Source organism: Lynx rufus, unplaced genomic scaffold, assembly GCF_022079265.1.
Source record: "Lynx rufus isolate CCGP_SWC_20201006 ecotype Redwood Valley unplaced genomic scaffold, mLynRuf1.p SCAF_1, whole genome shotgun sequence".
NCBI lineage: Eukaryota > Metazoa > Chordata > Mammalia > Carnivora > Felidae > Lynx > Lynx rufus.
In genome coordinates, this window is record NW_025814823.1 from 177,245,459 (window position 1) to 177,483,401 (window position 237,943).

The following is a 237,943-nucleotide window of genomic DNA, read 5'->3' on the forward strand; positions in this document are numbered from 1 at the left end:
TTTCTGTGAGCTAGATACCCATGTGTGGGATAATCCCAAGTCAAAGGGTATGAACATTTTTAAGGTTCTTGATCCTCGTTTCCAAATTAATTTGCAAAAAGATTAAACCAATTTACACTCCCACCAGCAGTGTATGAAAATATATTTAAATGCAAATTCCAAACTGCAGAGAGTCTTTTTCTTAGGTATTTCACTTAAAAAAACAATTTTTTTTTTAATGCTAAGCAAAAGCCGACCCAAGATGTTAAAAAAAGAAAGTCTGATATAAAAATGGAGCAGATAGTTAAAACAGCTTGGGCAGAAATAAGCTTTAAAAAGGCCCAAGCAGGCTGATAAAAAATTTTAAGGCATCATAGCAAAACACAATTCTGAAGGGACCATTAACAATTTGGCTTAGATTAGGATAGCGACCGCCAAGAATGTTGGGCGTGGTCCATGTACCAAATTCTGGTTTCGAAAAAGCTGGGTATTTAATTTTTTTTAATACTTCACTTTGTTCTAAAGGCGATGTAAATACCTAAAAGGAGTAGCATTGTGTCTGAATAATCAATCCCGTGGAGATGAAATGAACCCACGCCCTCAGAACTACGGTCAGCGCTTATCTCTCCTACACGGAATGCCTCGCCTCTGTAATCTGAGTCCAGCTTGCAACCACAATGACCGCTTCTACGTCTAATAATGGGGCACAGTGATTTGGGGGGGGGGGTCTCGTGGGAGCGGTGCAGGCAAGGGGAAGCCCAGACTCGGTGTACCAATCCACTGAATTCTACACAAATCCCAAAGGTGCTGGAACCTCAGCCTTCGGCCAAGAACCCCCCACCCCCCTTCGCCAGTTATTTGGGAACCAGCCCCGTTTCCGCCTACGAGGCTTCTATTACTTCTCTGTGCCCCCTCTGACTCGCTTCCCAGAGAAAGAGAAAGCTGACGCCCGAGGAGCAGCCAGAAACTCGATTTCGCCCCTCTCTACATCTCCTTTCTCACTTTTGTTCCTCCTTTCCTGCTGCCTCTCCCTTCTCTCTCCTTTTCTTCTCTTCTTTCCCCATCCTTCCTCCACGCCTCCTTTCCCTGCCTCTTCCCCGGACGGATCCGCAGTTCGCCTCCGCTCCTCCAGCTCGGAGCTCCCCTCCCCTCCCTTCCCCTCCCCTTCCCACCGCCCCAGCCCTCGGCTCGCGGCCCCTCCCGCAGCCAATCAGCGCGCGGCCTCCCGCGGCCCCGCCCCCGCCGGCCGTTCCGGGCGGGCCCGGTTGAGCCCAGGCCGCGGGTGCGGAGGGCGGCGCCGCGGGGCGGGGGCCGATGGGGCCTGGCGGACTGGCGGCGCCGGCGCGGGGCTCGCCTGGACGCGGGTGTGCGGGGCAGTGAGCGGGCGAGGCGGGCGCTGCGGCCCTCCCGGGATGGGCCGGCCCTGGCCTGGCGGGGCCGAGCCGGAGGCGAGGGCGGCACGCGGGCCAGGCCTGCCGGGCGGGCGGCCCGGGGGCTGAGGTAGAAGTGGGCGCGGAGGAAGGGGCCGAGCCAAGGCGGTGGGTGGAGCGGCGAGGGGGGCGGAGGCTGGGCCGCGGCGGGCGAGCGGAGCGGCGCGCCTGTCCGGGGCTCGGTGGCGGCGGCGGCTCTTGAGGAGGCTGAGGCGGCGGCGGCGGCGGCGGGCCGGACGAGCGCCCGGAGGTGGCGGACGAGGCGCCGGGGGCCCCCATGGGCGGGTGTGTGGGCGCCCAGCACGACTCCTCGGGCAGCCTCAACGAGAACTCGGAGGGCACCGGAGGTAGGTGAGCGCCAGGGGGCAGCCTCGGCCCCCCATTGTTCCCGGCCAGGCCCGGCCACCTGTCCCGGCCCCTGCGGGCCCGCGGGCCGCGCGGCCGGGGCCCCTGAGCCCCTTTGTCATCCCCTCCTCCACGTCACTCCCCGCGCTCCGCTTCCGGCCGCCCCGCCGGCCGCGGGGTCGCCCCTTGCCCTGCCGGCCCCTGAGGAAAGTCCTTCGCCCGCCGGGGATGTAGCCCTCGGCCTCTCGACCCCACCGCCTCGGCTCGGGAAACTCGGACCAGAAACTGCCTTTCTTGGCCACCTCACCCCCTCTCCAGCCCGTTTAATTATTCAGGAACAGGATGGCGGCGCTGGGGTTGCGGAAAAGCGAATTGATGGGGGGTTGGGGAGGGGAGCTTAATGCATTCCCTCCGACGGGCCCCGCCACATCTCTCCGCACCCTTCCTCGTTCGGCAGAGTTGGCTGGTCTCAGCTTTCCTGAGTTTCAGATGACAGCTGCCCTGGTTGGTTCCAATTTGGCCATTTAAACCTGCAAGTTTCTGGAGCTTGGCTGGGGAAGTCTCGAGTGGCCACACGCATTATTTTAAGGAGGGGTGGGGAAACCGTCCGCCCGAGGAAAACGTGGCTTCTTGCTACGGCTTGCGGGTGTTGGGCCAGTTTGCTGTCGGGGTGGGCTAGTTGAATTCCTATCCGCCTTACGTAAAGGAAAATATGTAGAGTAAAAGTACAAATGCAGGAGTCCGACTTAGCCCAGTGCTTTAAAAGTTTTCGAACACGGAACGCACTTCTAATTTATTGTAAATAGCAGCTGGCGGAGGAGAGCTTTTTAGTTCAATCGGCATTGTAGTATAACTGTGTAACAACACAATTAATTCTACCTTTGCTTAAATGACCTTTGGCTGAGGCCGCTCTGTAGCTTGTGTAGAGGGCAGAATGTTGTAGTTAAAGAAGAAACAGCTAGGAATAGCAAAGATGACAGTGCCGGTTCCGTTCCAACCTTCTGTTAGATGTCTCAGAATGTAAGACGTATTTATAAGTTCCTAAACTAAATCGTTTGGGGGGGGGGGGATGAGAGGGTTTACAACTTTTTCTTTTACTAGCTTTTTGGACCAATTGCTCTCCCTGTCCCTGGAGCTCCATCTGTAAACTGTACACTAACATTTAGCTGATAAATTTCCTGAATTACATGATATTTTGCCATGCCACTTGATTAAAATCTGTGGGTTTCTTGTATGATTAAATCCTGGACGAATAGTTTGAGGGTTCATTGAAGTGTGTGGTGAAAAAAAATTGTCCATGAAAACACTACTTAATAGTGCATTTCAAGTCGTAGCATTGTGTTTTGGTGGCACATTAACTGAGATCCCCAGTGAGGACGAAGCAGAAGATTAAAAGCGCATGATTTAAAACAGCCCTGGGTTAAGGTCAAATTGGGGGTCAAAATGATTTCTTCCTGCAATTGAAGTGATCATTAGTGGTACCAAAATACACTAGTATGTGCTATAAATAGTGGGTTTTTGTTTGTTTGTTTTAAGATTTTAAATTTGGGATGCCTCAGTGGCTCAGCTGGTTAGGCGTCTGACTCTTGGTTTCATCTAGGGTCATGATCTCCGTTTGTGGGATCAAGCCCTGCATTGGGCCCTGCTCCGACAGCGTGGAGCCTGCTTGGAATTCTTTCTCCCCGCTCCCTTTCTGCCCCTACCCTCTTGCATTCTCTCTCTCAAAATAAATAAACTTAAAAAAATTATTTTTTTTAAGTAATCTCTGCAACCCATGTGGGGCTCAAATTCACAACCCCGAGATCAAGAGTCACATGCTCTACTGACTGTGCCAGCAAGGCCACCCTGGTAGTGTTTAGTTTCAGTTAAATCTAATTTGTTTTACACTCATTTAAAATTTTTAATAAACATTTTTCTCTCCTTGGTAATGAATTTGAACCAATTTATTGAAAACCTTTTGGTAATGTGACTTAGGACCAGCCAGGCATTATTAGCACGGGCCTTTAAAAGCATGAAGTCTTAGCTTTTGGTAATTTATTACCAGTAGTGTCTAGTTAGATAACCATAGTATTAGTTTCTTTGAGAACTGAGATCTCTGGACCTTAAGCTGCGCTATATAACTTTCTAAAGTAAAATTTAGAAAAAAGGAACACCAACCACAAAACCTCTTACTTTTCTTCTGAAGAGAAAGTATGGGCCTCGTAACGAGTGGAAGAAGTAGAGGAAGGGGCTGCGTGGGATAAAAGGATTGTTTTTGGAATTTAATTATAGAAGACTTTGTTCTTCATTATTGTCACGATAGTTAAGAGTTAATTGCGGTTTAAAGGAATTAGCTCAGGTGAGTGTTTTAGGTTAACACATTAAATAGTTTTTACTTATTATAGTAGGTTTTTGTTGAGAAGGGAAAGAGTATTTTTCCTAAGGGTGTTGGCACAGATCCTTTGCTTTTCAAACATAAATTGATGGTTTGTAGTTTTCACCTGGACATTTGTGTTATGAAAAATTCTTTTATCAACATGAAGTAATTTTTCATGACAGTTTTACATTCACATTGTTTTCAAGTCTCACCATTTTAGATAGGTTTGACCTTTTTTTTTTTTTTTTTTAAAAGAGTGTGTGAATTGGGGAGGGTAGAGGGAGGGAGAGAGAATCCTAAGTGGACTCGATCTCACAACCTTGAGATCATAACCTGAGCTGAAATCAAGAGTCAGACGCCCAACTGACTGAGCCACATAGGTGCCCCTAGATTGGTTTGACTCTTGAATATCAGGTAACCTTAGTAAAAAATGACTTTTAAAAATCTTTTTGGCCATTTGAGATACTGTACTTTCTCTTTCCCTCTGGATCTAAGTCTCTTGTGCATGCAAGTAATTGCATATAGGAAAAAAACTTGCTTACTAAGGGATGTACTTTGAAGGAATTTGAGAAATTTTTGCAAAAGACTGTAGAATATGGAAATTGCTTAATCCACATTATAAGATTTGTGTTATATGTTATTTTGGAATCATTTGTAGTATCTTCCTCTGGCATATCTTGCCTAGAATTCAGTTTCTGAGTTTCAGCTAGTTTGATCATTTTTTAAAAGCCTAATTTTCATCAAGACAAGTATAGTATATACATTATACAAGATTATTTAGCAATTCACTTCAGGCTTCCATGTTCCTAGAACATTTTTTAGACAGCATGTTCTGTATAGTTGTCTGCCTTATTATGATGTGACATTGTGATGCTGGGGTTGGAACTCAGGACCTCTAGACAAGGCTTTATGTAGTCCATGGCATTAGCTAAGGAATGAAATCTCATGATTTTTAAAAATAAGTATGTGGGGAAAAAACAGTAAAGTGAAATTAGTTGAAGACAGCCAACTATTATTTTGTTCACCTCTTTAATGAACTTGATGTAGAAAGTGGGTTCTCACTTTCTGGGTGTATCTTTTGTTTTGCATAGTCAGTGATATCCCAAGGGGACTAACCCTCGGTGGTCACAAATTTCCAGGTTTACAGCAGGATAACTGACTGCTGGCCATTCATTTCTTTATTTCATAATGTCTTGAGAATATCATGGAATTCTTTTGGGTATCCATTTATAGCAGCCTTATAGACACCTACTTGAGTAACAGTGGTTTTTGAATAATAACTACCATTTATCCAGTATTTATTATGTAACAGATGTTGTGCTCAGTGATTTGGTTTTCTCATTTAGTCTTCAATAACTCTGGAAGGTGGATAATATTTCATTTTATGGATGGATTGAACCTGAGAGAAATTAAGTTGCTTAACATTGCATTGTTTATAAATGGCAGGCAGAACTTGAACTCAGTGCTGTGATAAAAAATGCTAGTTTCTCTTTTTTTCTAGTTTCATTTTTAAATTTGTGACAAAATACATATAAAATTTGCCATTTTAACCATTTTTAAGTGTACAATTTAGTGGCATTAATTACATTCACCATCCCCATGTGCAACCATCCCCCCATAGTTTTAGAAACTATGTATTTCTAAAATTTTTCATCTCTTCAAACAGAAACTCTAGATCATTAAGGAGTATTTCTTCTCCCCTCTCCCAACCCGTTAACTTCTAAATCTAAGTTTTTTCTCTGTGAATTTACCAAGTCTAGATATTTCACATAAGTAGAATCATACAGTATTTGTCCTTTTCTTTCTGATATATTTCACTTTGCATAATGTCTTCAGGTTAATCCTGTGGTAGCAAGTATCAGTACCTCATCCTTTTTATGGCTCAATAATACTCCATTGTATGTATATACCACATTTTGTTTATCCATTCTTCTACACAGACATTTGGGCTGTGCCCACTTTTTGGCTATTGTGAATAACGTGGCTATGACCTTTGGTGTACAAAGAGCTGTTTGAGTCCCTGTTTTTGGTTCTTTTGGATATAATATACCTAGGTGTGGAGTTGCTAGGTTAAATGGTTTACTTTTTTGAGGAACTGCCAAACTTTACCACAGTGGCTGCATCATTTTTCATTCCTACCAGCAACATACAAGGGTTTCAGTTTCTCCATATCTTCATCAACACTTGTTATTTCCCATTTTTAAAATTAATAGCCCTTGTTATGGGTATCTCACTGTGGTTTTGGTTTGCATTTCCCTAATGACTAGTGATGTTGAGCATCTTTTAATTAAAGTGCTTCTTGGACGTTTGTTTATCTTCTTTGGAGAAATGTCTGTTTAAGTCCTTTGCCTGTTTTTTAATTGGGTTGTCTTGGGGTTTTTTGTTGTTGTGTTGTGGGAGGCCTTTATATATTCTATATATAAAGAATATACAGAATATATAGGTCAATATATAAAGAGGTCAAGAATCCCATGCTCTACCAACTGAGCTAGCCAGGTACCCCATCTTTACTCTCTCTTGGTAGTGTCCTTTGATGCATAAAAGTTTTTAATTTTAATGAAGTCAAATTTATTTTTTCTTTTGTTGCCTGGGCTTCTGGTTTTTGTTTTAAATGTATATTTAACTAATCCTTCACTGATGGAGAAAGAATAAATCTTTAACCGGTAATTCATAAGTCTAACTTAACTAACATTTGCTTTCTTAACTATGAATAGAAAACTATTTGAAGTTTATTTTCTGTCTTATGTGGTGAAAAGGTTGATTAGTAGTGAAATGGTTTTTAAAAAGTTGACAAAAGTAATCCATAAACCTACTTCGACTTCTTAATCAAGAGATGATTGTTACATTTTCCGTAGAAGCATTTCACAATCAAAAGGCATTGAAAACCCACAATATGCCCAACATTGGGTTGGTTGCTGTTGTTCCAAAAAAGGAATCATGATCTTATTTCTTGAGTATGTCAGAATCCTTTTTTAGGAAAGCATAATAAAATATGCACACATGAAACAACTGTAAAACACTGGTAAACAGATAAATATACTATAGGATAAACTGCGCAAGTGCTGAGGGAATGAAAGAAAATAGTGATCTGAGCTGCTCAAAGGTGGTCCCGCTACCAGCAGTTTTGCTGTAACCTGGGAGTATGTTAGAAGTGCAAAATCTCAGGCCCGCCCCCAGACCTAGTAAATCAGAATCTTCATTGTAACTAGATTCTCAAATGGTTCCTCTGCATATTGAAGTTTGAGAAGCACTGTACAGGATTGCTTACAGTGGGAAGAGATTAGAGCAAGGAACCCATTAGGAAAAAAATGGCATGAATTGGGACTATATTGGATAAAGGGGTATAGAAAAGAAAGTAAAATACAGACAGTCCCCGACTTATGATGGCTCAATTTAGGATTTTTCAATTTCACAATTTTACAGTGGTGCAACTTGATACATACACATTCAGTAGAAACCATACTTGAGAGTTTGAATTTAGTTTTTTTTCCATGGCTGATGATAGGTGATGTGATACTCTCTCGAGATGCTGGGCAGAGGCAGCAACCTGCAGCTCCCAGTCAGCTACGTGGTCAGGATCATGAGGGTAAGCAATGGATACTCTTACCATTTTGTTTCTCACCTTCAGTATAGTATTTGACAAATTACGTGGTATTAGGCTTTGTGTTAGATGATTTTGCCCAACTGTGGGCTAATGTAAGTGTTCTGAGCACATTTAAGGTAGGCTAGGCTAAACTATGATGTTCTGTAGGTTAGTTGTATTAAATGCATTTTCAACTTATGATGATTTCAATTTACGATAGGTTTATTGGAATGTAACCTCGTCCTAAGTCAGGGAAGATCTGTAAACCCATGTTTGTGAATCTGGGTGACCATGAATATTGAGGTGGCTTGGCAGGTTTTGGGGAATAAGAAAGAGCTATCTGGGGCAAGCTATAATTTGCCTTTCAGTATGCCAAGGTTTAGTTGACACAAGAATTTTTAAGTTGGGACGTCATGTAGGGTGGTGCAGATGTTTAGATATGGAACTCTTATTCAGGATTAGGAATGTGGATTTTGGAGTCTTTGGGGGAGGTTGACTGAAGGTGTAAAAGTAAATGACTGCTATAAGTAAGTGAAAAGAAGAAGAAAGTACTAAGAACTGAGTCATGAAAATTTCACAGAAGATGGACCTGACCATTCTTACAATTTCAGAAAATAATTTATTTTGTTAACTTCTCATTCTAGTGTGGTGTTTGCAGAAATTCTACCTGTAGTGTATTACTCACATCCAGACTCAAGGTAGACTTCTTGGGCATCCAGCCCCAGAATATACCAGTAGGCCTTTTGAGGTTGATATACTTCAGAACAAACACATTTCTCTACAAAACACTGGTTTTTTTTTTTCACCAAGAATATCATTCATATCTCTATCTTATGTATTTTCAATGTCCCATATATTCTACACATCATCTAATTAGTTTGCTGATTGAATTTTCTTATGCTTCTACTCTTAGGACTGGGTCTATAATTAAAAATGAAGTAGAACTGAGCATGAGGAGGGCTGATGATTAGGCTGCCCTTCTCCTTAGTGTGACAGTTGAAGTAAAAATTTTTCCTATTTTCTGGGCTGGTAGCTCTGTGGCTTTATGAGTAGGATGCATAAAATTTTATGCCAGTTGGAGAAACACATACTACAAAATAGGAGGCATTTACTGGATATAAAGCAGAGGGTGCTTGATTTTACCAGAATGAGTATAGCTGTGGGGGAAGACCAAAAGGAAAATAGGCAGCAAGGTGTGTGTTGGAAATCCAGGGGAACTCTGGGTAGGAAGGCTGTAGGTATGAGAACAAAATTTAGGTCGGGGATGCTACAGTTGGAAAATACTGAGATGTGGGGAAAGCTGAATCCTCTCTGGAAAGAGATTTAAGCACTCAAGTTTTTATTAAAAATAGACATGGGATATTATATCCCTGGCTAGTCCAATTTTGTTTTCAGTTTTCTAGCAAATAAAAGGTTGACATTTTTTCCCAGTCAAGATTATCTTGGACTTTATGTTGGAATGGCATTTTTAAAGATTCTTGCTATGGATAGTAAATGGCCTGGGTTTTTTTCATCTCTGATTTTATTTAGGAATCAGTTGCTAGGGGGCGCTTGGGTGGCTCAGTTGGTTAAGTGTCCGACTTGGGCTCACGTCATGATCTCAGAGTTTGTGGGTTCGAGCTCCACATCGGGCTCTGTGCTGACAGCTCAGAGCCTAGAGCCTGCTTCGATTCTGTGTCTCCCTCTCTCTGCCTAGAGCCTGCTCACACTCTCTCTCTCTCTCTCTCTCTCTCTCAAAAATAAACATTAAAAAAAAATCAGTTGCTAGTGCTATATACTATGGGTAGAATCTTTTTGCCATTAGAAATGGTAAGAATCTTCATTCTGATTTTTGATGATCCTAGTCTGTAACACCTCTCTTTAAAAAAATTTTTTTTAATGTTTTATTTATTTTTAAGACAGAGAGAGACAGAGCATGAGTGGGGATGGGGCAGAGAGAGAGGGAGACACAGAATCTGAAGTAGGCTCCAGGCTCCGAGCTGTCAGCACAGAGCCCGATGCAGGGCTGGAACTCACGAATTGCGAGATCATGATCTGAGCCGAAGTCAGATGCTCAACCAACTGAGCCACCTGGGTGCCCCTGTAACACCTCTCTTATGGAGAAATTTTAATAGATGGATTTTACTTTTTTTTTTTTTTTACGATTTTATTTTTTAAGTAATCTCTACACCCAACATGGGGCTTGAACTCACAACCCTTAGATCAAGAGTTGCATGCTTTTCCAACTGAGCCAGCCAGGAGCCCCTATTTTTTTGTTTAAACATTTTTGTTTTAGTTTATTTTGAGAGAGTGAAAGAGCACAAGCAAATGCAATGGGGGGAGGGGGAGAGAGAGAGAGAATGGGAGAGAGAGTGTGAGTGTCTCAAGCAGTCAACATGCTCAGCCCACAACTGTGGGATCATGACCTGAGCCGAAATCAAGAGTCGGACGCTCAACTCACTGAGCCATTCAGGCACCCCTATTTTAAAATCTGATTTTCTTACTGCAAATGCAGAGGTTTGGCAGCACCTGCTAGTGGTACTATACTTAGGTGAGTCTTCTAATAGGAATGATTATTGAGTGTTACTCTCTTGTAGTGAGGAACTTTTGCCATTGTGTTTATGAATTAGTTATCTCTCTTGTGGCTTTTGACCCAGACACATTCTTCTCTTTTTGCAAGAAAGCATTAGATTGATTTCGTTAAACAACATAATCATATTAATTGGGCATGATGATCAATTTGCTGATTTAGTGATTCTCTCATTTTTCCTTACTGCAGACCACCTGAATGGTTTATCTTCATTTGGTGGACCATTGCACCTGATTCTTCCCGCCGCCCCTCACCATCCCTACCCAGCTTTCTGCTTCTGCTTATCGGGCATACTAGGCTACCAGCAAGCTCCTCATGATTCACTGGTAGTTCAAGGACCATAGGTTGAGACTTTACTAACGCGTATGTACTTAAAGATGCATGTGTGTTGGCCGAGAACAATCAGCATGTATTCGCCTTGCATCAGCCACTTTTGCAGTCAGCAACAATCAAATTTGTTTTTGAATATATTCCATATATTGAGCTGAGAGGTTAAATATTGCTGAGTATGCACTGAGTGTTGTAATGCCGTTTTTTGCGTGTTTGCAGTAAAACTTTTAGGCATTTCCATTATTGCTCTATTTTCAGAAATGGAATTTCTGTTCAAGTTAGATGTCTAAACAAAAACATCCTAATGTGTGAAAGTCATTTTAAGTGAATTTTACTTGAGTGTAAGTGAGGTCTTGATATATCAAGACTTGACTAATGTAGTGACTTGTGGACTTTTCTCATGAAGTCCTCAAAACCCTTCAGATAATTTTTTGCATGTATCATGATTGGCTCATAGGTATGAGCTAGGGCAGGCCTCTTTGCATCAGTTCAGATCATTTCCGTGCTTGTGGACTATGTGACAAGAGTATCAAAGGGGCAGAATAACAGATAGTCCAGATCACTTGGTTATGCTTCATGATAAACTATCACTTTCAACTCAGGGCAAACATCTTATTTTTTTAAACTGGAACTTTTAAAAATAGCCAGCCTCCATTATTTCTAGCTGCCAGTGCTTATAGCTAACCATATAAATAAGGCCTGCTCTCTGATATCAAGTAGCCTATGGTTGAGTAGAGGAATCATACATTTAATTAGGAAAAGTTTTAAAAGCCTCTACAGTGGGGCTCCTGGGTGGCTTAGTCGGTTAAGCGTCCGACTTCCGCTCGGGTCATGATCTCACAGCTTGGGAGTTTGAGCCCCGTGTGGGGCTCTGTGCTGACGGCTCAGACCTGGAGCCCACTTTGGATTCTGTGTCTCCCTCTCTCTCTGTCCCTCCCCTGCACATTCCCTGTTTCTCTCTCCTTTATTTTTTTTTCCCCCCACCCCATCTGCCCTTCCCTCTTTTTTCTTTTCTTTTTTTTCTTTCTCTCTCCTTTAAAAATAAACATTAAAAAAATTTTTTTTTTAAAGCCTCTACAGCAATGGAAAAAGTATTATGGAAGTTCAGAGAATAGTGGGGAGCAGGGTCAGAAAGCTTCACTGAAGAGGGGATATAAGTAGTTGGTCTTGAAAGAGGAGTAGATGGAGACAAAGTAGAAGGCAGAGGAAATTATTTGTATAGCAATATGAGAAAACCTGGCATTTTGGCGGACTGGCAAGAAGCTTGTGGAGGGGTAGGTGAAATATGAAGTTATTAAGGTATGTTGTCAGATTTTAGGAACCCACAGTTGCCACAATTAATAGACCAGTTGCGAGACAATATATAGGTGATGGTATTTAAGTGGATTTTTTGTGTGCTAATTCCCATTTAATGCTGCATTCTGAGGTTATTTGATACAAAATTCTGATGTAGCAAGGTGTTACAATCTTTAGCGTATTTTTATTCTTTTGTAATTTTAATCATATTGTCACATATTAAACATCAGAAATGTGTTTCACTTTTTTGCATGCACATGGGGTGCCTGGCTCACCCACTCAGAAGAGCGTGTGGCTCTTGATCTTGAGGTCGTGAGTTCCAGCCCCACGCTGGGTGTAGAGATTATTAATAAATAAATAAACTTAAAAAAAACCACCTTTTTTATATGTACGTGTATGTATATGTTTGTCCCACATCAGTTTTTGTCTCTGGTCCTAGGTTTCTGGCACATGGAAAGAATTTACACTAAGATTCTGCAGACCTGCCTGAGTTTTAATCTCTTGAAAAGGCCTGCATTATCTGTGGTGCTTTGGGCTCCGTTTCTTACATTGTTGAAAGAAGAGAATGGATTAGATCATCTTTGTCAAGATTATATCTTAATTCTTTTTTAAAATATTTTTAATGACAGTTTTCAAGCATATTGAAAAAATTAATATAATAAACATTTGAATATCCATCACTTAGATTAAACAGTGTGTGTGTGTATGTGTGTGTATTTGCTTAACTGAGAGTATAGACATCATGACACTTCAACATGTAAATACCATTATCACTCCTAAGAAGATTATTCCCTAAGATCAAGTCCATAATCACAGTCCACCAATTGTCCCAAAATGCCTTTTATAGCTATTTTTTTCAAATTAAGATCTATTCAGCATTGAGACATTGCATTTGTTTTTGTATTTAATTTTTTAAAATCTAGAACAGCTTCTCCCCTTTTCTTCCCTATGACATTGACTTTTTGAAGAGTATTATAGAATGTATCACATTCTGGGTTTGTCTGATTGTCATTTAGTGTATTTCTCTAGCCTCTGTATTTTCTTTAAACTGAAAATTTGGTAGATCTAATACTAACAGAATGTGGTTCTTTCCTAGGCTATCCTGGATCCAAAATCCAAACTTTTCCCAGTTCTTTTCTCCTAACTTCCAACACTGGGATAATCTTTGATTACTGAATAAATCTGAACCTTATTTTCATTTTCCCACCCAGAAACAAGCTTAAGATCTACTGTCAGCCTGCAAGTCTACAGTACCGTATTATTAACTATAGTCACTCTGCTGTACATTATTAGATTCTCAGAGTTTATTCTTTTTATAACAAAGTTTGTACCCTTTGTATCTACATTCCTTTCTTTCAAAGTGTGAGTGGGGGAGGGCAGAGAGAGAGGGGGAGACAGAATCCGAAGCAGGCTGCAGGCTCTGAACTGTCAGCACAGAGCCTGATGCAGGGCTCAAACTCGCAAACTATGAGATCCTGACCTGAGCTGAAGTCAGCCACTTAACCAACTGAGCCACCCAGGCTCCCCTCCTTTCTCTCATTTTTATAAAAAGGTTCTATCATGGTTTTTTTTTAATTTTTTTAATGTTTATTTATATCAGAGAGAGAAAGAGAGCACAAGTGGCAGAGGGGCAGAGAGAGATGGAGACACAGAATGTGAAGCAGGCTCCAGGCTGTCAGCACAGAGCCGGACACGGGGCTCAAACTCACAAGCCGTGAGATCATGACCTAAGCTGAGGTCGGACGCTTAATGGACTAAGCCACCCAGGTGCCCCTATTATGGTTATTTTTCAACATTACTTATCTTCTCGGGATGTAAGCTGCATTGGCCTGGTACAGACTTCATAATACTTGAAGTTTCATAATACCTTAGACTCAGTTAACTGTTGCGTGACATACATTTTTGACTTTATAATGGTGTTAGGGAGAAAGTAAAATTCCACTAATAGAAGACTTATTTAATTCTAGAACAAGAGCTCTTTGTTAACTAGAACCATATAGCGTAATGAAAAGTTCCAGTTCCACCTCTGTCTCTCTATATCTAATATGACCTTAAGTCACTTGACTTCCCCATTTCTTGTTTTTTTCTTATCTATAAAATGAGCATGTTTGTTGGATGAGATCAGTATACTCAAACTTTTTTAACAGTTGAATCTCCTTTTTTTAGGTATACCTTACATTGAATACTAAAGTATCAGCCTCAGCATTTCATTTTCTTTTATTTTGATTGTACAGTCACTAAAAAAAATTAGAGTCTCATAAAGTTCTATAGGTTTTTTTTTGAAGTTTGAATCACTATCAACTGTACTCAAAACTTCAACATTATGTCTTCCAGTATTGTGACTTATGTTATATTTTCATTAAGCATTGTTGAGTTACTTTTTGTCATGAGAGAATATGCTGAGCAGGTATATCTAAACTTGCTGTGACATTTAATGGGGCCCAAACCTGCACAGTACCATATTAGTGTGTTCACTGGTACATTGTTACATGAGTGGACACGTGTGTGCCTGTATTAAACGAAAGGCACCGTGCAGAGCTCTTGATTTCCCAATCAATGACCCATTTCAAGAAGTTCCCTAAGTTTCATATGTGCATGGAGAAAGTAAGAGAAGCTTTATTCCAATGTCACCATGATTAGTTAGTTTCATGATGAACATGTTTCATGATGGTCTGTATGTTTGAAATTTAACATTTGATGTGTGGGGTCTTGTTATTATGATTCTTAAAAAGTAACATATTTTACATATAATTTGAATCATGTTTGTAGAACTCTGAAGCAACTGTTTTGTTTCCTTGAGTTCTTTGGAACCAGTTTTTAAAATTAGTTGATTAGATCCTAGGAAAAATCTTTAACACATAATTTCACATAATTACTGAAAAAGTAATTATTTTTTTTTTTTTTAATTTTTTTTTTTTTCAACGTTTATTTATTTTGGGACAGAGAGAGACAGAGCATGAACTGGGGAGGGGCAGAGAGAGAGGGAGACACAGAATCGGAAACAGGCTCCAGGCTCTGAGCCATCAGCCCAGAGCCCGACGCGGGGCTCGAGCTCCCGGACCGCGAGATCGTGACCTGGCTGAAGTCGGACGCTTAACCGACTGCGCCACCCAGGCGCCCCATGAAAAAGTAATTATGAAAACTATATGAATTAAGTATAAAACTTTAAGAGCAAACAAAAGAAAGGTAACACATTAAAAATAGCGAAGATGGGGGGGGCCTGGTTGGCTTGGTAGAGCATGCAACTCTTGATCTTGGGGTTGTGCGTTTGATCTTGGGGTCATGAGTTCAAATCCCACGTTGGGCATAGAGCTTACTTAAAAAAGAGATATTGAAGGGAATCAATGCGGTGGTAACTTGTGCCTATATCACTAATTGCAGTCTGGTTTTAGATCTGGAAGTTTGTTTACTGCCTGCATTTGACTTGCCTTTGCCAGGAATTAAAAGGGTAGTAACAAGCCCACGGGTGGTCTCTTTCTTCTGGAGCAACTTTTGGCTTCATAATGTACTCTGTAAGTGAAGCCGTTTCATTATTTAAGACATGAACTTTACCTCTCAGCCCATTGGAAGCTTGGCACTATTAGGCCTACTCTTCTCTCTGTCTGACACAGCTTCACTTTTCTCCTTTCTCTCTTGGGTGTCAAATATTTCAGCTCTTTGTCTACAATTCAGGCATGCTTGTATTATGTTTAAACTTTGGAGTTTCAGGGGTGTCTGGGTGGATTAGTCGGTTAAGCGTCTGACTGTTGATTTTGGCTCAGGTCATGATCTCATGGATCCGTAGGATCAAGCCCTGTGTCAGGCTCCGTGCTGGCAGTGCAGAGCCTGCTTGGGATTCTCTCTCTCTCCCACTCTGCCCCTCCCCCCCTTTCAAAATAAATACATAAACATTAAAAAAAAAGAAAACTTTGGAAGTTCAGGCAGGAAGTGCTTAATGGAAATGGGGTTGATAAATGAGATCTTGCGTTTGAAAGATTTGACTGTGGCTTATGAAGGAAGAACCAGAATGAGATGATGCTGAGAGGGACCTAGTAGGTGAGGTCTGATGTCTGTCATATATGTTAGTCAGACTTGGCTTATAAAGAGTGGACTATATTGAGATAAAACAAAGAAGGAATGTCAATGAAAGAAAGATCTTCGCATCTAGTGAGCAAGGCTTGGATTTTCTTTCCTTTTCAAGGCCTTTGACCTTTTCACTTAGTATTTATTTACATAGTAAATATTTGCTATGAAATGCTTTTTTATTAAGTTCTTAAAAATAGCATGGCCCTTCCTCATTTTTTTAATTGCTTTTAGAAATTATTTGTTTACTTGTTTATTTCTTACTTGCCTCACAATATTATAAGCTCTGAAATAATAAATGGATAATTATGACTGTTTTATCACTTGGAGAATGAAAAGTTTACTACTTGGCTTTAGTTATTTAATTTGATTTTTGGATGAAATTATTTTATTACTAGTTCCTTAGTTGTATGAAAGCCCATTGTCTTATAGAGACTCCTCACCATAATTAACTCTGGGATAAATACTTACTTGCCCAACTGAAGGAGGCAGTGATCTAATTTGCTTGTTAAGGTCTCCCTGCTTATTTTGTGTGTATTTTTGTTATTTTCCCCTGTCATCCTTAGCAAACCTAGTGATGATTTGAATTGCTTTGCATATGAAAAGAGTTAATTATATTTATAGCCCACCCAGCCCAGTAGAATTGTTAGGCTGCCCTTGAGCTGAATTTGTGTTTACATTGAATGCAGCAGAAATCTAGTTTTCACATATAGCCTATAAAGTATTCTATTAACGGGGAATAATACAGACACTCTTTATGAATTTTCTGAATTTAGGGGTTTTTGTTTATTCATTCGGTGGGTTTTTTTCAGCAGACATTTTAGGGGATGTTAGAGGAGGGCAAAGTCTGAGGACAAGTTGTAGGATGAAACTGATCTTTGAAGTATTTTACTAAACACAAATTTCACTTTGGGGGTCTAACCCACACTCCTCCATGTAAAAAGTATAAGGAGCTTTGTGTTTGGGAGGAAATTAGTTACACAAATACAATATTATAACATGTAGCTCTTTAACGCATGCCTTGTGTTATGAGATATTTAGTAATGCAAATATATTTTGCACTTTTCATCCCGTTTTTACATATCAAAATCTCCCTGTTATTTGCACAGCAAACACATTGAGTATACCAATATGACAAACTGAGCGTACATACTGTTTCAACAGGGCCTAGCACAGTGGCTTGTAAGTAACATATACGTAAGAAATGCTTGTTGAATGAGAGCTTGAAGTAATTCAGAGTAATGGCTTTTCGATTGTTTAAGGTTCACAAGTATAATTAATATGTGAGAAGAGCCATAATTGCAATACATAATCTTTTCCTTTGTTGTAGTGTTTGGTTTAAAAATAAATCTTCACATTTTCTTGATTCTTACAAGGACCCTTTGACTTTAAGGAAAGATGATGTTAATATCGCTGGTTCACAGGGGAGAAAACTGAAGCACAGAGATGTTTCGAATAAGGAATAAAACGAGTATCCCAAACTGTAAGCTCCATTTTCTGTTTTGTAACTCCATATCCTCTCCACAGATGGTGAGGGGTTTGGGTGGACTTTTCTTTCCTTGCTGCAGAAGTGTGTGTGTTTTTCCTTTGTGGCAATAAGCATAGTTGAAGTTAATGGAATGTGTTTCTTAAGGACTCTCATGTTCACTCTTGTATTCAAAATGGAGATGACAGCAGTAAAAAATGAGGTAGATAGTTGCCTTTGATCTTAGTCAATAAATTATCTTGCTTTTCACAAGATAGAAAATTTGAACTAAGATGTTAGTTATCTAAAACTGGTGAAATGGAAAAAAGTGTTAGTCTTGTTCATCTTTTGTGCCCTTTTACTTGCTTATCTTTTGCACTTTTACCTCTGCCTCCTAACCTAGATTGAATGTTTTCAGCTTAAAACTCAGTTTACTCAAACTTGACCTTGAACTTCGCAGTTGAACTGTGTGGGGGAACAAGTTTCCTTGAGTTTCTTAAAGTTCAAGAAAAGAAGGATTTGTCTAATCTGAAGAAAGCTTAATAAAGTTTTTCTAGGCCTGTCCTCTGAAATTACCCTTAGTATAGAAGTATTAGAAAATCGGTCTCAGATCCTAAAGTGGTGATCACTCCAAGGGGTGAGTTGAAGGAGGTTACATGAAAGTTCTTTCTAATTGGTATATCCAGCAGTTAAAGGATGGGGATTGGAACCCAGAAGTGAATTAGTGTTTGTACTTAAAATGTCAGCATATGAATCATTGGAACTATCTTCTAGTTTTATAGCTGAGAAAAGGAACAGAGACCATCCATCTCCTGAATATGTCTTGCTCTGAAGGAGGAGGTGAAAACTATGTTGGTCCCATAATGTAGTTTCATTATAGTAGCTTGTGCTTTTTCTGGCAGTCCTCAATACATTTCTGCCTTGAACTTCAGTTACCCTGAAAATAAGAATTTTAACTTGACGATTAAAAAGCCTTTGGACCTTTAATCATTGATGTATTGCCAAAAATTAACACACGGGACCTATTGAACACACCCTTCTGTGAATTTGGCTTTTGCTTCTCCGAGTTTGTGATGGTTGCATCATGTTGTGGGTAGCTGTGTCTTCCTAAATGACTCAGAGTAGTTTATAAAGTCTCATAATTTTGAAGTGAAAAATTGAGATGTGTGCTACTACATATAAATAGGACATAATGAAAAGGAACTTGAGAAACAATAAAATGATACCTAGTACTCTGGAATGAACATTGAATAAGACACTTCAGCCTGTAACAAGAGCTCTGAGAATGGGGAGAGTTGCTTATCTGTTATTGAATGAAATGTAATATACCCTTGGAAGCAAGAAGGAGAGTATCTTTTTGCACTGGATCTGTCATGGGGTTGAAAATAGGTTCTTGGCTTGTATTTTTATTTTCTATATACCAACACTAAATATACTGACTAGAAATTATAATGTAACTGCCTAGGGCAAACAAATGACTGAAAAACATTTAACTTTTTTTTCTGGAACAATTGATCCTTAAGCATTTTAAGAAGGGAATGATAAACAGGGACAGAACTACATTTGAATGGTAAAGGTAGGTTTTTCAGTTTAGAATAAGGATGAATACTAAAAGCCTAAATACGAAAAGTGTGAGAAGTTCCACATTCATTTACTAAAAAAAATTTTTTTTAATGTTTATTCATTTTTGAGATAGAGAGAGACAGAGCGTGAGTGGGGGAGGAGCAGAAAGAGAGAGACACACACAGAATCTGAAGCAGGCTCCAGGCTCCAAGCTGTCAGCACAGAGCCTGATGCGGGGCCTGAACTCACGAACCGTGAGATCATTCATGACCTGAGCTGAAGTCGGATGCTCAACCGACTGAGTCACCCAGGCACCCCAAACTTCCACCGTTTATTTTATTATTATTTTCTTATTATTTTTTTAATGTTTTTATTTATTTTTGAAGGAGAGAGAGAGACAGAGCATGAGCGGGGAAGGAGCAGAGAGACAGGGAGACACAGAATTCGAAACAGGCTCCAGGCTCTTAGCTGTCAGCACAGAGCCTGATGTGGGGCTTGAACTCACAAACTGTGAGATCATGATCTGAGCTGAAGTCGGACGCTTAACCGACTGAGCCACCCAGGCACTCCAGTTCCAACATTTATTAAAGAGGGAAGAAAAACAAGTTATCAGATGAAACATCAAGGGAGATTAAAGAAAATTAAGATGTAGAATAAAATTCAGTTTCCATTGAAAAATAGTTCTTATTTAATAATAGGTGGTATAAAACACGTTGGCAAGTTATTTTTGTACCGAAGTCTTGAGGGAAAATGTTATACAATTTTAATGAGTTGGAAAGTATTGACTAATGATATCTTTGCATTTACTCCTGATACAGTCTAAAAGCTACTTAAAACGTTACTAAACTAAATCAAACCTGGATCACTTTGCTTTCTAGGTAAGAAAGAGTAATTGAAGTTTTTGCACGCATGTGTGCACATGCACACACACATTATATATAATATACATAAAATATATATACACGTAGAAAAAATATATATGTATGTACTCTTTTTTGGTATATTTATTCTTATATATAGTCTTCTCATGTTTTACAGGAGGACTTGTTTAGGACTAATTTTTTCTTACTGTATATATTTATGGTTATTTAAAAAACTTTTTAAGAACTCTTTGTGGGGCGCCTGGGTGGCTCAGTCGGTTAAGCATCTGACTTCAGCTCAGGTCATGATCTCACAGTTTGTGAGTTTGAGCCCCGCATCAGGCTGTGTGCCGACAGTTCAGAGCCTGGAGCCTGCTTAGGTTTCTGTGTGTCTCTCTCTCTTTGCCCCTCCCCAACACGCACACATGTGCGCGCTCTCTCTCTCCCTCCCTCTCTAAAATAAACATTAAAAAAAAAACACTCTTTGCAAAAAATTTTTTTAAGTCAAAAAGCGTATTTAAGGGGCTCCTGGGTGGCTGAGTCAGTTAAGCATCTGACTTCGGCTCAGGTCATGGTGTTGTGGGTTTGTAATTTCGAGCCCTGCATCAGGCTCTGCACTGACAGTGAGGAGCCTGCTTGGGATATTCTCTCTCTCTCTCTCTCTCTCTCCCCTGCATGTGCACGCTCTCTCAAAATAAAGTTAAAAAAAAAAGTTTATTTAAGAAAAAGTAAATCACATTTATCTTAACACTTAACAAATATTTTGGTGTACATTCTTTCATGCTCAGGTTGTGTGCTGTATGTACAAAAGAGAGGGAGAGTAAGCACAAAAATCAGGTCGTATATTCAGAGGAATGTGAAGTGCTTTTTAAAGTCATTGCAGCTATGCTTCTAGAGCAGTTATGACTTCTAGAGTTTGACTTTATGATGTTCTGGGATATAACAGAAATGTCATTGTTAGCTTTTCATTTTGGGAGGGTTTATCAGTATTTTTTCTAAAATTGACCTGACCTCACTGTCTGTTTTGTAGAGTCACCACAATGATGTGCGAGATGCGCATCCCACGACTTAATCTGAGGAAATGCACTATAAACTAGAGCAAAGGGAATACCCTGCTGTAATTGGGCAAGTTACCCAAGGCGTTTATGTGGGCAGTTTGTGAGAATACAGTATTTCTTAGGACATTACATCCTTCTGAACCAGTGCAGTTAAATAAGCTAAAAGTAAAGCTTAGAGTTTTGTAATGGACATAGCTATAGATGCAATTTAAAATAATTAAGTGACATTCAAGATCTATCTCTTTCCATGAGTCTAACCCCAAGACAATACAGTTTCTAGTAGTTTTCCTGTTACTTTGATTGTTTCCATCACCCATCACTTTCTTATAACTTGGTGGAGAGGTAGAGAATTTGATGATTGAGTCCCGGTTCCGCTTTACAGATTTTGTGGCAAAATCTTGGACAAGCCAAAATCCCATTATGTTCTGTGGATCTGTTGAATGTACTCTTTGATTCTTACCTGTTCTTAAAATTAAGTGGGCTTTGATTGTACTTAAAACCAAAGGACTTGGCAAATGAATACAATTCAAGTGAAGTGCATTTACCCACATTTTTGCCCAACAATTTCTCAAGCAAAGGAAACTTTTCAGATTGAAAATGGAGACCCTCCCCCCACCCCCCGAATAGAGTCTGATGGATCACTGGCTGGGACAGACACCAACATGCTTTGGGTAATTGGTATGTGCTGTCTGGGAAATAGTGTATAGTTTGGGCACTTAAAATCCATGCCAACTTGCTATGCCATCCTAAGCTCTGGTTTACACCTTTAACGTCATGGAGCCCTGCAACCTTATAGATGGATTGATTATCATGTGGGTTCACTTTGGGAGGGTAGGTGAAAGTCTAGGGCCATGTTGAACATTAATCCAGTAATTCTTTTTTTTTTTTTTTAATTTTTTTTTTCCAACGTTTATTTATTTTTAAGACAGAGAGAGACAGCACGAACGGGGGAGGGGCAGAGAGAGAGAGGGAGACACAGAATCGGAAACAGGCTCCAGGCTCTGAGCCATCAGCCCAGAGCCTGACACGGGGCTCGAACTCCCGGACCGCGAGATCGTGACCTGGCTGAAGTCGGACGCTTAACCGACTGCGCCACCCAGGCGCCCCAATCCAGTAATTCTTAAAGCCATGAGGTAGTATAGTCCTAGTGGCTTAAGAATATGAACCCTGGAGTCAGTCAATCTGGGGTTGAGTCCCAGCCGTACCATTAGTTTGATGATCTTTGGGAGATTTTTTATTTTTATTAATTTAACAGACATTTAGGTATTGTTTTTTTTTAATATGCTAGGCAATGTTCTAATTGTGTGTCAGAGAAATACTACTTCATTAAATCTTTAACTATCCAATTAAACTTATTTTATTTTTGTCATCTCCCTTCTCCTCCTCCCCACCTAGGTATTTTACCTTTTAAGTTTGTTTTCTCATTTTAAGATGGAGATTATACTGGAGTTGAACATTCAGTAGGACAGTATATGGATAGCACTCTACACAGTGGCTGGGCCATGGTAATCATTCTCTGTTGACTTACTGTTTCTGAGAAAAGCAGCATTATGTGGCAAACTGCTACCTTCTTTAACCGTGATGTAACAATCAGTGATAGGAGTCATTTCCTGCAGGGTCTTCTAAATGCATACAGGAGCATTCCTGCAAATTCCTGAAGAATTTGAGTTGGTCAGGGAAAGTCTCTAAGAGTCTAACTCCATCCAGACACAGTCAGCACCTTTACATTGCCCTGGGTCTTTGGGGCCTGTTGAGATCTAGGTTAATACAATGGTTGCTCTCCCCAATCCAAATCTGTATCCAGGGGATTATCAGAGTCACAGATCTTTTTTGTTTGTTTTACTTTATTTTAAAAATAATCTCAGATTTACAGAAAGTTGCAAAAATGGTAGGAAGAAGTTCTGTATACCCTTCATCAAGATTTCCCTAAATGTTATTTTGTCGTTTATAATATTCTTTATTTGTATATACCTATATGTGTGTAAATACTTTTCTTTAACCATATGATTAAGTTGGAGACAGGAAATCTTTTTACCCAAAAATACTTTAGTATATATTTCCTAAGAGCAAGGACATTCTCTTATTTAACCACAATATAATGATCAAAATCATGACATTAATATTGATATCACGTTAATATTTGCTCTGTAGACTTTATTCAGTTTCACCATTGTCTTCCCTAGTATTCAAAGAAAATCACCCAGGATCATGCATTGTGTTTCTGTTGTCATATCTCTTTAGTCTACTTTAATCTGGAGCAGTTTAGGAGACTTTATCTTTCATGACCTTGGTATTTTGAAATGTACATACAGGCCAGTTATGTACATTTCAAATGTACAGGCAGAGTGTTCCATCAATTTGAATTTTCTGATGTTTCCTCATGCTTGGATACCTCATGATTAGGTAATACCACAGAGATTGTGTCCTTCCTAGTGCATGATGTCAGGAATCACATAATGTCTCTTTTTCCATTATGGGTGATGTCGATTTTGATCCGTTCTGGTGCTAGCCATATTTCTTCACTGTAAAGTTAACTTTTTCCCTGTACAAATAATAATCTAGTAGGGAGAAAAAAAAGTATCTAGTAGGAAGATTGAATATATGTAAATATTTTGTTATCGAACAGGTATTAGTTTTAGCATCCATTGATAATTCTTGTCTCAAACAGTTATGGTGATTGTCAAATGGTGATTTTTTTCTAATTTCATCACTTCTTTTAATTATTAAATTTAATGTAAAAAAGAGCCCTCGTCTCCTCCATTCATTTACTTATTGTATTAGTACAGTAATGTACTAATGGTTTTCTATTTTATTCCATGAGGTATAATCTGTTACCACTGTCATTTATTTTGATGCTTAAATGGTACCATATTGGCCAGTGGGAGCTCTTCCAAGCTGGCCTCTTTTCCTTTGACATGGCTTGATTATTTGTTAAGCACCTATTTGTTTTCTAGTATTGTTTGCTAGTATATTTGTTTTCTGGTATAACAAGATGTTTCAGGCTCATCTTGTATTTTTACCTGTCACAGCCCTGTAATCAGCCAGGGATCCCTGGTTCCTTTTAGTGGAGAATGATATTTGGAAGCCAGGATCTAGATTCCAGGTGTATTTGGTACCATTGGAGTGGCATTGCTTCTAGATTCTCTCAGTGAAAAGAGTTAGGATAGATAATAAATATGTAGATATATAGGTATAGATACAGATATATCCCTAAATATAAGTGACATATATGTGTGTATAACACACATCTCTTTTTATGTATTAAAAACAGTTCATAATGATATCTAGCATTCCCCTGCCTGGATTTACAATTGTATTTCTCACAGTGAAAAATTTGGCTCTCAGTTTCCACAATATATTTATTTATTTACTCAATCTTAGAATATGTACTTTTGGAATTGCTAATTCATTTTATTGTGAAAAGCAAAACCACCAACTGGAATTGTTTACAGTTCTTTATGTCTTTAGCTTAAGGGTAAAATTACTAACAAAAGAGGTGCCTGGGTGTCTCAATCAGTTAAGCCAAGTAAGCGTCCAACTCTTGATTTTGGCTCATGTCATGATTTCACCCTTTGTGGGATCCAGCTCTGCGTCGGTTCCCTTTTTAGGATTCTCTCCCTCACTCTGCCCCTCCCCCACTCACACTTGGGAGCATGTTCCTGTCTCTCACTCTCTCACAAAATAAATAAACTTTAAAACAATATTACTAACAAAATTTCTGTTCTCTGAAGTTTAAGTTAGATACACACTTTTTTTGTTTTCTTTTTTTTTTTAAGTTTACTTATTTGTTTTGAAAGAGAGAGAGAATCCCAAGCAGCTTCTGTGCTGTCAGCACAGAGCCTGATGCAGTGCTCGAACTCACAAACTGTGAAATCATGACCTGAGCCGAAATCAAGAGTCACTTAACCAGTTGAGCCATCTTTTTTTTTTTTTTTTTTTTTGAAAAAATTTTAATGTGGGGCTTAAACTCACAACCCTCGAGATCAAGAGTCACATGCAGCTGACTGAGCCAGCCAGGTGCCTCTCTTCTTCTTTTTTTTTTTCCCAGGAAAAAGACAAGAGCCCCAAATAAGGGTCCTTGCCCTGTATTTATTCAGACCAGAAGGCTTGCAAATGTGATAGGCGTGTATAAAGAGATAAACTAGGAACATTAACTTGTGGATGTGAGGGGGAAAAGGGGATTTTAAATATATACAGTGTTTGGGGTTTGGGTCAATATAAAACAAAATCCAGGCACCAGGCAGATGGGTAGATGGTTGTTAACAGCAGACAGGAGGCGCCGCACCTGTTTATCTTTGCCAGCCTAGGGGATGAGACAGATAGGGGGAATAACCTCAGGGTTAATATGCCACCTTTTCTTTTGTTAACCATCTCCGCTCTGGGCTGCTTTGCCTGCAGCGCAGTGGTCCAAAGTCCAATTCACCAATTTTTTTTTACCTAACCTGGCCCCAATCTCCTAGGGAAGCAGCTTTCTGCTATGGGGTACTTTCACCTTGAATATCTAATCTTGTTATTCCTGTGCGCCATTTCTATTTCAGGCCTTTGCCTCTCTCTCTATTTTTGGGGGCTCAGCAACCCCTCCCTATGTTGGGGTGCTTTGCACCTCCCTATTCCTGGCACCTTTGTGCCTCCCTATTCTCGGGGTGTCTTTGCACCCCCCTATTCTTGGAGTGCCAATCTGGTTTACCCAAACTCGGGTGTGAGCATTATATTGACTTTGTATTTGTGTCTTGTTAACCCATTGGTGTAAACTCAGGGGATTCCTAAGCGTATCCCCCACAGGGGTGCATATATCCTTTAGAAGTAGTTTTTTTTTTTTCTTTTGTATTCTTTGGGTAAGTACCCATTAGTCCAATTGCTGCATCACAAATTAGTTCTATTTTCAATTATCTGAGGAAATTCCATACTGTTTTTCAAAATGGCAGCAGCAATCTGCATTCCCAGCAAAAGTGCATGAGGGTTCCTTTTTCTCCACATCCTCACCAACATTAGTTTTTTTCTTATTGATTTTAGCCGTTCTGACAGGTGTAAGGTGATACCACGTGGTAGTTTTGATTTGCATTTCCCTGATCATGAGTGATGTTGAGCATCTTTTCATGTGTCTGTTGGCCATCTGAATGTCTTCTTCGTGGAAATGTCTGTGACTTGGGCCCATTTGTATACTGTATTGTTTTCTGGCTGTTGTATAATTTCTTCATATATTTTGGGTGCTAACCGTTTATCAGCTATGTCATTTGCAGATATCTTCTCCCACTTAGTAAGTTGCTTTTCAGTTTTGTTGATTGTTTCCATTGCTGAGCAGGAGCAATTTATTTTGATGTAGCCCCAATAGTTTAATTTTGTTTTTATTTCCTCTGCCTCAGGAGACACTCTAGAAAAATGTAGCCATGGCCTAGCATAATAAAAACTTATTCTTTTTTTTAATTTTATTTATTTGTTTTTTATTTTTTTTAAATTTACATCCAAATTAGTTAGCATATAGCACAACAATGATTTCAGGAGTTAGATTCCTTAGTGCCCCTTACCCATTTATCCCACTCCCCTCTCACAACCCCTCCAGTAACCCTCAGTTTGTTCTCCTTATTTATGAGTCTCTTCTGTTTTGTCCCCTCCCTGTTTTTATATCATTTTTGTTTTCCTTCCCTTATGTTCATCTGTTTTGTCTCTTAAAGTCCTCATATGAGTGAAGTCAGATGATTTTTGTCTTTCTCTGATTAATTTCACTTAGCATAATACCCTCCAGTTCCATCCACGTAGTTGCAAATGGCAAAATTTCATTCTTTTTGATTGCCGAGTAATACTCCATTGTATATACATATACCACATCTTCTTTATCCACTCATCCATTGATGGACATTTGGGCTCTTTCCATAATTTGGCTATTGTTGATAGTGCTGCAATAAACATGGGGGTGCATGTGTCCCTTTGAAACAGCACACCTGTATCCCATGGATAAATGCCTAGTAGTGTAATTGCTGGGTTGTAGGGTAGTTCTATTCTTAGTTTTTTGAGGAATCTCCATACTGTTTTCCAGAGTAGCTGCACCAGCTTGCATTCCCAACCTCTCTTAAATGAGTTTTGATAATTTATTTCTGAGAACTTGTCCATTTCATCTAAGTCGTTTAATTTGCTGGTGTACCACATAGTATTCTAGTATTATAATCTTTTTTTATTCCTGTAAATTTAGCCACAATATCTGTACTTTTGTTTCTGATTTTAGTTATTTGTGTCTTTTTTATTCTTAGTCAAGCTACGAATTTGACAATTTTGTTGGTCTTTTCAAAGGACTAGTTTTTGGTTTTGTTGAATCTCTCTGTTGTTTCTCTGTTCTGTATTTTATTTACCTCTGCTCTAATCTTTATTATTACCTTGCTTCTGCTAGCTTTGGGTTTATGGTTCCTTAAGGTGTGTAGTTAGGTTATTGATTGAGAATTTTCTTCTTTTTAAATGTAAACATTTCTAGTTCTGAATTCCCCTGTGAATATTGCTTTTGCTGTATCTTGCGAGTTTTTATATTTTGTGTTTTTGTTTTCATTCGTCTTTTCTCATTTCCTTGTGATTTCTTAATTGATCCATTGGATATGAGTGTGTTGTTTAATTTCCATATTATATATTTGTGACTTTTCCAGTTGTCTTTTTTATTGGTTTCCACCTTTATTCCATTATGGTCAGAGAATATATGTTGTATGATTTCAGCCTGAAGTTTATTGAGACTGGTTTTCTGGCCTAATTTATTAGTCTGTCCTGGAGAATTTCCATGTGCACTTAAGACAGATATGTATTTTTGCTGTTGTTGGTGAAATGTTCTATATATCAATCTGTTAGGTTTACTTGGTTTATAATATTGTTCAAGTCTTCTGTTTGGCTATTCTATTCGTTATTGAAAATGGAGTATTATAATTTCCAACTATTACTGTAGAACTTTATCCCTTCAATTCTGTTGGTTATTAAGGTTATTTCCTTAATATATTCTGGGACTCTGTTGTTAAGTACATACATGTTTATAATTGTTATATTTTCCTGATAAATTGACCTGTTTATTATAAAATGTCCTTCTTTGTCTTTAGTAAAAATGTTTGTGTTAAAGTCTGTTTTGTCTGATACAAACCTAGTCATGCCAGCTGTCTTTTGGTGACTCCCTGCGTGGTATATCTTTTTCCATTTTTGCTTTCAACTTAAATGTGTTTTTCATTCTAAAGTGTATCTTGTGGGTAGCATATAGTTGAATGATGGTTTTTTGGTCCAATTCTGTAAATTTCAACATTTTTTTAAGATTAAAAAAAATTTTTTTAAGTAACCTCCATGCCCAACAAGGGGCTAGAACCTGCGACCCCATGTTCAAGAGTTGCATGCTCTGTGACTGAGCCGGCCGGGCGCTTTTGTAAATTTCAACATTTTGATTAGAATGCTTAATATTTATATTACATGTTAATACTAGTAAAATAGAATTTATATTTGCCATTTTCTGGGGGGGTTGCTATATGTTTTATTCCTTTTTTCTTCTGTCCCTCTATTAATGGTTTATTTAGTGTTAAATAGATATTTTTATAGTGTATCATTTTAATTTCTTTGTCATTTCTTTTGCTATATATTTTTGTGTCATTTTCCTAGTGGTTGCTCTGGAGATTATAATTAACAATTTATAACAATCTAATTGAAAGCAATCTAATTTCAGTAGCACATAAAAACTTGTACAAAGCTCCTTCCCCTCCCTCCTTTGTGCTCTTGTTAACATACAAATTACATCTTTATATAGTAAAACCTTGAATTGCGACTTCCTTGTTCTGCAAGTGTTCCACAAGATGAGCAAACATTTCTAATAAATTTTAACTTGATAAGCGAGCAGTGTCTTGCAATACAAGTAGTACCTGGCACCAAATGTCACATGATGACAAATGAGCCAGTGGTTCTTTTCTCTCCCTCCCTCCCTCCCCCCCCCTCTCTCTCTCTGTGGGGGGGGGGGGGATTAGGGGTGATCATCTCTCATGCTTGGTTGCTGGACTCAGGCCGTGGTGTTTGGCAGAAATCAGTGATTTTCCAGAATGTTGGAAGGTGCCCACAACTGATACTAGTTTAATTTTTGTCACTTCAAAGCACCTATGGACAGTCCTTTACTTTTCTGTGCAAGAGTAAGCTTAGGAATGCTTTGCTCCATTCTAGATCAGGCTGTCTGCAGATATAGGCCCTTTTCCTCTGCTGCATTATTGCCAGTTACATTAAATACAGTATATAACAAGAATTTATTACTACTGTACTGTAGTCAACATCTGTGCGAGTATATATAGTGGTCTGCATGCAGAAAAAGATTGAGGTGATAGCAGTGATTCTGTTAGGGATAGTGAGAGTTGTCCTACACAATAACTCTCCTTACTCTTGTTTCCCTCACATCAGCCACAAAGGTTTTCAAAGGTAAGTGCAGGTTAATTTACTTATTTTTCTTTATATTTTGTATTTTCTTTATTGTTTTGTATAATATTACAGTATTGTAATCATTTTTTTATGAATATTTTTCCATTGTGGAACAAATCATTTGAGTTTCCATTATTTCTTATGGGGAAATTTGCTTTGATATACAAGCGCTTTGGATTACAAGCATGTTTCTGGAATGAATTATGCTTGCAAATCAAGGTTTTATTGTACATTGTATGCTCATGAACACAGATTTATGATTATTGCTTTATACACATGTCCTTTAGATCAAATAAGAAGAAACAATTTCAAGTGAAAAATCTATATTTGCTGGGTTTTATACTGAACTGAGTAAATTTGCATATGTAAATTTACCTTTACTGATGTTTTTTTTATTTCTAAATGTATATTCACAATACTGTCGAATATCATTTTGTTCCAGCCTGAAGGACTTCCTATAGTTGTTTTTTTGTTTTGTTTTGTTTTTTGGGTTTTTTTTGCAGAGCTAGTCTGCTAGCAACAAAACCTCTCAGCTTTTGTTTATCTGGGCATATTTTACTTTCTCCATAATTCTCAAAAGATACTTTTTGGTGGATATAGAATTCTTGGTTAACACACTCTTCTTTTCATTATTTTGAATATCCATCTCACTGCCTTCTGTCCTCTGGCTTCTGATGAGAAATCAGTTGTTAAACTTTTTGAAGATGTCTTGTATGTGAGAATTCCTTCTTGTTCTTTAAAGATCTTCTCTTTGGGGGCTCCTGGGTGGCTTAGTTGGTTAAGCATCCAACTCTTGTTTTCAGCCCAGGTCATGACCTCACGTTTCCAGAGTTTGAGCCCCATATCAGGCTCTGCACTGACAGTGTAGAGCCTGCTTGGGATTCTCTCTCCCCCTCTCTCTGCCACTCCCCCACTCATGCTTCCTCTCTCTGAAAATAAATAAACTTAAAAAAGAAAACAACAGGGGCGCCTGGGTGGCTTAGTCGGTTAAGCCTCGGACTGGCTCAGGTCATGATCTCACGCTCTGTGAGTTCGAGCCCCGTGGCGGGCTCTGTGCTGACAGCTCAGAGCCTGGAGCCTGCTTCGGATTCTGTGTCTCCCTCTCTCTTTGCCCCTCCCCTGCTCATGCTCTGTCTCTCTCTGTCTCAAAAATAAATAAAAACATTAAAAAAAAAAAAGAAAAAGAAAACAATATTTACTATATGTGGGGCACCTGGGAGGCTGTGGGAAAAGCATGAGACTCTTGATTTCAGGGTCATGAGTTAGGACCCCACCTTGGGTGTAGAGATTACTTAAATAAAAATAAAATATTTTTAAAAAAGATCTCTGTATTTGGCTTTTGACTGTTTTATTATATGTCTAGGTAGGGATCTCTTGCATATATAGATCGATGTATTTCATCATATATAAGAAGTTTGGGGCCGTTATTTTTCCAATACTCGTTGTACCTTTTTCTCTCTTGTTCTTCTTCCTCTTCTTTGTTTTAATGTTTATTTGAGAGAGAGAGAGAGAGATAGTGTGCGAGCACAAGAGAGTGGCAGAGAGAGAATCCCAAGCAGGCTCCATGCTGTCAGTGCAGAGCCCCACATGAGGCTTGATCTCACAAACTCCAAGATTGTGACCTGAGGCGAAATCAGGAGTTGGACACTGAAACAGCTGAGCCACCCAGGTGCCCCTTCTCTCTCCTTCTAGTACTCATATTATGTGTATGTGTATTGGTAATCTTGATGGTTACACCCTTATTAGGATCTCTTGAGATTTTGCTCATTTTCTTTGTTTTTTTTTTTTTTTTTAATGTTCCTCAGAGTAGATCAGCTTAAAGGACCTATCTTCATGTTCACTGATTCTTCCGCCTGCTCAAATCTGTTATTAAGTCTCTCCAGTGACTTTTTCATTGTTATTGCCCTTCCTTCCTTCCTTCCTTCCTTCCTTCCTTCCTTCCTTCCTTCCTTCCTTCCTTCCTTCCTTCCTTCCTTTTGTTCTTTCTTTCAACTTTTATTTATTTTTGAGAGACAGAGCATGACCAGAAAAGGGGCAGAGAGAGAGGGAAGGGAAACATAGAATCCGAAGCAGGCTGCAGGTTCTGAGCTGTCAGTACAGAGCTTGATGTGGGGCTTGAACCCATGAACTGCAAGATCATGACCTGAGCTGAAGTTGGACGTTTAACTGACTGAGCCACGCAGGTGTCCCTGTTATTGCACTTTCATCATTTTAAAAATAATTTCTATCTCTTGGGGGGTGGAGGAAGCAAAATGGATAAAGGCAAGTGGGAGCTACAGGCTTCCAATTATGGAATGAATAAGTCACAGAAATGCACAGCATAGGGAATACAGTCAATGATATTGTAATAGTGTTGTGTGGTGACAAATGTAGCTAACATTTGTGGTGAGCATAGCATAAGGAATAGAGATGTTGAATCAGTATTGTGCACCTGAAACTAATGTAATATTGTGTGTCAACTATACTCCGAAAAATAATTTCTCTTTATTAAGACTTAATCTCATTCTTCTAGTTCTTTACACATGGTTTCCTTTAGTTCTTTGAACATATTTAAGATAGCTTAAATTCTTTGTCTTGTAAGTCCAATGTCTGGACTTTCTCAGTGACAGTTTCTTTTATCTGCTGCCCCCTCCCCTGTGTGTGGGCCATACATTCTTTGCATGTCTCATAATTTTTTTGGTTGAAAACTGAACATTTAAGGGGCGCCTGGGTGGCGCAGTCGGTTAAGCGTCCGACTTCAGCCAGGTCACGATCTCGCGGTCCGTGAGTTCGAGCCCCGCGTCGGGCTCTGGGCTGATGGCTCGGAGCCTGGAGCCTGTTTCTGATACTGTGTCTCCCTCTCTCTCTGCCCCTCCCCTGTTCATGCTCTGTCTCTCTCTGTCCCAAAAATATATACACGTTGAAAAAAAAAAATTAAAAAAAAAAAAAAAAAGAAAACTGAACATTTAAGATACTACATGACAACCCTTGATTTCAAATTCTCTCTCCCTCAGGGTTTGTTATTATTACTGTTTTTTTGTTTTTTTACTGACTTTACTGAACTAATTCTGTAAAGTTTGTATTCTTTGTTAGGTATGGCCACTGAAGTCTCTGCTTAGTTTAGTGGTGAGCTAATTGTTGTGTACATATTTCCTTAAAAGTGCAGAATCAATAATTGTTCTATTCTTTGCTACATGGCTCTGTGTTCGTATTGGGGCTCACATATTGGGGCTCATATTGGTACTGCTATACCTTAGCCTTTATTTCCTACTTGTACAGAGCCTCAGTATCAGTCAGAAATAAGACCTTAGGATATTCTCTTGTCTTTCCTAAACATGTACACAGTCCCTGAATATGCACAGTTCTATGCATGAACAGCCTTTTAGATTCCCAGAAATACGTCAGTTTTTCTGGACATCTCATTCCCCAGCTTTGATTACCTTCTTGCTTGCCCCAAATGTTTCACTGCCTCTTGCAGGTGCAGTGTTAAACAATTTCTGCTTATAGTTTTTGACAAATGCCCCAGGAAAAGGCTGTTCATCCTGGGAGAGCTGTAAGTTAGGTCAAATAAATATAAGCCCTATGAGTAATATTTCCCAGAGAACTTCCACATAGGCCAAAAACGACTGTTTGTTTGTTTGTTTGGGATTGGGGCTTTTAAAGAGCTCCAACCCCATTAGACCCCTCCCGTGGCTGTGGGGCTGGTGGCTTTCACTGTGATTGCTGTCTGTTGGTTCTCAAGTCTGCCTTGGAGCTGGGGAGAGGGGAATTGGTCAAGGCATGTTAAAATACCACAATACTCATGGTTTTTACCAAAATTCAGCACTTTTTCTTGAATAAGAAGGAGTAAATCCTCCCTGGATTGTAAGAAGTCTTTGGTTAATTTCCAGATTTCTGAAGTTTATTTTGACAATTTTTGCCAATGTTCTCATTGCATTTATAGAGAAGATTTTCAGAAGTCCTTGGGGCACCTGGGTGGCTCAGTTGGTTAAGTGTCCAACTTTGGCTCAGATCATAATCTCACAGTCTGTGGGTTTGGAGCCCCGTGTTGGGCTCTGTACTGACAACTCAGAGCCTGGAGCCTTGCTTTGGATTCTGTCTGTCTCTCTCACTCTCGCACACACACAAAATAAATATAAAAAAAAAAAAAAAAGTTCTTTATCTTTTCTGGTGATAGCACTCACTTTTTTTTAAGCTTATGTATTTATTTTGAGAAAGAGCATGAGCAGAGGAAGAGCAGAGAGAGGGAGAGAGAGGATCCCAAATAGGCTCCCCACTGACACTGGGCTTGATCCCACAAACTTTGAGATAATAACTTGAGCTGAAATCAAGAGTTGGGACACTCAACCTACTGAGCCACCTGGCACCCCATCACTCAATTATTTTGTAAGGAGGTTTGAATAATAACTTAAAATGTCTTTTATGTTTGTCCATGTAGTTAACCATTTGTAATGGTCCCCATTCCTTTGTGTAGATTTAGGTTTCCATCTGTTACCATTTTCTTTCTGCCCAAAGTACTTTGTAATATTTGGGTACAGGTATGTAGGTGATAAATTCTTTTAGTCTTTTTTTTTTTTAAATGTTTGTTTATATTTGAGAAAGAGACAGAGTGTGAGCAGGAGAGGGGCAGAGAGAGGGGGAGACACAGAATGTGAAGCAAGCTCCAGGCTCTGAGCTGTCAACACAAAGCCTGACGTGGGACTCGAACCCTCAAACCGAGAGATCATGACCTGAGCCAAAGTCAGACACTTAACTGACTGAGCCACCCAGGCACCCCGAGATCTTTCAGTCTTTATATGGCTGATAAGGTCTTTATTTCGTCTTTGCATCTGTGTTTATGAGGAATACTTGTTTATAGTTTTTTTATATTTTATTTTTTGCAGTTGTGGCCCCATAAATTGAATTAGGGAGTATTCCTTTCTCTTTTGTTTTATGAAAGTGTGAGTAATTAGTATCATTTCTTTTTTTATTTTATTATTTTTTTTTAATGTTTAATTTTTGAGAGAGAGAGAGCATGAACAGGGGAGGTACAGAGAGAGAGAGGGAGATAGAGAATCCAAAGCAGGTTCCATGCTGACAGCGCAAAGCCCGATGTGGGGCCAAACCCACAAACATGAGATCATGACCTGAGCCAAAGTCGGAGGCTTAACTGACTGAGCCACCAGGAGCTCCATATTATTTCTTCTTTGTGTTGGTAGAATTCAGTAATCCCATCTGGGCCTGGAGTTTCCTTTGTCAGGAAGTTTTTAAAAACAAAATATCTTTAGTACCCTTTTATATATATATATATATTTAGTACATATATATATATATATATATATATATATATAAATATCTTTAGTTATCCCTTTTTTCCTGAGTAAATACACCTTCATTATCCCTTAAATATCTGCTGGATCTCTAATGATACCACCTCTTTCATTCTTATGTTGTAATTTTTGTCACCACCTCCCCCCCCTTGGTCATTCTGGCTAGAGGTTTATCAATTTATTGATTTTTTTTTTTTAAGTCAGGTTTTGCCTTCATGATTTTTCTCTTTTTTTCTGTTTTCAATTTCTTTGGTTTCTGCTTTTTATTATTTTCTTTCTCAAGGATAGGCACAGGAACCTGGACATGGGAATATATAAGAGTGGATTAGGCATATGCCAAAAAGCCGTACACATATAAATAGAACTCTGAAACTGGAAGTTTGAGTAGCACAGATTTAGCTTCTGAATTATGTGCTTGGTGTAGTATAAACTTAGAGTTCTCTGATCCTTTATTATAATCAAACATGGGGAACTTAAACAGTTATGTAAACATAACATTGAGTATCAAGAACTGATCAGAACTGAAGTACCTTAAATATTGAATTCAGGTCTTAACTGCTTCTCACCGTTTGAGTTTTTACCAAAAAGGTTTTATTGTGAAAATATTCAAGCATGAAAAAATAGTACGATGAATATTTGTATACTTCCCATGTAAATTTAGTAGTTAACATTTTGCTGTATTTACATTTTTCTCTTTTGTGTATATATGTGTATGTGTTTATACAGTCACACACACTCCCCCTTTTAACAGCTGAATCATTTGAAAGAATTGTCACAACTTTGGGGCACCTGGGTGGCTCAGTTGGTTGAGCATCCAACTATTGATTTCTGCAGGTCATGATCCTATGGTCATGGGATGGAGCCCCATGTTGGGCTCTGCACTGAGCATGGAGCCTGCTTGGGATTCTCTCTTCCCTTCTCTCTCTGCCCCTCTCCTCTCTCTCTCTCAAAATAAATAAACTTTAAAAAAAATCTACTCATCTACCTTCAGGAAGTTTTTTTTTTTTTTTTTTAATTATTTTCATTGGAAACATGTTAAATGTAGATAACTTGGGAAGAATTGACATCTTCATAATGTTAACATCCAAGTATAAGAGATGTCTTCATTTTGTTCAAGTCTAGTCTACTTAGGGGTCTTTCAGGAGTTTAAAAAATGCATCCCGATAACAGGTGTTGCATTCAAAATATTTTGTCTTTTCTATTACTGTTATAAATGGGACCATTTCTTCCATTATCTCTTCTAGCTGGGTATTTTATGTATATAAGGCTTATATTTTATATCCCATTATCATATTGATTTTTTCTTATTTAATTTTAGCACTGATTTTCTTGTGTTTTCCAATCATACTGCAATTAGAGATGGTTTTACTTCTTCCCTTCTGGTTATTATGCTTTTGATTGCTTTGTTCTGGTTGCGCTAACACTTTTATTTATTTATTTATTTTTAATTTTTTTTTTTTTCAACGTTTATTTATTTTTGGGACAGAGAGAGACAGAGCATGAACGGGGGAGGGGCAGAGAGAGAGGGAGACACAGAATCGGAAACAGGCTCCAGGCTCTGAGCCATCAGCCCAGAGCCTGATGCGGGGCTCGAACTCACGGACCGCAAGATCGTGACCTGGCTGAAGTCGAACGCTTAACCGACTGCGCCACCCAGGCGCCCCTGCGCTAACACTTTTAAAACAATGTTAAATAGTTGTGGAGATGATGGGCATCCTTGACTTATGTGTGCTTCCCCTCCCTTAGATTACCCATAAATTAATAGAAGTAAAAGTCCCTGGATTCCAAAGACTGTAATTCTAGATAAAGCTATTCCCCCCTACCCAGTAGAATCCTCTGAAAATTGCACTTATTACTTTAGAAGGTACAGTGGGGGTTCTGTTAAGCGACCATTTTCTTAGTTCCAATTTTATGTAATTTTAGCCTTCCAAATAAAGTTGGGGCTTTCCGTGTACGTTTGTGGGATTTAATGTATGCTTTTGTAACATTTTTATTAAGACTCGCCCATTAAGAAAAGTCCTTTGGCATACTTTGTTCTAAGTTGGCATTCCTGTTGCCTGTTTGTATGCTCAGGCCATTGGTAAGTGGATTTATACTCTGAAAAACAGGCCAGGAAGTCATTATATTTACTTTCCCCCCTCCCCATCAATAAAGCTAGCTCAGACAACATTAGAAATTATATGTATGTCTTTAAAATTATATCTTATATTGTATCTATAAAATTAACTGCTTAATTTTTATAAACTGTAGGATGGAAGCATGGTCAAAGTTCTTGTTTCTATTTTTTATAAAATAACATTAAAAATGGTATATTTAACTTACATAGATAAGTACGTATACATGTGATCTTTAGTGCCTAATCAGCTATAGACGCTGAGTACTTATAAGTTGAAGCTGACAGACCAGAAAACTGCATTAGCTTCTCCTTTATTATAGAATTGCTCTTTGGTGAGCGTGTTATCTCCAAAGAAATGAATTAGGTTGGGGATTTGGTGCTGCTCAGTTAACTTTTTCTTTCTCCAGAGATATTCCATTGGTCCTAAAATAAGTCTGTGAAAGATGGATCACTAGAAAAACGACTCAACACATGCTTTATTTTAAATGAAGCTTGTAATTGATTTGGTATGTAAAAGAAAATACATTTCTCAGCCCAAGTGAGACATGGAGTGCTATAATGGAAAGAGAGCTCTGGACTTTGAATCTAGTCATCTGGGTTCTAGTTCTGGCTCTTTTTGATCTTGAGCAAGTTGTTTAACCTCCTTAGGTCTTACTTCCCTTCCTGTCATATAGTAAGGTTGGCTGGTACCATCTAAGGTCTCTTCCACATCTAGATTCTCAGATATTAGAGAACTTATGGGTATGGTTTTGACAGTTGGCCATGTTGATGCTCTTAGTTTAAGCATTTTAATCCCCATATCCCTATTTTTATTTTGACAGTTGCTTTAGGTAATGTATGGTGTGTGTGTGTGTGTGTGTGTGTGTGTGTGTGTGTGTGTGTTTGTGTAGTGTGTTCTAAATTTACATGAGAATAAAATACGAGTATCCTTTTAGGCTAGCACCATCTGTTGTGGAAGAGTTCTGTAGGATCTATTCTTAACTCTTGGGAGTAACAAAAATTTCCCTTTAGTTTTCATGATCTTCAGACTCAATCTAAATATAGGAACATTATCCCAATCCTATTCCTTGCTGCTTTCAAGTTTTTAGAATTCTGTTAAACAACATTTTGTCCTTTGATGGTGATCTCTTTAAATATTCAGTCTTTTCCCTTAGGCTATTGTGTTAGCAAAACTGATGCTCTAGTTTTCAGTCTGTTAAAGCTATTATTACTTGAGTCATATCTTGATGTTTACCTTATACATTATGGCTTCTCCTTTATTCATTTGAAGAGTCTCAGTATTAAATCAGGAAACCAAGAGGGAGGAAACCAAAAGAGAGGAACCAAAAGCAGGAAAATAACTATCAACATACTTCATTTTGGAGATCATTGTTTTTTATCAAAATGTCAAAGTGAATTTTGTGCAAAATTCATTCAATTGTGTAAAACTAATTATTTAAGATTATATTGCTATTTGGATCTGAGAAGCAGACCTTTCTTGGGTTTTCTGCATGTTAGATCTGTTTGTCAGAGTGGGAAGAAGTGTTGAATAGTTATAAGGAAAGATAAGATAAGTAGATGAGTGTGATTAAGAGGCTTCCCCCGGGCGTCTGATTTCTGCTCAGGTCACTGTTCATCTCACTGTTCATGGGTTTGAGCCCTGGTTCGGGCTCTGTGCTGACAGCTCAGAGCCTGGAGCCTGCTTTGGATTATGTGTCTCCCTCTCTCCCTCTCTCTCTCTCTTTCTCTCTATCTCTCTCAAAATAAACATTAAAAAAAATTTTTTTTTAAAGAGGCTTCTCAGAAGGTGAGTTTTTGGCAAAGTTTTAAAAAGTAACTGTGGATTGATGGGGGAAAGAAGTGTATTTTCTGAAATAATAAAATTAGATTTCTTCATTAATCTTTTGTTGTATGTTAAACCATGGAATAAACTTAATGCGGTTGATTGCCTGCAATTTAAATCAGAAATTTAGGGAAAAAGAACTGTGTCCTGTCTTTAAATTCATTGTTAGAGCATAATACTGTACTTAGTCCCAGATACATGAATGATAATGAGCATCTCTCTCGGTATCAGGAGTCAGATTGATGTGTGAAACAGGTCAATCTGAAAGTTTCAGAGCATAAGATGTAATCTAATTAAATATACATAGTTTACATCTTTTCCTTCATAATTGAAAATGGTTGACTTGGTTCAAAAAAAACATAGCTTCTTAGCTGCGAGACTCATTTCTGTGTCCAGGTATTTTCAGAAATAAAGGTTTATAGTATTGGCTAAAATCATAGCACATTTGATGACCAATTCCTAAAAAAATACTCCGATGAACACATAGGAAGAACATGACAGTCAAAGAACATTTCTTTTCAAAATTAAGGGAGGTACTTGATGTCAAATTCTCAGAATGTCAGGTTCTATTCAGAAGGTATGAAAAGAAAAAAGACTTAGCCTGTGTATTTTTGCAAAAATGTCTTAAGGTTTTTTATTTTATATAGCGGTCCCAAATTTATTTTTACTTAGCAAACATTTATTTGTAGTTTATTATATACTAATGATTTTTATTAGTGCTTTACAAATATTAAAATCCTCATAAAACCCTAAATATTTTCATGTTTTCATAAGAGCATAGTTTAAATGCTAAATTATGCTAAATATTAATTGCTAAATACCCATTTTTTCTCCAGTTTATTTAACAAAGGTAAGTTAGGCAACAAACTGCATTTAGTTTAAAATGATGAAGCTTTTAACCTCATATTTTTTAGTGAAAAATCACTGCTCAATGGTTGCACTAAAATAATATGTTGTAAAGGCTTAAGTATTTTAATAATGGACATTTAATAGAAAGACATTCTTTATTACATATGTTTGTGATACGGAGAAAAACAGACCTAGACAGAGAAAAGGAGGCTTACTTGATGTCACAGCATTTATTTTGTCTTACTTGCTTTTACATAAAGCAATTACTTTGGAACTTTACAGCATATAGATTTGAAATGGATTTGGAATGATTATCCTTAAGAAGCATAATGCATCACTTTTTTTTATGGGAGTTCTTAAAACTTCTCTATTTGGAGGGAGGTAAAATCTACCTCATATTTGTAGGGAAGGGGCTTTTACTTTTTCCAAAGTATTTTCTACCTTTATTGTTTTTCTTTTTGGTCCCTCTGAGGGCCTCTTTAGGTTTCTTGGGTGTAGGTACTGAGATTGTTCAGGTTTTGTTGTTTCTGCCTTTGCTTTGCAATTCTCTCACAATGACAGAATTACAACTAGTTATCTCTCTGATATGTTTGATATATGTGAGGCTAGACAGTTCTCTGGAACTACTCAGGAAGACTCAAAACTTTATTCAAATGGGTATCTTATTTGATTATTGAATAGATAACTTTGAATAATAGATACTAATTTGAATGTTGAATAGATACCTATTCAAATAAGCATTTACCAGGGTGCCTGGGTGGCTCATCCACTGAGTTTCTCTTTTTGTTGTTGTTGTTAGGTTTTATTTATTTATTTTGAGAGAGCACATGAGCAGGGAGGGACAGAGAGAGAAACCCAAACAGGCTTCATGCTCTCAGCACAGAGTCCAATATGAGGCTTGAACTCATGAACCATGAGATCACAATCAGAGCCCAGCTGAAATCAAGAGTTGGACACTTAACTGACTCAGCCACCCAGGCGCCCGAGCATCTGACTCTTGATCTCAGCTCAGGTGTTGATCTCAGGGTCCTGAGTTCAAGCCCTACTTTGGGCTCCATGCCGCGCATGAAGACTACTTAAAACAAAAGGGGGGGGCGGTATTTACCTATTGTATCCTGCCCTCTACTGTCTGTTCAGTAAACTATACTGAGTGTTGTCCCTAAGTTATTTCTGACTTTAAAGGCTAATACAGCAGAAAATAAATTTTGCCTTTCATTTTACCTTTTGGTAGAACCAGTAGATTGCGATTATCTGACATATTGTGAACACCTTTTAGAGAATAATGCTCTGTATACATTTATTATTTGGAAGATGCAAGGGAAAATCTTTAGTATAGATTGTGTTTCTCACATTTGAATTAAACCAGATACACACACCTATAGTGTTACCCTTAGTGGACGTTCAGTAAATACCTGTTAAATAAAGAGACTTGGATTCTATTTCTAGCTTTGCTACTAAATAGACAGTTTTCTTACTCTGCTGTTCATACCCTTTTAGAACTCAACTGGTTGGCATTTTACTAGGATAAGTTACAGAGCCAAAAAGTATAAGGAGTCAAAACACTGAATGTTTTAAGAGAAAACAGCTGGCAGTGACATGATGTGCTGTTCTGAAGGTAGAAGATGAGATCTCATGTTTGCTGCCTTGAGACAAAATGGCCAGTTTGGGGGGAGAGAGCATGGTTTAATCCAAGTGTCAAACCAGACACATTTGGCAGTATTAGTTCTGTCATCAGGAACATAGCTTGGTATAGGGTATAGAGATTGCCCAGGGACTGGAGTTATGAATAGCTCAAATTTATTTGGCTCTGGGCCAGTAAGGGAGTGGTTAATTTCATGGCCTCTTTAGAACCATTTTGAGAATAATTTCTTTTAAATTAGTATTCTTTCTGCTCTTAAATATAGAACATTGAATTTTGATGTACACCCTCTCCTTCCCACCACTGTGTCATTTACTTTCCACCCACTCTTACCCAAGACTCCATCAAGCTTCAGTTTTCTTTTTACTTATTTTTCCATCTGTCAAACTATTTCTTACCTATGGCTCCATATAAGATTAAGAATGGCTCTGTATGGGGGCGCCTGGGTGGCGCAGTCGGTTAAGCGTCCGACTTCAGCCAGGTCACGATCTCGCGGTCCGTGAGTTCGAGCCCCGCGTCGGGCTCTGGGCTGATGGCTCAGAGCCTGGAGCCTGTTTCCGATTCTGTGTCTCCCTCTCTCTGCCCCTCCCCCGTTCATGCTCTGTCTCTCTCTGTCCCAAAAATAAATAAACGTTGAAAAAAAAAAAATTTAAAAAAAAAAAAAAAAGAATGGCTCTGTATGTCAGTGTGAGATCAGTGATCCTAGGCCAGGTAAGTGTCTGGGTGCAAAAAACTTACATCACACTTGTTCTAGCTCTACTACTATGTGACGTTCTCTAAGGAGCTATGATGCCTTTTACAGCAACAGAGGAGTGGACTCTTGCCCTCTTTTTTTTGCTCCTTGTAGTCAGGAGTTTCTCCCTTGGTTCATTATCAAGGATCACCTGTTCAGTCCTATTTTCTCCAAAGAGTGAAGCCCTGATTTCTGACCTTCTCCCTCACTACTTTCAAAATAAGCTCCTGTATAGGTTTCAGAGAAAAGTATTTACACTTTCTTGACTGAAGTGCAGGGGATGCTCCTATGATTAGATTTCTTCATATGGAGCCGGTGGTTTGACTGTTCTTTGGACACCACAAAGCAGTCTTTCCCTTCTTGGGGATTTCTCAGTTCCTACTTTCTGGCTTCATATGTCCAGAGTCCTGAGAGTCCAGCTAATGTTGCTACTTCATTTTTCCTAATATCTTACCTCTCTTTATGTCATCCTTTGACTTTTTAAAATACTGCCATTATTGTTTGATGAAACCCTTATTGCTATTTTTCTGGGTAATTTTTAAAGTCATCCTGGGCAGAAGGCATAACTGAGTTGAAAAGAATTACTAACTTGTCAATGGACATTTTGGATAGAACCTTCTAATGTCTTCATTTGCTCTTGTAGTTCTAAAATAGGGAAATTTCAGGGGCCCCTGGGTGGCTCAGTCGGTTAGGCATCCAACTTTGGCTCAGGTCCTGATCTTGCGGTTCACGAGTTTGAGCCCTGTGTCGGGCTGTATGCTGACAGCTCAGAGCCTAGAGCCTGCTTCGGATTCCGTGTCTCCCGTGTCTCCCGTTTGCTCTCTGCCCCCCCCCCACTCATGCTCCGCCTGTCTCTGTCTCTCAAAAATAAATAAAAAACATTTAAAAAATTTTAAATAGGGAGATTTCAGAATGCAAGAATTAACTAGTAGGCGGGGCACCTGGGTGCTCATTTGGTTATTGATAGCAGCTCAGGTCTTGATCTCATGGTTTCAGGAGTTCAGTCTGTGTCAGGCTCTGCCCTGACTGCTCAGAACCTGCTTGAGATTCTCTCACTCTCTGCCTGTCCCCACTCACGCTCTGTTTTTCTCAAAATAAATGAATAAACTAAAAAAAAAAAAAAAAGAATGACTAGTAGGCAGACTTGTAGCTATAATTTTGATGAGTGAATCAAAGAGAACTGACCAGATCACTTTTAATACATTGTTTATAAATTTTGGTTTTCATATCAGCTTTTTATTTTTCTTCTCAGTCGCTTTAGGTCGTAACCAGCCTTTGAAAAAGGAGAAACCCAAATGGAAAAGTGATTATCCCATGACAGATGGACAACTGCGCAGCAAGAGGGATGAATTTTGGGATACTGCACCAGCTTTTGAAGGCCGTAAAGAGATTTGGGATGCCTTGAAGGCTGCAGCACATGCTTTTGAGAGCAATGATCATGAACTGGCACAAGCAATCATTGATGGTGCAAACATAACATTACCACATGGTAGGTTTGGTGGTCCTCAGGGACAAAGGGGAACATAATCAGCTCCTTTCTAATAACAAGAAACCAAATGGGAAGTGTTCATTTTACTTGCTGTGCATGATTCTCCTCCCTGCACACACACACCCCCCCGCCCACCACCATCAAAGAGGAACATTTGTCTTTGCTTCTTTGTGGATTTACTTTCTGTGTGTGTGTGTGTGTGTGTGTGTATTTTTTTTTTAAGTAAGCTGTGCCCAACATAAGGCCTTGAACCCATGACCCTGACATCAAGAGTCGCATGGTCCACTGACTGAGCCAGATAGGTGCCCCAATATATGTATTTTTTAATATCTAAATATCTTGGGTATGCCTGGGTGGCTTAGTTGGTTGAGCATCCAACTCTATTTTGGCTCAGGTCATGTTCCCAGGGTTGCGGGATCAAGCCCTGCATGGGGCTCTGCACTGAGCACGGAGCCTGCTTGGGATTCTCTCTCCCTCTCTCCCTTTGCCCCTCTCCCCCACTTGTGTGCTTTCTCTTGCAAATAAATAAAAATGAAAGATTTAATATTTTTAATCTCACGAAAGAGAATGCTTAATAACCTGTATTTTCTAACTTACGTCCTCAGAAACTTCCTTGCTCTTCAAGGACCCTCCACCCCCTACCCCAATCTTTTAGAGCTTCTACTTTATTCCTTTCCTATGAGCACTAGAGAAGTAGTCTCAAATTTAGATCTCAGAAGCCTTAGAGACTCAGTGGATGCTTCTTTAGTCTTTATACTTTCTCATCAAGCCTATTTTTAGCAAAATGAAAAAAACTAAACATAGAAGTCACATGTTTTGAAGGACAGTTTTCTATGGTTGCAGGCCTGAGCATTATGAAGAACCTTTTTCTTTTGCTTAGGAATGTGACTCTAGGGACCACCATTAGCTTTGAGTATTTCCAGGAACACATATCTGCTGGACCCATGCACATCCTCTTGCTTGGTCTCTTTGATTAGAAACACTTCAAAATTTTTCATGGTATGCTGAGCTTTAAGTGTTAATTTTATGCTGTATTTATAAAATTTTTCTCTTTAGTTTTTCAAATTAATATTTTTCCAAGTTAGTCCTGTATATAATCACCTGTGTTCTTCTGTATCCTTTTCTGTTCATTTATATCTTCATTGTTTCTTTTTCAATATCTCCCTTTTTGTCTACATTTTCAGAACACTGCTTTTCACTGTTTAATCATCTGCTTTATGTCCTTTGACTCCTTTTCAAATAAAGATATTTTAACTTTAATAAAGATAGTATCCTTCCCAGTTTTCCAAATCTCTGTTAATTTTCTGAACTGTGCTTCCAAGAAACTTTTAAAAATACATATTCCAGGGGCACCTGGATGCCTCAGTCTATTAAGTGTCCGACTTTGGCCCAGGTCATGATCTCACGGTTTGTGAGTTCGAGCCCCACATTGGGCTCTCTGCTGTCACCACAGAGCCTGCTTCGGATCCTCTATCCCTGCCCCCCGCCTCTCTCTCTACCCCTTCCCCACTCATGTGTGCATTCTTTCTCTCTCTCTCTCTCTCTCTCTCTCTCTCTCTCTCTCTCTCAAAAATAATAAATTTAGGGGCGCCTGGGTGGCTTGATAGGTTAAGCATCCAACTTCAGCTCAGGTCATGATCTCATGGTTTGTGAGTTTGAGCCCCACATCGGGCTCTGTGCTGGCAGCTCAGAGCCTGGAGCCTACTTCAGATTCTGTGTCTCCCTCTCTCTCTGCCCCACTGCTGCTCACACTCTGTCTCTCTAAAAAATAAACATTAAAAAAAATTTTTTTAATAATAAATTTAAAAAAAAATTTTAAATACATATTCCATAGCTGTCCTGTTATTCATTATGAAAGCTTATTAGCATAGGCTTGTGTTAATAACATTTATTGAGCACCTACTATATATAGATCACTTTTTCTGCACAGATGGAAAAATTATCCTTCCTACATTTAAAAAATGTTTAATTGAATGTCATTTCAGTATGACTCTTTAGTCCTGATTTTCATGAATACCCTCTAAATTCTTTACCTCTTATAATAATTGGGGTGGTGGACATCATCTTGCTCTGTTACCTCTTTCAGTTCTATATCTTGTCTTTAGATACTAACTTTATGGGCACCTGGGTGGCTCAGTTGGGTAAGCATCTGACTCTTGAACTCAGCTCAGGTCTTAATGTACAGTTTGTGAGTTGAAGTCCTGTGTTGGGCTCTGTGCTGGGCGTGAAGCCTACTTAAAAAAAAAACAAAAACTAGCTTTATATAAAGGAAAGAGTCTTCCTTTATAATTACTTTTTACATTCCTCTGTTTTTAATACTTATAGCCTATATTTTTAGAGCAGTATTTATTTATTGTTTGCATAGGTTTGCAAGTTGGGAGTAGGGAATTGGGGGTGGGAAAGAATAATTGTTTATCTGTGATTGCCTTAATGTAGAATAAGCCTGAGACCCAGAACCTTAGAACTTTGACTTCCCTTACTTTGTACTTATCATAGTTATCTATAGGAATGTCTGATTGTGTTCTATAAATTATGGCCTGTTTACAGGTTCATGGAGACAAAGTAGCTCTGTTTTATGTAAGGCAAGGGCCTATGCATTATTTTATTGGATATGGGCTCAGATCTCTTTGCTTATTCTCTGCTTTAGTGTGAAGGAATCAAACTGATGTTTGATCTTTCCTTGTTCAAATGTCTAAAATAACTTTCTGGGTATTACTGTCATTGGTACCCTTGACTGAATTTCCTTGTTCATATCTGAAACTTAACAGTGTTTCTTGGGTGGACTTTTGAATTGTGTTCTGTCGTGTGCTCTAACTCACCATTAGTTTATAACTTAGCTATTTAGCTACATGATTTTACCTAGAAGTACTCAGTGGTGTTGCTAAAATTTAAGTTTAAGTGTTCTCATTTGTAAAATATGGATTATAACTACCTACCTCATAGGGTGGTTGTGTTGATTAAATGTGATAATAACACATATAAATTACTTACCATAGTCCAGAAAACATTTGATAAATAGTAGTGCTAATGGTTGTACTTCTTTTTTTTTATTTTTTTAAATTAATTTATTTTTTATAATTTATAACCAAGTTAGTTAGCACATGGTGCAACAATGATTTCAGGAGTAGATTCATTCGTTAAGCCCCTTACCCATTTAGCCCATTCTCCCTCCAACAATCCCTCCAGCAACTCTCTATTCTCTATATTTAAGAGTTTCTTATGTTTTGTCCCCCTCCCCGTTTTTATATTACATTTGCTTCCCTTCCCTTAAGTTCATCTGTTTTGTATCGTAAAGTCCTCATATGAGTGAAGTCAGATATTTGTCTTTCTCTGACTAATCTCGCTTAGCATAATACCCTCTAGTTCCATCCACATAGTTGCAAATGGCAAGATTTCATTATGATTCCTGAGTAATACTCCATTGTATGTATATACCACATCTTTATCCATTCATCCATCAATGGATATTTGGGATCTTTCCATACTTTGGCTATTGTTGATAGTGCTGCTATAAACATTGGGGTGCATGTGTCCCTTCAAAATGGCATACCTGTATCCCTTGGATAAATATTTCATAGTGCAATTGCTGGGTCATAGGGTAGTTCTACGTTTTAATTTTTTGAGGAACCTCCATACTGTTTTTCAGAGTGGCTGCACCAGTTTGCATTCCTACCAGCAGTGCAAAAGAGATCCTCTTTCTCGGGGCGCCTGGGTGGCGCAGTCGGTTAAGCGTCCGACTTCAGCCAGGTCACGATCTCGCGGTCCGGGAGTTCGAGCCCCGCGTCGGGCTCTGGGCTGATGGCTCAGAGCCTGGAGCCTGTTTCCGATTCTGTGTCTCCCTCTCTCTCTGCCCCTCCCCCGTTCATGCTCTGTCTCTCTCTGTCCCAAAAATAAATAAACGTTGAAAAAAAAAAAAAATTAAAAAAAAAAAAAGAGATCCTCTTTCTCCGCATCCTAAAATCATCTATTGTTGACTGAGTTGTTAATGTTAGCCATTCTGACAGGTATGAGGTGGTATCTCAGTGTGGTTTTAATTTGTATTTCCCGGATGATGAGTGATATTGAGCATTTTTTCATGTGCCAGTTGACCATCTGGATGTCTTCTTTGGAGAAGTGTCTATTCATGTGTTTTGCCCATTTCTTCACTGGGTTATTTATTTTTGAATGTTGAGTTTGGTAAGTTCTCTAGAGATTTTGGATACTAACCCTTTATCTGATATGTCGTTTGCAAATATCTTGTCCCATTCCGTCGGTTGCCTTTTAGCTTTGCTGATTGTTTCCTTTGCTTTTTATTTTGATGAGGTCCCAGTAGTTCATTTTTGCTTTGGTTTCTCTTGCCTCTGGAGATGTGTTGAGTAAGAAGTTACTGCAGCCAAGATAAAGAGGTTTTGCCTGCTTTCTCCTCTAGGCTTTTGATGACTTCCTGTCTTAAGTTTAGGTCTTTCATCCATTTGAGTTTATTTTTGTGTATGGTGTCATAAAGTGGTCTAGGTTCATTCGTCTGCATGTTGCTGTCCAGTTTTCCCAGCACCATTTGCTGAAGAGATTGTCTTTATTTCATTGGATATTCTTTCCTGCTTTATCAAAGATAAGTTGGCCATACGTTTGTGGGTTTCTGGGTTCTCTATTCTGTTCCATTGATGTGAGTGTCTGTTTTTGTACCAGTACCATACTGTCTTGATGATTACAGCTTTGTAATACAGCTTGAAGTCCAGGATCGTGGTGCCTCCTGCTTTGGTTTTCTTTTTCAAGATTGCTTTGGCTATTCAGGGTCATTTCAGGTTCCATATAAATTTTAGGATTGTTTGTTCTAGCTCTGTGAAGAATGCTGGTGTTATTTTGATATAGGTATTGCATTGAATATGTAGATTGCTTTGGGTAGTATTGACATTTTAACAACATTTGTTCTTCCTATCCAGGAGCATGAAATATTACTTTTCCATTTTTTTGTGTCTTCTTCAATTTCTTTCATAAGCTTTCTATAGTTTTCAGTGTATAGATTTTTTACCTCTTTGGTTAGATTTATTCCTAGGTATTTTATGGTTTTGGTGCAATTGTAAATGGGATCAATTCCTTGGTTTCTCTTTCTATTGCTTCATTATTGGTGTATAGGAATGCACCTGGTTTCTGTGCATTGATTTTATATCCTGCAACTTGGCTGAATTCATGGATCAGGTCTAGCAATTTTTTGGTAGAACCTTTTGGGTTTTCATATAGAGTATCATGTCATCTGCGAAGAGTGAAAGTTAGACCTCCTCCTGGTCAATTTGGATGTCTTTTATTTCTTTGTGTTGTCTGATTGCTGAGGCTAAGACTTCCAATACTGTGTTAAATAACAGTGGTGAGAGTGGGCATCCCTGTCTTATTCCTGACCTTAGGGGGGAAGCTCTCAGTTTTTCCCCACTGAGAATGATAGTAGTGGTGGGTCTTTCATATATGGTCTTTGTGATCTTGAGGTATGATCCTACTGTCCCTACTTTCTTGAGGGTTTTTATTAAGAAAGGATGCTATATTTTGTCAAATGCTTTCTCTGCATCTATTGAGAGGATCATGTGGTTCTTGTCCTTTCTTTTATTGATGTTATGAATCACATTGGTTGTTTTCCAGATATTGAACCAGCCCTGCATCCCACATATAAATCCCATTTGGTAGTGGTAAATAATTTTTTTAATGTATTTTTGGATCCGATTGGCCAGTATCTTGTTGAGGACTTTTGCGCCCGTGTTCATCAGGGAAATTGTTCTATAGTTCTCCTTTTTAGTGGGGTCTTTGTCTGGTTTTGGAATCAAGGTAATGCTGGCTTCATAGAAAGAGTTTGGAAGTCTTCCTTCCATTTCTATTTCTTGGAACAGCTTCAAGAGATTAGGTGTTAACTCTTCCTTAAATGTTTGGTAGAATTCCCCTGGAAAGCCATCTGGCCCTGAACTCTTGTTTTTTGGGAGATTTTTGATTACTAATTCGATTTCTTTACCAGTTATGGGTCTGTTCAAATGTTCTATTTCTTCCTGTTTCAGTTTTGGTAGTTTATATGTTACTAGGAATTTGTCCATTTCTTCCAGATTGCCCATTTTATTGGCATATAATTGCTCATAATATTCTCTTATTATTGTTTGTATTTCTGTTGTGTTGGTTGTGATCTGTCCTCTTTCATTCTTGATTTTATTTATTTGGGTCCTTTCCTTTTTCTTTTTGATCAAACTGGCTAGGGTTTATCAATTTTGTTAATTCTTTCAAAGAACCAGCTTCTGGTTTCGTTGATCTGTTCTGTTGTTTTTTTGGTTTCAATGGCATTGATTTCTGCTCTAATCTTTATTGCTTCCTGTGTTCTGTTGGTTTGGGGTTTTATTTGCTGTTCTTTTTCCAGCCCTTAAGGTGTAAGGTTAGGTTGTGTATCTGTGACCACCTTTCTTCCTTCTTTAGGAAGGTAACGGTTGTATTTCTTGAACTCTGACATTAACAAGTAAATTTGTTGTACCAAATCTTTAATTATAGAGTTTGTTCATTTTTCTGGATATATTATCTACTGATAACATCTTTTTCTGGCTTTTAAGAGATTGCCCATGGGCATATGCCTAGTCGAATTTGGAGGTTGTGTTAACTCAATAGCTACAGGTTTATTAGACACCTAAACATTGAGGACATAGTTTAGTTTCATTCCATATCTGGGCCATCCCTATCCCTTTCATCTACATCTGTTAGTATTACCATAAGAGTATTGAACAATATTTAGATATTAGATTGACAATCTGAAGAGATCTTAGGCCATATACTCCTTTCTAAGATTCTTTCAGTCAAATCTCTCTCCTATCTTGTTTTCATCTCATCCTCTCTGTCTTCTCTTTCCATAATCTTATTATCTCAACCTATTCATATTATCTTCCCAATATAAATATTATAAAAAATTCTTCAACGTTTGAAAACTATATGGAAATGTCTTTGTAAATGTTATTTGTATAGGTCTTGCTATCTTGTCTGTTATTTTAGATTTTGTGTGTACAAAATAAGCAAGGATTGTACACTTTTTGGTTTAAATTGTATTTAATATCAGTGTTATGTGCACAAAAATTATGTATTTCTCAATGGCTTTTGTTCCTATAAAATAACTATCTTTTTTCCTGAGTTGTTTTTGAAAGAAACAACCAAAACACATCCCACCACCCATTGCCTCTACCCCATGTTTCCTCCCTTATTTTCTTATAGTGGTTCCTTGAATGATTCTGTCCTTGTCTCAGTTCCAGTCTGCAGGTCATATTCATTATATTTTTGCCTTGTCCAAGTGCAAAATAATTCCGTGCTTCCTAATGATCTCCCTTTATTAATATCAGTGGTGTCTTTAGTTCATTACTCTCAAATGGCAGTAGGGAGAGTTAAGAGGGCGGCTGGTGTCATAACTACCTGGGAATATTATATGTATGCATATATTTTCACTCTGCAAATTGTGACTCAGATTGAGGATGATATGGACATGTATATTGTGGAAAAATCTTCCTAGTGATTCTCGTATCTGGCATCTCTTTTCTGTAGCCTTCTATCCTTTAAGAGCTTTATTTATTTATTTTTAATTTTTTTTTTTTAATGTGTATTTATTCTTGAGAGAGGGACGGAGCACGAGTGAGGAGAGGCAGAGAGAGGAGACCTAGAATCCCAAGCAGGCTCCAGGCTCTGAGCTGTCAACACAGAACCTAACCCGGGGCTCAAACCCACGAGCCACGAAATCATTACCTGAGCCGAAGTTGGATGCTGAACTGACTGAGCCACCCAGGCACCCCAGAGCTTTATTTTTCATGATTTACACAACATTTTTTACTTATGGTCCTAAATTTCTTAAAGAATATCTCCTTTTTCTAACTGATTGCTATTTTGGCATTACCTAAAAATCATAAAAACATTCCTAACACAGTATTTTGCCACTAAAACTAGGTTACAGATTAAATGGCTTACCCAAATTAGCATAAACAGGTTTTTCCTTTTGTTTTTGTTTTTCTAAGGTGTGAGATGCCTGCCGGGCTCAGTTGGTAGAATGTGTGACTCTTGATCTTGGGGTTGTGAGTTGAGCCCCACATTGGGTGTAGAGATTAATTAAAAATAAAATTATTTATTATTATTATGTTTATTTATTTATTTTTGAGAGAGAGAGCACAAGCTGGGGAGGGGCAGAGAGAGAGGGAGTCAGCAAATCTGAATAAAGCAGGCTCCAGGCTCCAACCTGTCCGTGCAGAGTCCGACATGGGGCTTGAACTCAACGAGCTGTGAGATCATGACCTGAGTCAAAGTCGGACACTTAACCAACTGAGCCACTCAGGCTCCCTTTATTTTATTATTTTTTAAAGTTTATCTATTTAGAGAGAAAGAGAGCAGGGCGCAAGCAGGGGAGAGAGAGAGAGAGGGAGGGAGGGAGGGAGGAGGAGGAGGAGGAGGAGGAGGAGGAGGAGGAGGAGGAGGAGAGAGAGAGAGAGAGAGAGAGAATATGAATGAATCCTAAGCAGGCTTGTGTTGTCAGCACAGAGACCAAAGTGGGGCTTGAACCCATGAACCATGAGATCATCACCTGAGCTGAAATCAGGAGTCACTTGCTTAACTGAGCCACCAAAAATAACATATTTTTTAAAAGGTGGTTTTTACTTCTTATTTTTCACAGAATCTGGCTCATAGTTTGTTTCAGAAACAGTATCTGTTTTATAAAGATGAGCATTTAATGCTTTTTAGAATTATTATATAGAAGATTAAAACAATTTTTAAAATTGGCTACTCCCTCTTCCTACCTTCTAATTTTTTAGAAAGGGTTATTTCTTTAGCATCTACAGTTAGTATGGTTTCCATCTTCCTTCCAATTCAAATGTAAAAGCTCCCCTCTTAACCTTTCTTGTATAAAAGGAGTAGCTGCTCGCTGTTATTCAAACATGCACTTTTCTCTTACTTATAGACTTAACTCCAACTTTATTATTCTTGTGACTAAACATTGGCAGGTGTTCGGTTATGCTTTTCAAGGTCCATTTCTTTTGTCCTTTTTCATGCTTAGGGATATGGGAGGTATAAAAGGGTAATTCTTTGAAAACTTTTTAAAATCACCTTCAAAATACAGGTTGCCCAGAAATTTTTTTTTCCTTTTTCCTGGTCTTATCTCAAAATATATCAAATGTGAATAGATCAAACTATGTATAATGCAATGTAAGTTTTTAAACGTCAAGGCACTTATAAGTAGCTTAAATAGAGCATTTCTATGTAGAGGGAGCCCACATGATGAAAAGAACACCTGGACTGAGAATCAAGAGTAATAAAATACTAATAACTCGTGATGGTTTGAACTGATGTTATATAATCCTCATGCCTATAATAATCACCTACAACAACCCCCGTTTTAAAAGATGAGGAAGGGGCGCCTGGGTGGCGCAGTCGGTTAAGCGTCCGACTTCAGCCAGGTCACGATCTCGCGGTCCGTGAGTTCGAGCCCCGCGTCGGGCTCTGGGCTGATGGCTCAGAGCCTGGAGCCTGTTTCCGATTCTGTGTCTCCCTCTCTCTCTGCCCCTCCCCCGTTCATGCTCTGTCTCTCTCTGTCCCAAAAATAAATAAACGTTGAAAAAAAAAATTTTATAAAATCTTAAAAAAAAAAAAATAAATAAAATAAAAGATGAGGAAAATGAAACACAGAGAGGTTGTGTCCTTTTTCCAAGTTAGAAGTCATGGAATTGAAATTGGGATTTGAACTCAAGTCCTGGATTTAACAGTAACAAAGCAATTGAATAACACCATCAAGTCATCTCTGTTTTTTGTTGAGTGACCACACAAGTAATCTTCAGTGTTAATTCCATTTTTAATCTCTCCCACACTAGATAGAATACTTTGAAACCAGGGCACCTGACTGACTCAGTCAGTGGAGCCTGTGACTCTTGATCTTGGGATTGTGGATTCAAGCCCCATGTTGGGTGTAGAGATCACTTAAAATCTTTAGAAAAAAACAAAAACAACCCCCCCCCCCCCCCGCCCCAAACGGTATACTTCTATTAACACTAAAGAGAAACAAGTGGATTCTCAAGACATGGGTAGGCAGGATGCATACGTGTAGGCCTTGTTTCTGTTTCCCTTAAGTGAGAGTCCCGTTAAGAAGCAGATCATGGGGCGCCAGAGTGGGTCAGTTGGTTTAAGCTGAAGTCAGTTGACTTCAGCTGAGGTCATGATCTCATAGTATGTGAGTTTGAGCTCCACATCAGGCTCTGCGATAGCAGTGTGGAGCCTACTTGGCATTCTTGTTCTCTCCTCTCTTCCTGCCCCTCCTGCTCGCGTTTTCTCTCTCTCTCTCAAAATAAATAAACTTAAATAAAAAAAGAAGCAGTGCATGAATTCTGGGTTATTTAAAGGTCCCTATAGAGGTGCCTAGGTGGCTCAGTTGATTGTGTCTGACTCTTGATTACAGCTCAGGTCATGGGGTTGAGCCCTGTGCTGGGCTCCACGATGAGCATGGAGCCAGCTTGAGATTCGCTCACTCTCTCCCTCTGCCTTTTTTTTTTTTTTTAAATGTTTATTTTGAGAGGGAGACACTGCAAGCAGGGGAGGGACAGAAAGAGAGGGGGACAGAGGAGCTTGAAGGAGGCTCTGTGCTGACAGCAGAGAGCCTGATGTGGGGCTCGAACTCACAAACAGTGAGATCCTGACCTGAGCCAAAGTCAGATGCTTAACCAATTGAGCCACCCAGGTGTCCCAGAATTTGTCTTTTAAATTTTTTTTTTCAACGTTTTTTTATTTATTTTTGGGACAGAGAGAGACAGAGCATGAACGGGGGAGGGGCAGAGAGAGAGGGAGACACAGAATCGGAAACAGGCTCCAGGCTCCGAGCCATCAGCCCAGAGCCTGACGCGGGGCTCGAACTCACGGACCGCGAGATCGTGACCTGGCTGAAGTCGGACGCTTAACCGACTGCGCCACCCAGGCGCCCCAGAATTTGTCTTTTAATAAGCTTAATTGATAAATTTGTCATCAACATAAAGCTTAAGAATGAAAGCATGAAGACATTACACATACATGGAGACAGGATTTTCTCCAGACTATTGTGTTTAGAAATGAAACAGGAAATTAATATAGGATCTGTTGAATGACTAACCATAAGTTAATAGTATATTAATATATTAATTAATGATTTCCACTCTATCCTCAAAGAAACAAAAATGATTTGGAGTTATAAAATGTAAACTTACCCGGGGCGTTATGGGTGGCTCAGTTGGTTAAGCATCCGACTTGATTTCAGCTCAGGTCATGATCTCACGGTTTGTGGCTCGGAGACTGCTTGGGATTCTGTCTCTCCCTCTCTCTCTGCCCCTCCCCTGCTTGCTCTCTATCTCTCTCAAGATAAATAAAAATAAATTTAAAAAATAAAATGTAGGGGCGCCTGGGTGGCGCAGTCGGTTAAGCGTCCGACTTCAGCCAGGTCACGATCTTGCAGCCCGTGAGTTCGAGCCCCGCGTCGGGCTCTGGGCTGATGGCTCAGAGCCTGGAGCCTGTTTCCGATTCTGTGTCTCCCTCTCTCTCTGCCCCTCCCCCGTTCATGCTCTGTCTCTCTCTCTGTCCCAAAAATAAATAAACGTTGAAAAAAAAAAATTAAAAAAAAATAAATAAATAAATAAAATGTAAACTTAACCATTCTTCTGTTTCTGTCACCCCCCCCTTTTTTTTCAATTAGAATGACAAAGGCCTTGAAATAGCGGAGGTAAAAGATTGTCCCTGTGTCAGTAGGCTTCTCTGAAGATCATTGTCCCCTTAAATATGTGACAAAATGTTGCACAAGCTCTTAATCATGGTTTAACTATCAGATGGCTTGAGCAATGTACACAAGCTAAGCCACCTTTCACATGCTTGCTAGAAGACAGAGAGAGAGGGAGAGACCGAATCCCAAGCAGGTTCCATATTAGACTTGGTGCTTCTGAATGCTACCGTCTTAATAGCTAACCTGGTAGCATCTCCTAGTGTTTGACTGCCAGATATAAGCTTAATATAATTCCCAGGAAAGTGTTGTTTGCATGAGAGCTTGACATTAGTTAGTCCTAAAAGACCACTCATATTTGAATGAAGGGTAATTTTGATGGTCCTTTTGACATTGCGATTCAGGTTTGTAGAGGACCCCATGAGGCATAACGCATTGGACTCGAACTCTGTGAAAGTTTGATGCTTTGTGATGCTGCTGTGAGTGAGCTCTCCCCTGTAAATCTGGTTCTGAGATTTAAAACTTGTGTGAGAAGGGAACCAACATTATTGTTTTCAATGGGTTTATTATATGTATTAGGCAATTTTGCATGAGTTTTATTATTTAATCCTTACGACAGTTCTGAGATAGATACTATAGTCCTTGGGGAAACAGATTGAATATATCCAAAATTAGTGTCTAGATTAAAATTTGAGTATGATCAACTCCAAAGCTGCTACTCCTTGCATCAGATTCACTACTTCTCCTCCAGTCTTCTGGTCCTCCATTAGACTTGACAGTAGGCTTCCCAAATCATAGGATGAACCTACTGTTTTGTTCCTGTACAGTCTTTCTGTTATTTCCGTGCTTCTATCCAACTTCATTAGGCCTTCCTTTGCCATAAGAAGTCACATTTGTTGAAAAAGAGTTCGTGCCTTTTGGGTCAGTTAGAAAAGAGAAATCAGGGGAAAAAAAGGAAGGGAAGGGGAGGGGAGGGGAGGGGAGAATAAAGACAGTATTTCTACAAGCTTTGGAAGAGACCCCCAATGTGACAAAAGCCTTGTAGTTCCAGGACATTGCCCACTTAGTTAATTTTGGGAGGACAGTTTTCTATATCAGATTGTCAGTGTATTTTGAATATTAAAATTTCAACTGTATTGAGGTATATTGAAGTATACTAACAGCACATATTTTTAAATTTTTTTTAATGTTTATTTTTGAGAGACAGAGCATGAGCGGGGCAGGGACAGAGAGAGAGGGAGACACAGAATCCGAAGCAGACTCCAGGCTCTGAACTGTCAGCACAGAGCCCGATGCAGAGCTCGAACTCACAGACTGTTAAGATCGTGACCTGAGCCGAAGTCGGATGCTTAACCAACCAAGCCACCCAGGCGCCCCAAGTGTACAACTTGATCAGCTTTGGCATATATACACCATGAAACCATCATCACAAGATAACCTTTCGTATCTCCAGAAGTTGCCTAATGTAAAAATTTATTTTTAACTTTTACAAATTTGTTCATGTAGGGGCACCTGGGTGGCTCAGTCAGTTAAGTGTGTCTGACTTCAGCTTAGGTCATGATCTCACAGTTCGTAAGTTCAAGCCCTGCATCGGGCTCTATGGTGACAGCTCAGAGCCTGCTTTGGATCCTCCATCCCCCTCTCTGTCTGCCTCTTCCCTGCACGCACGCTCTCTCTTTCACTCTCTCTGTCTCTCAAACATTAAAAAAATCAAAAAAACAAAAATTTGTTCATGTTGCTATGTGGGTCTCAGGTAGTAAAAACATTAAGACTGACTGCATGCAGTCTTATAGGAGTGAGCATAGAGGGATAAGCAGTGAGGCCTTTGAATGAAAGGCAGAAAAAGGCCTCTTTTTTTTAACCTGAAACATTGCTTGGGAAAGAGTTCTGGCATTTAGTAAAGCTATTCTTATTATTTGTCATATAATTTAGTTTTATCTTTTTAATTTTCTTGTGAAGTATTTTAAAATACTTCATAAAATAACCATAGAAAACAGTTGACCGAGGAAAAGAGAATATCTGCACAAGTCATCTAGACAGAAGGTAAATAAAAACTTGAGAAAATATGTATGAAATTAGGACACAAGGTGGAGCCTTGGCAGCTTTCTTTCTATCATGGGGAGATTTCAGGGCTTCCTGACCTGGGGAGGTGATACCCTGGCAGTTGTCTATCCTGGTGGCCATCTGTCCCTCCTAGGACTTGAAGCCTGTGATAGGTTTGTGAGGAGAAGGGAAAAAAGACAGGAGCATCCTTGCACTGAGACTGCTTGGTGAGCAGTGTAAGCAAGCCTGACCAGAACTTCTTTAGAACTAGTGAATTTGCTAAATGAACCATACCCTCAGGGTCCAGTGGGCAGTGAGTAAAAACCTAGAAATTGCAAATGCAAACATAGCTAAAAGTGATTTTAGAAAGGTAGAAAAATGCCTACATTATTGACATTCAAAGTGGTTATTTCCTTCTTGTGTTTAAACGTACACATCTTAAAACTCTCCATCTTACAACTTTGCCCTGTTGTTCATACATTCCTCACATATGGTAGGTGAGACAGTGACAGTAATAGATCCATTTTGTCACTACATTTGGTGGCCTCACAGCACTGAAATTTAGTCACCGTTTTCTTTTGCCTCATCTTCCAGTTCCTTCTTGGATCTTAATATTGTTCATATCATTGGCAGTTGTGTTGGTGGGCTGCATTTGGACTGTTGGCTTCTTGCTCCTTGTGATTCATGTTTGACTTTTCATCCCTCTAAAAGTTTCCTCTTCATGGGGCACCTGAGTGGCTCAGTCGGTTGAGCGTTTGACTTCAACTCAGGTCATGATCTCGCGGTCCATGAGTTCGAGCCCTGTGTTCGGACTCTGTGCTAACAGCTCAGAGCCTGGAGCCTACTTCGAATTTTGTGTCTCCTTCTCTTTCTGCCCCTCTCCTATTCACACTCTGTCTCCCTCTCTCACTCTCTCTCAAAAATAAACAAACATTAAAAAAAATTTTTAATTTTCCTCTGCCTTCCCTCCCCCCTCCCATGTCCATTTCTTTCTTTCCATTAGCCATATCACTTGGGAACCCAGCCCTGTAGTTTTACCCCTATGTTACACATTTACTTCAGGAATCAGATTATTTCAGTCTATCACTTATTGTGTCTGACCCTGGACAAGTTCTTTCTCTCTGCTTCAATTTTCTCATTTGTAGAATGAGTGGAATAGACTGGCCATAGAGGGCTATTGTGAGGATTAAATGTTAATGTGTGAGAAGTGCTTAGAGCTAGAGCGAATGTCTGCTTTTATGTTCAAACCTGTACATCTGAGATTATTACTCTACAAGCTGCTCTTAACCCTTTTCCCAGTATGCCTTTTCAGTTACCTGCACATAATTCAGTTGAAGTATCTCGCTGAACCTGAAGCAGTTAAGAAACTAAGCAAAAAATCTTGTAACCCTAAATTCTCTGTCACTCTCATTTCCTATTTAGGTGATTCTTTCCTTTTTCTTTTCCATCATCCATAACCACTCGATAGGTCTGGCCAGTGACCATATTCTCTCAGATCCAATTCTTTCCATTGCTGTAGTCAGGCAGTCATTTCAGCAGGTCCCCCTGATACCAGGCATTGTCTCTTTATACAAATGATAAAATAGCCTTCAGCCTTTTGTTGTTCACTAGCCTAACCCTAGCACCTGGAACATTGCTTGGCATATAACAGCCACTCAGTATCTGCTGGATGAATAACTCATGTACTGTATCAGCCACCTCCAGTTACTTCCTACATTACGAAGTCTAAAGTCCCAAATCTTTCTATCAGGTTGCCACTGTTTCTGTCTATCTAGTCATTTCACATCATCGATTCTCTGTTCTACCTTAGCAAAATCACTTGCTATTTCCTGCTTACCTTGTACTAATTCTTGTTTTATCGTTCCTATTTCTTGAGATGCCCTTTCCGTGTCCTGCCCAGAACACACTCTTTCTTCAGAATTTCTCCTCCTTTGCTCTGTTAACTTTAGTCACTCTTCTGTTGTGTGATGTCTCAGCTTTTGTTTGATTTTCAATGTGTCAGTTTATACTTAAAATCTCTGGTGGGTTTGCTGTATCTGCTTACCTCAATTAGAAGTTTCTGGGGATCTAGGACAATGTTGGCTCTCTTGTAACCTTTTCTCCCTAGGGTCTTACACTCTTCCACGTGTTTAGTAAATGTACCTGCAACAACTCTGTGGACTGTGAAGATTCTTTTCTAGTAGTCCTTGTGAAGTCCTACAAAGGTGTGTTAGAGATCACTATTAGAGCATTGTGTCTTTAGTGTAGAGATTTAGGGCTAATAAACAATGGAGGATTGGGAGTGTATTGTTCAAAACTCTGGGCCTACAGAGAAGGCATTCTGCTCTGAGCAGGTAATTCTGGGGTAATATTCAGCTGTGGGCTATATATATTGTCAGCAATGATTGTTTTTAATGATAACTTATGATCCCAGATATTTGGGGAGAAAATAACCAATAAAACTATAGCTTAAAGTGTAACAAAATCATATCTGACTTCCCCTATTTAGTTATTTAGAGCATGTTTGTAACTCAGATTATAATTTGACAAAAGTGAGGAAAAGAGTAAATCAGAAAACTTCATGTTAACGAAATGCAAGTTACCTTTCCCAAAATATTAAAATATGGAAGCTAAGCAATACGAAGTCTGGATAGCTTATTTCCAGCATCATAGACATGAGTGCTGCCTGAGCTAGAATAAGAAGATATGCCATCTACTGGCATCACTTCCATGGAATTTTTATTCTCACCTATTTAAGTCTGAAAACTGAATTTCTGACTTGTTGGGCTGAAGGGCAGAAGGGAAGACTGCATTCCAGGGGCACCTGGCTGTCTCAGTCAATAAAGCATGCAACTCTTGATCTTAGGACTGTGAATCTGAGCCCCACATTGGGGGTAGAGGGTACTTTAAAAATAAATAAATAAATAAAATCTCTTCCTTTATGATATTATCTTAAAAAGGTGGGGGAGGGAGAGAAATGAGTGAATGAATTGGCAGAAGATGCCTGAAATTAGCATTTTGGTTTTTTAATTTTGTTTTTTTAAGTTTATTTATTTACTTTGACCAAACTGACACAAGCAGAGAAGGGGCAGAGAGAAGGAGAGACAGAATCCCAAGCCGGCTCCATGCCATCAGTGCAGAGCCCAATTTGGGACTTGAACCCACAAACCATGAGATCACGACCTGAGCTGAGACCAAGAGTCGGACGCTCAACTGACTGTGCCACCCAAGTGCCCCTGAAATTAGTTTTAAGAAAAAGAGAGAAGGGGCGCCTGGGTGGCCCAGTTGGTTGAGCATCCGACTTCGGCTCAGGTCATGATCTCGCTGTCCGTGAGTGAGTTCAAGCCCCACATCAGACTCTGTACTGACAGCTCGGAGCCTGGAACCTGCTTCGGATTCTGTGTCTCCCTCTCTCTCTGCCCCTCCCCCACTCATGCTCGCTCGCTCTCTCTCTCTCTCTCTCTCTCTCTATCAAAAATAAATAAACGTTTAAAAAAAGAAAGAGAGAAGCCTGCTATCTATGGCATAGGGGCATTCAGATGTAAAAAGAGCCAAAGTACCTATTTGATTGTATGTTTGTTTTGAGATTGGCATGCACTCCTGTTGTAGCAATGTACAAAAGCTGCTATGACATCTCTAGTCCTTTTCTAAAGAGCTGTCTTTCAGTCTGGACATGGTTCTGCTTGCCATTTGACTGCTTTTGTTTGCAGACCTGCTATTTTATATCTGTCATGGCACTGACGACAAAGCAGCACATGCAAACCTGGAAACCACTTTAGAGATTTTCTCCTGCCTCATTTTGCTGAGTGAGAAGCATATTTCAGGTTAAAGAATATTGCTTAAGGTTGCACAGCTAGTTAATAGCAAGGCTGGGAGTTTCATCTTGGTCTCTAGATTTCGAAGGTAATGATTTGGAATGGTGCTTCTCTAAAAGAATGTTTTTCTAGCAGAACAATTATGTAGATATGCTCTGGTACTTAGGCTGACCATACTGACCCCCCCCCCCCCCCAGCAATATCAGTGGGATATATATCTGAGGTGTTTCCTTAATAGAGGTGATGGGTCTTTAGTGAACTCTCCGTGTTCTCTCTCCTAGTTCTCCTGGTGGCCAGCCCAGCTGGAAGACACTAGTAGATTTCTTTGCCTCAGGACTAGGCTATATAAATAGTGAAGTTTGCACAACTGACTCTACCATTATTTATAAATAGCGTTGGTACTGCAACTGTGCTTGAAGTGTATCCATTTCTGCAATGTCCTAGCATTCGCATTAATTAGTGAACAACACAGAGGCTGAATGATATCTTTAAACACAGGGGCACTTGGGTGGCTCAGTCACTTGAGCATCCGACTTCGGCTCAGGTCATGATCTCGCGGTTGATGAGTTCGAGCCCCGCGTCGGGCTCTGTGCTGACAGCTCAGAGCCTGGAGCCTGCTTCGGATTCTGTGTCTCCCTCTCTCTCTGCCCCTCCCCCGCTCATGCTCTGTCTCTCTCTCTCTCTCTCTCTCTCTCTCTCTGTCAAAAATAAATAAACATTAAAAAAAAAAATTTAAACACAGAGGAAAGGGGAGATTCACGTGTGTTATGCTTGGTGACTGAATTCTCACCCCAGCCTGTTTTCATGTAATTTAGAAGACAGAAGCCATGGTGGGCTGGTGACTGTTCCAGTCTCATTTTGGATGCCTTATATTTTCAGCCTATTGATAGTGGCCACAAAGTTCAGTTCATTGACTTATTTGTTCATTAATAAGTATTTCTCAGTGTCCCAACCCCATTCTCATTAGCCTGTGTGAGTGTTTTGAATATGGTAGATGTTTTTATTTTTTATCCAAATTGATAATCAGCTGACATTAATGTTCCAGTTTGAACAAAGGACGTGATATGAATAACCTTGTAAGAAAACATTCATTATGTATTCTTTCAAGCTTCCCAGGGGAAGTCCTGGTAATTATAATGCAATTTATGCTTTATAAAGAAATCAACCATTAATACCTCCTTCTAAACCATAAATGATTTTTTTCTCTCCCCTGAGCTATCTGGTTATAAACTTCTTACCCCTTTTGTTCTTCCTTTTCAACCCATAACTTCTCTGTAACAGATTAACTAATTGGGGTTAAATAAAACCCCTCAGTCATTTTTGTGGTGACGGTGCAAATGAGGTTCATCTATAAGCCAGGAGCCAGAGCAGCTGGTAAGCTCATCATCTCCAGTTTGTGGTGTCTTTGACGAAGGACTTTTGGCTAAGTATTTAGGAAGTTGAGGCACTGAGGGAACTGCTCTGGAACACTGTGTTGGGGTGAATTGGGTTTAGAGATCTGTTTTTTGCTTTTTTGGTTGTTAAGGTCGCTGATTTATTTCTTTAAAAGATATCCCAGCACAATTTGAATATCCCCTTAACTTGGTCCAAACACTAATAATATTAGTAAATTTGGATTCTGTGTGCTTTTTTTTCCCTTTACCTTTTTTTTTTTAAGTTTATTTATTTTGAGAGCGAGAAAGCAAGCACCAGTGGAGGAGGGGCAAAGACAGAGACGGAGAGGGAGAACCCCAAGCAGGTTCCATGCTGTCAGCAAGGAGCTTGATGCAGGTCTCGATCTTACAAATCGTGAGATCATGACCTGAGCTGAAATCAAGAGTTGGATGCTTAACCGACTGAGCAACCCAGGTGCCCCTCTTTTCCTTTATCCTCTTTTAATGAAAGTGTGAATCAGGTACGAAATGGCTTAGAAAACGTGAGGGTAAGGGGCTAGGGTCCTGGTTAAGGTAAGGTTAAGACCAGATAATTGGCCATGGGCCTTCATGATGATCTTTGATGAGCAGCTGGCAGTGATTGGCCTTATATATTTTTTCTCCTCTACAGTGGCAAGCTAGCAAGAGGCTTGAGCATTTTGCAGGGTATAAATAAAAATGCATTCATTGAGCTGAAACTCTTACTCATATCTTTTTGAAGGTGCACTTACAGAGTGCTATGATGAACTGGGAAACAGATACCAGCTTCCAGTCTATTGCTTGGCACCACCAATCAACATGATCGAGGAAAAGAGCGACATAGAGACTCTGGATATTCCTGAGCCACCACCTAATTCTGGATACGAATGTCAGCTCCGTTTGCGCCTTTCCACAGGCAAAGACCTCAAACTTGTGGTCCGCAGCACAGACACGGTATACCACATGAAGAGGAGGCTACATGCAGCAGAAGGAGTGGAACCGAGTAGTCAGCGATGGTTCTTTTCTGGCAGACCTCTCACCGACAAAATGAAGTTGGAAGAGCTGAAGATCCCAAAGGACTATGTTGTACAGGTTATAATGAGCCAGCCTTTGCAAAACCCAACACCAGTGGAGAACTGATTGGTCCTATTGGCTGGTCCCCAGATCCCTCCCGCCCCTTTTTATTGTTGTTGTCATTTCCTACTCTATGGCGTGAAATTTATTTTCACTGCTCTGAATTCCGTATGAATGGATTTAGTTCTGAGGAATTACCAGTGAAAAATTCCATCTGTGATGGAGACCAACAAAAATAATTAATAAAACACAAAGAGCCAGCCTTTGAGACTCATGTAATTACAGTTTCTAATTTGTAAGGCAGTTAAAAAATAGATAACCATTTATTTTAAAATAGCCAACAACAATGTAATGACTGTATTTAAACAATTTGGACTGTAAATAGAATGTTATGTCCATGAAGAACAGCACCAAGCACCTTGTGAATACAGAATCAAAAAAAAAAAAATAGATTCAAGAAATCATCAATAACAGTTATAAAACTTGAGCTTTTTAAAATGGAAACTGAAAAGAGCAGTATTCAAGGTTCACTTCTATTCTGGTCTTGATTCTTTGCTCAATAGTATTTAGCCATAAAGGAGTAGAGACTGGCAAATTGTGTTTTAGTATTGCTTTCCCCATCCCCATATCTTGAGCTCCTTATTTACATTCACACTAAATTTTGGTGCCTTCCAACACATTGGTGGCAGGCACCCTTCTGGAACACTAGGCAATAATTTAGTGCGGTCAGATTTCTGATTTTCAGCTGATACTCACTTGAAAAGTCACTTGTCCATTTGCTGCATAGATATTTTGAAATGTCTCTATGATGAAGCTGTTTTTATATCCAGGCTTAGAAGGTCACTACAATGTAATACCTTCAATTCATCTACCTACTGTGCTTGGGACTTTTCAGCATGTTCCCCCAAATGCACTGGGCCAGGGAATGCAAGGAATCAAGGGCAAGTGTTCCCACTGTAAGATAATAAGGTAAATTCTCTCTTCTCCCCCACTCTGCAGGAAGGGTGTAAGGAAAACCCATTGTATCTGTGCCTGGGAGAATTGTGCCTATTTTCAGTCTTTAAGAGAAAATTTCAACTCCTGATTTACTAGTATGTTTACGGACATCGCTTAAACATCAGCAGTGAGACCAAATGATGAAATATTGCTTTATATGTTAGTGCTTTCCAGTTCACTGTTACCTCTACTTGTGGTGGATGACAATTTTCCTCTCTCGTCTTTCCTAGCAAAGAGTCCAGTTAAGAACCATCTGCAGATTAGATGAGAAGACAAAAAAATCTGATGAGAGCGCCTGATTCTCTCACGCTATGACTGGAATAAAGCTGCCAAGGGTTATATTTAATTTGGAGCCTTTTCGAAGTTCCACAAATGAGAAGGGGGCTATCCCATAATCACTGTAGCCCCAAGCCTCGGTGAGATGGCAAGGTAGAGACAGGAAGGTGCTTATACTGCTCTCCCTGGAAAATGATCAGACCTCCACACCTTATTTGGATGAGAAGCACTATTATTAATTTTAATGGCAAAATGAAACTGCTAATTAAATGTAAAGTTTAAAATGGCATTAAATTTCCTATAGCCTGATTAGATATAATATCTGTAATTGTAACTTCTGTTTGAGAGCTTTACTTCCCTTTCTTTATGCAATCATCTTAAAGATTGTGGCTACATTTAATTTAGGATTGCTAATAATTGAATCTAAATTCAAGAGACGATAGCAGCCTTCATTCCGAAGGAGTATTTTGATATTTGAAGGTAGAGGTTTGAGGGTATTTGACTGTAACGCCCTGTCATCGAAGAGTTTCGTTGTCATTTGTGTGCCACATTGACTAATAGCACATCTCTCAAAGTCAGACAACTGGAAAAGTGTTCAAACCTATTTTTCTTAAGTTACATTGGGTGATATCATCAATAATCTATGGTTGGTAAGAAGTTTTCTTGTTTGTTTAGAATTTGAGCTCTCAAGAATTTATTTTGTTTTAAAGGAAAATATACTTTGCATAACAATTTTCTGGGCATGTTTAACTAACCTGGATGAGAAAACCATGGTGCTGTTTAATGTAAATAGATTGATATAAGATTGGACCAATACTTGATGTGTACAATTTTAGTATGTAGGGTTTTTGTGCTTTTTTAAAAAAAAAAAAAAAGTTCAATTTTTCTCTTTGTCTTGGCTTTTATTCTGGGTTTTTGTTATTCACTACAGAAGGGTAATCTGCCTCATTCTAATGAAACCTCTAAGAAGGTTTTTCTTCTTTTGAAAAACCTTACCTCAATAAATAACAAGTTCATTATCACCAGACTTTGGCTCTGCTATGCCAAACCATACATGGTCATTTATAGATATGCTTTATCTTTCACATTGAAATCTTGGTCTAAAGTAAGCTGTTGTGTTTTTTCTTTTTTTTTTTTTTTCCTCTCTTTTAGAGCTAGAGTGTGAGTAGGGGAGAAGGGCAAAGAGAGAATCTTAAGCAGCCTCCATGCTCAGTGCAGAGTAGCAGAGCCTGACACGTGGCTCGTTTCCATGACCCTGGGATTGTGACCTGAGCCAAAATCAAGAGTCAGATACTCAACTGACTGAGCCACCCAGGTGCCCCAGCTGCTGCTGCTGTTTTTTTGTTTTGTTTTTTTGAGTCATAATTCAAAACTCATAATTCCGTTTTCTAGAAACTGAACTTTCTTACCCGTTTGCATCAAAGTGGCAGGTTTTGATAATTATTTTATTTTTTAATTTTTTAATGTTTATTTATTTTTGAGAGAGAGCACAACCATGGGAGGAGCAGAGAGAGAGAGGGAGACACAGAATCTGAAGCAGGCTCCAGGCTCTGAGCTGTCAGCACAGAACCCGACACGGGGCTCAAACCCATGAACCATAAGATCATGACCTGAGCTAAAGTCCTATGCTTAACCAACCGGGCCACCCAGGTGCCCCTAATACCAGGCACCCCAATTAATCTTTTATTCAAAAAAGGTGATAAATACACATGGAGGGGAAATCCAAACATACCAAAGTATCCATTCCCTAGATATAACAACTCTTACCACTCTTCTGGGTATCTTTAAAGATGTTCTATCACAGCAGTTCCTCAACTTGAGCATGCATCAGAATTACCTAGAAGGCAGGGTGTGTCTCGGTCGGTTGGGCTTCCGACTTCGGCTCAGGTCATGATCTTACGGTCCGTGAGTTTGAGCCCCGCGTCAGGCTCTGTGCTGACAGCTCGGAGCCTGGAGCCTGTTTCAGATTCTGTGTCTCCCTCTCTCTCTGCCCCTCCCCTGCTCATGCTCTGTCTCTCTCTGTCTCAAAAATAAATAAAAACATTAAAAAAAAAATTTAGAATTACCTAGAAGGCATATTAAAACACACATTGCTGGACTTTTCTCTTGCGAGTTCCACATTAGTTCTGACTGGGGCCACAGTAATTTGGTTTTCTGAAATTCCCAGGTGCTATTGTTGCTGGTTGAGATTCACACCGTTAGAACCACTGTTCTGGTGTACCTTGAATACATTCACCCACCCTACCCTGTTTTTTCTGTAAATATGCATAAATACATATACTATTCTGCACCTTGATTACTCTTTAAAGTGATGAATCTTGGATCTGCATCATCCCTCTTATTCTACTGTCTGGGGTACCAGTTATTTCAGACTAAATTTGGTCAGTTTGGCTATTTGCAATCTTGCTGCTGTAAACCATGCTGCCGTGAAATGTCCTTCTCTATAGTTATGTCTTGGTGTCTATGTATGTCTATAGAATGCACTCCTGAAGAGAGAATTGCTAGATCGAAGAGTCTGTACATTTAGAGAGTAGAAGCACAATTGCCCTCCAAGTAGATTTTACCAGTTTAACACTAGAGCAATATGACTGCTTTTGTTTTCCTATATACCCTAACCAACATTTTGATCTTTGACAATCTAAGTGAAAATCTGTGTCCTGTGGTCCTACTTTGTATATTTTCTTTGAAGTTTAGCATTTTACTCTAGGCCTTTTTTCTTTCCCCCTGCAAATTGTCTGTTTGCTCATATTTCTGGTGCATTTTGGTCCTTATCCTCTTGATTTGTAAATATTAAGGGAATTAGTCATTTTCTATCCTGTATTACCATTTGTTTTTGGTTTGGATAATTTACCATGCACAAATTTGAAGTTTTCCTTGGTTGGATCTTGTGTTTTATGTCTTCTGGGTTTTCTTCTTGTGTTTTATGGCTTCTGGGTTTTCTTCTTTACTTCAAAAGGTCTTACCTGGATTATAAAAGTTTTTTTCTCATGTTTTTAATATGTTTTATGGTTTCATTATCTGGAATTATTTTGGTGCAAGGAATATAGTAGCTGCCCAGATTTATTTCTTTGTTTTTGTAGGTAGCTAGTTAATCCCACTTTGCCTGATACTACTTACTGAATAATTTTCATTGTTCTTTTTCCCATTGATGTGGGAAAAATCACTCTTATTTTATGGCTTTTTAAGTTTGTTAGAGTGTGTATGTGCATGAGTGGGGGGCGGGGGGCAGAGAGAGAGGGAGGGAGAATCCTAAGCCAGCTCCACACACAGTGCAGAACCTGACGCCAGGCTCGATCCCACGAACCATGAAATGACCAGAGCTGATATCAAAAGTCAGTTGCTTGGGGTGCCTGGGTGGCTTGGTCATTTAAGCATCTGACTTAAACGCAAGTCATGACCTTGTGGTTTGTGAGTTCAAGCCCCACATTGGGCTCTCCCCTCTTGATGAGGAGCCTACTTCAGATCCTTTGTCTCCTCCTCTCTCTGCCCCTCCCCTGCTCATCCTCTCTCTCTCTCAAAAATAAATAAACGTTAAAAAAAAAAGTCAGTTGCTTAACTGGCCACCCGGGCACCTATTTATTTACTTATTTGCTTGCTTATTTGTTTGTTTATTAATTACAGAGAGCACAAGCTGGGCAGGGGCAGAGGGCGAGAGAGAATCTCAAGCAGTCTCCATACCCAATGCAAGAGCCCCACACGACTGAAATCGTGACTTGAGTGGGAATCAAGAGTCCGACACGTAACTGACTGAGCCACTCAGGTGCCCCTTGTCATGGTTTTTAAGACTATACTTTTTTAATGGTCTAATTGAACTACATAATTAACAAATATATCTGTGTCTGCCTCCAACTTTCAAATGTTATGATTTAACATTTTTATTTACAGAAAAGAAAGAAGAGTGTGGCTGATAACCTCCCTTGCAGTAACTGGCCTCCTGTGATTTCTGTTCTCTGGCTCTGTGAAGGGTGTTCATGAAGGTAGCCCCATTTTGGCAGGTGTCGGCAGAGTTGATTTGGCCTTTTCTAGTCTCTGTCTTTGGCATGAGGCAAGTGATAATACAAGAGGGCTAAGGACTAGTGGAAGAGAAATGATTTCACTTTGCTTAGCTTCCTCTAAAATTCTTTCCTCTCGCGGTGCCTGGGTGGCTCAGTTGGTTAAGCGTCTGACTTAGGCTCAGGTGGTGATCTGACGGTTCGTGAGCTTGAGCCCCGCAACGGACTTTCTCCTGTCAGCATGGAGCCCACTTGGGATTCTCTGTTTCCCTTTCTCTCTGCCCCTTCCCCACTCACACTTTTTCTCAAAAATAAATGAAAATTAAACATAAGATGATTTCCTCTGTATAGCTGATACAGTTTGTGGAGGAAGCCGTCCTGTGGTGCTGGGTTCCGGGGCTGACACTGTAGTCCTCTCCCCAGCCCAGCCTGCCGTTCTCCTGCACTGCAAGTGCGGCCGCTCTGCCCATTGCTTAGGCTCCCTGAACAACACGTGTTTTGCTGACCAAGAAATTCTAATCTAACTATGACATAGAATATAGTGTGTTAACCACCACCCAAAAAATACGTAAATGTACTTGGTCCAACCGGACACAGTGGATTAACTCACTGTGGAAATAAACTTAATTGAAGCATCTACATACACATTTGTATTCTGTTATTATTATTTTATTTTTTTATATTTATTTATTTTGAGAGAGAGGGAGAGAAGGAGAATCCCAAGCAGGCTTCGAACTGTCAGTGCAGAGGCCTCCCCACCCCCGATGCAGGGCTCGAACTCACAAACTGTGAGATCATGACCTGAGCTGGAATCAGGCAGACGCTTAACCAGTGTAGCCACCCAGGTGCCCCATACACAGACATTTTTAAAAACTTTAAGTCCCGGTGTGCCTTGGTGCCTCTGTCAGTTAGTGACTGGCTTCAGTCTCATAGTTCAGGAGTTCAAGCCCCACATCGGGCTCTGTGCTGACAGCTGAAGCCTGCTTCAGATTCTGTGTCTCCCTCTCTCTCTGCCCTTCCCCCACTTGTGCTTGCTCTCTCTCAGAAATAATAAACGTTAAAAAAAAAAAAGTTTAAAAACTTGAAGTCCTGTAATGTAATTGAGAAAAAAAGTTCCAAAATAGACGTTGACAGATTGTTTTCTTTGTTGTACCCCTAGTCCCCAAAGTGTCACTTTACCCCTGCTATTGAATTTTAGTTTTTACACAGAGTTTCAGTTGGGGCCCATCAGAGCTGAATGCTCAGTTTCCTGATTCCATTCTTAAACTGCCCAATTTATGAAAATGCTCTTAGGATTTCTTAGGGGCGCCTGGGTGGCTCAATTGGTTAAGTGTTGGACTCTTGATTTCGGCTCAGGTCATGATCTCACAGTCATGGTCTCTGCACGGGGTGTGGAGCCTGCTTGAGATTCTCTCTCTCCCGCTCAGGCTCTCACTCTCTCTCTCTCTCAAAAGAAATAAATAAACATTTTTTTTTTTTAAGGATTTAAAAACATCTGATAGTTGGATCATGTACCTTTTATTGTCACCTAATGATATCCAGGGAGGAGGGAAAACTCATTCCTGAAACTTTAGTCATTTGATACTCATTTTAAATTAACTGAAATAAATGAGTAAGTTATTTTAAATTTTAGTTTAAAATTTAGTTAAAATTCAAACCAATGAACTTATCTTCAACTTTCCCTTCTCCCTTCCTACCCCCATTCTGAAATAGTTAAAGGTATAGTATCTTCATTGTTTTAGAGACTGTGTCTGTAAAAATCACATATGCCATGGTTCCTTTTTATATATCTCAGGACTTTTGCCCTTGGAAAATAGGAAAGAGAAACCTTTCTAAGACCTCATTATAGTTTCTCCTCCCAGAACTGTAGATCTTAAGGCTGTCTGGTAGCAAAAGCTATCTAGGCTTCCAGAAAAGAGGCAGAAACCTATCCCAAGATAAGCTTATTGGCAAGACCCTTTGAAATGATGATGGATTTCCAGCTGTCATTTTCCAGCTAAATACCAATCTCTCAGTTCAATACTCTGTGCAGTAGTGTCTAAACTGTTTGCCAGAGGGTATTCTCCTTGGGGAATACCTGCAAACTTTTCACCAAATCAGAGGAAGAGAGAAGCATTGTTCTGAGGTGCTTTGTATGTTAAATACAGTGTGTTCATGGTAAAGAACTTGATTTGTGTTCTTGCAAGTTTGACTTACCAGCCACAATCTTAGATAAGCAGTATTCTTTTCTGTTGCACGTTGAAGGTGATTTCTGATGGCTATTAGGTAATGAAGTCTGGATGCCTTATGGTTGGTTATAATGTATAACCGATCCTTAAGAAATTCCTGGTTTATAGTAAATGAGCTGTATTTCTTTAATTGCCCAACTTGTTCCTCTAAAGTTTATGGTAGAAGGAGAGGTGGTAATTAGCATTGTGCAGAAGGGGATTCAGAGCCAGTGAAATCCTGGCTTGAAATTTAAACAGAATCTGCTAGAACTGAAGTCAGTTACTCCGATCATTTGCTCTGAGCACGGGCATCTAACTGACCTTCAATTTGAATCATGGTCCTACCACTAGCACACTATGTGTTTTGGGGAAAGGTTGTTAATTTCTCTAGGCCTCAATTTCCTCACCTGTAAATTCTGGATAACACCTGATTCACAGGGTTATGAGTATAAATAACTTCATGCGTCTAAAGCACCTGCCTAACCCATAGCAACTACTTACTAAATGGTAATTATCACCATTAATATCACAGTGCAGTCAGGGGCGCCTGGGGCTCAGTCAGTTAAGCGTCCAACTCTTGATTTTGGCTCAGGTCATGGTCTCACAATTCTGTGAGTTTTAGCCCCACTTCAGGCTCTGTCCTGACAGCTGGGAGCCTGTTTGGGATTCTGTTTCCCTCTTTCTGTTCCCTCCCCTGCTTGTTCTCTCTCTCTCTCTCTCTGTGTGTGTGTGTGTGTGTGTGTGTCTGTCTGTCTGTCTGTCTCTCAAAAATAAGTAAATAAACATTAAAAAAAATATGTATATCACAGTACATTCAGGTGGGCGAATTCACAAGTACCATACTAAAATCATTTAAAAATTATTCAAGGCATTACTTACACAAAAAAATAAAATTATACAAGGACATGTAATAATTATTCTACCGTAGTAGATTTGTACAGTTGCTTAATCACCTAACTTAGTAATTTAGGTCCTAGGAAGAACAAGCCCCCTATATCCTTAAAAGTCCTGGGGCCCCTGGGTGGCTCAGTCGGTTAAGCGTCCAACTTGTGATTTCAGCTCAGATCGTCTCAGCGTTCATGAGATTGAGCCTCATGTCGGTCTCTGCACTGACAGTGCAGAGTCTGCTTGGGATTTTCTCTCTTCCTCCCTCTCTCTCTGCCCTTCCCCTGCTCACTCGCTCTCAAAATAAATAAACTTTTTGTTGTTGTTGTTGTTTTTTTAAAGAGGGAAAAATGTCTTTCCCTTACAGGTAGAGGCACTTCACCAATTTGAAGTGTCTTGCATCCAGGTGGTTTTAGCTTAAGGATTGAGAGAATCGAAAGGATTCTGAGAGTATTGGACAACTAGTGAACAAACATTGGAAAAGTATCATTGTCTTTCAGCTGCTTAGCTCCAGCCAGTGTTTGTAATTATTTGGATATACAGGGACCTTAGGAGCAGTGTTGATCTGAAAAGCGGCAACAGAACTGAGACATGTGCACTTCACGTTACATTATTGTGGGGTCAAGAAGTTATTAAAGGATTAACTTGCTGATCGAAGAGCACGTATTTGAACCTTTCATGTGTAGAAGTCAATGTAAAGATACCCACTTCGATCTTCTAAATTTATTTTTAGGCATGTTAACAGCTGTAATTACTTACATTCTACTTTCAGATCTACTTGTAAAAGAAGACTGTTTGGAGGTCACGTTAACCTGATGCTGCGTTTTCTTTTTGAGCAGAGCCTTTTTCTCTTTCTTTCTCTTTTCCTCGTTCTCTTTCTCTGCTTTCTGCCTCTCCTGGTATTTGTCCATGGTGAAGATAGTAAACAGCTTAAATTCCTTGTAATTAAGACGCTTTTGTTGGGGGAAAGAAAGAAAAATTATTTCAGGAAGGATTTGATACTTTGTTTCAGATGACTACAGGATTGTAATCATTTCTCATTTAAAAACTTGGAAACTTGAAGAGGCTCAATAATTAGGACATAATTATAGTCTGATTGTCGTCTAGGAGCCAGGAACAGAGAGTGTATTGTAGACTCCAAAGGAGCCATGGGTCACTTTCTTACTTCTGCATCCAGTCCAGACGCTTCGGGCTGGCATCCAAGGTTCTACATAGTATCATCCATCTTTTTCAACCTTAGCTCCCACTCTCTTCCCTGCCATAGACTCCCTCTTTAAATAGGCAGGATTCAGGGTCTTTACCATACTTGTGTCCTCTTAGGAGTTTGCTCCTGCGTTACCACCAGAGACTTTCTTCCTTTCTACTTAGTTAACTCTATACACTCTTTCCCCAATGTCACCTCCTGCCATATTAATCTAGTCACTTCTCTGAACTTCTAAACAAAATTTTCGTCTCTAACCTTCTGTAATTTTGCATCTATATGCTATAACACGTATTCGGTCCTCTCTCTTCACGGGCCTATAAATCTCTGGGTTTTTTTTCCTGCTCCCAGTGCCATGACACGCTCAAACAGGATTTCCCCATCTTCCTCCCCACTGTGTCTATCATAGGCAGTAGGACATTGTCTCTGCCTTTGGACAGAGAGCCTTCCAGGGAATCACACTTAGGGAATCTGTGCTTACACGGTCACCTGTGATGTCAAAGTCGTGGTAGAGCTCTTTGAGTTCCTGTTTTTTAATATTGAAGAGAAAGTTGTACATGTGGAAGTTGTCTGCACCAATTCTCAGCTCCCCCTCCAGGTCAAGCAGCTCAAAAACAGGCCGGGAGTGGCGGAAGATAAACTGCTCTTCTAAGTGATTCTATTGAGAGAAGAAATACGTAATAAGATGAACAGTGTTGTTGGTGCTACTTTCAAAACTTGGGCTGCATCAAGAGTAGTATATTCACTTATCCATTTCCCAGAGAACTAAAAGCAAAAGGCAAAGGGGTGCCTGGGCGACTCCGTCAGTTAAGCGTCTGACTCTTAATCTCAGCTCAGGTCTTGATCTCAGGGTCATGAGTTCAAGCCCGCATTGGGCTCAGTGCTGGGTGTGAACCTACTTAAAACACAAAAAACCAAAAGGCAAAATCCTAGGAGCTCAGGGTTGAAAGCTTTCTATGGTCAATGTGGCAAGTCCTGCTTCAGCATCTGCATTCAAGGGGAACTTATGCCACCTGCTGTGATCAATTCTGCTAGACAGAACCCTTGTCACTAGAATGCATTTCGAGTGAAAATCTGCCCATGAGACATCACAAGATGTTAAGATGATGAACACAAAAGTTTCCTTCCCAAGGGGGAAGTAGATAAATACACACCGAGAAAGTATATATAAGGTAAGGTGGGAACCCAAAGAAGAACGTGTCTCATTTCCATCTTTCATCCCCTTCAGAAAATTCTCTGAGAGAAGGGATCATTGAGAGAGTGAGGCACTTGGGATTACTGGTGACTCTCTAAGAAGGGCAAGGATGGACATGCCAAGGAGGGAAGTGATAGAGTGAGATCTATCTTCCGGAAGAGGGTGCAGGAGGGCTAAAGATGGGCGGGGCAGCAGGCGAGGGAGGCTGGCTAACTTGGGAATTTCTAGGTTATAAATGGACAGTTTAGGAACCAAAGCTAATTCTCTCCACATTTTGTTCTTCCTGTTTCGAGTGGAAGGAAGGCAAAGTCTGATGCAGTCTTAGTTCACTGCAAGTTCACCTTCAGCAAGATGGCGGCAGCAGCCACGCTCTGCATCCTCTGCCCCAGATCCTGACTTGTTACTCACCTGTTGTGCCAGCAGTATGCAGACCAACATGTAGAACTGGTCAAAACCAATCTCGCCCATAGCATTCCAGTCCAGCATGTTAAACACAATCATGATCTGCCTCCGTTTCCAGTTAGTCACATGATGAAGGAAGTGGTAAAACAGCACATCTGTTAAGGTGGGGAGATGCAGAGCTGGATTGTTCCGAAACTGTTCCAAATGCTAAACAAGCGGGAGCCACAGAAACGGTAGCAGCTGTTGGAAGCTTGCCCACCTGGGAATAGTCATGGTAACACTGTTTCTGGCTTTGTCACTGTTCCTTCCACAACGCCTCCAGTCGTAATTGCCCTTGAGCTGTGTGACAAAGCACTGTGCCCAGATTTGTGGGGCAGGAGATAGTAGATTGGGCTTGATTCTCCACCCCGGCTCCTGCGCTCGACTGAGCAGACAGATGTGTGTCCGTAACCAGTAAAGGGCATGGAGTGCTCTTCCTACATGGAAGAGGTTAATTCTCACTGGGAGCCCAGGACACTTTCTTGGAGAAACTGACATTGTGCAAGGGTCTTTCACTTGAGGTCATCAAAATGAGAAATTTAAAAATCATGTTTAGATAAGTACCGGGTAGCATGGATAGCCCAGTCTGTTAAGTGTCCGACTTTTGATTTCAGCTCAGGTCATGATCTCAGGGTCTTGGGATTGAGCCCTGCATGGGGCTCTGCACTGAGTGTGGAGCCTGCTTAAGATTCTCTCTCTCTCTCTCTCTCTCTCTCTCTCTCTCTCCCTCTGTCCCTCCCCCGCTCATGCATACACTCTCTCTCAAAAAAAAAGGATCAGTATTCCTCATGCTTCTATAAAGCAAATGGATTTGGCTATGGGGGAAAGAGCAATCACTGAACACGTTAGATTCTAGGTGCTTTAAATGCCACATTTCATTGAAGTCTGACAACCCTACAGGGAAAGTGTTATGATACTCGTTTAAAATAAGCCTCAGATAGTAACTAGTCTATTTCAGTACTTGTGTAACTGTAATGAGCATACCGTTCACTTGAGAATCTTGTAAAAATACAGATTCTGATTCAAGAAATCTGGTGTTGGACTGAGCCTACATTTCTTTCTTTTTTTTAAAGTTTATTTTGAGAGAAAGAGAGCGTGTACACACGAGTGGGGGAGGCGGAGAGGGAGAGGGAGAGAGAGAATCCAAGCAGGCTCCGAGCTGTCGGTGCAGAGCCTGATGTGAGGCTCGATCTCATAACTGTGAGATCATGACCTGAGCCGAGATCAGGGCCAGACATTTAACCAACTGAACCACCCAGGCGCCCCCTGAGTCTACACTTCTGGCAAGCTCCCAGGTGATATGGCTGCTGCTGGTCCGTGGACCCTACTTGGAGTGACAGAGCTGGGATTCAGAGTCTGACTCTGCCTTGCTCTTTCCATAGTGATGCCATATCTGTTGCAGATTAATTAATACATATGTATTCAATCATATACAGAGAAAAAATACTGTAATTTAAAAAAAAAAAACAAGGAAGGTTTTTGCCAGAAATTCTACTCACTAATCATCTGTCTCAGGGAGTACAAGATGGAAGAAACCAACATGGTGACACATTTATATAACAGCATGTGGCTTCCAGATTGTGTATGCAAATCACCCATGGTAACCAGGGATTTTGAAGTGTAACTTTGTGAATATGTGATATCCCTTTACCCGCTGATTCCAGAAACTATCTCTTGCGTAAAATGTGGCTCTAATAAATACATAAAACATGTATGTCATTTGGAGTCCCAGCTGAAGAGCATAGCGAACCAGTCATCACAATGTCATGATTTTTTAAACGATTTTTTAACAGTTTATTTATTTTGAGAGAGTGCACAGGACAGGGAGAGAGAGAGAATTCCCGGCAGGCTCCGCATCATCAGCATGGAGCCCAATGTGAGGCTCAAACTCACAAATCACAAGATCATGACCTGAACCAAAACCAAGAGTTGGACGCTTAACTGACTGAGCCACCCAGGTGTCCCCACAGTGTCATGATTTGAGAAGAATCTGATGGTCTCTTGATGTTCCTTCCCCACACCCCACCAGGTACGAACACGTGGGAATAGCACATTATGTATATACACAGTGTTTTTTGTGTAGTTGCTCCTGGAGAAATGTTTTAGTGTGGGATATAGTAGCTACTTAACAAATACTGTTTTTAAAGCAGTTGGCTCGGGGCGCCTGGGTGGCTTGGTCAGTTAGGCGTCCAACTTCAGCTCGGGTCATGATCTCATAGTTCACGAGTTCAAGCCCCGCGTTGGGCTCTGTGCTGACAGCTGGGAGTCTGGAGTCTGCTTTGGATTCTGTGTCTCCTTTCTCTCTCTCTCTCTCTCTGTCTCTCTGACCCTCCCTCACGTGTGCTCTCTCAAAAATAAAAAACATTAGGGGCGCCTGGGTGGCGCAGTCGGTTAAGCGTCCGACTTCAGCCAGGTCACGATCTCGCAGTCCGTGAGTTCGAGCCCCGCGTCAGGCTCTGGGCTGATGGCTCAGAGCCTGGAGCCTGTTTCCGATTCTGTGTCTCCCTCTCTCTGCCCCTCCCCCGTTCATGCTCTGTCTCTCTCTGTCCCAAAAATAAATAAACGTTGAAAAAAAAAATTAAAAAAAAATAAATAAAAAACATTAAAAAAAAAAAAGCATCTGGCTCTGGCCCACTCAAGTGTCCAAAGCCTTATGTCACTGCCTCCCTGGAAGGCAAAACTTAAGGCTGTTGCCTTCACTCTGTCAGGTCACTATCCAATCCCTTGGTGACCAGAAGACAGGAGTGTGACTTTATCTCTCAGGCACTGCATCATCAGGGAGTGATTTAGTTACTAGGGAGATCAGACTTCTCAGCAAATATTCCAGTGAGATTATGAGCGTAGGCTTTGTGATCAGAAAGCCCTGGGTTTCAGTCCCAGCTTTTCTGTTTACAGCAAGGTGCCCTACACTTGCCTTATCTAGGTCGGGGTTAGTGCGGAGATTTGGTGGCATACTATGTGTACATCTGTATGTAAAGAGAAAAACTGAGACATGAAATTATGAGAAAATGAAGGTGTCTTTTAAGCATTTTTTAAAGATCGTGTAAACTCTTAACAAATCTTTACGGAAGAAACACCTTATTCACAAATGGCATTTATTTCCTTCAGGTCACGAGGAATGGTTAGGATACTTTGCTTATACCTGGTCCTTAAGAACAAAACAAAATGAAACAAGCTTAAAGTATTTTAACTGGTCTATTAGTTTATGCATTCAAAGGCAGGGTTGAGATTGTCAATACTTGGTCACAAGTACCAGGAATTAGAAGGGATCCTGCAGATTACTGACTCAAACCTTCCATTTGACAAATGAGAGATCTTGTTAGGGGGTCTTAAGGGTTAATGCCTGAATGGGACTCAGCCCCCAGGAATAATTATAATAATAACAAACACTAAGTTCTTACCATGTGCCAGGCACTGTGCTAAACGTTTTCCATACATTATCTGATTATCTTTTTTTTTTTTTTTTTTTTTACTAGGAGCCTCATGTATGGACGAGGAAAACAATACTCAAAGAAGGTGATGATACCTTCTCCAAACCACGAAGGAGCGCCAGAATTTCACCCCAGAGCCCGCAACCTTCTCCCCCTCCCGCAACCGCCCCCAGTGTCAAGTCTCAGTTGGCCATTTCTCCCTGCCTCACTGAGAGGTAAAATGCATCTCTGTTAATCAGGCCGTTCCCAGCTCCGCGAGTGACCCTGCACATTAGTTAAAAACCAGGTGACATCTCAGAGCAGACGTGGCTGAAAGCACTGACCGTTCAAGGTGTTGTTGTGGTGCACGTCGAGAAGGTGAAAATACTCCACCAAGACCTTCACGTTCCTCACGGATAACAGGCAGTATAGCTTGTCCAGATAGAGGTACCACAGAAACGAGCCCTGCTTCAGTTTCATCGTGGCGTTCCGGAGGTCGAAGGCGCGGGCGACCTGGAACAGAGGAGGGTTCTGGAACTAGAATGCTGGCTCGAGAGAGGCTCTGGGAGTAGGCAGAGACATCACAGGAAGCAGTCAGTAAAAAAATTAAAATTGCTTCCTCCCAGTCCTCTGGCCTGGCTGGTAGTATCTGTGGTCTTAAATCTCTCGCTACCTTGGTTTTCCTCTGCCACCACATCACCAGTTGTAACCGAAAATCACAGACTGTTTAGAAATGAATGCGAGAACACTCTCTGCTTACACTCTGTCTCTCTCTCAAAATAAAGACCCCCCCCCCACACACACATTATTTATTTATTTATTTAAAAAAATTTTTTTAACGTTTCTATTTATTTTTGAGACAGAGAGAGACAGAATATGAGCAGGGGAGGGGCAGAGAGAGAGGGAGACACAGAATCCGAAGCAGGCTCCAGGCTCCGAGCTGTCAGCACAGAGCCCGACGCCGCGGGGCTCGAACTCACGAACTGCGAGATCGTGACCTGAGCCGAAGTCAGACGCTCAACCGACTGAGCCACCCAGGCGCCTCCCCTCCCCTAATTTTTATTTTTATTTTTTAATGTTTTTATTTATTTTTGAGACAGAAAAAATTTTTTTAGAAGAGTCACGTGCTCCACTGACTGAGCCAGCCAGATGCCCCAAGGCCTGTTTTTTTCTTTCACAAAATTTATAATGGAATTTGCAAATACTGTATATCACAAAGTAAAGAGATTGGTATAAAAACCTACATGCAATCAGCATCCAGCCTCAACAATTACCAACTCAGGGCCCATCTTGTTTCATCTCTATTCCCCCATCCACCACCACCACCAACTGGATTATTTTGAAGCAAACCCCAGACATAACTTCTCATCTGTGAAGATTTGAATATACATTTCAAAAAGAGAGCGACTCTTTTATTTTTAACGTAACCACCTATCCCTTCTATACCTAAAACCAAACAGCATTCCTTAGTGTCATCAAATATTCACTCGGCGTTCAAGTTTTCCTAACTTTCTTTAATTTTTTAAATTTTTCTGTATTTAAAAATTTTTTTTAAACAAATTTCAATTCATTTGAAAGAGAGAGAGAGAGAGAAAGAGAGAAAGAGAGAGAGAATCCCAAGCAGGCTCCATGCTGAGCAGGGAGCCCGACCCAGGGCTTGATCCCACAACCCTGGGATCAGGACTTGAGCTGAAATCAAGAGTTAGACACTCAACCAACTGAATCACCCAGGTGCCCCTTTTAGATTTTTAATAGATGATTTATTTAAGTCAGGAAGCCAAACAGATCTAAGTATTACTTTAGTCTGTTTCTTAATATCTTTAGGCTCCTCTTTTCTTTTTCTTGAAATTTATTTGTTGAAGAATCCAGACTGTTGTGTAGAAGAAAACATTCTGGTTTTTGCAGATTTTCTCTCCAATGTGTTAACACATTCCTCTGTCTCCTGTATTTTCTATAAACTCATGGCTAGGTCTAGCATGAAAGCTGGTTTTAGGGAAAGACCAATAAACACAGATAAACTTTTGGCAAGTGTGATAAAAAGATTTCTAAAACTGAGAACGAGGAAGGGAACAATTATTGATGTGGAAGAGTTCAAAATACATATAAGAATACTATACACAGCTCTAAAAAGCTAAATTAGGGGCGCCTGGCTGGCTCAGTGGGTGGGGCTTGTGACTCTGGATCTTGGGGTTGTAGGTTTGAAGCCCTATGTTGGGTGTAGAGATTACTTAAAATCTTCAAAAGCTAAAATATCTACGTCCAATAAATATACACCGTGAGCCACAAATATGAGTCACGTACATAATTTGAAATTTTCTAGTAGCCACATTTTTTTAAAAAGTAAAAAGAAGTGAAATTAATTTTGATAACATTTAACCCAGTGTGTCTGAAATGTTATTTCAATTTGTAATCAATATACTTTTTAATTAGCTATTTTACAATTCTTTTTTCGAACTCTATTGAGATTCAATTGACATACGACACGGAGTGAAAAAAATTTTTTAATGTTTATTTATTTTTGAGACAGCACGAGTCGGGGAGGGGCAGGAGAGGGAGACAAAGGATCTGAAGCAGGCTTTGCACTGACGGCCGCAAGCCCTATGCGAGGCTCAAACTCACGACTGTGAGATCATGACCTGAATGGAAGTGCCACCCAAGTGCCCCAACATTATGTGAGTTTAAACTGTACAACATGCGGGGCACCTGGCTGGCTCAGTTAGTAAAACATATGACTTTTTTTTTTAATGTTTATTAATTTTTGAGAAAGAGACAGAGACAGAGCACGAGCAGGAGAACGGCAGAGAAGGAGACATGAAATCCGAAGCAGGCTCCAGGCTCTGAGCTGTCAGCACAGAGCCTGATGCAGGGCTCAAACCCATGAGCCATGTGATCATGACCTGAGCTGAAGTTAGATGCTCAACCGACTGAGCCACCCAGGCACCCAGCGCGCATGACTCTTGATTTTGGGGTTGTGAGTTCCAGCCCCACCTTGGGCATAGAGTTTACTTTAAAAAAAAATGGGGGTACAACAGCTTTACTAGTCTTCTGAAGAATCATGAAGAGAGGAAACTCTGCAACTCATTTTATGTGTCTAATATTATCTGCATGCCAACACATGGCAAATCAGTATAAGAAAGGAAAGTTACAAATCTCACTCATGAACATAAATGCAATAATTCTAAAGAAAACATTAGCAAACTAAACCCATACACATAAACACTGAGAAAAATAACACCCACAAGTGAATTCTTCCGGCACAGAAAAATAATCCCACATGGAAACACAGAAATTCAGGAAGGGAACAAGAGCACCAGAAATTGAAAATGAGTGAGTAAATCTAAATGAGTATTTACCGTATACGACACTAAAAATAACGTCATATGAGGACTCTAGCTGCAGGTGCCCTCAGAACTCACCAGGAGCTACCAAGGGAAAGATCTGCTGCCGCTGGGAGGAGGGAGAAGAAACCGTGTCATATTTAACCGCATTTTTCCAGCGTTGTAGTCAGAGTGAGTGCTGCTAGCTACTGTAACGACTCTTGGAATATCAGAACTCTTTGCCAATGCCATGGTAATTGGTAGCATTCAAGACCTGGTGCTCCGTCAGATCAGCCGAGTTCCTGAGTGACCGCACAAAAAGACAAAGGACCCTTCCCTTTGCCCAAGGTAAGAGCCAGAGGTCTTTACCTGGGCCCTGGGAGGGAGGGGTTTTGTTCTCCTCTCCCAATAGCATAAAGCTTTTGCTTTGAAGGCGGTTGCTTTTGCACTTCTGGGGAACTAGTGGAGGCCTTATACTCCTCTCCTGGCAGCCACCATTAAATATTGCAACAACATGAGTGAAAAGAAGCCAGACTTAAAAGAGCACATACTGGGGGCGCCTGGGTGGCTCAGTAGGTTAAGCGTCCGACTCTTGGTTTCAGCCCAGGTCACGATCTCACGGTTCGTGATACGGAGCCCCGAACGGGGCTCCATGCTGACAGCACGGAGCCTGCTTGGGATTCTCTCTCTCCCTTTCTCTGCCTTCTCTTGCTCATGCACCGTCTGTCCCTCTCTCTCAAAATAAACAAATTAATTTAAAAAAGAATATGATTCCACTTAGATGATAAATTAGGAAAGACAATTCCAATATATGGTGGCAGAAAACATTAGCTGTTGCTGGGGCCAGGAGTGTGAATGGGGATTGCCTGGTGAAGAAGCAGAAGGAATTTTCTCAGATGATGGACAAGTTCTGTACCTTGACTCTGGTGACAGTTACATGGGCATATACATTTGTCAGAACTCCGAGAACTGTGTGCTCACAATGGGTGCATTTTTCTTGAATGTAAATTAAACCTCAATAAAGTTGATTTTTAAAAATTACAAAAATTAGACACAAATAATTCAATCACATCAGTATTAAGCATATTTGCTCAATAGAAGACACTGTTTACAAAGTTAATGGATGATAAATCAGAGAGATATTTGCAATGTCTAAAGCGAATAATAAACTGCCATCAAAAAGTGAGACAAGGGGGCGCCTGGGTGGCTCAGTCGGTTAAGCGGCCGACTTCGGCTCGGGTCATGATCTTGCGGTCTGTGGGTTCGGGTCCCGCATCGGGCTCTGGGCTGACAGCTCAGAGCCTGGAACCTGCTTCCGATTCTGTGTCTCCCTCTCTCTGACCCTCCCCCGTTCATGCTCTGTCTCTCTCTGTCTCAAAAATAAATAAACGTTAAAAAAAAAAAAGTGAGACAAGAGGGGCACCTGGCTACTGGTAGAGCATGCAATTCTTGATCTTGGAGTTGTAAGTTCGAGCTCCATGGCAGGTGTAGAGATTACTTAAAAATAAAATCTTAAGGGCACCTGGGTGGCTCAGTTGGTTAAGCATCCGACTTCGGCTCAGGTCATGATCTCACAGTCGGTGAGTTCGAGCTGTCAGCACAGAGCCTGCTTCAGATCCTCTATTCCCCTCTCTCTCTTCCCCTCCCCTGCTCGTGTTCACTCTGTCTCTCTCTCAAAAATAAATAAATGTTAAAAAATGTAAAAAATAAAATAAAATCTTACAAAAAATTCAGGAATAATAGCAGTGAAACTGACACATCACTTAAGTAGTAATTAGTAAAATATATTGTGCAAACACCAAAAATACAGTTCTCAGACCAGGAACACTCAAACCAAAACATGGAATGAGGTTCAGGAGTATATTGTTAAAAAGCAGTTTATATAGTGAGAAAGTAGTGACTATTTCCCACAGTGATTTGTTATTAGAATATTCTTAAATGATAAGGAAATGGTCAGTTGGTTACCACCTATTAACCTTGGGAAACAGTTCAACTTTTGCTTGTGATTTCCAGAGGCATATGCAAGAAATGACCCAGGTCAAGTTAGTCTTGCAAAATAAGCTAAATTAAGCTTTATTTGTATGACTAAAATGGTTTTGTCTGCTGAAGAATTTTCAAGCAAGCCTGGTCTCCATTTGTTTTTTATTTTAACATTATCTTGATTTTAAAACCAGATAAAGGCAGCACAAGAAAAGTATAGACCCATTTGACTTGTGAGCATAGATACAAAAATCCTAAATATAAGATTTGCCAGGCAAAATACTTACTTTCCGGGAATGCAAGAATATTTTAATCAATGAAATTCACCATTTTTTTTATTTATTTTTTTTTAACATTTATTTATTTTTGAGACAGAGAGAGACAGAGCATGAGCAGGGGAGGGGCAGAGAGAGAGGGAGACACAGAATCCGAAACAGGTTCCAGGCTCTGAGCTGTCAGCCCAGAGCCTGATGCAGGGCTCAAACTCACGGACCACGAGATCATGACCTGAGCCGAAGTCGACGCCCAACCGACTGAGCCAACCAGGCGCCCCAGTGAAATTCACCATGTTTATAGGCTAGGGGAGAAAAATCATATGATTAACTATACGATTGACATATGATAAATGCATAAAAATATTTGCTAACGTTCTACTTTATAGATGATATAAAAACGATATGCTATGATAAAAAAAATTTTAGCAAATTAGGAATAGCAGGAAGCTTCTTTTTGTGTAAAAATCATTTGCCACCATGCTTTCACAAATATCATACCTGGAGGAGACACTTTAAACCCTTTTCCATTAAATGTTGGACCAAGACAAAAATTCCCATCTTCGCTGTTACTGTGTAACTAACATATGGCTAGAGCCCCTAGCAAATGCTATAGGAAAGGACAAGAAATAGGAAATGTAAAGACTTGTAGTAGAAGCTGTACAAAGCCCCGTGACATCTCTCAACTTAGGGGTGTTTTCTTGTCCCTCAAGGAGGGCATGCTGGAAGTGCTGCCCAAGGGAGCAGCCCTTGGCCAAGGACAGATGGGGCTTGGGGGAAAACTTCCCATTTCCTTGCCTCTTGGGTGAGTTGACTCTGAAGTGTGTTGTGTCTTGGGTTCCAGAATTCCCCAGTGGGATTTAGCCCCAGGTGGCTGCAGTAGTAATCAGCTCCAAAGTGCATCTTCTTTCTTTCTTTCTTTTTTTTTTTTTTTTACAAGTTCATTTTGAGAGAGAGTGGGGGAGGAGCAGAGAGGGAGAGAGAGAGAGAGAGAGAGAGAGAGAGAAGGAGAGAATCGCAAGCAGGCTCTGTGCTGTTAGCTTGAAGCTCGATGCAGGGCTTGAACTCATGAACTGTGAGACCATGGCCTGAGCTGAAGTCGAGTGCTTAACTGACAGAGCCACCCAGGAGCCCCAAAGTCCATCTTTTACTGGCTTCATGCCTCCCATTCCCTACTGGTGCCTCCTGGCATCACCTCCCAAATAAACTACTTGTACCCAAATCCTGATCCTTCCGTCTGGGGGAATCCGACCTAAGAATGGTGTCAAATGCTTTTTCTATGTTGTGACTGTGATTTTCTTTTTTCCTTTGTCAGTGCAATGTCTTACATTGATAACGGTCTTATGTAAGACCGTTCTTGTACTCCTGGATAAACCTTTCTTGGTCATGATGTTTTTATTCACCTCTGGTTTCATCTGGCTAGTAATTAATTTTTCTCTCATTTAATTCATAAGTGAAAATAGCCTATAATTTTCTTTTACTGTCCTTATCTAGTTGTGGTCAATCTTATTTCATAAAATGAGTAGAATTCCTTTTTTTCCTATCTTCTTTTTTTTTTTTTTTTTTAATTTTTTTTTCAACGTTTATTTATTTTTGGGACAGAGAGACAGAGCATGAACGGGGGAGGGGCAGAGAGAGAGGGAGACACAGAATCGGAAACAGGCTCCAGGCTCCGAGCCATCAGCCCAGAGCCTGACGCGGGGCTCGAACTCACGGACCGTGAGATCGTGACCTGGCTGAAGTCAGACGCTTAACCGACTGCGCCACCCAGGCGCCCCTTTCCTATCTTCTTAAAAAATGTATATGAAGAGACGCCTGGGTGGCTCAGTGGGTGAAGTGTTGGACTTTGGCTCTGGTCATGATCTCACGGTCCGTGAGTTCAAGCCCCGTGCTGGGCTCTGTGCTGACAGCTCAGAGCCTGGAGCCTGCTTTGGATTCTGTGTCTCCATCTCTCTCTGCTTGCACTCTGTCTCTCTCTCTCTTTCTCTCTCTCTCTCAAAAATAAATATAAAAAAAAGTATATAAACAGAGAAAAACAAAACAAAACAAAACAAAAAGAATACGTATAGGGGGAAATCATTTGTCGTGCTACATAACCTGATGTCTTTCGGTAGGTATAGACTTTTGATTTTTTATTTCCTTTATTGGCTATTAGTTTATTTAGGCATTTGTTTCTTATTCAAATTATGTATATTTATAGGGCACCCGGGTGGCTCAGTCAGTTAAGTGTCCGACTCTTGATTTCCACTCAGGTCCTGATCTCACAGTTTGTGAGACAGAGCCCTGGGTTGGGCCCTGCACTGACAGCTCAGAGTCTGCTTGGGATTCTCTCTCTCCCTCTCTCTCTGCCTCTCCCCTGCACTCTCTTTCTCAAAAATAAACATAGGGGCACCCAGGTGGCTCAGTCGGTTGGGCGGCTGACTTCGGCTCAGGTCATGATCTCGTGGTCTGTGAGTTCGAGCCCGGCGTCGGGCTCTGTGCGGACAGCTCAGAGCCTGGAGCCTGTTTCGGATTCTGTGTCTCCCTCTCTCTCTGACCCTCCCCTATTCATGCTCTGTCTCTCCCTGTCTCAAAAATAAATAAAAGCATTTTAAAAAAATTAAAAAAATAAACATTAAAACAAGAAATTATGTATCTTTACACATCATTTATATATATTACTTATATCATTTCTATTTTCTTGCACATGATTACCAATTTCATGTAGATTACAATTTATTTATGTTGGAGCGCCTGATTGGCTCCGTCAAGGAGCATGTGACTCCATCTTGAGGTTGTGAGTTTGAGCCCCATGTTGGGTAAGGAGACCACTTAATTTTTTTTTAATGTATTCACATAAATTTGTTTAAAATATCATTTTGTGATTTAAAAACCTTTACGGTACCCAATATTATATCTCTTTTTTCCTTGTCTCCGGTGAATATTTTTCCTCTCTTTAAAATTTTTTTTTGACTAGTCTACTAGTTACTTCTGAAATGTTCCTCTAGTTTTGTTGAACCTGTTTGATTTCTTACAACCTTATTGAAGTACAGTTTACATGTCGTAATATTCACCCATTTCAAGTGTACAATTCAGTGATATTTATTTATTTATTTAATTTCTTTTGAGAGAGAGAAAGAGAAAGAGAGAGGGGCAGAGGGAGAGGGAGAGGGAGCAAATCCTAGGCAGGCTCTGTGCTGTCAGTGCAGAGCCTGACACGGGGCTTGATCTCAGAAACTGTGAGATCATGACCTGAGCACAAACCAAGAGTCAGACGTTTAACCGACTGAGCCACCCAGGCGCCCCTCAATTCAGTGATTTTTAGAAAATTTACTGAGTTGTGACATCATCACCATAATCTTATTTATTTATTCCTAGAGAGAGAGTGCATGAATGTGGGAGAGGGAGAGTGGGGGGGGGGGGGAGAGAGAGAGAGAGAGAGAGAGAGAGAGAGAGAGAGAGAATTTTGAGCAGGCTCCACACTCAGCCTGGAGCCTAACTCTGGGCTTGATCCCATGACCTTCGGATCATGACCTGAGCTGAAGTCGAGTCCGACTCTCAACTGACCCACCCACATGCCCATATACTCCAACTTTAGAATATTTTCATCACCCTAGTAAGGTTCTTCATGTCTATTTACAGTTAATCCCCATTTCATAGCAACATTAATCTATTTTCTGTCTCTGTGAGTTTGCCTTTTCTAGATATTTCATGAAAATAGAACCTTAAAATATGTGGTCTTTTGCCTCTTCCAGACATTTCGTATCAGCGAAATCATATGTGTTCTTTTGGGTTGGGCTTCTTTCACTTAATGCATTTGGATGAATCTCTCCATTTTTGTTTCTCATTTCATTTCTTTCTGGAGTGATCACAGAGCCAGTCACAGAGCCCTGGGTTGGTGCACCTGGGTTGGTGCAGGCCTGGGGATGAGCTAAGGCTTGGACCTCTCATCCCCTCAGACCTACAGCTTCTGCAAAGTCACAATCTCCACTTCCCAGTGGGAAAGACTTCCCCTTTGTCCCCTCACCCTCTTCGTGGAGTTGGTCAAATGGACAGAAACTAATGAAAGACCCGCCTTTCAGCTTGTTTGGGGAGGTTGAAACATTGGCTTTCTCAGTGAGAATTTTCCTTCTTTTAGTGGCAAAGACCCTCTACAGTTCTAACTGCTCGGGAAGGTGTTGGAACCTTTCAAACCTCTTGGCAACCTTTACTCAGGGAACGTGTTGTGCAGACCACCACCAGCATCCCAGGGTTCTTTAGTTAGTTTTCCAAACTAAGAACTACACTTCATATTTGCACCCTGCTCAAGAAGGGGTGAAAACATCTCAATATTGGCATTCTCTGTAGGGGTGGGGATTCCCGGAGAGTGACATTCCCTGAAATGCTATTTGATTATGAGGTAGATTTATAATCCAGTCTGCCTACCCCTCAGCATGCTTTATTTGGAAATGTAATATAAAAAATAAAGTGGCCAGGTTTTTTGTTTTTGTTTTTACCAGCAAAATGGGTTTATACAAGAATATAAGAAAATCACAATTCAGGACATGCACGCTAAGGCAAAACCATAGGCAAATACAACAGACGAAGGAAAATAACTTTATTTTATGGAGAAGGAGAAAGTTGGAGAGAATTGTTTGGAAGGAAATCCCATCAGAGAAAAGCAAGAGTTTGGGGTGATAATGGTTTTCCATTGACTGAGTTACCAGGGTAGTCAATTTCTTCCCCAAGATGCAATATGCATCTTTCCCTGTTGGGCCCTGTAATTGATGGTTTTCCTGTTGAATATTCTTACGTTGGGGTTTGCAATTGACAATTTTTCTGTAATTGACATCAAGTGCTGCCAGATCCCCCTTCTAGCCTCAGGACTCCGCTCTAGTGAGGTTTCTTTTTATCAATTTTCACAGAACTACCTTGTAGATTAGATAAAAGTATCATTGTCCCAGTGACAGCGAACAGTAGCTGGTACAGTGGCAGTGGAGCGTGTCAAACAGGCAGGATCAAAGATGATGGTGGTCAAAGCAAACTTCAGTTCTATCTGTAATGAGCTCATTTTTTAAAATTGGGAAATTAAGACTAAGAAAGGTTTTACTTAATATGCATATATACCTTAAGATCCATCATAAAGCATGTGATAATTAAGTTCTTTCCCCCAGCCCTCTAATGCTGACCGGTTTGTGGATCCTGTTCGGGAAGAGCCCCTGGGAAGCAGGAAACCAGCGAGGAAGCCCAGGCCTCCGGGGACTGACGGCGGCCGCAAGGGGCGCAGCATTTCGTGCACTAGGAGGCAGCACCACGCCGAGGAAACCGCACTGGATCCGCCAACGGGATGTGCAGCCTGGGGCTGGTGCCTTTGCCCGCCGGGAGTCCTCACTTGAAAAGTGGGCGCGAGCAGAGCAGGCTTGCGGAGTAGTTGCGGGACAGATTAAGTGATTAATGATGCCTTTCACCTTCTTGGCCTTTGGACAACAAATCAGTGGGCGTTCGCGAAAGCCAATTTGCTTCCCCTCTCGCCCCCACAGACATTTTGAGAGCCACGCGGCGTGGCTGGCCTCGCAGACCCGAGCCGGTCCTGCGGAAGGATGCCCTAAGCTCTGTTAAAGCCCAGCCCGCAGCTCGCGGGCGGGCGGCGCGCAGGGGACTACAGTTTCCAGAGTGCCCTGCGGCGACGGGCGGAGCCGGGGAGCGCCCGCAGCCAATTAAGGGGTCTTCGGGCGTTGCCGGGGAGCGGCAGGTGGAGCCGGGCCGTGGGTGGGCGCGGGGCCAGGTCCCCAGAACGCGTCCCGAGCCCCGGTGGGGGCGCGGCGCGAACTGGGCGGGCAGTCGGGAGGCGGCCCCGGGGACGGGACCGAGTGGGGGCGGGGACCGCGGCCGCCTGCGCGGTTCCGGGTGCTCCCGCCGCGCGCAGCCCGGGGCGCACTTGACCGGGGACGGGCTGCGGGGAAGGGCGGGTCTGGGGAGAACCCCCGAGCGCCGCGGCGTCCTCCAGCCCCTCCTCCTCGCGGCCGCCGGAGCCACAGCCTGAGCCCGAGCCGGAGCCGGCGCCACCTCGCCCCCCGGCTCGCGTGCCCCCAGCCATGGCTTTCGCCAATTTTCGTCGCATCCTGCGCCTGTCTACCTTCGAGAAGAGAAAGTCCCGCGAATATGAGCACGTCCGCCGGGACGTGGACCCCAACGAAGTGTGGGAGATCGTGGGCGAGCTGGGCGACGGCGCCTTCGGAAAGGTTTACAAGGTGAGGGCGCTGGGGATGGGTGGCCCCGGGCGCGTGGACCGGGTCCGGAAGGAAGGGGCGCGGGCCCGGATCAGCCCTGGCCCCGGCTCAGAAGGGCGCAGAGGGGCTGCCGGCCCTGAACTCGGGGTTCCGCGCTTCGGTCCTCGTGACCCTTGTTCTTTGGGGAGACCCTCCCTCAGCCCGGCTGGTCCCTCCGTGCTGGGCGCCCCCTCTGGTCACGGCCGCTGCCCCCAGCTCGTTTCTGAGTACTTCCTGTGCGTCCGGCACCGCGCTCGGCGCCGCAGGGGGAGACAAAGGGGCGCTTATAGGACCTTGGCATCCGAGACGAGGCATCCGCCGTAAAACGGATTCTAGGCATACTTTGTAAGGCCACACAGATGCTGTGAGAATGCCGAGGCGTGGAGACCGAGAAACTTCTGCCGTGTCTGGAAGAGTTGGGATCGGTGGAGCTGGGGACACACCTGAACTTGAGCCAGAGCCAGGAAAGGAGGTGGCCCTAGAGTGAGGTGTTAGGCTTGGAAAGAAGGGGAGGTCAGGGCTCTGTGAATATTAGGCTGCAGGGATTGGATTTGACTGTGTGTGTGAGTCACAGCCGGGGAGCCTTCCAGTTTGCAGTCAGTCACCTTTCCCCTAGAGGAATAAGGGGGCAGAGAGCTTTTGTGGAGGGATGGGTGGGGCAGAGCTGATTAATTCTAGACACGTTTGCAGCAGGTCATTGTCTGGTTCCTGCTCCTGTGAACCAAGTCTGAGTTGCTGAGTTGTACTGGAGACCCAAACACATAGGGCTTGACTCCACCCTTCTCGCCCCCCCCCCATCTCCTTTCCCTGAAGCTTTACTGAGAGAATCCCCCAGTTGCTGTGTAACTCCAGGAGGGGTCTTCCTTCCTAAGGCACCATCACCGTCCTTGGGGGCTCCAGTTAGCTTGTACCCCACTCTGACCCCAGGATTGCCCTTTCAGGAGGCTGGCCCACAGAGGGGGCTTCTCCAGACCCACCTGCTCAGGACTTGCTCTCTGCCCTGCAAGTGGTCTAGAGCCCAGTTACCAAAGTGTAGTCCCTGGCATTAGCATCACCTGGGAGCTTGTTAGAAATGCAGACTTGCAGGTCCCGCCCCAGCCCTGCTCAATTAGAGCCTGCATTTTAACAAGATGCTCAGGTGATTGCTAAGCGCACTGAGTTTGAGAAGCACTGCGCCTAGGGGCAGTTTTGAGGCCATTCAGGTCCATTGGGTGCCTGTGTTGTTACCTCACCACCTCTCCTCAGAGCCCACACTTCCTGTTACAGGGTGGAACCCCCACTGGAGCAGAGGTCCTGTGGTTGGAGAAGCAGGCCTCTGTGTCACTCACACCCGTGGCTTTCTGGCTGCCTTGATTTGCTGCCCTTCTCTGCTTGAGGGCTCTGCTGTCTTTGAGGACAGCCAGCACATTCTTAACTTGGCACATCTCTTCTTTACCCTTCTCACAGCTGCGTCTTCCTCCTGGTGGCCCCAGGAAACTGCCCTCAGCCTTGCAGCAATCTTCCTGGACATGCTGCCTTCTCCAGTGGGAGCCTGCTCTTCCAGATGTGCCCTGACCACCACGGGGGCAGCTGGACCCTTGGTCAGCTTACCACATCCTTTTTGTCCAGAAGATGCAGTTGGCGTTTTTAGCTCACACTGTTGGGTCTCACTGATGTTTCTTGTCTGTTAGGGGCTGGCTTTCAATCGCAGTCTTGTCCCCCTCTCCCAGTGTATCCTGGCTCCATATGGATCATTTTCTTTCAAACCTAAATGCAGAACTTTGCTTTTATACTGGTTAAGATTTCCCCCTTGTCAGTTTCACTTGTCATTTCCGCCTGCTTTAGCCCTGTAAAACGCCCTTGCTACTCTGGAAGTTTCATGCAGAGGAGTGCATCTGATTCACAAGTTGCTTTGTCTCCTGGTATCTCCAGAGTAAGGGGACCCTTTTTAAGTGAATCTAGTTCCCCAAGCTGTGAGCTGCCTCACACCATCTCGGAACCCCTGATTTTCTCATAATTAAGACAAGGGAGAGCTAGGCCAAGAGAGCTGTGTGATGGCTGATACTCTTGGACAATTTATTAGGTCACCTGCTTGGGCTTAGGGTGTGACCCGCTGATCTAACCGGACCTCATGTTGTGTGTGGGGATACTGATACTGGGGCCCTGGGAGAAGAAGGGACTAGAACCCAGGGCTCTGAGCTTCAGTTTAACACTTGCCTTAGTTACCAGCTAAGGAAGACCCATCCTGGATGGGAGATCCCTGTCACCCAGGCTTCCTATTCTGAAGTACTGCTTGCTCGGTCCCTTGACGTTGACGTTGAAGCAGGTATTGCTTTACGAAAGACTCTAATTAGGGACCATAACTCTTTCCCACTTCATTGTTCCCTGGCGTGGCCGCCATGGCAGCAAAGGCCGGAAGGTCCATCTAGGTTTTATGGCTGGGCCCAGGACTTAATGTTTTGACACAGTGCCTGGGGAACTAGCTGGCTGTGAACTGGGGAAGTAATGGCACCGTCTCATCTTTCTGTCTTAGAAGGAACAGGTTCTCCTGGCTCCCCACGTGGTGAAGACCTTCCCGAGGACTTCCCTGGCCTATGACGCCTTAGGGATCCCAATTTGTCAGATGCGTGTCAGGACAAGACTGATTACAGGTTTCCTGATGAGTCTTGCAGAAGCTCAAAGCCTAAACATTAGCAGTCTCAAGATAGGGAGCCCCTTTGCTCCCCTTCTCCCTGATAAACCGACATTTGGCCTCAGGAGAGAGAGGAGGGTTGGATTAATTTTGGGCGGAGTCAGGGTCCTTCTCACCTAGTCCTTGTGGGATGCAAATGGATTTCAAAAGAAAATCATTTCTAGCTTATTACTAGGTACAAAGCAAATGTTACCATATATATGGTTTCAAATTTCTTATATCATTTCAAAATTCTTTTTTTTTTCTTAATTTATTTTTTAAACGTTTATTCAGTTTTGAGAGACAGAGAGATACCATGAGCCGGGGAGGGGCAGACAGAGAGAAGGAGACACAGAATCTGAAGCAGGCTCCAGGCTCTGAGCTGTCAGCACAGAGCCTGATGTGGGGCTCGAACCCATGAACCATGAGATCATGACCTGAGCCGAAATCGGCTGCCCAGCCAACTGAGCCACCCAGGCGTCCCCATTTCAAAATTCTTCTTAAAAAAATCATCTTTATTCTGAAGACAAGGTAGAAAGGGGAGGGAGTGTTTGATATCCTATTGAGTAGAACGAAGCTGCCTTTAAGCAGGCTGTGGTTGCTGTTATAGCGGCAGGATGGTACTCGTGTGCTGAGCACAGAGTGAGCAAACATCAAGAGTTGGGTTGGGGGTGCCTGGGTGGCTCAGTTGGTTGAGCGGCAGACTCTTGGTTTTGGCTCAGATCATGATCTCACAGTTTATGGGTTTGTGAGTTCAAGCCTCATGTTGGACTCCCCACTGATAACACCAGAGCCTGCTTGAGATTCTCTCTCTCTCCTTTTCTCTCTGCCCCTCTCCTGTGCATGCTCTCTCTTAAAATAAAAATAAACTTTTCTTTTTTTAATTGTTTATTTTTGAGAGAGAGAGAGTGAGAGAGAGAGTGAGAGTGTGTGTGTGAGCGGGGGAGGTCCAGAGAGAGGGGGAGACACAGAATCTGAAGCAGGTTCCAGGCTCTGAGCTGTCAGCATAGAGCCTGACACGGGGCTCAAACTCATGAACCTCGAGATTATGACCTGAGCCGAAGTCAGAGGCTCAACTGACCCAGCCACCCAGGTGCCCCTCAAAATAAAAATAAACTTTAAGAGTTGACTTAGCAGTCTGAGATTATTTTTCTGCCTTTTTTTTTTCTTTTTAAAGATTTTATTTTTAAGTAACCTCTACCCCCAATGTGGGACTCAAACTCACAGCCCTGACACCAGGAGTCACATGCTCCACTGACTGAACCAGCCAGGCGCCCCATTTTTCTGCTTCTTAAAAAAAACACTATTTTGGTTCTGATCTTATGCTGCTTGTGAGCTGTTAAAAGCCTTATGATTTTGCAAAGAATGTTTTTTTTTTTCCTGTAGGTAGAAAGAAAAACACCATCCTAATAATCCCATCCATTGCTTTTGACATTTTGATGTATTTCCTTACAGACTTTATCAGCTTTTATGGTGAGAAAAATGTTTTAATGCAGGGTTGGAATCATACAATCATACATACCTACAGTGTTGTATACTGTCTTTCGTTCCTAAAACATCTTTCTGTATTATTCTAAATGCTTCCTACATACTTTCTGTGATGGCTCAGTACTGCCTTGCTCTTAATCTTACTGGATATTTAACTTTTTTTTTAATTAAATGATTTTTTAAAAAACGATTAAATGCTTATTAAGTGCTGTGTGCTGTGTTAAGCACTGTACATAATATAGTCAGTTCTGCTGTAACGTAAATAAGCGTTCCTAAAAATTTTGGAGCTGTGCAAAATCAGTAAAGAATGGACGCCTTATAAGACATGCTGCTAAGGGCAGTGCTTAAAAAATGGAGGCAGGAGCCCATAAAAAAAAAAAAAAAAAAGGAAGCTAAGAACCCCGTGGTACAGTTGTACACAAGTTTTGCAGATAAGAAATACAAACATACTACAATAAATATAGCACTGTGTGGTGAAAAAGAGCTGCCGGGTGCTGTGGCCGTGGGTGCGTTAGGGCAGGTGAAGCCGTGGGAGGAGGGTTATCTGAAATCTGGCACTAGGTGGGACCCCAGATGTGGAGGGCTGTGGCCCAGAGGCCACTGACAGATGTTTGAGGTGCATGCCTGTGTGTTGTGGGCATTTCTTTGCAGCTTGGTTTGGGTGGATGCAGTTTTCCGTGTTCACCTAGTGTTTCTGGCAGACAAAACTGCCCGTGAGCAAATTCACATTTAAGCGTCTTGATGAAATTGTTCCGTAATATATCAGTAGTCTTGGGACAGAGTTGGCGTGTCCAAAGTGAGCATTATGGCTGAGCTGTACGTTGATGATGAGTTTTGCTGGTAAAGCTCTTTTTGTGTTTTAAATCCTTTTTCAGGCTAGACTCCCAGAAGGGCTTTACTGGGTTGAAGGGTATGCCTATTTGAGGATGATTTTTAAAAGAAAATGAGAGAAGTTAGTAGAGGCTTCCTTTTGCCCCTTGCTCTCGCCAAGGGCCAATCCTCGAGTTCTCTGGGGCCTTGGAAAGGCCTGCCCTCCTTGGGGACCTCAGGTGCCCTTGGACCCAGAGAGCCATTGTTAACCCTCACCCTTCAAGTGCCATATCCTGCCCTGCGATTTCAGATGACAAAGCCGACAAAGGGGATGTTTGGTGAGGTGGGAGCCAGCTGTCAGGCCTTCCGCCCCTCCCGGCCAGAGTCATGCTTTCACCTCCTCTCCTGCCCTTAGTTTTAAGGCCCGGTTTCCGCTTCCTCTGGGGCTGCCGAGGGCTTGGCCTGTACGCCTCCCCTCCTCCTCCTCCGGAAAGAGATCTGCCCCCAGGCAGTAACCTTATTTCCGCTCAGCCTAGTGTTTCTAAATAGAAGTCCATGCTATTGTGAGTGTGTTCCTGGCTCGATCCTAAACTCAAGTGGCCCTAGCTTCCTGGGGTGTTGCCCACCTTGCGGGGTGGGGTGGCGGGGGTGGGGGTGTCTCTTGAGCAGCTGATTTAGCCCTGAGACCTTTTCTGGCTGGCGCCAGAGCAGGCCCTGGCGATGTGAGCTAAACAGCTAACCAGATCCCCACCCCCACTTCCATCTGGGTCCCCTGACCTCTGGAGGTTACCCAGACCAGGGGACAACCGCAGGGACTGCCACCCCAAAGCCCCCAGAAAATAGCCCTGTGCCAGCTGCCGCTTAGGGCAGTACAGCTTAGGGCATTCCCTTCTTAAGGGAAGAAGTTTGAGGGTCAGCAAGATCTGGGTTTCCACCTGAGCCGGTGACCTCCCACTCTGAGCGTCAGGCTCTTGTCTGTAAATGAAGGTGATAAGTCAGAGGATAGGAGGGCCAAGGTGCTTGTAGCTCCTGATCCCCACCCAGGAAGTGGGCAGGAAAGGAAGATACTTTGTTATTGTTGATGCTCTTGGTATCACAAAGAGAAGGTCCTGGCCAGTTACTGCTGTTTAACTGGGGACCAGGAAGAAATACGTTCGTGTTTGTAGTGACACAGAACCAGCGTGAGTTCGCTCCTTGGTGAGTCACAGGTACAGGTGGAGTTGTCCCGCAAAAACTCGTGGCAAATAAGCACATCACGGGGAATAACTTCCAAAGCCGTGACTCCTGGAGCAAGGGTGAATGGGCTCCTTTTATTTAGGGTTGGGATGAATAGTTAGAAAGGGGAGCCTCGGCCCCAGGTAGAAGCCGGCATAAAGTCGGGCATGTACCTGGAGGAAACATACCGATAAGTATATTCTGAGTCACGTAAATGAGGCTTGTGCTCCTTGGGCGGAGATTATAGCTTTCTAATGAGGGAACGGTAACTGTCAGTCATTCCACAGGTCCCTCCGTGGTCCATCTGTGCAGGTGTGGGTTGGGGGTTGAGCTCAAAATGGTCCGGGGGGGTCTGGGCCGGCGGAGTTTGTCCTGGCCGTCCTTCTTGCTTGAGGGGTAGTTTCGATTTCCTTCGAGGATGCTGTGTCCATCGCGCCTTTTGCCCGAGTTAAGAGATAGTTGGAAAGAGGAGCCTGAGGAAAAAAGGTGGGACGAAGGTCTGTGGGAACAAGCGGGTGAGCAGTACAGGACAGGTCTTGGGGGTCTAGCTGGTGACAGTAGCTTGGCTCTTATGCCAGGGCTCGCCACCTCGGCACTGTTGACATTTTGGGCAGGAATCCTTTGTTGTAGGGGCTGTCCGTGCATTATTGGCTGTTAGCAGCATCCTTCACTTCCACTCGTTAGAAGTGCCACCAGGGCCAGCACCACCCTCCCCTCGGCCCCCCTAGTTGTGACGGCCCGAAATGTCTCCAGACGTTGCCGCCTGCTCTCTGGGGAGCAGAATTGCTCTAGTTGGGCACCACTGCCTCATTGGAGTGAACTGGCTCGATTCAGTATGGCAAACAGTATTTATTCGTGTCTGCGGGTCAGGTCCCTGAGTGTAGGATGGGAGACTCAGGCCTTGCAGCCAGGTGGACCAGCATTCGAATCCTGGCTGTCCCACTTAGCAGCTGTGCGATCTGAGCCTCAGTTTTCTCATGTGTACAGTGGGGCTGAGACTAGGACTCACCCCCCACGAAGGGCACAGCAGTTGGCTCAGAGGAGGTGCTCCGTGGTGCCAGCAGCCTCCTCTGCTGCTTGGTGGGGGGAGGACACGGGGTTCTGCTGGGGAAAGTGGAGAAAGGGGAAGGCTTCCACCAGGCAGGGCAGGTGGGGTGGTGATAGCAAGCTGGAGAGAAGGAAGCCTGGGCCAGGAGAGAGGTCAGATAGTGAGGCCTGAGGTTGCCAGCCTGCACACTGATTTGTGTGGCTCCCACGGTGGCTGAACCAAATTTGAAGCGATTGCCAGCATTTTGAAATCATGTGTCACATAAAAGCCCCCCTTCCCTCTGGCTACCACCAATCTGTTCTCTGTATTTATGAGTCTGTTTTTGGTTGCTTTGTTTGCTTTTTTTCCCTAGATTCCACATATAAGTGAAATCATATGGCACTGGTCTTTCTCTGACTTACTTCACTTAGCATTATACCCTCTGGGTCCATCCATGTTGTCCCAGATGGCAAGATCTCATTTCTTTTTATGGCTGATTAATAGTAACATATAAAGTCTTCTTTATCCATTTATCTACCACTGGACACACGAGTTGCTTCCATATCTTGGCTATTGTAAATAATGCTGCAGCAAACATCGAGGTGCATATGTCTTTTTGAATTCGTGTTTTCACTTTCTTTGGGTAAATACCCGTAGTAGAAATACTGGATTGTGCGGTATTTCTATTTTTACGTTTTTGAGGAACCTCTGTCCTGTTTTCCACAGTAGCTTCAGCCGTTTGCCTTCCCACCGGCAGTGCATGAGGGTCCCTTTTTCTGCACATCCTCACCAACACTTGTTTCTTGTTTTTGATACTAGTCATTCTGAGTGTGAGGTGGTATCATTGTGGTTTTGATTTGCATTTTCCTGATGATCAGTGACGGTGAGCGTCTTTTCATGTGTCTATTGGCCAGCAGTTTTTTGTTTGTTGGTTCTTATTTTTCAATTCACATCCAAGTTAGTTAGCATATAGTGCAATGTTGATTTCAGGAGTAGAATCTAGCGATTCATCCCCTACGTAGAACTCCCAGTGCTCGTCCCAACAAGTGTCCTCCTCAATGCCCATCACCCATTTAGCCCATCCCCCCACCCACAAGCCCTCCAGTAACCCTCAGTTTGTTCTTTGTATTTAGGAGCCTCTTATGTTTTGTCCCCCTTCCTGTTTTTATGTTATTTTGCTGGTGGCCACCAGTTTAATAGTATATTCTATTTAACCCAATATATCCAAAGTATCATTTCAGGATATAATCAATATAGAATAAAAGAGATATTTAATATTCTTATTCCATATTAAGTCTTTACAATTGGTTTGTGTTTTGTGTTTCCAGCACCTCTCAATCTGGGCTAGCCACATTTCAGGGGCTCAGTAGTGACATGTGACCGCTGTTCGGTACAGTGCAGATCTGGCCTCTGATGTTTACCAACACCTTGTGCCTTCCTCCTGGGCCCCTCTACACATTTCTGTTGCCGCCTCAAGTCCAGTGGTCAGTGGGTTTGGGAGCTGGGCATGGCCGGAGGGGCTGGCTAGGGCAGGGCCAGATCAAGAATACTATTTGGGGGCCCAGTCAAGAAGGCCTCGAATGCCAAGCTGAGGAATTTGGTTGTGTTGGTTTTGAGCTCAGCTAATGTCCTGCCTGCCCTGTGTCCAGGGCCTGACCAGATCAGCCTCACGCAGTGTTAGATTGGAGCTAGTTTTGGATGGTCACCAGAGGAAGGGAGTTGGGGGATGTCAGAGCCAGGGTTCCTGGCTGCCCAAGGCTGGGGTAGCCATTAATGAGTGAAGGCTGGGACAGAGTGGCCACACCCTGCTGGCTGGAGCAGGTGGGGGTAAGAGGAAAGGCCAGAGCTGTGGTTGGGGCCCAAGTCAGAGCCCAGGGAGAAGCACTGATGGAAGGCATCCAGTCCAAGAATGAGATGTTGTACCATGGGCGGGAGGCATGGAAGATTCTAGAGAGCAAGGGATGGTAGTTAGGAAGAGGCAAGAAGTTAGAGAGGATGAGGTGGGAAGGGAAACTCACATTTGCCCGGGATCAGAGATGGCGTAGGAACTTGGATGAGTTTCTGGAGTTACAGCCTGGCTCGCTGCCTCTTGTGGTGATCCTGAGAGAAGTACTTACCCGCGTGCCTCTGTGTCTTTAGCTGCAAAACGGCACTGGGAGTAGTACTGCTGCAGGGTGGTTGGAGAGTGAAATAACCCAAGTGGTAAACCACTTGGCCCAGGACCTTGGAAAAGCTCAAATCCAGGGTAGCCATTGGAATTATTAATTGAGCACTTCCCGTGTGCCAGGCACTGTGGGTTCCAAGGTGAACAAGATAAATGAGTGGGGAGTTGCTCTTCTTATCTGTTCATCGTTGATGCTTCTGCCAACCTCGGGAAGGGCAAGGATTAGTTAGCATCCTGTCTCCACACCTGACGAAGCAGAGGCCCAGAGAGGTACCTGGATGGACTTGCTTCGGCTCACACCGCTTCTCCGTGGCAAGGCTGGGACTTGAACCTAGATGTCTCTGGCTAGGAGCCTGAGCCTTTTCTACTGTACAATATGGAGGGAAAGACGAGGGGGCTTAGTGTGAGGAGAGATTCCCGGGCCACCTCAGTGTGGTGTCTCCTTGTGGCCTTGGCGTTTCTGTGCCCAGCGACGTGACCCTCCTCCCTAGGCCTGACTCAACCTTAGCTGGGTCTGGGCCCCGAGATGGGGGCGGTGGCCTCTCACATGCAGAGGAAGTGGTGACTAGTGTAGGCAGGGCTCAGGCTCACAGAGGAAGTGGCGGGGGAAGCTGGGTGCTCCTGGCCTCCTCCTGGGGCTCTGGTGGGTGTGGGCGTGCTGGTGCCACAGCATCCTAAGGTTCTGGGTGCCCCTGAGTGCTGCCAGCAGGGTAGGGAGGCATGTTACTCCGAAGAGCTTCTTCCTCCCTTCCCCTTTCTCCCCACCCCCCTTCTCCCTCCTCCCCTGCACTCACCTTCCTCTTCACTCACTCTTTTCTCTCTTCCCCTTTCTCTCTGCTTTCCCCTTTGCTACACTTTTTTTTTTTCCTTCCTTTCCCCATAGCTTGCTTATTTTGTTTTCTCACTAACAGGCAATACCAGAACCAGAATTGAGGCCCTGAGACTCCAGAGGATTAACCACTGTGCTAGTGACTAAAGCGTTAACTGTAGCCAGCCTCTGTCCGGTGGGGGAGGGGCCACTGAGAGGAGTTGAAGGAAGGACATCCCTTTTCTGTCTCAGGACCTTTGCACTTGCTGCTGTCTCTGCCTCCCACTCTCTTCCCACTACTCTGTGCAACCAGGGCTCCTTCTCATCCTCTGGGTCTCGATTGACACGTCGCTTCTCAGGCCTGCTCTGACTACCCCTCCCTGGCCATGGTGACAGTTCCCTGCTGATTTCTTTCGGAGCTCCAGCCACAGACTGGGTTTCTTTTGCGTGTTGTCTTGTTTATTTTTCTTTCCTCTCTGGAAGGTGTAAGGTCCCTGCAGGCAGGGAGTTCTCCATTTTTTTTGTGGCCAACATAGTAGATGCTCATAGCAGATGCTTAGTTAATTTCTCCTGTGTGAATGAACAACGAATGAGTAAATGCTAGCTCTAGCTTCTTCTCTGTAGGCAGGCCCAGCACTGTGCTAATGAGTGTAGGCACAGGGATCCCTGCTGAGCTTTCTCCTAGTTTCCCTGCCTCCTTGCTGTGTGACTTTGGGAAAGTCGCCTCACCTCTCTGAGCCTCAGCATCTTGAGCTGTAAAAAGAGGATTGAGATAGTGCTTCCCTTAGAAAACTTAATAGAAGATGGAGACCTGGCCAGTCCTTACCATCCATAGTGCTCAGAATGGAGGGAGAAGTAAATGCGGTCGTGGTGCTGATGATTATTCCTGCTGGCTGACCAGCACACCTGGCTCCTGAGGGTTGGCAGGCAGAGTCCCTGGAGGCCCCTGGTCCGCCTCCCCTTTCTGGTCATGCAGGAGGCTGCTTCTTACATAGAAGTTGGTGTTTCGGGTTCCCGGGGGTCAGCCGGAAGCTTCTTGCTCTCCTGCCCAAGAACGTGATAAAGAGGCTCCACCCAGCCTTTGGGAAGCTCGCTCCCTGCCTGCTCCGTTGGGTCCAGGGTGGCCGCTCTGGGTGGCGAAAGAGCAACATTCATGCCCCAGAGGGCACGCCTGCCTTTGCCCTCCTTCCTGGAAAGCTCCGGCCTGTTCTGTCTGGGAGCCCAGGCCCAATTCTTGGCCCCTGAGGCTGTTGCCACCATCAAAGCTGGCTTTGTCACCCTGAGGCAATGACCCCATCGGAGCTGGCCTGCTTCCCTGTTTGGCCTGGAGATTCTTTCTACCTTTGTTTTGCCGCTTCGTGGGCTCTGGTCCCCTGGCTCTTATTCAGGCCTCCTCCTCCCTCGAGTGCCCTCCACCCCCACCCCGCTTCGAGGTGACAGGAAACCCACTGCTGCTTCTGTTGGCCAAGGAGGGAGCAGGGGACTGGTGCCTACAGTAATGAGGAACCGGTGCCGGCTCTGGCCGAGGCTCTGCTCTGTCTGTAGACCGTCTGAGGCCGACAAGGTGAACCTCAGAAGGCCTGTGGAGGACCTCCCACCTCCCACGGGAGCCCCGCCTCCGAGGCTCCTACTTGGTGGTGCAGGAGTCCCGGCTCGGCCATTGTCGTCTTTTTGCTGTGTGACTTTAGGCGAGTGACGTTACCGCTCTGAGCCTCGGTGTCCTTTTCTGCAAAATGGGGATAATACCGTTCCTCTCACAAGTGGGACGTAATTCTTTTTTTTTTTTTTTTTTTTTTAAGTGGGACGTAATTCTTGTCCCGCACCGTGGAATACCGGCAGGAGGTATTCCCAAATGCTCACGGCAGTTTTTCTGGGAGTATCGGTGTGTGTGTGTGTGTGTTTTTTTTTTTTTTAACTGAAGTATAATTCACGTACATGTAATGTAATGTATAATTAATGTTACTAGTTTCATCTCGTGGTGATTCGACAGGTCTGTGTCTTTACCACCTGCAGTCTTAGGAGGCCAGTACCCGAGGACACGCAGCCAGGATACAGCAGGACTGGCCTGCGCCTCGCTTCACATATTTATTACATCTCGTGTCAGCCAGGGCGTGGGGAGGGCTATCAGCCTGCACGACCGTGAGGCATGAAGCGGCCCAGCCATTTGGAGAGCTGTCTGGCATCTCGTGATGGAGTCTCGGGCCCCTGGATGCAGCACCATGTGACGGCGTGGAGTGGCCTGACCATATGTCCGACCCGACATGGCCTTGCCCTTTAGCGGAGCAGTCTGCAGCTATTGGAGCTGATGCCGCGGCAGAGTGTCCTGTGATCCACAGGGCCGATCGTGACGCCTTGTTAAATGGCACGACCGTCACCGCGTACAATACACGAGCATACTGGTCAGTGAAGTGAAAATGACAAATCAGTGTGTACAGTTTAACCCCACTTTTATAAGGTATGGGAGAACATATCCGTGGAGAGAGAGAATAGTGAAACATTTGTGGGGTGCTCACTTCGGGCCAGCCCTGCCCCGAGCGTCGGTCACATATTAATTAGCTCAATGAATGCCCACAACAGCCCGTGAGGCAGGAACTGCTTAGCAAAAGGAGGAGAGTGAGGGACAGAGAGGCCACATAAGTCCCCTGGGGTCACACAGCTGGGAAATGTTAGGGTGGGTTCAGCCACAGCAGGCACAGGCAAGAGGTGCTACAAAGTGCTACAGGCAGTTTTCTCTGGGATTATGGGTGTTTTTCTTTAACTGAAGTATAAGTAATGCACAGTGTTCTATTACGTGGACCATGTAACGATTCAGTAGTTCAGTGTAAAACTCCGTGCTCACCACGGTCAGCGGTTGCCATCTGTCCCCAAACAACATTATCACAATATCATTGACTACATCGCCTATACTGTAATTTTTATCTCTGTGATTTATTTTATAACTGGATGTTTGTACCTCTTAATCCCCTTTATTTCACCATCCCCCACCCACCTCCCCTCTGGCAACAACCAGTTCTCTGTATTTAAGAGTCTGTTGGTTCATTTGTGTGTTTTTTAGATTCCTTATAAAAGTGAAATCATAAGGTGTTTGTCTTTCCATCTCATTTTGTTTCACTTAGCGTGATACCTTCTAGGTCTGCTCAAGGGATTATGGGTGGTTTGATTGTCTTCTTTGTAATAATACATTTTGAAGACTTTTTTTTTTTTTAATTTTTTTTTTTCAACGTTTATTTATTTTTGGGACAGAGAGAGACAGAGCATGAACGGGGGAGGGGCAGGGAGAGAGGGAGACACAGAATCAGAAACAGGCTCCAGGCTCTGAGCCATCAGCCCAGAGCCCGACGCGGGGCTCGAACTCACGGGCCGCGAGATCGTGACCTGGCTGAAGTCGGACGCTTAACCGACTGCGCCACCCAGGCGCCCCGAAGACTTTTGTTTTTTTAATGTTTATTTTTTGGGGGGGAAGCAGAGAGAGAGAGAGATTGAGAATCCCAAGCAGGGGCTCGAACTCACAAACTGTGAGATCCTGACCTGGGCTGAAATCGAGTTGGATGCTCAACCGACTAAGGCAGCCCTGGAGAAAGGTGCTTCCTTCTTCCCTCCCTCCTCTCTGCTCTTGACCCTGCGCCCCCCTCCTGCTGTGACTCAGCACCCATTCCTCTGTGGGCCCTCCGCTGGCTCGCTGGCTCGAGGGGGCTTGGGAGAGGTGGGAGCAGCGTCTCTACATCACCTTTCTCACCTCCTTTATCAGCACTAGGTGAGGTTGGATCCCCATCGCTTCTGAAGAGCTGAGATCTGAAGGCTCCCACATCCCTGGCCTAGTTGGACAGCTTGCCCAGGTTTTCTGTCAAGGCCACGGTGCGATATCTTTTAGGCTAATCCTGTTGGGTTTTGGTTTTTTATTTGCTAGCCCAGAAGGATTTGGAGGCTCAGGCGTTCCCTGCTGTGTCAGGATGGCTTGCCAGACATCTCTTCCCACCCCTCCCACCCCCCCCCCCCCCTGGGAGAGAGTATTAAATGGCCGTCTTTGGAAGCCATACCACTCCTCTGCTTTGTGCTTCACAATCTTTGCCATCCTTAAGTGTCACTTGTTCTGAAACTTGGCACTCTCGTTCGTCCTGAGCTGAAACTTGGCCCAGCGATTATTGATAGGGAAGTGGTTTCTCTCCACTTGGCAGGACTCAGTAAGTGTGTATATCCTGCTCAGTCAGAGGCTTGGGCTTCCCCAAGGTAGAGAGGAGACAGCTTTCAAAACCAGAGAACAGCTAGAGATTCAGGAATATAAATACGTTGAGGAGGAAAGGGACTTCTCGTCACTTCCTTTCCATCCTTAGGCAGAGGGCATCGTTTCTTTTTTTGCACGGAGATGCAAATGCCAATTCAGCCATCCACCCATAACTTAAAAATACGTAGTGTGTGCTATGGCTGAACATGGTGGCGGATATATTGGTGAACAAGCTAAACATGCTTTTAGGCTTTTGAAAGTGAAACATACATGGTCCTAAGCAAGGAACGTGACAGCCAGTAGTTAACCCATTAACCCATGGTGGTTTATAAACTTTCTCGTGTGTCTCTGGAATTGTCCACATCTCTGCCGGGAAACTGAAGTCTGGTTCCTTGCCTTCCTGAAGGGCGCTTAGCTGGTAAGTAGTAGAGTCGGGATTTGAACCCAGCTCCTGTGCTTTTTCCATGCCACAAATCATTTGATGGAAATTTGCTCATTTCTAAGTTTGCCAAGATGGGGACATGGGTGGAATGGAGTAGGGTAGGTGCCTGTAGAAAAAACTTTCTTGGCTACAATATGAAGGGAAGGAGAGAGTCTGGTGTTCACAGAAGCCAACAGTGTAGCTGAGGGTGCCTGGGTGGCTCAGTCAAGCATCTGACTCTTGATTTCGGCCTAGGTCATGATCTCAGGGTCTGTGAGTTTGAGCCCCGTATCAGGCTCTGCACTGACAGCACAGAGTCTGCTTGGGATTTTCTCTCGCTCTCTCTCTGCCCCTCCCCTGCTTGGTCATGCGTGCGTATGCACGCGTGCAAGCTCTGTCTCTCTCTCTCAAATAAATAAACTTAAAAAAAAAAAAAACAGGCTCTAGTGCCTTTTGGAAAAAAAGATTTGATGATTGTTTACTGTCTAGTCATACTTTTCATTCCTTTCTTCCTGTCTCACACACACCTGTTCTCCCATCCACCCATTCGTAGTCCTGCTTGCTCACTCTCCTGTCTGTCCATCCTGCCACACGCCCATCCTTCCATGTAGCCCTCTCTCCCTCCCTCTCTTCCACTAACCCATCCACCCACCTTCCTTTTCATGCACCTGTCCATCCAGCTCCCCGTCCACTACCCACCTGCCCATCTGCCTACCCATTCTCTCATCTTCCCATTTACTCACCCTCCCGGACTCCTATCCACTAGATATTCTGTGCCAGGCTCTGCGGGGTGGACTAGAATGAATTGGACATGGGCTTAGCCTTTCAGAGCTCACAACGAAGTCAGAGAGAGAATCTTGGAACACCAATGCCTGGGGTACCAGGAGGTCTGTGAAGAAAGCCCTAATAAGGTGTGAAATGGTAGTAGGGGAGTTGGGGTTCTGAGAGCACTTCAGGGAACAGGCCGTGGAGTTAGACTTTGTGGGATAAACACACGTATGGGGAAGGCACTCCAGCGGGGGGAAGAAACGCGTGGAAGTAGGAAGCAGGAGGGCACTGGCCATAGCAGGGGGTGCATGTGGAGGAGTACTGGACTCCCAGAAAAGTAGAAGGGGTAAATCACCCGGGCTCCGTGTCCCAGGCCGGGGAGTTTGAGCTTTGCATCAGCAGCAGGGAGCCATTGAAGTTTGCCCCCAACGGGTTTCTGGCTGAAGGGAGTGAAGGAAGAGAAGGGGAAGGAGGACGGGCACACGTAAAAACTGGGTGGGAACCCCTGGAGATACTTCCTCTGGGGGGCTCCTGAAGGGGAAAAGCACTGGGCAGAAGGCTGGGCCTGCGTCGAGTCCTGACCTCACTTCCTAGCCGCATGACCTGGGACAGGGCCTTCATTTTTTCTTAACAGGGGCAGACAGAACAGCTGCCTACCTCGTGGACCTATGCCGGACACTGGTGAGGGGATGCTTATCCTGCCTCAAGAGATCTCAGGAGGTCTTGGCCGGCCTTCTTCCTGAGGCCCACAAGACCCAAGTGTCCGGAAGGCTGGGCTGTGGAACACAGACTCCCCTCCTCGACTGACTCATGCCTGCCAGCCAGGGGTGTTAGTGGAATCTGAACCCAAGGCCACACTGGCTCTGTGTCTGGTGCCCTCAGGCCACCCTGCTTGGATTTATGTTGGGCTCCTTCCCCTGCACGTGGCCCGTCCTGCTGTGACCTTGTGGGGCCAGATTTCCTCCCTCCATAATAGAGTGGAAGCCTTTCCCGTGATTGGTAACAGACCTCACCACACAAAGATAAAATGTTTTCGGGCAGGGACACCACAGCTGTGTATTGTAGGACACAGACCAGGCTCCTTCTTGGTTCCAGCGGCCTGACCCATATTTGACACATGCCTGGCACAGCCATCCAGAATCCAGAGGGCGGGGAAAATAGAAACCTTTAGCCTTGTCTACTCCATTCTCTGGCTCTGACCCACATGCCTAGGCTGTTCATCTGACAGGTCAGCTGGGAGCCTTCCTTCACGCCTGCCTTCCGGCCAGGTTGCTAGGAGACCGGACTCCCTAACGATCACCACCTGAGGTTCTACCCACTCTTTGCACTTGAGACCTTTGTTTCTTCCTCGACAAAGAAATACATGTTTCTGAGGCTGGGTCTGGAACATGGGAGTGAGTTTCAGATGCTCCCTCACCTTTATGAGAAAGTATTTTCTGCCAGGTTCAGCCTTATGTTCAAAGCTGCTTCCTAGAACTTTTTGCAGTGATAGAACATTGTTTCTCCTCTCTTCAGTGTGGCTGGTAGCTGCCATATTGGACAGCGCAGCTCAAGTGGGTTCCTGAGAGGACGAGGGTGACCATGCCTGGATACATTCAAGACAAGGTCAAGATAAAGTGGTTACTTGTGGGGCACCATCCTCCACTGTCCTTGCTGGGACCCCTGTGGATAATTGTCAGATGCCATTGAGGGAAATTAACTTTTACAAGCCGCTTGTATTCCTTATGCTGTGTTTTCAGGTTCTCCTAATTTGTAGGTGCAACCATCTCCCCGAAGTTCCAGCTTAGCCCCATTTTATTAGCCTGCTTTGTTGACATACTATTATGGCTTAATTATTTTTTTCTCATTACTATATTGTTTTTCTATTTATCATCTTAAAGGGTTGCTTAATATCCCACTGAGTTAATTTGACCACTGTCTTACTGTTGAACGTTTAGGTTCTTTCTGGGTTTTTTTTTTTGCCATTGTTATGGACTATGGTGACCATGCTCCTAGTACATTTCTTTTGTTGTCTTTATTTGAATAATTTCCTGGCCTTACTTTCTTAGGAATGAGGGCTGATAGGCTTAAAAGATATCGTTAAGGATTTTAAAACCTATTGCTGGCTTTTGTCTTTGGAGGATTGGATCTGGGCACCAGTCGGTTATCCGACTTCGGCTCAGGTCACGATCGTGCAGTTTGTGAGTTCCAGCCCTGCGTCGGTGCAAGTCTGAACCGAGAGGGCCAGGAATGCGTGGCTGGGCCTGCGCTGAGCACTGGGGCCAGGTGGGCTCAGCCCCCCGTGAATCCCTTGCACCAAGAGGGAGGGGCAGTTGCCAAGGGAAAGGAGGGTTGTGAATCTGCAACTGTCCCAGACTGGACCCAGGTCACTGCATTCACTTTTGTTTCCTCATCCGCAGAGGGCACGGGGGAGTTGGGATTTAGGAGTGGTGGCTAACATTCTCGTCTCTGAGTTCTGTGATATCAGCTCTTTCCCTGGAGGAGGAGGGAGGGACACCGTGATCAGCCCACAGCTGGGAGGGATGGGGTGGGCTGGGGGTTGTCCCCCTCAGCTGCTGCTTTGTGATGGACTTTCAGGAAGCCCCCGGCCCCTGAGTGGACCGGACAGGACTGGCCTGGCCTGGCCTGGCCGGGCCCCTTGGGTGGGGCAGGGCTCCCTGCTGGGAGGGTTGTCCCCACCTCCTCCAGGCTGTGCGCCTGAGCCGCACAAGGGGGAAGATTGTTCCCGCCAAGGTGCCTGGGCCAGTAAACACAAGTGGCCACTGTGTGTCTGCTCTCAAGGGTGTGGGCTGAGGCGTTAGTCACTGCCAGCCAGCAGCGGAGGGCTGGGCGGGGGCTCCCCCACCCTTTGCTGGACCCCAGCCTTGCCTCAGCCAGTGGGAGAGATGGACGTCAGAGGCCACAGACAGCCACTTGTTCTTTATGCGACTCCTTGACTGTCAACTCCCACAGGTGCCCCATCCGCTCGGACCACCCATAGCTTTCCAGGACCTACCCACTCTCACAAGATGCCCTACACATCAGACCATGAAGAGAGCTTGGGCATCATTTCCCCACCCCGCTACTGTACAGGGAGGAAACTGGGGCCCGGACAGGACCTTTGCAGAATTTGACCACTGGTAAAGAGGTCAGGAGCGTGGACACTGAAGCCACGTAGACCTGAATTCAACTCCCAGCCCTGTTGTTTATCTGCTGTGTGTTCTTGAGCAAGTGGCTTTACCTCTCTGAGCATGAGTTTTCTTACACATAAAATGAGGCTCTTCATAGTACCTCCCGGGTATAAAAATTAATTGAGGGGATCAAGCAGTGTCCTCTTGTGCCCTCTCTAGGCTCTATTGCTTCAGCCAGTTTCATTTTCATGAAATGTTTATGCTGGAGGCTAGCTTAAAGTGGGGTTTGGGGTTATCTCAGCCATCTCTGCTATTGTTCCGAGGTTGCATCTCATTGGCTGACGTGATCACATTCTTCTCCCTGAGCCATTCATGTTCTGATCGACCAGTATGAGTCACCCACCCACTTCTAGAGTTGGAGGCGGATTCTGCTCCAGTGCATTTTAGGGACTGGGAATGAGGGCGGGGTTAGCTCCCCCGAAGAAAAATCAGGTAGGGTGAGATGTGAGAGGGCCATGATTTCTATTACCAGTGCTCCTTCTAGCAGAAACTGTCTTGTTAACTAGAAAAGGACCTCCCCTAGAACATGAGCTCAGTAAATAATGGTTGAATGAACGAACTGGGAATAAGGTGATTTCTGGCAGCCTAGTGTAGTCAAGAGAACACTGGACGGGTCCTGGTACGCCTTTGAGCCTTAGTCTGCTAATCTGGGAAATGGGCATGATGGCGACCACCTGCCTTAATGGCATGTGGGCGGATTAAAGTTTGGTATTTTTAGTACTTAGCTGCCAAGCATGTTATCAGTTGTGGTCTATAGTCGTTTATCTTCAGCGATGGCAGGCGGAGCAGGGAACGCTGGGTGCCCCCCAGGGAGGGCTGGTTGGGAAGAGACTTGGAGTGTAGGCTCTTTGAGCAAGGTGGGCCTGCATTTGGATCTGCTTCCACTCCCCGCTTGCTGTGTGACCTGAGGCAAATCACCATGCCTCTCTCAATCTCTGTTTTCTCATCTGTAAGTTGGGGTTACTAATACTTATCTCCAAGGGCTGGATGGAGGATGAAATGAGAGATTCCATTTAAGGCCCGTCCTGGCACACGGTGAGCGCACAGGCCGTGTTAGCTGTTTTTATCATCAGCCATTATTACGTCTTCTGGCACGGAGGTGAGTAGATTGCTGCCTCAACCAGACTTGTAAAGAATTTAATTTTGGCGAAGTCACTTTATGCACCACGACTGCTGCCAGCTAACCCCTTTCTGGCAGGCTCTGGTCTCTGTAATCCGAGCGAGGTGCTGGGCAGCGGGTGTTCCTCGGTGTTGACCCTGGCACCCGGCTGGAGGCCCAGCCCTGTGGTCAATGCTGCCTTTCAGGGTGACGGGCAAGGCAGGTTTTGTGCGCTCACAGAAAACGGTCCCTGCCTGGGCCTCCCTCACTCCTGGGAGAAAATACTGGTAAGGAAACCCGGGAAGAGGTGCCATGCAGCCTCCTTGACCATCTCTCAGGAGTGCAGGGTGAGTGACTGAGGGAGTGGCTTTTGCCCCGCTCAGTTCTCCCCTGTGCTGCTCTGGCTGGGGGGCTGGGAGAGCATGGTCAAGGTGGTTACCGTGCTCACCCGGGCCCCACCTCTGGCCACCCCGCTGAGGTGTGGTAAAGGACCTTTACCTTCCGACCTTCCTTCTGGTAAAGGAGCAGAGCGGGCCTTACCTCCTCTTCTGGGTCTGGAGAGGAGGGGGAGCGAGAGTGATGTACAATGTGAAAGGGTGCTTTGATGGTCCTCTTGCGGGCACTTAAAAATCAGCCTTACCGGAAATGAAAGGGCAGGTACACAGTCAGGTGTGAGAAAGGGAGTGCGTGTGTGCCCGCGTGAGTGAGCACCAGAGCACAAGCGCCCAATGGCTGAAATCGTGAGTTTCTCAGGTGTTCTCAACAAGCTTTCACGACTGAGTTTATAGGAGCGGCCCCCACTCAGGTGGGGCGAGTGAGCAGGTGGGTTCTAGCACAAGGACTGACACTGGGTTATGGCCCCCTGGGAAATTCTGTCTCCCCGCCCCTTCCCCACCCACCCCACCCCCCCCCCCCCCCCCCCGCACTCGGCTCCTGGGCCTCATGAGGAAGGGACCGTGTGGAGGAAGGGTGTCCCTGCCAAAGCACAGACTTGGGAGCAGGCGTCCAGACCGGCCCTGTCACCTCACCTGTGTTGAGAACTCTGCTCAGTCTCCTCGTCTGTGCATGAGATAGTAAGAGCACCAGCATTGGGGGGTGCTTGAAGAGATAAATGAGTTAGCACATGTTGGAGTGTAGACTAGTGACCTTGATCAGTGGGAGACCATTGTCATCACTGCGTGGGGCCCTGGGGATTTTGCAGCTCTGTTAACAGAAACAGTTACTCACACAGAGAATAAATTTGCAAATGAGCTCAAAGATTGCCTATTGGCATCACTCCCTTCCACAAGGTTCCCTGGAGGGGTTTGCCGCCCCTCGCAGTTACCCCACCCTCCATGAGCATGCCCTCTAGTCACTGGCAGTAGAGGGGTGGGTCTCTGGCTGGACCTTGAGGCCACGGGATGGGCCACTCTGTCTCTGCGGGGAGGGTGCCCTGTGCGGGGCTGGCCTGGGAGCTCTCTCGTAGGTGTCTGTGGGCGTCTGGTCTTAGGGCTTCTGAGTTCTGGAGACGATCAGAGACCTTGTACAGCAGTGGAAAGTGCACAGGGTCTTGGAAGTTAGAGGACCCAGGTTCAAATTCTGGTGCCACTATCCTAGTTCCAGCCATGTCCCCTCTCCAAGCCTCTAGAATGGGGACACTGAGGTGCTGGGTACTGCGGTGTCGTGTGAGGTGATGCTAATGCTCATTGTCATCCTTGGGGGTGCTAGGCATGCAGGAGCATCTGGGCCATCAATCACCACGTCGTGGGGCCGGTCAGAGTTGTCCTAGGAGGTGAGGGTCGTGTGTGATACTGTCCTCAGGAAGCCACCACAGTGGAGACCACCAGGGCTGCTCATGGAGTCCAGAAGAGCCCGTTTCCCGTGTGCTTCTCCACAGATGGCTATTCAAGGGCTCCAGACGAGTGGCCTGCTTCCTGGGCCCGTGTTGTTGGAAAGTGTGCTCTCTCTTTTTTTTTTTTTTAAACGTTTTTTTTTTTTTAATTTATTTTTGAGACAGGGAGAGACAGAGCATGAACAGGGGAGGGTCAGAGAGAGGGAGACACAGAATCTGAAACAGCCATCAGGCTCTGAGCTGTCAGCACAGAGCCCGACGCGGGGCTCGAACTCACGGACCGCGAGATCATGACCTGAGCCGAAGTCAGCCGCTTAACCGACTGAGCCACCCAGGCGCCCCAAGTGTGTTCTCTTAAAACACCCGAGCGCATGCACACAGTGGGTGAATGCTCCCAGCGGCCCTTGAGGGTCACGGGGCCACTTGAGGGCGTGTGGGTTCTGTTCCCTTTTCCTGGATACCAGCTCCCCGTGGGTGCGGTAGCTTGCACTGTTTGCCTGGTTCTTTGTCTCTTGCTCTCAGTTCTTAAAATTGCGGTAAAATATGTATAACCTAAAACTGACCATTTTTAGCCCTAAGTGCACAATTCATTGGCATTATGTACGTTCACAGTGTTGTACAACCTTCCCCCCCTTGTCCGTTTCCAGAACCTCTTCGTCATCCCAAACAGAAACTCGGTGCCCGTTTAACACTAACTCTCCATTTGCCCTGGTGGCCTCGATTATACGTCCTGTCTCTGAATCTCACTCGTGTAGGTATCTCACATAAGTGGGATCATACAATATTTGTTCTTTTGTGATTTGGCTTTTTTCATCGAGCATGAAGTTCGTCCTGTTCTAGCATGCATCAGAATTTCCTTCCTTTTTCTATCCAGCGAGGCTTTCATTCAGGATAGGAGAAATACAGTTTCCCAGACAAAAGAAAAAAAAAAAAAGAAAGAAAGAAAGAAAAGAAGGATTTCCTTCCTTTTTTATTTATTTTTTTTTTCAACGTTTTTTATTTATTTTTGGGACAGAGAGAGACAGAGCATGAACGGGGGAGGGGCAGAGAGAGAGGGAGACACAGAATCGGAAACAGGCTCCAGGCTCCGAGCCATCAGCCCAGAGCCTGACGCGGGGCTCGAACTCCCGGACCGCGAGATCGTGACCTGGCTGAAGTCGGACGCTTAACCGACTGCGCCACCCAGGCGCCCCAGGATTTCCTTCCTTTTTAAGGCCAAATAACATTCCACTGAGTGTATATTCCACTTTTTTGTCCATTCATCTGCTGATGGACATGTGGCTCGTTTGCACCTTTTGACGTCAGTGGGTAGTGCTGCCGTGAACATGGGTGGACAGATACCTGCTTGGATCCCTGCTGTGAGTTCTTTTGTATCTCTCCCCAGGAGTGGAACTGCCGGGCCACGGTGGTTCTGTGTTTAACCTTTTGAGAAACCCCCAAACAGTTTTCCATGGTAGGTGCACCATTTTACCTTCCCACGAGCAATGCGCAGAGGTTCCAATGTTTCCACAGTCTCACCAACGCTACTTTTCTTGCTTTCTTTTTCTTTTAGATTTGATTTTTAAGTAATCTCTATACCTCATGTGGGGCTCGAACTCACAACCCTGAGATCAAGAGTCGCATGCTCTACCGACTGAGCCAGCCAGGTGCCCCTGTTTTTCGTTTTTCAGAAAATTAGAGGGGCACCTGGATAGCTCAGTTGGTTGAGTGTCTGACTCTTGATTTAGGCTCGGGTCGTAGTCTCAGGGTCATGGGGTCGAGCCCTGCTTTGGGCTCCGCACTGAGCATGGAGCCTGCTTGGGGTTCGTTCTCTCTCTCCCTCTCCCCCCCCCCCCCCATGCTCTCTGTCTCTCAGAAAAAAAATTTTTTTAGCCATCCTTGTAGGTGTGAAATTCCCTCCCTCTTTTTCATCAAATAAACCGTTGTTATACCGGGGAGATGCATCTGGGAAGCACTTGCGCTGCACTTGGTGGGGACTTAAAACCTCTTTTCATTTTACTTTTAACGTGTGGGAAATATGCAAATACACATATGAAATGTGCCTGTTAATGTTTTAAACAACACGCAGAGAGTGAAGGTGCCCTTTAATTCTCCCCATTTTAGGCACCTTCCTAGCCTGCTGTCAGGCAGCATGTTTCCAGAGTTTTCCATGCATTTATGCAGTTTTCCATTAAATTTTTTTAAGTTTATTTATTTAGAGAGAGAGAGAGAGACTGCATAAGCGGGGGAGGGGCAGAGAGAGAGAGAGAGGGAGGAGAGAGAGGGAGAGAATCCCAAGCAGGCTCCACACCATCAGCGCAGAGCCCTATGTAGGGCTTGAACCCACGAACTGTGAGATCGTGACCTGAGCTGAAACCAAGAGTCGGATGCTTAACCGACTGAGCCACCCAGGGGCCCCACTTTTCCACTGTTACAGAAAAAGTGTCCTACCACTTGATTGTTCAGTGACTTGGATCTCTTACTGAACACAACTTAGCAATCTTTCCCTGTTGGTGTTTGTAGGGCTACGCGATTCTTGTATTTTTATTTATCACATAGTGTGGGTATGTTGTACTTAAACAACATTAGCATGAATCGCCGAACACCGGTTTTCACGCAGGGCTGTCCGAGTGGCTTCCGGGGCTCGGTTTCCTGCCGGATGTGCCTCGTTGACCTTCTTTGCCTCCGCTTCACAGGCCAAGAACAAGGAGACGGGTGCCTTGGCTGCCGCCAAGGTAATTGAGACCAAGAGTGAGGAGGAGCTTGAGGACTACACGGTGGAGATCGACATCCTCGCCACCTGCGACCACCCCTACATCGTGAAGCTCCTGGGAGCCTACTACTATGACGGGAAGCTGTGGGTAAGGGCCGCCTGCCTGCCCCCTCCTGGTCCTTGTGGCCCGGTAGGCCGGAGCTAGCCAGGTTCACAGGTGCTCTGCTCTTTCTTAGTGTCTGCTTTGAGGGCCGGGGCCCGGGTGAGAAGAAGGTGAAGTAGGGCGGCTCTAGATCCCCTCTCCTTCCCTTTCTACAGAGCCTCCCCACTTTTGGGGGTGGGGGCAGTGGTTTGAGCAGGAAGGAATTCTTTTTGGACGGGAGAGGGGCAGAGAGAGAGAGAGACAGAATCCCAAGTAGCCTCCATGCCCAGAGTAGAGCCTGACGCAGGGCTCGATCCCATGACCCTGAAGTCATGCCATGAGCCAAAGTTGAGAGTTGGACGCTTAGCCGAGTAAGCCACCCAGGCGCCCCACGGAATTCTAAGGCTCTGCCACTTACGAGTTAGAGAATCTTAGGCAAGCTCTTAACTTCTCTGTGCCTCAGTTTTCCCAACTGTAAGATGGGAGTAATAATAGTACCTGGCTCATTTGGTTATTACAGGGATCAAATAAATTAACTCATGATCGGTGTTTACAAGTGTACCTGGCAGGTGCAAGAGCCTGGTGACTGTCGACTGACGGACTGTTCGTATATGTTATATTATTTACAATAGTGGTGTCATTACTGTGGCTGCTGTGTGGGGATTCTCTGCAATGGCAGCATCAGAGGAGGGGACCCCTTAACACCCCTCATTCTCCGCCCGGGAGCCTCATGGCTGGATGTGCGCAGTGTGGGCGCAGCTTCAAGCCCCGCCTTCCAAACCCAGCCTCACTCCCTAGCCTCTCTAGAGAAATTTTGCAGGCTCCCTGCTTTTCATAGGACATGTCTCTCCTGCAGAATGCTTGTCCCATGGACGCTCTTCTGGGATGAATGCCTCTCAGTTTATGAAACCCGGACTCCCTAGAACATACGTGTCTCTTCAAACTATTTTTCAGCAAGCATTTTATATGTAGAGCAACATGTTTATGTTCCCAAAACTCCGTTCAACAAAATCACGTGCAGGAAAAGTCTCCCGTGAATTCTAGATGCAATTGGAAGACTGTCAGAATCACACGTAGATGTTTTGCAAAGACATCCCAGGAGTTGGCAGGGCCGGGCACCTGCAGAGGTGCTGGAGCTGAGAGAGCTGGCCTAGGTCCGTGTTGCTGCGCACAGCAAGGTTAATGATGATTTAGTGGTTACGAGGGGGATGTTCTCAGTGTTCAGCCTCCTATCGTGATAGGTTATTATGTGTAGAGAGAGTTACTATGTTTTAGTTATATTTTAGGAAATTAGTGGAGAGTTTGGAGTTGATGTGCTTTTTAATTTTTCCCATTTAAAATAAGGGGAAATAGAGGCGCCTACGTGGCTCAGTCAGTTGGGCATCTGACTTTGGCTCAGGTCATGATCTCGCCATTCCCGAGATCAAGCCCCACAGCGGGCTCTGTGCTGACAGCTCAGAGCCTGGAGCCTGCTTCGGATTCTGTGTCTCCCTCTCTCTCTCTTCTGCCCTTCCCCCACTCATGCGTCATCTCTTTCAAAAATAAATGTTAAAAAAAGTAATAAAATAAAATAAGGGGAAATAGACCCTAGGTTTTTTCTTTCTGTACAAGATACCTGATTTTAGGTACAGACTACTGATGCTTGATGGGGAAATCTGTGTTTCATTTGAGAAAAGGATCCTGCTGTTTAAGAAAAACCAAAGGAGAGTTTAGGGAAACCACTGTCGGAGTTTATCCCTGTCATTTCACAGAAGTGAAGGAAGCCAGTGTCTGAGGGGAGTGAGAATGTGGCCCCCTGGCCCTGCCCAGAGCTCTGTCCACTGAAATGCCTCCCCTTCCAATCCTGGATGGAAGCCAACTTTCATTTGCCTCTCTGAGAGTCTCTTTGGGGAGCCCCTTGGATGTCACTGGGGGGATGAAACCACCACCACTGACTGCTAGATGCAGATTCCAAAGCCTTTCCTCATCCCCTGTCTCCAGGCACCTTGGGAGGTGAGCGGGGTGGGGACACAGGTCCAGAGAGGGCGGGGCCTCTTGCTCATGGCCACGTACCTGAACCTGCTTGTTTCCTCTGTCCTGTTCATGGAGCTGCTTCTCAGAAAGTTCTTTCTTTTAAGAAATTAAACAAATACTGTATCTATGATCCCTGGAGAAAAATGAGAGGCTACAGAAAAACAAAAGAAAAAAAATGATTAAAACCATTCAAAATTTTGTACCAGAGATAACTGCTGATAAATGTAGAATATATTTTTCTAGGTTTCTAAAATATATACATATACGTACCCATGCCCACAGGTTTTTTTTAAAAAAAGAAAAATTGGTATCATACTTATTACTTTGCCTTTTAGTCTTTTTATTTAAGGTCTATTAAGAACAACTTTTCATGTCAGTGGGGGGACACCGCATCTTCATATTTGGTTTTTCTGTAGAATTCCATCTCCTGGCTGTGCCATTCTCTATTGTTGGGCATTTAGGTTGCCTTTTTTTTTTTTTCTGTTATAAACAACTTTGTGATGGACCTCTGATCTGACTTTTTAAAAAAAAAAATTTTTTTTAATGTTTATTTATTTTTGAGACAGAGAGAGACAGAGCATGAACAGGGGAGGGGCAGAGAGAGAGGGAGATACAGAATCGGAAGCAGGCTCCAGGCTCTGAGCCATCAGCCCAGAGCCCGACGCAGGGCTCGAACTCACGGACCGCGAGATCGTGACCTGAGCTGAAGTCAGATGCTTAACCGACTGAGCCACCCAGGCGCCCCCTCTTTGACTTTTTCTATGCTTGTCTGTGCCTCTTTGGGAGAATTTTTAAGCTTTTTTTTTTTAATGTTTTATTTTTGAGAGAGAAAAACAGAGCGTGAGTGGGGAGGGTCAGAGGGAGGGAGGGGGAGAGAGAGAGAGAGACAGAGAGACAGAGACAGACAGAGACAGGGAGACACAGAATCCCAAGCAGCCTCCAGGCTCTGAGCTCTCAGCACAGAGCCTGACATGGGGCTTGAACTCACAAGCTGTGAGATCGTGACCTGAGCTGAGGTTGGACGCTTAACCAACTGAGCCACCCAGGCGCCCCTCTAATAGCTATATTTAAAAAAGAAAGAAACAGGGGCGCCTGGGTGGCGCAGTCGGTTAAGCGTCCGACTTCAGCCAGGTCACGATCTCGCGGCCCGTGAGTTCGAGCCCCGCGTCGGGCTCTGGGCTGATGGCTCAGAGCCTGGAGCCTGTTTCCGATTCTGTGTCTCCCTCTCTCTCTGCCCCTCCCCTGTTCATGCTCTGTCTCTCTCTGTCCCCCCAAAAATAAATAAACGTTGAAAAAAAAATTAAAAAAAAAATAAAAAAGAAAGAAACAGATGAAGTTAATTTAAATAATATCATTTATTTAAGCTGGTATATCAAAATATTATTTCGACAAGGAATCAATAGAAAAATTATGAATGAGACATTTCACTTTATTTTTCATTCTAAGGCTTCAAATCCAGTGTGTGTTTTACACTTATAGACGTCTCAATTCAGGAGCTACATTTTCATCAGAAATCTATATTTAGATGTCGTAAAATTTACTGTTGACAAAGTAGATTCAGTGTTGTCTCCACATTCTTAAACGTTTCCTAGTAACAGAATTGAGTGTCAGATTTTAAATTTAAATTGATTACAAGTGAGTAAAGTTCTACATTAGCCGCATTTCAAGTGCTTGATAGCCACGTGTGGTTAATGGTACTGGCTTGGACACTGTCGACAGTGCAACTCTGGAGGTAGACCCAGGGCCCAGAAATGAGGGAGTGCAGGAAACGCTGGCTGCCCTCATGACTTTCCTTGGGTTTTAATTTTTTTTTTTTAACGTTTTATTTATTTTTGAGACAGAGACAGAGCATGAACGGGGGAGGGGCAGAGAGAGAGGGAGACACAGAATCGGAAGCAGGCTCCAGGCTCTGAGCCATCAGCCCAGAGCCCTACGCGGGGCTCGAACTCACAGACCGCGAGATCGTGACCTGAGCTGAAGTCGGACGCTTAACCGACTGAGCCACCCAGGCGCCCCTTTCCTTGGGTTTATAACGGCCCCTCCTCACCAGCATCCCTCCGGTCCCCAACCCCTGCCCTGAGCCAGATTTTGGCCTCTGGCAAAGTCTTTCAAGGGTTGGGTGTGTTTTCCTATAGGTGTTTGGGAGTGGGAGAATGGGACGATGGGAAATTTGTAACAGTCACCTCCCGAGGAGAGCAGCCCCGGCGTGTACCGTCTGCCATTCTCTGTGGTATGAACATTCCCGCTTTGGTTAATTTCAGGCTACAAACACCATGTCGCTAACAGAGTTGGAAAGAGGTTTGCAGTGGTATTCCATGATAGAGTATTTCTGCCGCACAGATTCAGTAGATGTAAATAATCTCAAGTGCATAGGTGATAGTAGAATGTGGTACAGTCGTTAGGGAAAGGATAGGTCTTGAGTGTTTATAATCTTTGTTTTCAACGTAAGTCCAAAAATTATAACGTTATATAACTTCATTTTTAATAGTGGTTGTGTTTAACAGCTGGCTGACGACAATTCCTGAAAATTTCACAATCAGTTTCCCAAGCCAGTGAATGCTTGCTCTGGCATACCACTGGAGCCAGGCCAGAGGAGTGTTGACTAAGCCACGGGACACTGCCGCCGAGTATCACACAGCCATCCACTCATTTGAAAGATGAGACAACTGCAGGCCAGACAGGGTCCGGGATTTACCTGAGGTCACACAGCAAATTAGTCACAAGGCCAGACATACGGAAGTCTTCAAAGACCAGGGATGAGAGAACCTACTCGTGTTAACGCTGCTCTATGGAAAGCCCTTCCACGGCTCCCCAGAATATATTCCAAATCCGTTACCCGGTACACAGGCTGTGGTCTCCCATCAGCGGATGCTTTCCCAGACCTATTCTAAGCCCCTTGCAGGCGACACCCCCAGACCTTTGCTCATCTGGTACCCTCTTCCAGGCGTGCCCCGCCCATCGTCATCTGTGGTCAACGAGAGCATCACTGCCTCCATGAGGCATTTTCACTTCTTCCCTGTACCTCTAGGTGGAATGTATCTCCTCTTCCTCTCCTCTCCGCTCCATTTCTTTTCTCTCCTTTTACCAGGCATGTTTTAGCACAGTTACCAGTCTTGGTGTCGCCTCCGGGAGACTGGGTCCTACCTTCATTCTGGTCCAGCACAAGGGAGGGAGTGGAGGTCCAGGCCGGTCCCCTCAAGACAGCTGAGGCGGGGGTCCGATTCTTGATTTCGGTTCAGGTCACGATCTCATGGTTCGTGAGATCGAGCCCTGTGCTGTCAGTGTGGAGCCTGCTTGGGATTTTCTGTCTCCCATTCTCTCCCTTTCCCTTCTCTCTCTCTCTCTCTCTCTCTCTCTCTCTCTCAAAAATAAATAAACATTAAAAAAAAAAAAAAGACAGCTGAGGTGCTTGGGGCCAGCCCTGCCCTGGGGGAGGGAAGTCCCACAAAGCCGATGTCCTAAGGTTGACTTTGGGCTTTGTTCTCTAGCTAGTGATAGCTGGTAGGGAGGAGGGAAGGAATCTGCATTCCTCTAAAGCTTTTCCTTGTGTTGAGTGGAAGAGAGGTGAAGGTGGCTGGAATCCTGCTTTTGCACCTGGTGAGCATTTTCAAGCCCCTTCTGATCAGTTCCTGAGCACAGATCTTGCTTGGCCTTTTTGACGGACACAAACCCTGAGTTTTGATGTGTTGCCTGTTCACCCCAGGACCTCCAGCCTTGGCCTCTACGAGCGTGGGTGATGCTGGGGCAGTTGAGCCTGCAGCCCTGGAGGACTGCCGCAGTCTCCATTTAGTCATTTAACCAAGTCTCTGTCGGGTTCCTTCCTTGTGCCGAGCCACGTCCCGGGCCCTTTGGATACAGAAAGTGATGCAGGCAGGTTGGGTCCGAGGACCCAGAGGGAGTCCCACAGGACTAGCCAAGAGGGTCCTTGGCTTGGTGCAGGATGGAAATAAAATTCAAGCCAGCAGGAGGTGAGGCCGAAGGACGGGGCAAGCCACCTTCAGTGTGTGGTCTGGGAAGCCTCGAGGTGATAGCTGAGAAGGAGCCAGTGGAGGGAGGACTGAGGTTACATCAAGTGGGAGTGTGTTCACTGCGTTTAAAGACAGCGAGGGGCAGTGCCTGGGCTGGGTGGGAGGAGACGGGGGTCTGGAAGGTAGGAGTTGCGATCTTATTATAGGTGTTGGGAAACCCCTGGGGTGTTTCAAGCAGGGCAGTGCCTGCCCTCTTCTTAGCCGGTCTGAGAACCTTTGTACCTCCTCCGTGCTGGTCACATGCATTTGCTCCCTTCCCGGCCCTGCCGTGTAGGAGCCAGGTCTGGTCCTGTCTCTTGGTGCCAGTGTGGATCTTAGCTAACCTTCTAGTCTCCATCTGTTCGGCACAGATGGAGAGGATGATCACAAAGCTTATCCCGTTGTAAGGATGAAGTGAGGCCTGCAGGTCAGGTGTGGGCAGCAGTGCCTGGCACAGAGTGTGTGCTTAGTTAATGCCTTTGTCCCTCTCTCCCCTCTCCTCCCAACCCTTTTGGCCCCATTCCCCGGATGCCTCCTACCCCTAGTTTCCTGCAGCTCCCTCTCTCCTGGCTTCTCTGCCTTCTGCCTGGCGAACCTTCTTGAGGCTTCGCTGTGATTTTGTCCTCCCAGAACAATAAGAAAGGTAACGTTAGGGTTCGAGGACGACACTGACAGAGGGAGGAAAGGCCTTTCATGTGCACACAGCAGGCCCTGCCACCCTGGCCTGCCCTGGAGACTCGGCACAGGTCAAGTTCAGAAGTCCCTGTGGCCCCAGGTTTCACCTGGTCACAAGGTTTTGCAGTGACTTTATTGGCCTAGCAATGTCTTTGCTGAGTATCAAATAGAGCAGTGACTCTTCTGCTTGCACGGGAGGTCTGTACCATCATGGAGTCTTCCTGGGTTTTCCCTGGGTGTGAACAGACTATTCTCAGTGCTGAATATCTATGGTATTTATAGGGTATTCTCGATAGGGCTGCTGCTTCCACAGCTCATCTGTTCGGCTACTGCTATAATCGTTAACCTTCTATTTATTTTGAGGGAGAGATAGAGCATGAGCATGAGGGAGGGAGGGCCAGAGACACAGATTTCCAAGCAGCACAGAGCCCGACATGGGGCTGAAACTCACAAATCATGAGATCATGACCTGAGCTGAAATCAAGAGTCAGATGCTTAACTGTGACTGAGCCACCCAGGTGCCCCTCACTCTTTTTTTTTAAGTTTATTTAATTTCAAAGAGAGAGTGGGGGAGAGAGAGAGAGAGAGAGAGAGAGAGAGAGAGAGAGAGAGAGAATCCCAAGCAGGTTCTGTGCTGTCAGTGTGGAGCCCAAGGTGGGGCTCGAACTTAAAGTGACGCACTTTCTAGAAATTAAATACACATGTATTTAAAAAGAAACTTTCAGGGGCGCCTGGGTGGCTCAGTCAATTAAGCGTCCGACTTCGGCTCAGGTCATGATCTCACAGTTCGTGACTTCGAGCTCCACATCGGGCTCCGGGCTGACAGCTCAGAGCCTGGAGCCTGTTTTGGATTCTGTGTCTCCCTCTCTCCCTGCTCTTCCCCTGCTCATGCTCTGTCTCTCTCTCCTTCAAAAATAAATAAAAACATTTTTAAAAAATTAAAAAAAAAAGAAACTTTCATCTTACTACCCTACATGGGAAACTAGGACCCACTTGTCATAAACAGAAATAAAAGAAAATAAGCCAATTGTGTTGAATTCTAACCCGATCCCTTTGCCTGCCAAAGCCTCAGCCTGGGTACTGCACTCCCTGTTAAAAGGAAGTTGTCACAATGGGCCTCTTCAGCACATTAGTACTGACTTCCCACTCCTAAGGTGGCCTGCAGAGTAGCCCCATGGATTCTGGTCTACACTGGGGTTTGGGTCATTGTGTGTGTGTGTGTGTGTGTGTGTGTGTGTGTGTGTGTGTGTGTGTAGTTGTCCTGTACATTGTAGAATGTTCAGCAATGTCCCTGCCTCTACCCAGTAGATTCTAATAGAACCTCCCACCTCCCACCTCCCACCTCCCGGCTCAGTTTGACAACCACAATGTCTCCAGATATTGCCAAATGTCCCGTGGTGCGGGGGTGGGAGGCAAAATCGCCCCCCCCACCTTGAGAGCTACGGGTCTTTGCCATTCAGTCTTTTGCTGTTGGGGTGGAAGGGTATCTACCATGCCAGATGGGCCACGAGCCAGGGCCCCTCACCTGCATGTGAAGCCTTGGAGAAAATTGCAGACTGATGACCTCAGGCCGGATTGGGCCTGAGGATGCTTTTTGTTTGGCATGCGAGATGCTTTTAGAAATTTGCTGCTAGCATTTTGTCAGAACATTCTGGAGATGTGGTTGTGTAGGCTACCTTTCTGCGTGGTGGCGATTGCCTGGGGCCCCCACAGACAGGGATGTGCTCTCCGATTAGCCTCAGACCTCACTGCTCCCTGACGCATTCCCGATACTGAGGTCTGTTTGTCATTGGGGGGTACTGCTGTCACTTCAAGTAGAATTGAGAGGAAACATTTCTCATCTCGCATCTCTGTCAAAACTGAGGAAAGTAAGGACAAACAAGAAGTTTGTGTTCCTAGAAAAATGTTGAGAGCATATGTATATCTTTTTATATATGCAGCCTCGTTTGCCCCTGAAGTCACCAGACCTGGTGAGCTCTGAAGTCAGGACTTCTGGCCTAGGGAGTCCAAAAATAGGCTTGTGGGGGATCTGTGAACTTCCTGAACACGTATGCCAACTTTGTGTGTGTGTGTGTGTGTGTGTGTGTGTGTGTGTGTGTGTGTGTGTATAGTACCCAGAAGGAATGACTAGGGGCTTTTCAGAGAGTGACTTCTTGTCTGAAGGTAAACATTCTGCAGAGAGGAAGTACAGGTCCCAGGGTCACAGAGCAGGGTGTGGGTGGGAGGGGCCCACTGTCCACACATGTTCATATGACCACATTTCATCGGCCAAGGTTTCTGTGGCTTGTCGCCTTGGGCTAGGAGGCCAGCTGTTGGTTGCTGACAGAGATTGCATATCTGGCCTTAAACAAGCCAGAGCTATAAAGAGAAGGTGATGTTAGAAAGTACTTAGCAGCTCTGTGTACATCTAGAAAGTCGCTGGGGGTGACAGGAGTGCTGGGCTGGTATCAGGAGACCTGAGATCTCCCCAGATCCGAGACCAACTGGCTGTGTGACTGTAGCCAAGCACTGTCCCCTTATCTGTGCCTCTGCTCCCTGGCCCACAGTGCCAGGGGCTTGGAAGGGTTGCTCCCGAGGAGGTCTTTTCACGTACGTCAGCTCATTTTGTCCTGACCCGTGGTTCCCTGAAATCTTGAATTCTGCATTCGCGGGCATCAGTGTTGTGGGCCAGGACCCCTTTCCACGGGCTCTAGGGTCCTGGCCCCCCTGGAGTAGCCTGGCATTCACTAACCTCTTCTTTCCCTCTGGGTGGTGTCTGTGCAGTACCCACTTGTCACACACACACACACACACACACACACACACACACACACACACACACACGCAGTAGTACCTGAAAGTCTACACAGGCTTCTCAGTCCTTTGAGGCAGATGTGTTATTACTTTCTTGCCATTCCCCTTGTACAGCTAGAGTGCCCTGAAACTTGGGGAGGGAAAGCAGCGGGGGGAGGCTTGTAGTTTCTTGGAGTAGAGGATGAATCAGGCAGGGGAGACGAGAAGCAAGAGTCAGCAAAATACCTGCCCTTTGCTGGGCTCTTTCATGATTATCTCACCGGATTGTCCCAAATCCATGGGATACAGATGCTCTTACCTCCATTTTACAGATGGGAAGACAGGGTCAGAGAGAGAGAGAGGGAGAGAGACTTGTCTTGACTCAGCCAGTTTCCAGCCCAGATCAGCTGGGCTTCAAAACAGTGCCCCTCCTGGTGCCAGCCCTGGGTACCACTGGGAACAGTTCAAAGGATACAGTGTGTGACCCCCCCTGCTGTCCACCCGAGGAGCCCCTTGTCCAACAGAACATGTTTGGCAGTGTCTGGTGGGAAAGAGCCTGTGGCCAGGCTTCTACCTCAGGCACAGTAGACCCCCCTGGTGCTGCTGGGGTCCCCTGGCTGGGAGCAGGTGGGGTCATGCAGATGTGGATGGACAGGCTGGAGTAACCTGGGGCCACCTGGAATCTTGCTGTCGGGATGGCCAGGCTGGGCTCTGTGTATCACAGTCTCAGGAGCAAGGGTGACTCTGTAGTCCGGGGATTTGCCCACCACATTCTCAAGCACATCCACGTGGGTTTTGTTTGCTCTCTGACCCTGTCGGGCGGCTGTCGTCCCCTCCTTGGTCCTCCTCACAGTCCTTCAGCCCACCAGGCATGGGCCTTGGAGTCACCCAGACCTGGGCTGCAGTCCGCCCCCTGTGCTGCCGCGTGACCCTAGACGTATCTTTTCATGCTTCGGAGGCTCAGTTTCCTCATCTGGACGTTGACGGTGATGACACTGACTTCACAGCCCTTTGTCCGGGGTCAGAAACCCATCATGTCCCAGCTGGCGGATAGTAGGAGCTCAGTGTCAGGCACTTAGCTAACGGGTCTAGGTGGGCAGATAGATGTGTCAACCAGGCCCACAGGCTGCATCGAGGTCAGGCCTTTTCAGTTTTTTGAAATAGCGTGAACCTTCATAAATTGACATCTTTCACACGAGAATCCAGGCACCTGGCTTGGCTTGAAGGGTCAGCAGCTCCGGCCACACGGGCCCATATTTCTGCATGGCCCCTGTGAGCTGGCTGAGTATAGCTGCCCCATAGTCAGGCACCTGCCCTCCTGCCTGCCGCTGCCCCTGCCCAGGCAGCATTTATGCTCTGCCGGGCCCCGAGGGGACAAATGATTCCGGTCCTGGGTGGGGAGTGGGGAAACGGGCATATGGGGGGCTGTGGGGCTCTCTTCTGTATGGATTGCTGCCTTCCTGGTGGTGTCCGTACTGGGCTCTGTCAGAGCACTTCCGGCTTGCATTGTCACTGAGGGGACCTTTAACCCCTACAGCTGTCACACGGTCTGTGAGTCCCTGTCGTGGTCACTCCTGTCTGTGTCTGCTGTTCCACATCCACAGCTTCACGTGTCGGGACCAAGACCTCCCTGGAGCAGACGGGGCGGCCACACTTCATTCACGTATTCATTCATTCATTCATTCATTCACTCACTGGCTTGTGGCTTCCTCCCTCCCTTCCTTCACCAACAGATGTTCACGGAGCACCAGCTGTGTGCCGGGCACTGTTTCTGGTGAGGGCACGGACACAAAGCCCTGCCTTCAGGGAAACTCCACTCTGGGGGTGGCTTGGGGAGGGGACAATAGACAAAATGAGCATGGACCACGCATTGGGTGTCAGGTGATGGTGTGTGCTGTGAACAGATGGGCGCTTGGACTTGCCTGGGACACCCAGTGTTTTTCCCCAGCCCCCTGCTGCTCTGGAATAACTGCTCCTTCGCCCTCTCGAGGGGCACGCGCTGGTGGGGCGCACGCTCACCAAGCGCATACAGCTGGTGTCACGGACAGTTAGTGCACTTGCCGAACGCGCCCTCGGCCTTCCTCACGTCACCCTGTTTGATCACTACCTGGGAGGCAGGTCCTACAGTTCCCCCCACTTGACAGATGAGCAAACCAGGCTCGGAGCTCTGGACGTGCCCCCGGGGTTGTTCTGTTAGTGTCAGAGCCCGAACTAGAACCCAGCTGTGTGTGACTCCAGTCCTGAAATCCCGTGTTCACCTTAGTTTACGCGGGAGTATTGGTTCCTTGGAGGCTTGTGTCCCTCAGGCAACGAGTCAGGGAAGGCCAGCGGTTGTCTTAGGTAGTAAGACCTGAATGCCCACCCTGCACCACTTTCCTGGCTCTGCCTGTTGTACTTCATCCCCCCCTCCACCGCCCCGACCCCTTTGTTTCAAATCCTGCTTGTCCCTTAAGGACCATCTCAGATGCCACAGTGTTTAACAAATTTAGTTGAAAATGGGGTCTCCTACCAGGCAGGCGTTTCCTATGACCCTACTCACTCCATGTCTCATGGATTTGGGAGGCCAACTCCTGACCCCTCCCTTCTAGTCACTTCCCCCAGGGCAGGGCTATGGCCCTGCCTCGTTCCTCTCTATCTGCAGGAACCCTGGTCGCAGCTGGCTTTAGGGAATGGTGGCTGGGCCGACAGATGGTCAGAGGGATCAGAAATGTCTTTGCAGACACACCAGTGCCTGTGTCTCTCCTCAGGGGCTGGAGGTCCAGTTTGCGTCTGCCCCGGAGCCTGGTTCCAACCCTGAACTTGGCCTTTCCTGAGTAGTGTGTGAGGAGGGGGGTGGTGATGTTGGTGGCCATCATAATGATGACAGTGGCTCTCATTTGTCACGTTCTGGCTAGGTGCCAGGCACTGTTTGTTAATTTTACACCTCTGGTCTCATTTAATCTCCCAAGATTGCTTCAGGGCAGGAATGTGTTGCCTCATTTTACAGATGAGCAAATGGAGGCTCTGAGAATGAAGGCCTGTAGTCCTCCCATAGCGGCCTGCGGACTCAGGCTCGGGGACTCGGATCCTGAAGCCAACGCTCCTGACCTCTGGTCCAGACGGTGCCAGGAGTTAGGAATTCCCGGATTCGAATCCCCTCCGTAGCACCCCACAGCTGCGCGCACTTGGGCCAGCACATGAGGATGTGGAACCACCTCCGTCTCCTCATCTGGTGATCCCACCCTAGGGATTGTGGCAAAGGGGCCATAGAATGTGCTAGACAGGCTTGGAAACTCACCAGTCTTCACTCCTCCCCTTTGCCTTGGCAGAATTGCACCTCTACCCCCAGGAACCCCAAGGTCATCCCCTGTGCTGTAGTTCACATGGGCTCAAGGGGAGCCCGAATTCCTTCCCTTGGCTTTCTGTGAATGTGGCGGGTGGGGCTGGGGGCGGAGGAAGGAGGCACTGCGTTCCAGGGAGGCCTTGTGGGTGTGGGCTGCCCCACTCAATGGCCACATTGTTTGGCCCAGAGCTCAGAGGTGCTGAGGTTCTGGGGCTCCACCTACAGGGACAGGCGGCCCAGAAGCTGGAGGAGACATTTTTGTGTTGACTGTTTTGTTTTCTCGTGGCTGCCCCACGGACCTCTTTCCACAGGCCTCCGTTGAGTAACCATCTGTGCTGATGGGGTGTCCCCCTGCCCAGGGCACGGTGTCTCTCAGAGCAGGGAGGCCTGGATGACTGTAGTACCTATCTCCACTTCCCTGGGAAGAAACAGCCCAGAGGGACAAAGGGCTTGCTCGAGGCTATAGGCCTCAGCTCTGTCTTAGAGTCAGACCTGGGTGTGTGTCCTGGTTCTGTCCCTTATGTGCCGAGTGGCTTTGGGGAGGCCCTTTCCCCACCAAACCTCAGTTTCCCCGTCTGTGTACTAGGGATAAGTATTACTGCTCCCAGTAGAGGAGTGCTTAGTACAGTGCCTGCATGCATTAGGTGCTCACTAATGGCAGCCCTCATCTCTACTGTCTTGGGTGGCCGAATGGCGGGGGTGGGGCTGGCTTCTGTCTGGCTTTCTTTGCGGAATCTGGCTGTCAGCAGCGTTAGTCACCCTTTGGCTGTTCTACCTGATCTTTGGGCATCTTAACGCCACTGAAATGTTTCACTGATATTTATTCATTCATTCACGGATCCCTTGACACATGATCTGTGTATACAACCTAGCACGTGATTCATCTATGATCACGTGCTAGGTTCAGGCTCTGCTAACGGATGATATGAATGGACTTTTATAAGTACACACTACTATTTATTTAATGACAAAGTGACTTTAGTCACTCCCCTTGAACTCTGAAAGGTCAGTGTTGCACATAACCTTACAGCTGTTAGAAGCTTCATTTTCCAGATGTGGCAGCTGAGGATCAAAGCAGGAAAGGGGTTATGATAGCTCCACGAAGGACAGTGGCAGATCGGGGACTGTGTCCAGACCTCCCGGCTGGACAGATACATGGCTTCGTTAATTTTAGTCCCAGGAATGTTGCCAATGTTTATTTATTGACTGCCTTTTGTGTACTCGGTGCCCCTGTTGGCTACACGGGAGGCCAGAGAGGTGAGGGGACCCAGGCCCAGAGCAGAGTGTTGACGTCTCCTCTCTGGCTTGAGCGTGCCTCAGTTGTCTCTCTGGGACTGCCAGGCTGTGGCAGTACGGGCCAGATCCTGCTGGTTGGCCCTGCTGCCTGTGGGCTGTAAAAGTTAATTTCTAAACCCTGTGGGTGGTCCATGCTTGTTCTTATTGGGGCCGGGACATCCTAGCTCCCTTATCTCTGGGTGAGCAAGCTAACTTGGTATGTGTGAGCTGACCAGTGGGGCCCAGGGAGAGCTGAGCAAGGAGAGAGAGGGGCCCTTTCTCCGACCCACCCAGAGGCTGTGACTCAACGCTTTTCGCGGCTTCCCCCTTGAGGCCTGAGGAAGGAGGGGTGGGGTGGGGTCACCAGGTCTCTTCCACCAGAGAGATGAACAGAGCCGATTGTCACCCAGATAGGGTCCCAGTTCAGGTCCTGGCTGTGCCACTACTTACTTCATACGTTCACGGTCTTGAGATGGTGCTGTGTGTCCTCCTTGGCTGGGGAGGGACCAGCTGTGCCATCACAGATGCTTCCATGCACTCAACCGTCCCTTTCCTGCATGGATTGTCATGGCCTCTTGTGCAGCCTCCCTCTCTTTCTCTGTGAATGGAATTAAGCCCAACCAGAAATCTGCTATGGGTTTTTTTCTTATTCTGGTTTTAGTTTGCTTTTATCAAAAAAGAAAAGAAAAAAAACCTTTGGGGCGCCTGGGTGGCTCAGTGGGTTAAGTGTCTGACTTCAGCTCAGGTCATGATCTCACAGTTCGTGAGTTCAAGCCCTGCGTGGGGCTCTGTGACGATAGCTTGGGGCCTGGAGCCTGCTTTGGAGTCTGTGTCTCCTTTGCTCTCTGCCTCTGCCCCGCTCGTGCCCTGTCTGTCTCTCTCTCTCAAAAGTAAATAAACATTTAAAATATTTAAAAAAAAAAAAACCCGTAATCACAGACTAATCTTTCTGAGCCTCAGTTTCCCCATATGTAAAACGGGAATAAAATATCACTAACTGCTAATAACAATTGGTAACATTTATTGAGCATTTACTTACTGTGTGCTAGATAATGTTTTAAGTGCCCGGCATACATTATCTTATTTAATCCTCACAATAAGCCCCACGAGGTATAGGTATTTTTTAGGATGCCTACCTCGATTAGTGAGTGGAAGATAATCTGTGCAAAGGACTTGGCATAGGGCCTGGCACAGAGTAAGCTCTTGATTCCAATTAAATGTCACGGATGGGGAAACTGAGGCTGACCCCAGGTCACAGACCTGGCAACCACTCACCTCTCGAGGAGGTTGAGGGCACGGAGTGAGACGTGGGTAAAACAGCTGCGTTCGTGGGGGTTTCTTTGTGTGTGTTACTTAGAAAGGCGGAAATCACCTTGGTATTGATGTTTAGCCCCGAAAGGTGGATCTGGTAGAGAGGAGAGATTTTTAATTCTGGCCCTGTCAGTCTTATGGACTATTGAGTCGATCCTTTGCACCGCTCCAAAGAAGGTTGTACGGTAGCCATTCCCAGGCCGGAAAAGGGAGACGTTACTTCTTTAATTGAGCTGTGCAGGTGCGGGGCTGGGTACACGACCGCCCAGACACCCTGCCAGGTGGGCTCATCACCCAGACACGTAGATTGGTTTTCTGAATGAAACTCCAGGTGCACGAGGACTGTTTCTCACTGCTATAATCCCAGGGGCTAAAATAGTATAGGTACAGGGTAGGTGCCTGAGAAGTCCGTGGATGAATGAATCAACGAATGAATGAGTGACTGGAGAGGTGACCTGGCTTGCCAAGATCACGTAACAAGGCCGTGACCCCTGTGCTGTGCTGTGACAGCTGCTTAATCTAAACTGATGGGGAGGTAAACACAGGTTTCCAGTTTCCTTTGGCCTCCAGCCAGAGAAGAAGCCGGCAGCTATGGGCTGTCCCCCATCCGGCACCCCCAGCTGTGTGTATGGGCTGGCGTCTCCAGGGAAACAAAGCTTGAGAGTGCTGAGGAGGGAGACCAGTCCCGGTGAGGGCACTCTGACGAGAGGGCCTGGAAAAAGCAAGCGCCTCCCTTAGCAGAATGTGCGACTTGTGTCCAGGCTCAGGCAGCCCCGCCTTCTTTTTTTTTATTTTTTTTATTTTTATTTTTTTAATATTTATTTACTTTTGAGACAGAGAGAGACAGAGCATAAAGCGGGGAGGGTCAGAGAGACAGGGAGTCACAGAATCTGAGACAGGCTCCAGGCTCCGAGCTGTCAGCACAGAGCCCGACGCGGGGCTCAAACTCAATGACTGCGAGATCATGACCGGAGCCGAAGTCGGATGCTTAACCGACTGAGCCACCCAGGCGCCCCAACCCCACCTTCTTAATGCAGGGCAGCTGCTGCGAGCAGCCCGGCTCCCATGGCCAGGGTTCAGATCCCGCCTCTGCCTGTATCAGCTGTGGGTTCCAGGGTAGGGCGGGAGGGGAATGCCTACCTCACAGGTTGAGGTGAAACCTTAAAATAAAGGTACTCAGGTACCAAGGAGCTGCCTGGGGGGGCTCAGTCAGCTGAGCATCTGACTTCGGCTCGGGTCACGATCTCGAGGTTTGTGAGTTTGAGCCCCGCGTCAGACTGGCTGCCGTCAGTGCAGAGCCCGCTTCGGATCCTCTGTCTCCCCGTCTCTCCCCCTCCCCTGCTTGTGTTCTCTCTCTCAAAAATAAATAAACGTTAAAAAAAAAAAAAAAGAAAGATATTCAGGTACCAGTAGGGAAGATGTCTGATGCGTTGTAGGCCCTCCCCACTGGTTGGGGAAGTTGAGCCCAGGGAATGGAATGGGAGCTCTTTAGTCAAGCACCTGGGTCATGTCCTGGCCTTACCTCTTATTAGTTGGGGACCTTGACAAGTTACTGAATCTCTCTATGCTTCAGTTTTCTCATCTGGAATCGGGGATGACGGACAAGCGCCTGAGCACCAAATCTGGCCTGCCCCCCGTGTTCGTAGATGAAGGTTTGTGGGCACACAGCTGTGCCCATTTGTTCAGGTACCATCTCTGGCTGCTTTCTGGCTACAAGAGTGATTTGCATGCGACAGACACCTTATGGCTGCAGACCTGAAAGCATTTACTATCTGGCCCTTCGCAGAACAAGTTTGGCAGCCCTTGATCTATAGAATGAGGATTAAATGAGAGACTGTGAATAAAGGGCCAGACAGGGCCTGGGATGGGGCTTGGCACACGGTGTCAACAGCCTTCTGATCCGGAGAGCGCTTGGGTCACATTTTGAGAGCCGTGCAGTGTATTGCTCCGGGAGCCCGCCCTCCCCTGCTCCGTAACCTACCCCTCCAGTGCTCCCTCCCCCTAGTCCCTTGTAACCACCGATCTCTGTTTCTGTGGATTTGCCTGCTCTGGATGTTTTACGTAAATGGAATCCTATCATACGTGGCCTTTTGCCATCTGACTTCTTTCACTTGGTATGAAGTTTTCAAGGTGCATCCACACTGCAGGATGGTGTCAGTGCCTCATTCCTTTTCATGACCAAGTAACATTCCACTGGATAAAGCTAATGCCACATTTTGTTTCTGCATTCATTAGCTGATAGACATTTATTTCTGCTTTTTGCCTATTGTGAATCATGCTTCTGTGAACATTTGTATACAAGCTTTGGTGTGGATTTGTGTGTTTTTTTTTTTTAATTTTTTTTTAACGTTTTATTTATTTTTAAGACAGGGAGAGACAGAGCATGAACAGGGGAGGGTCAGAGAGAGGGAGACACAGAATCTGAAACAGGCTTCAGGCTCTGAGCTGTCAGCACAGAGCCCGACGCGGGGCTCAAACTCACAGACCGCGAGATCATGACCTGAGCCGAAGTCAGCCACTTAACTGACTGAGCCACCCAGGCGCCCCATGTGTGTGTTTTTTTTTTTTTTTTTAATTGGGGCAAAACACACATAAACAACATCGGCCATTTTAATCGTTTTTAAGTGCACAGGCCATTGGCATCAAGTACTTCCTCAGTGTTGTGCAACCGTCACCACCATCATGTCCAGAAATTTTTCATCTTCCCGAACTGAAACTGGGTCCCGTTAAGCACTAACTTCCCGTTCTCCTCCCCCCACCACCCACTGGCAATCCTCTTAATACTTTCTGTTTCTATGAATTTGACTAGTAGAGGTACCTCACGTAAGAGAGCTCATATTTGTGCTATTGCGGCTGGCATTTCACTTAGCATATTGTCTTTGAGGTTCACCTGTGCCGTAACTTGTGTTAGACTTTGCTTTTTTGGAATTTTTATAATTGTATTTTATTTATTTTATTTTATTTTTTATATATATATTTTTAACGTTTATTTTTGAGACAGAGAGAGACAGAGCATGAACGGGGGAGGGTCAGAGAGAGGGAGACACAGAATCTGAAACAGGCTCCAGGCTCTGAGCTGTCAGCACAGAGCCCGACGCGGGGCTCGAACTCACAGACCGCGAGATCATGACCTGAGCCGAAGTCGGCGGCTTAACCGACTGAGCCACCCAGGCGCCCCTATAATTTTATTTTTAACATCTATTTGTTTTTGCGAGAGATTGCACAAGCAGGGGAGGGGCAGGGAGAGAGGGAGACAGAGCAGCCGAAATGAGCTCTGCGCTGACAGCAGAGACCCTGATGCGGGGCTTAAACTTGTGAACTGTGAGATCGTGACCGGAGCTGAAGTTGGACGCTTAACCGACTGAGTCTCCCAGGGGCCTTGAGTGAATTTTTTTTAAGTCTATTTATTTGTTTTGAGAGAGATCGACAGAGCACAAGCTGGGGAAGGGTGGAGAGAGAGAATCCCAAGCAGGCTCTGTGCTTGAACTCACAGACGGTGAGTTTTATATACCACATATGTAAGAGTTTATTTCTGGGCTGCCTTTCCACTGATGTATATGTCAGCCTTTCTTCAGTACCAAAGTGTTTTGATTACTCTAGCTTTGTAGCAAGTTGTTTTTTTTTTTTTTTTTCAACGTTTATTTATTTTTGGGACAGGGAGAGACAGAGCATGAACGGGGGAGGGGCAGAGAGAGAGGGAGACACAGAATCGGAAACAGGCTCCAGGCTCTGAGCCATCAGCCCAGAGCCCGACATGGGGCTCGAACTCACGGACCGCGAGATCATGACCTGGCTGAAGTTGGACGCTTAACTGACTGCGCCACCCAGGCGCCCCCCCCCCTTTTTTTTTTTTTTTTTGTTATTTATTTTTGGGACAGGGAGAGACAGAGCATGAACGGGGGAGGGGCATGGCGCAAGTTTTTTAAAAATTATTATTTATTATTTATTTTTGAGAGAGACAGAGTGTGAGCAGGGGAGGGGCAGGGAGAGAGGGAGACACAGAATCCGTAGCAGTTCCAGGCTCTGAGCTGTCAGCACAGAGCCCGACGTGGGGCTCGAACTCATGAACCGCAAGATCATGACTTGAGCTGAAGTCGGAAGCCCAACTGACTGAGCCACCCAGGCACCCCTGTAGCAAGTTTTAAATTAAGAAGTGTGAGATTTCTAACTTTCTTCTTTTTTAAGAACGATTGTCTTGGCTATTTGGGGTCCTTTGATATTCCATATGAATTTCACAATGGATTTTTTAATTTTTGTAAAAGATGCCATCAGGATTGATAGGGACTCTGTAGATGGGGTAACATTGACATCTTAACAATACGGAGTCTTTCCATCCATGAACATGGGATGTCTTTCTATTTACTTGTCTGTCTTTAACTTCTTTTAGCAATGTTTTATACTTTTCAGGGTACAGATATTTTGCCTTCTTGGTTTTTGTTTTTTTTTTTTTCTTTCTAGGTATTCCTGAGTTATTTTCTTCTTTTTGATGCTATTGTAAATGGAATTGTTTCCTTAATTTCCTTTTGGATTATTCATTGTCAGAGTATAGAATCTCAACTGATTTTTGTGTGTTGCTTTATGTCCTGCAACTTTGCTAAAAATTGTTTACTGGTTGTAACAGTTTTCTGGGTGTTTATAATCTTCAGCGTTTTATACATGTTGGGTCATGTTATCTGCAGAGATAATTTTGCATTTATCTGGCCTTTGCAATTTGCTGGCCTCTTATTTTTCTTACTTAATTATGCTGGCTAGGACTTCCAGTATTGTGTCAAATAGGAGTGAAGAAAGTGGGCATCCTTGTCTTGTTCCTAATCCTAGACAAGAAGCTTTCAGTCTTTCACTTTGAGTATAAAGCCCACTATGGGTTTTCATATATGGCCTTTGATATGTTGAGGTGGTTTTATCCTATTCCTAGTTTGTTGGTGGTTTTCCTGGGAAAGAGTGTTGAATTTTGTTAGATTGCATCAATTGAAGTGATGGTGTTTTTTCCCTCCTTCATTCCATTAATGTGGTCAATTCCATTGACTGATCTTTGTATGTTAAACCATCCTTGCTTCCAGAAGTAAATCCCACTGGGCCATGGTGTATAATCCTCTTAATATGTTGCTGAATTTGATTTGCTAGTATTTTGTTGAGGATTTTCGCATCAGTATTCATCAGGGATATTGATCTGTAGTTTTATTTTCTTGCAGTGTTTGCCTGGCTTTGATATTAGGGTCATGCTGACCTCATAGGATGAGTTAGGTAGTGTCCGTTAGGATTTTCCATTTTTTCATGATTCAATCTAGGTAGGTCGTCTGCTTCCAGGAATTGTCTAGGTTTTCCAGTTTGTTGGCATATACGTGTTCATGGTACTCTCTTACGATCTTTTTTATTTCTGTAAAATCAGTAGTAATGTCCCCACTCTGGTTTCTCGTATTAGTAATTTGAGTCCTCTTTTTTTTCTTAGTCAATCTGGCTAATGGACATATGTTTTTAATCAGTGGACATGGGCGATACACACACACACACACACACACACACACACACACCCCCACACACACCTCGAGTGGAATTGCTGGATCATATGGTAATGCTATGTTTAACATTTTGAGGAATTGCCACTCTGTTTTCTAAAGTGCCTGCGAAATTTTACATTCCCACCATCATTGTACAAGGGTTTCAGTTTGTCAGTATCCTTGCCAACACTGATTATTGTGCATCTTTTTGATTCTAGGCATCCTAGCCTCTATGAAGTAGTATTTTATTGTAGTTTTGACTGACATTTCCCTAAAGACCAATGACGGTCAGCACCTTTTCATATGTGTATTTGGCCATATGTTTCCCTTTTTGGGGAGAAACATTTATTCAAATCCTTTGTCCATCTTTTTAAGTTTATTTATTTATTTTGAGAGAGACAGAGAGAGAGATTGAGAGAGATTGTGAGTGTGCATGTGTGAGTGGTGGGGTCGGGGAGAGAGAGAATCCCAAGCAGGCCCCACACTGTCAGCACAGAGCCCAACACAAGGCTGGATCCCATGATCTCTGGGATCATGACCTGAGCCGAGATCAAGGAGTTGGATGCTCAACCCACTGAGCCACCCAGGCGCCCCCCTTGTCCATTTTTAAATTGGGTTATTTGTCCTTTAAAATTTTTTTTTAAGTTTATTTATTTTGAGAGCTAGAGAGAGTGAGGGAGGGACGGAAAGAGAGAGAATCCCAAGCAGGCTCCGCACTGCCTGTGCAGAACCCGACGCAGGGTTTGAACCCCAAACCGTGAGATCATGACCAGAGCTGAAGTCAGACGCTTAACTGACAGAGCCACCCAGGTGCCCCATATTTGTCCTTTTATTGTTGAGTTGTAAGAGTTCTTTATATAATCTGAACACTAGTCTTTTATCAAAATATATGATTTCCACGGTTTTCCCCATTCTGTGGGTTGTCTTTTCACTTTCCTGATCATGCCCTTGGATGTGCAAAAGCTTTTATTGTTGATGAAGTCCATTGTGTTTGGTTTTTGTTGCTTGTGATTTTGGTGTCATTTCCAAACACCCCATCTTTACTAATCCCTGTCTCCTTGACATGCGTTCAAAGGTCCTCAAAGCATGGCACTATAAAGAGGATAAAAGAAATCATAATTCTTCCAGTTTGCTCCTAAGATTTCTCTACTACCATCTTGCACTATGTGTTTGCTAGAGGGAGGAGAGGTGTGGCCCCAAGGTCCAGGCCTCTTGCTCTTTTGCAAATTCCTGTAGAGCAGTGGTTCTCAAAGGATGGTCAGGGGACTGGGGGCAGCAACCCTCAGGCATTTGTTGGAAATGCAGATTCTTGGACCCACCCCAGCCCTACTGAATCAGAAACTCTGGGTTAGGGCCCAGTGACCTTGTTTTTAATAACCTCTCCAGGTGATTCTGTTTCACGCTAAAGTTTAAAGACTACTGACATAGTGTTTTTAGCTGGTACCACCTAGAGATTACTGGGGAAATTTTATTTCCCCCATGAGATGGCATCCTTGTCCTCCTCTCTCACTGTTCTAATTCATCCTCATCATCTCTTGCCAAATGTGAGATCAGATGCTTTTGGTAACAAGTAACAGAGAATCTCAAACTAGCCTAAACAACAAAAGAAATTAATGCATATTTTATTTGAAAAGTTTGGAGGAAGGTCAGGTTTGAGGGGGATTTTGAGCAGGACTTAGATTCTCTTTGTCCTCCTCTTTGTAACAGGTTTGTCTTCACATTGGCTTCCCTCATGGTTGCAAGATGGCTGCCTGCAACCATCAGGGCTTTGTGTTTCCTTATGGCTCCAGAGGAGATATCATGGCTTCCACACCATCAAGCAGAGCTCAGGGCTTGGTTGTGATTAGACCAGCCCTGAATCAGCCCACAGGGCAAGAGGCAGAGAATTTCCCTGATTGGCTTAGGCCTCCTCTCCCCACTGGGGATGAGATGAGTCCCACCCAGTTTTCGTGGCTGTTTCACAAAGGGGAAGGAAAGAATGCTCTGTGTGCAGGGGGAAGACATCCATGATGCCCTGGGCACTGGGACCCATAAAATGGCCTTTTTACTATTTGCGCCAGCCAAATCCACTGTTCCTCTGCTTTCCTACCCTTTAGAGATACCATATCCAGAGGGATCCTCTAAAGCAGAAACTGTCTATAACACCCCGTATTAAAAGCCTCTGGTGCCTTTCTCCAGACATACATACACAGCTCTCAGGGTAAAGTTCATACTTGGAGATGTTTGAATTCTAGTTCCAGTTGGCCTTTGTGGCCCGCTCTCTTCTCACCCTTTTGAACCCCTTGGAACATTCCTCCCTTCTCCCCTTCCTACTCTTCCTTGCTGTTCTGCCTCTGCAGTTGCTGTATTTTACCTGGAATGTCTTTGTCCTTCTTCATTTGGTAAAATTGCCCTTCAAAACCCAGCTCTTCTCTGGGAAGCCCTCCATAGTTACAGGCTTCTAGGTAACACAGTCACCATGTGCCTGTACTGGCCTCTGCCTTGGGGCAGGGATGTGTCTGGTTCCTCCTGGTTCCCTGGTCCCCAGGCTTGTTATAGACTAGGAGCTCAGATAGTGTTTGTTGATTAAATACTACATTTATGGCCCTGCTGCGCCTAGCAATGTGGAGCCCTTGGTAGAGTTGTGGATGGATTAAACTGATCACAAACCTCACTTCTCCTGGTCCTGAGAAATCCTAGAGCCACAAGTGGCTTGCTGCTCTCAAGGGAGTGTGAAGGATGAGCCTCTGATGGGTTCAAGTTGTTGGTCCTTGGTACTTAGAGCTGGATTTGGGGCTTGGAAAGGGCTTAGAGGCCTTCAGTTATGCACCGCGGAATCCTTGATCCTAAGGAGCCTTCTTTCATCCCAGGACACCGTGGACACAGGCCTGCTGGAGCTTTAATTGTGGACAGCCACAGATAACTTCCTCCTCCTTCAGAGGAATCGATGCATCTACAGCCAGGGGTTATTTTAGGCCTGTTCTTCCCATTAAAAACAAAGTATTTCTAATATTTTTATACATATTTGTTGAATAAAATTTGGAAAATATTTAAGTATAGACCACCTGTAATCCTTCCCAGAGCATTGATGTATGTACCTCCATTCTATCTTCTAAGCATGCATATTTAGTAACTTCGAAAGGTATTAAGATGATTATTTTATTTTTGCTCTGTTATTTTTATTAATTGAGATTATTTTGTTAATTAAACCCCACGCATTTCAGTAGAAGTCCCCTACAGCCCTGCCAATGACAAGGTGAAAGGTAGAACGTTAAGACACATGGAATGGAACCTAGTAAGAACTATCATGAAAGGGACTTTTTTTCTTTCCCCCATCCCATCAGGGCACTAAGATGTGAAATTCTTATTTATTTATTAAAACAATTTTTTTTTTCAACGTTTTTTTTTTTTTATTTTTTTTATTTTTGGGACAGAGAGAGACAGAGCACGAACGGGGGAGGGGCAGAGAGAGAGGGAGACACAGAATCGGAAACAGGCTCCAGGCTCTGAGCCATCAGCCCAGAGCCTGACGCGGGGCTCGAACTCACGGACCGCGAGATCGTGACCTGGCTGAAGTCGGACGCTTAACCGACTGCGCCACCCAGGCGCCCCAAAACAATTTTTTTAAATGTTTATTTATTTTTGAGACAGAGAGAGGCCGAGCTTGAGCAGGGGAGGGGCAGAGAGAGAGAGAGACAGAATCCGAAGCAGGCTCCAGGCTCTGAGCTGTCTCAAACCCATGAACCGTGAGATCATGACTTGAGCCAAAGTCAGACGCTTAACCAACTGAGCGACCCGGGCTCCCTAAGATGTGAAATTTTTAAAACCAATTGGGGGTAAAAACACTTCCAAAAAAAAAAGAAAAAGGAAGAAAAAACAAACCCTATTTTGCCACATGTGAGGGTATAGTCAGGTAGTATTTACACAGAGGTTAATAGAATATCACTCTAACACATGTGTGATTAATACCAAGGAGCGTTGTTTCTTCAGACTTCTGCAGGATGATTTTCTTTTAAAAACATTTCATTGGGGTCCATATACAAATTGTGGAATGTTGCGGGTTTAATCTCGGTATAGAACCAAAAAAGTGGTACATTTTTTTTCCCGGGAATAGAACCAAAGCTAAGCTCAGAACTTTCCAGCAGCTAGAGCAACCAATCAATCAGTCAGTACATTTTAAAAAATTACAAAAGGGAAGTGCGTGGGGTCACGGAGCTCTTGAATTGCAGAAGAGGAAGCAAACCGGATCGGCGGAATGGTCAAGCTTTCCTAGTGCCGAGCTCTGGAGAGGATGGGGGGGGGTCTTGTGTAAGGGGATTGTGTAAGGGACAAGTTCACTGACAGATGCAGGAACTGCCTGGGTTTGGCCACTTCTCATACTGACTGTTGATAATAACAGAGGGTGTGCTGATAGACTTAGTTCTAGGAAGGCACAGATTTGTAGGGAGCCTGAATAAGGTGGTGTAAGTGTGATACTTGCTGGTGGGTTTTGTTTGCTAGAGGTTCAAGGAGAGCATGTTAATCGGTGTGGCTTTCCTACTGGGCTTTCGTGTTGAGAATCTCCTTTAACTGCCTTGACTTTGGAGGTGGAGGTGATTAGTGCCGTTTTATAGATGAAATTGAGGCTCGGGGAGATGAAGTGACTTACTCAAGGTCACATAGCCAGTTAAGCTGCACCATCAGTACCGGAACTCAAGTTCACCACCTTTCAGCTGCACCCTTAGAGAAGGGGGCAGTGCCTGAGCCTGTCCTGCATGCACTGTGTGGGAGGCTGGGCCTGTTGTTTTGTTTTGTTTAAAATTTTTTTTTTAACGTTTACTTATTTTTGAGACAGAGAGAGACAGAGCATGAACGGGGGAGGGGCAGAGAGAGAGGGAGACACGGAATCTGAAACAGGCTCCAGGCTCTGAGCTGTCAGCACAGAGCCCGACGCGGGGCTCGAACTCACGGACCGCGAGATCATGACCTGAGCCGAAGTCAGCCGCCTAACCGGCTGAGCCATGGGCCTGTTGTTTTGTAAACACCACCTCATCCAATCCTTAGGGTAGCTCTGGGTGGTCCTTAGTATTACCTGAGCCACACAGTAAGGGGTGCAGAGGCAGAGCTGCGGCTCCTAACCTGGGCTTGGTGGGGGGACTTCAGGGTGTGCAAAAATTCAGTAGAATTGCATGCAGGCCCCTGTTCCTGTTCGCATTTTTCTGAATAAAAGGAGAGGATACCTTTCATGGAGTCTCAAGAGAAAAAATCCCAGACCTTTGAGCTCAAGGAAGGAGCCATAGTAACAGTTCATACTGACTGAGCCCCAGCCCGGTGCCTGCCACCCGGCAAGGCCTGGTGACCTGTCATTCCTGCGGAGGTCAGGTGAGCAGCAACCGGGCTGCTCAGATAGTAAGCGGTTTTGCACGATGACAAGGTTTGCTTCTCATGGCTGGGCTTTTCCTAGCAATTAGTAGGATTTTTTGTCCTTCTGTGGAGCTGAGAATTATTAAAAACCAGAACGATCTGCTGCTGTGCAAGAGGTCAGTGCCTGTGTCCAGGCCACCTTTGTTCCCTGGCCCCAGGGAACAAGCTTGGTTGGGGGGCGGTTGGTGAAATGAAGCAGTGAATGAAGGAACGAGTGGAAGAAAGAAGTACCTCTTTCTCACTGTTCTGGGTTGCAAGACATTAATTCATCTCTGATGGCTGTTATTCAGGGTCACTGTAGTGTTGGAAGTCCTGGGGCGGTGCAGGCCAAGCACCATTGGAGTGACCCTAGGGGCTTCAGGGGCCACGTCCTTCCTCCCTGGCGGGAGGTGGTGTGCAAGCTGGCGGTGTCCCCTTACAAGGCTCTCTCCCACAGCATGGAGCAGGCCTGTCTCCTGCTCAGGGCCAAGCTAGGAGGGCCAGCACTGTCTTGCTACCCCCAGCATCTGGGACCTCTAGCCCCCTGCCTGCTCTGGTTTCTTGCATCCAGGTGTGGCTTGTCCCCCGAAAATATAGCCCAGTGGGGGGGCCCAGTTAAGTGCAGTGGCATCAACAAGCCCCATCTTCCAGCTGAGAAAATGTGCTCTGTTGAAGTGACCTGCCCACGGCTGCAGCTAGTGAACGGCGGGCCTGGGACCTGGGTCCAGCCACGGATCACCGCATCCTTACATTTACATGGCCAGGAAGCCTCTGGAAGGTCTGCCACAAGCTGGAGACTCATGGAAACAGTGAGGCCACTCCTCCCTCCTCTGACTGGAGAGCTCCTCTGGCCCAGAGGATTATGATGGAGGTTTTCTTTCCCCTGGGGGGGGGGGGGGGGATGACTGGCCCCAGGGCACGGCGCCTGCCTTTGCCCAGCTAGGTTGGAGGGACTTTACCACACGCTGGGCCAGGAGTTGGAAGCGGTGAGGAGATTCCGGGAACGGCTGCTCGAGTCTGTGACGCTTCCCCCTTCCCCACCTACCTGTATCTGTAATTTCAGAGAAAAACAGCATCTTTGCACATGTGATAGGAGCCCAGTGTGGGTGAGAAAGAACAAAGATGGGAGGGCTAGAGAGGGAGGGCCTGGGTCAGCATCAGTGGCAATCTGCACGCTCGTTGTCCTTCTCCAGCCCCTGCGCTGAGCTGGGAGCCAGCCCTCGAAGGCCTGGGTCTGGTTGTTCTCCTGGGCCCTGTCCCTGCTGGGTGTGTGATGAAGGAATGAATGCATGCATGCAAGAATGACCTGGGGCGTTAGAAAACCTTTCTGGTGCAGGACCTGCCACTTAAGAATCTGGCCTCGCTCCGTCCCATCCCCTTCCTGGGCCTGGGTTTCTACACCTGGGCTGGTCTTCAAGGCCCTGACGTTCTGTTGCAAGCCAGCGAGGGCCCTGGCCTCTGAGAGATGGAGAGAGGCGCGAGATAGGTGCCAGGATTCCGTGAGGACTTGGCCGGCTTGTATGTGGGCGATGGTGTCCTTTGAGCTTCCTGGCTGTGGGGCCTAGGAAGTAGAGCAGCTGGCAGGTGGGGACAAGGGAGGAGGGCAGGCTGGGAGGAGAAGGGAGGGTGCAGGCGGGGGGCAAAAGGCCATTGGCTACCGTTGTGGGTTTCTGTGGCAACTTTTTTTTCCCCCCTGAAAAATGAACTGGCCAGGGACCCCTCTGGGTTTCAGAGCCTCCTGTGAGGGTTGGGGTCAGATCAGAGGGGGTGGTACAGACTGAACAGGCCCCGGGGCAGGATGAGGAGAGGCCAGGGAGCGGGGGCAGTGGGTGCCGGCTGATCCTGCTGGGGCCGGGTCCCGAGGTGCTCCCCATCCCGTGGGCTGTGCACCCCTGCTCGCTCTTACTTTGCCTTGTGTTTTCTGCAGATCATGATCGAGTTCTGTCCTGGGGGAGCTGTGGATGCCATCATGCTGGGTGAGTGTCCCTTGACCCGGTGCAGTGGTGCTGGGGTGGGCTTGAGGGCTCTAGTCCAGGACTGGTGTTCCGCACTCCCCTGCCCCAGTAGTTCATGTGGCCTGTTTGAGTACTTTTATGCTCTATCCCCTTTTGGGAATGGGGTTGGGTTCTTGGAGGGAATGCAGGGTGCTCATTAGAAAACCAACACTTCCTATTCAAAAAGCCGTGTGTCCTTGAGCTGGTCACTCATCCCCTCCAGCCTTGTTGGCCGTAAGATGGGTGAGGCCTTCTTTGCCTCACCCCACAGCACCCTGAGGAGGTGAAAATGAGACCCCTAAGGGAGATCCTTTGAAGAGTGGGAATTCTGGGGCACCTGGGTGGCTCAGCCTGGTAAGCCTCCGACTTCGGCTCAGGTCATGATCTCGCGGTTCGTGGGTTCGAGTCCCACGTCGGGCTCTTTGCTGACAGCTCGGAGCCTGAAGCCTGCTGCGGATTCTGTGTCTCCCTCTCTCTCTGCCCCTCCCCCGCTTGTGCGCGCGCTCTCTCTCTCTCTCTCTCTCTCTCTCTCAAAGATAAATAAACATTAAAAAAATATTTACAGAGCGGCACCTGGGTAGCTCAGTCTGTTGCACATCTGACTTCCTGACCAGATTGACACTTAGAGGGGTTAAGGAGCTGTCCCAGAGTCCCACAGCAGGGCTGAGACAGGAGCCTGGCTCTTGCTGGCTTGGTGGGCAGTGAGTGAGGAGAGGCTGAGGGTCTGGGGCCCCAGAGCATTGATAGGCAGGCCTAGGATTTTGCGGTGGCTCAGGAGAGGGGAGGTTTTCAGTACAATGTAGCACTATTCAGCCACTCTCTTACTATGAGGAAGGTATTTCCCCCCTGAGTTTATCTCAGGAATGTTGAATTTGTGGCGGCCCTTTCTGGAAATACAGAAATGCTGGCCTTCCTTGCAGAGCCCCTTACCACACTCCCAGAGTTGTCAGATGGGTAAATGATGGATGTGAGTACGTATGATGCGGACTTCGGGTGTTCCTTCTCTCCGCAGAGACTGCCTTTGAAGATTTTCATCATTCTGGGTAGAATTTAACAAAATAAAAATGGTGGTCTCGTAGGAGTTGAGACTCTCTAGGTTATAAGGCGATCAGAGGACTCTTTAAATTGGTTTAGGGGGAAAAAAAGGTGGGAGATACGGGAGGGAGAATTTATTGGCACAAATAACTAAAAAGTTCAAGGGTGGCCAGCTTCAGGCACAGCTTGATCTAGGAGTTTTTGTTTTGTTTTGTTTTGTTTTGTTTTGTTTTGTTTTCAAGTTCTCATAAAAACATGGTTTCCTACTCCAACTCTTGGCCCCACTTTATTCTGTGTTGGTCCCATTCTCATAGTGGCTTTCTGTTTATGGTGACAAGGTGGCTGTAGGAGCTCCAGCAATCATATCTGTATTCCGAACAGCAAGATAGAAGAAGGGAGGGTAGGACAACTCCACAAACACACTTTCCACTTTTTTAAGGAGACATTACAGAAGCCCCATATGATACCTCCATTTACATCTCATTGGCCAGAACATAATAGCACACACCTAGAAGGGAGGCTGGGAAATGTGGTCTTCTAACTGGTGGCCATGTGTTCAGATACTCACAAAGAAGGGGGGGAATGGGAGCCATCTACCAGCTCCTGCTACTCCAGGTATGCAGCTTAGCTCATGTGGGGGGAGAATGTCAGAGATGGAAAAGACATTTACACATACCTTGCACTTACTGGGTCCTTGACCTCATTCATAGCTGGGGCAGGACCCCAGGCTGTGGCTTAGCCTGCAGGCAGACTCACTCTCTGGCTGGTCTCTCAGTTCTCCTGCTCCAGTCCCAGGTGGTTTTCTTCTTGTTGGTGGCAGCAGTTAAAGGAGCATTGCCATTGCCATCGGCATCCCAAGTGGGTTTTGGTTTTTTTTTTTTTTTTTTTTTTTTTGAGGGAGTGAGCAGGGGAGGGGCAGAAGGAGAGGGAAAGAGAGAATCTTTTTTTTTTTTGTTTTTAATGTTTGTTAATTTTTGAGAGAGAGTGAGACAGTGCGAGTTGGGGAGGGGCAGAGAGAGAGGGAGATACTGAATCCGAAGCAGGCTCCAGGCTCTGAGCTGTCAGCACAGAGCTGAACGTGGGACTCAAACTCATGAACCGTGAGATCGTGACCTGAGTCGAAGTTGGATGCTCAATGACTGAGCCACCCAGGCGCCCCTAATGTTTATTTTTGAGAGACAGAGGGAGAATTAGAGAGAGCATGTGTGTGGGAGGGGCAGAGAGAGAGGGAGGGAGAGAATCCCAAGCAGGCTTTGCGTTAATAGCAGAGAACCCAACGTGGGGCTCAAACCCGTGAATTGTGAGATCATGACCTAAGCCAAAGTCAGATGCTGAACCGGCTGAGTCACCCAGGCGCCTCACCATCAGCATTCTAGAAATTAGGGTGAGAGAAGAGAAGGTGGGATGGGGAGAGCTGACCAGGTGAGAACTGGTTGCAGCTGTGTGACGAGGGGTGGGCTCTCCCACAGACGCTGACCCTGCTTAGAGGCACTTTCCGTCCTCGGCATCTCCCCATCGCCCTGCAGAGTTGCATAGAGTGACGAGCCTGGACTTGGGGTCCAAGGGACCTGAGGTCTGTTTCTAGGTTCCTCTGTGGGGTAGCTGTGGGGTGCTGGGCTGGCCCCTTTGCGAGATGGGGGGAATATGCAGAGCGTGTCACTGTATGGCCAGGCTGGTTACTTAACACCCAGTGTTTGCTCTGATCCAGTTGGCCTTGCCTTGCCGGCTCTTCAACGTTTGGCTCTCAGCCCTCCTGCGGAGGAGAGGGGGTGGAGTGGGACTAGCTGTGGTTTCAAACAGACGTAGGACTCATCTGCAGTGTTGCAGATTTTTTTAATCTGAAGAAAATATTCATGTATTGCTGTGTAATCAAAAATTAATCTCAAGAATTTATCATACTGTATGATTCCAATTATATGACGTTCTAAAAAAGGCAAGACTGGGGACAGAAATCAAAGTAATGATTTCTCCAGCTCATGGGCTGGAGACGTGGGGCTGAAATGTTGATCACACACGGGTTCGGGGGAGTGATCGAAACATTCTGCATCTAATTCGTGGTGGTGGTCATGTGACTATATACGTTTGCCAAAACTCATAGAATTGTACACCTAAACAAAAATGAATTTTACCGTTGATAAATTTTATCTACATAAGGCATATCTACCTGGTTGGGTCATTGTGAAGATTAACTGAAAGAATGCATTCAAGTCCCTAACACTGGGCCTCATATGTTGGTAAAACCTCAGAAAATGATGACTGTGAGATCTCCACCATCATCAACATCATCATCATCATCACTTTGCTTGTTCTGATTTCATTTATGCAAATAAATCAGGCACAAGAGGTCACAGTTTGACCTTTAAAAAAAATGGCCAGAGATAATCCAGCATAATCTCAGGACCAGCCTAACAGTAATCGCCTTTTATTGGCCGTCCTTTGTGCTGAGAAGTGAACGTGCTTTATCGCTGGGGCCCTGCCTACGTCCATTCCCATCATCCCATTTTACAGATTGGGAGATGAAGGCACAGACGGATGGAGCGCCTTTGAGAAACCACATAGCTAGCAAGGGGCAGCACCTGGGTTCAGGCTCAGTCTGCGTGGTCCTGGTGTTCCCCCAGGCTCTAACCCTGTCTGTGGATGGCAGGACATGAGAGTTAAGGCTGAGGCCACAGGGAGGGATAGTGGTTGTGGATCCCGGAGAAGGACCCCTGGTCTGGGGCCAGGCTTCCCAGGGCATTGCAGCTGGCTCTGGCATGTGTGTGTGTGTTTTTTTTTTTTTTTTTTTTTTTTTTTTACCAAGCCTGTGGGATCTGTCCTTCAGGATTTCTGGCCAGGCGCGGCCAGGGAAAACAGATGGGAGAGGACTGCCCTGATTGGAGGGAGGCCTGGGAGCGGTGCCCTGGCCGGCCAGCCCTGGAACCTGCAGCCGGAGGACCCAGCAGGCAGGGCAGTGGGAACTCCCTGCAGCACAGGTGGCCTGGTGGCAACAAGAACTAAATAATCCCGCTGGCCAGTGGGGCGGTGAGCACAGGACGTTGACCTTGAATCTTCTCACGCCCTTCCCCCCCTACACCCACTCAGTCCCACTTTCTGTCGTTCCCACCTCCCTGACCCGTTGAGTCGAGAATGCTTCCTCTTCGAAGCCTTGGCCGCCTTCTTGTCCTCCTGCACCGCCATGATGGCCCGCCACCAAGCTCCCTGAAAGCTCCTCACTCACCCCACGAGGGAGACTTTTTTAAATGCAAAAATCAGACGGTCTCTGCCTTGCTTCGAGCCTCTCCTGGACTGCCCATTGCATTTCGAATAAAGTGCAACCCTCATAGATGGCCTGCAAGGTCCTGCAAAATCAGGCCCTTCTGACCTCTGACCTTGATTCGCTTTCCCCTCATCCTTCCCCTTTAGTCAACAAGGGCCCTTTGCACGTGCTCTGCTCCCTGTGTGGAATGCCCTTCTTAGTGCTCCCCACCTGCTCAGAGAAGGGTCCTGCCATCTCTAAAAAGCAGACACAGGGTTGTACATTGTGTGTGTGTGTGTGTGTCTCCCTGACTCGCACACAAGAGGCTCTTGATGACGGCCTTCCCACTAGCCCTTCACCTTCCAGCACCTTCGCTCCTCCAACACCACCACCAGCCAGCGGACGTTTCTTTAACGCCAGCTCGTGTCAGCCTCCAGGCCTCTGCTTCTGCTGTTTCCTTGACCTGGAATGCCCTGGCCTCGCCTTTTCGCCTCTCGAACACCTGTTCTTCGTACAAGACACAGCTTGAATGTGTCCCCTTTCTCCTGGGGAGCCTCCTAATTCCCAGGAAGAAGGGGTTGCTGCCCATCTGTCCGCCCCCAACCCTCATCCAAATCCCACTCTGTTCCAAGCATTGCTCACCGTTTCCACATGCCTCTCCGTGTCCCTGCACCAGGCACGGAGCCTGACATGGTGTAAGTGTCACTGACTGTCTGCTTGCAGAATGGATCTTTGCCTCTTGATATGAACCTGAGTTCTAAAGCCAGACTGGCTGGCTTGAATCTAAGATCGGTGAATTTCTTCCTGTGTGACCGTGAGCAAGTATGTTGACCTTTCTGAGCCTTGGCTTCTTCCTCTGTAAAATGAGGTAATAATTGTGCCTGCTCCATAGTGTTACTCTGAGGACAAAACAGGTAACATGTGGAGTGTTTAGAAATGAACTCGGTACGTGGTCAAGTGCTCAGTAATGGTGGGGGTTTTTGTATTTCTTGTACCTGGCATGAACTTGACATTCAGCTGCCTGTAGTGGGCACTGCATTGACAGTGGTTCCCCTGTCTGTTTCCAGAGCTGGACAGAGGCCTCACCGAGCCCCAGATTCAGGTGGTTTGCCGCCAGATGCTGGAAGCCCTCAACTTTCTGCATGGCAAGAGGATCATCCACCGGGATCTGAAAGCTGGCAATGTGCTGATGACCCTCGAGGGAGACATCAGGCTGGGTACGGGGTGTATGTGGGTGAGGACAGGAAGGCAGAGCCCCACGGGGCCCGCCTGGGGGTTGTCAGCCTGGCCTCTGTGGGCAGGAGGGAGTGCGAGATGTCGCTGGTCTTTCCGCCACCTGCCCCGGGCCACAGGATGGTTCCCATTGGCTCGGTCTCACCCACTGGTTCTTAACTGAGGGTGATTTTTGTCCCCCAGGAACACTTGGTTGTCACAACTAGGGACAAGGGAGACCCCTGGCATTTGGGGCTCACCATCCTCCAGCGCCCAGGACGGCCCCTGGCCAGGGATCTGCCCATGAGGCTGGTGATGTCCTGTGGGAGGCGCTGGTCTGACCCTTTTGCTCCTGCTTCTAATCTAGAGAATTTGAGTGAGAGTGGTGGACAGAGGGACGAGTCCGCCTCCGTTCGCAGGTAGAAAATAGGACGTCAGGCGTATGTGTCGAAACAAACCTTTTTTTGTTTTCGTCTCTTCTCTCCTTGGGTTTTCTTTTTTTTTTTTTTTTTCTTCAGATTGTGGTAAAATGCATGTGACATAAAATTGATCACCTTAACTTTGAAGTGTAGTTTTTAAGTGTCCAGGTCAATGGCATGAAGTACGTTCACGTTGTCGTGCAGCCATCACGACCATCTGTCTCCAGGAAATTTCCGTCATCCCAGACTGAAACACAGTCCCCAGTAAACACTAACCCCCACCCCCAGGCCCTGGTCACCTCCATTCTACATTTTGTCTATGATTTTGACTGTTCCAGGGACCTCCTATAAGTGCAATCATTTGTGCTTTCGTTTCTGGCTTGTTTCACTCAGCAGAATGTCCTTGAGGTTCATCCGTGTTGTAGCAGGTGTCAGAATTTCTTTGTGTTTTTAATACCTTTTTTTTTTTAACCAAAATAACACAGGCACACCTCATCTGCTACCACCACCTTCTTTCCCCATCCATTTCCACCAATGACACTGAACTCTTGTCCTATTTACTCCTGCATTGATCAATAATATGCTTATAATGCTATTTCCTTTTTTAAAAAATGTTCGTTTGTTTATTTATTTATTTATTTTGAGAGAGAGAGTGTAAACACGAGAGGGAAGGGGCAGAGGGGGAGAGAGAGAATCCCAGGCAGGCTCCGTGCTGCTGGCACAGAGCCTGATGTGGGGCTCAATCTCACCACCGTGAGCTCAGCACCCGGGCCGAAATCAAGTCCGACGCACTTAATCGACTGAGCCACCCAGGCGCCCCTGTAATGCTGTTTCTTAACTAATGGCTTTTATTGTTTGATGGAAAATCATACATGTTTATTATCCAAAACTTACACAGTACAGGAACGTTGGGAGGGGAGAGCCTGGAAGTCCCTCCAATCTCATTCTCCAGAAGTTGGCACTGGTTGTCCTCCCAGGTCACGTGTGCATATGTCTCTGCCAGTGGAAGGGTGTCCGGACAGAGAGGTGTTTTGTCTGTCAGTGACAGAGAGACAGTTTGACTTCATTCTGCTCTTTTCTAGTAACACCTTCCTGGTGGCTAAATCACTCATTCGTCCGCACCTCTCCCCCTCCCTCGACCGTGTCCTTCCAGCATAGGAACGTCACTATTGTACTTTCTCTAGTGGTAACCTGCGTAGCTGTAAGGAACAATTTGCATCATGGCCACAAGAAACTGCACCAGCGTTGAGTCCCTGTGACGGAGAACTGCAGGGATCATCATGAGGGTTGGAACAGAAATGGTGCAGTGCAATCATCTAGTACATCTTCTGCCACAGGAGAGCAGCTCCCAGCATCCTTGCTTTGAGGGCTCTGAAGCTCAGAGGGTGGGGACCTGCCCTGGGTCAGAGAGCTAGTAAGGACAGAGCCAGGGCTGACCCCGGGGCCCGCTGGCTTGCTTTCCAGGGCTCGCCCACATCACCGCGCTCCCCTCCTTGAGCGCTTCGATCCTTAGGGTGGGGTTGGGCCTTACAAAATGGATGCAGTTCTAGTGGGTTCTCAGACTTAGTGCATTTTAGTCCTCTGGAGGGCTGCCAACACTCAGTCAGATTGCTGGGTGTTACGCCAGCGTTTCTGTCTTGGGTGGGGCCCAAGAACTTCCCTTCCTTCCTTCCTTCCTTCCTTCCTTCCTTCCTTCCTTCCTTCCTGCCTTCCTTCCTTCTTTCTATTCCTTCCTCCCTCCCTCCCTCCTTCCCTCCTTTTTCCTCCCTCCCTCCCTCCTTCTCTCTTTCTTTTCTTTTCTTTTCTTTTCTTTTCTTTTCTTTTCTTTTCTTTTCTTTTCTTTTCTTTTCTTTTCTTTTCCTTCTTTTCCTTCCTCCCTCCCTCCTTCCTTCCTTCCTTCCTTTTTTTTTTTTTTTTTAAATTTTTTTTTCAACGTTTATTTATTTTTGGGACAGAGAGAGACAGAGCATGAACGGGGAGGGGCAGAGAGAGAGGGAGACACAGAATCGGAAACAGGCTCCAGGCTCTGAGCCATCAGCCCAGAGCCTGACGCGGGGCTCGAACTCACGGACCGCGAGATCGTGACCTGGCTGAAGTCGGACGCTTAACCGACTGCGCCACCCAGGCGCCCCCTTCCTTCCTTTTTTAAAGTTTATTCATTTATTTTGAGAGAGAGAGAGAACACAAATGGGAGAGGAGCAGAGAGAAGGAAAGAGAGAATCCCAAGCAGGCTCCACACGGTGAGCACAGAGCCTGATGCAGAGCTCAAACCCACAAACCGTGAGATCTTGACCTGAGCCGAAATCAGGAGTCGGAAGTTTAGCCAACTGAGTTTCTCAGGGGCCCCAGAACTTGCATTTCTAATAAGCTCCCACGTGCAGCAATACCGATGGGACCACTGTGACAGCCACCACTTTTGACCCTCGCTATCCAAAGTATGGTTGGTGGTAGCAGCAGCCTGACCTGGCAGCTTGTTAGAAATGCTCTGTTGTCCAGAGGGTAGTGTTGGTTCTGTCTTGAAACCAGCAGTATGAAAAAGTTTCTCAGACCAGGCGTGAGCAGGGAGGGTCACACCCTGTGCTATGTCCTGGTACCTTCCGGGGGTCAGCTCACATCCCTGTGGCTCTTCTTCCTCCGTATTCCTTCTTTTACCTGGAATGGTTAAGAGCATGCACTCTAGTCAGAGAGTCCTGAGTTCAAATCCCAAGTCTGCCTCTAGGTCTGTGACCTTGGTAAAGCCACCTAACCTCGCTGCTTTTCCATTTCCGCATCTGTAAAATGCGAATGATAATAAAACATCTGTTGGAAGGTTGTGATACCAGTTACAAGCAGGTGTATGTGTAACAAGGTCTCTGTAAAGGCCAGCTGTCATTATTGTTGTTTCCTTAAGTGTCTGCTGTGTGCCAGGCCCTGTGCTGGGCTCTGGGAACTGGAAGGGAGTGAGATTCTGGTCTCCTTCCTGCTCCTGCAGAGTTCCCAGGCAGTGGGGAGACACTTGAGAGCATCAGGGCTGGAGTGGGGAGTTTATGGTGGGAGGGGGGGGGGCTTGGTTCTTCCGCCTGAGCCTGGAGGTGTGGGTTTAGAAGAGGCTTTGGTAGGAGGATAGTTTGAGCTGAGTTGTGAAAGGCGGATAGGTATTTGCCAGGTAAACCAGGTTGGGCAGGGCAAGCCAGGAAGAGGGAGCCTAGCAGGCAGGGGCATGGAAGTAAAGAGCAGCAGAATATTTTGGGGGGACTGATAATAAAAATAATACACATTGGGGCACCTGGTTGGCTCAATCAGTTAAGCATCTGACTTCGGCTCAGGTCATGATCTCATGGTTCGTGAGTTCGAGCCCCATGTCAGGGCTCTCTGCTGTCAGCACAGAGCCCGCTTCAGATCCTGTCCCCCCCCCCCCATCTCTCTGCCCCTCTCCCCATGCTCTCTGAAAAATAAAAAATAAACATTAAAAAAAGATAATGCACACTTAACTGGGTTTATGAAGCACCCGCTAGATGCCAGCCATCAGAGGAGGCACTTTCTAGATGGGTCATTTAATCTGCACTCCAGGGGGTACTGGGCAGGAGTGTGGGGAGGGGACTGTACCCAACATAGATGAGGACACTGAGTTCAGACCGTGAGGGAGGAGAAGTAGCAGGGTTGGGACTCGGGTCTTTCTGACTTCACAGCTGCCAGTGGTTGGGCTCATTCAGGGGTGGAGTGTGGGCGGTCAGGGAGGGGCCAGGTTGGGGAGTGCCTTTGCCTTCAGGCTCAGGGAGTATGGGGGGGGGGGCAGAAGAGAGCCTCTTGTGCTCCGAGGGATTCAAGGGAAACCTTCAGCTCCATCCTTCAAGAACTTCTCACTTGGAGGAGGCAGCACACAGCAAACCTGGGTCAGGACCAGCCAGTCAGAGCAGAGAGGCCCTGGTGGGGGCAGGGAGGGAGGGAGGGTCCCAGCAGCCTTGGGCTGAGGTGTCCCCATGGAGTTCCCATCTCCCGTTGCCATCTCCCCCTACACACCCCCTAAATCTGGAGGGCACTGAACTGACACGCCGAGCGGACTCCAGAATCTCACTCCGAGCCTAGCAGAGGGCCGGATGGAAGCAGACGGGTGCATCAGGTTTCCAAATGACTTGGCATATGCAGTTGAGAACACCAGGAAGCCAATGAAAAAGGCAAAAAGTGCAGGGAGAGTTGAGTGTGAGTATTTACACGATTTCACGGAGCCCTGGGAGCCGTGATGTGCACGCCTGCCGGGGCCTGTTGTTCTGTTTTGGAAAATTCTCCAACCCCCTTGGGCCTGGAATCTGCAGCCTGGCGGAGCAGCGGAGGAGGCCTGGGAGACACAGTGACAGCTCGACTGACTCTTGCTGGCTTCTCGAGACTGCCTCGGGCCCTGAGGCCCCCTTTCCCCCATGTCCTTATATAACTCAGGGATGCATAAGACAGTTGCTTAGCAGATCTCTCTCCCAAGCAAGGGCCACACCCAGGCTTCTCAGTGGAGTGGGAATAGAGTGAAAAGCAGCAGGGAGAGCTGAGCAGAGCGTGGGCTCTAGACAGACAGGCACGGTTCAAGTCCTGGCTCTGCCACCTCGAGCCGGAGAACCGTACGTAACTATCCAAACCTCAGTTCTTCGATCTGTGCAATGGGTGTAACAGTAGATCGCCTCTCAGGGTTAGTTGGGACCAGTCGGGTGAAGTATGCAAAGTACTGTCACAGGGAGGCTCAGGGTTATGTCCTTCTCTGCTGCTAGACACTTTGCTTTCTTCCTTGTTCATACCAGACTTCCCTGAGGCTCATTTGGTCATTGCCAAGGAAGGCACGAGCTCCCGCTCTGAGTGGGGGGAAGCGATTTCTGATGACCAGTGGGAACCCATAGGCGCAGAGAGAGAGAGAGGAAGCACGCCTGCTGCCCAGAGACCATTGGGATATTCGGTGGGGGGTGGAGGCTGCGGTCTGAAGAACCGTGTTCTGGCCTCAGATCTGCCATGTCACCTTGGGTGACCTTGGGTGAGTCACCTCACCCTTTTGGGCATCAGTTTCTCAAAGTCAAGAGTGTGGTAACAGTTCCCATCTCAGAGGATTTGTATGACAGTGTAGTGAGACCGTGCACACACAGCGTGGATCTGCAGGTGGGGCGCCTGGCTGGCTCAGGCGGTTGAGTGTCCGACACTTGATTTCAGCTCAGGTCATGATCTCGCGGGTTCGTGGGTTCGAGCCCCGTGTCGGGCTCCGCGCTGACAGTGTGGAGCCTGCTTGGGGTTCTGTCTCTCTCTTCCTGTCTCTCTTTGCCCCTCCCCCTCGCCCCCCTCTCAAAAATAAACATTTTTTAAAAAGCATCTACACAGAGAGGGGCCAGCAAACGTTAGGTTTCCTTCTTGGGCCTAGGGACATTTCAGAGACGCTGCTATGAGAGACAGTGTTCCCTCTTCTCTGGAGAGTCTGTGTTCCTCTCCCCAGTGGTGCATCTCTGAAGATGGGAGGAGAATTTTACTTTTGGAGTCTTTCACATTCTAAGCAGGAGTCCAGACTGGCCTAAAAGTCAAAATGCTCAGCCCAGAACCTGGGTACCAGTCAGTAGTAGTTTCTGTAGCATTGTCGTCACTTTACCACGTTATGATTACTGCAGGATTCCTAATTCCCAAAGTCCCCTTGATGCATAGGAGGCCAGGCAAGTGGGCCTGGCGGGAGCCCATTACCTGCCCCTCACCCCCACCTTGACCCCCAACCCAGAATTCCTGCTTGCTGCAGCCAGCGGGCTGGTGACCTGGTTCTTTCACTATGACTATCATGTACCGAGCCGGTGTTTGATATGTAGTAATTCATTTCGTCCTTAAAGACCACTGCTAACATTTTACAGAGGAGATGGAGATACCTGGCGTCTAAAGAGGTTGACTTAACTCCAGATCGTACAGCCAGTAAGAGGCACAACTGGGGTTCAGACCAGCGCATCTGGCTTCAGAGCCCACGTGCTTAACCATTACCTTATTGTAGCAACAAATGATGAGAACCGTTCTCCTGTGATCGAAGGCAGACAGGAGAATGTGCCTCTGTGTTGGGGAAGAGATCAGCTGGGCATCCAGGGCAGTTGAACCCTGGAACACAAACGCTCCTGAGACTCTCTCTGGTCTGCCTTTCTGTGCACGTTGGTTAGGCTCTGACCAGCCCCCTCCACAGAGCATCTGGCTAGGGCTAGTTTTAATTTTCCCAGCATCATCTTCTGAAGGTTGATCATCGGAACCTCACCATTTCAGGTCTCCGGTTAATAATCCCAGTGAGGGGTGTGTGGGTGGCTCAGTGAGCTAAGCGTCTGACTTTGGCTCAGTTGTGATCTCAGGGTTCATGAGTTTGAGTCCTGCGTCGGGGCTCTGTGCTGACAGCTCAGAGCCTGGAGCCTGCTTTGGACTCTGTGTCTCCCTTTCTCTCTGCCCCTCCCCTGGTCACATTCTGTTTCTTTCTCTCCCAAAAATAAATATTAAAAAAGAAAATCCCAGTGAAGGATTCTGATCGGCCTACGTTGGTGTGGGCATAGACCCTCTGGATCAATCGACAAGGTCCAGTAAGGAGGGCTTCTCTGAGAAGGAAGAGGGGTCAGGTAGCAATATGGAAATATTAACCCACCCCATTCCCTCGTCCTCTCCATGGAAGAGTGTGGTCGGGGTGGGTTGGATGGTTTTCCAGAAGGAAAGTAGATTTGCACTGACCAGAAAACCAAATTGTTGTCCCCCATAGACTGGCACAGCCTGTCGGAAGCAAGAACAGAGTTCTGAATGTGTAATCGAGGTTGAGGGAGAAAATACCAGAAAAAGACAGGGTTATGTAGGGGAGGAGAGAGAGAGTCAGTGAAGGCTGCGGGGCTGGGAGGCTGAACGTGGACCGGAATGAATGGGAAAACAAAGGCTTCTATAGTGGTCATGTGTATCTAATAAACAAAAGAAAATAAACATGGAAACAGAAAAATAGAGCAGTTTGGTCAGCCTCACATTTGGCTACCTAATATGATGCCTGTTTCCTAGATGAGGAAACTGAGGCTCAGAAACATGAAGCAGTTTGTCTCAGATCACAGAATCTTCTCGCTTTCCTGCCAGGTGCTGTCTCCGTGACAGCAGAGGCAGGAAAGCTGCCTTCTGGAGAGGCAGACCGTGCTGCTAATTCAGAGAAGTCACTTGGGTGCCGTGGTGGGGCCTCCCTGTTAATGAGCTGGTGCTGTAATCCTGAGGAGGAAGGCCCGTGGGATTCCAGGGCTGGGGGCAAAGCCTTTGTTTTCTCCTGTCCCCGGCTCACTTTCAGCGGGTCCCTCACCCTCTCTAGGTTTCGCTTCCCTGTCGGCACCATGAGGACCCTGGCTGGGGTTTGTCCACGGGACCACTGCTGGCATTTTAGATGAGACCATTTTTACCTTAGGAGGTTCTCCCCCGTGAAATGGCAGGAACACTCGCCTTCATGTGACAGCCAGACCACCCCCACCCACTTTCAAACATCCTGGAACACACAGCACCCTGTGGTTGAGGACCACCTAGAAGGTTCTCAGACCTAAATCCCAGGGTAAGCCCTGACCATGCTGGCCTACAGACTCACTGGCCTGGGGTAGAGGGTCCAGGAGGGAAGGTGGTTTGCCTTTAACTGGCCTGACATTATCTGGGAAAAGGCTCCTCTTACCTTGGATTCTTTTGGTCATCTGCAGTTAAGGGGACAGATGAGAGTTTCTGTTACATATCTCCATACAGTCTAAGTTCACGGCTGTGTGTGTGTGTGTGTGTGTGTGTGTGTGTGTGTGTGTGTATAATATATAACTTCTTACATTGTGTGATTTTATTTTGTTTATAAAAGTAATATGTGGGATTTATGTATAGGAAGATACGTACAATGATACCCATTGCAACAATATTTGTAACAGCAAGAAATGAGAAATGATCCAGCTTATTCCTGTAGAGTTATGGTACTATCCTACAATGAAGTCTTCTTCAGCTACTGAAAATTGTAGGAAATGTGTAATCTCTTGTAAAAATGTATGTACACACCGTGAAGGGACAAAACACAAGCTGCAAGATAGTAGGCTTCATCTGGTTTTATTTTTCAAAAGTATTTTTATTTACGCATATACTTCTTATTTATGTAAATAAACGTGGAGCTGTGTGCAGCAAACACTTAAAGTGTTTATCTCTGCCAGGATTATGGAGACTTTCGAATCTGTAAATGTTTGGATTTTTGATAAGCAGCATTGCTTTGGTCATAAGAAAAACATATTTATAAACGAGTATATAGATTGATACAGTCTGGACAGTCTAGAATTCCAGACAGTCTGGAATAAGACCCACAAAGAAGGACGCGAAAGTCATTCCTGATGTTGCCACAATGCACCACCCTAGTCTTCCTTTCAATATTTTTTCTGCGCACAGAATGGTAGAACCTGGTAGTGGTAAAGAGCACAGACTTCGGGATGCCTGGGTGGCCCAGTCGGTTAAGCATCCGACTTCAGCTCAGGTCATGATCTCACGGTTCGTGGGTTCGAGCCCCACATCAGGCTCTGTGCTGCCAGCTCGGAGCCCGGAGCCTGCTTTGGATTCTGTGTCTCCCTCTCCCTGCCCCTTCCCCACTTGCACTCTGTCTCTGCCTCTCAAAAATAAACATTAAAAAAAAAAAAAAAAAAAGCACAGACTTAGCATATGTCTGTCCTTAGAGCTGGGTAACCATCTGCAAGCTCCTCAGTTTTCTCATCTGTAGAGAAGGGGGATAATAATTTTCCCTGCTCCAAGGGTCCTGGCTATAAATGATCTGCACAGGGATATATATATATGCACATGATATGCAAAATGATTTGCAGAGGAAGATGTAAGTGATGTGCAGAAGTCTGCACAGTGCTGTGCACCTGGCAAGTTCTCAGTAAATATTAGCGTTTGTTACGACTGTTGGGCGTGTGCAGCGTGTCAGGTTTTTGCTAATCCCTGCAGTCAGTGTGCCCTCCGTCCAGTGTGCGCAGCTCACCCCCGGCGAGTGTGAAGTTCTCTCACCACATCCTGGCTCCCACTGGGTTTTACTCAAAAAGCAAAAACAAGAACCCACAAACCTAAAAGACTTCTGCTACGTGCATTTCAGCTTTTTAAGCCAGAAAAGCGGTGTCCTCTTTATCAGAAACATTTTAAAGAATAAAAGCATCTAAAGTTAAAAAATGTAAGACCCGGGGCACCTGGGTGGCTCAGTTGGTTAAGGGATCCAACTCTTGATTTCATCTCAGGTCGTGGTCTCACGAACTGTAACAATGCGGAGCCTGCTTGGGATTCTTTATCTCCCTCGCTTTCTCTGCTCCTCCTCGGCTTGGGAGCACATGTGTTCTCTGTCTCTTTCTCTCAAAATAAATAAATAAACGTTAAAAAAAATGTTTAAAAGAAAAATGTAAGACCTCCTTGTGTGCTCTCCCCAAATCCTGCTTCTGGGGAGGTGGTTACCATTAGGTTTGATGTATAACCTCACAGACCCTGTTCTGTGTTTGTGGGTGTATGTGTGCACACAGTATGTGTATGTCTTTCTTTTAAAATACAACTGGAATTCTGTACGTTCTATCATATGCATCAATCACCATCATGTTCAGGGCAACATGTTATGGATGAAGTCCCAAGTTAGTACATACAAATGCAATCTCCTTTTTTTTTTTTTTTTTGATATATGTATTTTTTCAGGTGGGGGAGAGGGCCGGGGGGTGGGGGGAGAGAGACTATCAAGCAGGCTCTACACTCAGCGTGGAGCCCCATGTGGGGCTCGATCTCATGACCCTGGGTTGGTGACCTGAGCCGAAAGCACGAGTTGGACGCTTGACTGAGCCACCCAGGTGCCCCTGCAATCTCATTCTCTTTAAGGGCTGCATACTAGTTCACGGCTGGGCCGCATCACAGTTTTTCTAACTCCTTTGCCAGCTCAGCTTTGGCAACAACTGGGTGCTTTCCAATTTCTTACTCTTTCCAATAATGCTTCTGTAAGCTTCCATATATATTATAAACATGATTTGGGGGAATCTATTTCTAGGAAGAGAATCGCTGTGTCAAATATATTTCTTTCTTTTTTTTTTTTTTTTTAAACAATCTCTTTGGAGAAGCAACAGATATATTTCTTAAAACCCAGTTTTATTTATTTATTTGTTAGTTTGTTTTAGAGATTGAGAGAGCGAGCGAGCGAGCAGGGGAATGGGGCAGAGGAAGAGAGAGAGAATCTTAAGCAGGCTCCACCCTTAGCATGGAGCCTGATGTGGGGCTCGATGCTGTGACCCCGAGATCGTGACCTGAGCTGAAATCAAGAGTCGGACACTTAACTGACTGAGCCACCCAGGCACCCCAAACCAGTTATTTTTTCCCAAACATAAGATGCGGTCTAGCAAAGTCCATCCATTCATTGATTCAGCTGTACTTCCTGTGCCAGCTGTGCCCGCAGTGCAGCTCTGGATACAGCAGAAATGACCTCTTTCCTTATGGAGATGATAACTTATGAAACAGGCCCCACCTTCCTACCTGCTGCCCTTGCTTCTGATCCTTGTGAAACGGGAGAAGGACAGAGGAGTGTTTGCATTAGAAGAGACTGCATGGGGGGGCGCCTGGGTGGCGCAGTCGGTTAAGCGTCCGACTTCAGCCAGGTCACGATCTCGCGGTCCGGGAGTTCGAGCCCCGCGTCAGGCTCTGGGCTGATGGCTCGGAGCCTGGAGCCTGTTTCCGATTCTGTGTCTCCCTCTCTCTCTGCCCCTCCCCAATTCATGCTCTGTCTCTGTCTGTCCCAAAAATAAATAAAAACGTTGAAAAAAAAAATTTAAAAAAAAAATAAAATAAAAAAAAAAAGAAGAGACTGCATGGGGAAAAGCCCCTTTGAGCTGTCGGAGGCAGCCCCCCCACCTGTCAGGGGACACCTCCTGTAAACACCATTCAGGCAGCCTGAAGTCCCAGGGCTGTCGGGAGGGGCCGCCCCACCCTCCTGGGTGGGCCCCGTCTTGGGGGGCAGACGTGGGGCAGAAGGGGAAGTAGCCGCCATCCAGGAGGCTGGCTGGCTCATGCCTAAGGGAGGGCCTTGGAGACCAGCTGTGTGTCGTTGCAAAACTGTGGTGGTTTCTGCTTTTCCTCTTTCTTCTCAGGCGGGGAATGGAGACCCTGGTGGGGGAGTGCCTCCTGCCTCCCTCCAGGGAGCCTCACGCTGGGTCTGAGAGGCAGTCACTGTTGTTCCCAAAAGATTTCCTAGGAAATCTGTGCTGGCCATTGTCGGTGTTTGCAGGGGCCACGTAGGGAGGAGGTAAGGCAGGCCCCCCCCCCCCCCCCCGTTCTTACCCAGGAGCCCGGAGAGGTGGCAACTTGTCCTGGCCTCCCAGGTAGTCCTCAGCAGAGCCAGGTTCTCCTGTGGGTTTCCTGGTTTTGAACTTCACTCTGCCACAGCCGTTGGTCCCTCCGGGCCTGTTATCAGCTGACGGAGCACCTACCATCTACTTAGCCTTGACCGGGCTCAGAGACCAGCTTTCCTGACCATTCCCAGGACCCTCGGCCAGGCTCCAGTCTAAGATTCTTGAGTCTGCTGGCTCACGTGCCCCATGGACAGGGCATTTACACAGCGCTGGGCTTGGAGCTGAGTGACTCGTGTGTGTCATTGAATCCTCGTGGCAACCCTACAGAGTAGTTCTACGGAATCACCACCCCTGTATCACAGACAGGGGAACTGAGGGTCAGAGGTGTACTAACTGTCCTGACCCCTGCCTGTCTCCTGCCTTATCTGCTGCCACCTCCTCTCCCTCTAGCCACTCTGCCTTGCCCCTTCCAGGCCCTTCAGCCCATTTGTCATCCCTGTCTGTAAATCTCTTCCCCCAGATCTTGACCTCCTGTCTAAAAGAACCGCCCGTCTGCCTCTCACCTGCCGTAGGGCTTGTGGAGGGCCTGTTTTTACTGCTAGAGTAACAAGCCACACTAGGGTGAAGATTTTGGTTCACTCCTGCACCTAGAACATAATAGATGTTCAATTAATATGTGTTGAATGAATGGATGCCTGGCACATAATAGATGTTCAGTTAATATTCACTCCTTCCTTCCCTGTTTGTGCTCTCTCCCGCTCACTGTCTCTCTCTCCCTCTCTCTCTCTCTCTCTCTCTCTCTCTCTCTCTCTCTCTCTCTCTCTCTCTCTCTACTTCTCTGACCATAGACTGCCTATCCCATCTTTCCACCCTTTACACAGTTAGGAATATGTACTTACTGGTGTTTGTCCGGTTGTCCTCTCCTTCCACCACTAAACTTTGAGCTGCCGAGGGCAAGGACTTAGTTTGCTCCTGGCTGATGTCTGCCTCCAGGTGGCACCCTGATGAATAGGTGAATGAACCAATGAAAAAGAAGAGCCCGGGGGCACCTGGGTGGCTCAGTCGGTTAAGCATCTGACTTCAGCTTAGGTCATGATCTCGCAGTTCGTGAGTTCGAGCCCTGCGTTGGGCTCTGTGCTGACAGCCCAGAGCCTGGAACTTGCTTCAGATTCTGTGTCTGCCTCTCTCTCTGGCCCTCCCCTGCTCATGTTCTGTCTCTCTCTCTCAACAATAAATAAATGTTTAAAAAAAAAAAAAGAAGAGCTGAGACTGGAACCAGCTCTCTGGTATTCAGGCCTATGCTCTTAGCATTATGCTCCTTCCTGGTTTGAAATTGTGGGTCTGATTCAAGCTCTCCAGGACAGCAGTTGTTATGTGACTGTGGTTCGGGCCAGCTCATTTCAAGACCTAGACAGGCTTCTGGGGCGGCTGGCAGTTGTAACAGCTTTGCAACTTGTCTTGCTTTGAATTAAGCAGCAGCAGTCTGCTCAAGGTGTTGCTTCCTCTTGAATTTATTTTCTAATCAAGATGAAACTTACCTGTTTTTTCTGTCATACAAAAGTTTATGTTAACTTACTAGTTGGAATGCTTTAAAAAAAGTCTTTTTTTAAGATTTTATTAAAAAATTTTTGTTTAATTTTTATTTTTGAGAGAGAGGGAGAGAGAGAGCGTGCACATGTGCAGAGTGCAAGCAGGGAGGGGCATAGAGAGAGAGAGACATAGAATCCGAAGCAGGCTCCAGGTTCTGAACTGTCAGCACAGAGCCCTACGTGGGGCTCAAACCCACCAACCGTGAGATCATGACCTGTGCCGAAGTTGGACGCTTAAACCGACTGAGCCACCCAGGCACCCCCAAAAAGATTTTATTTTTACGTAGTCCCTATGCCCAACATGGGGATTGAACTCCCAACCCCGAGATCAAGAGTCACATGCTCCAACTGAGCATGTGGCATTGGACTCTTCTCTTAGTATTGGGCTTGTGAAGGAAGACTGGCTGGTGCTGTTGGATGGCTTAAAGATACATTTAATTTTTGTTAGTCCTGAAAGTCTTGTATGTTCATCATGGGAAACCTGAAGAATTCAGAAAAGTAGAAGAAACCTAGCCTGGTCTCATGATCCACACACAACCATTTTAGCCAGTTGGTGTATTTCCTTCAAGTCAGTTCACGTATATTTTGCCCTTTTTTTGTGGGGGAAGGGAGCATCGAGCCGACCATACACTGTTCAACTGTGCGTCCTCCCCTTTCCTGCTGCACCTTCTAAGTCTATAAATACAATATCTTAATATGGTGTTAAATATTGACATGTTTAAATACATGTTAAATAATATCAAATGTTAAATACATACTAAACATTTAATATTGATATGTATTCGTACGTGTAATTAGTGTTAAAATATTGAATAAAAATACTTCAAAACTAATTTTAATGCCTATAAAATACTCAGTCATATGCCAGTACATCACACTTTACTTTTTGTTTTTTCTTTTTTTCTTTTTTGAGAGAGAGAGAGAGAGAGAGAGAGCGAGCAGAGGAGGGACAGAGGCAGAGGGAGCGAGAGTCTTTAAGCAGGGTCCACAGCGCTGTCGGCACAGAGCCTGATGCGGGGCTCCGTTTCATGAACGTGAAATCATGACCTGAGCTGAAATCAAGAGTCGATGCTTAACTGACTGAGCCACCCAGATGCCCCATCACACTTTCCTTAATCTGCTCAGTTGTTTACCCTTTACCTTAACTTTCTTACCTCTCTCTCAATTTCTTAGTTTGCGTGTGTGTGTGTGTGTGTGTGTGTGTGTGTGTGTATGTGTGTGTTTGATATGCCATCATAAGTCCTTTTTGGAGAAGACAATATAGTATATGAGAAGTTTTATTTTCTTTATTTCTTACATAAGAAGTTTTTTTTTTTTAATTTTTTTTTCAACATTTATTTATTTTTGGGACAGAGAGAGACAGAGCATGAACGGGGGAGGGGCAGAGAGAGAGAGGGAGACACAGAATCGGAAACAGGCTCCAGGTTCTGAGCCATCAGCCCAGAGCCCGACGCGGGGCTCGAACTCACGGACCGCGAGATCGTGACCTGGCTGAAGTCGGCCGCTTAACCGACTGCGCCACCCAGGCGCCCCTACATAAGAAGTTTTAAAGTCACTCCCTCAGCTTTGTGCAGAGACAGTATCATAGCCAGTGAGCTTTAACCAAGGCACAATTATTTCTGGCTAAAATCACTCTCTGAAAGCTAAATAATTATGGTTCTTTTTAATTTGTCACTATTACAATAGCACTTGGATGAACATCGTTCTGCATAATTTTTTTATATTTGAGATTTCATTAGGGTAAATATCTAGGTTTGGGATTACTGCGTCAGAAGAGTGTATAGATATTTTAAAGGTTCTTGCAATTTATTGCCCCACTACTTTTCTGAAAGGCCCTTCAATTTATACCGTTATTAGCAAGAAGGAAATTGCATGTCTCAATATATCCTTCCAGCAGTAGATATATTTTTAATGATAAAAAATTTGCTAGATAGGAAATGGCATCTGTTAATTGACTTGGAACGTCTGTCTCTTGAGTTCACACCCCAGCACTGTGGGTGGAGGAATGTCCATCAAATACTGTATCTGATTTTTGTCTTGCAGCTGACTTTGGTGTGTCTGCCAAGAATCTGAAAACTCTGCAGAAACGAGATTCCTTCATAGGAACGCCTTACTGGTGAGTTGTGCAGTTTCTGGAAAGGGAATGGTAGACTGAAGGCTCAACCTCCGACTCCCCAAGGTGACCTCTGGCTGCGTCAAGGGCTCCTGAGTCAGCCTGCTGGGTCTGAGCCTGGTCTCCACCACTCACGAGTGCTGTGACCTTGGCCAAGTTGCTTAGCTTCCTTGTCCCTCCGTTTCCTCCTCTATGAAATCAGGGATAGAACAGCACCTACTTCACAGGTTGTTGAGAGGATGAAATGCGATGATGTGTATAGAAAATACTCCATTAGGGACACCTCAACGGGAATCCCTAGAAAATGGTTTAATTCTTTTTTTTTTTTTTAAGTTTATTTATTTTGAGAGAGAGAGAAAGCGCATGTGCGAGTGGGGGAGTGGCAGAGAGAGAGAGGAGAGAGAGAATTCCAAGCAGGCTCTGTGTGCTGTCAGCACAAAGCTCGATGTGGGGCTCAAACCCATGAACTGTGAGATCATGACCTGAGTTGAAATCAAGAGTGGGGTGCTTAACTGACTGAGCCACCCAGATGCCCTGAAAATGGTTTAATTCTTAATTAATTGAACAAGTACAGATTGAATGTGAGGCCCTGGGCTGGGACTGTGAGGATGAACAAGTTCAATTCCTACCCTCCTGTGAAGTTTCTCTGGGCTTCTCTAGGCCATTGTGTTTCCTTCTTTCCCCAAACTATTACTTAAAAAAAAAAAAAAAGGCAACAAAATAAAAAAAAGAAACCAAACAAAAAACCTCTCTCAGTTTCACACCTAACTGCTTTCTGTTTTTCATGTGCATTACTTCTCATTGTGGAGTTAGGCTCCTTTCTTGCTTGCTTATTACTCACCCTTTCTTTCTCTCTCTCTGCCCTTTCATTCCTCTTTCTCCTGTTCTCTCCCATCCGTTCTGTCTGTGCTGGTGTATTTTCTCCACACCCCCCACCTTGTGCCCCCAGTTTTTTCTGGGCACCTTTCCCTCTGCCTCTACCCACCCCTTCCCCAGGACTCTGTGTTCTGGATTGTTGCTGCCATCTTGTGGTAGGCTTCGGGAACTGCAGCGGGACATGGCATTGGAGCTCCTTGAAGGCATCTTACTGAGTGAAGACCATCGTAAGGAAGACAATGGGATGGACAGCAATGCAAATCGTGATTCAGGAGTGCTGCCAGCTCTCTGACACTGGCTTGTGGTGGTCCTGACCCCGAGTCTCTGAGAAGGGCCTATGAAGGCCAGGTTCTTAGCCCTGTGTTATCCCTTGGTTGGTTCAGGATGGCCCCCGAGGTGGTGATGTGTGAGACCATGAAGGACACCCCGTATGACTACAAAGCTGACATCTGGTCCCTGGGCATCACTCTGATTGAGATGGCCCAGATCGAGCCCCCGCACCATGAGCTCAACCCCATGCGGGTCCTGCTCAAGATTGCCAAGTCGGATCCCCCCACTCTGCTCACGCCTTCTAAGTGGTAAGGAGCAAGGCCTGTCTGCCTGAGGGTGTTTGTTGCATGGCCAGCAGGCCTGGGTCACAGGGCAGGTGGGATTGGGTGGGTGGAGTGCCCAGAGTGGGGGAGCAGTCGGGGCCTGGAGGTCTCTGGGCCTTTCTGAGCTACCCGGGCCCTCCACGTGCTCTGGACATGGGTTGTCCATCAAAGCAGACTGGGTGATCCCACAAGCCAGATCCCGCTGTGGGAGTAAGTGCCTAAATGAGCCCCAGCAGCCACATGGCACGACCCTGGGCTGGGAACTGAGGCTCGGGCATAAGTCCCTGCACTTCTGTGTATTACTTGGGCAAGTCCCTGCTCTCTGATTTCCACATCCCGTCTGTACGGTGATGTTCACAATGAAAAGGTCATCGTGAAAACCCTGTAGCCTTCACCGCTTTAGCTCATGAAGGCGCCTTTGTCTTTGAGGGCTGTGTTTGGGAAGCACACAACTCCCAGGAGAGTAGAGTGTGCGACGGGGAGAATTTTCTCAGTTTCTGCCCTACTTGGAGCTGACTGCTGCCACCGGTGGGCGCCCCCCACCCCCACCCCCCCAGGTCTGTGGAGTTCCGAGACTTCCTGAAGGTGGCCCTAGATAAGAACCCAGAGACCCGGCCCAATGCTGCGCAGCTTCTGGAGGTAAGAGGTGCCCCTCTCCCGGGGGTGGCGGCCTGCCCCCTCTGCCCTGCCCTTGCTTTGGAGGCAGGAGATGGCCTGGAAGCTGGGTGTGTTTCTCCTCAGCTCGGGTGACCACAGGAGCAACCATTTATTCATCAGCTGATTCTCGCTGGGCGCCTCCTGAGTGCCTGCTCTTGTCCTGGGAGGGCTGTCGTGTGGAGGCTCCCCCAGAGCCTGTCCTCAAACAGCTTATGTTCTACTGGGGGAGACAGGCCGCAGACAGCGGGTAGGTGCACATGAAGGGGGGGAGAAAAATAAAACAGCTCAGGAAGAGGGGGGCCTGGGAGGGTTTGCTCCCCGATAAAAGGAGGGCATGGAGGGGCTCTGTGTGAACAGACACCCAGAGTGGGGGAGGGGACTAGGTAAGTGGTCCTGGGGAGTGGAGGCAAAGGCCTGGCCTGTGAGCATGGCTGGGAAGGGCTAGGAGGCCAAGGCACCGAGCCAGGGGTGAGGGCAGAGATCAGAGAGGCGTGTGGTCTGTCCACCTGAAGTTTGGATGGTTTGCTGAGAGGGTACCCGTACCGCCACGGCACGCTCACTACTCTGATGCTTTGCAGCAGGACACAGACCCCAGAAGGAAGGCAGGTGCTCAGCGTGAACCATACCGTCTGTGCAAACAGTTTAGGCAGAGCGAGCCACTCCTGTCCCTTCACAGTGGACCCCTCCCCAAACCCAAGTTTCCAGCGGCTTGCTAAGGGCCGGTGGCAGAAGCGGGCCCTTCAAAGGGGGGCAGGCAGGCTGCCGCGCTCGCTCTTTTCTGCACGAAGGGCCATGTCGCACAGGGTCACGCGGGGTCCAGGACTTGAGCTTTACCCTGTGTGCAGTGGGGCGCCCCTGAGGATTTGGACTGGGGAGACGGCGTCTGACCTATACTTACAAGGGCCCCTCTGGCTGCCATGTGAGGAACCTCCGGCCTTAGCATGGGGAAGGTGACGGTGGTTTCCTAGAAGCTTTTCGAAATATTGGGGGCAGCTGGGAGCTGCTCTTTGCCTGGGCTAGTGCCTTGTGTTTTGACAGTGGCACATATCACCTGCCCAGCCATCCTCAGGTGGGCCAGTTGCTGTCCCCATGCCATCAATGCTGATGGGAGATGGAGAGACAGTGGCCTGGGTGCTGGGGAGGGGCCGCTCCTCCACACCCTGCCCCCTCTGGTTCTTCCGCGTGTGTGACCCAGCCTCTGATGTGTGCTGGGGGGGAGGGACCAAGAGGCCACACCAAGCACCGAGGCTTTGTTCACGATCGGCCACTCTCCCTGCGTACCTGCCATGTGCCAGACACTGGGCCCCCGGTCGACATGCTGGGCTACAGTGCATCCCTCTGGGGTGTGCAGCACAGCGATTAAGTGTGTGGACTGTGGTTGTAAGGTCCTGGGTTCAAATCCCAGCTCGCCACTTACTGGCGGTAAGACCCTAGGAAATTGGCTTCACTTATCTGTGACCCTGTTCTTGCTCTGAAATGGGATAATAGCAGTGTCCCCCTTAACCAGGTAGCTGTGAGGGTTAAGTATGAAGATACGGTCAAGTGCTTAGCTAAGGGCCAGCTTGCTGAGTGATGCATTGAATTCCAATGTCTGGAGTATCCTGAGGCCTCATTTTCTGGGTATTGTGTGCTGGTTGGTGGGGAAGCCAGAGGTGGGGGGAGGGGGGCGGGGGCGTCGCAGTTGGGGCCGATTGTTTCCTGTAAGCAGAGCCTCCTGGCCTGATAACATCCGGCCTCTGGGACAGTCAGGACATTCCACGGAGAAGAGACCAGCTGTCCTCCGTTCCCACATGGCAGCCCTAAAGCCTCAGGCTGAGCCAGGAATTTTTACTCCGTAGTTGGAAAAAATGTCCTGCCAGGGGGTCTTCAGCGTGAGACAGAAAGGGTTGCAGAAGAAAGGAGAGATCCCTTGAGATCAATAAAACCTGGCTTAGGCCGCCGTCAGCCTTTTCCGCGTGCCGCTTTATCTCTGGGTGTGGGAGGGTAGACCGTGACTTGCTGAGGTCACCCGGCTTTGAGTGACAGGTAGACCTCAGGTCTCGGCTTCCCAGTGCCCCCCCTGCAGAGCCGCTCATGCCCCTTGTATCTGCCTGCTTCTGGGAGGTTCCTCCCGGCCCCTCAGCCTCCCCACCCCGACCCCCTGTTCTGCCTTGAGCTCGCGTTGGTTTCCAATTCACTTGCTCGCTTGCACAGAGATTCTTGGGGACCGTGTCCCGTGGTGATTAGTAACCCAGGCTCTGACCACCCGGCACGTGAGTGGCGCTCGCTCTGTGCCTCAGTTTCCTCGTCTGTGAGATGTGGATAGAGCTCACTTAACGGAATCGTGTGAGTGAATGAGATTCTTTACGTACTGTTTTTAGCATCGTGGCCGGCACGTCAGGTGCTCAGTGTATACTCGTTGAGTTTGTTGTCGCTCTCGTCAGCAGCATCAGTGACGTTTACGTTGTCGGACGCGGTGGTGGGCTCTGGCCTCAGTGCTCGCCCCTGGGGACCCGGCCGCCGTGGCCACAGCCGATGCTCGTCCTCACCCCTGCCAGCGCTTGGCTTCTGGGTCCCCACACCTTCTCGCCCGTCACTCCTCCTCCATGCCCTTCACCGGCTCCTCTTCCCTGTGATTGCTCACCGTGGAAACGCATCAGGGCCTCGTCCCCCGCCTCCACTCACCTCGAGGGTCCCACCCCAGTTACAGCGACGGCCATGTTTTCCCCTGTAGCCCACGCAGCCCCACCTGCCCCACGTCTGCGCCCAGCCGGTTACGCTCCACTGCCACGCGGACGTCCACACCCGCGTGCCCTCCGCTTCCACCGGTGGCCGTCCTGTCTCAGTCCGTGGCAACCCGTCCCCTCATCCGGCGGGCCTCAGACCGTGCAAGCATCCTTCATACCTTTCTTTCTTGCATGCTCCATGTCCGTTCGGTCAGGAAGTCCTGTGGTCCCTGCCTTCAAAACATGTCCAGAATCCGATCACTTCTCACGTCTTCCATTGCAGCCACGGGTCTGAGCTGCCATCAGTGTCTCTCGCTTGGATGATTGCTTCCTCACCGGTCTCTCTGCCCTCCTTCAGTCTGTACTCAGCGCAGCAGCCAGAGGGAAACCTCCCGTCCCTCCCTCATTGGCTCCCCTCTCGCTCAGGCTATCACCCAGAGTCTCGGTGTCCTGCAGGGACCTGCATGATCTACCCACCCCATCTTGACCCCTTAGACCTTCTGCCTTCTTCTGGCCCCCTCACTCACTGCCATCCACTCTGGCCTTCTTGCTGTATTTCAGACACTCCAGGCATACAACTACCTCAGGGCCTTTGCACAGCTCTTCACACTGCCTGTGATGTGTTTTCCTGACACTTTCAGGGATGACTCTCCTTTTTAAGGTATTGTCTCAGATGCTGGCTTCTCAGTGAGGCTTCCACCAACTATCCTATTTCAGACTGCAAACCTGCCACCCCACCCCCCACATATTCCTAATTCTCCTTTCCCTGCCCTACTTTTGATTTTTTTCCATGGCTTACTTGTTTATTAAGTGTACTGTTAATCTCCCTGACCAGCATGTCAGCTCTCGGAGGACAGCAGTCTGTTTTGTTCACTGGTCTGTCCCAAGCATCCAGGACAATGTCTGATATATAGAGGGCCCTCAGCAAGTATTCATTAAGTACAGTTACTTATTTTTACTTAACAAACTGTTGTGTAACCCTTTGTCCATGCCAGGTACTATTCTAAATGTTTAGCAAATGTTAACCAATTTAATCCTTGTGACAACCCTATGAAGTAGGAACTGTTCAGATTTCCATCAAACAGATGATAAAACTGAAGCACAGAGAGGTTAGGTAGCCGGCACAAGGTCACACAGCTTATAAAAGACAGAGCTGGGATATTGATCCTGGTTGTCTCCTTCCGAAGCCTGTTCTCTTGACCACTCTGGTAAGCCTCCTCTCCGAATGAACAAAGGAGAGAAGGAAGGAACGAAGAGAACAAGAACGAGAGAAAAGGTTAGCCGGGGGTGAATTGAACAGATGCTGACAACTGAAACCTGGAAAGGGGTATCTGGTGTTGTCTAAAGCCAGCCTCAGCGTGTAGGACCCCTGGCAGGTGGTTTCTCAGTATACAGAGGAAAGCTAGGCTCCTGCTCTTGGAAAGAATGTCTGTGTAGGTGGCGGGAGGGCTCCTGGCCAGGGGGGAAGGTGCCGGTTGGCCAGCTGTGTGGCATCGTGGGGCACCCTGTAGAAATGCCACTGAACAGCTGTGCCTCTTCCCCAAGGAGCAGACGGCCGAGCTCCCCTCCGATGTGGGCCTCCCGCAGGGGTGCCTGAGCACCTTTCCGGTGACCCGTCTACCCGGACTGGCCTGTCCCCATGCTGGCACACACTGTGCTTCCCGCCTGGGAAGGCCCCAGCCCTCCTTGCAGGGCTTCTCTGTCTCTTTGCTGGGCCTCGACGGTTTGGGTGTTGTCCTTTTTAGACACGTCCCTGGAGGTAGCCGAGCTGAGGCAGTGCGGGAGGTTGTCTGTGCTTTTTCTCTGCCAGGGCTGTTTACACAGCAGTGTTCTGGGCCTAATCAGCCACTGGAGGATCTGCCCTGTCAGCCCCACTTGCCTAGGGATTCCGGGGTTGGCATCCAGGGCAACTGCCCAGCTCACCCGCACCTCTGTCAGAGGGCTTTCTTCCCCATGGCTTCCGCCTCTGCTTCCTAAGGACCCTGGGGTGCTCGTGGGAGGCAGTGGGGCAGATTGTCCTGCCTCAAGAAAGACTCCTGGCCATGCTGAAAAGCCACTGATTTGGTCAGTATGTAGTGTGCCCCGATGAAAACCTGGTATTTCCAGAAGCCTGTGCCTGCATTCTTTGCCTCTGCCACATCTGCTTCAGCAACTGCAGGGAAGTGTCCTGTGGCTTCCTGCTCAAATTCATGCGTGAGGTTGTGCAGTGTGAGGCTCGGGAACCTTCGGGAACTGATTCTCACCCTCCGTCCCAAAAGCTGTGCCCTGTGGGGATGCAGGAGGGAATAGGGTTGGCTGGGGGTGCAAACTGAGCCATGAAGGCTTCTCCAGCTATGCTGCTGCTGGTGGTGACGGTGGTCGTGGTGGTGACAGTGGCAGCGATGGTGGCGGCAAATGGTGTTGGAGGCGATAACAACGATGTGGATGATAGCTGCCATACTTGGAGCACTTCTGTAATGCTTTGCACAACCATACTGTTATTCCCAGTATACAGATGAGCACGCTGAGGCTTAGGTTAAGCGACTTGCCCAAGGTGGTGGTGGAAGCAGGATTTCATCCGAGGCACCCTGGCTGCAGAATGTAAAGCCAGTACTCTAACCACTACACTCTCCTGCCTCGCATGATTAGTAAGCCCTTTTGGAACCACACTCAAGCCCTTTTGGAACCACACAGCAGCCAGACTGCTCCCTTTAAGGGGTGAGTGTTAATACCACTGCTCTGCTGCGCCCTCCAGCAGCTTCCGAGAAGAAAGTCTCAGTTTCTCACTACGGCTGGGGGGACCCTGCATGCACCACCCTGCCCTTCCTCCTCTGGCCCCTCCTCGGACTTCTAGCCGTGCCTCCAGCACACAAGCTCAGTCCTGCCCCAGGGCCCTCGCGCTCTGCTGCTCCCCCTGCCTGGAATTCTCCGTGCCCAGATCTTTCCCTGGCCAGCCCCTTCACCTCCCTCAGGTCTCAGCTCAAATATCACCTCCTCTTGGAGGCCCCGCTGACCGCAGACTAAGTAGCCTCCACCGCCCAGCCCAGGCCCACGCGGTTCCAGCCTCTTGCTGTCCCATTACCTGATCTGACGTGATCCTGTTTGTGGGTTGGCCACGCGTCTGTTGTCTCTCCCCCTCAGCTGCAAGCCCGTAGGGGCAAGGACCTTGCCTATCCTGTTGTTGAGCCTTATCTCAGATCTCAGCACGTGGCACAGCATGTGGCTGTGGCAGGAATCAGATAGTCAATGGGAGCATGGGAGAGAAAGGAAAGAGATGAAATACTTAAACTCTTTACTAGTTTGGACTAGAGAAAGCCCGGCTGGTGTAGGGCTCTTTAAAAGGAGTGAGGTTTGGTGCTTTTCACATGTGCAGAGTTAGGTGACCAAGTGGAATGGGGTGGTGCCTCGTGAGCCTCCACAAATGAACTGTTGTAAACGAACAAGCAGATAAAAATGATTTGTAATGGACCTATCAGTTGTGAATGTGTTTACAGGGTGCTAGAAAATTTATTCTTCGTCATTTACATACTTCCCTGCAATCTCGTTGACACTGTTCTTCCGCTGATAAATTTTCTGACCGTAAAGGTGGCAGATGTCATCGGAGCCTTCCTCTACATTTCAAATGAGCAAACTCCAATTTAATGACTGTCCCCCCCCCCCCCCCCGCCGCCATACACACTCCTGGTGCTGGGGGTTGGGTGCCCAAGGACAGATTTCTACCAGAGAGATGCTTGTGCTGATGTAACATCTGCTGAGGCCTTGAAAACTTTGCTGTTTTGCAAGGTGTGTGAAAGAACCTTCTTTCTTTCCCCTTCCTTCCTTCCTTCCTTCCTTCCTTCCCTCCTTCCCTCCCCCTTCCTTCCTCTCTCTCTTTCTTTCTCTCTCTCTATTCCTTCCTTCCTTCCTTCCTTCCTTCCTTCGAGTGAGCCAGAGAGAGGGGGCAGAAAGAGACAGGGGGAGAGAGAGAGAGAATCTCAGGCAGGCTCTGCACTGACACAGGGCTTGAATTTGCAAACCATAAGATCATCACCTGAGCCAAAACCAAGAGTCAGATGCTTAACTGACTGATCTACCCAGGGGCCCAGAGCCTTCTTTTTTTAAAGATGCAATGTTTCTGTAAATGCCTAGGAATAGAACATATACAGCTTTGCCTTAAGAATTTGCAAATACATGGGGTGCCTGTTTGGGCTAAAACACTTCCTTGTACATTATTTCGTTTAATCCTTACGACCTCCCTGTAGGTTTGGCATTATTATCTCCACTTTGGAGATGAGCCTGCAACTCAGGGAGGGAAAGTGACTTGCCCAGTGTCACATAACCGGTGAGTGGCAGAGCCACTCTCCCACCACCCACAGGACTTTGTGAGCTGCCCCTGGCCCACCTGTACCAAGTGTATGTTCACATTTCTCTCAGAGATGCCGTTGGCCTTCTCTGTCTGGGAGATCGTCTCCCCTCCGCCTCTGCCTCCTCCTCCTGTACCCTCCAGCCCAAAGTAGTTCTAATCCAGGTGTGTCTTACCCCCTCAGCATCCCTTCGTCAGCAGTGTCACCAGTAACAAGGCTCTGCGGGAGCTGGTGGCTGAGGCCAAGGCCGAAGTGATGGAGGAGATCGAAGATGGCCGCGAGGAGGGGGAAGAGGAGGACTCCGTTGATGCCGCGTCTGTAAGGCCTGGAAGAATGGGCGCTGGGGAAGGATGGGATCCCAGCAGGCCTTGGCTGGTATGAGAGGGAACGTGCTGGGGTGCAGGAAGGATTCCTGTTCTCCCACGGCTTAGAGGCTACAGGCTCCCGTATCGCAGGTTACGTGAGTCGGCTCACGGGCCGGGGTGAGGCAGCAGAGTGTATTGGCCAGATTCTGTAAGTTTTCAGGAAAGAGCAGTAATCTGGATTTTCACTTGGGACCTTCCAATTTTCAAAAGTTGGTAGCTGAGTCATTACTTCCCAGCCTTTTTCCTGTTGTGGCTCACATACAAAATGAAAATGTTTTAGCACACTGTGGGGTAAATGCAGATAAAGGCTGCACGTGACCGGAGGCAACAAGCCGAGGGGCTCCGGGTACCCCAGACAGACCCTGTTTGGCTTCTCACGTGCCCAGGGGACCCATGTCTTGGCACAGTTGCAACCCATCTGCAGCTTCAGCACTTGGCTGAATTTAAGTTTAAATTAGAGCTAATTTAAAAATTTAAAAACATCTGAGCCAAGCAAAACATGTCCGTGGGCTGGATTCTGTCCTGAGCTGCCGCTTTACATCCCTGGTCTAAGCTGTTTGGGAAGGGCCTCTTCCAAGAGGGAAACTTGAGGTGCAGGTGGTGTTGTGGACCGAGTGAGGCAGGGGCTGGCCTTGTCTAGAGGGAACGGGCAGTACGGTGCTGTCTGGAGGTTAACGGGATCCTGGGAGGAGCCAGAGGCTGGTGTGAATCCTTACTAGGGTGAAGAAGGGAAGACCGAGGAGGACGAGCAGAACCAGCACAGTAGCCACAGCGTTTTACTGAGCCCTTGCTGCGTGCTGGGCACTCCGCAACTCTGATAGGAGGACCAGGGCTCCATTTAGTAGATAGGAAGACTGAGGTCCGAGCAATGAAGTGGCTGGTTGAGCTGATAGGAGGCACAGCCAGGTGTAGGAGAACCATGGTGGGAGAGGGAGGTGGTGGGTCTGGGGCCTGGCTCCAGGAGGTGGCAGCAGGCAGCGAGGTTGGGGAGGGAAGCAGCAAGCAGTTATGTTGGTGGGTTCTCTGCAGGTAGGAGGCTGCTCCTTGTCATGAGGGCGGTGCGGCTAATGAGGGTTTCAGGCAAGGACATTGGTGTGGGGATGATAGGATCAGATCTGAATTTCTGAACCATCACCCTAGGGGTGTTGAATAGGAGGTGGATTAGAGTTGCTTCCGGAAGCTTCCATATCCAAGGTTAAAAACCAGCGGCCATGGGACCCAAGGGAGTGCTAATGGTGTGATTCCATTAATATCTAAAACCCAGCAAACTCACTTGTAACACTTAGAGATCAATGTCAGGACAACTATTATGTTAAGGGGAGGGACAGACATGGAAGGGGGGGTCTCTCTGGTGGGCAGTGTTCCATTCCTGATGTGGAAGGCGGCTAAGTGGGTGCTCACTTTGTTCATTCATCAGACATTTATGTTTTATTCACAGAACTGGGTGTTGTATTTCACAATAGCAACATTTCCAGTACTTTCCACCCCTCTCCCCAAAGAAAAAGCTCTAAAGAAAAAACAAAACAAAACTTTAAAAACTCAGTGGCCGATAGGCTGAGTCCAGCCCCTGGATAGTTTGGGTTTAGTTTTTACGCAGCTAAAAAAACAAAAAACAAAAAACTGGAATTAGTTGCCGTCGGAAAGTCAGAAGGTGTCAGGTAAAAATCCGGATTCCAGCTTGTTTTAAAACAGTTGGAAGGTCTGTCCACAGGGGAGCCATTTTTCTTATATTGTCACAATTAGCTGCAGCAGAGTAGCCACTGGCACCTTTAGACAGGGCATCAGCTGTCCAGCTGGCCACAGTTGCCTCCAGTCCTAGGAGGAGAAGCGGGCACCAAACTAACTCACAATAAGTAGTAATTTTATTGTTGGTTGGCCGGTAGGGAGTGGTGAGGACTGTGGCTCACTGGAGAAGGATACCTCCTCTGCTTCCTGGGTCCTGGCCTACTTGACCTCGTGGGTGTCTGCCTCTCCAGCCCTACTGCATCTTGGACTCCGGCCTGGGACATGCCATCGCATGGCCTTGACTTGTTTTTTTTTTTTTTCTTCCCTAGCCTCTGGGGAACCATAGTCGAGACTCTTCTGAGGTGAGTCAGCTGAGTCTCAATACCGACAAGCTTCTCAAAGAATCATCTTTCACCTCACTGCCGCCCAGCCAGCCCCAGGACAACGTGAACGGGCCCAGCCAGCCCTCTGGGGACAGATCCCCCCAAAGCGCCAGCCCCCCGGACATGGCTCCTGGAGACGAGAATGGCCTGGCAGTGCCAGCACCTCTCCGGAAGTCCCGGCCAGTGTCCATGGATGCCAGAATTCAGGTTTCTGGGGAGAAGCAAGTCGCTGACCAGGGCGGGGACCTCAGTCCAGCAGCCAACAGGTCCCAAAAAGCCAGCCAGAGCCGTCCCAACAGCAGCGCCCTGGAGACCTTGGTTGCCGAGAAGCTGGCCAACGGCAGCCTGGAGCTCCCCACCCAGGCAGCTCCGGGCCCTTCCAAGAGGGACTCGGACTGTGGCAGCCTGTCCACCAACCAGAGCGTGGACTACAGCACCTCCCTCTCAGCCGACCTGTCCCTAAACAGAGAAACAGGCTCCCTGTCCGTCAAGGTAATGCCACCTCTTGTACCGCAGTCTGCGGGCTGTGCTGCTGCCCGGGCTTGGTTTTTGAAAGCGTTTAGCTGGTGGCTGCCTTCCATCTTAAGTGGTTTGTGACGATGGCTTTTCTTGAAAGATCTTTGAGCTCCAGCTCATAGTTTAATCTCCAGAATATCTGGGTTCAGTCTGGGATTTAGTCATGCCAGGCGGTTGGTTCGATTTGTGTAGCCATTTCAGTTGGGTTCGGTTAAAGGCCCGGGTGAAATTCGGGAGAGAAGTCTAGGAATGAAGTTCTCTTATTTTGGGGTCCACCGTGTGGTGCAGCTGCTGACTGGGAGATTCGGTTATCGGCAGTGGGCTCAAGGCGCTCTGTGGGGTCAGTGGCCTTTCTGGACGTGGGTAACATCGTGAATGGCAGCACCCACTGTGCTTAAGGCCTCAGCATGGAGGCCAACACCTTGAAGCGCTTTAAAGAAAACGGAGGTTCCATTTCTCAGTGTACAGATGAGCAAACGGATGCTTAGGTGGGAAGTGGAGGGCTGGTGAGACCCACGGACTTTGTGCTCTGAACCCCACATGCCGTTCTGCTTTCCCAGTGCAAGGCTGGCCACCTCCCCAGGGTGAGCTGACCCCTCCCCTGCCTGCTCTGATACATGTCAGGGTGTTCTTGAACTCACTGTTGGCCACTTGACTAAGGCCACACTGAGGATCTCCCCCAAGCAAGGCTGATTTTAGGGAAGATACTGTATCATTTGGTTTTTTTCTCCCATTGTTTACTTGGTGGAAACCACACAGTAGAGACTCAAAAATATTTGCTAAATGAAAGGAAGTGAAAGAAGGAAAAGCAGCTGGCCAGCCCAACAATTAGCCTCAGGACCAGAAAGATAGCATGGTTCTAACACGTCACCAGGACGGGCACAGACATACACGGCTCTTCTACACACATATAGCATCAGGGCCCATCATCTTCCTTCAGACAGATGTCCTGTCTCTTCTCTAGTTAAAACAAAACAAAACAAAACAAAAACCAAAAACCAAAAAACAAACACTAAGAAAAAACAACAACAAAAAAGGTAATTAAAAAAAAAAGGCCAGAGCAGGGTCTCCCCTGCCTGTTCTCAAGGGTGTTGAGAATATTCCTTTGCTGGCTGACTGGCAGTGAGTCGGGGAACGCGGCTGTGCTGATAAAAGTCCATGGGCTGCATCAGCACACCTTGGTGAGATGAAGGGCTTGTTACCTCGGGGGCAGGAGGCCCTGTGGTCAGGGTTTCAGGGTGAGGGCCGCAGCCCCAGGCCACCTTTCTTCCCAGCCGCTCCCCATTTCTCACCGCTAGTCTTGGTTGGGTCCTAGGACATGTGACTGTAGGAAGATGAGAGTCAGGTGTGGCTGATGGGAACAGGTGGAAGCCTTGGGGTGGGGGTGGGGGGAGCCGAGCCCTCAGGGAGTAAGGACCGTCCGCTGGTCCTGGCTGAGCAGGAGTGGGGGTTCAGTGCACGCTTTGAGGGTGCAGAGACCTATGGCAGGGTGCCACCCTGGCCTGCCCTCCTTTTTCTGGCTAGAAAGCCCTTGGAAGCCAGTGGAGGTCAGAGGGGGAGATGCCATGATGACTCCAGCTGCAGGCCCACGGGCTCTCAGTTGAATCAGGACACCTCCAGGAGTCCCAGCAGCGTTTTGTGAGTGCTTGCGTCTGAAATGTGTGGTTATTCACAGGAAAAGGTCATGAATAATTTCATGGCTCGGATGGGCGTGGCCTCCTGTGGAGTTCAGGTCAGCTCAGGTTTGGCTTCCAAAACAGTTATGAACTTCAGTTTGCCAGGCTGTTTGGATTTTGGCACTTTGGGTAAAAGATTGTGGTCTACGGTAATAACTGTGAGCTATAAATACCAACGTACTGCACAATTGCCATGAGCTGGGCTCTGTGCTGTGTCCCCCACGCATTCTCTCACTGTACCTTTGTAACCATCTTGGGCGAGGCAAGTACTGCTGTTCTCTTCCTCTGACAAGTTGAGGACAAGGGACTTGTTCAGAGTCACAGAGCCAGTAGGTGGTAGAGGGAAGATTGGAACCCTGACCATTCTGGTGCCATGTCCTGTATGTGAGTGTGCTGGCAGCCAGGTGTGGGGCCAGCAAGTAGTATCCGAAGGCCAAGATCAGGGGGATCGGGGTGGGGGGTGGTAAGCCCAAACACTCAGGACCCCAAGTTGAGAAGCTTGAGGCAAAAGGGGGATGATGGACAGCTATGTCCTATCTGGACGTCGAGGCTGTGGGGCCAAGAAGGCTCTGCGCCACACTCCTGTGTCACCCACAGATTCCTAGCTGATCCTGAGCTTTACCTAATGGTTTTACCCTGCCCAGGACTCAAGGCTGCACAACAAAACCCTCAAGAGGACACGCAAGTTTGTGGTGGATGGCGTAGAGGTGAGCATCACCACCTCCAAGATCATCAGCGAGGATGAGAAGAAGGATGAGGAGATGCGATTTCTCAGGCAAGCCTGGGAAGGGCCAGTGATGGCTGTAACAGAGTGGGGGTGTGGTGAGAGGGAAGGGTGTAGGTTCCTTTGGTTAGGGAGCTATGTACAGCTCTGAAGTAAGGGATCAGGACATAAAAGGAAACTGGTTTTGCTCCTGTACTTCCCAATCCACTCAACCATCCATCTGCCCACCCACCTATCCATTCATTCACTCGCCTGCCCATACATTTACCTGTTCACCCACTCATCTACCCACCACCCATCCACCCACCCACACATATCCATCCACCACTTATCTACCCACCATCCACCACCTATCCATCCACTTACCCATCCATCTGCCTATCTATCCACCCACTCATCTGCCCACCATCCATCCATCCATCCTCCCACCCACCCATCCACCTACCCATCTATCCATCCATCCATCTGCTCACCTATCCATTCATCCACTCACTCACCCATCTACTCACCCACCTACCCACCCACCTTTCCATCCGTCTACCCACCTGCCCATCCATATACTCATCTACCCATCCATCTACTCATTTACCCATCCCTCCACTCATCTACCCACCCATCCATCAGTCCACCTACCCATGTAGTTACCCACCCACCAGGGTGGGGTATATGGTGGTGACCCAGATAGCTGAGGCTGTTGCCATTGTAGAACTTGGACCGAATGGGCCAACACAGGATACACAAGATAATCCGCAGTAGTGGTACACACCGTGAGGGAAGTAGTGGGTGATAGGACAGTAAGCCCTGGGCTGGCGGAGGCTTCTCTGTGTGTGGGAAACAACCTGAGTGGAGTGGCTGGGGGAGCACAGAGGGGCCTGCGAGGCTAAGGCCCAAGCAGTGACTGCTGGGCTTATTTAGGGAGCTGAGACAATAGGGCTGGAGTGTGGAATGTGAGGGCAGAGGTCACGTGGGCCTGTGGGCCAGGGTGGAGGAGTGTTGATTCTGTCCCAGGCACAGCCAGAGTGAAACAGCTGGAGAGTGACTGGCTCTCATGTCCCTTTTGAAAGATGGCTCTGGCTGCTGTATGAGTGTGGGCTGTAGAGGGGCAAGGTGGACTTAGGGTGACAGGGAGACCCCGTCCAGGACAGTTGGGTTGTAGGCTTGGGCTGGGGCAGTGACCAAGAAGAGGGAAGAAGTGGTCAGTTCAGCATGCATTTTGGAGGCAACAGCACTGAGACTGGTGAGGCGGGGAGAGTGTGAGGCACAGCTGTCTGCTGTGAACCATTTCTGCACTTTGGAGGTGCTCAGGCCCCCTAACAGCCTTCCATGGGGAGACCCTATTCCCCCCATTTTGTAAATGACAAAACAGTGTTTTTTGGCAGGTAAGTACTTGCCCCGGTTCACTCAGGTGCGAAGGTAGAGCTGAGATTCTAACTAGACCCATGTGAAGATTCTACCAGGCTTCCACTGGACTGGAAGCTTCCTGGGGCTGCCAGGGAGAGGCTTAGCTCCCCCTGGAGCTCCCTTGGGGCCAGGCCTTTGCAGGGTAAATTCATGATTAGTTTGGAGAACACTTCTAGAATGTCAGACACATTGATACTTATAAAAAGCACAAGCATTCCAAAGCCAAATGGAAGTGGTTTTGGATGCTCTGGGGTACTTCCCCCTCTAGGGACCACAGAGATGAAATGCTGCCTTTTCATTAGTGGTGTTTCTGCACGAATACACATACACGTGTACACACACACACACACACACACACACACACACACACTCGTCCTCATCATGTGGGCTGGGGAAGCTCAGGCAGGGGGTGGGAGGATGGTTGCTTTTGGAGGATGACACCACCTTCCATTTTCACAGTCACCTGGGAGGCAACCTGTCTCCTAAGTGTCAGACCTCACTGGCTGAGTTTCCTTTCCATCATCTCCGGTTTGGGCTTCTGGGTTGACATTCTAGATCCACCATACCCCATCTAGAATGGATGCCCTCTGGCCCTGGCCGGCTGTGTGCTGCTCAGGTTTGAAAGGTGAGACTTCGCAGAGGTTGAGAAGCTTTTCTTATTTGCCTGTCATGGTCCAGAGGGCTGAGTGTCCCGAATATCGAATACCACCCCCCCCCCACCCCCAGCCTTGTTCTGCAGGGGTGCGGAAGGCTCTCATTGTTTCCTGGCTGGCAGTCCCTGCCTCCTTCCCCTCCCCCCTTGTCCCTGTAATACCTGGATTCGAGGATTTCCAGAGGATTGGGTCACACACAGGCTTTTGAACCATGTGATCAGATATTCATTCTCCCAGGTTGAGGCTTCTAGGTCAGAGTTTTTCCTGTTTTTCCCTAAGATTGCCAGTGCCAATGCCCGCCTTCTTAAGAATCAGCCTGTCTCTTGTCCTGCCTTCCCTTGTGAGAACTCAGGTGGGGCAGGGAGGTAATGTTAGAACCTGGCTGCCCACCTTCTTTTGTATGCCTTTGCTCTTTGGTCAGGTGTTCTCTGAGTCAGTTTCTCTGGAGTCAGGATTTCTATTTCTTCATTAACACTCTCAACCCTCTCGCTGCCCCAAGAGCAGAGGCTCCGATGGAAGCTTCCTTATGTGGCTATTTTGCCTCTTCTTTCTCATGCTCACTCCAGCAGCTCCCACTTAGTTTGTTAGTAACAAACTTAGCACGTTTTACCTCTTAGTTACCATGTTGGCATTATCTGTGGTAGACATTATCTGCACATTTTACAGATGACGGAACAGGGGCCTGGAGTTTGAGTGACTGACTGAAGGCGCCCAGCAGAAAGTCAGCAGAGCTACGATTCAAACAAGGTCCCTCCTGAGGGGCCACCAGGGAGTCCTGATTCATAGTCAGGAGGTCCAAGTTCCTTCTGCATCATTTTATTTTCTTTTATTATTTTTTAAATGTTTATTTATTTTTGAGAGAGAGACAGACCACAAGTGGGAGAGGGCAGAGACAGAGGGAGACACAGAATCTAAAGCAGGATCCAGGCTCTGAGCTGTCAGCACAGAGCCTGACGCGGGGCTCGAACCCACGAACTGTGAGATCATGACCTGAGCCGAAGTCAGAAGCTTAACCGACTGAGCCACTCAGGAGCCCCATCATTTTCTTTTCTGATGACATAAATGATACATACCAGTCTTTAATGGATTTGTCCAGAAACACAATTAACGCTTTGAAGTTTATCCTGCAATTATTTTTTTCTGTGAATAAACACATGTACACATCACCAATAATGTGATATAAAATTAAGGTCTATTATGTCGTTTAGGTCAGGTTTTTATTGTATTATATTTTGAATAGGTAATGTAATATCATGGTTCAAAATTCAAAAAAAACAACAAAAAAGGAGAGGGTAAACTGTGAAAAATCTCCCTCCCTTTTCTGCCGGCAACCAGTTCCCCTATCTGTGTTAATATTTTGGCAACCAGTTCCCCTATCTGTGTTAATATTTTATGTAAAACTTGATTTTTTTTTATGGTTGTGTATACAAAATTAACATCATATGGATACCGGATGCATACATTTTAATTTATTTAATTAGACATAGATAATGGACATTTAAGTCATTTCAAATTTTGTGCTATTCTAAATAATTTTGTTATGGGTATCCTTATTCAGTTGTGCTGTGCATCTATAAATATTTCTTTAGAATTAATATCTAGAAATGGAAATACTATGTTAAAAGGCATGAACTTATTACCAAACTGTCTGCCAGAAATGTACCAATTTATACTTATGAGCAGGTTATGAAAGTATCAACTTCCCCTATAGTCTAGCCTTTTTAATGAAAACAGAATTTTTAATTTGCATTTCATATCCATATGAGGTAAATTTAAATTTTTTTGTTTTTGTTTTTTGGTTCATGTCTACTTATGTTTTGTGTCCCTTTTTAAATAAAAAAACATTTTTTTAAATGTCTATCCATTTTTGAGAGGGGAGGGCGGGGGGAGGGACAGAGAGAGACAGAGAGAGAGAGAGGAGACCAGAATCCAAAGCAGGCTCCAGGCTCCGAGCTGTCAGCACAGAGCCTGACGCAGGGCTCAAACCCACGAACCACGAGATCATGACCTGAGCCAAAGTTGGGTGTTCAACCGATTGAGCCACCCAGGTGCCCCTTGTGTGCCTTTTTATTTTTTTTTTTTTTTTTTTTTTTTTTTAAATTTTTTTTTTAGTGTTTATTTATTTTTGAGACAGAGACAGAGCATGAAGGGGGGAGGGGCAGAGAGAGAAGGAGACACAGAATCGGAAGCAGGCTCCAGGCTCTGAGCCGTCAGCCCAGAGCCTGATGCGGGGCTCGAACTCACGGACCGCAAGATCGTGACCTGAGCTGAAGTCGGACGCTTAACCGACTGCGCCACCCAGGCGCCCCTTGTGTGCCTTTTTAAAAGTAGGCTGCTCCTGTTTTTCTTATTGATTTGTAAGGACTCTTTATACGTTAAGATTATTAATGTTCTGTCTGTCAATAAATGTCAAATTAAGTCCGAGTTCTAGTCCTGCCTCTGCCCCCAGACTTCTGTGATGCCGTTCCACACTCCAGCCTTCAGTGTCTCTGGCTGTGAATTATGTGCCCTCTGAGGCGGGCCACTTTCTGACTGACATGTCCGCATCCTTTAACCCTTCAGGCGCCAGGAGCTCCGAGAGCTTCGGCTGCTCCAGAAAGAAGAACACCGGAACCAGACCCAGCTGAGCAGCAAGCATGAGCTGCAGCTAGAGCAGATGCATAAGCGTTTTGAACAAGAAATCAACGTGAGTGTGAGGACAGATGGGTCCCTGGAGGGCTTCTTGCCTCCATGTTTTCTTTAAGGGCAGGAGAGAGCCCGGTTCCTTTGGTTTCTTGGTCTCCTGGGCCACTGACTCATAAACACAGGATCTCATGAAGGTCACAGAGCTCCTCTGAGTCACAGAGGAGGACCTCTAGAGGGAGACCAACCTTTGCCGAGCACCATGCAAGAACTCTGCAAGGCAGATGGTCTGGCCTCCCTTTTGTACAGAGGCAGCAGAGACTTTGGTTAAATGACTCGCCCCGGGTCGTACAGCAGAGAGGTGTAGAGCTGGGATTCAGGCCCCGGTCTGAAGATAAACTCTGGGCTCTCCCCATCTTGCATCCCATCTTCCTCCCAGGTATAAAGAGACTTTGCTCAGTTTCTCCTTCTACTCCTTCCAGGCCAAGAAGAAGTTCTTTGACACGGAGCTGGAGAACCTGGAACGCCAGCAGAAGCAGCAGGTGGAGAAGATGGAGCAAGACCATGCCGTGCGCCGCCGGGAGGAGGCCAGGCGGATCCGCCTGGAGCAGGATCGGGACTATGCTAAGTTCCAGGAGCAGCTCAAACTGATGAAGAAGGAGGTGAATATGTGCTGGGCGGAGGCCAGGGGCTCTAGGACGCAAGCGATCGAAACCCCAGCTCAGTCCCGCTTCAGCAACAGAGGAGACTCTGGGGAGCTCATGTATCTGAAAAGCTCACATCCACGTGTCGGGATTCATGTGCTCCAGCTGCGTCATGAGGAGCTACTTCTCTGTCATTTGGGCTCTCCTTTCCTGTGTTGACTTGGCTCGCAGGCAGCTTCCTGTATGTCGTCCCAGCTCAGCAACCCCAGCTGAAAGAGAGTAGGGGAGGAGGAAGGGCTGGCAGCCCAGGGGGATCTGAGATGCTTTCACCAGAGCAGGGGAACAGGTGCCGGGTGGCAAACACAATACGTCTTCTGTGCCCTGCCCTCTCTTCTCCCAAAACAGCAGTCCCCTAGTTGGGACCCATGTGGCTCTTCTCTTTCCTCTCCCAGTTGGAAAAGGTGGGGGGGGGGGTGGGGTAGGTGACAAAGAGGTAGATGGTCCTGAGACAAGGGGAGGGAGGTGAGTCTCCTAGCCTGCCCTGGGGAAGGGCATCTGGGTCCCAAATAACAGCTCACACCTCCCTCTGTGGAGCCTGGGACATACTTACTAAGCCATTCCCAGTCTTCAGACAAACAGCTTCTAAGGGTGGTCCGTGGTGCTGCAGGCTTCAGAGCCCAGCTCCCAGACTGCAGTCTATGGGGGTGACATTTGTATCCAAGGGGCCTCAGGCAGCTGCAGGGGCTGGGCTGGAGCTGGAGCACAAAACTTAAGCGGGGGCGCCAAAAACCTTGGTAATCAAGACAAATGATATTGTAGCATAGTGTTTTAACATCAAAATTATTGCAGAAAAGTCATGATGAACAGACTGTTGGCTATTTAAAGTCAGGATTCAACAGGGCCAGGTTTAGGGTAAGGCGGTGAGAATGAGTCCTGCAAGTATAGGGTGGATCCTGTCTGTATTTACAATTTTGATATTATGTTCGTGGCGGGAATTTTGATTTTTAAATTTTTATTTATTTTTTAAAAAATCTTTATTTTTGAGAAGAGTGAGAGTGCATGCACACGTGGGGAGAGACGATCCGAAGCCGGCTCTGTGTTTACAGTAGATAGGCCGATGCAGGGCTTGAACTCATGAACCGTGAGATCATGATCTGAGCCAAAGTCAGATATTTAACTAACTGAGCCACCCAGGAGCCCCCGAATTTTGATTTTTTTTTTAAATGTAATTTTATCTTCATTACTGAGATTTTTGGTATTCCTTTTTATGCCCGCGGTGAGTGCCTCACTGGCCTTACCCTGGTCCTGGGTCTCCTGCTGGGGTACAGCGCTGACACTAAGCATACCCCCCAGCTCTAGGGCAAGTGCAGGGAGCACAGGCTTGGGAGTCAGGTCTGGTTCTGAGTCGTGGCTCTGGATTACTAACTATTGAGCTTTGGACAAGTGATCTTCCTGAGCCCTAGTTACCTCCTATCAAAATGAGAGCTGTTCAGCACCTGTTTTATTGACTGTCTACATATATGGCCCTGTGCTAGGTGCTGGGGGTACTGAGCAGAATAGATAGGGACTCTACCCTCAAGAAGCTGTTAATTGCCATGGAATCCAGAAGTTTTTGGCCATTTCTGATATTCATTAAAAATTTTATTTTTGAGAGGGAGAGAGAGAGCACAAGGGGGGAGGGAGGGGCGGGGGGGCGGAGAGAGAGAGAAAGAGAGAGAGAGAGAGAGAGACAGAGAGAGAGAGAGAGAGAGAGAGAGAGAATATGCTAAGTAGGCTCCATGCTCAGTACGGAGTCCAACATGGTGCTTGATCCCATGACCCTGGGATCATGACCTAAGCCAAAACCAAGAGTCAGACGCTTAACCAACTGAGCCACCCAGGCGCCCCTGACGTGTATTTTCCATTCCAGTCTCTTTCTCCCCAAAACAAAAACACAAATATTAGACCTTTGGTATTTTCCTGTAAGTCCCTAAACCTTTAGTTTTCATAATTTTTATTAGTCCTCAAATTCACGGGCTCTTCTGCCACCTCTACTCCACCCTGGGACCTTCCAGTGTTTTCTGTGTTTACTGTTAGATGCTGTATTGTTTGGTCCTAAGCTTTCTAATTGTCTCTGTTTTAGAGTTTGTATTTCTCTGTGGCAACATTCTCTCTCTCCATTAACCTCAAATATGTTTACCTTTACCTGACAGAGTGTGGTTATAATGGCTGCTTTATAGTTTTTGTCTGATAATTCCAGCGTCTGTGCCATCTTGGAATTGGTATGTGATGATTTTTTTTCTTTGCAAATGGGTCACATTTCCTGATTCTTTGTACGTAGAGTAATTTTGGATCGCATCATTGACATTTTGAATGTTCTAGTCTATGGACTCTGGGTCCTGTTACAGTCTGGAGAGTGTTGACATTTTTGTTTTAGCAGGCAATTGATCTTGTTAGGTTCAGACCACAGGTTCTGTCCTGTCTTCTGTGGGTGGTGGCTCTGATCGTAGTATAGTTTCAAAGCCCCTGCTGTACTGCTTTGGGTCTGTCTTGCTCCTGCTCGGCACGGGTGAACTTGAGACATGCGTGGGGTCATGCACAGAATTAGGGTTTCCCTCCTGCTGTCTTCTCTCTGGGATTCTTCCCACACTCTCTGACCCGCACAGGCCCCTCTTCCTGGTTCTCTGGCCAGAAACATGAAGTTTCTTACAGAGTCTTAGTTACCTTTCCCATTGCACTGCTGTGCAGGTCTGAGAGTACTGCAAAGCCAGGACAGCAAAAGGGAAAAAAAAAAAAAAAAAAAAACACAACTAGGAAACTCACTCCTGTGCTGGCCCCTCCTATAAGTTTTGACTAGTCTGATAGTCATCTGCTTTTGTTTACTTTCCAGAGTCCTCAGGTAGTTGTTTTTTGTATTTTATCCAGGGTTTTTCATTGTGATCGGCAGGACAGGGAGGCTGTTTTGGCTTACGCTGACCATGCCAGAAGAACTCCCCTGGAATGTTCTTTTGATCATGGACAGTATTTTTCCACCAGCTGCTCCTAAGAGCCTTCCATCAGTGAGTTTGGAGTGGTGTTTCAGGCACCTGTAGAGGTGTAGGTTCCTCAGAACTGTCTGAGGAACTCTGGGTGCCTTGGAGAGAAATGTCATGAATCTCTTCTCCCTCTTCTGTTATAAAAGACAGAAACTGGGGGCACCTGGCTGGCTCATTCAGTAGAGTGTGCAGCTCTTGATCTTAAGGTTGTGAGATAGAACCCTACATTTGGTGTAGAGATTACTTACCAAAAAAAAACAAACAAAGAAACCCATTTCCAGCTGGCTTGAGAACACTTACTGGCCCTGATCGGGAGGGCAGAAGTATCACCAGGAACCCTTCTTTTTCGTGTTTTGGCATTGCTTCCCTGCATTCATCTTTGTCTCTGGCGGGCCCTTTCAGGGTGGCCCACCATGGCCTACATCCTAGTTTAGCAACCCCGGAGGACAGAGATCTGCTTTCCTCGATAGTTCCAGCACACATCCTAAAGCTCTCACTGGCCCAGCAAGGTGTCTGAACCAATCCGAGGCCAGGGCATGGAACATGTTGACCGACAGCCTGCATCATATGTGTGCCTGGGAGCCAGATGGAGGTGGCCGGGGGCGGGTATCAACACCACCTGAACCTCGGGAACGGAGGAGATGTCTCCCTTGAGGGGTGAGAAATATCTTAGATCATTATAAGGGTTTAACAGAGTGACAGTTTGTGAGATTAATATTTCTTGGGGGTGGGTGATTAGGAAGAAAATGTCTACAGAGGTTTCTGGGGGCACAGTATGAAGAAAGGTTGACAAAGTCTGCCCTCAAGGAAGGGGAGGTGATGCTCTCAGAAGGCCGCAGGATGTCAAGCAGCAAAAGCAGGACCACTTCGCTCTGGGGGAGTCTGAAACCCAAGCCAGCAGCAGACAGGAGTAGGCCAGAGAGGACTACCTGTCAGGGGCTTGGTGGAGAGTGCGGTGGGGGGCCAGTGTCTAGAAAGCTGCGCCTCGCCTTTGGCCTCCCTGGCCCAGGAGTTCTGGTGTTGTAGTCTTTCTTTCTAGGAAGTGTGAGGAGGGACGCTGACCCAGCCGCTGTCTTGTTTCTGGTACAGGTGAAGAATGAGGTGGAGAGGCTTCCGAGGCAGCAACGGAAGGAGAGCATGAAGCAGAAAATGGAGGAGCACGCACAAAAGAAGCAGCTTCTCGTGAGTCCTTGCCCTTGGACAGCGAGTCCCAGGTTGGAGGACCCGAGTGATGACCAGGTTCCTCCTCTGTCTCAAGTCCAGCCTATTTTGTTGGCACCTCCCTCACGCAGCCTCCCTTGATTGCTCTCGCTCCAGGTAGAAGTGAGCTCCCTGTCTCTGGACACCCCAGCCCTGTACATCCGTGTCTTAGGGTTGTTTGTAGGCCAGGTCTCCTTGAATAACCCAGTACATCCACCTGCCCACTTGGCACCTTTTAGAATCTTAAGACAAACCCACGACCTCCCAGACCTGGTCCTGTTCTTGTATTCTGAGGGGGCACTGTCCTTCATCCTGCTGTCAGGCCAGAAACGTTGTTATTTCTGACCGTTCCTTTCCTTCCAACCCTTTATCACCTCCTGAAGCATGGATTTTGTTTTTTTGTTTTTAAGCTCCAAACTGTCTCTGGATCTGCCAACTTTGTCAATATCTCTGTGACTCCATAGCGACTGTCATCTTTTGCCTGGACTACTGCAGTAGCCTCCCAGCTAGTCTCCCTGCTTCCTCTCTTGCTCTCCTGCAATTTTCTCTCCCACCAGCCAGTGTAATCAGTATGAACTCCAGATCTCATCATGTCACCCTCCCCCTATAGCCTTGTGTCCTGAAAACCTTCAGGGGCTCCCACTTTGTGTATAAGATAAGATGAGCCTCCTCATGTGCTTACAAGGCCCTGTCCGTCTGGCCCCTGCTAGCCTCTCCCCGCTCCACTTGATCCTCCTGGCCCCAGCCTCACTGGCCTTCTCCTTAGCCTTTGTCGGACCATGTGCTTGTTTTTCTCCTACTGGGGCGTCTGTACATTTTGCTGCCTCTGCCCCCAAATGTATACAAAATTAGAGTCTACACTTAAAATGCTTTTGTATATTACCCAGTTTAGCGTTCATGGCTTATCAGGGTAGGTGCTATTTGTTTTTCCCTTTACAGAGAAAGAAAATAAGGCTTAGAGAGGTGACTTTGTAGAGTTAATGGTATGGGGCAAGGCTTGAAACTCAGTCTGACTCCAGGCTTCATGTTCTCTCCAGGACACCATCATACTTTCCTACAACCTGTCCTTTGATGCTGTGATCAGAAAAAAAAATGCAGGGCTGGGGAGGGTGGGGGAGATAGGCCCCATCCCCACACAGGGAGAGCATATTGGGCCTTTAAGGGGGCCATTCTCGCAAGGTCATCAAGAGCCTCAAAAATGTACACATTATTGGCCTGGATTTTTTTTGCTTCTAGAGACTAATCCTAAGGATTAATCATCACAGAAGTTCACAAATATTTAGCTACCAGAGTATGAAGACATACTCCATCTAAAATAGAGACAACTTGGGGCACCCGGGGGGCTCAGTCAGTTAAGCATCCAACTCTTGATTTTGGCTCAGGTCATGATCTCACAGTTCATGAGTTTGAGCACCGCATCAGGGTCTGTGTGGCCAGCACAGAGCCTAATTGGGATTCTTCTCTCACTCTCTTCTCTGCCTCTTCCCCACTCTCTCACTCTCTCTCTCTCTGCAAATAAATAAATAAACATAAACAAAATAGAGACAACTTGGAAAAAAATTATTAGGTATTGGGTGAATAAGGTTAGGGTATACCTACCTGTGCCATGAAATGTTTTCGGCCATCAAAACTCATTTGATAGAAGATTGCATTATCACATGGAAAGGTATTTTTAATTTTTAAAAATTATAGTAAGATAAGGCATAACGAATTTAGCACCTTAACCATTTTTAAGCATACAGTTCAGTAGTATTAGGTACATTCACACTGTTGTGCAAACCGTCACCACTGTCCATGTCCAGAACAGTTTATCTTGCAAAACTGAAACTCTACCCATTAGATAATAACACCCCATGCCCTTCCCCCAGTCCCTGGCAACCACTATTCTACTCTCTGTCTCCACAAATCTGACTTCCTGTAAGTGGGATCATATGGTATTTGTCCTTTTGTGTCTGATTTACTTGACATGTCTTTGAGATTCATCCATGTTGTGGCATATGTGGGAATTTTCAGGGCGGAGTAAGATTCCATTGTGCATATATGCCACATTTTGTTTATCCACTCCTCTGTCTGTAGGCACTTGAGTGCTTCCATCCTGTGGCTGTTGTGAATAATGCTTGTTATGAACATGGGTGTACAAATCTCTAAATCCTTTTAAATAATTTGTGAAATACAGATGCAAACATGTTTGTATAGATACACCAAAACCAGCTGCTGCTCCTGGGTGATAGGATTAGTGGGGATTTCTAGTTTCTGCTTACGTGTTCCCTAAAATTTTTAAATTTTAATTTTTTAAATCTGACTATGGAAAATTAAAAACATAGGCAGAAATAGGTATATTAGGAACCCCCACATACCTGTCACCTGTTACCTGGTCTCAGTAATTAGGAGCTCATGTCTACTCACTCCCCCACCCTTCAGGGTTATTTCGAATCAAATCCCACGTATCATATCCTTTCACCTGTCAGTGTCTTAGTATGCATCTCTAAAAGAACCCACAATACTATAAAGTTACCTAAGTATTTAAATATTTATCAGTAACTGCTTCATGACATCCCATTTGCAGTTGAGTCATTAGTTACATTTCCATTTGTCTCATGAATGTTTTTTTTTTTAATCTGTTGTTTGAATCAGGGTCCACATGAAGCGCATATGCCACAGTTGGTGGACGTGTCTCTAAGTCTCAGGTTTCCCCTGCGTATGTTTTCTTTGCCGATCACGACGACTCCTCTGTAGTAAAAGTAGACGTTGAGGTGCCGGAACCGGTGCTAGAGGTCTGTCCTCCTCTCTCCCGCCCAGGACCGGGACTTCCTGGCCAAGCAGAAGGAGGACCTGGAACTGGCGATGAAGAAGATCACTGCAGACAACAGGCGGGAGATCTGTGACAAGGAGCGCGAGTGTCTCACCAGGAAGCAGGAACTCCTTCGAGGTGGCTGCCAGAGAGTGGGCTGTGCTAGGAACTGCTAGGTTCTTCTCCATCCTAAAACTAAACAGCATCCTTCAGGGCGACACATGGGGAAAACCTCCACTGCAGTCAGGACTGAGGCACAGAGCTGACATTATTTGACCTCTTTCCTGAGGTTGAGGAAGGAAGAAAGCCAGCAAGCCACGTAGAGTGGGTAGAAACTACGGGGTGGGGGGGAAAGTATCGTGCCCCTTATGACGTCCATCACATGTGGAGTGACGGCTGTGCCAGGCTGTGTGCCAGTTTTCATGGCTCTCTCTCCTTGAATCTTCACCTTAACCCGACAAGTCGTTTTTGTAGACGAGGAAACAAAGGCTTGCAGAGCCACTGTGCTTGGGCCGGGGTTGCTCGGCTAATGCGTGGTAGAATGAGCCTTGAACGTGGATCTCCTCTTGAAGCCGAGTTCCTGACTGCTCTGGTGTGCTGGTGCTCTGACGGGTTTGCGGGCTGGCAAGTCCTTCGAGCCCAAGACCTTCCAGAGACACTAGTGCGGGCCACTCCCGGAGGGAGGAGGGCAGAGGAACTCTAGGGTTCAGAGAGAGGGCTTCTGTATCTGGATGGGGTCACTAGCAGGGGAGGTTCTGGGGTAGAGTTCTGAAGGGCAGCAGGGCTTAGGGTCTTTCTTTAGCCCCTTAGGTTTATCTTCTCTATGCCTAGCGGATGTTGGGTGCAGTTTTGTGGGGTGTGCAAAGCAGGTGGGCTCTGAATGGCCAAAAGTCTGCTGTTTGAGCTACACTTGAAACAGTTGGATGGGAGAAGTTCAGAGTTTGGCACCCGTGGGCTTCTGAGAGTCAACAGTCCAGCCTGCGGTAAAGACGTAAACAACATAGGGCCGGTTGTACAGGTGCCGTCTCTGGCTTACTTACACAGCAGGTGCTGCGGCCAGGGCTGTGATGGCCGGTGCAGGCAAGCCTTGTAAACCCCTCAGTACTTGGTGTGGGGCAGCAAAACGGGGTCCTTGATGTTCTGACGTTCTGAAGAGCTGCCGCGGTTTCAGGAAAGCCCTCATTTTCTTTTTTGGTCCCATGATGCCAGTAGGAACCACCCTACTTGTGGGACAGCGCTTTAGACTTTGATAGGAAGCCACATCACTGTTCTGATGTACTGTGTGGGTAGTTACCAGTTTTCATAGATCAGGAACGCAATGAAATGAAATGAACATTCATGTGGGTTGAGCACCACCCGCTCCGTGTCTTACAGGGCATGAAGTCTTCATCTGATGCCAGCTCCGTGCCTGTGGCTGAGCAGAAGGTCAATTGATAGACTTCCAGTGATAAAATGCCAGATGCTGTGTCTTAATAATAATGTCTACATAAGGGATGTACAATGGCCAAGGAGGGTCTCGTCCATTCTTCAAAGGAGTAAATAGTGACAGGAGGCTGTTCCTGTCTTCTTCATGGGGTTTCGTGAGCCCTTCCCACTGGCCCATTAGGAAAGCAGCAGTGCACTGTGAGCTGAACATAATGGTCTCCCAAGACCATTTCTGCCTCCACGGAATGGTTGCACACGTTTGGTAGAGGTGGAAGTGGAGGCCTGGAGAGGATTTGTTACCCGTCCCAAACCCCAGTGAAGGAGCTGGGTTCTAGCCTCGGTCTCTGGTTTCTCTGGTTCCTGGCTTCATTCGCTTCCTGGTGTACCAGGCTCCTGGGAGCTAACATCTGATGCAGGAGAGGGCAGGGCAGCGCTCAGTGGCGCTCTGGCCATTAGCATCTCACCAGGCCTCATGTCGTCCACAGACCGGGAGGCAGCCCTGTGGGAAATGGAGGAGCATCACCTACAGGAGAGGCACCAGCTGGTGAAGCAGCAGCTCAAAGACCAGTACTTCCTCCAGAGGCATGAGCTGGTGCGCAAGCATGAGAAGGTGAGGTCCCGACTTGGGCGGGGCATGGGGCTGCCACCGGAAGCTCTGGGAGGGCCAAGTGGGGCACCACTTGGGTACCATCTGTGCTCCCAAGAGGAGGCAGGCGTTGGTCAGGGTAAGGCCCTGGGAGGTTCTATGAGATGTCCTTCCTCTGATGAAAGGGCCAGGAATGGGGGAAGCCCTGCAGGGAAGCAGATGGCAGCTCCCTCACTGACTTAGACACCTTAGTGTGTGCCTTTCACTTTTTTCCTCTTCTCCGTGACATTTCCATTTTCCCCTAATCTCTCTCTTTCGCATGCATTCCCTCGGAATACTTTTAAGTCTCAACTTAATCACCACCTCTGCCAGGAAGCCTTCCTTATCTCCCTCAGACCAGGCAAGGGCCCCTGCTTTGTGTGGCCAGAGCACTCTCTTACTTCTATGTAATTGTCTTGATTTGGTCCCCTTAGTGGGAGCAGGGACAAACTGAGATCTGGATGCACAATTAGTGGATAATTACAATTCCTAATCTAAATGCAATGATGGACAAACAGCTTTGGGCTGTGGCGGCTCTGAATAAGGGTGCTCAACCTGGCTTGGAAGTCAGGGGAGGCTCCCTGGAGGAGGTGATACCCGTGCCAAGTTTTGAAATACAAATAGGTGTTAGGTGAAGGAAAAACTCAAATTTATCATGACTTTTAAAAGTATGAATTGACATCTGCCATCAGTAGTGTACATCTTGCTTTGAGGTATTAGCTTTAATGACATGCCAACCGTTGATTAGATGCAAAGGCATTTAGAAGGTAAAAATCCAAAGCGTTACTAACAGAAAGTAACATTTTCTGTTCTCACTTAAAAAATTAACAGTAGAGGGGCGCCTGGGTGGCGCAGTCGGTTAAGCTTCCGACTTCAGCCAGGTCACGATCTCGCGGTCCGTGAGTTCGAGCCCCGCGTCGGGCTCTGGGCTGATGGCTCAGAGCCTGGAGCCTGTTTCGGATTCTGTGTCTCCCTCTCTCTCTGCCCCTCCCCCGTTCATGCTCTGTCTCTCTCTGTCCCAAAAAAAAAAAATTAACAGTAGAGGTAAAATGATGCCAGACTTGCTCTGCTGAGCATTCAGGGCCACGTGTGTCCTGGGCTCCCGAGCGGAGGGTGGCAGCCTTTGGCCTCTGATCACACCCCTGGCCCAGAGCACACCTGACCTCAGCCCCGGCTGGCTGTGCCCCCAGGAGCGGGAGCAGATGCAACGCTACAACCAGCGCATGGTGGAGCAGCTGAAGGTGCGGCAGCAGCAGGAGAAAGCACGGCTGCCCAAGATTCAGAGGAGCGAGGGCAAGACGCGCATGGCCATGTACAAGAAGAGCCTCCACATCAATGGCGCGGGCAGTGCCTCTGAGCAGCGCGAGAAGATCAAGCAGGTGGGGGCTCTGTGCGTGTACTGCAGTGGGGACAGATGCCGGTTTGGTGGGGCCTGAACTTTATGTGGCTTGGGGAATAGAAATACAAGCTGCAGTACGGCGTCTTGGAAGGGGGGTGTCGGTCACAGCCTGGAAGCCTCACAAGCCCCACGGCGAATGTCCCTCCGGTGGACAGAGGGGGAAGCTTGGTGTTGCTTTCTCATGCACGGTTCCCTTTCACACTGTGGTGCTTCGATCCTGTGGCTTCCTCTGCTGGTAAACCCCTTCTTCTCATCCACCAAGACCCCACTTGCATGTCACCCATTCGTCTTGGGGACATGGCGCTGGTGGCCCTGGGTTCCCGTGATTCCTGTGTGGTAACGCACGTTGTTTTAGCATGTGGCACAGCACAACGTTGTGTCCCCACCAGCCTGGGTCTCCGCTCAGGAAGAGAGCATGGCCTGAATGGTGTAGGGCACTAGGGCTGTGCACAAACCAGCCCCTCTGACGGGGCTTTCTGGAATGGGGTGGGGGGTAGGGGATCCCCCCCGCCACCAGCCAGGCCTGTGACCCTCTGAGGCACCCACCATCCCTCTGTTCCAGTTCTCCCAGCAAGAGGAGAAAAGGCAGAAGTCAGAGCGGCTACAGCAGCAGCAAAAACATGAGAACCAGATGCGGGACATGGTGGCACAGTGTGACAGCAACATGAGCGAGCTGCAGCAGCTGCAGGTACAGGCCTCCCCGCCCCCCTTCTCGCATCGCCTCTGTTCCCGGGACCACAGACTCTACGGTAGGGAAGGACTCTCGTCAGACAAGCCCGGGCTAAAACGGTTCAATCCTGCCGTGTCATGCTGGCCAGATCCATCATCTTCCAAGCCATAGTTCCTGCATCCATAAAATGGGGATGGGGTGGGGGTGAGAATTCCTGTTTGGTAGGACTGAGCTGAAAGTGCCGCGCCTGGGGCCTGGCAGTGGCCTGTGCTGGGCTTCTGGTTCATCACTGTGTCTTGGGACAAGGTGTCCAAGTTACTCCAATACCAAAACCGGACAACAATGCCTCAACGAGATATTATTAGCAAATCGACTTCAACAATGTATAGAAAAAATTATACACCATGACCCAAGTAGGCTTTATCCCAGGCTGGCTCAACATTCAAAAATCAGTGCAATCTGCAACATAACAGGCTAAAGAAAAATCACATGATCACAGCAACAGACGCAGAAAAAGCATTTGACAAAACCCAGCACTCATTCACAACAACACTCTCAGTAAAAACAGGAGTAGAGAGGAACTTCCCTAACTTGATAAAACCTACAGCTGATATCATCCTTAACAGTGAGAAGCGCAAAGCTTTCCCACTGAGGTCAGGGAAGGCTGTTTTGGTGTTGCCAGCCTCTTGGTGACCCCTTTCCCTCGGGAGGTCCTGGCCTCTTCCAGTTTCCTGACTCCTGAGCTTGTCCCTGCCTGAAGGGCGCCACCCCAGGAGCCGGTACTTGGAGCTCCTTGCAGCGGAGCAAGGCATTGTCATGCCTGAGGGATGGGCAGACTCAAAGCCCTGTGACTTCAGGAAATTGCTCAGGCTTTTGCACCCATTTGGCAATTTCTGGAGACGCAAGGAGGGGTGGAGGAAACGTGACAGGCATTGACGCCTGTCAGGTAGGGACTCTTGTCATTTGTCACTGTAAATTTTAGCCAACTCCCTCAGCTTCTGCATCTGCTCACGGGGTGACTGGGAGGATTAACTGAGAGAACCCACAGGAAGTGCCAGGAGCCCAGCTTCTGGCAGGTCAAAGGTATTCCGTGCTGTATATTATTTCTAACTAAACTGATTTCTAAACTCTCGGGAGCCTTGAGTTGAAATCCAAAATGAAAATCCCCCCAAGGTGTCCCACTCTTCCAACCCCAAACGATTGAGGTATCTGGATGGAGACCCTTTCCTCTTGCTTTATAAATGCCTTATAAACCACAAGATGGATTCTCTGTGAGGATCAACAGGGACTGATCACTTCTGCCTTGCGAGAAATTCCAGGTAAATTTTGTGAGGCAGATGACTTACCTCAGAGAATAATAAAGTTGGGAGTGTCTCTGTCAGGTCCATGTCCTCATCTTTACACAAATCTCTCCTGAGGAAATGATACATAATACAGAAAATTACATAGATAATTTATATAAATATCTATACATACAGATTATCTGAGCTCTGACTGCCATAACAAAATACCAGTCTGGCGGCTTAAACAACAGTGTCGTTTCTCATAATTTTGGAACCTGGAAATCTAAAATCAGGTTGTCGTTGCGGTTGGATTCTGGCTTGCAGACGGCTGCCTTCTTGCTGTGTCCTCACATGGCACAGAAAGCAGCCTTCCCAGTGTCTCTTGTAAGGACACTAATCCCATCATAAGGGCCCCACTCCCAGGACCTTATCTAAATTTAATTATCCCCGGGGCACCTGGGTGGCCCAGTTGGTTGAACGGCTGACTTCACCTCAGGTCATGATCTCACAGTTCGTGAGTTCCAGCCCCGTGTGGGGCTCGCTGTTGTCAGCGCAGAGCCCTCTTCAGATCCTCTGTCCCCTTCCCTCTCTGCCCCATTCATGCTCTCTCTCAAAAATGAATAAACATTAAAAAAGAAATAAATGTAATTATCTCCTTAAGGTCCCACCTCCAAATACCACCACACTGGGGGTTAGGGCTTCAACATATGAACCTTGGGGGGACACGATTCAGTCCATAGCACAAATGGTTAATACAATGCTATTTAACATAGTGAAAATTAAAAGCAACCTAAGTGACCAAAAATGGAGGAATATTTAAGTAGATCTGATGAATCTATGCTGTGGGATACTCTGTAGGCATTAAAATTTTCACTAAAAACAATGAAAAATGTTAATTCTTTAGAAGTTAATTAATGTTTACATTATAATGTTAAGGGTGGTGGGAAAGCAGGTTTCAGAATTGTATATAGAGGGTGAGCTAAACAACATTTAGGACAGAGGCTGCCAGAAAATCACATTTTTGCAGTGGCTGCCTCTAGTGGTGGGATTACGACACATTTTTATTTATTATTAATAGTTTTACTGTTTTGTTAAAATGACATATATGTTCATGTTGAAAAATTCAAACAATGCAAAATAGCACAAAGAAGTAAAGTGCAAATTACTGCAGATCCCACTACACAATAAGAACTATTAACATGAATATTCTGAAATGTTCCTCCAGGCATCCCTTGGTATGTATTTATACGCATAGAGTTTCCTATAAATTACAATCAAAGAGAAGAAATAATAATAATGCTGGTGCCGTCATTGGCTACAGCATGAGGTATGTTTCAGCCTTCTGCACCTCTGCCTTCTAAGTTTTCTTACCTGTTCTGCCTGGAATTTGTTCCAGAATGAAAAGTGTCACCTCCTGGTAGAACATGAAACCCAGAAGCTGAAGGCCCTAGATGAGAGCCATAATCAGAACCTGAAGGAATGGCGGGACAAGCTTCGGCCGCGCAAAAAGGTAACCATGTCTGGGCTCGTGGGCTCAACAGTAGGCTTTTCTCCATGTTGAGTCACAGGCGTCTGCCTAGGATGTGAATATAGATAAGATACAGATTTACTTTAGGAAGTTGGTTCATATGATTGTGGAGGGCTAGTAAGTCTGAAATCTGCAGGGCAGGTTGTAGGCTGGAGATCCAGGAAAGAGTTGATGTTGCAGTTTTGAGGCCCACCCATGTTAGGGAGGGTAATCTGCTTTACTCAAAGTCTACTGAGTTAAATTTTAATCACATCTAAAAATTCCTTCACAGTGACATCTTGATGGGTGTTTGACCAAACAACTGGGTGCCATGTCTTGCCAGGTTGACACATAAAATTAACCATCACAGGGCCTCAGTGTGGTCATTTGTAAAGTGCAGATGTGAGTATTGTACCGTGTGATGCAAAAAAGTCATCAGCCCGTAGTGCAGACCAAGGACATCCTCATTTCCTTCCACCCCTAAGCTCTCTGAGGAGAGAGCTGCCTTAATTACCCTTGATCACATGTCTTGGAGCCCTGAGGTTTGTTCTGCCATCATACATCAGCTCTGCTTGCTTTCACTGTGGTCTGGACAAGAGGCAGCTGCCCACCTCAGCTAAGTAATGGCCTTGGAAGTCCTTGAATTGAGGCTTCCCTAACCTGTGCTAATGGAGCTTTATGGCTGGCAGCTGGCCAGGGTCCTGGACCTTCCTGGCAGCAGGCCCATGTTCGTCATTTTCTGTAATCATGGCCTGTTGGGCCTTTTGATACTTGACACTCAAATCAATAATGCTCCTGCTGACATCGGTTGACTCTGGTATCAGGAAACAAACGTTCACCTGGTTCTCTTACCTGGTGGTTCTATACCCTTGGCATATCCTGAGAGAGTTTGAAGATGAATGGTCACGTTGCCTCTAGCAACTGCCTCCTATTTCAGGGGCACCTCGGTTTGGGGGAGGTACTGTGGTGTATGTCTGGGGAGCTGGCATTGGATTTTGCCTCTGGGGGCTGCTGTTTTGCAGAGTTCTTTGTAGAACTGTCATTAGCTACCTGGGTTACTGCTGGAACACTTAACCAGAGGTGATAGAAATGTTCTTTCACACTCGTGTTACAGTCAGCAATCTTGAGCTATACAGGGGAAGGGAGATGACTGTACACTGTGGAATATTTTTAGAAAACTTCAGACTTAATTCTTTCAAGTAAGTATAGAATATCTGGTAGCATCCATAAAGTGTTGCTTGGGTCACGGCTGACACAGAATGTGGCCTCAGACCAGTCCTCCCTTCGCAACCTTTGCTTTTTAGGACTGTAAAATGTAGATAGAGCATTTCTTCCCTTAAAGCATGTGTTAGTAAACTATTGTCCATGGGCAAATCTGGCCTACCATCTGTATTTGTAAATAAAATTTTATTGGAACACAGCCATGCTCGTTCATTTACACATTGTCAGTGGCCGAGTTTGAAGTACAACGGCAGTTTGAGTAGTTGTGACAGAGACTTCACAGCCTGCAAAGCTGAAAATATTTATAATCTGGCCCTTTACAGAAAAAAGATTAGACTCCTGCCTTAGGTTATATACATGAATATATATGGTAGGTAGAAGAGAGTAGCGCTTAAGAGCACAGGTTTTGGATGAAGTCCTGGCTCCCCTATTACTAGCTATGAGACGCGGGGCAAGTTACTAAAGCTCTCTGTTCAAAAAGTGGTAGCTGTTATAATTAAATTGTTATTCTTTAGCAGAGGTCACAGACATTATCCATGGGCTGAAATTGGCGCACAGGCATTAGGTTTGGCCAACATATAGAAATTTCAAAATTTTTTGAAAGTTGCCAACCTTTAAGTACAGGCATACTTTGTTTTATGGCGCTTCACAGATAATTGCATTTTTTTCTCCCTCCAAAATGAAAGTTTGTGGCAGCCCATGGTGAGTAAATCTACCAGTGTCCTTTTTCCAACAGCATCTGCTCACTCCATGTCTCTGTGTGTCTCTTTTGATAATTCTTGCAATATTTTAAACTTTTTCATTATTTTGTTATGGTAATCTGTGATCAGTGATCTTTGATGTTACTGTCATAATTGTTTTGTGATCACAAAAGATGGTGAACTGACATCAGGCACAGCAACATTTTCCTAGCTATGTCTTCTAAGGCAAGGGAAGCAAAAGCAAAAATAAACTATTGAGGCTGCTCCAAACTCCACAAAGTTTTCTGCATAGCGAATGAAGGAAACCGTCAACAAGATGAAAAGGCAACCTACTGAATGGGAAAAAAATGTTTGCAAATGATGTATCCAATATATCCAAAATACATAAATATCTTAATACCAACCCCCCCATAATCTGATTAAAAATGGACAGTTTTCCAAAGACCTACATTTGACCAACCATACATGAAGAGATGCTCAACATCACCAATCCTCAGGGAGCTACAAATCAAAACCACAAACAGATATTACCTTATACCTATCAGAAGGGCTAGGTATCAAAAAGAGCAGAAATTAACAAGTGTTGGCAGGGATGCAGAGGAAAAAGAACTTCTGTGCACTGTTGGTGGGAATGTAAATCGGTGCAGCCACTATGGGAAACAGTATGGAGGGTCCTTAAAAAATTAAAAACAGAGGGGCACCTGGGTGGCTCAGTCGGTTGAGCGTCTGACTTTGACTCAGGTCATGATCTCGCGGTTCGTGGGTTCCAGCCCCACGTCAGGCTCTGTGCTGACAGCTCGGAGCCTGGAGCCTGCTTCCGATCCTGTGTCTCCCTCTCTCTGCCCCTCCCCACTCATGCTCTGTTTCTCTGTCAAAAATAAATAAACTTTAAAATATATACATATTTAAAAAAATTAAAAATAGAAATACCATATGATCCAGTAATTCCGCTACTGGATATTTGGAAAACAAAACAAAAACATTAATTTGAAAAGCTATATGCACTCCTGTTTACTGCAGCATTATATATAATGGATAGGGAAGTAACCCAAGTGTCCATCACTAGATGACTGCATATATAACACATACACACACACAATGGAGTATTAGTCTTAAAAAAACAAGATTTTGCTATTTTGGACAACATGGATGGATCTAGAGGGTATTATGCTAAGTGACATAAGCCAGACACAGAAAGACAAGTGCCATATGTTTCATTTATATGTGGAATCTAAACAAAGCAAAGTAAACAAAAAGCAGGAACAAAACCCGTGAATACAGAGAACTGATAGGAGGGGATGGGATACAAATTACAGCATTGGGAATATAGTCAACGGTAACAGCATTATACGGTGACAGATGGCAGCTACCCTTGTGAGCCCAGCCTAGTGTACAGAGTTGTCACATCACTATGTTGTACACCTCACACTAATGTAACGTTGTGTGTCAACTATACTTCAACAGAAACAATAAAAATGCATTTTATGGGGAAAAAAGATGGTGAACTGTTGTGTATTCTGACTATTCCACTGACTGACCATTCCTCTGGCTCTCTTCCTTTCTGCTCAGGCCTCATTCCATGAGACACGGTATTAGTGAAATTAATGAGGCCAGTGAATAACTCTACAGTGGCCTCGAAGTGGTCAAGTGGGAGGAAGGGTTGCATGTCTCTCGCTTTAAATCAAAAGCTAGACATGATGGAGCTTAGTGAGGAAGGCACGCTGAGACTTGAGATACTATCCTTCCCCACCAAACAGCTACAGTCGAGTTGTGAATGCAAAGGAGAATTTTTTAATTAAAAGTACTACTTCAATGGATACACGGATGATAAGAAAGCTAAACAGCCTTACTGCTGAAAGGGAGAAAATTTTTATGATCTAGGTAGAAGATCAAACCAGCCACGAATTCCCTTAAGCTAGGCCTAATCCAGAGCAAGGCCCTAACCTGTCTTCGGTGCTAGGAAGGCTGAGGTGAGAAAGCTGCAGAATAAAAGTCTGAAGCTAGTAGAGGTTGGTTCATGAGGCTTAACGAAAGACGCCGTCTCCAGAACGTGAAAGTGCAAGGTGAAGCAGCTAGTGTTGATGTAGAAGCTGCAGCACGTTATCCAGGAGATGCAGCGAAGGGAATTCGTGAAGTTGGCTACACTAGACAACAGATTTTCAATATAGATGAAACAGCCTTATGTCAGGAGAAGACTTTAGAGCTGGAGAGGAACAGTCCATGCTGGGCTTCAGAGCTTCAAAGGATAGGCTGATTCTCTCTTGTCAGGGGCTAGTGTGGCTATTGACTTTAAGTGGAAGCCAGTGCTCATTTGCCATTCTGAAAATCATAGGGCCTTGTAGAATTATGCTCTATCCTGCCTGTGTTGTATAAATGGAACGGCAAAGCCTCGATGATAGCACATCTGTTTACGACATGGTTTACTGAGTATTTCAAACCCGCTGTTGATATCTTCTGCTCATTGGCAGTGTGCCTGGTCACCCAACAGCTCTGATGGAGATGTACAACAAGATTATTATTTTTTTAAAAAAGATAAATGTTGTTTTCATGCTTGGTAACACAATATCTATTCTGCAGCCCGTGGTCAAGGGGTAGCTTTGACTTTCCAGTGTCATTATTTAAGAAATACAATTTCGTGAGGCTATAGCTACCATAGGTAGTGATTCCTCTCATGGATCTGGGCAAAGTAAGCTAAAAACCTTGTGGAAAGGATTCACCACTCTAGATGCCATTAAGTACATTCGTGATTCATGGAGGAGGTCAAAATATCAACATGAACAGGGCTTTGGAAGAAGTGGGTGACTTTGAGAGGTTCAGGACTTCAGTGGAGACAGTAACTGTGATGTGGTGGAAATGGCAAGAGAACTGGATTAGAAGTGGAGCCTGAAGATGTGGTGGACTTGCTATCGTCTCAGGATAAAACTTGAACAGAGGACGAACTGCTGATGATGGATGAGCAAAGAAAATGGTTTCTGGAGGTGACATCTACTCCCGGTGAAGACTGTTGAAATGCCAAGAAAGGATTTCAAATATCTCATGAAGTTAGTTGATAAGGCAGAGGCAGGGTTTGAGAGGACTGACTCAAGTTTTGGAAGAAGTTCTACTGTGGGTAAAATGCTGTCAAACAGCGTCACAGGCTACAGAGAAATTGTGAAAGGAAGGGTCCATCAATGTGGCAAACTTCATCATTGTCTTATTTTAAGGAATTGTATGTGAACTATACCTCAGTAGTAAAAATTAAGAAATAACTACATTTACCCTGGTGAGCATAGCATAATGTACAAAACTGTCGTCACTATGTTGCACACCCAAAACATAACATTATATGTCAATAATAAAAAAAAATTGCCACAGCCACACCATCAGCAGTCACCTCGTTCAATCAGCAGCCATCGACACTGAGGCAAGACACTCCACGAGCAAAAACGTCATGAACTGCTGAAAGCTCAGATGACCTTTAGCACTTTTTAGCAATAAAGTATGTGCTCATTATGGTACATACATTTTTTTTAGACACGGCTATTGCGCACTTAGACCACAGTGTACTATAAACATAACTTTTTATAAACAACTTTCATATGCATTAGGAAATCAGAAAATTCATTTGTGTATCATGATACTCACTTTATTGCAGTAGTCTGGTACCAAACCCACAGTATCTCCGAGGGAATGCCTGTGTAAGGGAATTTTTCATAAGAATCTGGGTTTCCAGTTTCTTTTGTGAATCCAGGAGCTCTGGCCACACTGGGCTCTTTGTACCATGTGACAGACATCAGCTGGAGCTGAAAAGAAACCACCGTCTTCAGACACAGTGTGTGCTCTTCACCTCACCGCAGTCCTCCTCACTCCCTATTGCCTCACACCCAGCTCTCTTTCTTCATTCAGTTCATCTGGCTGGCTCCCATAGGCACTGGATTTCGTAACTTGTTACAAGAGCTTACACAGTACCACTTATATCTTGCTTATATATAATGTTTGCTTACCACAAACACTTTTCACACTAATATATCCGGGGGCACCTGGGTGGCTCAGTTAAACGTCCAACTTCATCTCGGGCCATGATCTCATGGCTCATGAGTCTGAGCCCCATATTGGACTCTCTGCTGTCAGCACAGAGCCTGCTTCAGATCCTCTGTCCCCACCTCTCTCTCCACTCCCCCCTCCCCTGCTGCTTCTCTCTCTCTCTCTCTCTCTCAAAATAAAAATTAAAAACTTAAAAAACGTATTTTTTTTAAGATTAAAAAAATGTTTAACGTTTATTCATATTTTAAGAGACAGAGCAGAGCATAAGTGGGGGAGGGGCAGAGAGAGAGGGAGACACAGAATCTGAAACAGGCTCCAGGCTCTGAGCTGTCAGCACAGTGCCTGACGCGGGGCTTAAACTCACAGACCGTGAGCTCATGACCTGAGCTGAAGTCGGATGCTCAACCCACTGAGCCACCTAGGCGCCCCTAAAAAACATAATTAAAAAAATGCTAATACATCTGGCAAAGGAGAACTTCAACCAAGACACTAGACACTTGCTCTGAGTTACCAAATGGGCTTTTACAACACAGAGAACCCGTCGTACTGCAGGTTTTCAGAATCACAGTGTCAGGGGATGGTGGGAAGGCACATGATTTTTGAAGACAACTCCCTAGGTGATTTCTGTGGGGCAGTATCCTCATTAGGAACACAATGTACTTGGACATTCTGGCCCTGTCCTCCCACCTCCCCCCAATCACCCACTGTTAAATCTGTCCATTTTCTACCTTGGGTCTTTCTCCATTCGACTGTTTTCCTGCCAGGAGACTGGCATCTACCGCCACCCCCCCCCTCCCCCCCGCCCTTGAGATGGCATTTCACCAAACCGTGGCCCTTGATCCACAACAAAATCCTGCATGGTTGTGAAAGAAGGAAGCTAGAGGTGGTACCTGTCTTCTGGGTGATGCACTCTGGGAAAGGAAAGATGGAAGACCGAGTTACCCATGCAGCAAAGGCTTGTTGGGAGGGAAGGGAAATTTCCAGAGGAGGCCACTTTGGTGGGGGTCCTGTGTTTGGGAGATCCATGCCAATGGCATCTGACTGTGCCCTCTCTCTGTCCTAGGCTCTGGAAGAAGATCTGAACCAGAAGAAGCGAGAGCAGGAGATGTTCTTCAAACTGAATGAGGAGACAGAATGCCTGAACCCTACCACCCCAAACAAGGCCACCAAGTTCTTCCCCTATAGCTCTGTGGATGCTTCTTAACAGCCACCTGGGGCTGTGGCTGGCAGGTTGGCGGGCCTCCAAGGCCCTCCCATTCTCTGTGAACAAGTAACTCAGGACCCCCCCCCCCCTTACCTCTTGCTTCCAGGCCAACTCGCATCTAGCCCCTTGCCTTGTGTTACCCCAGCTATGCCCAACAGACCCCCCCAGTGTTCCTTAATTCTCGCTCACTCATGGAGGGCGAGGTTTTATTATGTGTTGCCTGATCCTAACGTATGTGCCCTCTGAGCCCCACATCCCTTCAAGGTGTCAGTGATTTGGGCTGCTAGTGGGGTCACGGCCCGGGAGGAATGGTGTTCTGCAGCCTTGAGACCCTCCTGCTTGCCAAAACATCAGTTTTGCTATCTGTGGGCACAGAGCGCTACCGTCAGTCACCATGAGTTTGTCCATATTGTGATTCTTGGTGTGGTATCAGACAAGAACACGGCTCCTAACAGCCATTTCAGTTCCTAGCGAAGCCCGTCCTGCTGCCAGCTGCTCGAGGGTGCCCTCATTCTTCCAGTAGCCCCCAATTTGCTTCCCTCTTGAGACAAGGCTGTGTCTACAATAGTGGGCTGGAGGAGAGCCTGAATCATTCATTCTGCTGGCCTTGGGTGTTTCTTGCCATCTTGTGTCCCTCTGCCTGCACACACATACATACACAAGGCTTGGCCCCGTGGCATTACCCAGGCTTGCCTCTGCTCTGGGCCTCTTGTGCCAGGTGGGTTGGAACATACTCATTGCCTGAGCCTGTGCCACTGAGCATGTTTAGGTGGAGCCATTGGTTTGAAGGGTGCTGGGTACTGGCACAAGATGGTATAGGCTGAACTGCCGGTCTGTGATTCCCTTTGGCGCCTACGCCGGATGCTGTGTTCAGGGATAAATTCCTTACCACACAAGACTTTCACAGCCTAGGCTGTTCCTGTCTCATCCTTGCCCATCCTGTCTGCAGGCTGTTTCCCTCTGCCCCTCCTAGCAGGAGTCTGGCCTCATACTTGAGACAGAGGCTGGTAGTCGCTGGGATTTCTGTTCAGGAAGAAAAAACATCAGGGAGAAATGCAATGCTTCCTGCCCCCAGCAACAGAGCAGATGCAAAGCTGCTTCTTCTCAGATGGAATCCTGGGCCTTCGGGTTATTCAGCTGGCCACCCACAGATTCTGATCCCACAGGCTGCAGGATGTAGATAAAAAGTAATGCTCAAACAGGCATTCAGTTTATCTATAAAGAAAGCTTTTTTCACTTTGATTTCTAACTTGAAACAAATATAAACAAATGGCTTCTATAGGACGATAACCTGCTTTAAATAAACAAAACAAAACTGAAGGCGAGTTTGAGAAATCATGGATGACATATTAAGTCTGGGTACTGTTTTGTCATGATGGAGTGGCTGACATCCCAGGAGGACTTTTTCCTTCTTCACTCCTACACGTTAAGGTTTGACACTTTGTCCTACAGCAATTCTCTGCAAGTTTCTTGGCACTGGTTGTAACTGGATCTTGGGGAGGGAGGGTTGCCATTCAGTAAGAAGGGACTTAGGGTTCCCAAGGCTTACATATGCAGTGAAGATGCTCTACGGGCTGTGGGAAGGCAGTGGTCCTCTTAAGTTGGTGAACATTTGAGCTTGCCTGCTTCAGTATTTGACCCAGATGCAGCAGTTTTCTGGTCTCACACAGATGAGACCAGTGAAACAATTGTCCTCTTTTATTCTTTTTGGTACACAGGTGCCGGGAAAATGTGACCTAGCAGCAGTGTAATTACAGAACACTGTCCGGGTTCCACCAGCCAAGGCCGGCCCTGGCAAATGGTCAGGCAGGGCTGATTTGGGTTGTGTTTACACTATTGCCTGGGGTGTGAGAAGGGGCATTTACATGAAATGACGGTTTCGTGGTTCAGACGAAAGTCTTTGATCATTCCCTTATTTGGCTCTTCATTCACATTTGAATCTTGTTCAAGAGTTGCTGCTTTCCTGTTCAGTGCTGCCCAAGTCCTGATGGCTCCCCTCTCCTTTCTGGATGGGGGCCGGTTGGGTCCTCCAGCCTCATGATTGAGCCAACACGCATGCCCACCAGTGAGAAGGCCTACGCAGTATTCCGCATGCCCCGTGCTAATGTTTCCTCGGGAAGGGACAGATGGAACTGTTTCTTGTTTTCAGTCCGTTTTTGGCAGAGTAAATATAACTAACTTATATTTTCCCTTTATAAAGGATAGAAGTTATTTTTATGTAGTTTCAAAACTTTATACAAAACTTTTGTAAAATGTTCTCTACAAAGTTTAACTGCAAGAATGTAAATATGCTTCTAATAAAATAGCAAAAGGAGAGAAACCCTATTTGCATTTGTGCTTGTTCTCTTGGGTGGGGTGGAAACAGCACAGCAGACTTAGCCACCTTTGCCAGGCAAGAAAGGGTTCACCATCTTCTCAGTGCACTGGTGCTTTCCAGGTCACACGGCCAGTCAGACCTTGGGGTGGGTTTCTGTTTTGAAAGGAGTTATATTGTGTGTGTGTTCTCTACAGACATTGAACAACATTCTCATTCAACAATAAACATTTGGCCCCCAGGAGTTTCCAAATACTAACTTACTGAATCCTTTTAACAACCTGTGAGGAAGACATTGTCATTCCCATTTTATAGAGGAGCAAATAGATATGAAGCAAGGGTAAGGTCAGGCTGAACTTCACCACACTGGTAAATGATGCCTATGAAATTCAAATTAGACCTTCTGAGGTGCGGTCTCCACCACACCTCCTCTCCCACTCTCAGCTGCCCATTACACTAAGAGTCATGCACTTAACTATCAGCTGCTGTATTTAAAAGTATTTTTCTGCCATGCTTCTAAAACCCCATTCAGGGGTTCTTAACCTGGGGTCTAAACACCTCCCCTATCACCAGCAAGGGGTCCGAGGGTAGAATTCAGGGTGTCTTTGTTCCTGGATGGGAAAAGATTTGGTTTTTAGTTTGACTAAGCTCTGAAATTCAGTATTTCCTTTCTGTATGGATGCAGGCAACCAGCTCTGTTAGGATAAGTGGTACCTGAGACTGTCAGCAATAGAATTCAGAGATTTCATCTCATGTTACTGCTGTGCAAACACCTCAAAATTTTGTTCATCACTTTGAAATAACAGTAGTTATCATACTAATTGTTAGCTCCTGTTATTTAAGATTGAGATATTCAGGGGCGCCTGGGTGGCTCAGTTGGTTAGGCATCCAGCTCTTGATTTTGGCTCAGATCATGATCTTACAGTTCATGAGATCAAGCCCCAGGTGGAGCCTGCTTGGGATCCTCTCCCTCTCTGTCCCTCCCCCGCTCAAAATAAACATTAAGAGAAATCGAGATGTGCATATTACATATATAGATCACATCTATAAGCCAATATATATATAGATTTTCTAATATTTTGGTACCTATATTTCATTATGATAGGTTTCACTTGTAATCTATGTGCTTTACATTGTGCATCTGAAAGTATTCTCAGAAGGGGTTTGCATTCTTGGTGGAATGCCTTCAAATTAAGAACCTCTAGTGTGTCTGCAGCCCTGAGCTGTCACTGTCCTAGAAACCTGCTGACCAGCAGGTGGTGGTCCACTCTCAGGGTGTCTCATACGTCTGTGACTTGGTGTGTTGGGGCAAGGGGTGCAGTGCAAGCAAACAGCAGCTGGCATGCCTCCCATTAAGGGACAGAAAAATGACTGGGGTTCCCAGGAAAAAGGATTCATGAGACTGATGAAGAAGATAACGCATCAAAGGATACATGGAACTTGAGAAATGAGATCGTTCCACAGTAACTGAGCCCTCTTATGCACTAAGTGCTTGAGGTGCTGAAATGAGTAAGACATTGACATGGTCTTCAAAATACTTGTCCTGCTGAGGAAACAGACCTGGAGAAAGAGTGTCAGTTCAGGCTGATGGAGCCTTGGAGAATGAGGGAAGAGCTCTCAGAGATGGTGATGCAGAATCTGGGAGGACTAGTATTCAGGGACTGGGTTGTGAAATGGTTTATGAGCCATGAGGCTGGAGAGAACAGGGCCAGACCCATGTACCTGGGCTCAAGCTGACCCTTACCATCCCAAGGGCAGTAGGAAGTCTGGGAAAGAGTTTACTCGGGAAGGACAGTTGAAATCATGACTGCAGCAACTCAAGAGACCAGCCGAGGACAGAGATTAACATTGATGCTGGTGGGAATGATGGCCCACAAAGGCTGGAGGCTTTAGGAAGGAAAGGACAGAAGGCAGACCCCATAAGGGCAGGGAGTAAGATTCTAGCTGATCCCTAAACACCTAGAACCCAGCATGTTGCCACACTGAGTTACTCTGTCTGGGCTCCTCGTGCCATAAAGGATCTGAAAAGGGAGCAGCGATGGCCTGGGGGCTGTAGACTGCATGTATATCAAACTAGTATGGTACCAGAGATGTTCACTAGGTCTGACTAACCAATGTGTTGCCAGTTAAAAACAAAACTGAGAGAACATCCACTTCCAGTGATGGCAGACTAGGTAATTCAAACCAGTCCTCTAAAGCTGAGGACAATTAGAAAAGCTGGACGAAAATATTCAACACGTCTACTTGAAGGCGCAAGAAAACTATAAGATAGTGAAGACTTACAAAGCCCAGATTGAAACAAGGACAGAACAGGGCACCTGGGTGGCTCAGTCGGTTGAGTGTCTGGCTTCGGCTCAGGTCATGATCTCACAGTTCATGGGTTCGAGCCCCACATCGGGCTCTGTGCTGACAGCTCGGAGCCTGGATCCTGCTTCGGATTCTGTGTCTCTCTCTCTCTCTCTGCCCTTCCCCCATTCACACGCTGTCTCTGTGTCTCTCAAAAATTAATAAACGTTAAAAAAAAAAAAAAAGAAACAAGGAGTGAAGGCCAGAGAGATGATTCTGGTGCTTTACCCTGAGAACATTTGCTGATCCTAGAGAGGGTATAAATGTGAACCTGACCAGAGTGCCAGGATCTCTGCAAGGAGAATTTGTACATGTAGTCAGTGCACTAGTTGCATCCTGTGTCCCAGTTTTTTTTGGCTGCTGCTCCCAGGATGCCTCTTGATTGCCTGGATCTGGGGGCTGAAGTGCGGGGAGGTTGTGTTCCAGGGTCCCATGGGACTATAACAACTGGAGACAGTTCATGGCAGGCTATCACTCCCAGAATACTACTGCACAGACAGTAAATTAAAACGCACCCCTAGTTTTTCTGTGAAAGAGGTTCAAATGCTTGTTCTGGAGCTGTGGCCTGAGGGGCAGGCTTTAGGTTTAGCACACATCTAGAGGCCTATGGAGGTGCCTATGTAGGCTGGGGGAATACCACCTTTGTGCTCTCCCTCTGCCTTGCTCCAGCTCTCTAGTATCTCCCAGAAACGAGCATATACACTTCTCTGGAGCCCTGATTTTTGCTAATGTCATTCATGGAACACCTCCAGATCACCTTGTCTGGTGGCCAGCAGGGTTCATGCTTGTGGTCTCACAGTACTGTATATATTTGCATACTCAAAAGCTGCTACCTGAAGGTCTGGCTTCCAGTCAGCCTGAATCTAGATGCTGAGATCCCCTACTTTAGGATGGACAGAGCTTGGTACACCCTCAACAATGAGAGCTTTACATTGAAAATAAAATAGGCTGCACGGAAAATCATAATGGTTCAAGAGCTAGACAAGGCTGAACAATAATATTCATCTCTTACACAAGGCCACTCCTTCAAGACTAGAAGAGGTGGTTGTTTCACTTAATACATAGAAACAAACACAGAGTCAAGCAAAATCAGGAAATAGGAATATGTTCTAAACAAAATAACAAGATAAAACCTTAGAAAAAAAGTCTTAATGAAATGTGTAAGTAATTTGCTTGATGAAGAGTTCAAAGTAATGGTCATAAAGATGTTCACCCAATTTGGGAAAAGAAGGATGCTCACACAACTTGGAAGAAGAATGGATGAGCACAGTGAGAACTTTAACAAATGGATAGAAAATATAAGAAAGTACAAATAAGCCACAGAGCTGAAGAATACAATAACTGAACTGAAAAATACACTAGAGGAATTCAACAGCAGACTAGATGAAGCAGATCAGTGAACTCAAACACAGGGCAGTGGAACTCCCCAATCAGAGCAGCAAAAAGAAAAAAAATTTTGAAGAGTGAAGACAGCTTAAGGGATTTACAGGGCAACATCAAGTGGACTAACATTTGCATTATACAGGTCGCAGAAAGAGAAGAAAGGGGCAGAAATTTTACTTGAAGGAAGTAAGGCTGAAAACTTCCCTAAGCTGGAGAAAGAAATGAACACCCAGATCCAAGAAACCCAGAGAATTCCAGAGATAAACTCAAAAGACCCCATACCAAGACATATTATAATTAAAATGTCAAAAGTTTAAGCAAGGAGAGAAATCTTAAGAGCAGCAAGAAGAAAACCAACTTGTTATGTACAAAGGAACCTCCATTAGACTCTCAGCAGATTTTTCAGCAGAACCATTGCAGGCCAGAAGGAGTGGCATGATACATCCAAAGTGCAGAAAGAAAAAAACCTTCCAACCAAGAATACTCTATTTGGCAGAGTTATCATTCAGAATTGAAGCAGAGAGAGTTTTCCAGGTGAGCAAGGCTAAAGGAATTCATTATCATTAACCTGACCTTAGAAGAAATGCTAAATGTACTTTATACACTGAAAAGAAAGGGTGCCAATTAGTAACAAGAAACCATATGAAAGAATAAATCTTACCAGAAAGGTAAATATACAGTAAAGGTAGTCAATCAATCATTTATAAAGTTAGTATGAAGTTTAAAGAATAAGCAGTAAAATACTACAGTAATTAGTCAAGTAATACACAAGATAAGTATAAAATTGTGACAACAAAAACATAAAACAGGCTAGGGGAGAGTAAAAACATAAAGCTTTAAAATGCATTCAAATTCAAGGTGTTATCAACTTAAAATAGAGTGTTATGAATATAGGTTGTTGTATATAAGCCTCCTGGTAACCACAAAGCAAATACCTATAGTAGACACACAAAAGATCATGAGTAAGGAACCTGAGCATACCACTAAAGAAAGTCATCAAGCCACCAAGGAAGAGAGCAAGAGAGGAAAGGAAGAGACAGAAACTACAAAACAACTAGAAAACAATGAACAAAATAACAATAGGTACATACCTATCAATAACTACTTTAAATGTAAAAGGACTAAATTCTTTAATCAAAAGACAGAGTGGCTGAATGGGAAAAAAATAAATAAAACCCATCTACATGATGTCTACAAGAGACTTACTTCACATGTAAAGGACACACACAGACTAAAAGTAAAGGGATGAAAAAAGATGTTCCACACAAATGTAAACCAAAATAAAGTTGGGGTAGCTATAATTATATTTAAAAAATCCCACTTTGGGGTGCCTGGGTGGCTCAGTCGGTTGAGCATCCGACTTTGGCTCAGGTCATGATCTTGTGGTTCATGAGTTCGAGTCCCACATTGGGCTCTGTGCTGACAGCTCAGAGCCTGGAGCCTGCTTCAGATTCTGTGTCTCCCTCTCTTTGCCTGTCCCCACTTGTTCTCTGTCTCTGTCTCTCTCTCAAAAATAAATAAACATTAAAAAATTTAAAAAATAAAACCCACTTTAAAACAAAAACATAATAAGAAACAAGGGCACATTATATAATGATAAAGGACTCAATTCAATAAAAATATATAACTTTTTAAAATATTTATAGACCCAACACAGGAGCACCTAAACATATAAAGGAAATATTAACATACCTAAAGGGAGAAATAGCAACATAATAATAGTAAGGGGTGTTAATATACCACTTACATCAATAGATAGATCATCTGGAGAGAAACTCAATAAGGATAAATCAGCCTTAAATAACATGTTAAACCATACAGATTTAACAGATACATATGGAACATTCCATCCAAAAGCAACAGAATAACATACATGGAATGCTCTACAGAATAGATCATAGTTTAGTCCACAAAACAAGTCAATAAATTAAGGATACTGAAATCATATCAAGCATCTTTTCCAACCACAATTGAATGGAACTAGAAATCAATTACAAGGAGAAAACTGGAAGGGTGCCTGGGTTAGTCAGTTAAGCATCTGACTTTGGCTCAGGTCATGATCCTGCAGTCCATGACTTCAAGCCCCACATCAGGCTCTAGGCTAACAGCCTGGAGCCTGCTTTATATTCTGTGTCTCCCTCTGTCTCTGCTCCTCCTTTGTTCGTGCTCTCTCGCTCTCTTTCTCTCAAAATAATAAACATTAAAAAAAAAAAACCCTGGAAAATTCACAACTATGTGGAGATTAAACCACATGCTACTGAACAACCAATGAGTCAAGAGAAATAACAAAAATTTGTTGAGACTAAATAAAATGGAAATACAATATCCCCAAATTTATGAGATACAATAGAAGTAGTTCTAAGAGGGAAGTTTATACTGATAAAGGCCTATATCAAGAAACAAGAAATATTTCAAATAAATGTTTGAACTTGACACCTCAAGGAACTAGAAAAAGAACAAAATCCAAAGTTAGTAGAAGGTAGGATATAACAAAGATCAGAGTATAAATAAAGGAAATAGAAACTAAAAAGATGGGGGGGTGCCTGGATGGCTCAGTCATTTGAATTTCTGACTCTTGGTTTCTGCCCAGGTCATGATCTCACAGTTTTGTGGGTTCAAGACCTGTGTCTGGCTCTGTGCCAGCAGTGCAGAGTCTGCTTAGGATTCTCTCTCTCTCCTACTCTGTCTGCCCCTCCCCTGCTCATGCTGTCTCTCTCAAAATAAATAAAACTTAAAAAAAAAAAAACAACTAAGAAGACAATAGAAAAGATAAATGAAACTAACAACTGGTTCTTTGGAAAGATTAAAATGGCACACCATTAACTAGACTTAGTCTCACCAAGAAAAAGACAAGGGTTCAAATGAAATCGGAAATGAAAAAGGAGACATTACTGATACCACAGTAATACGAACACCAGCAAATTGGACAAGCTGGTAGAAAAGAAAAAACTCCTAGAAATACATAGCCTTAGAGGACTGAGTCACGAAGAAATAGAAAATCTGAATATACCAATTGCTAGTAAGGTGAGGGATTAGTAATCAAAACCTCCAAACAACAACAACAGGAACAGCAAAACAAAACAAAACCAAAAAACCTCCCAAGAAATAAAAGTCCAGGACCAGATGGCTTCACTGGTGAATTCTACCATCCTAAGAATTCATACCAATCCTTCTCAAACTCTTCAGAAAAACTCAAGAGGAAAGAATACTTCCAAACTCATGTTATGAGGCCAGTATGACCCTAATACCAAAACCAGACAAAGATTCCACAATAAAAGAAAATTACAGGCCAGTATCATTGATGAACATAGATGCAAAAATCCACAACAAAACGTTAGCAAACCAAATTCAACAATACATGAAAAGGATCATATGCCATGACCAAGTGGGATACGTACCAGGGATGCAAGGATGGTGCAACATCCACAAATCAATCATGATACACAACATTAACAAAGCGAAGGATAAAAATCATATGATTTTCTGAATAGATGTGGAAGAAGCGTTTGACAAAATTCAACATCCATTCATGATCAAAAAAAGTCTCGACAAAGTGGGCTTGAGGGGACATACCTCAACATATAAAGGTCATAATATGACAAGCCCACAGCTAATATCACACTTAACAGTGCTTTTAAGATCAGGAATAAGACAAGGATACCTATTCTTGCCAGTTTTTTTCAACACAATACTGGAAGTCCTAGCCAGAGCAATTAGGCAAGAAAAAAAAAGCATCTAAACTGGAAAGCAAGAAGAAAATGACCACTATTTGGAAATGACATGATACTAAATGTAGAAAACCCTAAAGATGCTCCCCCCCCCCCACAAAAGTGCCTGTTAGACCTAATAAATTAAGGAAAGTTCCAGAATATAAAATATGCAAAAAAGTTTCTACACATTAATAACAGACTATCAGAAAGAGAAATTAAGAACACAAGTCCATTTACAATTGTATGGGGGTGCCTGGGTGGCTCAGTCGGTTAAGCGTCTGACTTCAGCTCAGGTCATGATCTCGCAGTTTGTGAGTTCGAGCCCCGCGTTGGGCTCTGTACTGACAGCTCAGAGCCTGGAGCCTGCTTCAGATTCTGTGTCTCCCTCTCTCTGACCCTCCCCGACTCATGTTGTTTCTCTCTCACTCAAATAAGTATTAAAATTAAAAAAAAAAAAAACAATTGTATGAAAAAGAATAAAATACCTAGGAATAAATTTAACCAAGGAGATAAAACACCCATACACTGAAATCTATGAGATACTGATGAAAGAAAATGAAGAGGACACAATTAAGTGGAAAGATATTCCATGCTCATGGCTTAGAATATTGTTAAAATGTCCATACTACCTAAAGCAATCTACAGATTTAATATAATCCCTATCAAAATTCTAACATCATTTTTTACAGATATAGAACCAACAACCCTAAAATTTGTATGGAACCATAGAAGACCTTGAATAACAACAGCAATCTTGAGAAAAAAGAACAAAGCCAGAGGCATCACAATCCTTGACTTCTAACTATATTACAGGGCTAAAATAATCAAAACAGTATGGTGTTGGCATAAAAACAGCCACAAAGATCAACGGAACAGAACAGAGAGCCCACATGTATGGTCAATTAAGTTATGACAAAGGACCCAAGAATATAAAATGGGCAGGACAGTCTCTTCAGTAAATGCTGCTGGGGAAACTGAATAGCCACAAGGATAAAAATGAAAAGTAGATGACTATTGGGGTGCCTGGGTGGCTCAATCGGTTAAGCATCTGACTTCACCTCAGGTCATGATCTCATGCCTCGTGAGTTTGAGACCCCGATCAGGCTCTGTGCTGACAGCTCAGAGCCTGGAGTCTGCTTCAGATTCTGTGCCTCCCTCTCACTCTGCCCCTCCCCTGCTTACACTCTCTCTCTCTCAAAAATAAATAAACATTAAAATATTAAAAAAAAGAAAACTAGGTAACTATTTCACATTATATATAAAACTAACTCAAAATGGATAAACACGGCTTGAATGTAAGGCCTGAAACCATTAAACTCCTAGAGGAAAACAGGCAGTCAGTTCCTTAACATTGGTTTTAGTGAGGATTTTTTTGGATCTGACACCAAAAGCAAAGGCAACAAAAGTAAAAAAATAAAAAGTAAACAAGCAGAACTATATCAAACTGAAAACCTTTTGCAAATCATATATAATAAGGGCCTAAAAATCCAAAATTTATTTAAAAAAACTCATATAACTCAATAGCAAGAGTCAATCTGATTAAAAAGTGGGCAGAGGACCTCAATAGATATTTCTTCTTTTTTCTTTTTTCAAGTTTATTTATTTATTTTTGAGAGAGAGTGAGCAAGCAGGGGACAGGCAGAGAGAGAGGGAGAGATAGAATCCCAAGCAGGCTCCACATTGTCAGTGCAGAGCCCGATGCAGAGCTCGATCCCATGAACAGTGGGATCATGACCTGAGCCAAAATCAAAAGTCAGATGCTTAACCGACTGAGCCACACAGGTGCCTGAGACATTTTTTCAAAGATAGATGGCCAAAAAGTATATGAAAAATGATCAACATCACTAATCATGAGGGAAATGCAAATCAAAACCATGATGAGATATCACCTCACACCTGTTAGAATGGCTATCATCAAAAGACAAGAAACAGCATGTGTTGATGAGGATGAGGAGAAAAAGGAACCATCACGCACTCTTTGTGGGAATGTAAATTGATGCAGCCACTGGGGAGAACAGTATGGAGGTTCTTCTAAAAATTAAAAATATCATTACCATATGATCCAGCAATTCTACTATGGGTATTTATCCAAGGAAATGAAAACACTAACTTAAAAAGATATGCACTACCATGTTCATTGCAGCATTATTTGTAATAATCAATATACGGAAACAACCTGTGTCTATCAATGAATGAATGGATAAAGAATCTGTGGTGTGTGTACACACACGATGAAATACTATTCATTCATAGGAAAGAGTAAAATCTTGCTATTTGCAACAAAAGAGATGGACTTTGGGGTCTCTGCATAGATACAGAGATAGACTGGTGGTTGCCAGGGGTGGGGATGAGGGTTTATAGGTGAAATGGGTGAAGGTGGTCAAAAGATACAAACTTCCCATCATAAAATAAATAAGTCATGGGGATATAATGTACAGCATGAAGACTATAGTTAATAATACTGTATTGCGTATATGAAAGTTGCAAAAGGAGGGGGGCGCCTGGATGGCTCAGTTGGTTAAGCATCCAACTCTTGATTTTGGCTCAGGTCATGGTCTCACGTTTCTTGAGTTCTAGCCCTGTGTCAGACTCTGCACTGACACTTCTATCACCCTCTCTCTCTGCCCCTCCCCTGCTTGCTTTCACCCTCTCTCTCAAAATAAATAAACTAAGAAAAAAAAAAGTTGCAAAGGGAGTAGCTCTTAAGAGTCCTTATGACAAGAGATAATTTTTTTCTAACTCTTGTGAAAATCAAATACAAATAAAGACCAGACTTGAAAATTCTCTGGGTAGACAAAACCAGTTGAGTCGTACAGGCAAAGCTTAACTTACTAGCTTATTTTTTAAGGCAAGTGAGGCTAACTCGACCGGGGACACTTCTTCTTGCCTATGCCTCTGAAAATGATAAATGAAACTTAAATTGATCCTAAAACTGATATGAGGTAACCACTAACTGATTCCCTTTCATTTAAGAAAATTCAAATACTGTAACCAGTCACTGCCTATATGCCACATAAACTGGTTTATAATGATATACTTGTGAGCCTCATTCTATGTTTTGGTTTGAGAGCCCCTGGCTTGCACACTGCCTTTTTAGTGTAAGCACAATTAATTTTTACTAATAGTACTTCAGGGAGTCATTGGTTTTATGTCTGTTTTTTTTCCCCCCTGAACTTTTGACACAGTACACTGGGCTCACTGATTTCCCACTGACCCTGGAGTTTCAGGGTACATCTCTCTCTCTCTCTTTTTTTAAAAAAATGTTTATTTATTTTTGAAGGAGAGAGAGAGAGAGAGAGAGTGTGAGCAGGGGAGGGGCAGAGAGAGTGGGAGACACAGAATCCCAAGCAGGCTCCAGACTGTGAGCTGTCAGCACAGATCCTGATGCGGCACCTGAACTCACTAGCTGTGAGATCATGACCTGAGCTGAAGCCTGACACTTAACTGACTGAGCCACTCGGGCGCCCCCAGGGTACATTTCTCTTGATTTGAGCTCCAGTATCTTTGTTCTGGGCTCTCCAACTTCATTGTCACATATGTTTTCTGTTTTTGTTTGTTGAAGCTTCTTGGTAAGTCACCCTCTGTACGTAAGGGAAAAAAAAACAACCATGATTCTCTGGATTTTCGGTCATGGGAGGATTACTAAAGCTCCCATACATTATTTGGGTTAGGGAAACTAAAGGCAAAGATGGGGTCTACCTGGTCTAAAACTCTTTCTGTACGTCCTGTAAAGACTCCTCCCTCTTGTATGTATAACCACTATGGATGACAATCTTGTGTATTTTCGGAAAATGTGTGAACTTTCAGATAATTTGGAATTGTAGTGGCCCACTAGGAGGTCATTTCACTTAGATAAATCCAGCTTAAAGAGCACCCTTGAAAAGAGATGATCAAAACTCTCACAGATAGTGGAATGCATGCTTTGACGGGTACATAGAAGCTTCTAAAAGATAAGATGACTCCAAAAATAGCTTCTGCGAAAGAATCTTTATAGCATGCAAATAAAAAATGTTTAGTAAAAACTATGGCCATCTAACCAGGCAACCTTAACTTAGTCCCTCTGCCAAACACAATTTGGATCTAAACTATTGAGTTTTGAATTATTGTACCTGAGACATAGTAAAAATTTTAAGATGAAAACATAAGATCTATGTGTGTGTCTGTATGTTTATGTCTATCTAGTATGTATATTATGTATATTATATATATGTGGTATTCTAAAAATAGTTCTATTTAGGGGAGCCTGGTGGCTCAGTCGGTTAAGCATCTGACTCTTGATTTTGGCTCAGGTCACGATCTCACGTTTCACGGGATCAAGCCCCACGTCAGGCTCTGCGCTGACAGCGTAGAGCCTGCTTGGGATTCTCTATCTCCTTTCTCTGCCCCTCCCCCCCATTAATAAAGAAACACTTTAAAAAAAAGTCTTAAAAAAAAGAGTTATATTTCATTGGCTAAAAGCAAAAGAAACACTTGTATAAATTAAGTATTCCTAAAACTTTCAGAAATACATAATCTAACCCAAATGTTTTCCAAGTTCACATGATATGGGATAATTTTTTTTTTAAGATTTTTTTTTTTAAGTAATCTCTACAACCAATGTGGGGCTCAAACTCACAACCCCAAGATCAAGAGTAGCACGCTCCACTAACTGAGCCAGCCAGAGGTCCCTGGGATAATTTCTGATAAACAGAAAGTAGTTTAAGTTTGTTGGTTTAGTAAATACAGGCATGTATTCAGATTGTCAACATAAATTAATGCAAACATACAACTTTTTCTACCTGGGTTTACTAGCTCATGCTATATTTATGTTGCAAATTTTATCAACAAGAAAAATAAAATGATGATTAACTGTTTCATGTCTAAGCATAATTGTTAAAAACAAATAATTTAGATAAATTTAAATAAAAGTTTACATTAAGTTAAACTATATAATGAATATTCATTGAGTATATGTCATTCTCAAATAACATAATATACTGAGACATGGATTGCTTAACATGCTTATCTAGTTTTGGCATTTTAATTTTTTTAATGTTTAGTTATTTTTATTATTATTATTTTTTAATTTTTTAACGTTTATTTTTGAGAGACAGGGAGAGACAGAGCATGAGCAGGGGAGGGGCAGAGAGAGAGGGAGACACGGAATCAGAAGCAGGCTCCAGGCTCTGAGCTGTCAGCACAGAGCCCAACGTGGGGCTTGAACCCACAAACTGAGATCATGACCTGAGCCGAAGTTGGATGCTCAACCGAGTGAGCCACCCAGGTACCCCAATGTTTATTTATTTTTGAGAGAGAGGGAGAGAGAGTGAGAGAGTGAGACCAGGGGAGGCAGAGAGAGAGGGGGAACAGAGGATCCAAAGTGGGCTCTGGGCTCACAGCAGAGAGTCCGATGTAGGTCATTAGCTCATGAACCGTAAGATACTGACCTGAGCCAAAGTCAGATGCTCAACCGACTGAGCCATCCAGGTGCCCTTGCATTTTAATTTTTACAGAGACAAAAGATATTTGGGTATATTAATAAATGTCTTTGCCACATTGAAAAATTGTACTACAAGGGACTCTTGGGTTGCTCAGTCAGCTAGGCATCCGACTCTTGGTTTTGGCTCGGATCATGATCTCGCAGCTTTGTGGGTTTGAGCCTTTCATCAGGTTCTGTGCTGGCAGCCTGCTTGGGATTCTCTCTCTTCCCCTCTCTGCCCCTCCCCTACTCATGCTGTCTCTGTCTCTCTCAAAATAAATAAGGAAACTTAAAAAAAAAAAAAAGGGAAAAATTGTACTATGGAAAACATGTCTCTAAAAATTGTGTTTTTATAACTGCATTTATAAATTTGCTGATCTATGGGATGCTAATATATGAAAGACAGTTCACAATTGTCTGTGCCATAGTTTTCACCGGAAGGTAAGGATTACTAATATTAAAATTTATAATCAATATGTAAAAAAAAATCTATTTATTAGAGACAGTAAAAGTTAAAGGGATCCAATTTTGTGCAGAATATGCAAAGAAGATAGGATGTTTTTTCATTATGGAAAAAGAGAGTATTGGTGTTTGAACTAAAATGGTTGTTCCAGAATAAGAAAGTAAAAAGAATGGGACAGAGCCTAAATGGATATAGAAAGTTGCAGAAGGTTTGTGGAAAAGAAATTTCATGTCGTGAGGTCAAAGCTGAGTAAAACTGAATAGATTTACCATAAGGGTTTTTAAAAATAAGCTTTAATATATAGTGTATTTATATAAAACTGTAATTTGATTTTCTTTCATATGCTAAAAGGACAAAGTTTTCTTAGATTATTGGTCTGCTCTTTTTTTATAAAAATGTTTTTAATGTTTATTTATTTTTGAGAGAGAGAGAGCCAAAGTGTGAGCAGGGGTGGAGCAGACAGAGAGGGACACACAGGATCGGAAGCAAGCTCCAGGCTCTGAGCTGTCGGCACAGAGCCTGACATGGGCTTGAACTCACAGACCATGAAATCATGACCTGAGCCAAAATCCGATGCTTAACTGACTGAGCCACCCAGGAGCCCTTGGTCTGCTCTTGACAGGATTATGAAAGGGTTTCCTTGACTTTTAAGTAATTTGCTTAGAAAACAAAGATTCTATGTTTTATCAAAATAATTTCCTGTGGTTTATATTGTCTTTATCATGCTTCTGATTACTTTAAAAAACCCTGAGTCTTCGCCATTAAAAGAGATAAGTTTTTTTTTTTTTTACAAATGTACAACTTTCTGTATTTGCCTTTGAAATCTTTTGTCACTTTGAATGGACATTAAGTACAGTTTCACAGTGAAACTGTTGTCCTATTTAATCAAGTGTTTTAAATCTTTTGGGGTGCCTGGGTGGCTCAGTCGGTTGAGCATCTTACTTGGGCTCAGGTCATGATCTTGCAGTTCATGAGTTTGAGCCCCATGTCGGGCTCTGTGCTGACAGCTCAGGGCCTGAAGCCTGCTTCAGATTCTGTGTCTCCCTCTCTCTCTGCCTCTCACCTGCTTGCGCTCTCTCTCTCTCAAAAATAAACATTAAAAAAAAATTTAAATCTTTTGACACTTTCTAAAAAAATTCTAATTTTTTTGTTTTTGAGAGAGAGAGCATGAGTGAGGAGGGAGGGCCAGAGAGGAGGACAGAGGATCTAACGTGGGCTCTGCTGACCGCAGACAGCTGGATGTGGGGCTGGAACTCATGAATCATCAGATCATGACCTGAGCCGAAGTTGGATGCTTAACTGAGCCACCCAGGTGCCCCTCTTTTGACATTTTTAACGAACTTCACCAAATCAAATTATTTTTTGTTTTTTTTAAAGATTTTATTTTTGAGGTGCCTGGGTGGCTCAGTTGGCTAAACGTTTGGCACTTGATTTCAGCTCAGGTTATGATCTCACAGTTTGTGGGTTCAAGCTCCGTGTTGGGCTCTGTGCTGACAATGAGGAGCCTGCTTAGGACTCTCTCTCTCTCCCTCCCTCTCTGCCCTTCCCTTGCTCACGCTCTCCCTCTAATAAATAAATAAATAAATAAAACTTAAAAAAGAAAAAGAAAAAGGCTTTTATTTTGAAGTAATCTCTACACTCAGTGTGGGGCTTGAACTCACAACCCCAAGATCCAGAGTCTCACGCTCCACCAACTGAGCCAGCCAGATGCTCCTCACCAAATCAAATTCTCTTTTTTAATTTCAACTAATTTTGGGATTTTCCCGAGGAACCTTTAAAAAAAATCTCAAAAGATTTGCGCTCTTTCCGCATAAAAGAGAAATATTAACTTATTTAGGCTTAGTTGATATATTAAGCTGCATGGGAAACATTGCCAAATAAGAAGTTTGCTTAATCTCCTTAGCGAGCCCCACATTGGGCTCTGTGCTGACAGCTCAAAGCCTGGAGCCTGCTTCCGATTCTGTGTCTCCTTCTCTCTCTGCCCCTCCCCTACTCATGATCTGTCTGTCTCTCTCTCTCTCAAAAATAAACATTAAAATAAATTAAAAAAAATAAAGTACTATATATCACAAAAGTAACAATTTGCTTTTCAATTGCATCTTTTTTTTTTTGGTGAACTCTTACCAGATCTTTAACCAAAGCTATTTTTAAGTCTCTTCATTCACAGTCATTTATTGTTTTACTCTTTTTCTCTGGAAGCACTTACAATCAACTACAGGCAAAAATGCTTCATCTTCAAACAGATTCATGGAAAAGATCCTGACAACTACTCTATAATACAGGTTTCTGATAACATTAAATACTACCACTGACCTAGGTAAGAATTTCTAAACATCTAATGGAAAGGTGATTGATTCACAAAGCTGCTAACCCAAGATGAAGCAAAACAAAATTACAGGTCTCTGAATAAACTGATGAAGATGATTATAAATACAAATTAAAAATGTAAATCAAAAGTACAATGAGGTATCACCTCACCCCTGTCAGAATGGCTAAAACAAAAAACACAAGAAGGGGGCACCTGACTGGCTCACTGGGTAGAGCATGTGACTCTTTTTTTTTTCTTAATTTTTTAATGTTTATTTTTGAGAGAGAGAGAGAGAGAGAGAGAGAGACAGAGAGTGAGCAGTGGAGGAGCAGAGAGAGAGAGGGAGACACAGAAACAGAAGCTGGCTCCAGGCTCTAAGCTGTCAGCACAGAGCCCGATGAAGGGCTTGAACTCACAAACTGCGAGATCATGACCTGAGCTGAAGTCAGACACTTAATCGACTGAGTCACCCAGGTACCCCTGTGACTCTTGATCTCAGGGTCGTGAGTTTGAGCTCCAAGTTGGATGTAGAGATTACTTAAATGATTAAATAAATAAAAACTAAACAAACAAAACCCCCAAAAGAAACCAGTGTTGGTGAGGATATGGAGAAAAAGGAACCCTCTTGCACTAATGGTGGGAATGCAAACTGGTGAAGCCACTGTGGAAAACAGTATGGAGGTTCCTCAAAAAGTTAAAAATAGAACTATTCTATGGTTCAGAAATTGCACCATTGGGTATCTACCCCCAAAGTACAAAAACACGAATTCAAAGATACGTGCACCCTTATGTTTATAGCACCATTATTTACAGTAGCCAAATTATGGAAGCAGCCCAAGTTATATGGATAGATGATGGATAGGGGCACCTGAGTGGCTCAGTCAATTAAGCATCCGACTTTGGCTCAGGTCATGATCTCACAGTTCATGAGTTCGAGCCCCATGTCGGGCTCTGTGCTGACTGCTCAGAGCCTGGAGTCTGCTTCAGATTCTGTGCCTCCCTCTCACTCTGCCCCTCCCCAACTCGTGCTCTTTCTCTCTCTCACTCTCTCTCAAAAATAAACATTAAAAAAATAGATGAATGAATAAAGAAGTGGTATATATACAATGAAATATTTGGCTAAAAAAAGGATGAAATCTTGCCACTTGCAATAACATGGATAGAGCTAGAGAGTATAATGCTAAGCAAAATAAATCAGACAAAGCCAAATACTGTATGATTTCACTCATATGTGGAATTTAAGAAACAAAACCAGTGAGGGGCTCCTGGGTGGCTAATCGTCTGACTCTTGATCTCAGCTTAGGTCTTGATCTCAGGGTCATGAGTTCAAGCCCAGGACTGGGCTCCCTGCTGGGCGTGAAGCCTACTTAAAAAATAAACAAACAAAAGAACACCTGAAATGAGCAAAGGAAAGAAGCACAGAGACAAACCAAGAAACAGACTCTCTTTTTCTTTCAGGTAAGCTCTATGCCCAACATGGGGCTTGAACTCATGACCCCAAGATCAAGAGTCTTATGTTCTACTGACTAAGCCAGCCAGATGTCCCTTAAGAAACAGACTCTTCACTATAGAGAACTGATGGTTATCAGAGGGGAAGTGGATGGGGGAGTTGGTGAAATAGGTGATGGGGATTGAGGAGGGCACTTGTGATGAGCACTGGGTGGTGTTCTTTTTTTTTTTTTTTTTTTGAGAGAGAGAGAGAGAGAGAGAGAGCACATGCGCGAGCATGCACGAGTGGGGGAAGGGCAGAGGGGGAGAGAGAGAATTTTCAGCAGGCTCCATGACCAGTGAGCAGCCAGACTCGGCACTGGATCCCATGACCATGAGATCATGACCTGAGCCAAAATCAAGAGTCGGAGGCTCAACTGACTGAGCCACCCAGGCACCCTAGAAATTGTTCAATCACCATATTGTACCCCTGAAACTAATATAACACTATAATTTTTAATGACTTCATTAAAACATTGATGGTTAATGTTTTGTTTTCCAGATTTAAAGGATCCCCTTTTCTCTTCTAAGCAATTTACATCTTACAGCAAATTGATAAAGTATACGTTTGTAAACAAAAGTTGAAACATTACCTTTTCCTCCCTACCTGATCCCTCCAGAATTCAGAAACTCTTATTAAATATTCTTTAAGTTTATTTATTTATTTTGAGAGAGAGAGGAAGAGCAAGCACGCACATGTGTGTGGTGGGGGGAGGGGCAGAGAGAGAAGGAAAGAGAAAGAATCTCAAGCAGGCTCTGTCAGTGTGGACCCAGATGCGGGGCTCGAACTCGAGAACTGTGAGATCATGACCTGAGTTGAAATCAAAAGTTGGGGACTTAACTGACTGCGCCACCCAGGTTATTACATATTCTCATTTTTCAAGACAATGTATGTATTTAAATAAGTTCTATAAGAGTCTGTTCTCCTTATAACAGGACACAATTAGACAAATCCTTAACTTGGCTCTTAGCCTAAAGAGACTTTAAAGTTCTGGGATTCCTTACTATCAGGAAATTTTAAAGAACTAAGGTTGACTTTATGAAGCCTATGAAACCCCTTGGATATTGCCAAAAGTTTGACAAGAACATCCTATTTGAGAATATGCATAGAATCACTCTTCTTACTACACTTATGTAAATAATCCAAGTTTAATAAGATTAGATTAAATTTTTACGAATTAGTTTCACTGTATGTATCTTTGATAAAAATGGTATAAGTATAAACAAATTATATTTGAATAGAAAACTGTAGTGTACCCATTATCAGATTCTAGTCCTGTTAACTGTCAAAGGTTTTGTTATCTACTTGACTTCAGAGAAATCACAATAGATCTTCATGTCTGTTGCTGTATAGGCCACCACTTAAGAAAATTCAACACCCGATGACATCATCAAAGACAGTCAAACTGCAAACCAGGAAAATCCATGTGCCTGCGACTGTCATCCTCATTTTACCATATAAAAATGCTTCAAACTCAAATCTAGAAATTTTCTCAACTGGCTGTGCTCCAAACTCAAAAAATAAATTTATAATTTGCTTGAGCTACTAACTTTTGTTTTTATTTCCATCTAAATGCCTCCTATTAGATTACCTGATTGCTCATATCACAGAGGCCTACTTAACATGGAAGCTCATTTGTAAAACTGCCTCCTGTACAGTATCACATCCTCATGTTCATGCTGTCCTAAATAATCAGAAGGATATGCGATTGCTAATATGTCTGTTGTGCTTATGTAAGATAACTTCCAAAAAAAAAAAAAAAAGTAGATTGAATTAGAAAAGTAAAACCTGAATCTGATCAGAACCCATTTAAGTCGATTAGTTGGTTAAATCTTGGCTTCGGGGAAGCTCGGCTCTGGGTAATTTTTCAATCGTTGTTTATTGTTCTCCTTAGAGTTATCAATCATATTAATCTCTCTAGTGTATTATAGCCTCTCAAGGGCTTTAAATGCTTTTGGGTAGCCATTCATACATCAAAATACATCCATCAGGATTAGATAATTCAAGAAACTCAATGATCTGACCTCCCATATATATATGATGATCTGACTGCTGGCGACAGTGACTAAATGACCCTCCATCCTGAGGACTCAACTACTAGAAACTATAAATGTGTGATTCCTCAGCCTGGCTACATCAATAGTGGTAACCAGGAGTAACATACTAGTTGGCTATACTCAGCTTGCTAGGAGAATGACCAAAAAGTAACTGTTAAAATCAAACACAAATTGGGGCACCCGGGTGGCTTAGTCGGTTGAGTGTCCAACTTCGGCTCAGGTCATGATCTCATGGCTCATGAGTTCAAGCCCCGTGTCAGGCTCTGTGCTGACAGCTTGGAGCCTGGAGCCTGCTTTGGATTCTGTGTCTCCCTCTCTTTCTGCCCCTCCCCCACTCATGCTCTGTCTCTCTCTCTCTCTCAAAAATAAATAAACATTCAAAATAAATAAATAAAATCAAACACAAATGGAGACCAGAACTTGCATGGGAGCTTATTTTGCACAGCAGTGAGGGACCCTTCTTGCTCATGCCTCTGAAAATCGTAAGTGAAACTTAAATTGTTCCCCAAAATTGATATGAGGTAACCACTAATTTCCTTTTATTTAAGAAAATTCTAATATTGGGCGCCTGGGTGGCTTAGTCGGTTAAGCGTCTGACTTCAGCTCAGGTTATGATCTCATGGTTCATGAGTCTGAGTTCCCCATTGGGCTCTGTGCTGACAGCTTGGAGCGTGGAGCCTGCTTTGGATTCTGTGTCTCCCTCTCTCTCTGCCCCTCCCCCAATTGCACTCTGCCTCTAAGATAAACATTAAAAAAAATAAAAAGAAAATTCTAATAACCAATCACCATGAAGAATAAACACTATCTGTATTCTACATAAGTTAATTTATAACAATAAACTTCTGAGCCTCATTCCATGTTTTGAGTGCTCCTAGCTTGCAAACTGTCTTTTCGGTATGTGCACAATAAGCTTTTCCAATGATTATTTCAGTGATTCATTGGTTTTACTTCTGTATTTTTCCTGAACTTTCAACACTATGTATGGTGATGAATGTTAACTAGACTTTCTGTGATCATTTCACAATATACAAAAATATTAAATCATTATGTTGTACATCTCAAACTAATACATTAAGGTCAATTATACCTCACTTACCAAAAAAATGTAGAACTGAGCAGCTAACAACCTCCCAAGGCTAAGGGCATGAAGATTAGTGCCCAGGACCTGATCTAGGCAGAGTGGAGGGAACCCAAGTGAAAGCAATCCCTTTGTAGGAAACTCAAAGGGGTATACACCCATGAATAAGCATAAAGCTGATATTGACAAACCTCATAGGGTTTGTAGTTCTCCTTCAAATAATCAAAACCTCTGAACTTGGCCTGGGGTAATTCAGAATTGCCAGTTCTCACAAGCACCTAGCAGAAGCAAAGGTGAATCTTCACTAGAGGAGACACCATTCTAGGTTTGAACAATTTCTGCAAACAATTTTATAAATAAAACATTTAGCACTCAATTATAAAATAACTAGGCACACAAGGAAAATTTTATCAATGAAACCAACGGAAACAATGGACACTAGAAACAGACCAACGGACAGACCAGATACTGGAGTAATCTAACTCCAAGTACAAAACCACTCTGCTTACTATGTTTGAGGAGATAAAGAACACAATTTGAAAAATTTCAGCAGAGATGAAAACAAAAGTTTAAAAAGGAAACAAGTATTTATTCTAAAATGAAGTAGTGATGATGGTTGCATAATCCTGACTATACTAAAAAAAGTCCCACTTTTTGTACACTTTAAAAGAGTGCATTTTATGGTATGCGAGAAACATTTCAAGAAAGCTGTTATTAAAAAAAAGGGGGGCGGGTGCCTGGGTGGCTCAATCGGTTAAGTGCCTGACTTCGGTGCGGGTCATGATCTCAGGGTTCATGAATTTGAGCCCCACATTGGACTTTGTGCTGACACTGCAGAGCCTGCTTGGGATTCTCTCTCTCTGCCCCACCCCCACTCGTGCTTTCTCTCTCTCTCTCTCAAAATAAATAAACAAAAAAACCAAAGAAACAAAAACAAATAAATAAACTTAAAAAAAACAAAGAAACAAGTAAAAAGTCTAGATTTAAAGCAAACATAAATGAAGTAAAATAGTGTATAGGCACAAGAAGAGACACTGTCAGAGGACTGCATCAACTGTTAAATTAGTCCACAGCTCTGTCTTTCCTACCTCTGTGTATCTTATCACCTTGACTGGGGTGATAAAGTTTTGAAAAAGTTTGCAAAACATTTCTTTACTAGTTCCATGAGAGCATGGACACACTGAAAATCTCATGAAACAGAGCCAACAAGATGGGTTGACTTCCCTCAGGACATCAAAAAAACCCAGGAGGGACAAAGCTGAATCAGAATCTCTTAGTTCTTTGAACCCAGGTGTAGTCAGAGAACAGGCCAGTTAGGAAGGGAAGTTGAGAAGCTGAAATACCAAGACATAGTGAAGAATCAGAGGCCAAGTGCACGCCGGAGTTAGAAAGGAGCTGAAACTCAGGGATGGTTCCTGGATTTCTGGCTTTGCTGGCTAAGTAGGTAGAGGTAGCACTTACTGAGTTAGAAAAGATTGGCACAACACAACAGTGGGTGTGGTGAAGACAGAGAATCAGAAGTTCAATTTTAAAGAGCTCTTTTTTTTTTTTTAAGGCTTAATTGCGAATGTATCAAATTTGAGATGAGTATGGGACAACCAAAGAGGGATGTCACCTGTCTATATACATCTGGAGCCCAGGAAACACCTGGGATGGAAATATAAATTTGAGAAGGTATGAAGTGGGTATTTGAGAAAAACAAAGAAGATACAGGGATGACCAAAGGGATATACAGACATTACGAAAAGGAATCTGGATTTTATCCTGAAGGCCACATGCTACATTAGCTTTATACTACAGACATGTAACTAGCTGCAGTGTAAGGAACATACTGCATTAAGGGATGGGGGGGGTAATAATTAGGGCCTTTACAGTAATCCAGGTAAGAGATGGGAATTCTCATATACAGTTTTTTAGAAGTTTATTTATTATTAAAAACATTTTTTTTAATGTTTATTTTTGAGAGAGAGACACACACACAGAGCATAAACAGGGGAGGGGCAGAGAAAGAGGGAGACACAGAATCTGAAGCAGGCTCCAGGCTCCAAGCTGTCAGCACAGAGCTTGATGCAAGGCTTGAACTCACGAACTGTGACATCATGACCTGAGCTGAAGTCAGATGCTTAATAACTGACTGAGCCACCCAGGCACCCCTATTTATTTATTTTTGAGAGAGAAAAGGAGAGTGCATGAGTGTGTGCACGAGTGCAGGGTGGGTGGGCAGAGAGAAGGAGACAGAGAATCTGAAGCGGCTTTGTGCTGAGATCCCAGGAACCATGAGACCATGACCTGAATCAAAGTCAGATGCTTGACTGACTGAGCCATCCAGATGCCCCTCATAGTTTTATATTCTGACCTTTTTCACTTCTAACATGAGCATTTAGGGGTGCCTGGGCGGCTCTGTTGGTTAAGCGTCCGGCTCTTGATTTTGGCTCAGGTCGTGATCTCATGGTTCGTGTTTTGGGCCTGGAGTCAAGCTCTTCACTGATGGTGTGGAGCCTACTTGGGCTTCTCTCTCTCGGCCTCTCCCCTCCTTGCAAGCACGTGTGTATGCTCTCTCTAAAAATAAATAAGTTAACATTAAAAAAAACAACAGTGCACCTGGGTGGCCCAGTCAGTTGAATGTCCGACTCTTAGTTTCGGCTCATGTCGTGCTATCATGGTTCACGAGATGAAGCCCCGCAACAGTGCGGAGCTTGCTTGGGATTCATTTTCTCTCTCTCTGTCTCTCTCTCTCTCTCTCTGCCCCTCTCCTGCACATGCTCATGCGCTTTCTCTCAAAATAAAAACACATTAAAAAAAAAAACACTTTAAAACAAAAAAACACGAGCATTTAACAATGTCACTAAAAGCTCTCTGGAAACATAGTTTTAAATGACTAAATGATCTACCCACCTGTGAATGCACATAATCTAATCTATTTAACCACAATAGGTTACAATACAGTTAGGCATTTTGGTTATTTTCAGTTGTTTATTGGTAAGCTTATTCACTTATTATGTACCTATCCTCTCTGCTAGGTAAAAATCTTTTCAACCCCTGCCTCAGTGATAAAATCTCTGGCAAATCTCATACGTTTTCCAAAATTATTTGATTACTTCTAGCTACCAAGTTTTACTTTCTCATTTGGTTTATAACTTTTTCTCATTCAGCTGAAGGTTGAACTAGACTTAGAAGCTTGTAGTAAAAAGACAGGCATGGCTGGGATGACAATCACCGACTGCACCATTTGATGCCCACGTTTCTTGTTCCTGTGCAGTCAGGCAGGGCTTTGTGACTTGTGCTGCCCAGTGACATGTGACTGTCGCACTTGTGCTAAAGCACACCGAAAAGCCCATGCAAGCATAGTTCTCCCATGACGAAAACCGGGGGAGCTGTGTGTTCAAGATGGGGCAGAGTAAGACGGTGGCCCTTCTAACAACTTAAGTCCCTCGTGACCATGGGGAGCACAGTCCTCTCTGCCAATTCATGTAGGACATGAAGCCTACGCAAAACATAAACTTTATTGTATCAGCTGCTGAGATTTTAGGGCTACTTGTTACCCCAGTATAACAGAGCCTATCCCAGTATCGTGCACTTCACCGTTTCTACCACTTTGCTCTCTTCCTCTTCTTTCCCACTTAGGTGCGTCTGGTTCCTCCAGGGTTGGAGAAGTAATTAAGGAGTCAGGGAGGGAAGGAAAGGTAACAGGTATGTAATGGATACATCTGGTGCTCCACCCAAGTCCCCTTTATAATGTTTGCTAACCTCCACCTCCCTACCTGCCCCCCAGCTTTTGTGTCTTTTGCTTCTCACCATCCACACCTGAGACTCTCTTCAAAGGCCTGCTCCAGGGCTACTGGAGCCACTGTGTCTATATAGGCACAGAGTCAGAAGAGCCTGGGAACTTACATCCACCCACCAAAAGGTGGATCACAGCCAGTGATTGCCTGGAGTATGAAAGTAGGAGTACAGAAGCCCAGGTTCCTTGTAACAAGTCAGGGCAAACTCTGAGGCATAATTTATATTCCAAAGTTCCGTTGTGGAATCAGGATAAAGGCCCCCTCCATGGGACTTTGTTTGAAGTCTCACCCTTGCTTTGCTTTTCCCCCCCTCTCCTATCCCACTTCTTCTAGTCATTTTCCAGTTTTTCCTGGGAGCATTTCTTTAATAGATTCCTTGCTGCCAAATTCCCACTTCGTAGTCTACTTCTGAGGAAATCTACCGAAAACGTTTGAAACTGGTATTGGTCCTAGGACACAGACTTTAAGGATGGGATTTTGGAATTTGATCATTTGCTGGCCACGTGGCAATAAGGACATTCTTACTGATGGAAATGCATGTTGTCAGCACCTGGGATGCTGTAGCACTGCCATTACTCACATATGTACCTTTGTACAACTAGAACCAGATATAGCTGACAGGAGTTATGGGAGCTTGTGCAATACAGAGGAAACAATCATTTAAAGGGCTATGAAATTAGTTTATTGTTGCTGGATGCTATTGATGCATGGAAGAGAGAAAATGACAGGCTCAATACAGATAGTTACTAATTTAAGGCAAGAAATGAAAGTCAAGGGGCCTCTTTTGAGTAGCTTTTTAAAAAGATTGCTATTTACTTGTCTGGAAGGTAAATTACGTTGAAGCCCAGGCATAAGAGTGTATTCTAAAAAAAGAACTTTAGCAACAGCTAACTTTGCATCCTCAGTAAGTCTCCCATACTGAAGTCAGGACTTTGATGGGGAATGAGTGGGACCCTGAAACTTGGGGTGATGATATTTGGGAAGATGCACTTGAGAACACAAAACTTTTAGATCCCTTTGAACATGCGGGCATGCAAAAGTGCCCAGAATCATGTTCTTTTGCTAGTGGACAAAAGTAGGACCCTCCCTGCAGAGACCTCAACTGAGGCAGATGTCCTGCGCAATACCTGCCTTCTTCAATAATATGCCCCATTCCCTCCGGGACACTAGGCCAATAACTAAGGTTAAGTCTCAGCATGACCGATCTGGGGAAGAGCTGGCCCTGCTAAGGGTGGACAAGAATTACTCATGAAAGAAGCTACAGGGCCAGGCTATTATGCATCAGTGAGAACCAAGAGTACTTCTTATAAGTGCACCTTGAGGATGCTGAAGCAGGGTTTGGGGTTGTGGGATGGAACACCAGTCTGGTTAAAGGAGTGTTTGTTGATATGGGGATCTCTTCCAGGACTTAATGTTTAATACCTTGACAAGGGTCCTTGGAGCTGATTCTAATAGTGGGACAGTACTTCAATACTTGGTAAAAATGATGCCCACATTAAATGAGGTACTATGCTGGAACTACCACGAGAGTGCTGAGGAGGGGATTAAAAGTTCCAAAACTAGAGGCGCCTATCAGTTAAGCATCTTACTTAATTTCAGCTGAAGTCAGGATCTCACAGTTTGTGGGATCGAGCCCCGTGTTGGACTCTGTGCTGACAAGAGTGGAACCTGCTTGAGAGTCTCGCTCTCCCTCTCTCTCTGCCCCTCCCCTATACTCATGCTGTCTCTCTCTCTCTCTGTGTCTCTCTCAAAAAAAAAAAAAAAAGTTCCAAAGCTAAAGCACATCAAAGACCCATCATTAGAGAGGAGGGGTTTTGGAGGCCAGACAATATATGCAGTCCTGACCCAGGTCTTTTTTACAGTGGGTCCAAATCTTCACAGATACACCTAGTGACCATTTCCTTTGTACCCGAATGCACAATCAGGTTGCATACGCTTAGTGTCTGGGAGAGCCCTTGCATTACTTCCTTGATCTACGTAATGAGGACTATTATAGTAGGAAAGGCCAAATGAAAGCTCCTGAACTACAATCCACTCCAAGTCTGGTTGAGACACTGATTCACAAACAGCAAACAATACTGCCTCTTGGGTGGAATGATGTGCTAACACTAAAAACGTGAAGGATTCAAGGGTAGTAGTCCCTCATTATATTCCATTTTAATTTACCAGTCTGGTCCATACGAAAACCACAGACGACAGTGGAGTACTGCCAACTTAACTGAGTGGTAGTCTCACTGCAACTGCTCTGTATGATGTAGGATCTATACTAGAACGAAGCAACTTAGCCTCTCTTATATAGCATGTAGCTACTGATCTAACGAACGTATTTCAATATCCATCAGAAAGGAAGATGAGAAACAATTTGCACTTACGTAGGATGGTCACCAGCATACATTCACAGTCTTGCCTCAGGGCTCTTCTGTTACCTCTACTGTTCTCTATCAAAACACAGCCCAGTGGACCCCGATTTTCTGGATCTTCCATGGAACATTACATTGGTCTATTATACAGATACATATTAACTGGACTTGATGAGCAAGACGTGGCAACTAATCTAGGTGCCTGGTAAGACCATGTGCTCCAGAGGTTGGGAGATAAATATCTTGCTATGCTAGGGTGGTACGGAAGTGCTCAGTGATTCGGGGCGTGTCACGCCAGGACATTCCCATTAGAGTATAGGAATTATTATTGCACCTTGAAACTCCTAATACTTAGTAAGAAGCATCACGTTTGGCAGGCTTCTTTTGGTTTTAGAGAAAGTATATTCTGCATTTGAAAATATAGCTCTGAACGATTTACTGGGTGACTTCCAGTTCTGAGCCCCACTAATGCCTCAACTTTAGCTGATACCTATGGCTTCACTGGAAGAGGCTGTCTACAATGAACTGATGGAGAAGGAAAAAACATGGGTATACTGTGCTATTCCTGAGCAATGAGTAAATCTGATGTTTCCACAGGTAACTCTAGACCAAATGCAAGACAAAACCAAAAATACAACAACAACAACCTGAAGACACTAGAGAGTAAATAAAGGCAAGTATATACTGGAGGGGGGTTGACACTTGAAAGAAGAGAATAGCATGAGGTGTTTCCAATTTTTGTGGCCTTTAGCCTCAGGGTACAGGGCAGTTGGTGCTGTTCAAGGCAGCAAAAAGTCTCAAAGAAAATTCTCAGTCTCTCTGCTTTAAAAATGAGAGAACAAACTTCAGGACAACTGTGCTGCTATAAAGTGAGGAGGGATATCCCAGAAAGAAGAGAGAGAGACAAGAAGCTCCAGATTGTGTGTATAAACAATGCCTAAACTCTAGTTCATTCCTGAACTATGCACACACAGGACTAACTGCAAGCAGCCCAGCTTAAAAATAAATGAACTGAGATTTGAGCTCATGCCCAGGAGACAGACTTTACAGTTTGAAAACCACCAAGTTAACTGCCTGCTTAGAAACAACAATGAAAACAAAACCACTCTTCAGAGAAATACAACAGAATCCAGTTTCTACAGCATGACCTTCAGAACACCCAGGATACTGTACAAAATTACTTTATGAAGAAACAGGAAAATGAAACCTGCTCTCCAGAGAGAAGATAGCCCATGGAACCAATTTTGAGAAGACTCAGATGTTGAAATTTAGACAAGGATTTTAAAGAGTTTATTATAACTACACTCAGTGGTATCAAGGAAAATTGATTTGCAATAAATGAAAAGGAGATCATAGCAGAAAAACAGAAGCTATATGTGTTAAAAAAAAAAAGATAAAGAGGAGCCTGGGTGGCTCAGCTGGTTAATTGTCTGACTTCAGCTCAGGTCATGATCTCATGATTCGGGAATTCAAGCCCCATGTTGGGCTCTGTGCTAACAGCTCAGAGCCCAGAACCTGCTTAGGATTCTGTGTGTGTCTCTCTCTCTGTCCCTCCTCTACTCACACTCTCTCTCAAAATAAATAAAGAAACACTAAATATATATATGTATATACATTCTAGAATTGAAAAAAACAGTATCCAAAACAAAAAATTCACTAGATAGGATTACCAGCACAGTGGAGGTGATAAAGAGTTAGTAAAAGAAATTACTCAATCTCCAGAAGAGAGAAAAAAATGGGTAAAAAAAATGAACAGAGACTCAGCGACCTATAGGATAATATCAAGAAGGAGGAGGTAGAGACAGCACAGAAAAATATTTGTAGAAATGACTGGCATTGCCCCAAATCTAGTGAAAGACATAAAAATTGATAAATTCATGGTCAGCAGATCTTAAGTAGGAAAAATATGAAGAAACCCATACTCAGGGACATCATAATGAAACTGCTGAAACCAAAAATAAAAAGGAAATCTTGGGGTGCCTGGGTGACTCAGTTGGTTGAGCATCCAACTTTGGCTCAGGTCATGATCTCACGGTTTGTGAATCTGAGCCCCACGTTGGGCTCTGTGCTGACAGCTCAGGGCCTGAAGCCTGCTTCAGATTCTGTGTCTCCCTCTCTCTCTGCTCCTCCCCTGCTCACACTCTGTCTCTCTCTCAAAAATAAAGATTAAAAAAATAATTAAAAAAAAAAAAAAAAAGGAAATCTTGAAAGCACCAAAGAAAAATGGCAAATTACATACTGGAGAACAACTTGAATTGACTACTGACTTAGAATGGAGGCCAGAAGACAGATGGAGAGGGCTGAATTGTGGTCCTCCAAAAGATGTATCTGCTCCAGTCCAAGGTGACGATGTATGAGGATCCTGAACTCACTTCCTTCCATAGACTCACTGAACCTATGAGTACAGATGGAACAATTTCCTCTGATAAGCAAAAATGAAACAAAACAAAACAAAAAACACCCAAACCAGCTGAACGATGCTTACACATTGGGTGCAACAGAAAAAACTCACATAAAAGATAGAAGAAAGTGAGAGACAATCTCCCCATGAAGCCTACCGTTAGTGTGGTGGCTCATAATCAGAAGGGAATGCAAAACCCCAGGCTTTTCACTGAGGAGTGAATGGTTTGAACTCCACCTCTTGCACCCCAACTTTTAAGACATGCACCTGAGAGATGAGTCCCCAAACATCTATCTTTAAAAGCTAATGGGGGAGTGCCTGGGTGGCTCAGTCGGTTGAGCATCTGACTCTTGGTTTTGGCTCAGGTCATGATGATGTAGTTTTGTGAGTCTGAGGCCCTGCAATGTCAGTGCAGAGCCTGCTTGGGATTCTCTCTCTGCCCCTTCCCCACTTGCACTGTCTCTGTCTCTGAATACATACATACATACATACATACATACATACATAAATGCTAACGGGGCTTGAGTCCATGAGAACCACAAGGCTATAAAGAACTGAGGAACAACTCCTAAAGGGACATGTGCACAGACTCACCCAACCTCAAAGCCCAGTGCAGAGGTAATCAACTGAAAAGCTCCCAGGGCTTTCTGTGAAAGAGACTTATTTGCTTATCTTAAAGCATTAGCCTAATGTGACTACACATCCAGGAGTCTACTAAAATACTGCCCCAAGATGGAGGCCAGTAGGCACCATTCTTATGCTCTCTGCCTTGCTTGAGTGCACAGGTATCTCCTGGAAGGGGGCTTTGGACCCTCATCTGGCACCCTGATTTTTGCACCTGTTGCCCAGGGGACACCCCTAGGTTGCTTGGCCCTGGTGGTCAATGGGACTTATGTTTGTGGGTCCCACAGGTCTGTAACAAATAAAAAAAAGAGCTCCTGGAGTGCTTGGCTGGCTCAGGAGGTAGAGGTTTGTGACTCCTGATCTTCAGGGTTGTGAGTTTGAGCTCCACATTGGGTATAGAGTCTACTAAAAAAAACAACAACAAAAAAAACAGTTCTTAACCAGCTACCACCCCAAGGACATGGTAAAGAGGCAACAGACTAAGACGTCCAATCTCTGAGTGAAAGAGGCCTATTATCTTACGTTCAGAGCTATGCCTGAGGGGCAGGCTTCTAATTACACACACACACCTAAGAGCTGACTGTCATCCTCTCCAGAGACCTTGGAAGGCAGGTGCTGTCTTCATGCTTTCCTCTGCCACTCTCTAGAGGTCAATGTCTCCCAGAAGGGAGCTCGTACATGCATCTGGTGCCCTGGTTATTATGCCCAGTGCCTGCTTTTTGAGGCTACTGCCCAATGCCCTTTGATCCCTTGCATCTGTGTGCGCTTGTGTGCCTTGCGTCCCATGTGTGTGCAACAATCAGAGATAGTTCTTGGATGTCTACTATCCCCAGGGCACAGTGCAGAGAGCAGAATGAAACATACCCCCAGTCTCTGTGAACAAGACCTATTTGCTTGTCCTGGAGTCTCAGACTGAGAGACAGGCTTCAGGTTCGGCACACATGTAGGGACCCACTGAGGTACTCTCCAGGGATGGAGGCCAGTGGACACTATCTCGGCACTCTGCCTCTGCTTTGTTATAGGTTGTCAGTATCTCCCAGAAAAGAGCTGTACACTCACCTAGAAGCCTGAGTCTTGCAGCTGCTGCTCAGGGGGCGTCTCTAGATCATATGGCTCTGTGGCCAGTGAAGCTTATGCTTGCAGTCCTATAGGACTATAATTATTTGCATACTTTAAAAGCTGCTGCCCATGAGTCTCACTTTCAATCAGTCTGAATCTAGGTGTTAACTGATATTGACACTGAGAAGCTACTCTCAGCTACCGAGAGCCACTAAAAATAAAGTAGGTTGCTTGGACAATCATAAAGGTTTGAGAAACAACCAAGAGCTAGGGCAAGGTTAAATAATAAGCTTCATCTACATGAGGCCCTTCCTGAAGACTGGGAGATGTGGCTGTTTTATGTAATACATACAAACCAACACAGAATCAAGAAAAATAAAGGCATAGAGATGAATATATTCCAAAACAAACAAACAAAAAAAAGGTAAAACTTCAAAAAATGATGTTCATGAAACAGAGTTAAGTGCTTTACCTGACAAAGAGTTGAAAATAATGGTCATAAAGATGCTCATCAATCTCAGGAGAAGAATGGATGAACAAAGTAAGAATTTCAATAAAGAGAAAATATAAGAAAGTACACAAAAGGAAGTCACAGAGCTGAGGAATACAATAACTGAAATGAAAAGTACGATAGAAAGGTTCAAAAACAGGCTAGCTGAAACAGAAGAGAGGATCAGTGAACTGGAAGATCGGGTCCTGGAACTCATTCAACCAGAGCAGCAAAAATGAAAAAAAGAGAAAAAGTAAAGATAGCCCAACACACCCACATTTAGGTGTTTCAGAAGCAGAAGAGAAAAGGAGGCAGAAAATTTATTTAAAGAAATAATGGCAGAAAACTTCCCTAATCTGGAGAATGAAACAGACATCAAGATCAAGAAAACCCAAAGAGTTCCAAAGAAGATGAACCCAAAGGGACCCATACC

The 237,943-nt window shown here is 45.1% G+C and overlaps 3 protein-coding genes and 1 long non-coding RNA gene across 4 annotated transcripts; 2 read left to right on the forward strand and 2 right to left on the reverse strand.

The window, feature by feature from the left end:
• The first annotated feature begins 1,636 nt into the window (after positions 1–1,636).
• Positions 1,637–65,400, forward strand: UBTD2 (ubiquitin domain containing 2). The gene is made up of 3 exons (XM_047091161.1): positions 1,637–1,756; positions 43,005–43,241; positions 62,904–65,400. The coding sequence occupies exons 1-3, from the start codon at positions 1,687–1,689 to the stop codon at positions 63,299–63,301; spliced, it is 705 nt and encodes a 234-aa protein (XP_046947117.1). The 5' UTR covers positions 1,637–1,686; the 3' UTR covers positions 63,302–65,400.
• Positions 65,401–72,087: 6,687 nt separating this feature from the next.
• On the reverse strand, positions 72,088–78,318 carry EFCAB9 (EF-hand calcium binding domain 9). Its single transcript, XM_047076713.1, has 5 exons — positions 78,183–78,318; positions 74,396–74,544; positions 73,274–73,450; positions 72,404–72,544; positions 72,088–72,156 (listed from the first exon to the last, which is right to left on the reverse strand). Exons 1-5 carry the CDS (start codon positions 78,316–78,318, stop codon positions 72,088–72,090), a joined length of 672 nt encoding a protein of 223 aa, XP_046932669.1.
• Positions 78,319–89,160: 10,842 nt separating this feature from the next.
• STK10 (serine/threonine kinase 10) lies at positions 89,161–206,513 on the forward strand. The gene is made up of 19 exons (XM_047091174.1): positions 89,161–89,616; positions 113,983–114,147; positions 142,303–142,351; positions 147,707–147,856; positions 163,194–163,266; positions 164,523–164,717; positions 165,290–165,371; positions 172,600–172,734; positions 174,836–175,381; positions 177,726–177,856; positions 182,422–182,545; positions 182,964–183,143; positions 187,229–187,321; positions 190,139–190,268; positions 192,041–192,165; positions 193,371–193,559; positions 194,142–194,267; positions 196,929–197,042; positions 204,048–206,513. Exons 1-19 carry the CDS (start codon positions 89,461–89,463, stop codon positions 204,186–204,188), a joined length of 2,904 nt encoding a protein of 967 aa, XP_046947130.1. The 5' UTR covers positions 89,161–89,460; the 3' UTR covers positions 204,189–206,513.
• LOC124520342 (uncharacterized) lies at positions 183,503–202,737 on the reverse strand. Its single transcript, XR_006964305.1, has 4 exons — positions 202,586–202,737; positions 196,904–197,108; positions 195,596–195,662; positions 183,503–183,915 (listed from the first exon to the last, which is right to left on the reverse strand). It is a non-coding gene; the product is annotated as an uncharacterized LOC124520342 (long non-coding RNA).
• Positions 206,514–237,943: the final 31,430 nt, after the last annotated feature.

Excerpts from the sequence above, each read along its gene's own strand:
- UBTD2 (XM_047091161.1), top strand. The coding sequence starts at position 1,687 with ATGGGCGGGTGTGTGGGCGCCCAGCACGACTCCTCGGGCAGCCTCAAC. Across the intron at positions 1,757-43,004 it reads GAACTCGGAGGGCACCGGAG|TCGCTTTAGGTCGTAACCAG; the intron begins GTAGGTGAGCGC and ends TTTTCTTCTCAG. Across the intron at positions 43,242-62,903 it reads AAACATAACATTACCACATG|GTGCACTTACAGAGTGCTAT; the intron begins GTAGGTTTGGTG and ends ATCTTTTTGAAG.
- EFCAB9 (XM_047076713.1), bottom strand. The coding sequence starts at position 78,318 with ATGAAACTGAAGCAGGGCTCGTTTCTGTGGTACCTCTATCTGGACAAG. Across the intron at positions 72,545-73,273 it reads TTGACATCACAGGTGACCGT|CGTCTTAATTACAAGGAATT; the intron begins GTAAGCACAGAT and ends CCCCAACAAAAG. Across the intron at positions 72,157-72,403 it reads AAAAGAAAACGCAGCATCAG|ATCAACACTGCTCCTAAGGT; the intron begins GTTAACGTGACC and ends GCCGCTTTTCAG.
- STK10 (XM_047091174.1), top strand. The coding sequence starts at position 89,461 with ATGGCTTTCGCCAATTTTCGTCGCATCCTGCGCCTGTCTACCTTCGAG. Across the intron at positions 163,267-164,522 it reads TTCATAGGAACGCCTTACTG|GATGGCCCCCGAGGTGGTGA; the intron begins GTGAGTTGTGCA and ends TGGTTGGTTCAG. Across the intron at positions 182,546-182,963 it reads GTTTTGAACAAGAAATCAAC|GCCAAGAAGAAGTTCTTTGA; the intron begins GTGAGTGTGAGG and ends TACTCCTTCCAG.